Source organism: Passer montanus, unplaced genomic scaffold (assembly GCF_014805655.1).
Source record: "Passer montanus isolate IOZ18808 unplaced genomic scaffold, ASM1480565v1 scaffold5, whole genome shotgun sequence".
NCBI lineage: Eukaryota > Metazoa > Chordata > Aves > Passeriformes > Passeridae > Passer > Passer montanus.
The window spans coordinates 1,707,242-1,933,040 of record NW_024369929.1 but is presented as its reverse complement, the minus strand read 5'-3'; the positions used below and the strand labels follow the sequence as shown (position 1 = coordinate 1,933,040).

The 225,799-nt window shown below is 40.5% G+C and overlaps 2 protein-coding genes across 14 annotated transcripts; one reads left to right on the top strand and one right to left on the bottom strand.

The window, feature by feature from the left end:
* Window positions 1-25,359: 25,359 nt before the first annotated feature.
* LOC120508863 (C2 calcium-dependent domain-containing protein 4C-like) lies at window positions 25,360-51,217 on the bottom strand. 7 transcript variants are annotated; one of them, XM_039722851.1, is made up of 4 exons: window positions 49,469-51,217; window positions 46,752-46,881; window positions 41,140-41,313; window positions 25,360-26,783 (listed from the first exon to the last, which is right to left on the bottom strand). In XM_039722851.1, the coding sequence occupies exon 4, from the start codon at window positions 26,725-26,727 to the stop codon at window positions 25,429-25,431; it is 1,299 nt and encodes a 432-aa protein (XP_039578785.1). In that variant the 5' UTR covers window positions 26,728-26,783; window positions 41,140-41,313; window positions 46,752-46,881; window positions 49,469-51,217; the 3' UTR covers window positions 25,360-25,428. The 7 variants fall into 7 exon arrangements, 5 of the variants coding, with proteins under 5 accessions (XP_039578785.1, XP_039578788.1, XP_039578789.1 ...); XR_005629109.1 differs by lacking the exons at window positions 25,360-26,783; window positions 41,140-41,313 and adding exons at window positions 31,577-31,689; window positions 32,247-32,384; XR_005629110.1 differs by lacking the exons at window positions 25,360-26,783; window positions 41,140-41,313 and adding an exon at window positions 46,097-46,404.
* Window positions 51,218-51,661: 444 nt separating this feature from the next.
* On the top strand, window positions 51,662-193,679 carry TLN2 (talin 2). 7 transcript variants are annotated; one of them, XM_039722844.1, is made up of 59 exons: window positions 51,662-51,859; window positions 56,087-56,211; window positions 94,654-94,736; window positions 105,943-106,113; window positions 108,749-108,846; window positions 109,491-109,620; window positions 110,877-111,029; window positions 111,859-112,001; window positions 113,447-113,574; window positions 118,598-118,661; window positions 120,806-120,910; window positions 121,248-121,403; window positions 122,270-122,371; window positions 125,112-125,188; window positions 126,775-126,955; window positions 128,819-128,932; window positions 129,563-129,671; window positions 130,349-130,557; window positions 130,699-130,797; window positions 131,861-132,028; window positions 132,141-132,435; window positions 133,339-133,505; window positions 134,560-134,688; window positions 136,120-136,233; window positions 138,030-138,143; window positions 139,447-139,581; window positions 140,499-140,627; window positions 141,446-141,548; window positions 143,092-143,300; window positions 144,126-144,245; window positions 145,100-145,297; window positions 147,368-147,507; window positions 150,194-150,287; window positions 153,270-153,359; window positions 154,495-154,617; window positions 155,815-155,958; window positions 156,076-156,237; window positions 157,349-157,489; window positions 158,606-158,787; window positions 159,220-159,352; window positions 160,780-160,881; window positions 161,628-161,798; window positions 162,410-162,556; window positions 163,396-163,497; window positions 164,832-164,951; window positions 166,468-166,614; window positions 167,323-167,489; window positions 168,207-168,390; window positions 169,007-169,132; window positions 169,424-169,540; window positions 170,686-170,871; window positions 174,610-174,717; window positions 176,680-176,785; window positions 178,406-178,530; window positions 185,186-185,311; window positions 187,042-187,104; window positions 187,198-187,380; window positions 189,523-189,648; window positions 190,592-193,679. In XM_039722844.1, exons 4-59 carry the CDS (start codon window positions 105,978-105,980, stop codon window positions 190,718-190,720), a joined length of 7,629 nt encoding a protein of 2,542 aa, XP_039578778.1. In that variant the 5' UTR covers window positions 51,662-51,859; window positions 56,087-56,211; window positions 94,654-94,736; window positions 105,943-105,977; the 3' UTR covers window positions 190,721-193,679. The 7 variants fall into 7 exon arrangements, with proteins under 7 accessions (XP_039578778.1, XP_039578777.1, XP_039578779.1 ...); XM_039722843.1 differs by lacking the exon at window positions 51,662-51,859 and adding an exon at window positions 51,995-52,166; XM_039722845.1 differs by lacking the exons at window positions 51,662-51,859; window positions 56,087-56,211 and adding an exon at window positions 51,995-52,166.
* The last annotated feature ends 32,120 nt before the right edge of the window (window positions 193,680-225,799 follow it).

Genomic DNA, 225,799 nt, shown 5'->3' with positions numbered 1-225,799 from the left:
GAAAGATTTTAATTTCTGTGTGTACAAACCACAGCTGAATAACTAAAGCTTAAGCAAAAGTACTAATTGGGGGCAGTTGTAAATCAACTTAAGAACAATTGTGCAAATCAATGGTAGTAAATTTTCTCTGTAACAATTATAAATATAACCAGGATGATATATCCATTTTCTACTTCATTTTTCGTAGTGGTCATCATGTCTGCACAGAAAAAAAAATTAATCTGGAATCATAACTATAAAGGGTGTTGAAAACCACAAGAATTAGTTTTTATGTGGTTAAATAATTTCCTGATTGATAAAGTGTTTTTCTAAAGAACTTAAAGAACTCCATGAATTTATAAAACTATCTTGTTTGAGGAAATGGCCTCAAGTAGCTCCAGGAGAGGCTTAAGTTGGATACTAGAAAAAATTTCTTCAGGTTGCCAAGCATTGGAATAGGCTGCTGAGGGAAGGGGTGGAGTATCCATCCCTGGGGGTGTTCAAAGGACCCGTGGATGTGACTCTTAAGGATGTGGCCTGGGCAGTGCAGGGCAAGAGGTTTGACTCAATCTTACCTTTTCAACCTAAATTATTCTATGCTCACCTAGAAAACAGAGGCATAAGATGTAGTGGATCAAAAATTGCTCCTGAAAGAGTGTTATTTAACCTGGAAAAGATCACCAGCCAGTCACATTTGTGTCAGATATCCCATTTCAGTAAATCCTACATAGATTTTTAAAAATAAAAAGAAAATTAAATGAAAATAAGAATGGAAAACCTGTGAGCAGTTTTATTAGATATTTTATCAACCATATGTGTGGTTTAAATGCTGCAATATTACTTGAAATTAAAGACACATTATTGCACCTCTATTATCAACAGTCCTTTGTTCATCTGCCTGAGCCTCCTTGCAGATAGGACACCACTCAAAAATGGCATTAGTGCTGCTCTGTCTGGAGGTAGGTGCCATTCCCTGTGTGTTCTCAATGAGAAAGGTGAACAGTTCAAAAGGGGGGAGGGAAACAACCCCAAAAGCCCCTCACCCACAGTTACATGACGTAAGGATTCTGTATCTAGGAGAACAGATCCAGGACAAACAGAAGTATTGGTATTTGCCCACCATTCATTAAATACACAGATAATGTTAATTCTCCCTGGGGAAAACCCCAGGCACTCTACTTGCCTTTTCCTAATGATTGGTTTGATAAAGAGAATTGAGTAATTAGTTTTACTCAGGTAAAAGTCATCAAAAACATGTTTCAGTTGCTGTATAAAGGCTCCTTTTATATTATTGCAGCACTCTGTTAAATAAGAGGATCTGATTATTCCATCACTACACTAATTTACTAAAAAAATACATAAATACAAGATTGTGACACTTAACTTGGTATGTATGCTATTTTATGTGCATAGATTTGATCAAACTTCTTAGGGAAACCTTTACCAAAAATATGAAGCCTAAAAAAAGACAAGAAATCTGCATTGCAAGTATCATTTAGAGCTTCAGTTTTATGAATAACTGCAACACCAAATATTTGTTTAGAGTTGCCTGTTACACAATCTTGCATACATAAATAAATAATAGCCACAGCAGTTCTAATCTGAGGTGGGTACATGGCTTGAAAGCTCAATAGCCAAGCTTTCTTCTCCTGTTTTACTGCATTAATATTATAAAGTCTCAGCTCCTACCCTCTGACTGTTGGCAAGTAAACAGATGGCAAATTTTATCCACTAAACAGAATATATCCCTATTAGCAGTTGGGAAATCAGCCAGGTAATGTTGCATCAACTCTCATCACAAAGATACGAGGACTTTGTGGTGAGTTAGATCAGGTTGCCAAAAGCCAAAAGTGTTTGGACAACTTTAGAAAATCTCCAAAAACCAATTATGCCAGTGCCAGTCTGGGCAGCCAGTCCCTTGTGGACTCTGATTATGAGGAATGTTTCATTCCTTGCAGCTACTGAGGATTTCCCTTGTCACAATTTTGGATTATTACAGCCTCAGAAGTAACTATATACTTAAAGCACATAATTTTGGACCTAACAAAAGAAAGAGATCAATATTCATGTTCTTGCCAATTTCTAAAGAAAAGTTTAGTATGCTTTAAAATAGCAGTATTATATACTGGGGTTAGTCTTATTTATATTTTCATTTTAAATTTTTATAATAACTTCGTTTTGCACTGTTTTTAATCTTTTTTTTTCTAAGTAATACACAGGAGATTTCATTCGTGCTGAATGCACTTGCAGACAATAAATGAAAACAAAAGGTGCTTAAACAGTTATATCAAATACTAGAATAAACACCCAAATTACAAGGACTAGAGTAGCAAAATAGTTAAAACAACTGATACTATTTAGAACACTGCTAACAATTAAGACATTTCTTAGGAATTTCTGCAACACTCAATCTTATTAGCAGTAAGTAAACCCAACAGATTAAGATATATTAAGATGTCTGATTCATGAAGAAGATGCCAACACATAGCAATCTGCTTTCCCTTTTCCCTTGTAACAGCTGGGGAGTCTCAGTTCTCAGTGGAGAAGAACAGACATCTGCAAAAAGCTGTGTGTCCTTTCTCTCTGTGATCCAACAATAAAATGTAAAAGACTTGCTTTGCACAAATATGTAAGAACTATATGATATGCAAATAGGAGCCTGTCTTATTCATAAAAATAACTTCAATTCTCTGCAGAAACCCCAGTTCTGTTTCTCAGAATAATTTTAAACCAGACATCTCTAAATCCTAACACAATGATTATGTTTTTCCTCCTATAAAAATGCCACATCTGTTTCTAAATAAATACATAAATGTGTACCCATTATTCTCCAAGACAAACCCTGCATAAAATTATCCTCACTGGCTTCTATAAATACATTTTCAGAGAAATCTAGATTTTAAAAACTGGAATTCCCACTGACCTTAGTTAAAAGAATAGACCCAAAGATCTTTACAGCTTTCATGTGATTAGAAAAAACAAAGACAGCAAAGTGTAAACACCACATGGTATGAAATAATGCTGTATCCATAGATGATGACAGCTCCATGGCCAATCTGACTGGGACAGGTGGTTTTCAATAGAGTTTGAAGAATCATTTCCTTTATCTACTGCACCTTATCAGCATCTGAAAGGTTTATTATAGAATCTCCATTTCTGCATGAAATTTCCAGGCCAGAGGCTTGATTTATCTTATCGGTATTGATCACATGCATGTCATATCAGCTGAAGTTTGGAATCTAAATTACATTACTGTATTTTATCCTGAGCCAGGGAATCTTCAAAAAACAGCTAAGTTTTATCATAAGAAGAATCTAACTTAATTTTTCATGAGGGTTTGTCTGACAGAATTTTTGAGAGTCATAGCTTTTTGTTTCAGTGATATCCTGTGAAGATGAAAATGCCACTACTTAGGTAGAAAATTGGTTGAAATAAAAATGTGCTTATTTTAATGAATATGCTGCCTTTAAGTGGGGAACAAAACAATAGTAGTCTAGTCTGGATGAAACATCTTTATTTTAAATTATAAGTCTAAATTCATTCATGGAAAAGGACTTGAATTTATTCATTATGGAAGCACACATAAACATCTATTAATCCAAAGCCAAGCCATTGCCTTTCCTAGAAATTTCAGGTTTTTACACATTCACTTGGACATTGGAAGAGTCCTCCAGCAAAACCCACTAAGTCATAATGAGAGAATTATAGTCTTCTGAGCAGCTTTTTAATGCAAATATGTTCTTTTTCTTCTTTACCCTCTTGTACACTGGCTGGGTGCTTCAAGGGGTGCAAAATCTGCTATTCAAAGCTGAACTTGTGGAGGCTGCTCCCCAGTGGGACATGTATTCTCCAGACCCTGCAAGGCCACACTCAAGAGTGTAAGTTGCTGAGTTGGGGATCATCTTTCCACACACTTCAGCAGGACTGCAAAAACTGAGGGTTACTGTAATCTCTAATTACAGAAAAACATGGTCTTTATATTACCACTTAATTGTTGAAACTAACTTTCATGTGAGGAACTAACTTTAAAATGGCATTTTTAAAGCTTCTATGAATTCAGGGTTTATTGTATTTCAATTGAAGATAAGTACATTTACCATTCCAATTTCATTGTTTTATATGCATTTATTAGACCAGGATTCTCACATAAGAAGTAGGTATGTAGCCAAATGTAAGTAGCAAGTTATCAGTTATTCCAGAAGTGAGGCACTTGAAGGTCGCAACACGCAACATATTTGAATACTGTACTTGAACTCAAATACATAATATCTGCTCTTAAATTCTTTAGTTCTTCTCAACAGATAAGAGATACTAAGCAGCTCAAACCTGATTTTAAGACCAAAAGTCTGCCTCCAATGTCGCTCTTATATTTGGCCTTTCAATCTTCTCTGGAACTTCAGTAATTTTTGGCCTTTTCAAACTTTTAGATACTTAAAGCTGTAGCCAAGAGTTGCAACTTTTTTCCCCACAGGCAATGTGACAGTGCAACACTGCCACCACCCAAACAGGAGATACATGTAAGTATTCATCCTGCTCTAGTGAAATCCTAACTTCATTTCCATTAGAAACTTTAATAGTGATAGTTCATAAGATGGTTGTAGATGTCAAGTTTGACACTCAGATTGTGCTGAACCCATGTTCAGAATCGAGCTCTTTGGCAACATCCTACTCAGGTTGATTTTTTTTGAGAGTTCTAGTTGTATCCCAGTTTTTGTGACCTCTTAGGCACAAAGTGGATTGTCCCCACAGCCTCTTGTGTGCTGCTTAGGAAGCAATAAAGGCAAACCTGGCCTAGACTATATGTTAACATATGTAACATATGTTATATGTTTATATTTGTAGAAAGTACTGGAAAACACAAACCCTTCATTTTCAAAATATTACACAGCCCTAAATGCCAACATTCAATAATGAAGCTATTTACAAATGAACCTGATTTCTGAAGCTTGCCTTTGTCATGAAACATTAACCCTCTGCACCCTCAGCTTACGTGACTTGGAGAGGCTGAAGCCTATGGATACGAATGGTATTTGAAGTTATTGTACATATTGTAAGCTGTCACTTATCAGGAGGAAGCTATTTAATAACACCCAATAAAATAATAGTTTAACATCTACCTTTTACAGGTGATTGGGTTTTTTAGGTGAAAGGTTGTACTTGGCAGATGAGAAAGAAATTAGGAGCCTCTGCTTACTATGTTTCTGCATCTTTATTTTTGACAGCAGGAACCATATGTACTTTTTTTCTGGTTTACTATAACAAAGAAGTACTCTGTTAAATAAACATGTACCTGAATTAGGCACTCATGTTGTGCTGCAGTAGTCTGTGCAAATGAGATTATTATTATTATCTCTTGGTTTATGCATTAAAGAATGCAAAGTAGTTATCCTGAACTACAGACACACATTGAGTTGCCTGTTACCTTACACATTATACCAAATCCTAGTCACATAAAGGGGTTAACTGCATGGGCACATCTGAATTCTATTGGAATTCCACTGCTAGATCTGAAACCACTCATGTTCAAACCTTTCTTCATTGCAATCTCAGTTTAAAAATCCTTTAAATTATATGTGTAAATTCATTCATGGACAAGGACTTGAATTTATTAAATATTTTTGATCCAGCTGACACCTCTAAATAGTAGTTTCCAGCACACCTTGTAGCCTGCCTGTCCATGCTGCACTTTTCAATTTCTTCACCTATATAATACCAGATTCTGTCCTGCATAGATACCCAGGTATTTTGTCCCAAGTTAAGCATTTCTCCTGCAGACAGTCTATGTCATTTCAATTTTTATTTCTCTCCTCTAAAATACACAGGATAAGATCTACACAGAGTTAAAATTAGTAAGAATAGAGCAGTCAGTCCTCACTTAAAAACCAAGGACTGCCAAACATGGAAGATATCTCCTGATCCTCTGGAAGAAGTTGAACTCAGCATGGAGATGCACAAGCAAAATTCAGCTTGAAAGCTGGCAAGCTCCCTGGTGAGACAGTGTTCTCCTATGAGGATCAATGCAGCTGAGCACAGCTAAGGGTACAATTGCCACAAAACACACAATCCATGTAGTTTGTCTCTGTTCACTTCATGAGAACAGGGAGCACAACAAACACTTGCCATTACAGCAACCAGCAGACCAGATTGTGTATTCAGCATTTTAGTATAGCAGCACAAGTATAACATGGGAACTATGACTGTGTTGTTGAAATTGTCTGATCTGCAGTGACATTTATTCCCTGCAGAGGCTCTAGGACCTATGAAACTTGGAAAATTCCATGGAATAAAACTGGGAGCATGAGATTTTTGTGTACAAAGTACAGAGCCAGTCAGTGTAAGTGCCTTTGGTGAGCTGAATTTTGCTGGCATCCTACTTCTGAAACTTGTCACCAGCATGAAAGGGGCTCACCCCCAGTCTCTATCAGAGTTTGAAATGATCTTTCCACTGCTCTAAACTCCATAGGAACATCAGTGTGTACTTCTGCCATTAAAATGGTCAAATCTGAAGATGACACTTCTTCCCAAGGAAAATATTTGCAGTCAGTGGAATAATAATGATTTCCATGACACAACAGTTTGGCCAATAATCACATCAAATTTTATTGACTTTGAGAACACACAATTTTGAGAAAAGCAACTTTAAATTATAAGAGTCTCCAAGAAGTAAATAAAAATGTTCTTTGACACATAAGCAATTAAGGTAAAGTCACTGAAGTGTCCTGCCACTGATACCCTTGAACTCTAGCTGGCATTTGTCAACATAGGGATCATCTGAGAGAATCACCATTGCCTGATTTCCCATTTCATTTTAACAAGGTGATCTGCAGGAACAGATGTATTTCTTGCCTAATGCCCTCAGTCAGCTGCTTTTGCCACTGAGGTAAAAGTTATGCAGGAAGGAAAACACTGAGCAGATGGGTGTGTTTACAAGGGAGTTAAACTGTGTGCAGAAGCACCACTGTTTCTGGGAATCAGTGTAGACAGGAAAGGATAAAAGCATCTCATAATTAATTAAGGCATCAGTCAGTTCAATCATACAGTTTTTCAGGCTGTGATTGGAAAAAAAGGTTTTTTCCAATTTTTCCACACTTAATGCTAATGAGCTGTATAGAAATACATTTTTTTTCACTTTAAAAATATTTTGTATAACACTAGCTTTTACTGAATATGTAAGAAGCACTAAGAATGTGTAACCATAGAATTTAAACTGGGATTTGAATAGCTCAAGCTCCACAATACAGCCCATTTATGTACTGTAAAGACAAGACATGGTAACTTAGGTACATTTACAGCAGTTTAGATTTGTACTTTTTTTTTATTAAATAAAATGTGTTCAGATCACACAGAAAATCCAAAACTTCAGTAGACACAGAAGAATAATCTTGAAAAACACAATTGGCACATAAATTATTACATGTTCTCAGATGAAGTAAAAATAAAAAAAGAAGTTTTCCAGTTACCTAACCTAAAATAGATAGTTGGATTCTTTCTGAGATTTTAATTTGTAGCATAGAGCAATGAGCACCAGCTCTGAAGAGGACATAACTTTAAAGGTTTCCCACTTGGAGAGGTCTGGGTTCCATAAGTCCATAACTGTCCAAGTGCACAGTTAACTTGACTGTCAGCCAGTGCAGAAAATCAGACAGTACTGGTCTGTAAAGACAGTCCATAATTAGCTGAAAAGCAAACCTCAGCTCATAATCCTGTTGATTAAATTGAGATCAAAACACTGATCTGAAAGTTGGCTGTTTTGATCTACCATGGTGAGTCCTGAGGCTGGTCCAGAGATGAGTCTTTATGCAAAACCATTGGCAAGCTTTGTGCTCTTGTAGGTAAAGGCAACAATAATGAAAGGGTAAGCAATAGCTCTGCAATGGCAATGAGATTTTCAGGAGAAAATGTTGGAGCAGAAAATGGCAAAGGGCCTGCTGAGATCTCTGTAGTTCCTTAACCCTGGCTAAAGAGGCTTTACCCCTCCTTGCAGTCAGTACCCTTCATGCAGCAAACCCTGGCCCTGCAATCCCAGGCTGCCCAAGTCCTCTGTTACAGACAGGCCTTTACCAAAGGGAAACAACTCCTGTTTCAAACACCTGATGCAAAATTAACAAATAGCCATTCTGCTCTTTGGTAGGCACGTGTTTTGATTACATACTGTACTAGATTTATGACTTCATAAGATTGTGAGCACACGATCTAATCTGAACTGTCATTTTGGTTGGATTATAATATTACTCATTTCAGTTTATAGTAGTTGAGCCTATGTGGTGTTCTTCTGTGATATTAATATTTACCCTTATCATTTAAAATAATAAGATATGAAAAAGCACACAGAACTAGATTATGTCTTCATATTTAACAGCCTTTTGCAAATTTTTCATGAAACACAAGTTAGGACTTCTAAAAACAAAGGCCTTCATTAGAGTTGGCCGCCCCTTGTGAAGAAAGATGAATTCAAATGTATCCATTAGCATGGTCAGAGGACAGGAGAATAATAGAAGAGCTTGACTAGCAAAGTGAAGAATGATAGGGATACAGCTTAGTTGTTATGGCTTCCTTTTTTGGGGGAAGTTAATTCTATAACCAGAGCTTATGCTCTTCTCAATTTTTATGATTTGGATCTGTTTGGGTTTTTTTTTTTTTATGTATCTTTACTTTAACAAGGCTCTGGGGGGAAGTTAATTCTATAACCAGAGCTTATGCTCTTCTCATTTTTTGTGATTTGGATCTGTTTGGGTTTTTTTTTTCTGTATGTTTCTTTACTTTAACAAGGCTCCCATTCCTGTTTAGCCACACCACTTTCTTTGTGGTTTAGTCTTTTAAAAAACACATTAGATAGGGGTACATACATCCAAGTCTTTGATAACAGTTCTTTAAATCCTCTCTGCACAGCTTATGTTAAATCTCCTTTCAGAAGCCTCTTCATTTGTCTTCTTTTATGTATTGCTGTAGTAAATCATGATTTTCCTCCTCCTGGGTTGGTATTTGAGTACATTATGGTCTCTACTGCAAATCACAACTATTCATCCACTATTATGTATCTTGCATACTGGTTTAGGAGTATGTCAGGATTTATTTCTCATGCTGTGGGTCTCTGGCTACTTGATGAACCAAGCAATCACCCTTCCTGTGTCCCAGCACAGCATTTACACAATGTGTCCAGGCAGCTTGAGTTTCTCAGTCTCACATCTGTTATAATTTCATGGTCACCATTTGGGTTTTATGGCAGATAATTTTACTTCAACTGCTCTCACTTCAAGCACAGCATTTCAATTCATAGAATTTCAGTGCTGCCATATACTTAGCAAAGAAAATAAAATTTAAAAAATAAATTACACACAGGAAAAAAGAAAAGAAAAAAAGAAAAACTAAGCACAAGAGTTATCAATTTTTATAACATAAGAGTAGAATTTGAAATATTTGGCAGTAGACTTCTTGCATGCTCATCCATCCTTAACAGGCTTGTAACATCGTCTGGTTGCCTTTTCTTCACTGTGAGCTCAAATTTGTCCCTAAATTGCAGTGCTTAGCCATGAAAATTTTCCTGTTCTCTCCTCTGTCAGGAATGCTGGATGAGCACTTTCCTGGAAGATACTTATCAGTAACTTTTTCTAAAGCAAGCAGGAACTGTCTGGTGCCAGGCTGATTCTTTCAGATCCTGATAAACAGGGTTATGTCAGTATTAGATAATTAAGAGAACTAATTCTTTTCTTCACTAATGATGCTCCAAAATAGTTTCCATGCAGTTTTACCTTATCCAAGCTATGGGCTCTTAGCTCTGTGCCAGCACAGAGTGGGGGGGAGGCTGTGTGCCAGATTTCCCAGACCAACCAGCCTGCTCAGATAGCAGAGTTCATAGCAGCACCTCCTCTGTTACCCTCCTCCTTTTGTCTCAGCCCTCTGTAACCTGAGGCTCTGTTTTGAAGCACAGCAGCGTAATCCCCACTCAGAGTTCCGAGAAAACCACCAAATTATGAGCAAGAGCTCTGTGTGAGCTGGGGCTGGACAACATGAGCAAGAGAACTTTACAGACAGAAGCAAGATTGTTGAGATGGAGAATGGCACTTCCTGGAAAGGCATAAAGACCTAAATCAAAAACAGGAATTCGAGGATGGGAACTCAGCTACTCTGAGGGTGAGCTGGTATCAGGGAACAAGAGAACACTGTTTTCCCCTGTTGCTGTCAGGTCCCTGCCAGCTCTCCTTAGCCTGGGAACTTGTCAGTCTCAACTATGCCAATAAGGCAACAAATAATTGCTTTGTAGCTTAAAGTGTGTGTATCCTGCTCGCACCACCTCTTTCTACACACTCAGTTGCCAAAGGCAAATGACAGAGAAGAATGAGGACACCTCCACTATGCCACAGGTGCCAGCCTGGCCAGGATGACTCATAAGATGTCTCCCTGAATGATGGTTCATACTCTGCATACAAGCAAGGAAAAAACCTGTTGGTGCTTTGACTACCACTAGATGGAAAAGCAAAATCTGCTTTGACTACCACTAGATGGAAAAGCAAAACTTGCAGCAAATTCTGGAAGTGAGGGGGGAACCAAACCACAAAATTAATACAAACCACAAAATAAACATCTGATCATCATTCACACCTACTTCTATCTGAGAAGCAAGCTTTATGGCCTACCAATTTACCAGGGCCACTGCCAAAAGACCTCCATTCCTCACAGCTGGCAGCACAGAACAAGGAAGCCCAAACCAGGATCTCTTGTGATGCTCAGCAGACACAAGGTTACAATGAAAGCTGCTGTTTTCAAGTATGATACAACTTTTCAAAGAGGACCACACTAATTTTCCTGCTTTACCTGTAAAGATCCTTATTTACCCACGTGACTGTGGAAAGTTTGTTGCATTTATCCACAAGCTGAAGGGAAGTAGAGATTAGTCTGCAATGTCAGAAAGAATCTGAGTGTCTGCCTAAACCAACACCAAGTAACTGCTCTATAATCTCTCAGTAAATTAGTTTTTCTGGGACTGGAGGAAATGCCAACAAGCTTAAAAACAGGAAGCTGAAAATAATGCACCAGTAAAATGATATCATTTGTTTAACACAGTAGGGAGGAAAATTCAAGAAATATGGTGGCCATAAGGTGGCCATTTTCCCTTCCATTTGTTCCATAATTTGGATTTGAGAAATTCTTCATGAATGCATGTAACCTGCAGGCATTTATTGCTAACCAACAGCATTCATCAGATTTCCTCTGGCTCAAAGTGTCTACCCACGCTGCCTTCCCCCATCATCCCCTGCCCTTTGACCAACAGTTTCCCACTCCCAATATCCTTCAGAAATCACTTGGGAAGCTTCTACTCCAGCAAAGATCTGGCTGCTTCCTGTGATGGTAGCAATCATGTTAATATTATACTTTTGAAATAGGTTGTTTTAAAACACTTTTCAGAAAACACACATTAAAAAATAAACTCTATTAACCTGGGATATTTTATCCTCAACTCCAAAAAACTGGTGCTGCTGCTTGAGAAACTGCTGCTCTTGTTGATTTTCTTACCTTGACCAGTGCAGTCCCTCCAAAATCTCCATTGCTTTACTCTTCTGCTAGGTTGACCCTCTTCCCTCTTTTGTCTTCTCAGAGCCCCAGTTCTTTGAGCTGTTTTCCTGCTGAGTCCTTGGCCAGCTGGGCTGGTCCCCCCAGCCACCACTGTGTTCCCAGAGTCATTACCCACTCCTGCAGAGGGCTGCCATGTCCTGCCAGCTCCCTGAGGTGACCCCTCCCTCCTCTTAGTCTTCACTCCTCCTTCTTATCATACAACCATTAAGTTCTAACACAGGATCAATGTAAGCACAAAAGAATACAGGCTCTGTGCTGGGCCCAGAGCAGCTTTGATGGGCAAAGTCTGACTCTGTTTGCATGCATGGGCAAAACAGGCTTAATTACTCTTTAGGGTTCATGTACACACAGCTTGATCAGAAACAAGAAAAATTATTCATTTTCTCACTAAAATGCATTCTGAGGTTACCATCCAGGCTAGAAAACATGAGACCAAAAACTTGTGATTTGACAAAGTTAGCAATGACTGAAATCCAGCTCCAATGACAAGAAATATCAAGCAACCAAAATAACCAGCTTTTTGAGCTACAATTGTAATCAACTTCCTAATATTTCTAGTACCTGTTCATTACCTGTACTTCTGTGGACCCTTTTTTCAAGAAAAGTTATAAAAATAATCTGTTTTCATGGGTTATTTTTACACAGCTGCTTAGAGCATGATAGGTTCACCTGGCAAAAGGATGTTAAGTCAGCTTCACAAATATTTAATCAAGCTCCGCACAACTTTGCTCCTTTCTATAAAGGCAAATAGCTGTGCCTCATGGTTGCTGTAGTTACATCTTACTGGAGAACCATCCAGGCTGTTCTCCCTTTGGGGTCAAGACTTCCTTCCTAGAACAGTGGTCAGCTAAAATACTAACTATAACTTTCTAGAGAGAAAATTACTCTTGCCAGGATATTTCACTGGCTTTGTGAGAGACTGTATATAGGTTTTCAGGAGTTTAAGATGAAGTGTTTTTTGGTGAAGTTAGATTTTGTAATTATCTGAGAGTGCTGAAATAATAACTCTGTACAGTTCATTGCTATTATAACATATTTACTAAAATGAAAGGTCAGAAATTAGGTAATGATATATATAGCTGTTGCTCTTCTTCATGAGGTGTAGATTTTGTTAAAGGTAATAAAAAACAAATCAGAAGAGATTTAAGCACTGCATGTTGTTTTTCAGAGAGCTTTCATGTTGTTCCTCAGAAAGTCTTTCAGAAATACAGTGGGATTTTTAATTCCAGCAGAGAATTCCACTCAAAGAATGGTAATTATTTGTGGTTTAGGTTGCATGTATTAATGTTCAGACTTAATTAGATTGTTGACTATGGCTGCCTGGGTATTTGCATGAGTGTGACTGCAAATGAGCTCTTTGCTCCAACAGATGGTGGAGTTCCAGCATGGAGGCTGTTTCACGGCTGGACAGTGCCAGCCCTGCTACACTGAACGTGTGCCAGACTTGGAAATAGAAGGGACCTTGTTCTGCTTCAACCTCAGCCTTGTCCAGCATCATGCAGTGACACTTGGAGGTCTTTCAAGAATGTGTGTCACAGGCCCTGCTAGAGCAGATAGGAAAAATAGCATGACTACTGTACAGCTCTGTGCTGTATGAAAGCTGCTCCCATGCATGTTTACAAAGTTGCTACTGGATAATGAAAGGACATTTGAAAACATCTCTTTCTAAAGACATGTATGAAGTGTATGTTTTCCTACTACTAAATGAAAGTGAACAATATAGTAGAAGTAGTAAAGATGGAATTTGCTTTAGGAAAGTACCAAGGAAGGAGGAAAAGGTCAGCAGTATCTAATAGACATTCCTGTTACTCTAATTCACTAAATCTATTCTTCTGTGTCGCTTCAGAAGTCACAGTCAACAGCTCCTAAATGGATCACTAGGGGCTGGATATCCTCTTTGCTGAGCTGCAGCCATACAAAGCCAGCTTCAGGGCCAACACATTACCTGCTGCAGACAGGTGTTTGGAAATGACCGAGGTAGGTAAGTAAATTACTGATGAGTTAATACAGGAAAAAGGGATAAAAATAGCATAGAATCCCTCAGGCTGCAAAGCACACCAGATGATAGAAGAGACTTGTTAAATCATTAGTGACAAAAGACAGGGAGTAGGGAAAAATTGTTTGGTGTTTCTTCCAATGAAAGAACTGCAGATTGTCAAATGAAGATAATAGCTAACTCAAAAGAAGGGGAGACATTTTTTCACATAGTACGCAGCTAAAGTATGAAGCACATTGCTGCAGGCATGAATGTTTACATAAATTCAAAGACTCTGCAAAAAATGTTTAGAGGAGAAACCTGTCTGGCATTTTTAAACACATCAAAATGGGCTGCATATCAGAAAGCCCCAAAGCAATCTCAGCTTTGTAGTCTGGGCTGTGTCACCAGAGTTGCTCTCACACTCCTCTGCCAGTCACTATTGCAATATCCTGCCACAACACTGCACTTCAAGAGCTTTGAGTTTCACCAGGTATGTGACCATTCCTGTCTTCTGTCATTTGCCTGCAGGACCATAGTGCTGCTTGACAGCAGCATTTTTGGGCAGTACAGTGGGTAGAGCACAGCACCACCATGGACTTGGGTTCCTTGCATGGGGAGTTCACTTGCCTGTGGTTTGAGCTCACCACATCTGTAGAGAGAAAGATGAATTTCTTCCTACTGCTGTGTTTATTTCTAGCAATTTGCTCAAACATGGACTTTCACCATTGAAATGTAACAGCATGAATATGTAAATAATAAATCCCCGTCAAAAAGTAATCTAGGAAGACGCCAGGTACCTTATCTCTCCTCTTCAGTTGCATCGTGACTTATCACAGTTGACATTTCAGTAAGGCTGGAGTAGCAGATCCAAATTTGAACGTTCGTAGGGAGAAGATGCAGTACAGCAGCTTTGATGTCAATAGAATGTCAGTCCCTGTCGACTTCGTTCATGTTGAACCTAATTGCAGGAACTGCATTAATAGTCAACATAAGCCATCTGTTTAAACGTGTGTTTTGAAAAGAACTGCCATGTACAATAAACATGCTCAACTGTTATGACTCACATATCTGTTCATGTGAAATGAGGATTCGGCAGTTTCCCTGACAAAAACATTCAATTACAAGTTAAAAGTATTTTTATATCAAGTTAATTTGTTTTCATGGCAGGTCCAGTGATCTGACTGTTCTGAGGCAGTCTGGGAGGTATGTTCACTGCAGAGCTGATGAACCAAACTGTTTGGCCAACCTTGCCTCAAGAACCTGTTTGGTAAGTCAAAGCTGCACCAAGAAACATCAGCAGCTCATGGCACATATCAGCAGCACATGGCTGACAGGCACATAGTTACAGTTGCAAAGTGTTCTTCAAAACATTTGTCCAGGTGCACTTGGAGGCTGGGTACTGTGTCCCAGGTCTGAAGCAACTGTTAATTCCAAACCAAATCAAGTAAGCCTGGTGGCACTGGCAGACTGGCTGAGTGCTATCTGTACCCACCGTGGGCTCATGAAAGGGATAAGCATTCACCTTGATTATACATTATACTGAGCCCTGATCGTGCACGGGGGGAAACTGACTCTCTCCTTTGCAGGCCAAAGCTGCTTCAAGCAGCTGACACACCTGAGCAATTATGTGGGATCACCTGAGCAATCAGAAATATACAACCTCCCATTTTATCTGTCAGACTGACTAGGAAGAACAGACTTTCAGCCCTTTGTCCTTTCTTAAAAGTAACAGCTAATGTGCACTTACAAGAGTGAAACAACCTGCCATTAGGTATTACTTGTGGTGTCATTTCTAAGTAAGCTTTGTTAAATTAATCATTGCAATGCACTGGTACCTGGACTTATTCAGCAGCAGCATAAATTATGAATCTGCTTTCATACACAGTGAGCAGGAACACAGAGTCTGGCTGCGTGCTTCCCTTTCACGTGCACAGAGTAGAATCCTGTTACCTTATTGACACACATATTGGTGCCTGTGTACAGAAACTCAGAAGCTGAAGGGGAGAGGGAGTAGGAAGGAAAAACCCCATATGGTCAAGGCACATCATAAATTAGCAAATCAAAAATCTTTCCTCACCTGGACAGTTAGCTTAGCATCACCATGGCCTTGCTTTTTTGTTTTGTTTTCACCTCTAGAACCATTTTAAACTACTGGGAGATATAAATAGGTCTCTTATTTCCTAAACTATTCTATTGCACCAATTGCTTGTTCCAATGAGGTGCAATGCTTCATTAAATTAGGAGGTCAATAATTGTGTTTTATAATGTACTTTAATATCACCAGTTTCCTCATTAAATGTTTTCTGCTTCATATACCTGAGCAAGTCCTGCTCTGCCAATGGATTGTGCTAATGTTTATATTTCAGTGACATTTAAGTAGACATGGTGTAGAAGAAACCTGTAGAACTAGAGTTCTGTGTGGTGTACTGGATTGCTTCTTTCCCCTTACATCCAATTATGTCTCCTTTTGTAGTTTCCAGGAAATCTGGCAGCACAGCCTGTGTTAGTTTAACCACGTGTGTATGGCTAACAGGTCTCCTCTCACCTACCACTACTCAATGTGTAAGAACACCATGAGCAAGCCAAGCTTCAGTGTGCTGCCAGCTCTTTCCAAATCAGAGAACTGTTACCCACATTTTCAAAATCAGTCACCAGGGCAGTGTGAGACTTGTAGGTGACAATTCAGTAGCTTTGCAGTACCCAAAATGCTCATGTCATTGAATATGATGATGATCCCCAGTTTTTCTTATGATGTATCCACTAGAAAATGATCTTTTTCTGTTTAGCTGATTTATAAAATTGTCAGCACTGTTTTACATGGGAACATTTAATGTTTTGTTTCAGGGTCCAGGCCTCCCTCCAATGTTTCTGTTGTTGCTGTTATTATACCTATGAGGCCTATGTGCCACTTTCATTTTTTCTTGTTGCTCATAATCTGTACAACATAATAGGTGAAAACAGCTTAATTTTCATGTTACTTAGCTGGATTTATCCTCTGTTGTCTAGCTGCACAGATGTCAGTTTGAGACTACTCTGGTTTTCTCCAGATGGACACATCTGAGGTGTCCACCCACTCACATAATCATCACACAACAAAATAAGGATAAACAAGAGGGCACAGTGAGGTAGATGGAGAAGGCTGCACAATGTCAGAGGGACTAATGGAAAGCAGAAAGAGGTAAAGTTCCCTCCCATCATACACAGAAATATAGTTCTTACTGCCACTGCTGCTACCACTAACTCAGTCCTGCTTTCTTTTTTTCCTTATTTTTTAATGTTGCATAGGTGGTAGCTATAGGCCTAGTATATTCAAGACTATGGTAAAAAGAATTTAATCTTCTGATGTATTCTGACAAAAACTTCTCTTCAGACATTGCTGTGTCTCCTGTATGATAATACATGTTTATCCACTATATTATTTTGCAATGAGGGCTCAGGATCACTCCTCAGAAAAACATTCCCTGTCTTCACTTTTAAACTGCTGTTAGTCTGGTTGATGCATTTGGAATCACATACTTTGTATGTTTTCACCCTTTCACTTGACACACTTTGGTCCTGCAGCTTGTGCAGTCAAAAATCTTGTTAATTTAAGTGCAATGAGCAGAGAAATGGATCATGACTGAATCCCAGTGTTGTGCACTGGTAGTCTATTAAAGAAGCAAGATTTCAGCCTTGCCAAATATTCTTGTCAATATACTTTTCAGGTTTTAAGTCTTCTTAATTTTTTAACACTTGCATTTTATACTGATGACAGTGCCTCTCACATAGGTATTAAAAGTTTTTAGCTTGGCACTTATGACATTCTGAGATTCCCATTGCATGTAATGTAAGCAAGGTCAGACCACAGATATTTGTAGTATTTTAAAATAAAGCCAAGATGGGTGAGACATCTTATATTATTACACTTCTGGTATTAGCAAAACATATAAGCAATGCACAGAGAAGTCATCTCCTGTGTTTGGAAAGTGAAACTGAGTAAAAGGAACAATGGTAGTGTGATTTGAGGAAGCAAAGATGGAACCAGATTCTTCTCAGTGCAACCAGAATGAACAAAAGGAAATGGGTGAAGATGAAACAGGGGAAATTCCATTTACACAAAAGATGACACAGGAGAAGGAAGAGGAGAAAAATGCTGCTTTTTTACTCTGGGGGTGGGGGAGCACTAGGACAGGTTTCCCAGAGAGGTGGAGTGTCCATCCTTTGAAGATATTCAAAATCCAAGTGACCGTGGTCCTGGGCATTCTGCTGTAGCTGACCTCATGTCAGCAGGGGCTGGACCCAGGGATCTCTGGCTCCCTGCCAGCATCAGCTATGCCAGGATTCTGAAGCTGACAAAAAGCCATGGGCCAAAGCCATAACAAGGACTATTTTTCTTTAGGAAAAAAAAGTTCTTATCAAGCAAAAGTGAAATGTGAGTGGTACTCAGTCCTCAAATAATATTTCTTTACAACACAAGCACTGAGTGGAAATATAAATAAATGGAGCAGATTAGTTCCATACTGGCAGACCTGCCCTGCATTTTGGCTTTTGACTTTATCAGGTTTTTTTCCAGTAACTTCCCTGAGATCATGCTGCATTTTGACCTTTTAAACAGTCCCGTGGATTAAATCTTCCTTTGTTTTTGTTCATATTTGTGCAAGTGTTCTTCTCATGTCCTGTGCCCATGTAGTAACTTCCAAGGGTTGTCAGCTGCACGTGTCTGTTGTCCCATAACTTCCACTCAGTCCAATTCCTGAAGCAACCTTAACTCATTCTTTCCTAGCAAGATATCTTCAAAACAGATGGTGAAAAAGTCATATGCTTTTTTAGAACAATACAGAAATATTCCAGCTGGCTCTCATACTTCTTTGTCTACATTTACTAGATGTGTCTGTTCCTTTCCAATAGATCTAGTTAAGACAAGTCTTAGGAAGCACACTATTGAATTAGATTTGTGCTTAGGATTTATGCAGACTTAGAAAATGTTCAGTCTTCCCAGTGGGTTAAGAATAGTTCTCAGTTTCACCAGCGTTTTCATACTAATGGTCTTGTTTCAGATTCCTCTGGATTATACCAGAGGAAATAGCCCAGCAAAATATTCTGTTAAAAAAAACAGCTGGGTTAATAAGCAACAAAGCTGTGGGAGAGGTTTTGTAGCTTTTCCGAACTTTCCAGAAATCAGAAGCTTTATCTTAAAAATGCAAAATTATTTCTCTGCTGCATCTGAGGAGAAGGGTGAGTATTTTCCTTTACAGAATCCCACTTGACAATGCCTTCACTCCCAACCCAGCCATCCTCTATCACTGGTGGAGCACAGGTGGCAAACACTTAGGGCTCTACACAACTTGTCCTATCCATTAGAAATCATCTGTGGAGGTTTGACCCTCCTTCTTCCCCCACAGACCAGCCATTCAACACTGCACAGCTGAATTATTGTCTTGAATTAGCTTTGACAGCAGCTAATTAGGGGTGTGAAAGTCAGCATTTACCACTACAGTCACTTTTTCACCATTTGTGACATTGCTTTTGCCAACACTCAGCATGAGCTATTTGCCTTTAACAAGCTTTACTGGGTGATCCTTCTTCTCCTCCACTTCAGCTCCATCTTTATTGTCAGCTTCAGCACAGCAGTCCCTGCAGGCTGGGCAGCAGGTCATGCTGAGCCTGTCTAACACCAAAGCTTTGTCAGGCTGTTCAAGTGCATGCAGGAGCAGAGCTGGGGCCCCCAGCTCAGCTGAGGTTCTGGCATGCAGCACTGCAAAAGCCAGCTGTGCCCAATGCTCCATGCCTTCTGCAAAATGTAAGAGCTGGGATTTCAACAGAAAGCAATTCTCTCCTGTGGGCATTGGGCTGTCAGAAAGGATCAAGCAACACATGCTTACAACTAGGGTATCTTCTAGAATCAAAATTACATAAAATAATCTAGTGAAATCAGAGAAACCTCAGAGGCAAGCTGAAGTTGGCTCTGGGATTTCAAGACGATATCTGTTCCTGCTTTTATATTTACTGGTATGGTAAATTCAGGTTTATTAGGTTTATTGCTCATGGGAAACATGCAGTTGTTAGCACAGGAAGATTTGATAAAAAAAAAATCACCCCACCAAAGCCACAACAAATATTTGAGTTAAAGGGTTTCATCTTCTAGAACTGTGCACTATCATAAGGAGCTTATAGAAATGATCCTGAATATTCATACAATGCCATTCTAAGCTACTTCACCTCTGTGCATGAGCAAATGAGCACCTTTAGTATAAACCTCTTACCTGAGTGGCACTTCTCAATGTCTTTCTCACCTCTTAAGAGAGGGAAGAGGGAAGAGTTCTTCCTTACAGGCAGCTGAGGAACATGGCGAGACAGCCATAGGAAATCCACAGCACACGGGGATGCAAGCATTGGGAAACAACTTGTGTGACCTCCTCTAAGCAACAGTTTAAACAGAAACGCTGTGACTTGCTTCCCTGTAAGTGCTTCTCCATCATAGCAATTTAATGAAGACCCAAAGCTTTGTCTGGTCCTCCGACTAAAAAGAAGCAACTCTAAGGTTTTTCAGATTATCTTCTTTCACCTTGTGCTCCTTCAGCTGTTTCCTGACTGCACTGAAGAGGCTGAGAAAGGTAAGTAAAAAAATCATTTAGATTAAACAGAACAGAGGCAAAGTGGAAAATCTCATTCAGTTCTTTCCTGTCCAGAACATGCAATGCTTGACAAGGTCAGGTTCTCACTGTACCGTACAGGATAGCTAATTTTGTAGCATTAGAATATTTATAGTCAGAAAGAGAAAAGTAGCAGGAGTAGGAATAACAAAACCAGAAGACCAGATATATCTGGTCACCTGTGGTGGTTATCTAAGCAAAAAGGGCTGTGAATATTATTCACTCCTGTTTGTTGAACCCTTCCTCTCATCCAATTGACTGTGCTCAGTTCCCAGTAGCTCTCCTCAATTGCCACCTATTACCAGGAACCTAGACTGTAGCTATTTCTGTTCCTGACAGGAACAAAGAACAACTGGAAGCTCTTTTCTTGTTAAAAGGATACCCTAAATGCAAATAGGCAGCAGCACAAAACGTGACTTGCTTATCAATCCTAATGGAGGCACAAAATAGTCAAAGAGTGTAGAGCCTTTCCCCACTCTGCAGGCAGCACTGTGCACAGCCCAGGCTGAGATGGGCTTTGGGGCATCACTCCTATGTTTTACATCAATCACCTCAATGCAAAGTAGGTTAGTTCACAGACCCTCCACTACATTAAACTTCATTTTACCTCTGCTACAAGGACAGATTGTTCAGCATCTGCCTTTGCTTCTAAGGCACTATTAATAATATTAGAGTATGTCTCAGTGACAGTCACCAGCATTAAGTCTGTACTGAAATGCCATTCATTTAAAGATGCAGATAAATCTTACACACATTTTTTATTCAGGGCACACAGAACTCAAAAACAAACAGCCTCTAACTATGCTATTCATTCTGTGAGCACAAGGCTACTGTTTGTTTTAATCCTGCTGCAAAAAGCAATAGATATGACTCGATCCCTCTCCTACCCTGGCCAAATATCATGGCCCACAATTCAGGCACCCGTGCAAGCTGGAGCTCCAACCTAGACACAGGACAACAACCAGCAGCCAGCAGCTGGGAAAGCATGGATGAGCCCCGTGAGCACACAGCTTGGTGAGCATGGGATGGCCCCATGGGCACACAGCTTGTGGCACGACCTCCCTAGCAATCCTGCAAGAGAGGTCCTCACACTGGGCAATCCCATTGACACTGATTTCTCCAGGACAACTTCCCCAGCCTGGCAACTCACAGATAGGCTTTTCACAGATTTGTACATTTATCTAATTGTTCTTTCATTGGTTCTCAAAGAAAACTAAGAGTTTACCCTCAGCAATTACTACCTAGACTAAAAAAATAGAAGAATTTTTGCCCATTAGGCCCCATCATATGCCCAGTCTTTCACCACAGTCACTGTGGCTGACTGAAAAGCCAAGCCCCAGGAGCAGAAAATGAAGCACCTAGAAGCAGCATAGGTGCTGTGTTCAGCAGTGCCTCTCCAAAAGCAGCCTGAGAAATGGGAGCAGCTTAGAAAAAGTGATGCAATAAGCAGAATTTGATACTGCAAACACTATGTTGCCTAATCCCTGGCCTACAGATCTGTCCTGTTAGGCTATTTAGGTCACATGTATTTGCTTCCCTTGGTATTATTTCTGAATTTTACCTGAAATGGAGCTCAGTTACAGGAATTGTATTTTACCATACCATATGTCAGTATATTTCAACTCAAATTGTGTTTGAGATAACCTGAGTGGATTTCTGGAAAGAAAAACATAAGCCTTACTTTGCAGTAACACTTCTCCAGAACTCAAGAGGCATGCTTGAAATAACTGGATTTGAAAAGGCCAGCAGAAGTATTACTTCAGTGCAGCTGAAACAAATAATATTTGCTTAGTAGAACATGAATCCAGGATCTTGGCACAACAACCTTCTTTTCCTCAAACAATTGTCTGGGGTTTTTTTTAATTTAAATTGAGATGTGATCTTCCAACCAGTGAGCACCACTGAACACAGCTGATCAGACTACCCAAAACAGGATTTTTACTTGAAAGACACATTTATGCCCCCATATTTTTATGCTGTTTCAGAAGTTCCGAAAGCTCCTGAAGATAATATTTCTTAACTCTGAGTAGCTGTTTGCTAATGCCAGGAGATTGATTTTCTTCTTGCTGCTGACTCTAACAGAAGCATTGAGGCATCAGGAGTTTTTCCAGGCTGAAGTATCCAGTTGCCTTTTGTTTGCTTATGCAGGTGTTTTACGTAATTGCCCCAATAAGGCTGACGCTCACGGAAAGCAGCTGCAGCACAGGCAGCGTTCTAGGTGTTCACCACTTACAGCTTAGCTGGCCTCTAAGAGCACAGGAAAACAAGCCCTATGTTTTCTAGGCAGGCTAATTGAAGTGTTCAAATTATATTATAGCTTTGCATTGTTAATATCCCAAAACAAAAAACGAATCAAATACTCTAAAATAAAGAGATACACTAAAATGGGGGGAGCCCACCAAAACTGTTTTCCATCTAGTGTTACAGTCATGTCTAGTCTTGTCTAATATACCTGAATAGGTATGTAATTCAAAGTTCTTATATTAAAGAAGAAAACTACCAAGAAAAACCTGAATCTAAGTTATTTACCAGAGAAATGTAGGCAAAGTCCCTCTATCCTTCCCAGGCTTAAACTCTGCCTTTGAATTGGGTCTGCAAGTATTCTACTGCTTTTTTTTGTCCCCCTCTAACTTGCAGGCCTATCATCAAACTTCCATGAGGAGGCTTTCTCAGAAATATATCATTTTTAAAGAGTCTTAAATAACAGCTGAGTTTCCTTTCAACCAACCAAAGAGGTGGCCTTCACCTGTTTAAATACTTGAACAGATGAGCTCAGCTGGAAACCTATCTTCCTGTGACAGGAAGGGAGAACTTTTTTAAGGACTTAACTCCTTTCCTGCCTGAGAAAAGACGAGACTTCAGAAGCACATTTCTATTATGTCAGTAACTGCAGTATGCCCACTGGGCTGCAGAAGAGAAGGCTCAGGGAAGATCTCAATGATATATATCAATATCTGCTGGGAGGGAGTGGAGAGGATGAAGCCAGGCTTTATTCAGCAGTATCCAGTGACAGGACAAGAGGCCACAAGGACAGATTAAAATACAGGAAATTTTACTTATGCAGAAAAAAGACCCCCTTTTCTGCTGGTAAGGTGGTAAAACACTGGAGTATATTTCCCAAGCACATTTTGGAGTCTCCATCCTTGGAGACACTTTAAGCCCAATATAGGATGTGGTCCTGGGTGACCTGCTGGAGCTGACTGTGCTTCCAGCAAGAATCAGGTGATACAGTCCCCAAAAGCCCCTGCCCCACCTCAAACCTCCCCATCATTGTGTCCCTGCAGGGCAGCACTGGCATGGCACAGGGCAGAGATACCCAGCACAGTGTGACTGTACATGCTCCTCTGAGGCCTGAAACTGTTCTCTCCATGTGAATATACCTGTGAAGAGACCCTAAACCCCAGGAACTAAATGTGATGCTGGATGAGTGACAAGCCTGAGAGGGAGCCTCTGCCCTCCTTCAGAAGACCACATGCAATAACGAATTAAATTGGCGCTTTTTTTTTTTTAACATTATTCATTCTTCCTTGAAGTCACATTTTTAAATTTCACTTCTTGCCACTTCCTTTAAGTTTTCCTTTATGGTCAATTTGCTGAGATTCAAGGATAAAAGTGACAGTGCATCTCCTCCATCTGAGCAGTGTGTCAGTACATTTAATTCCTTCCCTTAGCACAAAGGGATTATTATTCCATTTTATTTCAGTTGGCTGCTGGGAATACACCCAGCCATTCACCTGTGTGAGTTGTCCTTTGTACAAGGATTCTGTTTTTAGAAGCATCTCACGTGAGTTGGATCAAGGATTAGCAGCAGGCATTTCTGAACACTTGTGGTCACAGTTAACATCCTTTGGGCTTTTTCCACTATCAGAAGGAATTTTCTGCTATCCTTCTGAAACAGAATCAAGTTATTCATTGTCCAAGGAATACCACAGTCTCCCTGTGAGCAGTCCCATGATTTGCAGACCAGACTTTTGCCAGAATAGGCCAGAGGGAGATCCTGCTAAAATCTCTGTGAAATAGCATTTAAGATGTGTATTTGGACACTAGGAAGGCCCCATTTCTACAGTCTCAAAGGGAACACAAAAGTAAACCTTTGTTTTCTCTGCCCCTTGCTTGCATGGATTGATGCTCCATTAAGGCTTATCTGCCTTCATGTAATGAAGCCTGCAATTTATTCAAGGGAGGCAGCAACACACCTGGACTTTCAAGACACTTTTGCCTCCTCCCACTAATTTATCCATTTTACCCTGCCCCAAGTAAGCCTCATTAAAAAAAAAAAATTAAAAAAAAGGGAAGATGGTCTCAAGCATGCTGGAGTTCTGCACTTTTGTGTTTCCCGTTTCCCCTGGCACTGAAGCAAGTGCTTCAGCCACTCACCACTTGGTGACAGGATAGATTGATTGCACTAATTGTATGACAATGACTTGAGCAAGGTATGCATGAAGTCATTAGCTGAAGCGGGAATTCAGTGCCGAGGTCCCAAACTGTCCTTTGTCCTTGCTGCACTGATATCTTATCTGCTTCACAAAGGATTCAATAGCTGAATTGCTGAGGGCTGTGGCTCTCAGGAACATTCCTGATCAAAACGCAATTACCTGGCAACTTGATTCTGTGGGCTGTGAAACCGACCATGGAAAGGGAAGGTAAAAGAGATGCTGACCGTGCTGCAACCTCACCCAGGCTTTTCAAGTGTGATACTGTAGGTGTGTGTAAAGAGAGCCCTGCCTCCAGTGGCTTTTAGCTGCTGCTCAGAAGCTGATCTTGTTATCCTCAACACAAACTTACACCGGCTTTGGGAATCCAACTCCACCTGTTGTAAAAGACCTCATTCTCCCTCCGAACACTGGGCTCATTAAAACATTCATTTGTGCAGATATGAGTGCTGTCAAAATGGTCCATTGAACTGATGTTGTACTAAGGAGCAGCAATAGTGTGTGCACAGACTGTTAGCCACTTAGGGACCAGGTAGAGGGAAAAACATTTCCACCTGAAGTTTATGGCCTGAAAGCCATAAACAGGGACAGCCTTGACTTGGTAACAGTCTAATCCTTTATCATAAAGGCAAACTAGCCCTTCTCCCCTCTCCTGTCAATATCTCAGTTTGAAGTGTTAAACAGCAAAACAAGGCACAAGAGCATGACAGTAAAACCAAGCAAGGTAGTGCTTTTAAGTATTCTTTAAAAAACCAGCCCAACGACATAAAAGTCAACCTAAAAGTTTATTTAGTAGAAAACTTTCAGAAGACAAATTGTTTGAATATTTGAAGCACTACACTGCCAACATACTCATTAAAGACAATTCCCGTTCTCCTAAGGTATAATCCCGTTTCATACTGCACCCTTTATTTGTTGCTTTCATCCTGACAGAGAGGCTGTACAGCTCTTCTTCTGCAATGCCATCAAAAAAGAAGTCCTCATTGAAGATGGGATTTCTACTTCTCTTTATAACTGTGCTTCTCTGCTTCTGTGTTTTCCCTGGCACCAGAGAGAAGGAGATACAGCAGTTTATGGTTTTGGGCTCTACAGAGTCATCATATAAACCCTCAGCACTGATCAGGCGGATCCGCAGCCTCTCGTTCTCTGAGCAGTACTCAGCTGACAGCCTCAACATGCCTCCCTTGTCCATTACCACAGTACTCTCTCCCACCAGCCTCTCCCGACTGCAGCTCAGGTCCACTGGAAACAGGGGAGAACAGGAGGTGCTAAAACCCCGTATGCCAAGCAGCCCCTCAGAGGACCTCCTGATGGCACTGGGGCTGTTATCAGTGGAGCTGCTGTCCTCTGTAGAGAGAGAATTGTTCCTGGGCATACTGTGTTTGCTTTTGTCTTTCAGTGCTCTGCAGAGCAATCCCTCCTGACTTTGTGCTTTGATCAGGGAGCAGGGTCTGGGAGGTGACCTGTTGAGAAGTGGAGAACTGAAAGGAGAGGAATCACTGGAAGAGGCAGTGTCGCTGTCACAGGCACCTTGCCTGTGCAGAGTGAGATGCTTGGGTGGCAGTCTCACAGAAGCAAAGTTGATAGCAATGGGATTAGACATGCTGCCTTTGCCACTGAAGGTGTTAGCCCTGGATCGAGACAGCTTCAGGCTGGGCAGAGCCGCACGTGGATCACCATGGAAGATGGACTCCTTCCTCCTGGTGTGGGGACTCTCCAGCAAAGTGCAGAAGCCATAGGAAGTGGAGGCTCTGGGAAAGTGGGGCAGGGACAGCGCTGCTTGGGACTGTGGGTCTGCATTGGTGCTTTCTTCCTCCAGGGCTGAGATCTCCTCTTCAACACTTTCCACCTGAATGAGATGTGGGCAAGAGCTGGGGCTATAATCAGAAGTAAGAGCTGCATCCACTGAGCTGTGATCCTGGTGGAAGCCACTGCCCTTAATGGAGCCAGAGCTGGTCAGCCTGGGGGGAATGCAGAATTCAGGGATTCTGTCAGGAGTGATCACATTTGGAAAAGCAGCAGCCCTCAGCTGGGCCTTTTCTGGCAGATTTTGGCTTTGTGGCAGTCCCAGGAAGGAAGAGCTGGGGAGGTTTCCATTTTCATGTGATGGTCTGATCTTTTCCAACAACCACATCACTGTAGCTGGGCAGGAGGTCCTCAAAAGGGGAAAAGTTTGAAGGAGAAATCCACCTGCAGACACACAGAGAGGAAAAGGTACATGAACATCCTTTTTGGACACACTACAGCCAAGCAAGGCACAAGGGTGTCATTCAAGGCAGGACTAGCACAAGCCCATGATCAAAAGAGCCCCTGCTCAGCACACTCACTACCTTTAGCAAAATCAAACGGTACAAGAACAGAACTAAGCCACTAAACAGAGAAAACAGCATCGAGTCACTACCAGAGGAAAACGTCCCTGCCGCATAATCCCTACCGTGCTTTTCCCTTCGCAGAGGACGCACCTTGAGAAGCGCAAGCCGTGTTGTTTGCAGCAGCCGGGCTCGGTGTCAGCAGCTCGAGCAGCCCCGCGCAGCCCGCCCCGGGCCCTTTAGTAGCCGCGCCGGGCGCCTCCCCGGCGCGCCGCGGCAAGGGGCGGGGGCTGCCGCCCGCACCTCCTCTTGCGGGGGGTAGAGGAGGGAGAGCAGCGCCGCAGCTACCCTGCAGGCACTCTGCTGGGCACCGGGACCATGTCCGGAGCAACGGGGAGGGACTTGCCAAAGGGGCCTCTCACGGGAAAGAGCTTTTTGACCGTCTTCTCTCGCCCCCGCAGAGCAGCGGATGTTCCCGGCGCTTGGCACTCGCCTGCGAGCGCGGGGGGACGGGGCTGCCCGCGCCCGGCCCCAGCCCCTTGCCCTTTCCCTGCGTCCAGGTTCTTTTTGATTAATATCTACTTACAGAGGCGTCCCGAGGTGTTTCGAGATAACTAACAAACCCAGGACAAAAGCAACATTGTCTTGGGGATTCTTTTCTTCTGGAGATCCTGGCAGCTTTCCAGCGGTAGAGCAGTAGGAAGTGGGGATTGCAGTTTTCAAGCTCATTTGAGAACTTTGCTGCCTTCTACATCTGAATGTGTGTCCACCCCCTCGTTACTCACAAAGAACACGGAACCCTGACACAGCGCTCTTATTACTGATGCTGAGCAGCAACAGAAAAGCGAATGCAGGTGCAGCGAGGAGAAAGACAAGGCACGAAATGCTTTGGCAAGTCACCTTGAAAAGCAGCATTTCAAACACCCAGGCCCACGGGACGCTTTACAGACCCTGCCCAAAGCCAGGTGGGATCCATGAACTTCCTCACCAAGGCAGCAGAGCATGAACGGACCTCTGCAACTCTGTAATTATTCTGCAAGCTACGAGTAACAATCTTTAAGGCAAAGCCAGGAAGGCCTGCCAAACTGGTTGGCTAAATACTCATCTGAAGCCTATAAGACAGGGATAGTAGACAAACAATATTCTTCTTCCCCTCTTCCGCTGAAGAGCTGAAGTGCGTGTTTACAGAGTGCTTGAAATAGACGAGATGTGCTCAGAGAAAATAAATCCCGTGGGCAACAGGGGCAGGGAACATTTTGAACCTGCTGAAAGATTTAGCTGGGTACACACATGTCCTGGGTGTGAGCCCTGCTTCTCTCCTTTTTTTATACCAGTTAGGCTTCATTAGCATAAAATCTCCTGGTGATTAAAATCTGAGAAAATTCTTTCTGCCATGCTTTTTACAAAGGTTCAGGACACCCCAAACATCCCAGTGACATTTCAGTTGTAGGAGCTTGTGCAGTTTACTTAGATGATGTAGGTGTGCTTCAAATAATCTCCAATCTAATTTAGAGGCTTCTGGAGAGGGTTAGTGCTTTCTCCAGCCTATGAGACTTTACAGCAGAGTACTAAGAGGAGATCCTGGAGATGCTGGGATGCTCTCTTTTAGGAAGCAGTATGTGCACCTTATAGCTGGTATCCATTCAGACCAGGCAATACCATACCATGTATCATGCATTACACACCATACAGTTTCCAAAGAGTAAGTGGGCTTGTTCTATGTGTTATGCATCTCTGCCTTTAATACCAAAGAAAAAAATAACTCTAAACGTGGAGAAAAATAAAGGAAATGGCACTTTTTAGTGGAAACCTTATTGCCTTCAGTAACAGATCACAGAAGTTGCTCATATACAGCAATCATGGCAACCAGCCTCAGGTGACTAAGTTCACAGCTGGCATCAGGCAGTGATGAAATCAAATAGCTACCCTGTTATAGGTATGTGATTTCTGCTGAGTCTCTTCACTCTTCTCTACCGTCAGGGAAAAGGGGTTGGACTTCCCCAGAGGTGATCAGAGTCTCATGATCACAGTTGCCTGTCTCCCTCCAGTGACTGCAGAGAGGAAGCAGGTGCCTGACCCGGGGTGGTGGATCCTCCCCTTCCTATGAACTTTATAGACATCTAACAGATTGCTCATGTGCTGGGAGTTCAGCAACACTTCAGCACTTGTATCTGCCCCGTGGAAATAGGCACTCAAATGTGTATATATAGCTTCCTGTGTTCAGAACAGATCCTTTCCTTGATTAGCTCCAGAGCATAATTAAAATATGCTGCCAACAGGACTTCCTGTTGTTATAAAAAATGTGCCTACAATAATCCACTTTTAAACGGGATATAATTCGTGGAAAGTCTTTATTACAACCCCTGTACCAACAACAGGTGAAACCCTGGGATCTGGGCTGGGGCTGTAAAGAAATGGAATTTCCTACCAACAGGGGAGAAAGTCAGGAGTTCTCCTTCGTGTGATACTGATATGATTTCTCTCCTGCCGTTCGGACTTCCCTGGGCACGGTGGCCCGGCTCGGGAAAGGTCTGTCCGTGCCTCGCCCACCTCGGGCTGCGGGAGCGGGCGGCCCCGACCGGCCCCACCCCTGCGGGGTAAGACATTAGAGTCCAAAACAGGGTTCAAGCTGGCTGGGTCAAGGGCCTGGAACTGCGAGGAGAACCCTCAGTGGTTTACAGGGGACAGAGAGGCAGGAGAACCGCAGGAGCTGACAGCCCTTGGAGAACGTGCACCAGCGGAGGGGAAAAATGACTGGAAAGAGAAAAGCCAAAACTTCTGTCTCTGCTGTGAAAGGGGAGATGTGAATGTCAGCCCTGGATGAGACAGCACAGAACAGCTCACCGCTGTTAAAGCAACAGCAATGGCTGTGCATTTTATTACCTAAAATATTCCAAATTTCCACAAACTTTTAAGAGAATAGAGAATCCAGTTCAGCTTTATTTTCCTAAAGAGTGCAGCAGCAACTCAGCTGTAGCTTCTTGAAAGAAGACTCCAATCAACTAAGCACTTAGAAACATTTTTGTTTTAAAGATTGGTATCATTAATATAGCACATTGTATAGTGCATTAATTCCTTCCTGTCACTTCAACTAATGTCAAAGATATCTATTAGCAGACTGTTCACAATTTCTGGCCTAAACCAATGGCCAAATCATTCTGCATTTCTTTCATAGTAATACAAAGTAGTAACAGAAGTTCAGCAAAACTAATCTGACAACTTGACCTTTCTTCTTTTTGTATCACAGAGTAGCTTATCTTTTGTCTCATCAGTGAAGACAAGTTTATGCATAGCTTTACAAGACATGTCCATGCTCCTTTAAATGAACAAATGCACAAGTGCTGGCAGCAAGAACTCAGGAGCTGCAGGGCCCTTCAGGCACTTGGGGATTTTATGCCAAGTATCTCAAGTACCTTGTGTCACAGCAGTGTGAACTGTAAAAATCTAAAAGTATGAACTGAAGAATTCATTCTTGATAGCATATTACATAGCCCTGTTGTGAGAAGCTGAGAATTGCCATGCAAAAATCCAGGAAAGGTATGCTGTTCCTAATCCCACTCAGCCAGTTTCCCAAAAAGGCAAATTTTTACAGATAGACAACCAGGATAAAAATTCAACAGCAAAGTGGAGCAGATTTCCCAGGAACAGAGGCTCACTAGACAGCCTGGGCAGTTTAGGTATGCTGATGGAAAGGATGCTAAAGAAGACTGGAACTAGTTTGAGGGAAGAAGATAAAAGAAAGTGGGATTATTTAATTAAAAAAAAAATAGGCAGAAAGACTACTTGCTTCTGGGGAAAAAAAAAAGAGCAGGGATTTCTGAGTTGTGTTACACAGCTCCAACTTTGAAGGCATGTGTGACTCTCAGCCAAGGCTTGGCAAACTGCTGCCTTTCAGTGCAGTGCCTTTCAGTGATTTGCAGTGATTAATCTTAAACTTCAAAATGGAAAAGGGCTCAGGTACTCAAAAGGAGGCTGCTGGTGCCCCTGGCCATCAATGTGAAGCATCAGGGTGTCTCATGTTCCTCCAGGGAATAAATATTGCCAATAGAGCTGAAGGATGTCCAGTCAGGAAGAAAACTTTGTTGCTGAATAAGCTGCAAATAAATTTTGTTTTCAAATAAAAATGAGCCTTTGTAAAAAGAAACAAAATAAAGTCTCCACAAATCTTAAAATCAGTATGGATCACGCATATCAAAGTAAAAGAGAAAATGAAGGAGAAAACAGTGCCAGGACTGTGTATTAGGAAACTAAATCTATATTTGTCCATGCAAAGAAGGCATTTTTTACCTCCATTTCAAAAAGTCAAATTAGAGAAAAGCTATGGATCTATGTGTCATTTTTTTTTATCATTTTAGACATCATTTCATGCCTCAAAGGAAGACTATATGAGTCAGCAAACTGATAATTATCTACTACTATCACCTAAACCAGGGTATTACAATGTCAGTAGTTATTCTTTGGAACAGTAACTCCTAGGATTTCCCTGATTGCCATCTTTCTTCAAGATAAAAGGCTAAAGCTGTCAAATTTGACACCACATGGTGTGCCCCATGACTTGCACAAATAATATTGAGAGTTTCCTCAACAACTGTGCCCCTAATACTCCTGTAATCATGCAGAAACTTGTAAAAGGTGATAATGATTTCCAAAAGTATGGCAGGGTTCATCTGTGCACTGCAAAACACTTACTGGCAGGTTTTATTAAACAAGAACTTCTTAATAAACTTCTTCTCTGTCCAGTCACACCCACAGAAGTCCTTTTCCAAAGAGCAGAGATCCAAAGCAACCTTAAAAACAGATGAAGGATCTCTCTGTAATGCTGCTGAAATCCATGCTCTCAGGATTCCTGGCTGGCTGCAGTGTGCCCTGCACCTACATTATGTAGGTGATAAAGGAGATAAAGGCACCAGATGATGTGCCTGTGCTGGAGCAGCAGCCTGCTGCTACACAAGGGCTCATGAGAAGGAACAAGGCAGCAAGCCAAGGACATTTCAAAAAGGATAATTCACCTCATCAGGACATGCTGGGTCTTGACTGGGAGTGTTCAACACTTCAAAAACAGGTGTGTTGGCAAACATCACTTCCCATCCTTTTCCATGCCATGGGCTACAAAGGCTGAGCTGTCACTGCAGGAGGAGATTTCTGAGCTCTGCCCTAACAACAAGTGCAGCTGCCTGCAGGCCATGCACTCATACTGGGATGGAGTTGTGTGTGGGGACTCTGTTGTTCCTCCCTTGGCCCCAGCCCATTTCCAGTGGGAGGCAGGTCAAGAACTAGGTTGGGCAAGTCTGCTGCTACTCCAGGCAGCCTGACCTAGTCATTAATAGTAACAAGGAAAACTCACCAACAACTGAAGAGTAATTTTTTCCTCTGAAGAGTCAAATTTAGTTGAACATTTCTTCTACCTGAAGGTGGCACAGCACACTGGTGAAATTGGCCACAATAGCTTGACGGGTAGGACATGTAGCCATGAGAGTCATACCTTGAAGTGGAATACATTTCAGAGTAATCTCACTAACCAGCAGCATCTCATTAAGAAACAGATATTGCTTTTAGTACACTGAAGTTCAACCTTCAAAGCAAAGCTCAAAGCTAGACTCTTCACCCTCAGGCTGTCCTCAGCATTTCTGTTTACCAAAAAAACCAGGTTTTTTTCTAAAATTTCCACATTTCTAGACTGTGGCTTTCTGTCCCCTCGGTTGTGTTTCTGTAGGAGTATTTTCAGAAATGAGACAGTGTTCCACTTGTACTTTCCATTACTGCTATGGCCCTGACCTGCAAAGTTTCACACACATGATTTATGATTACCCCTCTTATCTCAGAGCTCCTAATGCCCAAAAAAATATTTGGAGAACAACAATTCCTTATACTATTGGGGGTGGGGGGGAATCCATTAATTAACTTGATACTGGTAAGAGGAATCTGATTCCAGGAATCAATGTAAAGAGCACTTCAGGCAGCTTTGGGAAAAGGCTCAGGATTTTGTGGAGGTGCTGGTCTTGGCCTTTGGGAGCACAAAGGGTGAAAACAGACAGTGACAGTTTTGTTACCATGAGGAAATGGATTGTCTGAAATTTCAATTAAAGGAAAATTAGAAGAAAAGTTACAGGATACTATAATTATATCCTGGGATAAAGCAGCAGCTCTGGTGCATGTTGTGGATCACACCCCAGAATTCCCATGTTAAACATCTGCTATTAATGGTTTACAACCAGAGATGTGTAGGAAATTAGGTTAAAAGTGCTAGGAGAACAACATTGGCTCACAGCAGCAAGCAAGAAGAGTGGCAGAAATGCAAGGATTTTCCTTGACAAAATTACTTCCAAATCAGGCATCACTAGGCATGAGAAAAACTGTTTAACTACTGCTACTAAACACAGAGTTTAAACATATGGCCAGATATTACTGTACAAAGAAAAATAATTTGCATTTATTGCTGTCACACACATTCCCATTGGAAAAGCAGAAATAGGCTCATGTGGTTACAACAGATTCTCTGGCACTTGGTAAAAATTGTTTCATGGTGAGCAGCTTTGCTTAAGTGGGGAGGACAAAATTAAACCCTTTATTGTTTGGCTTCCCCATCCTTTCATTCCCTGAAGCAAGCCTGAAGTTTAAATCCTGTCTCAGCCTCCCTCTCTCATCCCCCAGGGCCAGCAGGCTCCTGCTGGAGCAGGCAATGTGGAACACATGGCACTTGTGTCATGGGAACCTCCTCCAGCCCAAATGCTTAAAACAGGCTGCAATTTACTTGTAGTGTTTCACTGGAGGCTTCACACACCCAAAACAGAACCCAATACTTCAGCTGTTAGGACACTTGTGGGGTTTTTTGCTGCCCAAGCGTGTAAAGTAGAAGATGCTTTCCTGTTTCCTGGCACTTACAAATATCTTTCACCATTATTTTGTCTCAATTAAAACAACAAATACAATGAAAGTTCTGGAAAATGCTTCTAGCATAGGCAGATCACTGAGAAGAAAGGAGGGGCATGAGGGGAGGACACCTTTTCCAGGCTGTACTTGGGGGAAGCACAGCTCTTCCTTTAGGATGGGCAGCACCATCCTCAGAGCTGAGTGTGAAACCAGCCAGGTGATCCAGCAGGTTCTGTATTTTCCTCCCACATTCATAAATTAGAAACTTCCTTGGCAGCAGTCTTTTTCTGTCCCTGGCATTAATTCATTATGCAGATGATCAGCTGAGGGCAGGGACCAGCCCCTCTCATGTGTCTCTAGGGCAAAACACACCTGAAAGCTGCTGTTTCACAGAGAAAATCTCATCTCTGCCCTCCAGGCTGAGATTGCTCTTCTAGCCTGTGCCACAGCAGTGTCTGCCCCAGCAGCACTCTCAGACTGTAGGGCGAAGATCACAAAGCCATCAACTTGTCCCTGCTGCTTTTAATTAAGCAGAACTCTTCAGCAAACTGCAGGCCAGCAAATGGCCCAGGCACTAATAAGCCCAGTACTCTGGTTTTGATTATTCCTAATATTGAGCTCCATGGCAGCAGCACCCTCACTCTGTGCTGATTGCTCTTAATTGCTATTTACTGTGATCAATGTGTGTTCAGTGGAAACTGGGAAGAACAACTGATCTTAACTAATTCAAATATTACACTTGGCAATTTACTGCTCAGCAACTTCCCTAAAGCAAAGAAGATTGTGATTCATTCAGCCCCCCAAATACTTAACCCACATTATCCATTCAAAGATCAGCTCTATCACGTAAACTAAAAGTCATCAACAGCAGCCTGACTTTACCTGTCAACAATTTGTCCTCCTCTAAGAACATAATTCAGATCTCTTCTGCTTGAGCTTAGATCTAAGCCAAAGCCCCTTAGAAGTTGTGAGGAACCTCAGTGACCCTGAGCTTGATGAAGTTTTCTGAAGGAAACTTGCAAATAAGCTATAGGTTTGTAGATTTCTCTTCTCATTTTTGAAGTATTGCCCTGGCAACAGGGAGCTGCTATGACACTTACCTTGATAGAAGCCCTTCAAGGATGGTTTCAGAGGGATATGATCTTATTGGTAGCATGCAGGAGTACATTTCACCCACTGAAAGGAGTACCAGACAAGGGGAGAAAAGCACTCTTGGGCTTGTGCTATTGTACTGAATGCTTTAATTTTAAATATTTTTTCAAAATGCCTTCAGTGTACTGCCCAGTGAAATTCTGGAAAAGCATTTCCTAAATCAGTTTAAGTTAGTAGCACATAACCTCCAGGCAAAGAAATGCTTTATGGTTTATCTGTACAAGAAGATAGCATTAAAAGAAAGAACTAACTGAGGATTACTATCAGTGAATAGCTGAAAATAAGAGGGAAGATTGATCTGATCACAGAAAATGCAAACAAATTATGCCTTGTGGGGGGAATCAGTGGAAAACAGCACTAAAATAAATCACCATCAGATCTCTGGAGGGAAAACAGCTGGGAATAGGCTTCCTCCTCTCAGTCATGCTTGCTTCACCTCTGTGTAATTCTGCTGACTCCAGACTTTCACTGCACAACTGAGAAGAGAATCACCTGTCAAATACACACCACACTTCCTCTGATCCAGCCCACAAATTGTAACTCCAGTTACCCACATTAGTCCTTCTATCCATCCTGGACATTCACTGGAGCACTTGAGTGCTTTAAACCCCAGTGCTTTAAGAAAGTTCTTTTATGAGGAAATGAGAAGGGCTGTTCCCAATCTGATCCCCACAACACAGGTGTGAGCACACACACACAGTGAGAGGAGGCCCAGGAGCAGACCCACAACTGCTCTGTGATCCTCAGAGCCATGAGCTGCATCTCACCTGACAGATCCATCAGGTTTGCTTGTACTGAGCCATGAACCAGACATGCCATCATTCCCCCACTATTTCTGGCATCTATAGCCAGTGTTTCTAGACAGTGATGAGTCAAGAGGACAACATTTCAAAAACAAAATGATATCAAAACTCACTGCTCTTAGTTACACTCATTCCTCTCCTCTATAAAGATACAAAGATACCAATTTCCTGAGCCAAAAAAACTATTTCTCTTGCTTTCCCATTGTCTTTGCTCCCCTTCTCTGCCCAAATTATGATCTCACTCCTCACTATTTGGTAGCTGGCTTGCAGATTGTTAGATTGCAATTAGATGTACATGCATGGTACCACCTGCTACATGCTTTTTATTTATTTTTGGCTCTGATATGTGTGAGCTTAATTACAACAGCTTTTGACAAGTCAGCTGTAGAAATGCAGATAAAAATTCCAGCTTTCTACTACTTCATGAGGTGAAAAACTCAGTTCTGAGTTACCACAGGGGAAGTAAACCTGCTACTGCAGGAGCACAGAACTAGCCATGCTCTCTGAAATAATGCTCTCTCTCCTTCCTCTTGGGGAAACACTCCCCAGTACACAGCTTTGCTTGAGGTGTGGAGCAGGGCTCTAGTAACACAACATACTTTGTGTCCCAGTATTAGAGTCTCCACAAAAACTTGAGAGCTGTTCACTGTTAACATGACTCCAAACAGTGAGTATAAACAAAATGCACCTTACCTCATGGATTTTGTTTGGGATTATTTTCCCTCAAACATTCTACATGGAAAACCCCAGAACTGGTGATTAGCATAGCTCCCCTCTTTGCAAGGGCTGTTGTCAATATTGGGCAGGAGGATACTATTCCCCCAGTGAATTGCTTAGCAGAAGCAGTGTCTAAGCACACAAGAAACATCTGCAAAATCTGTCCAAGAGCCAAAAAGGGATTTTGAGTTGTGAGATTGGTAGACCCTGTTACCCTGTGACCAAGTTTTCTGAAGCAGCACAAATTTCCCTGCAAAACTATAAAGTTGAAACTGACTCCTTACAAAGTCAAAAATGCATAGAAAATCTAATGTTATGCTCTCCCCTTTCTTCCCCCATTCCTTGTCTAATATATTTGCTGTTTCCAACTGTAACCAGTTTATAGCTGTTTTCCCAGCACTCAATGCTCTTGCACACCACCAGTCTCACACAACTGGGAAACATCTTGTGATGGGCTGGACTGTACCTGTACTAAAATACTGGAGAGCTCTCCCTTGCAGTAGGACAAGCTGGCTGGCACAGGGGGCAGGTTTGCACACCCCAGCACTCAATGCTCTTGCACACCACCAGTCTCACACAACTGGGAAACATCTTGTGATGGGCTGGACTGTACCTGTACTAAAATACTGGAGCTCTCTTGCAGTGGGACAAGCTGGCTGGCACAGGGGGGAGGTTTGCACATCTGGTGGGCTCTAAGCTGATTGGGATTTCTGCTGTCCTTCAATAAGACCTAAGCAAAGCAGCTCAATGAAAAGTGCTTACAGTTGTTTTCAGGAAGGGAAAGCACAGCAGACCTAAGCGTGCAGTGACAGAGTTGAAAATGTACTTACACATTCAGTGATGGGAATAAACACTCAGCAGGGTCTCTTGAAATGAGATTTTAAATAGCATCTGAATTATGGGACTTGCACTTACAGCTCAGGTGCTTTTACAGTTCTGCACTCAAGTCTGTGTGCACAGGCAATTCCACACCTTCCTGAATTCATCCCCTTGGCTGTTCAGTTCTCACTAAAATACACAGCAAAACATGCAGTGATTTCAGGCACACACCATTTCCCCAGCTACATCTGGTCAACCAGCCAGCTCTCTCCAACCCCTTCCCCAACTTTTAGTCAGGACACAGCTCACCCAAGCTCCTCCATCTGAGTATTGTAATGTAAATTGGTACTTAATGAAAAGACACCAAAATATCCCTCACAAGCTACTGTCAATTCCAGCCACTGATCAGGGTGTGTAGAAAGCCACCAAATCTTCAGTTCCTAGGCCTTGCCCTCCTTGATATCTGAGCAGCACAGCCTTTGAGACTTAAAGGAGCACCTGTATGTCTGCATGGATGGGGCTCTGGTAACTGGAGGGACAGAGGGACCAGCCCTGTCAAAGCCTTTTCTTTACCCCTAAATGACAAGTATTACAGGGTTAGTCTTTTCCCTAAATTCAAGTAAGAAAGCCAGTTACTTACATGGAACATTGCAGACCTGAGCTGAAATTAAACTTTGAGGTGAAAGTAAAAATTATTTTATTGATCTTGACTAAAAAAATTATGTTCACCACCTCAGTTTCCTTTATTCTGGTGCAATACAACTGGATGCTATCTTGAAATGAAATTTCCCCACTAACATTAGCCCTTCATGTACACAGAAGTACCTTCATTTTGTTCAAGCACTTAGTCACTATAGCATTTCCATTTCACCCTCATTTCTTTCCCCTTTTTCACTGGAAGAAGCATTTTTTCCCCATCTCAGTTCAGGTGGAAATCTGACTTATGGCTTTCTCAGATAAGTGAAAAGCGAGTCCCAGTGGAGGCCTGATAGATCCTGGGTGAGTAGGATGGGGAATGAAGCAATAAGCATTGAAGATGGCTGCATTGAGGTCACACTGCCTATCTTACAAGCAGGGAAGCAACAGTGAGCAGGCTGCATCCTGGATTGACCCCTTATTGCATGTCATTGTTAATTTTCTGACACCCCTTGAAACACTCACTTAAGACCTGTGCACATGCCCCCCTGTCTGAGGGTGGCATTACCTCAGTACCTGCTAATCATTGTCCCTGTACCCTGCAGTGCCTCAACACAAAAGCATTATGGTAATGCAAGACCTTGGCTGCTCTTATTAGCTCACAACAGATTGCAAGCCCAGCTTTGGAGACCTGTCAGCTGAGCAAACGAAATCTGCCTTACCAAAGTGCAAAGCATAAAAAGAGAGGAAAACAAGGGTGAACATCAAGTGTGAGATGATTCCATATTGTAAATCTTAACACAAAAAGGCTGCTCCTACTTATAGCTAACAGGCTTTATTACTTAAAGAGACTGAAAGCCCCATCAGTTTGCTTCTGCAGTTACCTACAACAGATTGCAAGCCCAGCTTTGGAGACCTGTCAGCTGAGCAAATGAAATCTGCCTTACCAAAGTGCAAAGCATAAAAAGAGAGGAAAACAAGGGTGAACATCAAGTATAAGATGATTCTATATTGTAAAGCTTAACACAAAAAGGCTGCTCCTACTTACAGCTAACAGGTTCTGTTACTTGAAGAGACCGAGTTCTCAAGGAAAGCCCCATCAGCTTGCTTCTGCAGTTACTCTCAAAGTGGTAAAGCAAGTACCAACCTCTGTCTTCTGGGGAGTTTCCTTGGCCAATTCTAAATGAGGCCACTATCTGCCTCACAGGAGGGAGATACAACCATTGCAAGCATATTCAAGAGATGCAGCCAAACATTCCCATCTCCCAGGGTGTGAGGGACATTCCTTTTACTCTCCTAGGCAAAGGAGGAGCTGTCCCTTCTGCTGTGTGTTTGGGGCACACACATCTCTTGCTATCACTGTGCCACAGATGACTCCACATTGTAGCTGCAGCACTGCACAGCCTTCCCCTCCTCCTCCCTGTGTTTGAGGAACAGAAGTGCACAAAACTGCATTAACTTAGCAAGACTGTGGAAGATAAGAGTATCATAACATTTACAAAATGGATTCCAGGTTGCTAAACCTGTACATGAAGTGCAGTTATAAACCCTTTTCTCATCTGTTACTCCTGGGCTGCAGTCAACAATGAGAAAAGTTCTGTTTAAGGAGGCAAGAAGCAGAAAAAATCTCTCATATTTTACCTAACTCATTACTTAAGTCTCTTGTCAAACAAGAGACTTAGAAAAAAAGTCTTTTTTCCCCTTTCTACTTCCTTCCTACCCCCAGATATGCATGATACACAACAAGTTCCAGTCCTGTTTGCTAAGGAAAGCTTGAGATGTCTGCAAAGCTTGCATGCCAGCTTCTGAGGGCAAAGGCTGGCACAGCTACAGAGCCTGCTCTGTTGCTGCAGGACAGATACTTCTTCCTCCCTAGGTGGTTAAGAAATATTCAAACCATTCCAATTCTATGAACATAAAGTAACACTACGTAAAATTCAACTAGAACTGCTACAGTAAATTTGTATTAGGATACAATTTAATTAAACACTTAAGGGATACAAAACATTTCTGTGCAAGATGTGTTTCTAATTTGTGCTATCTGTAACTGGCACTGTTACATTCTGTTGAAGGAATGCCAAAATCATTCCTAAGAGGCAGGATGCTTACACTTAGTAGTAGTGTCTAGTTCTGCTTGCTGCAGTACTGCAACTGCCTAACTATAAGGTTATCCTGGCAGCCTCAGGAGCAGTGAAAGGAAAAAGCCCAGCTCTGTGTCATGAAGGTTACAGCCCCCAGTTCTCTAAAAAACACCTGATAAACAGGACAATTCATCCTGGACGTAGCTGTTGCCTCAGCACCATGCCAGCCATTTTTAAGATTCCCTAAATGCTTGCCCAGAGAGAGAACTGATGTCTGGCAGGCAGGGTTCAGATACTACCTCATCTTATGGCCTTAACTCAGCAGCACCATAAGTGCCTATTGGCCACAAAACAGGGCTCTGCCTCATCACTTCACTGTGTCAGTACAGCAAGAGTGCCAGTGCTCACCAGCAAGCTGTGGGAATGCCTAATCCTGCCCCACAGATTCCAGCAGGATTTGTGCCATCAGCTTCAAGAGGTGCAGCATCAATCAGCTAAAAAATAGCTTTTTCACAGACAGGTAGGACTGGAGCTATTTCAAAATTGCAGCAGGTTTCTACTGGCCTTTTTAGGTGATGGGCTCCTTTAGAAAACTGATCCTTGCCCATTGGACTGTTTTTCCTCTGAGAAAATGGATGCCACTATAGACCTAACCAGTTTTTCATTTTCACTCTTGCCACAGTCACAACTCTGAATATGCTGCTATTGCTGAGCCATTCAATCCTGATGCTGGCTGCTGAATCAGGGCCTAGAAAAACAATCTGACACACAGAGCTTTGTCAGAGTGGTAGGAAGAGGCAAAGCAAAGAAATCCTGACAAATACTAAAGGGATCTAAAGGTGCCAATAGTTATTGAAGCTCTGTGAAAAATACTTTTAACAAAGTAGGGGGGTTTTGAGTCATGTAACACATAGATCAATTGACATTTAACTGCATGGATGAGTTATCCCCAGATATTGAATGCTGTACATTGTAGCACTTCAGTATCATTCCTCAAAGAGCAATAGTGAGGGGAAACTCATTTTTGCCCCTGGTGCAGCAGCATTCCTGCTAAATCCATCAGTATTTGTCTAAAAGAGGTGGCTTCACCTAATATGGTCTAAGTAAGTCTCTGTCATTTATTTAGATATCTGGGAGAATCTACAGTCTAGACTCCTACATGGAAATCCAGTTTAGTGGCTACAAAAAAGATGACACTTCTGGGCAAGGGAAGCATATTCCATCTCAGAAAGCTCAGAAGACAAGAATGGTTGGAAGCATGCCACTGGAGAAAGTTACTCATTGGACTCAGCAACAGTTGGAGACATTATTACAATTTCTTCTGGACAGAATTCTGGAAAAGTAAAAGTAACACTTATTAATGACTGATTATTCATACACTGATTCTCTATCCCACAGATTTACTCTCTATCCCTCACTTCCTCCACCAATTCAGAACTGGCTGCTTCTAGGTCCCTTCACAAAGGCCCACAAAAGCCCAGGAGCATTCTCCACAACCCTGACACCTGGACCACTCTCCTGTATTTCTCCATCTTGCCACTTCTGTCTGCACACCATGTAAGAGCCCACAACTTGCTGCTCTGCTGGAACAGATGAGTTTCTCCTCACTTGTTCTGCTCATTTTTCATATTTCATTTCATGTGGATCTAAGTTTTTGCCTGTCTGTAAATATCCATGGGTGTCTGCCACTACTCATCAATAGTTTCCTGATAGTTGTTTTTAAAGCAGAATCTGTTTGATTTGTGAAGTGGCTAATGAGTGATTGAATGCATTCTATTTGGAAGACACAGCGAGTACAAGCCAACCACCAGGGCTGGCTCAAGGCTTCTTATCAGCATGAGCAAACTACCCTGAGGATGAAGTGCACACATTACACACAGAGCTGGCCTTTTCTGCCACAAAAAAGTGAGCAGGATCCAGCAAAGGCTCACATGACCCATTTTTCCTGAAGTAGCTGCTGTTTCAAGACTTTATTGTTTCATACATTCTCATCCCCTTTGCTGGCAGCAGCAGCTGCCAGGCTGGTTTTCAGGGCTTTGCCAGAGCCCATTCTGCCATCCCTATTGCTGTCTCCTTTGCCTGTGCCTGGATCTGGCCTTGCCAAGCACTGAGAGATTAGCCTCATTCAAAAGTAAAGAAAAATCCCCAAATCAGCTCTGAGTTCTACCTCTGCCTACACTTTCACCTCACTAGAAATTATTTATCTATAAATAACCTTGCCTGCAAAGTTGAAACAAAATTATGAGCAGTATATGTCAGTTCCCACCTCGAGTTTAACTCTGACTGAAATCTGCTGCATTGTGTTAAAAGAAAAAAACCAAAACACCTCTGCCCAAGTCACCAAGGTCACTACTAATTGCTTCTCTTTGGTAAATGAGGTAGGCATGTACATGCACACACATGCCCACAGACACCTACTGCAGTCAAAAGGCAAAGAACTTGCTTTGTGCTTTATTTAAATTATCAAATTGTTGCAAGTGTACTTGAAACAAAATACAAACACTAAAGCCTGCTATGCACAATGCAGGTTGCAGAATGGCATGTAAAACCTAAGAATGACACCAAGTTCCAATCAGGATACACACCCCAGTGAAGTCTCAGTTCATGCTTCATAATTAAAAAAGATGTACTACACTTAAGAAATCCCTCAACACACTTCATGAGCACAAGGGTAGAGTGATATAAGAGAACTTGCACTGCTCCCATGCTTTGGGATACATTTTTTCTTAGCAATTGACCACAAAATGTGTAATAGTGCATGCTCATATGCAATACATTCCAGCAAGTAAAACATCAGGGATTTATCCACACAAAAGCTCCAGATCTCTCATTCCCCCTTTCTGCAAGATAAGGAGGAGGAGCATATAGCACAATGAAGACTAACCCATTCTGGAAGGAATGCAGGTCTGCACTAAACAGTGAATTTTGCTCTTGAGGTCATAAATACAATCCAAAACGAGCAAATAATTTTGTAGAATTCATTATATCTGTAGGAAGAAATCCATGGGTCCATTTTCCAGAGTTGGGACAAGCTGTCTCAGGCCCAGCCTTGCAAAGCATTCAGCTGTGGGAAGGAAGGGGTGGCTTGGCAGAAACAGTAAAGCTGGTCAGGGAGTAAGGGAAAACTGCCAAATACACAAGCCCTGATTACAATTAGTAGATTTAAAGACTCTTCTGTTATGAGATCTCTAGAATGAAAAAGAAAAGGTTGGGGAATGCTTAGCCCTGTTCTAGTGGTATAGCTGGGTACATGAACTGCTCCAGGGCACCCCAGCTCATTTGCATTACAAGCAGCACAAAAGCAATGGACACGGCCCCTTCCAGGGAATAATGTCCCAAGAAGGGGGTAGATGGCAGCTCAGGGCTGGCAGGGGGGCTTCCTAGAGAAATAGAGGGGACCTGTGCTTGAAGCAGAGCATGGAAGAAGGAGCAGTGCCAGCCATCCTTGACTTCCCACCACCCAGCAGGAGATGGGACAACTGAACATAAATGAGGCCAACCCCGAGTGCTAAAACATGCCCCAAAACCAGAAAGTCCAAAGGTGTCACACAGCAGGGCATAAAATCTAGAGTCATGGCTGATTTATGTTGCCCTCAGATCTCAGGCATGCTTCAAGTGGTACAGTTCTCATTAGTAACTGCTGTTGTAATTTTTAAAAGGCTGTTCAATCATTATTGACCTAATACATCAACAAAAGACCACAACAATTAAGAGATTTATCAATGAAGTCACAGAAAAGGCAGCTTACTTTCAAAACAGCCTAAGATAAGAATTCATAGGACACAAAAAAGATGTACTGATCTATTTTTATAGAAATATAAATGACATGGAATATTTTATTAATTATGTGCTGTCTGTGCTCTCTTACAAAGAGTACAAATTTTTCATTTTGCTGAGGGAAAATTAATTTGCTATTCCCATGGCTAAAAAGACAATTATATATGAACCTGACAATCATAATCAGAAATTATTAATTACTTGGTTGAGACTGTTATTCTTATAAACCTGGTTTCATATGCATGAACAAAATGACGTGCTCTGATTAGAGCATGAAGCAGAAACAACAGCACTAGCACAAATGTCTAGAAAATGCCTCTGCAAACAAGAATGCTGCAAGATCTAGACATCACTTCAGTTAAATAGAGGCCATCCTGATGTGCACAAAGAACATGCACACAGGTAGAGGTTGCTTGCTCAGCACTGCCAGACAAGGACTCCACATGCACACTTACCCTTAAGACACATTATGCAGAATTATCAATTATGTATAATTGTAGTCTCCTACTTAATGGCAGAAGTGGCTCCTCTCTTCCCACACAGACCTTGTAAAAGCCGATCTACTTCATCAGGTTTTTATAATGTTGCATTTTTCACCCATTTAGATAGCACTGATAAACTGACCTAAGACTTTATTGGAAAAGACAGATTCTCAAAAATCTACTGCCTTTATGGTAACTCTTTTTATCCTCCAAGTTACCCGCTGTCTAGTTCTATGCAACCACTTTGTTTATGGAGCAAAATTTTGCCCACATACTGCCATCTCCTTCAGAGCTCAAGGCTATTCAAAGCATTGCCACCAGCTACAAGGAAGAAGTTTCCTTATATTTTGCCCTCTCCCTTATTTTTCCCCTCAGATTTTACTATTTGTCATTAATACAGTAAAATACCATTGAGCAAGAGCCCTGGCATATTTCTACCACATGAAACTTACGCTTTTATGTACATACACTGCTCAACAAAAAGGAAAAAAGTATTTTTGCTACTACTGTTTGAGCAGGTTTGAGGATTTGGTTCACTAAAACAAAACAAAAAAAAAAACCCAGAAAGACACCCAACAGGAATACAGCTATCTGGAAAGACACCCAACCAGGATCTCAGGTGTGTGAAAAGTTAGTTTAAACTAAGGCCAGTAAGTGCTATAGCAGAGCCCTTGGCAGGGCTTCCCTCTGGCTGTGGAAAAGGCCAGGATCACAAGCCTGTGCAGTACACATGAGCCCACCTGCCCCTGCTCACAGCTCAGTGCTCACCTTACCCTGAGTGCAGCACCCACTCCAGCTGTTAAGCATCAAGGTACAAGGACAAGGGAAAGCACCAGAAACAGCCAGGAAGAAACAGACTGAGGAATCAATGTAAGCAGCTTCCTGACAGCACAGATGACAAATGCCTTCCTGTACTCTGACCTACCACATGCCTTATCTTAGAAGTAACCATCCCAAAACACAGCTCCATTTTCCTGTGATTTCATTCCTTGGCTCTCCAGAGGAGATCAAGAGACACAGCAGTGCTGGCGGCCTGCACAAGCCTGGGGCCATGCCATGGAAATCCCAGTGTGGCCATAAAGAGAACAGCAACTGAATGGGAAGCAGAGGAAGGAACAAAGCTTATCTAGTACTTCAGCTCCTCAAACCCCACGTGTTACTGACAAGTACAACTTCACAAAAGGAAGGCCTTGTAAAACCATGGCTCAGGCCTGTTACTCTGGCTAAGTAGAAAAGGACTTTGGGAAAGAGACTCAGCTGAATTAGAGGTATAAAACCAAGTTATATAACCACCATGTGTTCACATCGTGATGTACGGTGGTTGGTTGAATTATGTTTGTTAAGCTTCAAAGCTACATAACTGATAATGGGCTGACTGCCTGAAAAGGCCTGGTTTTTTGCAATAAAGCAGCTCCCCTTGGCATCTGCCTGGGGACTCTGCCTCAGCATGGACCCTCACCCAAGCAGTGCTAAAGTAGCACTAAAGTAGCACACAGCCCCAGAGCAGATACTTTAGGATGGTTTTGCTTGAGTGAAAAGTTTGCAAATAAAAATTGATTTGGAAGAGTTACACTGCTGGTACACAGGGAGTTTACCCTATGGGCCCAGATGTTTGTTTTATTAAACACACACATTAGAGGAGACTTGCAATAAAGAATAGTGAGAATGACACCAATTTTTCTTTGGCAGAACTCCAGCAGGAAATAATCCTGTGTCAGCTACAGCTCTGTCCTCTGGTACCACAGAGATTCAATGCACATGTTGGATTCATTTAAATACATCCAAGTCTACGTTTCATTTTTTAAAGACTTTTCAGCTAGAAATCATAAATAACCAATAATTCTGAAGAATATAACAAATTGATAAAAATGGGGCACAGTTCTTACCATGCATTGAAAGAGATCATACAAGGAAAAGGAAACAGAGTTACATGTCTTCAAACAAATAATTTAGATAAAATGTAGTATTAGGTAAGGTGCTAACAACATCTCTCATTTTAAAGGTAAAGATTGTTGTCCAACACTGAATCACCCTAGTTAAAGAAACCATAAAAATTACTCTTTATTCCGGAAACAGAGTTAATGTATTGTAACATCTGGTGATCCAGGGAAACAGCAATGCATTTCCTAAAATACCTGGCATTGTTCCAGTGCTTTATCAGCATCCTGAAAATACAGGCAATTGAAAAAATACTCATTATGGCTGCATGATATGAATTTCAGACAAAGCAAAAAGTTCAGCATAATTCTATACAAGTCACATCCAATTTGGATCACACCATGTAATAGCCAAGCAATTTAGAAGGCTGAATTGTGGTTTTAAAACTGCAATAGTTTTTTCATGTGAAATTTGTACAGCAAACTTTATGTTCTGGATATGGACAAGAAAACAAGAGAGTGTCAGACTTTAAAAAAATCAATACTAATTTAGTAGGTGTTTTTGAAAACAAACCTGGCAAAGCATGTACACTGCTACTCAGGAATCCCTGTATTAAAGACTCTGTATTACTTACTGTTCATATTGAGAATTATCACTTGGATGGATGTGGGTTTGTGAACAACAGTCCTCATGCTCATTTTCTGATCCTTCTTAGAGCATTCTTGAAAACCTGGACGTGTTCATCAGACCAGAATGTAGCTCAGCTGCAAACAGAAGTGTTAATGAGTTTATCAGAAGCCACAGAGATGCATAACTAAAAGGCCACTTGGGCTCCCTTCTGAGGGACAGCATTCCAGAAAACACTGCTGGTAGGGAATGAGAATTTTTCTGATGACACAAATAATCAGAAAATCTGGCTGCTCAATGCAGCCAGACACACTGACTACAGGATCAATTTATGACCCTGCCACTGCAGGTGCTGTGTCAGACACAACTGTGAGGGATGCTACTCTGGTTCTTGGCTCTCCTGACCTCCCACACCATCAAAACTGTGTCCCATTACCTTTGCTAGGACTGACATTTTCTGTGGTAACTCAAGCTGAATTAAAATCCTACCCTTCGTTCTCTTGTAGCTGTTCCCTTGAAGTTTAGGTACCAAAATACTCTTTCTTTTCTGCAGTCTTGGTCTTGAATGTTCCTTACCAATAGTGTCAACCCTGTACATTTATTCTCTCATTTAGGAATAGCTGAGGGTTTTAGTAAAGCTTTAGCTAGTAAAGAGGGGCTCAAAGAGAAAATTAAAATACCCATTAGAAATTAATCAGCTCAGTATCAGAATAGCAGAGATCAGCTAGAGAACTAACTGGATTCACAAATTAAAGCTAAAAAGACACTGGAGAGGGCTACAATGGATTTTGAAAAGCATAAAGTTATAATAATCCAGAGAAGAGTACAAAAACCCCAAATAAATTAGTAATCTTTCTATGAACACCTAAAGAGATGTCAAGCAGAGCAAAGAAAAAATTTCAAACGAAGAACTTACAACTTCAATAATATAAAGTCTAGATTACAACCCACTTGTTTATTGCAACTAAAGAGAGGGGAACAAAAAGAACCCATCTGAATTAGAACCACAAGCCTGGACTGGGTCCCTACAGAAACTGCCTCATAAGACTGGTAGGATACCAAAACCAGCTACACCAAGAAACTTGAATACTCCCTAGTCCAAGGATTTTAACAAAAAAAAGAACCCAAACCAACACCAAAAACCCCCAAAAAACCAAAAACCCCAAACCAACCACAAAACAAAACGCCAACCAAAACCACTCTCAGCAAAACAAGAAAAACCCCAGAAGCCACCCTACAGTACACAAACAAGAGTTACAAGACAGGCATCAGGAGAACAGACAAGTTCAACAAAAACCCCAAATTTCTAGAGAAACTTGCATCAATAAAGCAGAGCCAAAAAACCTCCCATCCAGGACTGACCTTATATTGAGCACCTGGGCCACGTGGGCAGGGGTGTGGGTGGAAGCCCCAGGTGAGGTTGGTCAGGGCCACTGAGGACTGTGAGAGCCCTCAGAATCACCACCTCCCATCCAGGACTGACCTTATATTGAGCACCTGGGCCACGTGGGCAGGAGGTGTGGGTGGAAGCCCCAGGTGAGGCTGGTCAGGGCCACTGAGGACTGTGAGAGCTCTCAGAATCACTCCCACCTGCAATGCTAAAGTAATACTGGCAGTGCTGAGCTTTGCTCAGTATTCCTTACCAAGGATAAATCTGACTTATTATAAAGGTCACTTTTATAAATGTCTTCAATATACCTTTCTGAACTGTCCAGTGTAATTGTTAAAATAGTCTTGTCACACACAGAGAATCTAGTTTACAGGCTTGGGTATGATTTAGGCTACATTTTAATGGACTTATTCTGAGACAGTGATTTAAAATGTATTTGACATGACAGATGAGAAAATTGTTTCTAACGTACTTCATTGCACACAGACTGCTTCACCCAAAACATCAGTAAATATGCCAGTGCTGCTCTCATCCACAGGATATTTTGAGGGCCAGAATGTTAAAGTAGTTGTTGTACCAGGATTAACAGAGGGCTGTGAACAAGTATGACAGCATTTAGGGATGGTTTGGGAGGGTGCTTCATGACTGTTTTGGGAGATCATTTAATGTCTGTCTCCTGACCTGTGGGACAGGAAAACCACTAGAGAACATCCCTGATGTTCACACACCGCACCCACTTTGAAGAAGGACATTAGATTGTTGTAATTCTTTCTCTGATAAAACACAGCCTAAAGTTCGTTTTGGGGTTTGGTAATAAGAAGATGGAAAGATAAAGTGTTAGAATCACTGGGATGGCAGGAAAAGACAACTTTAGAAGTGAAGTCAGGTGCCCAATAGAATGCCTTACTTTCAAAATATTCTCTGAATACAAATAAAACTTAGAATTATTACTGAAATTAAAAAAAAGCTGGATCCTCACATGACAGATTGACAGAATATTTAATTTATTATTGCCCAATAGAATGCCTTACTTTCAAAATATTCTCTGAATACAAATAAAACCTAGAATTATTACTGAAATTTAAAAAAGCTGAATCCTCACATGACAGATTGACAGAACATTTCATTTATTACTGCATTAGTTTTATCAAGGATTCTTACTGCAGAATACAGGCATGTGTTCAGACCACCTTGTATTTGGTTTGATGCAAACATAGGGGGGAAAAAAAAAGCTGGTTTGCCCCAAAGCAAGTCACCAGCTGGGCACAAAGGGAGACAGTAAATGTGTCCAGACACAGAGATGTATTGGGAGGAGCAAGACACAGAAAGGATACCTGGGTAGCCTGGTCTTGACACTGCACTCCACATTGTAGGGAAATTTTGTTCTTTGGGATTGGGGGTACTTTCACTGACATTTTGCTGAAATCTCTTTGCAGACATTTCAAAGGAGTTATTTGGAGTTCAATGCAGCACAGAGATTTAAACAGCTTTCCTGTGAGCTGAGAGGAAACAAGAACACAAATGACAAGGGCAACAGACTGGAATTGTGGCCTTGCATGTTACTATGTAAGAGAACACACAGGTTAGGAAAAGGTTTAAAACTGAAGGCAGAAAAAGGTAATGCGATCAAAAATAGCCATGGTGTACAAGAAGTTTCTCTTGATGCAGTACTGCAGCCAGGAAATAGGATAATACTGCATGAAGAGAAGAATGAAATGTATCGTTATGTATTTTTTTTAGAGGGAAGTTTAAGTTGTATGCCACACAGGAAAAACCACATTGTTGGAAGCTTATCATCATGGTAGTAAAAGGCCAGGAAAAAACCCAAACCAAACAAAAAAGCCAACAAATCAAAACACCCCAAACTGCTCTTTATGTAATTATTATGGCTGTTCATAGGTAACTCACATGTGCAAAAGTACCTCTAAACCACAAAAAAAAATACTTTAGTTATCACTTCTTTTAATAACTGGTTGGACAGTATCTCTTTAGTAACAGATGATAACAATAACTCATTGTAAAACTTATAATATTGTCAAGTTATAAGGTAAATCCTGTGTAGCCTCTATTTTAGTTAACAGAGCAGACACCTCTTATCTGATAAAGCTGGCACAGCTCAGGGTAACAAATTAGGGATGTTGAAATTGTGATGCTTTTAATTCTGTAGGGTGGGTGTATAAAGTAATCTGGTTGGGTTTTACAGACTGCCTTGAACATGCCCAGCAAGTGCACTGATACAAGCTGTGTAGCTGTGTTGGACTGTGTCACCATGCACTGAGTTTAGTGTCTCAAGGTTAATTTGCTGGAGCAAGATTACTCTGAAAGGCAAAACCAGCTGTATACTAATGCAGCTCTTTTAAGCTGGTTACAAGTTAAAATATTTACTAATGACTGTACTTCAGCTAAATCAGGTGAAATTATTTTAACTGCATGACTTCCAACTGTTGCAGTTTTACAGAGGCCCCAGTATGTATGGCACTAATTCATGTAAGGGACCTAAACTGGAGTAGGTATTTCTTTTCTCATATTTGTATCAATATATTACGGTGAAAGGCATTTACACAACTCTAGAACTGTTCAAATGATACAAGCTGTGTAAGGGACACCCTGAATCTCCTCTGCTGCTGCAGCAGTTCATGCTGCTGGTGTTGGACCCTGGCCTGTGGCCAGCAGGACAAGGGGTGTGATTCCTCCCCTGTGCTGTGCACTGGTGGGGCCACGCCTTGAGATGTGTCCTGTTCTGGGCCCCTCATTCAGAGGGGGTATCGAGGTGATGGGGTGGGTCCAGAGAAGGGCAATACTGCTGGGGAGAGTGGAGCACAGGTGCTGTGAGGACAGTGAGCGTGTTTAGCCTGGAGGAGGCTCAGGTGTGACCTTACCACTCTTCACAACTCCCCGAAAGAGGCTCTAGCCAGGTGGGGGTCGTGTTCTTTCCCCAGGCAACCAGTAATAGGAAAAGAGGACACAGTCTTAAACTATGCCAGGGGAGGTTTTGGTTGGACATTAGGAGAAATTTCTTCACATAGAGGGTGATTAGAGACGGGCTGCCCAGGGAGGTGGTGGAATCACCATCTCTAGAGACGTTCAAGAAACGCTTCACATAGAGGGTGATTAGAGACGGGCTACCCAGGGAGGTGGTGGAAGAAACTTCTGGCACCACTCAGCGCCGCGGTCTGTTTGACAAGCCGGTGTTCAGTGTTAAGCTGGAACTCGTTTACCTCAGTGGTCTTTTCCAGCGTAATGGATTCCGTGACCGGGAAGCGCCCGGCACGCCGCGCTCCGGGCCGCTCTCCTCACCTGCGGGCCGCGCCCTCGCCTTTCGGCCGCCCGCCCCCGGCCCTGCCGCGGCCCCGCTGCTGCTGTCCCTGCCCGCCCTGAGGGGCCTTTCCCCTCCCCGAGGGGCTGCTCCGGCTTCCTTCCTCCTCCTCCTTCCCCCGAGGAGCTGCCGTGCCCTGGCATCCGGGCCGCTCTCCTCACCTGCGGGCCGCGCCCTCGCCTTTCGGCCGCCCGCCCCCGGCCCTGCCGCGGCCCCGCTGCTGCTGTCCCTGCCCGCCCTGAGGGGCCTTTCCCCTCCCCGAGGGGCTGCTCCGGCTTCCTTCCTCCTTCTCCCGAGGAGCTGCCGTGCCCTGGCCGCCGCGGTGCCGGGCGGGCAGAGCGAGAACGACGCTACCTCACCGCCTGGGTGAGGGCTGCGGCCGGCGGAGGTGCTTCTCCCTCAGGCCCAGGTGAGGGGGAGCTCCGAGCCCGCAGGTGAGGCGGGCTCTGCTCCCGCCGGTCTCCGGGCGCGGGGCGGGAGCCGCGGGTCCCCCAGAGCGGGCCGGGCCGGGCGGAGGGCGGTGGAGCGGCCCGGAGTGATGACGCGCTTCCTGCCCTCCCCGCCGGGGGTCTGCGCCTGGAGTCCGCAGCGGCGGCGGCTGCGGGCGGCGGCGGTGGAGCCGGCGGGAGCGGGCAAGAGGCGAGCGGGGGGAAGGAAGGAAGCGAGAGAGCGGCGGGGCTTAGGCGCTCCGCAATGCCACAGTAACAGCGTTCCCGGTAGGAGCCCGCGAGGACCCTCGTCCTGCCCCGCCGTTGCACATTGCATAGAGCGTGTGGTCTGTGCGGAGCCGCCGAGAGGGGGAAGACTCGGCGCGGGGCTGAGCGGCGGGAGCGCGGAGCCGCTCGGCTGCCGCGGGCTTCTCGATGCGGGCTGCCTCGGAGCGGCAGCAGCCGCCGCTCGCCGCTCCCGCTTCGCCCCTGCAGGCTCGCCCGCGGGCAGCGCTGCCTGCCCAACAAGTTGCTGCTTACAGGGAGGACAGCAACAGCCCGGCCCACTGCCGTGCGGGCTGAGCCCGGGAAGGGGAGAGCCTCGGCTCACCTATCGTTCGTCAGGAGCCGGGCCGGGATGAGAGGGAAGCAGCGGTCTTTTAGGATTTTCCTGAGCCGTGTATGGCTGGAATAGGAGGCAGGTGCCGGGTCGGCCGGCCCCTCGCATCATGCCTGGGGGAGCGTGGCGTGGCCGGCTCGGAGCTGCGTTTGCCCGGGCAACGGAGCTGCTCGCTGTTGGGCGCTATTGGCGACCTGATGTAGAAAAAACCTTTTCGCAATACGTGCTGAAGTGACGACCTCCCAAGGACGATGCTGCATCGTCTGCATATGCGTGGATCTGTATCTGCGTGTGTCTCTGTCCGCATCTTCCCGCGGGAGCGGTGGAGCGGCTGGCGGGGGCAGCGGGGCGGTCCCGGAGGGCCATCCCGGAGGGGAGGGAAGGACGCGGGCGAGGGTGGGTGGGCGGCTGCTCCGCAGCCTCGCTGCCCTCCGGGCCGGCCCGGGGCGTGCGCGGCTCCAGCGCTCCGGGCTGCCTGCCCCGGTGAGGCTTCGTGCCCAGGACTAGGCAAAGCGCAAAACCTCCCTTGGTGCGAGGCGGCATTGCGTGCTTGCAGCGGGGCTGTCCGCGTCCTGGCTGAGGTTCTGTGTCCCGGTCCCTCTGTTTGTCCCATGCCCTCTTAGCACAGAGCTGTCCCCGCGTGCAGCCTTGCCTTGGGGTGTCTGGAGAGCCCCGGCGCAGTGTCACTGCGTGGGAACACCTTACTGAGAGCTGGCTTTATGCTCACCTTCTGTAGCGCTCTTGTTCTGCTGACCAGCCATTTCAGGTTTTTTAGGCTTTACTTTTTGTGTGTTGAAATGCTGCTATGATGTGTAGTTAGAAAGGTTGTGGGAATGCTCATTGACTGAAAAAACCTCTTGTCAGATTAAACAGTTGTCCGCTTCCCTCCAAATATTTTTAAAGTTTATTTTGTAGACGTATATTGTGGAGCAAAGTTTGAGCCATATTAAATTTCAAGGCAGTTCTGGGTTTGGTTGCTTAGAGGCGTTGAGGAGTTCTGCATTCTCAGAAGAGCCCAATGGCCATGGCACAATGTCCCTATGATTTAAAAACAAAGAAGCAACAAATTTCTGAGATTGCTCTTGCTTATGGAAAACATGACTTATTTGTATGCTTATGACAGTGTGTTTTAAGTAGGAATGCAAGCTGCCAGTGTTAATTAAAAATACCTTACAAATTGTAGTATATGAAAAGCTTTCATATCTCTATGGTGTAATGGTCAGCCATGCTTCCAACAGAACAGCTATTAGACAAGTTAAGTGAGAGTTAAGTTGGCTGAACTACCATTCCTGCTTTAATTTTCATAATGTGACATTTTCCAGGGAGATTCAAGGTTATCATGTAGCTGAGGAGGGAGGGGGAGTGTCTTTTGATTCTTGGAAGTGCATTTCATTTGAGTTTCCTAATGCCTCATTTAACTCACTGGTCACTGCAGAACTAAAGGGTTAAGTGGAATTCTAGCTTATCTATTAGTGACAAAATTATTGAGCTTATGTAAGATAAGAATACTTGTTTCTGGTTGCCAATCTAAGTGAGTTAACTATGGCAAACTTGAATAATTCAAGTTCTGAATCTCAGTATAAAGTTAGATAAAGTCTACAGCCATTTCATATGGGATACCCATTCATTTTACCATTCAGATTACAGGGGTTTATCCTGAAGAATTGTCCTGTGTTTTTGGAGTAACATCTGTTGCATGATATCATGTAATGGAATGTGGTACAGCCTAATTTAAGTTGATTTGAAACGTTGCCATTGCACTGTAGTAGTGCCTGAGAGGGTGAGAGGTTTTGTGGTGTGTGTGATGGATAGATTGGTTACAAGTAGACAATATTGAGGAAGATGAACTTGCATTTGAACTGCAAAGGATTAAGTAATTTACTCTCAGCTTGGTTTGTTTTACAGTCTTACTTAGACTTCTTTCATCAATTGCCAGCTAATGCAATGGCTGAATTCTACTTGTATTAGGAAATCCATCTGCAGTTATAAATATAACTAACAGTACAAAACACCATTACGGTAGCATCCCAGTCTTATTTTGAAGTGGGCTTGAAGGAACTGTCTAGCTGTGACATAGCTTGAACTGCATGAGTCTTAGAAGTTTTGCTGTGAAAACTTTCATTTGTTTGGTATTGTTTCTACAAAGATTTGACTGCACATTGCAAGTATGTTCTGATACATTAATATTTGGATTATCACTTTATATGCTTGCTTATATGATATGTATCTATTAAACTTGTGCAAATGCAATCCAGATGGTTTGCAAAAATGGCAGTACTTAATTAGTCACCACATCTAGACAGAAGTTCAAACAACTCACCTCCATTCTTTTTTGTGGCATTGTAGTGTTAGATAACTGTTGGGTTATCAGTATTGTATTTTCATGAGATAGGAGCAATACCGTTTGTTGTTGAAAGTATCCCTACAATCCATAATTTTAACATTATGGTACTAAAAACACCCTTTGAGTTGATTCACAGCTGCCAGTCCTATCTGACCTTTGGAGATTTTGGTAAGCTGCCAAATATGTAGACATCTTGATACTGGTTTTTTTAAATATGAAGAGTTTCTTGCTAAGCAGTGTTTTCCAGATGCTGCCTTTGCACCAGGCCCTAATTAGGTAGGAAGTGTGAATGTCTTTACAGATCACTGTACCAGCTTTCAGAAGTTCTTTTCTCCTCCCTGCTTTTGAATCTTTAAAATTTTTGGCAAGTCTGCTTATGCATGTTTCTACAGACAATAGAATGCTGAGGCAAATTGAGAACAGCAAGCAAAATGTTGGGTGTTGTTGCACATGGTGGGAGGCTGTCTTAATAATGCAGTGTTGCTTTCATTTGTTTACTTTTGGATTTTAGTGTTTCACATGGGACAAATGGAGATGGAAGTTGCAGTTTTAGGTAGTCCTGAACAAGGATGCAGGGTTTTGCTTCCAGGGTTCTGCTTTTGACCACATAGGGTTATTAAAATACACAATAAATTGAACTGCAAAAATTTTGGGGCAAAGGAGATGCAAATGATAAAGCAGAGAGTTTTTTCAGAGTAGTTTATCTTACAATTTCCAGAGGCTATGTTAAGTAAAATAATCTTGGGTTTTGCAACTCAGTGGATGAGATTATGATTATGGACATCATGCTGCGTCTTAAGCTCTTTTATACTTGATTTTTATTGTTGTGATTAAAGTCTATTCCTTTTATACAAAGATGCCTTGAAGGTAGCCTGAGCTTCTTAGATGTGTAAGTGCTGATTCACAGCATGTGGTGCAATCCTGGGTCTGATCAGTGTTCAGAGTATTGTGCCTTTTGTCTCTGAATGCAGGGAAGTTCCACCTTTGGAGTGAGGCTGGTATGCTTGAGTATGAGAAGGTGGTAAGGAGTCCTGTGCTTAGTTTTAAGACCAGACTTTTAACTGTGTACAATGAATTTTGTAGCCTTCTGTTCCTGCTAATGCTGCTGGAAACCCATTTCACAGTAGTCAGAGAACCATTTCTCTGGGTGTGCTATGTGCACACATGCTTATCTTGGAATTGAGTTTGAATTAGCCTGCATACTTGAAGCAATTGTGATAACATTTTGATATTTTCCACTTCCAGTTGCAAACTGGAATTTCATCCCCAGAGATCCACCCCCTCGATTCTCAAAGCTCCAGCACCTTTTTACTCAAGCATCTTCATAAAGCTAGAAAATGCACTGACTGACTTCACAAGGTGATACAACAGTAAGTCTTGTCTTAAAATATCTTTACAGTATTACTGTGCTGACTTACTTGTAGTCCCTTTACTTGGCAGCTACCAGTTGATTTCCTGCCAAGATGGGCCAGGCTGGCACTTGAAAATGCCTTCCTTTCATTCTCAGTAGGTAGCTCATCTTTCTGTGTTCGGGCAGCAGGAAGAAAGTATGGTCTGAAGTGAATTGTAAATGAACCTTGTGTCTTTCTCTATGGCAACTTTTGTTGGTTGAGATTTCTTATTTTCCTGAAAAGTGACATATAACCCAGGAACAAGCAGCAGACTCTCAGGCTTCTAAATCACAGCAAATAACAATTGAGTTGATAAAGAATCTACATGGACTGATTACTTTTTTTGAGTTGAATAACAATTTACATTTGCCAGCTGTGGTAGATTTGTTGCTCTAATATGTTGAAGAGTTTAGTTTTTTGTTGAAGTATTTGGAGTAGTGGTGTGAGAACCTCTTAAACAATGGCATTGTCTTCAGTTGTGTAATCTTTTTCTTATTACATATTGTTTATTTTCATATAATGATCTCTCTATCTTTCTTGAGAGTTGATAGCTGTAATGTGGTAAGCAACCCTTTGTCTCAGCAACCTCAAGTCCAGCCTATCCTGTGGTTTGGTTTCAGTTGTGTTCTGTACTAGCAGGAAAGTTCTGATTTTTCTGGAATGTGAGATTTAAACTTTGTGTATAGTTGATATAAGTATAAGCATAAAACAGTTCCAAAAATTGCTGGCTTGAATTTGTTCAGCTGGAAACATTAATTAGGCTTAAAGTAATTTACAGTGAGTACCTTTTACCTTAGTTCAATTTATATGTGCCAAGTGCTGTGTAGCAGGAAATGGCAAAGTGGCACTTGGCAGACAGAACAGCAGCAGGAAAGACAGATTATCAATGTCTGGCAGAAGTGATGGTGCATGTTTAAGAGAAGACTTGTGATAGGAGGAGGAATCGTCTCAGGAATGTGACAGTGGTGTGGGACTGATGGGCATAATCCTTAGACCCAATAAATATGTTTAGATACCATGATAATCAAAATTTAGCAACAGGTCTCTGAATGAATATATGAATAAGTGAAATCAGGAGGTTTAACTTGAATATTTCTGTTTACTGTAGCTTGCAATTTCTGTAATTCTTGTAATTCTTTGTCATTTGTGACTGCAAGGTTTTCTTAGATGATTTTTTTGTTGTGGTATAAGGACATATCTGTTGACAAGGACATGTCTAAACTCCCTGGGGAAAAGGTTGAGTGGGAGTTATTGCTGCACAGCCAGCATGCAGGGTCAAGCAAAAGGAACCAGTGGTGTCTCCTGGGTCAGAATATCACTAAAGACACTGGTACAGGGAGGAAGAGATCCATGTCCAGCTTCAGTTGAAAAAAGCAAAGGCTGTGGGAAATGAGATGACTCTGTTGTCATGTTTAAAGTACTCTTTGGAAACATTATGTGCAACAGCTGAGGATGTACAGACCCCAAGCAAGAACCCAAGATATTGTAGTATGTACCAACTTGAGGAATATTTTGGGTTTTTTAATTAAAAAAAAAAAGGAGACTATGTTTGCAGTTGTGAGTAGGGTCCAGATAAGCCTGGTTGTTTGCTGGGTTGTCTGTTCAGCTGCACTGTGATACCAACGAGACTTAGCAGCAGCTGATTAGTGTAGGTGTGTGTACAGAAGACCAGAAGCTGTGAAGAAAGGGTGGTTAACTTTGCCTTGTGAGCTTGGGCAGACCAGACTATGAATTAAGTACAGAACAAATGCAGACGTTGAGGAGGGGTTCAGGGCATGTAATGAGGTTTTGCTGAGGCCTTTGTATCTAGTGGATCTGGACGTGTAAGGGGTCAGTCCAAATGGATCACAGGTGAGTGAAAATTTAGTCTCTCTGCCTAGGCAGAGAATGTATTTTTAGAGTTTTCATGACAGAGCTTTAGCTGACTCTGTAATACCACTCCCAAGAGAATGGCAGGGCTTTGGGGATGAAGAGATGAGGCAGAAAAACACCTTGATTGTGGTACAAGTGTGTGGTTAAGGTGAGCTGCTTATGCAGCAGTTATGCACTTGGAGGTTGTTGAACACAGATGAAGGAAGCCTGCAAGCAGGAGGAAGGGTGGATGTGGCCTGAGGAATCAAGCACACCAATACAGGAGCAACTGTAAGGCCAGGCCATGAAAGTGGCTGGGTAATGAGTGTGAATATCTCTGTGGGAACAATGTGTTCATGCCTCAATGCTATTATCATTCCTTTTCAGGGATAAATTGCAGTTTGAAGCGTTACAAATGCCATCTGTGTATGAGCGTAAAAATCCTCTAGTACTTTAGGTTGAAAACAAAAAAACCCCACTGTTTTCCATGTGGATCTTAGTATAATCAGCCATTGCCTTAACTTCTCTGGGATAATATTGCCAGCCTACCATTTAAGGCAATGGTTTAGAAATACTTTTTTTTTATCTCACACCCTTATCACTAAAAGATTTGTGAGCACACAGACCAAAATATATATATATAATTCATAAATTTGCACACATACTACTCAACTATTATTATACACATAACAGCACATACACAAAAATTAGAAGTTAATAAAAGAGAAGAAAATAGTTAGAATAGGTTTTAATTTTTAACAAAACCCTTTTTTACTTTCATTAAGGGATAATTCAGTGAGAGCTATGTGATTGAACTTGCGTCTCAAAATTTTTTTTAATGTTGGTTCATCATTTGTATACAGCCATTTTAAGGGCCAATTCTGGGTTCAGTTTAGTTCAGTACTTGGTTTTAATGACTTTCTAAGTCATTAAAAAGATGCCTCACAAAGACAGATCCAAGTGGAAGAAGTGCATTGTTGGTGATTACTAAAAAATGATACTAATTTTCCACTCCCATACACTAACTATGCAGAAATTCTTCTTGGGATTTATCTAGTAAATTACTGCCTTCAGTGATGTCAATCAGTTCTTCTTGCAGACTAATGGGAAGATGTTTCATTCTTCTCTTTTCCTGAAGCACTTACTTTGGAAGATTTTTAAACAGTGTTGGGGTTTTTAAAAAGACTTTAAAGTTTAAGAAATTATGTACAGCTTTCAGAGTGTTTTATAGGAGGGTTTTTCAGTGGAAACATTTGCAAACATCTATTTTCAAAACAGTCACCGTGAAGTGGAAAGCAGTTACCTTCTTCCTCCCAGTTAAAACAGGCTGTCAGCTTCACCTTGAAGGGACACCTTAGGTGTGTATTTATCTGAAAATACCTGGTAGCTAGGATAATGCTGACAGCCCCTTGTCAGCACAAAAAGAACAGACAATTTTGAAGAGTTGCCTTTGTAGGAAAAAACACATGGTGTGTCATTAAGTGTGACAACTCTTTTAGGCCCTTTGCCACAAGATAACTAGCAAAACTTACTGTGGGAGTATGAATTTGGTGGTCACTGCCTATCTTGTTACAAGGTATTCCACTGCTTGAAGATCTTATTTTTATAAAATTATATAATCAATGACATCCTGAGCACTTGGTGCAATCCTGCCTCCAGCATTGCTGTGTTAGTTTATCTATGAATGATGCAGTGAAAGAATTTCATGTGTGGTTATGGAGTGCCTGCTTTAACTGGAATAAAAAATAAAAGGATTCCAGTATAAAATACATAAGTGTACACTTGGACAGTTTTCTCATAAAATATTGTTTCTATTAAAGAAATAATTTGCTGTTGAGTTTACTTTAAAATATCGTTCCTGGAGTGGTTCAGAACAGGGAAGTTCCCAGTATCCAGCATATACCCTGAGATGAGGCATGTAAGAAACATCTGTAAGGTCAGCCAACAGTGTAGCACACCTCCCACACTGCATAATTTGTTCTAATTCTTGTTTCCTCAAATCTTCAGCTGTTTTCTGTGAGTCTTCCAGCAGTATTTGCTGACAAAGGAATGCCATATTGTCTTCCATGAATTATTTCAGCCGTTTTTTACTGCAGTAGGAAGACCAAATGGTCTCCCATGCCATATGCCTTTGTCTCTTCTGCTGTAAAGTAAGAAACCTTAAAGAAGGCTTTTGAAGATTTGGCATTGAGTTCAGGTGGTTGGGGTTTTTTTAAGTGAAGTACTATATTAAGTATCACATGATTTGAAGAAATTGTAAAGGTTTGTTCTCACTTCACTGGCAACTTAATTTTTAAATGTCTTGCTGATCACAATGGCTTCATGTTATCATTATTTAATATCTCAAAGCAAAATGTTTAGAGTGACTTTCATAATTAATGATGAAAATCCATATTTCAGGTAGTTAACATCCTAATTCCAATTTTTTGGAGCCAACTTTTTGTCAGATCTGATTAGATTGTTGTTTTTACCTCGTAACTTGTGTGACAAGTAGCTTTTACTGGGAATGGGAAGTCAGCTGTTGCGTATGGATTTTGAAGCAAAAAGATGATCTGTCTTGGCATCTGTGTATCTGACATAGTAACACTTCAGAGTCTTCAGGATCAGAGGTGACTTTAGGAAGATTTGCAGCTGTAGAGGGCCCTAAAGGCACTAAACCATTTGTGTATTTCCCTGGTTAGAGTTCTTTACCTTCATTTGTCTCATGTTACCATAGTTGAAAACAGAGTATTTAGTTACGGGGTCCACATGTGTTGTGACAGCATGCAAATTTCTGTGAGCATGCCTTTGTTAATTGTGGTCTTAGGTTGTGCCAATTAAACTTTTAGAAATAAGCATTCCTAAATAATGGAAGGGGTTTTTTTTTTTTTTGGTGAGTTTTGTTGCTTTTGGTTTTCTTTCCTTCTGGGACTTGTAAGGAGCAATTCTTCTGGTTTGCTTATAGCAGCCAACATAGTGTAGTTCCCATCCTGCCTGAGGCTACAGCAGATAAATTCCAAGTACCTGCAAAACATCTGCTATCAAGCACCAGTGCTGTCTTGGTACCCACCCAAAAAGTGTATCTTTTCATGTACAGCTCATCTTTCTGTAGCTGCCAAGGAGTGAAATACAATTTTTGCCCTGAGGAAGATGCAAAAGCAAGGTGGGATTGCAGATAATTGTGTTTTGGGTAGAAAGAGAAGATAAAGCAGGGAGTTGCTTTTAGAAGTTGTTTACAAGACAGTGAAAAGCAAAGGAAGAAATGTAGAATGAAGACAGAAAATGATAGAATAGAAAGAAAAATGAGAAAAGCATTTTCTGCAAACTTTAGTTACAGCTTTGTAAAGACTGAAGATTTTTAGTAGTGTCTATTGACTAATTGTTTGGGGTTTTTTTTCCAGACTAATTTGACTTATGCCAAATTTCTTACTTCATGTCTACCTCTCATTGTTTTAACCAGAAGTGTATTACTGCTTGTCAAATTCTCTTTGTGTTATAATGACCAGATACAGAAAGCAACCCTGTCATCCCAGAAACAGACCTTACAGAACAGCTGTATTCTATATCAACACTTGTTCTGATGTCTTCAGTAGTTTTGCTATTTCTCTCTGAATTTGAGTTGTCTAAGAGCTGTCTAATTTAGCTTTCTTTTACTTGGCACATTTTTCTTTACATATATTCTGTGAGACCTCACTCTCCCATGACATGTGATGAGTGAATCAGGGTGCTGGAAACTTGTACAAGTGAAATTTGTCTTCCTTCTGGGTCTCTAGTATTTAGTAGTAGTTTTGTTTCTTCCTGGCCAGTCTGCAGATGCTTGAAATACTTGTACTTGTTAGGGTTTGCCATTTGAATCTAAGCAATTCATACTTTAGATATCTCCAAGTAGCTTAGAATTAGAAAAGCTTTCTACTGGCAACATTCGTGGGATATTCAACTAAGCAATAGGAAAATGCTTCTTTATAGGTAATAAGCTAATGAAAGCCTAGTATTTGTATAATCAGGCTTGCCTGAGGAGTATGGCTGTCTTGTCAGAAGCTTTTGGAATGCTGCCTTTTAAGTGGGTAGGAGACAGTCTTGTGTTTTGGTTGGTGTGAGTGACCATTGGTAGTGAAACAGCTGCACATGGGGTGGAGGAGTTTGGGGCAAGTAGGGCAGGCCAGTCTGGGCTTCTCTCTTGGAGTTGTTGTTTTTAGGGAATGCTGCCATGAAACCAGCTTTTTCTCCACAATGCATCTGATGCAAAAATGGGGTTAAATTGAGCTATTTGCATGGAAAAATCCCCCACATTATAATGCTTGGTGAAGAATGTAAACAGGTGGATCTGGGTCATTGTTAGGCACGCTCTGGTTCCATAGTGGATGTCTTGGGAACAATGAAATGAAACTCAAGTGGGATGCAGATTTTGGTGCAAGGGGTTGCTAACAAGGAACCTATGTTTGGCAAAAAAGCTCTAGTGATATGTGGAAGGCAGAAATCCTGACTAAGAGCTCACTAAGGAGGGGATTTAGAGAAGACCTTTTGCACTTCCAGCATCTTTTGTTACCTGCTTTGTCAAATAGTACTTTTCTGTCATGCAAAGCTTTAAATGACCTGTTCAGCACACACTGGCCAGTGTCTGATACCTCACTGAGGGGAAATAAAGACTGAGTGTGCTTAAGGTTCTTTAAATAGGTGTTATACTACAATAAGACAGTGCTCTATCTTCCTAGCAGAATGAATAAGGAACTAAAGCCTCAAAACAAGTATTTGTTGTAGAAGAGTTTGCTTCTTTGAGCTGGAAGATATAACTTGATGTGTTTAACTGTTCTGAGATTCTGTGGGAAGTCTGCAGGGTGCTGTAACTTAATTTGTTTGTTTATACTGCTGATTTCTAAATGTCTGTTCTTGGCTTGTTTGCAAAGTCTTGCAATAGTTGTTTCCTGCAACTGAACAAAGGAGCAGTGTTGAGTATTTGAGAGAGTGCTTAGCAGGTAGTCGAGAAAAGGTACTTCCCAGTAACTCAGCTTTGAAATCCTTGAGTTGAAAAAAAGTCTTGTTTTCTCACACATGCTCTGCTTTTCCCATGCATGCTCTGTGGTCTTGCTTTAACGTGTGCTGTTTAATGATTCCAAATACATAGGAACTTAGGTTTAGTCCTACAAAAAGCAGTGTGTGGGCAGGAGGAGGTTTGCCCACTTCCAGATCTCTGAGCTATGTGTTAATGTTGAATAACTTCTCACATGGAACCAGCTGGTTGCATTTTCTGAGCTGTTGTTTCAAATCCTTGTCCTGCTGAGATACCGATGGGACTGTTTTGTTTTTTAAGGTGCTCTTAACAGACATACAAGCTGGAAATGCAAAATTGAGCTAGTAATAGCTTAGGTCTCCATGGTGACCATGGGATCTTGAAAACGAAGGAAATTATATTTGGCTTCCTGGGGCTCTGAGTTACTCCTAGGCCCTATGGATTTAGGCTTACAGTGGTAAAGTGTTTCTTCAGGCAGTATAGAAAACTGTATACAATATAGAACATAAACCCAGTTTGTAATTACAAGAGAGACACTGTGGTAGTGTTCAAGTGAAAAAAAAAAACAATAGGAAGCCCTTGAGGAGGTCTACAGAGATGAATTACACTTGACAAATTACTTCAAAAGAATCTTATAAATAGTACTCTGGGCTGCCTCCATGAAGTGTCAAAAGAATGAGCTTGCTGTATGACAGTTACTACACTTGAAGGCAGTGAGATAGTGAAATTGTGCTTTCTGTTGCATATACTTGATATCTTCTAATCTACTGAGCTCAAATTTTCAGTTATTCATAGAGGCAAAGTCATTGAAGCACTCTTGAAATCTGAGGATGAGGAGGACCAGCTCTGATGGAATGTGTCTGTTAAAATAAGCACGGATATGATGTGTCACATCTGTCTAAATGAGTACCAATACAGCCTGTGGCTTTGGCAGTTGATTACTTGCTATAATTCAACCCTCCCATCAAAATAAATTCACTTATTTAGTGCTGATGGTCAGAAAGAATAAGTATACATTTGTTTTGAAAAGTGGAAATAATTTAAGTTCAAGATGGTTTGTTTGACTTTGCAAGGATAAATAGACCCAGGAGAATGTGGTGTTGACTTTGAGTATTTCAGCATAGTTATTGTGAGTCAGAGACAAGGACCAGTCTTTATGCTTCAGTGACAAAGTGTCTAGACATTGAATTGAAATCTGAACTATTTCTGTAGCTTTCTCTTAGGTAGAATGGAGTAACATACCCAGTATCAATAAATTACTGGCATCCATTTTTTTGTTTCTGCCTTTTCTTTTGGAGAAAAATGGGTTTGATTGTTTAAGGCAAAGTTCTCCTGTCATCTGATGCTTTCCCACAGCATGGAGCCCTCTGTGGGCTCTGTGGCTTTTGGCTGTCAGAGCTGGGTAGCCAGATGGGCTGTGGGTATGCATGATAGAGCAGAAGGGCTCAACTTCAGCCACAAACAGTGCAATTTACTGAGAGCCTGGGGGAGGAGCGTTTTTTTTACTTGCATTGTGTATGCAGGCATGGCTAAACAATCAGGATTTTACCCTTCTCAGAAGCACTGCAGGCTTGTAATTGCTCTGTCAAAGGTAAAGGCAGAAACCTTGATGGGCAAGGGGAAAGTAACTTTGTGTGTCACAGCAAATTGAGTTCCTGAAATGTCAAATTTGGATTTGAAAATATAATTTGAAATACTGACTTGGAAGGCATATTCTGACCTACAGCTTGAGTTTGAAGCTTTATTAAACTTGCATCCCTCTACCCTTTCTTTCTCATGCCATTCTCTAATGATGTTTCATATTCTCACTGAGCGTGATAGAAATAACATATCTGAATTGCTGTATTCTGATGATACTTGAGAAACTCAGGAAATGGATATTGCACACCAGTATTAGTAGTGTGAAAAGTCTTTTCCTGATTTTCAAAAGTATATCTTTTTCAGAGGAAAAAAAAGACTAATATATCCCAATTGTTGCATTATTAAAAATAAAAGCCAAAAAAATTGGCAGCAATCCAGGAAAAGTTGAAAATGCTCCAGTTCCCCAGGGATATATTTATCTTTTTTTGCGCGGTGTTGTAACTGACCCCAACTTGCAGTGACATTAATTTAAGTTTATTCCAACTTCCTAAGTATTAATGACACTTGGGCTTGAAGTAAATGGGTTGTAAATAGGTTTTTAGATTGTGGGTTACTCTTAACTTGCACCTTGTTTTGGATTTGATAAATTGTAAGTTTGGCTAAAATTAAAACTAAGATGAGCTGTTAAGTGCATGATTTTAAGCTACATCCAGGAAAAGTTGAAAATGCTCCAGTTCCCCAGGGATATATTTATCTTTTTTTGCGCGGTGTTGTAACTGACCCCAACTTGCAGTGACATTAATTTAAGTTTATTCCAACTTCCTAAGTATTAATGACACTTGGGCTTGAAGTAAATGGGTTGTAAATAGGTTTTTAGATTGTGGGTTACTCTTAACTTGCACCTTGTTTTGGATTTAATAAATTGTAAGTTTTGTTTGTTTCTAATGGCTAAATAGAGCAAGTGGAAAGATCTTGCTCACCAGCTTGCACCTGGAATGTGGGCAGCTCATTTTGGTGAGCTGCAAGTATTATGCATTCTTGAAGTTAAAATAGATCCAATCTCAGTTATGTTCTCTTACTCTCTATCCTAAAACTCAAAAATAAGATTTTTCCATCCTGGTTATTGGATTTGGTTGTTCAATTTGTGCTGCCTCACACTCCTCCATACCCCAGCTTTTTGGGCATTTTTTATCCCCAAACTACTGCTGTGGGAAGCATTGCTGAATTCCTTACCAGCTGCATATTGGTGTACAGCCTGGGACAGTAAAGGGGTCATTCCTTGGAAGGTGTCTGCCTGCACAGCAAACCCTCATTGTTCTACACAGTGCTAGAGTTTGAATCCCATCTTTCTATTCTGTAAAGGGATAATCCTATTTTATTGAAATTAAGACTTTGGAAAAAAAGGTGTCCTCTAGCAAGGTTTGGGTTTCAACACTTGGAATGAATACGATAAAAATAATTTCCTGTGTCCAGCTACCACTTGCCCTCTGTAAGAAGCAGTTCTTTGTTTGAAAGCTGTCAGGTTACAGGACAGACACTTGCTTTTCTTTGGTTCCTCCTCAGCTGCTTTTAATAGGGAACATCTTTTTCAGTTGCCTGCTGCTAACACTAAAGAGAACCCTTGTTTTTAAGTGTTGGGATATGTTTGGCAAGAAATATCTAATTCCAAATCTTGCAAGAAATGTTTGTTACCAAGTAATGAACTTTACTTCATTCCAGCATCACAAAGCACATCATCATATTGAGCAATTGCCATTAATGCTGTTTCCTTCTCAGATTGTCTGTTCTGTGTGAAAATAGGGGTCTTATTCATGTACTGATGTTTATTGAATCTTGCATAAATACTGCCATCACAGCACATGAAGGGCTGGGATTTAGACATGCAGCAGTTGTTTGCAGAGCAGTGAGGAATCTGCCCTTGCTGTGGGTGTGACACTCAGTGTGTGGTGCTGCACACAGAAAATGCTGGGAAGCTGGATGCTGATCTTAGTGTCTTGTCATCTTTTTCTTAAACAGTTTTCAAAAGAGTTGGGGCATGTTAACTCTACACAGGAGGATGCTAATTCAACTAGTGTCAAACTTCTGGCCCCTAATCTGGATTCTACTTTTGAGCTGTGTTTGAAAGAGAATCTGATCAACAGTTAGTATAATTTCATGTGTATTTTGTGCTGGAATCCCTTTTGGTTGATTTCAAGTAAAGTTACATTGATATTCTGTTAGTTTATGACAGCCTTTCGTCAGGAGTGAAACTTTTGATGCCAACTTCCAAGACCAGAATTCTCATCAGAATTCTGTATTAGGTACTCTCGTAAATATGATTCCAAAGATTTTCCTGCTTCAGGTGATCAAAGAGAATGCAGAGATCTCTCCTGATTGTTGTGGCTGTGATGAATTTCTGGTCCATCCAACAGTGCAAAAAACTGTTTTACAGTCTCTTGTGTGCAAAAACATCTATAAACAAGCTTCCTGATGGGATTAGCTCTTCTGCTGTTAATCACCCTTCAGTTTTTCCTGAAATCAGTAACTTAAGTGGACTCTAGTACAGTATCTATCTGCTTGATGGAGATGGGGCTGAAAACTTTGGGCAGTATTAACAGAAGACTTGGTTGACTTCCAGTGTCCTTCTCCTGAATTTTCAAAGTTTGAAAGCATTCTTATGTTCATTATTTTAAATTTCAATGAGTTAGAGAGTGTTAGGAGGGATTCTGCCTAATAGTGGGACAGAAGTTTTAATCAACTGTGTTTTGATACTTTAGTTGTGTGAAAGCAAGTAATGATGTATATCAGTTTGCACACTAGCTAGAAACTGGAAATTCCTTTTCAAAGAAATTCTTTCTGAGGAGTGAAGATTGTGCTTGATGGAGCAGACTTGCAGCCAAACCAAATTGTCAAATGAACACAACCAATGCAAAATTTAGTCTTTCTTTCAGCTGAAAGGCTGTGGGAAAGCTAGTATTACTTTTCCTTGTTTACTCCTTATTTCAGTGCCAGATACTTCCAAGTTCACTGCATTTGGCATTAAAATAAATGTTGTACACAGAACACTAAATGTTGACTGTTACTAATTTGTGTTGTAGAAATGGTCAGTGTGTCTTGCTGGCAGATGAAGCCTAAGAATGTTGTGTTTGGAATACTTGTATCTTTCATTTTTTCCCCTTCCCTGCAGAAAAAGTTGCTTTAAGAACTGCCTGTTAAATTGGAAATGACCTTACTTGCCTTCAGTTATAAATAGTAAAAAGGAAGGGGATTCCCCTGCTGTCAAGCCCCATTCATGGCTTTCTATTTTGGTTAAAGCCACATCTTACAATGAGTGCACTGTGACTTCCAGCCCTCAGCATGCCTCAACAAATGTAGTTGCATTCCAAAAACTATGTGCTTGAGGGCATAAGCAGGTAACATTGCTCTGGTACAAGTCCTTTTTGTTTCTTTTTTAGTTAGTGGAGTTAGAGATGCCACAATATGTATTGAAACAGTGTCTATGTGCTAATTTGTGTGCCTCATGTGTTCCTTTGGGCTCTGTTGAATCACGAGAAGCTATTAATGGTGAAACACTACAGTGCCTGAAATTTGAAGAAAAAAATCTTGTTTATATGAGAGTTTGAAAGGGCAACCCTTTTGCTTTGTTCATTCTGCTTTCTCTTAGAGAGCTGTGGTTCTTGTACTGTTGTGGAAATGGCAAATGTTTTTTTGTTTTGATGTATGTCCTTTAAGACCACATTAAACACAGTTTTAACAATAAGTTCTATAAAGTGTTAGTGAAGATATATCCTAATTTGATACTACAAGTGCTAACTGTTCTGAACCACTTAGTTATATATATTGTATATCTCACTAGCTGATCAGTTACCTTATTGAAATACATTTTTGGCCAAATGCAGGTTGGTATTGGTGTCCAGTTTACACCTCACCTTCAAGTCACACTGTTTATATCTTCAGCTCTGCAGTTATGTGAATGTGTTGGGAGGAAGCATTTGATAATTTGGAATATGATAATATGATTGATACTTGATCTTGCAAGTAGTGCCACTGGACAAGAGGATTCCTAATCAAAGGTTTCTGGTGATTTGTATGGAAAAACAGCTCCTGTAAAGCAGTGTAAAAAGCTCTGTATCTCTAAAGTGCATGGCAGGGCATAATTAGTGATGTTCCATTATTTTGTACATCACTCTAATCTGGTTTTGAAGGGAGAATGAAGGCAGGCTTGACCTCTGACTTCAAGTGCTAGTTAAATTGATTTGACTTAAGTAGTAGTTTCATGTCATTTCCCAAAACAAGACAACAAAACTGTGGGCAAAGGCAGAATTAGTTTGAAAAACATCATCTGTTATAGGCTCATGTCAATCCTTTTCCATCCTTTTGCTCATGTCAGACAAACTAAAACCAGATTTGTCTGGTTCAGCTTCTCTATGATTGACACAAGTAGGTTATGAGTGGTGATTGTACTTTCAGTTCTTGAGATTAAGAAACAGCTACAGTTGTGGGTTTTTCAGTGCTCTTCACTACATGAAGGAAGCTGCTCAACCTCATCTGCTTCTCTTTGCAAAGCTATTCTATTGCAGCCAAAGCCATTGTTTACATGTACCATGCATAAATTGAGGATTTTGTCCTGTATGAAAGTGAAGAAGATTGTGGGATGTGTGCTTGTTAATAAGGTATCATTTTCTTGACAGAACTTTAACTCTCCTGAGACAAGGATAGTTTAGATCATCAGATTTGGAAGTATTAACCACCATCAGCTATTTCTTACATTTTTGTTTTTGAAGGAAACACCAAAACAGCAGAATATTTGTATAAGTATCAGTCTGGGAGGCTGTATGAAATGTAATTACCAAGCTGAACTGCATGGAAATGGTATCAGTTTTATTTACTCCATCTGAGAGGGCTCTAATGGTTTTTGAGTGACCAGCTTATCTCTATTCAGTACCCTGGCAATGTATTCTTTCCCTGACTGTGTAACCATTTGAGTAGTAGTTTTTACTCAACACTGCAAGGACTTGGACATGCACAGACTGAAGCATCTTTTAATTCAACCCAGATGACATAGAAAAAGAGTCTGAATTCTGCTCGGTTTATAGTGTGCTGCTAGTATTTAAATGCAGATTCACTACAAGTTCTTACTGATTCCTGATCTGCAATGGGCACTACATACACAGGAGAAGGCATCTCTGAGTATTCATTGTGGAATTTTGTAGCATAACACTACATTCTGTATCTCAAAAATACAGAGATCATAGTTTCCCAGTTTGAGAACAGCTAGTGTTGTAAAAATTCCCCAAGAGTGAAGCAAGTTCACCCACTGCTACAACAGTGCTGGCTGTGTTGTGTTCTCCCAAGTTCCCATCCAGTGGTTTGCTGAAGTCTATCAGTTGCAGTGCTGAGATCTCAGAATTCAACCTGGCATTTGATGTTTGAGGTGCTTTTTCACTAATATCCCTGACAGGTCAGCAATTCTTAAATAAAGTGAGGTTGCTGGTGGCAACAGGCACAGGATCATTCCAGTAAGGACTTTGGGTAAGATAGATACCTAACAACAGATTACAGTGTAGGTTTGTTTTGAATCCCCAGTTATTTCTGGCAAGGCTTCAGTTTTCTTCAATAAGATTAGCATTGCCCTTATCTGTAAAGTCTTGAGATGAAATTATTTAAAATAACTTCTACATGTTTATGAAATACTTCTTTCTACTCAGCCTTAAAACTGAAGGAAAGCTATTGATTCACTTTATTTTCTTTTAATCAAAGGGCAAAAAGCTAGTATTTTCTATCCAGTTTTGTACATTGCCCTCAGTAGGTGTAGAATAGTGAATTGAAGGGCAGGAGGGCAGGTGCTCATGCTGGGAGTATCTGGTGTCTTTTGGAACGTCTGGCTTTACTGCCTGGAAGAGCAGCAGTGCTGCAGTGAATGGCAGTGACAGCTGCTGTAGTTTCAAGACCAACAAATGACTTCATTTCCTAGATGATTTATTTTTTTATTTTATGAAAAGTTAAGCATTTGTAAATTAATGCTAACAACATATTGTAGTGGCATGTTCATTACTGAGGTTGGGAGTAATGAAACCAGTCAGGACTGAAGGGTGGGCTGTGTATCTGCATGCATATGTAGGGTTGCTTTTGTGTTTGCATCACTGGATAACACTATCAGCAGCTTCTAAGACCTGTTTAAAACATTGTAATTCTTTTAACTTTGTGAGTTGTTGAAAGTTTCAAGGGCAAGTATTAAAGTAAGAAGCATTTGTTAGACTTGCATAATGTGAATTTTAGTGATTTGAAAGGGAGATGAGGTCCATGAAGAAGTACTTTAGTTGTAGAAGATACATTTCTTCCCAAGTTAACATTTTAGAATCAATGTTTTAACACTCATGAAGACTAAAAACCCCTTTTGGATTGAAATATTTACTCTACTGGCTCTAGTGTAATTTCTTTGCTTAGTTTGCTGTGTGAAGTTTAGCCTAAATATGTCAATGCTGAATTGATGAGTTGCATGAGAATGAAATACTGGATTTTTAGAAATATGTAAAACTTGGCATTTCTTAAAGGTACTCTGTTATGATTTGGCAAAAATATTGTAGTTTTTGACAGCCTCAGACTTTGGTCTTCAGGTTCATGGATGTCAGTGAGGACAAATGACATTTAAAGAGAAGCTGGATTCAGAAACAGTCACTGCTTGAAGCTTTGCTGATTTGCTGTAGTGTTTTATCACAGATATCTTGAAAATGAAGATACCTTGTCTACAAGTAAGTGTTGGGTGATAGAAATAGTGACACTGCAGATATTAAAATTATCAATCAGAAGTTTCTTTCTTCTCCACACATCTCTAATATGGACTTCCTTGGAAGCATTGATCAAACGCTGTAGGTTTGCTATAGCTCCTGTGTGTTTGGACAGCAGTTGCTGCTGTCAGGTCATTCCAGCCCAGTTCTGCAATTTGAGCTGCCCTAGTTTGTTATTAACTTTACTCTGAAGGACTGAAATGTGGTTGCTTTGCTGCTACGAGTCAAGTTATTCAAGTTTTTCTGTTAGTTGGCTTGATGTGTTTGTCATTTTGAAAAGCAGTGTCATAACATGCTGTTTCTTTCACAAACCTCTTAGCTTGGGTAAAGTATTGGAAGTGTTTTTCTCCCCACTACAGTGCTGTGATATGCGTTAACATCTAAGTCTTGCTTGCTGCTAGACTGTCCTGTGGACCTGTTCCATTATTCAGAGATCCCAGACTGGCAGGAAGGAGCCAGTAAATACAATGGTATGGGGGAATATTTTACTGGCATTTAATGCTCTACACACCTCAAAGCCAGATAGCACCAGTCAGAGTGATACTGGCTGTGCTTTAATGAACCTGGCAAAACAAGTGGCTAGTGCCAGCATTTATTTTATTCTTAGCCTTAGCTGATCAGTAATCAGAGTTTAGGCACTGCTGTCTTAGAACTGTATTTTACATCTGCATCCCTTAAAATATTAAATGAAAAAAAAAGAGCAGAAAATATTTTCTTTTAGAGTCTTACCGTCTTAGGGAAAGTATTTGACTGCATAACCTATAAAATTGTATCAACAGGAGGAGGAACACTATAAAGTATTCAAAATAACTGTGTGATCAGATTTAATTTGACAGTCTGGAGTTTGCCATGAGGAACTTTTGTCTTTGACAGGACATCATGTGTGTGTGTTGTTCCACCTCATCTCAGTGTTCTTGGTATGTGAGTTATTCACAGGAGTTATTTGTATACTGGTACATAATAAATACATAGGAAGATTTGTGTTGTAGTACATTTTGTTACAGTTGCTTAGTTTGGAAACAAGTCGTGTCATCTGAGCAGCATTCTTTCTAAATGCCCAGGGAGTGTCTTGTTAGGTGGCATTTCTGACAGTCTGGTATTTCTGCCCTGATGTCTGAGCTGGCTTCAGGAACTGAAGCACTGTGGCTGTAGCAGCTGACTTGATTTCCCCACTGATCTCATAGTTAATAGTTCTTTTGCCTTTTTCTTTTCTGGTTCCCCTCTTGGCCACCTCTGTAGCTGGAGCTTTAGCAGGTATGCTGAAGGGCCTCTCTGGTTTAGGCACATGCAAACTGTGTCATCACCAGTGTGTGTTTTCTGTGATGAACAGCTGAATGTATCACTCCATCTCTTATTTCAGACCACTGAGGCTGGGTCCCTACTCAGCTGCCTCAGGGGACTACCTGAGTGCCTTTGCTGCTTTGTTTTGTTGTTGTAAAGTTGTGGATGAAACTAGGAATATCGTGTTTGAACAACTTCTCTGGAAGAAATGGTATCATGGAATGAAAAATGAAGAGAATGGTTTCTGAAATAATTGTTCTACCAAAAACAATGAAAGAAAGTTTGGGGGTTTTTTGAGCAATTCATTAGGCTCTCCTTGCTGGGAGTGCCATAATAAACACTGCATAGGATTCCAAACATCTGTCATGGTGCAATAGTGGGTTCTAGAGAAATACCTGAACTGAAAAAAAACTGGTTTTTGTTGTCAGGATTTCATACTGTCATAGTTCAGAAATGGGAAATGCTAGAATATTTTTTTATCATTGCCTCAATTTACTATGAGAGGAGGCAGAAACATGAAAATCCTTCAGTCAAAACGTGATTCAAATGTGATGGGAAACTGCACGACTCCCTTTGAGAGAATCTGTTGATGTCTTCATCTGTTATCTTGCTCTGAAAACGTTTCCTCATCATGTGACAAGTGTTTTGACATTTTAATTTTTTCTTCTTTTTTCTCTTTTAATGAAGATTGGCTAGTTTAGCTTTCTCAGTATTTTGTTTGAGGCCATTTTTGGGCACAAGAACATTCAAGTGTAAATAAAACTAATTTTCTTCTCCCACTGCCATTCCTGTCTCTACTGGCATAGAGTCAATACAGTTGATTCTTAGTATTAGTTATATGTAATTGTCTGAATACTGACTTGATTTTGAAGTACAAACACTCAGACTTACTGGAATTTTCAGCCCTGAAGGTTGTTTCAGCTGCTCTGGTACTTGGGGCTGCTACAGTGTATACATCAATGGTCACAACTATTGCCAGGAAGCTTTGCCTCTTCTGTTCCAGATTTGAAAACAACTAAGAGAAAAAAAGTATCATTTGCTTTCTTTCCTCACTCTGTATATATGTAGAGTAACTCTTAAAAGCTTCAAGGTTAATTTATTTCAAAGCTTAATCACATGCTTGCTTTTAAGAAGGAGGGCAGAGTATAATAAATGGCCTTTCCTACAGAGGGGGAAACATTGAGCCTGAGAGACCCAAATGCAGCCAATCTCCACTGCATTGTCAGTCCAACAATGAAGTTACTGTTCAGGCAGAGCTTCCCAACTTGGCTTTTTGGCTTGTGAGGGCTGATCTTAGGGCAGCACTGAAGCTGCAGCCGAAGCATTCTTTGTTATGGTCAGGGCTCGTGCTGTGTCACCAACCCCACGGTGTTGCCCAAGTGTCCTTGACTTCTGTTCAGATTGAGTTCCAGGAAATTTGCCAAAATGTTGTTGTTCAGCTTCTTCAAAAACCTACTACAGCCTCAGGTTGTTTTTGTGTCCTGCTGCCAAGCGTGGTTTGCTGCAGATAGAGTTGGTGGCTGGATGTTAACAACTGCAAAATGTGCAACTTTTGGTTTAGTGTTTTTGTGCTGATGGGGTCCACAGTTCAGAGATTATTCTAAAGGGTCTTTTTGAAAGAAAGAACTGCTCACAAAATAATGTAATCTAAGATGCAGAGCCAGTGTAAGTGGCCTAATAAAGAAAACTCCAATACTGTGAGTTATAGAAAGTTGTGTCAGTTCATATTTGAAGAAATGTAAAGCTTGTAAGAAATTGGTGCTGGCTGTAAAGCTTAAGGGGTGTTCCAGGGCAGCATCTTTCCCTGCTGCCTTTTCTAGCAGTAAGGAAAGACCCCTTGAATTAGGCCTTGAAATAATTGTCCTGGATTTAAGACTAAGGTGTTATTATTGTTTTAGTAATTAAAAAGTCACAGTTAGGAGAGCCTTGTGTACCTGTCCACATTTTAGCAGAATTCTTCTTCATGTTACTCTGATATTCCAGAGTTGTCTACTTCTCTGCTTTTTCTCCTTTAGATTATTTGTGTTGTTCTCAAAGAAAAACAGTCCAATTTGTATGACTTTGAAGATGATACTGAACTTAAGTGATACTTGGTAATCAGGCATATCTTATCAGTCAACTCTATTATATCTGGAGAGTTTTCTGATGTTTTCTGAGATCTGGCTTCTAGAGAGAGCCTGTTTCCTGAGAGGTAGGAAAGAGTGAGAGAGAATTCCGGCTTAAATGTTCTGTTCTACCACATATTTTGTTCTTTGTATAGGCTTTCCATACTTCAAATTAATAGATGAGCAGTTCTAGCCAGTTAATTTCAGGATGTGTCAGAAGCTGTGATCTTCACGCATAAATGATGAGAAGTTAAATATCTTTTGAAAATGTATAAAGAAATATTGAATGAGCAGTTCTAGCCAGTTAATTTCAGGATGTGTCAGAAGCTGTTATCTTCATGCATAAATGATAAGTTAAATATATTTTGAAAATGTATAAAGAAATATTGAGCTTAAAATATCTGCTTTGACCAAGTTAACTAAATGAGTGAGATACATTTAATAATGAAGGGGAGACAGAAGGAAAGCTTAAACATTTTAGGAGCAGTAACATAACAGAACCCAGAAGTCTGAGGAGCTACCAAGTATGCTGGGACTGTACCAAATAATGATACATAGAGTAGAGTGAAAAATCTGGTTTTATATTGTCAGTACTTTTATTATCATTACAACATAGTTCTTTTCCTGGAATTTGAGGAATATAGGAATTAGAAATGCAGCTAACAGAAGGACACTTTGAACAGCTCCCACTGTTCAGGTGGTCATTGACTGATATTTGAAATAGTTGAAAAGAATTACTCACACATATCTATGATTTGTAGAGGCTTTTCATCAGGGTCCTTTAAAGGACTTATTTAGATACGAGATGGGAACAGAGTTAAAGTTGTACTTTCTTGAGTTGAAGTGCTCAACATTATAGAAAAAAAGCTTCTGCCAAAAATTATGTAATAGAAAGAACGTATTAGTGGAGTATAATACTTGAGACTTTAAAGAGTTTCAAGAAATGGCAGTGCCTTATGCATATTCCCTTTCAGCTTACAGAACAAACTTTGCCATGTGTGAAAGAGCTCTGGGGCAGGAGCTGTTTAGCCCCCTTTGTCAGCAGCTTTGATTGCTGCCCCAGAACTGGGTTCTCAGCCTTCTGCAAGGTCAGTGATGTGTTGTTTTGTGTGTGAGGCAGCAGCTCAAAAGAGCAAAAGCTGTGAAAACTTGCTATGCAGCTTAGGATTTTTTCCATATTTCTGCAACTCTTCTTTGATGGGTGGGAACTTTATAAACAGCTGCCATGATCAGCTCCTTAAAAAGTCTTGGGAAACTTTTAGAAAACTCAAAACTTAGAATAGACTCTGCATCATAACCATGGATATATTTGGTCATGAAAAAATACTTTCTCTGCCTGGGTGAACAAGTTAATATATACTTTTATAAGGTTCCTGTAAGAAAGTTCAGTGTAAATTGAAGAATAGGTTGCTTTTGTTTACTTGGAATCTTAATTTTGTTTTGCAGTTGGGATTTACAAATGCTACCAACTCAAAAATCCAGTATGCAGTTTATTAAGGTATTATGCAAAACAAAGCAAGCTTCCTGTTTAGCAATTCTGTGTGCTGATGCTGTGTGATGAGTTTTTTATTGGAGTTCTTTTGCTTTCACTAAATGATTAGATAGCTCTCATTTTGAAGTGGATTATAAAATACCAGACTGAATTTTAATTGCATATCTAGACCTCTAGAGGGGCTAGTTCCAGAAGGTGCTTTCATCACTGAGATGTTCATTGGCATCCTGTTTGTCTTTCTTCTGTAATACTCTTGTCAGAATGGCTGAAACTAAATTTCAGTGCTTTTGCTTGGGCTCTGAAGAGATCTATTCTAGGTGACAAGAACAGTAAAAGAGAAGTGTTTGTTTACTAGGGAAGATTAAGAAGGTGACACAGTGATAATGCTTGGAGTGTGGGACCAAAAAAATCTGTGGAGGACTGGGCCACAAAGCCTGTTGAATTACAGGTTGGAGAGAAACAAACTGAAGTAAACTGAGTTCCTCTGGAAAATATCCTTCAGTACAGAGCACAGTGAAGAGCTTGCTCTGACTTCCTTGTGGCCACATTTCCTTGCTCCATGTGCCCTGTGACCTATCTTCAGTGTTCCGTAGCATGGCTGTTAGCACACGTCTCCATCCATGGGCTGAGGTGAAGGCATCTCAGAACTTCAGCAAGAAACCAGTGAGAATGAAATTGTATATGGATTCCATGGGAAATGGCACTACAGGCTGGGGTACTCTTGGGCATTTAGGTGTTTTTTCTGTGAAGTAAAGTGCTTCAAATTATGCTGCTGTTTTCCTCAAGTGGGTCAAGTGATTTGAAGTTCACATGAGTGGTGTCAGGAGGGTAACACGTGCTCATTTAGAAGGTGGTCAGGAGAGCAAATAGAAAAATAAATCAAATATGCATTAGTGCTGTGGAAAATCAATACATACAATTTCTGACAAAGGAATTTTGCATTTTTCACTGACTGTAGCACTTTTCCCAGTGTTTCTATGACTTGAGCTTTGATGATACACTTTGGTTACTTTCAGGATATCTAATGTGGTGATATGCAATCTATGAAGTTAAAACTGTAAAGGTCTCTTGATCTAAAGGTCCAACATTGCTGCTTGGCTGTCAGTGGTTGAGCTGAACGAGGAAAAGTAGGAAGAATAATTGTCTGCAGCTTTTCTTCCTTATTAGAAGCACTGAGGGATCAAATTCAGTCTTCACCAGATAGAAAACTCAGCAAGATTTACATTTACTCAGTTTACATTCAGTGAGAGGCGGCCCCTTGGTTTTTAACTGTTCACTTTGACTCTTTCAAACCATCTGGGGATTTTACTCAGCCTCTCTCTTCCTCCAGGGAATGTGGTTAAAAGAAAGGTGTCTGCAAACTTGTCAGTACAGATTTGTCACTGTCAAGTTATATCTGAATCTTGATCTCATTATTGTGAGCTTCTGTTTAGTTTAACAGGAGTTCAGCCATCCTTCCATTTATGCAGGGGGAAAAAGAAAATGAAAATAAACCCTGCATTTTCATTGCAGTTGTTGCTCTACTGTAAACTTTTTAAACTGCTTAAGTCCATACTTGGATCATCTTTAAACAAGAATTTTGTTTGAGGTAAATTGAGTTAACTGGAAGGAGAGATGCTGGGGTGTCTCAGTCTTTATTTGATGCTTTAATTCTTCTAATGCTGCAGCTGCCTTTGCAACCTCTTTTTCTACAAACCCCTGTTGTGGTTCTGGCTTGTTGTTGTCTTCAGTGTGCACTATTGCTTCCATTTAGCACACTTAACTTCTTCATCACCTGCATGCTGTCAGCTTTCTCTTTTTTGCAGCCTGAATTTCCTGACTTGGCTTTTTGCCTGCTGCAGAAGGCTCCTTAGGGAACAACGTCAGAAAGGTCAAGCTTTTTTAATAAGACAATGCTGTCATTTTTTGTTACTTTAAGTAATTTTTTTTCTCTTTCCCATTTTCAGATATTGTACACGTCAGAAAGGTCAAGCTTTTTTAATAAGACAATGCTGTCATTTTTGTTACTTTAAATAATTTTTTTTCTCTTTCCCATTTTCAAATGTTGTAAATTATTTTCTAAAATTACCCAGTGTAATTTTTCTCTTGTTGCTTAGAGTTGGTAGTAATTAAAGGTGCCATGCATGTGGTTGAGGTCAGTTTTTTGGTTAGGAATTAAACAGTTAGGATCTGCTTAATACTCCTAACATTCATTTAGGTACAAGTGAGAGGCTGTATTTCTTCCCATTGCATCCAAGTGGAGTTGCTTCAACTGAAAATCTGAGCTCTGAGCATGGGTCAGCAAATGACTCTTCCCTAATTCTAAAGGACAGGGGCTCTGGTGATAGGGCAGCAAAAGCTGTAGTTCTGCAGTGGATTGACTTGCACAAGGCAGTTCTGGAGAGCCACAAAAGGTGGTTTCCCAGGTGTTCAGCCTCCTGCAGTTGTGTGTCTCAAGCTTCTTATCATCAAATGTGAATGCCACAGACAGTTTTTTCATAAGCACTGCATGGAAGGAGGAATTGCTGCCAAGCCCTTCTCTTTATCTTCCCCCTCAGCCTCTGTTTTCTACCCTCTGGTCTTCAGGTTGCACAGTTATTACTGGTCTTTTTAAAGGCTGTATATTTGCTTTGGAAAGGGCACTGTTACTCCTCTCCATATCCAGAGAACGGAGGCAGCTGGAGCAATCCCAAGCTATCAAGCACCTGTGCAAGGCTGTGGAAGATTTCATGTCTTTATGTACAAAAGAATATACAAAAGAAATGCTCAGTTCTGGTCCTCTTCCGTTTGTGGTTTGTGTGGTTGGTTGCCCTTTCAAGGGTAAAGAGCTTGGAAACCACAGGACTTAGCTTTTATCTGGGCCTTATTGAGGGTGTGGTGGCCCTATTTATATCTCAGCCTGGTGGAGAAAGGGTCTTCTCCACTAAAAGGGAGAGAATTAATCTTCCCATCTTGAACTGGGGAATTAGTGCAGGCACCTTTGGAGGCTAAAAAGTGAGGCAAACAAGGTGTCCAAGTTCTCCCTTGTAATGCCTGATTTTATATCTCTGTAAGGCTTAACCTAGTCCACAGAAACTTTCCATCAGGACTTTCATGTTTACTCTTAACAGTTCTCTTGAGCACGTGCATTGCCTTTTAGATTTAAATAGTGTAATCTGAGCCGAGAGCAGTATATCAGCACTAAATATATCCTTACAGCAGAGCCTAGAAGTCCAGCATTTGGAATCTAGTTTTTGAAAATAAGGACTTGGGTATTTTTTATAACAATACCATGTCAATAGTTATTTTTATGTGGTAGTGTAATTTAATTTTAATTTATTTGTACATTCTCCTGAGGTGCTATTAGGGATATAGGAGCTGCTATGATGAAATCAATGTGAAGCAAATCAATTTAGGCTAAATGGTAGTGTTTTGTTTGTGGGGACTATGGATTTGCTTAAGTAACAAAGTGTCAGAGTGTAAGTTGTAGTCTGTCATGATTGTCATGTAATGCCATAATCTATTCCATTTGAGGGCAGAAATGGTTGAAATTGTACTGAAGTGTCCATAGTGGAATATGGTAATTGAATGTTAATGGAGAAACACATGGTTGGTGAAAATTTGTGTAATTATTACATGCCGAGTTAAATTTTGTCTTGTCATAAGAAATGTGGCATAGAGTAGAAATAGTGACATAAGAAAGCCTGAGTGGCTGCATTTGAATCTTGTTGCATTTTATAGTATGTAAGTGCTGAAATGAAAGACACTGGTGTTTGGCCTCTATTTTTTGTTCCAGTCTTAATGATTAACTTTCTATAGCTGAACTGCTGTTGTATTCCAGAGATAAGAAAATGACCTAAAGTAGCTGGATTTTGCTTGGTTTTTAAACCATAGCAGTTTTCATGTAGGATTCTCCTGACTGAGCACGTTGCATAGTGAGGAGAGACACAGACAGAACAGAAAGAGGCATCTTTGCAAACTGCATTTTACAGCTGAAACCTGTGGGAGCACATCAGGAGCATAAATGACCTTCAGTGGTGGGACAGCAAGCTCTGCCCTTGGTTGGGTTTTTCTGCATTGCAGATGCTCTCAGATATGTTGGGTGCAAGCTAATGTTCCAAAAATGGACTTGGCTGTCAGGTCTTTTTCTACATAGTTCTAATCAAGTTATGGATGTTTATAAGAGATTGTGGGCAGACATGAGAAATGATGTCAGCTCTGGGAGGCAGCAAACAGAAAGGGAATAGGATGCCAGCTTCCTCTTATGACATATGTAAGTTGGTTTTGGTCTTCCACTCAATAAATAAATAATTTTGAATAAAGCTATTTGTAGTCAAGGTTGTTTATCAGATGGGCTAGAAATGATGAAGATAAACAATTAAATGTTGCTCAGAACATTTTAAAACTTGATTTCCCTGTCTGAGGACAATTACATGTAGTCTACAGATTTCAGATTTGGAAATCTCCCCATATGGAGAGCCTGATGTGAATTGGTTGCCTGTTTTGCTTAGTGGTTGTTCATATTGTTTGAAAGGACTGTGTTTTGTCTTTGAGAATGTTAGGAAAGAATCACTGAGCTTTGGTTCATTGACTGTAAGCTCCTCCACTTTTGTCTTTCTAAAAACTCTGCATGTAAATGAGGTGGTATTTCATGGCCTAGATTTTAGTGTTTGCCTGCCTTCTTGTCATACTCACAACTCTATGTGAAACTCCAGGATTAGAATCTGTTTTATTTTTTCCTCTGCTTTGTCTAGGCTGTCATTTAGCATTCCCAAAGTGCTCTCTTGGATAGTAGTGCTAAAAAATGTACATATTCACCTTTCTCTTGGTTTATTTTGTGAATTCCTTTTCTGTAGGCTCATCTTAGACTGGATCAAGCAAGTCAGTGAAAAACCTTGTATGAAACAAACCATGCCAGAGTTGGAAGTGATTAGACTGTGGTTTTAAACAGCATAGCTGTCAAATTACCTGAAAGTATCTAAAAATGCTCTAACAAAGCATGCGTAGCATATTAAAAGGTACAAAAGGTATTAATCTTGGCTAGAGCATGCCAGTGATTTTTTCCCCCATCTCTAGATGAAAATATTACCAGAAACATTTGCAGTTAAGTAGAAAATGCAGCAACAGTGCAGGGCTGTGTTGTGGAGTTGGGGTGGAGTTCTGATGCCCCTTTATTGCACAACTAAATCAGCTGATTTACCAGTTCACTCTGAGCATGCACATGGTCTGCCACACCTGCCACTGAGCATCCAGAATTAAGCTGCTAAGTGAAGAACAGTGTATATGGTCAAAAATACCCGATTTTTTCAGAATATTTTTGTAAGAAAGAATTAAGTTTCACCACAATTTAAGAAAAATAAATGCCCCCCCCAACCTCTACTAACAGCAAAACAACCCTTGCAAGCAGTTTTCCAACAGAGAACTCCTCTATTCAGTCTTTATTCTAACACTAGACATTCCTTAGAAATAAATTTAAGAGCCATACCAGGATGTCTGGTTGTCTAGAAAAAGAGCTCAAATTTCCAGTTATCTTTAGCAGGTATCAAATAGCACAGTAACTAATTGTCTTGGAATCACTATTTCTGATTTTAAAGCTTAGTTTTGTTTGGAAAGTTGGCTGCTTGTTGATGAACATTCTGACATTAGTCTCTACAAATCTTAGTTACAGAAAAGATAGGAAAACAACTATTCTGAATATCATTCAGATTTACAGCTTGTGTGGGAAGGCAAATTCCTTGGGAGACTGAATCAAATAGTCCCCTGAACTTTTCTGGAAACTGTCTCATTATTGGAAGTTTCTTTTTGTGTGAATATTTAATTTGGAGCAGGGATCTTTGAAAATTTAGATTTTATAGTTCATAACCACAGAAACATGGATTTTTTTTTTCCTCTGGGCTAAATTCAAGTATTGTTAGATCCTATCACCCCACTGCAGTGTATTGCAATAAGGTCACAACTGGAATTTGACCATGTGGCTGAAACGTGCTTTGCTTGTTGACAATGTCTTCTCATTCTCCAGCTCATATTGCTGTGCACAATGCCTTCTGTGAAATAAAGCCCTGGAATTACAGTGGAAGTTTGTTCTGGACAACTGGATTAAAGCAGGGCATTTGCAGCCACAAAGGAAGATATGAGGTACAATGTAACTTCAGTAAGTTTTTACTGGTGTCACTTTGAGCATTCAGCTGTACTGTGCAGCAGGGAGAATTGTGTGGTTGCACATATGGTGTCTTCTTCAAAAGGTAGTTTAGGGCCTTGGCATCTCTGCTGAAATTGTCAATTTAAAGGCTGACAGCTTACTCCAGTCCTCAGAGGGACGGCTGCATTCATGAAAACAGTGAAAATGGACCACGACAGAAACAACTGCTTGTTTTGTGGAGCAGTGGGAAAGCTGGGAGTGCTTCTAAATCCCCTGTGGAGAGAGAGAGATGACTTGGAACATGTCCTAAAACTTGGTTGTTTCAAAGGAGTGCCTGGTAGGGGGAACTGGAAAGCTATTGTGGAGCAGTTGCTGCCGGAAATGAAAATTAAAGGGAAAAAAACCTCCTTTGCAACTTGAAGATGAAAACTTCAGAGAAATGTGCCTTCAAGTAGAGAGCACACAAGTTTCTGGGAGAATTATAAACCACCCCATGACCTTGAAGAAAGCTCCTCTGTTTTTGTGAGGGTGTTTTTGGCTCCCTGTGGATGGGTAGAATGTAGGAAAATGGAGATAGTGATGAAGGTAGTCTCACCCTTAAGGAGTTACAGCTGTGCTAATTATCAACAATTAAGAACAAGCCTGCCCTTAATGGGGCACAGCTAGGTCCAATTAGGATGGGTATTGTAAAAGAGTAGGTTGGCTGGTTGAGAAGTTAGATGGAGTTGGTTGGCTGTGCTGAGGAGTCAGTGCTGTGAGGAGCTGCCCATGAGAAATCACCAAGAAAGTATGAAACATTTGCAATAAGATGGTAAGCTCCCTTGTGGTGAAAATCCCCCAAGTTGCCAAGGTCCTGGTTGTTTTTACGCTGGCCCTCTTTGCAGCTGCTTCCATCTCTGAAATTCTTAATATCTTTTATTGCCTTAATATTGCATCTATGGGGCAGGTGAGCATGGCTAGGTGTCCCTTTCTTCCCCAAAGCCTGATTTCTGTGAAGGTTTTGTGCAGCAATGACCTGTCAGTTCAACTGCAGCACAGATGTCAAGGCAGAAGGTTCTGCAGATACAGCTGTTAATTTATGTTTTTCTTTTTATTTTGTTGTAAATTTTGATTTTGTTGTTTTAAAAATCGTCTCTGTGATAGTTGTACAGCACCCTTATACACACTTCCTTTGTACAGAGGCATTTCCTCTCATCTCTTTTGTTTCATTTATCAGTATTACTTATCAGATTACTTTTTTTTGTCTTACCATTTTTTGAATGTTCTCTCTGCTGCCTGTGTTATAAACAGGTTAGGATTGTTAACATTGTACATATCCATCTGTCTAGGCAAAATCATGGAAGAAATAAATGAAAAAGCCTTTACTTCTGGTTTTTGTCCTTTTTTTTCACCTGGTTTTCCTGTGTCTAGAAGTTCAGTGTTATAATTTAATTAAGGTAATTTTATCACTTCAGGCATATATGTCCTTTGGACAGAAGGCATAAAAGCTCAGAGATGTAGACCATCCATCATAAGGCTTTTTTACTTACCCAACCATGTGGTTGTGTTGAATAAGTCTTTTCTGTCACCTGAATTTTTTCAAGCCTTCATTTCTGGGCCCATGCAATCTGAGGCTAATACTCTCCACCTTCCCAGATTTCTGTGCAGTTGCAAAGATACAAGGAGGCAGCAACAGTGCCAGAAGAGATGAGCTTTTCTCAAATGCACTGGCTGAGTTCTAGGCAATTGTGGGGATTTCTTCAGATTTAAGATACTGATCCTTGGTCTTTTCCCTGAGGGGGAGCCTCTCCCCTCCAGCAATTCAGAAATATTTCAGAAGAATTGGATATCGTGGAATTGAATATTTTACATTGCTAAAACTTTGCTCCTCTGCCTATTGTGTGTGTTTCTTGAAGCTACACTAATGTCATGCAACATTTAGTCTTTGCTTGATCCTACAGTGGTGCAAGAATTGATCTGTCATTTTCTGTGCTCTGACTGATGTGTCCCCTGTCACTTTCTAACGAAAAGTTTCCTCTGTAAATATTTGCCAGTTGCCAGTTCAGGGCAGCATTCCAAGTGGCAAACATGTCAACCAGAAGTGTGTTTCTTCCCACATGCTTCTCCCTTTGCCATTCCAAAAAGAGCATTTGGCTTGGACATTCTTGGCAGAATTGCTTCCAAAAGCTTGTTGTCCATCTGCTCGTACAGCTTAGTGCTGTCCAAGGAGCCAGTAACACATAGTTGTAGAAGACTTGAGTGTTAATCATTCATGAGAGCAGCTGGAGTGAAAGTAAATCCAGAACACAGCTCTGAATTGGGCTGCTCTGAATTTTCAGACAAGTCAGAAGCTTTACTTCCAGAGTGCACTGTGACAGAAGTGGAATCTATCACTTAAAGCATAATGATGAGTACTTGAAAGTTGTTATGATAAAGCCCATTTAATATCTAAACCACAGATTTAGAAACAGGGCAATAAAAATGCAAGTTGAATTCAGATATTGCCACTTGGCCTGTTGGCCTGTTAAATGTTACCTACTAAAGTACAGTTGCATTATTTCACCAGTTTTCATGAACATGCTCACTTGCTCTCTTCATCCAAAATGACTTATGTATAATGTTGTGCTAATAATTTCCTTAATGTTGGTTCATACATTTCTGTGATCTGTGACCAAGATGAGTGGTACTGAGCAGGTATTCTAGTTGTTGCATTCAACAATCATTTGCATTCTTGATAGACTCTCTTATTTTAATTTTAAGATCTGTGCCTTTTCACAGCAAAAGCTCTCTGGGCAGAAGTTTCAGACTTTTTTGCATCTCTGATTAGTGCTTGTTCTCTGAGTGCTGGGCTCAAGCTGTAGCTGAGCTGTTGCAATACTGGACCTCCAGATCTGAATGTTACACATCAGCTTCGTTTGTCATTAATTGGACTCTGCCTGGATTGGCCGTTGCTCTTCTCATGTGACATCACTCGCGTGTCTGCAGCACTGAGGTCAGTTGTCACCTATGTGCTAACTTGATCCAATAAAACCATTAAATGCAGACTTGGACACAGGTCATGATTATCAAATTCTGCTTTTAGTGCAAATTCTGAATGTAGTGTTTTGGCTTTTTGGCAGAGAATGGGGGAAAGGTTAGGGAGTGTTGTATGCAGTAACTCAAGTCCCAAAAGTTTGCTACGTGTTTCGAGTTGCCTGCGCTATAAGTTTTGGGTTGCATTCATCTTCCTTGTTAAATCTAATTTTGCCAAAACGTTGAATATGGGCTTTGTATGCTTGGAGAATTAATGCACAGGAAGCATGTCTTTTCTGAAGTGAGACTTTGGGATGAAAACCAGAGAGATTGTAGCAGAGCTGCTAAGATGACTCAGCTGAGTTATAACAGTAATTTCTCCTTTCAAAATCTGGAAGCAATAAACACTTCAGATGTGCTTTTTGAATCCAGTGGAATCAGTCCCTTGGGCAGTCGTTGCAGGAAAAAACTTTTGGAATTAACTTTGGATATCAAGTGTATGTTATTGTGAAAATACTGAAATGCAATATGCTGACTGGAGCTAAGAATGCAATGTTTTACCTTCTCCTTTCTAAAGCCTTCATTCTGTGCACGCTGATGTTAGTGTTTCAAAAAGACCAGATAGGAAAATTGCTTCATTTAGTTGGTTTTTTTGGCTTCAACTCCAGGACAATGAATGGAAAATCAGTGAAAATACATCTTTCTGGGATCTCTGTTATTCAAAGTATTAGAAGTCAGTTCATTTTTTCATACAAACAGTTTAGAGTATTGCTGACATGTTGAGAATACTGAGTAGTTCTGTTCTGATTTTTTTGCCTTTAGTGGTTTGGGGAGGGTTTTTTGTTTGGTTTGGGGGGGGGGGGGGGGGGGGGGGGGGAGAGTTTTGTTTGAGGGTTTTTTGGGTTTTTTTTTGCATGAAATCCTGCAGCTGAACAGGACAACCACTTGTCAGTGGCAGGTGAAGGGCATTGTATCCATCTGCAGCTGCAGTGTTGTAGGTCTGCAGTCACCTTAAAAAACTGAAACCAGCTCTGAGTGACTGAGATTGTTGAGTACTTGAAGTTTTTTTGCAGTATTTAAGTAGCTTAGTTGACCTGAAGGCAAACAATGCTTTCTCTTTAGCAAATTGCCTCGGGGTGACCTGATTTAAATTTTTTTCACAGCAAGATTATGGGAGTCTGGGCTGGTGTGTGAGCTTGCAGGAGGTGACTCCAAGGTGAACCACAGTGAGGCAGGAGGTTAGAAATGGAAGCAGCTCCCGTGTGGGGGTGATTGGAAAGGACATCACTTGGGATTTGACAATCTGTGTATGCATCTGAGGGTCTGACTTGGTTCAAGACCATATCAATGCACAAGTGATGGAGATGTGCTTGCTTTTTACCCTATTGAATAAATAGAAAATATTTATATAAAAACCCCTTGATCTAGGACCACCACATATTTAGAAGTAGGAGAAGCAACTTGAAAAGGATTATTTAATGTTCTCCAGTGTAACTCGGGTGCTGTCTCATTTCAGAAACATGTGCTTGGAAAGCTCAGTGTGTCAAGAGAAGGCATCTCTCCTCCATTTACTGGAAGGGGGCAGTGAGAAGGAGGTTGAGCTTCTCATATTTTCAGTTTCAATTGAGTATTAACTGTATGCATTTCTTAGGTATGTGTTTTCCAGCACTGCCTCTCCTCCTTCCCCACTGAAATAGTCCTTCCTGACAATGTTCTCCCCTAGGACTCAGTAAGTGCTGTTCATCCTGTCTGTGAACACTGCAAAGCATCATTTTTGTTCTTTAGGGGACTTGAAGGGAAGTAATTAAAATGACAGGAAGTGCTTGGGACTGAAAGATTTATGTCTGAGGAAAGATCTTATGAAATTCAAAGCATATTTGAATCAGAAAGAATTGATTTGGCAGCTGCATAGTTAAAGAACTGCTGTTTCTTTCTGAAATGTTAACTTAATGTCCTCCAAGGCAAATCAGGCAGAAAGGGAACTGCTTTGTGCATTTTTGGTATAGTGAGCAGCAGTAATGTGTGCAGTCTGTAAACATACTAAATTCTCCGTTGCTGAGGAACACTAATAAGTAGTAGTGATTAAAGCTGCCTTTTCAATTCCCATTCCCACAGTCACATCAAAAGACATGTACCTCTTTCAAGAAGTGAATGCAGGAGGTAGACACTCAGCTTCTTCATCTGTTTGATGTGTCTTCACTCACTTGTATAAATGGCTGTTATTTGGAGAGGGAAGTATATTGAAAGTAGTTTAGATCATGGCTAATGCTGAAATTTTGTATTGGAGGCTTGATACCAAATCACAGTACTGGGAGAACATGAGCTGCAAGCATACAAGAAAATCAAGAAGTTGTGCCTTGGCCTTTACTTCCTCCCAGAAGTGGTTTATTGGACGTTCTCCACGTTTCCTAGTGTTCTGAAGTTGTGTCTTTTCCCAAGTGCTGGTGGAGTTTTCACCTTGGAGTGTTATTTATGCAACAGATTTCCTCCTGTTGGAAACTTCTCACCTTGACTGTGTTGAAAATGCAGAGTGTGCTGATGTGAGGTGTTGGGGGACACCTAGCTAATGTCATGATGAGCTCTGTGAGAAGGCCATGTGTCCTTGCATGTCTAAAGTAACAGCATATATGTATCTGTGTCTATGTATTTAGAGTTGGGCCAGAAGCAGTTCCCCCCACACCTCAGTGAAGCTGCATTTTGTTTGGTATCCAGGTTTCATTCTCAGGAGGTCTAGGACTGGTACTGTCTGTTTATTTGTTTGGAAATTCTTTGTAATGCAGACTGGCCTGGCCCATTAAAGGTTTGTTGGTATGCTAACAGAAAGGAATTTAAATTTGTTTTCTATCATTCTGGTTTGAGTTCAAAATACTTTCTCACTCCATACATCATAAATTTATATGCTAACATGAACTTTGAGTATTTACTATAATTGTGATTCAGTGTGTTTCCTTATGGGATAGTTAATGTGTTGCCTAAATTAAGTGTTTAACAAGTTGGTGTGAAGATATGGAAATTTTACAAACCACTGCTCTTTAAAAGGAAGCTCTTCTGTCTACTGAAGTAATGAGGATAGTATAAAAATGGAAAATCCAAAGTTTCTATCTGTTGAAGCTGGGTTTCCAACACTTTGGATCAGGACTCTCTGAACTGTCACTATACTGACCCTTTGGATGCAAACATGGAGCAGCCCAGCTTTCGAGGAGTATGTTTGGAAAGTTGGCAAACTTGCTGTTAGTCATGCCAAAGAAGTAAACTGTATGTTTTGTCTGCTGCAGTGTGAGTGGGCCATAGTTCTGTTGTGAACAGATTTAGCTGCAAACTTTGTTAACTGCACACAGCTTGAGCATTACACCATCGGAATGGCAGGTGCCCCGTCTTGGTAACATGCTCTGAACAAATTGTACCAACAGCAAAAACCTGGTGCTGTTTTGTTGTGGGATTGGTTATTTTCTTCTCCCTCTCTCTCACCTGCCCACTGAAAGATTACTTTTGTTATTTTATTGCCTCTTCAGCTCATGCACCAACCCTGGACATGAAATCTCAATTTCTAATATCCGTATTGCCAATGACTATTTGCAGGTATTTAGGCAGAAGTGGATGATGAATTGTGTGTCATTGTTCAAAGCAGAAGTGTTCACATTACAGACAATCTCATTGGGGATTGGGAACGTGGCCTGTTGTATCCTGGATTGATAGGCCTTTTGGGATAAGTAGTTTGAAAGGAAATGTGAACCCACTGTAGAATATTGAGGAGAAAGGTTTGAGGCCTGAGTGATTAATGACTTTAAAAAAAAAGGAAAAGTGCAGGTTTGCATATTGGTTTTTTTTTATGGTAGTTGCTTATGACAGCGGAATTTACACTTTTATATAAAGGTCATGCAAAATGTACTATTTTTTATTTATATTCCCATAGGAGGTCAGAAACTCAGCAGGTGCCACTGAACCAGTGAATCTTTGCCTTAGACTGCTGAATAACTGATTCTGTAATGTTTAGCACCATAAATGAAATGGTAGCTGAGATACAGTAGTTGCAAGTACATATTTGAATATTCGGAGTGTACAGCACCACATCATGAGAAGAAAGTAGTCCCTTTGCTGAGGGATTTCTGCTGTGTGGGGTTGTGGTCACTGCTCAGCTCCTGGTATCCTGCAACTGTTCTAAGGCAAGCTGCACTGGCTGTTCTTATGAAAGCTAGGCTTAGCATCTTCTTTGCATTTGTTAAACTGTTTGCAGACTGTTTTGAAATAAAGGATGATATTAACATAGATTCCAAATTATGAAAGGTCAGAAACTATAGGTAGTGTGAATGGTGTCTTGGTGAGAAAAATGCCATGTACTCATTTTTGAGGACCTGTTGTTTTGCATCTTTACCTGTCATTTTAAATTACTATACATTGTATAATACAGTTGTGAATTATGCATTTAGCTCTGCTTTTAAAAGACTATATTCTAATCACAAATGTATAGCCAGAGATTTTAGAACAAATGAAGAGCCATGATGATGGCTGTAGGAGTTAACTCCTAGCAGATATTACATAATAGTGGTTGATGCTTGTCGTTGTGTGGCCACTCCTGTGGTGGTGCTGGGGTGTGAGGGTCACTCTGTCACCACAGGAGAGTGGCTGGGTTTGACCCGTGGCACCTCCCAGTGCCCTGAGGAGGGCAGGAGGGCCTGGCTGCTTTACACTTCACACCATCCTGTGCAGGCAAGGCAAACTTAGTGCCTCTCATCAGAGGAGAGACTTTGCCATTTGATGCCAACAATACAGCTGTTCTGGGCAAACATGTTTTGAAGAACTTACCAAGGGTGACTTGACTGCATGTGAAGATTTGCTGTAGTAGTTCAGTAATAAAAATCATAGTAATACAAAGATTGAAAGTTACCATTTAACTTTAACCATAGTTGGAGTACAACTTACTTTAAACAAGGTTGTCTTTCTCCTAGACAACAAAATTGGAAACTTTTTTTTTTAATTTACCTAGAGGGGAAGATGGAGTTCAGAATAAAGTTTGGATAATAATTGCTCCTTTATGAAAAACTATTGATTGCTCTTGAAGAGCCCTGAACAGAAGGCAAGTAATGTTTGCTTGACAAAAAGTTCATATTCATGAAAACAGATGAACATTAATCACAGAAAGTTGGGTCAGCAGCATAATGTAAGAGATGAAATTTACATAATTTTGAAAATTAATCAGCGTATAGTTGACTTTAATGATCACAGCAGATACTTTTTCTCTGCTGTATACAAACATGGAGCCTTGAGAAGAAATTAATGCCATACTTTGCTCTTGTGTTGCAGAATTCACTTGTTTTACCTTGTCAGACTTCCTCAAAACTATTATCCCAGTTGTGCAGGTTGTTGTAAGGATTGGTAGCTGAAATACAGTAGGTAAGATCTGATAAGAGTAAAACAATAACAGGTCCTGAGGGGCTGAAAGCTGAGTTTTGGCAGACCAGTGCAGGAATGAGCTACCATCATCTGTCAGGTTCCTACAAAGTCTGGCTTGAACCACCATTAAAAAACTTCACCGTTTTTAAGGAATAACATTTTGTTCCAAGTAGGGAAGAACTGCATTTGAGAGTATAGTTTCATGTGGGGCATAGTCAGATTTGCCTAAATGCTGAAAAACCTTCTACTAGATGAATTGTGATCATTTATGAAGTAGTCTTGAAGCAAGTGAAAGAGACAGGTAAGAAGGAACTAGAATTTAAAGAAGTCCTACTCTACAGGACATCTGAATTAGTACCAGCCTGAAACAGCCATTCAATATCTTTATTGTGTGCAAGGAACATAGTTTGGAACTTGATCATAGAACTCGGCTCCCCAGTGTTCCAGATGTCCTAAACTAAACTTTCCAATGTCCCAAAGTAACTATTCCCTTGTCTATAGCTTTAAAATATTAAGCTATTAGCAGATTCATTTAGCAGAGGTGAAGGGGTGGTGAATGCCAGCAGGATTAAAACATACCCTGTGTAATGGACCATAGATTTGGATTTGGTTGTGGTGAAAAAAGCCCCAAACCCACACAATCAAAGAAGCACAAACAAAAAGAACAACCCACAAAATACAGCATAGGAAAAACACACATCATAATCCCAAAGGAAGTATGTGGGCAGAAAGATCTTCCACATTCAGAAAATGTAGTACGAGATGATGCTGGAATTTATGTTTGATCTCAGTGAGCCTGAAATCCAAGTGCTACTGAATGAAACTGTTGCCACCAAGAATTTAGAAAATACCTAGGAAATTTCTATAAAAACAAAACTGTAATTTACTTCTAATTCATAGTGTAGGAATTTGCAGTAGAATTGAGAAAGTACATTTGTCTTCAGTGCTTTTCTTTATTCAGTTTTCTTGTTCTGTAAATAACAACACTAGCATTTGAACCAAAAGCAGTTCATAGAAATGTAGCTGCAGCTAAGGAAAGAGAAGGGGAGGGGGGAGCCAGGGGGCTACTGCTAAGAAATACTCCAAATACTCAGAAAGCCATGTGTAAACTTCTGCAATGAGGTGCTTCATGCACTCACTGCTCCCACCCTCCAATAACTGTAAACAAATGCTGGGTTCAGGGCAGCTGCTTTGCTGACTGGGCTTCTAGGCAGTCTAGTTCCATCTCTGACTACATTCCAGGAAGTGAGGACAATGGAATGAGAAAACAGTGATTAATAGGTTTTTTTAGGGACTCTTTATCTCCCTCTTGATAAGTAAAAAAATATATGGCTGCTTCAGCAGTAATTAACCCACTTGAAAAATGAATGTTGTTTCCACAGTCGTATTTATTCCAGCTAGTCCTAAAATATATCCTAGTACAAACAACTTTTGTTTTCCTTAGACTTCACAAGATATATTGAAATTTCTACTCTTAAGTATTTTGATGGCTTAAAATCTACCATGTAAAATTGCCATTTTGAAACATGGTATTCTATTAATTGAGTTCTTCTGGTAGTACATGCAAATGAATTGTGTTGTTTCATCCCTTGATGTAAAGTGTTAAGATGGCAGTTGCCTTACCCCCTTCCTTCCTAGTCTCACAAACACTTGAGTAAGTAGATAGACCCTCCTCATAAACTACCAAAAAATAACTTTTTAGTTACCCATGTTTGGTTACAGCTTGAAAAAAACAAACTATTGGAGGGGTTTTTGTGTTTGCTTGATTTTTTTTTTTCTTTTTATTTTACGCAATGATTCTGTTTTGGAACTGCATTTGAAAAGGGCAAATTTCAAAGCAGTTTCACAACTATTTAAATCATCATGAGGTAGCAACATATATTGAATTGGAAAATTTATCTGGGGACCTTTGTGGGGTGCAACTAGAAGGAAGCAATATTGGGATGGTCACTTCATTCTCTGCTATGTCTGGTTTTGCTCTTTGCTAGATGTGCTATGTTCTATGGGCATTCAGCTTTTGATATAAGTCCAGAAAGTGTCAGCCTTCATTGGTGGTGGTTCTGAGTAGAGGTGAAGATGCTTCAGCTGGTGCTTTGTGCTTGCAGAACATGGGGACTTGAAAGGGCTTCTGGTGTCCTTGTGAACAAAGACTGAGAACAAAGACAGGTGGCAGTTGCAAGTGACTGAACTACTTCACGTCTGCACTTGATAGAAATTTTAGAACTTTCAAATATACGCAGGTATGGAGAAGGACATAGTGATGTCCAGGAAGTGGGGTGGCTGTGAGTTTGTGGGCTGTACTGAACAGGAATTGGCATGTTACTGTAATGCAGATACTTATCTTGCAGATCAATCCCTTGGGCACTGGTACAGGCACCCCAGGGAATGCCTCAGGTGTTCTGGGAGCTGAATATGCTTTTATCCTCACCTTATATTTGAGTGGGAAGCCCAGGAGGTGCAGGCTGCTGGCATTCCTTTAATTAGATGTAATTGTACAGTACTTGCTCATTACTGGAAACTTGGCAGGCATTGAGAAGTTGGATGAGTGTGAGCAAGGATCTAAATTTCCAAGTAGAAAACTACTGCATTGCCTATTTTAATGCAGGTGCAGGTGCTCAATTTGGTGCTGAAATAATTGTGGTATGTATACTGCATTTACTCTGGCCTGCATTAAATCTGTTAACCTGTAGTTAATAGTTGTGTTGGCATAGAGCTAATGTTGCTTGAAAGTCCACTGAAAGCAAAAACTCACTTTTCTAACCAACCAAGACAAGAAAAACATTCAGTGATGAATTTGTTTTATCACAAATATTTTTGCCAGATTTGGTTGGTTAAAATCTACAATTCTTTTGTTGGTGTGGCCTCAGCTGAAAGGCATTCCCTGCCATGTAGCTCTATGAAAGCATAACTTTAATATTCTTTAACATCCGGGTCTTTCTAAAATGTTACATAAACTGGCTTCAAATTTGGATAGATTTTGAGTTTTTAGATTGTCCAGGAGAGATAAAAATGGGATGAGAGGCTTCCATAACTGCACACATGGAACACAAGCCTTTGCCAGCAGCCAGACCTAAGCCTGGATAATGCTGTGCCTGGAGGTGTTTGCAGATACTGGGAGAGATGCTGGTTTTTATTTCAGAGCACTCTGGAGATCCAGAATTGCTAAATGGCTTGTGTGCAAACTGATTTGCCCATCCTCATGATTATTAAACCACTATGATATATTAGCTTTTGTTCAGAGTAAAAACTAACAAATGAGCCTAAGAAACCTAGGGGGAAATAAAGAAAACAAAGTCTAATAAACAAAGCCTGAAAATACCCAAATAAGAGAATCTACCTCCTCAAAACAGCCAAAGCCTTGAGACAGAGTTTGTCATCTTTTAAAAACAAAACTCTGTTTTTTACCTTGTTTTTGCAATCATACTTTCAGAAGGGAGATTGCCCAGAGAGGCCTTAGTTGTGGTGCTTTAAACTGTTATTCCACACAGGGACAGTAAACCATGGAAAAACACAGCTAATGCAAAATAAACCATTTTGAGTGGTCAGTGGGATAATTTAATTTATGTTAACACCCAGACTTGTGCTGTGTTTTCTGACAACTGACACTTTTGGCAATTTCAAAGTGTTTACCTGTAAATACTCATGAATTCATTTATTATGGGCTCTTATGTGTGAGTAATTTAGAAGCCTGGACTGAAATTTATTTTCTTGAGCACAAAGACATTTTGGCAATGCAAATTCTGACTCCTGAAGGGAAAAGGAAACTTACAACTTCCTGAGTTGTTTTCTTTCCAGTGTGTTGACAGAGAAGGTACATGAAAAATAGAAATTATTGAACTGGGGATAAGAAAGTAACTTATTTGTATTTTGTGTTACAGACTTGGTTGCTGGAAGCCTTCCATGTGATCAAACAGTACTTTCAGACAAACTAATTTTCTATTAAATGAAGTTTAATTTTGAGGTAAGGTCTGTTTAATTTTCTTTGTTATGCATATAATGACATAAAACCTCCAGTAATTTAAAAGCTTGTACATATTAGTATAAAATTTTCTTTAGAGAGTATGTGAAATATATACTTCTGTGGCTGTGTTTATGAAGAGAGAATCTGAGCAAAAAAATAAATGTGATGCATGAATATTGAAGTGCCAAATAAATATTGTAATTAACAGCTTGGAGATTAACCTGACTATGACAGACATTGACTGTTTTGAAACAGTTGCCAGGGAGACTGGAGAGCGTGATCATGTAATAAGTGATTTCTCTAAGCCTTAGGAAAAAGGGCCATGCCTTTCATTGGTATGAAACAAATAGCTGAGAAGATTACTTAACTCTTTAATTTGAATACATGTAAGAGGTGGCAAAAAGAACAAGGAAAAATCATTACTAGGATAACTTCACAGATACATTACCACTTCTGTACTGTAATGCTCTCAGAAGAGAATGTCACTAAATGGTAAAATTGGCTTTGGGCAAGATGTTGATAAATCTCACCCCATGTTCTTAATCTGTTGGAGTTACTTTGACCTTGTCCACATTACTGTTCTAAATGTGTCTCTGGCTTTGACTGCTCATCTGGAAATGGAGCTTGAAATACTGAAAGGTCGCTAATGGAATTTTGTCCTGCAATTCTCCATGTTTGAAAAATGTCTTCAGTGAACTTTCAAAGCAGCCTATAATTAAAGCAATGTGTCTGTTTGTATCAAATATGTTTAAGGACAAGGTTAAATGAAGGTGTTTTAGGTACACATTGAAGTAGGCTTTGCTAAGAAAAATAACAAAATATGTGAATTGAGCTTCATCCATTTTAAGCCTGCCGAGCTGACTTTGAGCTTATTGGTGAGATGTGCTCTTGGTGAGCACATTTGGTGTAGGAGGAGGTTTGACTTCACATTTGCACACAGTTGGCAGTGTACTAGACTAAGTATAATCTAATTGACATGTAATGTTTGCACACACTGTTGCCCCTTGTTAAAAGTTCAGCTGTGTTTCATGATTTCTTTGTTCCTCTGTCTGCTGTAGAAGCAGTGGATGTTTTAGGGTTCAATGTTGTTCCCTTCTGAAATCTAGTTTTTTTCAGATCCTGCTCATAAATCTTTATAAGGATTACACAACTTCTGATTTCTGTCCTTCCTTATCCAGTGGTTGTGAGGGTTTTTTTTACCTTGGGGGTATGGAGTGCTCTTAAAGCTGGAGCTCAGTCTGTGTTGTCCTGTTTTGTGGCTGTGACAGATGTTAATTTGATGGGTGCAAACACACTGTTCTTGCTGAGCTTTTCTGTTTTCATTAGTGTTGCTGATTCTGGTAGTAACTGAGCTTTCTGCACTCTCTAGCAATAGGTCTTTTTCCTTTCCTCAGCTACTCTTTTTTTTTCCTTTTTATCCCTCTATTAGTTGTTCAGAGCTCTTTTGACTGGCCATTCCCTGTTTGTTTCTTCCTTTGGAAGTGTTTTTTTTTAATGAAAAATAATTCACTAATTAAAAAGCAGAGTCTGACATCTCTCCCTGAACCTGAGGTTCAAAAAAAAGTTTAGAACTGGCACTCAGCCTTTGAAATTATGAGAAATGGTTAAGTTTTGAGACATCTTGTTGTTCCTTCCCTTCCCTCTCTGTTCAGGGTGCTGGCATCAGAAAATGAAGGGAGCATGCACTAAGGTCATGCAACCTTGCTGCAGTAGCATCAACCAAAGCAGTACTATTCTAAAAATTGTGAACCTTGACTGGTAATGTGTGTGGGAAATCTCAAGGAGGTGATGGAGTTTGGAAGAGCAAGAGTGTTTTTTTAGTAGCTATTTAAACCCATTGGAAGGCAATTGCATGATCTGCTGTTTTTCTCTGGCATGGCACCATCTGAATTGTAGACTGGGTGTAAACTGTTGCCTGCAGTTTTCCAGCATTGCCAGGGTATGATGACAGTTCCATGTGACCACCTTTCTAATGAGGGATGTATGTTGGATTACAGTTGCTGCCTTCACTGACATGAAGCTTTCTTTGTTTTTACTATTTTTTGTAAATTATTTTCTATCTCCATGACATGAAAACTGATAAAGAATTGTAATTTATTGTAAAAAATGTGTTAATCTCATGTTGATACCAAATTGTGATAGCTTGTGAGGAAAAAATTGTCTGGGTAGTACTACAGTAGATGGAATAGAGACCTGAGGGTTTAAAGGGTAGAAACATAACTGAATTAAATATAATTTAGATTTAAGTAGTGCTTGGCTTTGTTTTGAATTCTCCAATAGGTGTTATCTGGTAAAAAGTGTGCTAAAGCAGTGAACTTAGATGATGCTGAACTATGTGATTTTAGAGTGCATTTCATTGTTCTGTGTATGGCTGTTTGAACATAGAAGGGATTTAATGCATTCTGTGCTCTTGAACAGATTAAAAATGGGTTATCTTGCTTAAAGAGTACCTGTAGCTTTGACTGGGACCCACTTTGCCATGCTTTCCCTAATATAAATGACAGTCAGTCTCTAAGCTGTCCACCTGAATTTTCACTAAATGAGTGAGCTCTTTACCAAGCCTCTGCTTTCAAATGGGCCTGCAAGAAATAACAGTTTTCCAAGTTAGAAATCTCTTTGCCTTCAGCTTGAATTTGTGAAGATTGTAGGTGAAGAATTGAGGCTTATTGTGGAGATCATAGTTTGGTTGTCAGCATTACTGCCAGTTGTGTGAATCCTCCACATTTTCTGGGCTTACCTAAATAAGTGGAATGCTGACTTGCTAAGCCTACTATTACGTTCATTCAAATAACATTTTATAAATGTTTAATTTTTTCTGCCTCACTTCCTGTTTAAGTGATCTCTTTTAAATAATTGAATTAATTGATTTTTGGGACAAATGGATCAAAACCTACTGAGAGCAGTTTCAGTGACTGGTAAGTCTACCATTTCAGATGGAATCAATGAGAGCAGAGAACCATTCCATTTAAACCCCATTACAGGACTGGCAAAAGATTACTGTATTTGAGCCTCACTAATTTTCTTCTGTGTAGCAAAGCTGTTTTTCAAGTCTTATCAACCCCATCTAATTCTGAATGGTGATGCTGATCAAAATTATCAACGTGGACTTACTTCAGTGTTTGCAGTAGCTAAGTGGATTTCATATTATTAAGTAGTTCAGATTCTGGAACAAAGAAGGAAGCTTGTTTACAGAGCTTGTAAGAAACTCAAGCAGCCTATTAGTTGGCTTCATGTTCCCTAAGGTAGATAATCAAGTAGATGTGTATGAGGTAACTGTTGACTGCTGTTCTTCTTAAAGAAAATGACAAAAAAGCTCCTGGGCAGCATCAGATGATGTTCAGGAGGGTGAAAGGAAAGCAAAAGAAGATGATTTACCATGATGATTTATTTGGGACTTTGCAATACTGTTTCTCTGCCAAAACATGTCACTTAAAAAAAAGAAGTAAAGTAGAAAATACAGAGTAATAGTTAGACCACAGCAGGTGAACCCAAGAAGTCATATCCTTGCTTGTCATTAAATGACTCAGGTAAGAGCTCCCAGTGTTTTATTACATCTGTCTTTGTGGTGCCTCCCAAGAATGGCAGGTGGAGCTCAGAAGTTTGAGTGATGGCTTCAGTTACTTCAATGAGGGGAAAAAAAAAAGCGTTGAATTGAGTGTACTCAGAGGTTGTAGACCTAGGCATAAAAGCTTTAAAATTGTCCTTCAAAACATTACAGTATTTAAGCAGTTGAAAATAGAAAATAGTGTGAATATATAGAACTGTTCTAGCCTGGATTTAACAGCCCATTTTCTAGTTCAACCTATTGCTATTCTTAGTGTGTTTTAGAATCTAGGTGAAATGTTTCAAATAGTCACATCTGCTGCTTTGGAAAATCAGTTTATCAGCTAAATCATTCCACAGAATATGAACTATTTTAAATTAAAATTTATTTTTCTTATCCTATAATTTATCTAGGAACTAGAGATCAGAAAATATATTTGAAGCTGTATAAACATATACAAATATATCCCACTGTAAGCAAGTTGAAGTGTTTGAGATGGACCTAGATTTACATTATAGGAGTTGAGTTTAAAAAAATAAAGCAGCCCTCCAAAACCCAACAACAAACCCTTTAAAAAGAGGGAAAAACAAACCCACAGCAAATAAAAATGTCTTCTATATATCAGATACCTTTTAGTAATAGTCTGTTCATATATTTGCTACTGTTCTCCCAAGGACTCTGGGGGAGGAACCTGGCCAAAGGATGTGATTCTCTTCTGGTTTCTAGAGAAACTCATGCTTCTGGTTTTTGTTTTCTCTTGCAGTCTTCTTGCAAAATAGGAAAAAAGTCTGGAAGGCCTCTTCAAAGACATGTCATTGACTGCCATAGTGAAGGCTCTTGCTGCTGAGGCTTGTGATTTCTCTGTTACAACTAGCTCCAGTCAAGCTCCTTGCTTATCTTATCTAAAAGCTGTTTCAGCTCTGTCTGGGACAGTGACATTCCTTCTGTAGTTCTTGTAATTCATACTTCCTTTTGAAGATTTATACAAGCAAGTTTTCAAATATGCCTTTTGACTTAAAAAGCAAGCTGAAGTTCAATTGCTAATAAGCTGACTGTCCTATAAACAACTCTTAATTAGACCCAAATATTTTGGTCTCTTACATAATTCTGCTTGAGGGAACTTCCTTGCTGGGCTCTTAGCAAAAGAGATGCTGTTGCTATATGACTATAAAGCATGAACTGAGAATGGTATCTATTAATGCTTGCTAGTAATTACAATGCTTGCTCTCATAGTAACCTTTCAAAGCTTGTCCTGGTTCATCTTTGTTTTGCTGTGGGAGGTGGTTTGTTTTTTTTTTTTTCCAAGTAGTTTATTTGTAAAATTTAGTACTGCATGCTGCAGCTAAATGCAGTGAATTTTTCCTGAGATTCTTGAAGTTTTTTTAAGGTAAACTTGCTTATCAGCATGTGTGGTATGTGTATACAGCCATAGTGGTTGAGCAGGGATTTTCTTAGGGCAGGGGGGCATGTGAGAGTTCTTGCATTTTAATTGTCTGTACATACTTGCAAACAGAATAAACCATGTTTAGTGCTGTACAGTGTTAAGTTCCTTGTATTCTAACCAGTGGAAGGAAGGGTTGTGCTTTTTTTTGGTTGCTTGTTTGAACTTCAAGAGTTCTGATCAGCCACCCCAGTCAGTGTGTGGTGTCTGAGGTTGTCAAGCTGCTTTTGGACCCTCCAAGTTGATACCTTTGACTTACTGCCCATTTAGAACATCAGCTTTTCCTCTGTTGGTTTACTGCTCTTGCCTTCTGCTTTAAGCTGATTAGAGGGGAAACTAAGAGATATTCTTTTGTTTCCCTTCTGACCAGAAGAGAGTCTAACCTTTCTGACAAGACAACTTCCAGCCCAGTTCTTACAAGTCTGATGTTTGTGCATGAGTGATAGTTCCCCCTGAAAGCTCCTCACCACAGAGTTCCCAGTGGAATGGCAACAACCAGTGATGACATCTTCACAGTGTCTTGTCCAGCAGGGAGCTGATGATGGCCTTGCTGTGGGCATACATTTCAGACATACAACCCTCAGATGATAGTTTGGTTCCTATACTGGAGAATCAGCTTAGTCTCAGAAAATCTGTTCGTGGCAGCCCTTAAGAGATTGTGGTATAAACAAGTTACAGATTGACAGCAGTGGAGCACTGGAGAGAGGCTCCTTGAAGGGTGCAGTGCCACCTCTTTTATGATAAAATGCCAACGTAGGTGCAACTATGAGTTTAGAGTAAAATGGGTGTTGCTACTCTCTGTGCCTGTCTGCCTGCCTTATGGTTCCATTATGCTCTGTTTTTGAAGGATGATGCTTTCATCTGCATTCATAATTTTGTAAATACACAAAGCTATCAGTTCAGCTGGGTTTGTACTTCAGAGTGCATTTTGCTCATGGAGGTCTTAGCTGGCACCAGTCCACTAAACAAGTATTTCATAAGTACAATAGAATTAGATGTTCAACCTCTGTGAGCAACAGAAAATGTCATCTGTCCTGTATTGCTGGTCTCCAGTGCCAGTTGGTGGGAATACTGAAAAGAATAGAGGACTTCTGATTAATTGGATATTGTTACAAAGTTGGTCTAGTATAAAAATACACAGCTTTGCCTCTACTAACATGTACACATACAGGCTTTTAGGCTGTGACAGTCTCATGACCTAGATTTGTGTTTGCTCAAGCTTGAATGAACCAGTTAAGAAATATCTCCAGGGAGACAGACCTTTACTAAATCATGGCAGAGCTTTGCTTTTAACCATAGCACTGGCAGTGACAACTTTCCTTTGACTGGATGGGCGTGGTCCGTGTTTGGCAGTGTCACTGGTGGCTGTTCCACGTCTGCTTGGTTGTGAAATGCAGGTGGTTTTGGGCTGTGTGTTACCTCAGCCCTCACTTGGCAAGGATGTGAAATGCACAGGCCCTCATAGCATTGAGCTGACATTTTGCACTCTGTTTGCTTAGCACTGCAGTTCAGAATATACTGATAAAATCATGGCCTCGTCAGCTCAGACACTGTGGGTATGAGGGTAGGAATGGTACAAATTAAGCCAGGTGAGTAGGCAAATGATGAGGGAGGTCAGTCTGCACTGTTTCCCCTCTAAGTCCCCCTTCTCCCTGCATCTTTATTTTGTATTTAATTTTATTATTTTGGCTTGATGGTAGTTGATTCCTGTTGAAATTGTGATACAAACTTCTCTCCTTGTCAGTATTGGGAGAAACAACTATTTACCTTGTGTTACATGTCTCTTGAGAGGCCTTGTAAAATGCTTGTTGGGATAACTTTGCTCCCGTGCCTTGGTCTGTCTGTCATCAGCAGCTGATGAGGTCAGTGCCACCTTCCCAGTCTAGCAGAGCTGGACTCTCAGGTACAATTTAGTTTCGTGGGAGATCTTTTCTGGAATTTCAGTAATTTTGGTTTTATGATGTTAATTACCTCAGCAAGGTATTGTGGAATGGAGACACATTTTGTGCATTACCTGAGGCTTACATTCAGAGTATTGATTTGACTTCTGTAATTTTCTCTAATTTCACTAGTGTAGAGTTGGATCCTACACTGATTTAGTATTCTCTTAATGAGCCTGACAAAAAAAATCATGAAAGCTCTCTAATTAGGGCAAGTCTGAACTTGATCGTATGTGTGTCATCCATCTCAAAGCTTTGAACATTTTAACATAGATGCATTCACAAACAGCAGACAAAACTCATTTTTGCATACTGTTACAGAAGGCTTTTTAAGGGGCTGGCTGGGAAAGACATTTGTTGGTGAAGCAGAAGTGGGACAAGGAAGTTTGAGAGTAAATCTATGCAAAAGCTGTTCATTTACTATGGTAGCACAGACAGTGTAAAAATTACTGTTTAGTTAGAAAATACCTTTCTAGAAATTACTCTTGGAGCTGATGGAGGAAGAGGTGCAGTAGGATATGAATAAATTAATTTCTAACTCAGCTTTGGCAGTCCTACTAGATGTTGGTTAGTTCTGTTTTGCTCCTCTTGAATGACACCAGGAGTAAAAACAATTTCAAATTAACTTCCAGCAGAAATTAAGCGTGGGGGTGTTTTGGCATCAACTTTCTTCCTGTTAATTTGTGAACGTTTCTCAAACAAATATGTTGGAGCTTTTGTTGAAATTATTAGTTTCTGACTTGCAATAGGCAATTTAAAGATTTATTTCATTTCAGGTAAAATAGACTTAATAGGTTTTAATATGTATAAGTGTTTCATCAAATAACTTTTTTTTAAAATGTTCAAATTGTTTTACTGAAAATACCTACTTTACAAGATATGAAGAGATGTTTAGTTTTGTAAATATTAGTCCTTAGATTTTCAGAATTCTCAGATTTTTCTCTTCATTTTTTAATAAAGAGAAATTATTAAAGAAAAATATTTCAACTGCTGATGGAGTGTGTATCTGCTTCTAAGCCCATACCTTTGTAATTTATGTAACAGCATCCCAGCTCTAGAGAGAATGTATCCAGGGAGAGAACTTTTGGGGAAGGTTGCAGCAACTCAGGTGAGACTTGCAGGAGGGCTGTGCCAATGGAAGGAAGTGTCTGCTCAGGCTTTGTCCTGCCAAGGGACAGGGACCAGAGCCCAGGGTGGCCCAGCTGGGGCAGCGTTTGCCTCCTGCTGCCCTGCTGGAGGGTGCTCCTGCCAGGGATGTTCTGGCTAGTGGTGTATAATCACTCCTTAACCCAGAGGCATGCATTCCTCCAGCTTGAAGTTACTTTTAAGAACCTTATTGCTGCCTCATTCTTGTTTTACTTTTCAGTCCTTGATAACATCTTGGGATAATATCTTATTACTTCACCTTATATCTTATTATCTTGGATAATATGTGTTTGACATATTTGTGCTTGTTTGCTTTGTTGGCAAGGTATCTCTGGGAGCACACTGAGGCCTGCTCATCTGAATTCAAGCACTGCTTAGAATTCTGTGTTGTTCAGATTTTCCAGAACGTGAGCCTTGTGATGGTTCAGCTCAAGGCTTTGACATACACACTCTGATATAAATCTGCAGGCATTGGATTCTCTGAGTTATGCTCTGTGGCTTTTTTAAGATCTCAAAGCTGCTGCTATTCTCCCAAAGCTGTCAGATTCATAATTTATTATTTCAGTCTCCCACCTTACAAGCACAGATTAGTCACAGTCTGATTTAGAAATTTCCTACTTTATTACTCACAGAGAATTAGACTACCAGGCAAACTGTTCCATGTAAAATTTTCTTAATTTCCAGGATACTTTTAAGTTTTGGTCAGCCATTCCACAGACTGAGTAATTTTGGGGGCACAGAGAGTCCATTACTTGCACAGAGAAATATTTAAATGTGATGTGAATCAATGTATAGAAGATAAAGGGAATATGGAAGATATTTTCCCCTTGTTTTCCTCTGTGATCCCAGCCCTTTTTCTTGACCAAGTTCTTAGATCTTTTGAGAAAAAACAGCTGTCCTGTTCTGGCTGTTACCCAGGAGATGGAAACTGCCTATCCCATTTATTACTGAAAGCCAAATGGAGAGATTTAGAGCCTGAGGATAATCTGGAGGAGGCAAATAAAAACCTTTCTCTTGAGTTTGAGAACACAGTCTTGGAGGAAGCTGATAAGTCATGAGCTCTTTTCATAAGCTCTTTTTCAGATGAAGCATCCTTTGGTGTCTCTGAAACCAAGAACACTGAACTGAAGGAAACCAGACCACTGATATAGTTAGGTCCTTCCTTCTTTGAGTTGAATTTGACCCTGGAAAAAAAAATAAGAGTGGTGGTGGGAGGACACAGTAACATGTTCCCAACTTGTAAAAGTGCATTAAAGATATTGGGGATAAATTTGCATAACTGTTTATGTAGGGAAGGGAAAAAACATTCTTTTGCAGAGTGGAGAACCTAAGTTGAAAACTTGTATGAGGGAGAACCATCTAAAATGTAGGAATAGTAAAAAGAAAAATAAAAATGGAGCAGCTTAACTGTGGGTATTGTGGACTCTGTTTTGATGGAGTTTGTCAGAATGGATTAAATGAGCATCTGGCAGGGACAGCATAGGGATGCCTCCTTTTACAATGCAAGGCACTATGCTAGGCTGCCTTTTGATGTTCTTTCTGACACACGTTTATGGTTTATGGGGTGCACCATCACAAAGTGAAAATATTAAAAAGTTGGAAACCTAAACAATGTACTTTGAAAAGAACATTCTCTAAGACACAGGACTCCTGCTTGTTTTTGATTAGCCAGAAGAACATTGTGTCAGACCAACAAGATTACACCTTGCTGCTAGAAAGCCATGGCCCTGTTGCCTTTACTGAAACCTGGTGAGATGAGTCCCATGGCTGGGGTGTCACTCTCAATGGCTTTTGGCAGTTCAGAGGGGACAGAAGTGAAGGGATGGGGGAAGTGTTACCCCCTACATAAGGAGAGGGAGCCAATTGCTGTATCTAAAGAATGGCTGTGAGCAGGTTGAAAACCTGTGGATAAGAATCAGAGTGTGAGGAAACAAAGAAAAACCTTGTGGTGGGTGTCTGCTGCAGGCCCCTGATCCAGGGGAACCTGCTGACAAAGTGCTGCTGCCACTGCTGCAGCTGCTGGAAGAGCAGCACTGTGAGCCTGGGCACTGCAGGAGCCTCGGGGAGGGCAGAGAGGGTGACTTCTCCAGCTGGTGATAGACATCCCTTCCAGGTGGATGCAGTGCTGGTGGCCAGCAGGGGCTCCTCAGCGATGCTGGGTTTGGAGGCAGTCTGGACTGCCAGGCACTCTGGAATTGCCAGTTCTGAGGGATCTGGGTCAGATGAAGAGTAAAGTCAGGCCCCTGAACTTGAGGAAAACAAGCTTCCAGCTCGTCAAGTTAGTCACCAAGACCCCCTGGGAAACTCCTGTTTAAAAACACACATATCAATTTATGCAGAAATTATTTGGGGATTCTAGTGCATTCTCTATTTATGGAGAATGGATTTAAGTTCTGATGAGTTCTTGGAGATCATTGTGGAAAGTCTAGTGATGGAAGAGTGGTTTGGACTGTTAAAACAGCAAGGGAAGACACTGGAGACAAAATCCAGACTATCTACAAAATGAAACAATACAAAAAGCATCTGTAGCTTCCTGTTTCTGTAAAAAAATGCTGTCAGATTTGGTGTAGTTTTTTAAATATAGCTGAAATGAAAAATAACTCATTCTTGAAGCTCTCTGTAGCTGTGCAGCAGGCTAAAAACATCTAGCAGTTCTATGTGGAGACTTGAGAAAAACCATAACACTATATTGCACACTTCAGAATCTTCAGGAGAGAGTAGTTATGTGCTAAGAAAATCCTACTTTTGATGAAGTAGTTATTTTAAGCTGTTGGTTTCAAGCTAGTCTAGATGATCTAATAAAAATGTGTGGTGGGAGAAAAAGAATTTTCTCTCAGCTGTAAATATCTTGCCAATATACCCAATAAGTGTCTTGGTTTTTTATGCATCATTTCAACCTACCTCAAAGAAAGTATGAACATTTAGTATGTGTACACAAGTTTTTGAAAAATTAATTTCCATTACACCAAGAAAAATACGTGTTTTGGCTAGTTTCTATCTTAATGAGACTTTATATAGAAGTGCATTGGAACAAATGTAATTTTACTGAACGAGTTTCATTTGTTTAATGAAAAGCTGATTATATTAAACCATTAAATGAAAAACTAAGCAACAATACCACTACTGCTTTTTCAGGTACTTTAGTAGGATCTTAAAAGTGACTGGGCACCATGGTGGCTCTTTCCTTGAAGATCTGTGTGCGGCAGTGCAATGTGGTGAAGACGATGCAGTTTGAGCCGTCCACGGCCGTGTACGACGCCTGCCGAGTCATCCGCGAGCGAGTGCCGGAGGCGCAGACTGGGCAAGGTGAGCTCCTCACTTTGTCCTTCCTCACTGCACTGCCTGAATTGAAAATAGTCATGAACACAGAGAGGTTTTTTACATTGTCCTGTTTCTTCAATTGTTTTTATGTTGGAGGATTTGTTTGTTTCTTTCTTAATTTAAGTTGTAGGGCTCTGGAGTGAAAGGAAACAAATGCAGATTTTTTTTAAGCAATAGAAAGTATCTGAGTTGTTTTTCTTCCTTTTGTCCTGACAAAAATTTTCCTACAGTGGATGTTTTTAGATTTTTTAAATAAATATCTTGTTTGCATTAAAGATGAGAAATTGCTCTCCTGCTTGAAGAGCTTTTTTTTTTTGGTATTGCCTACTTAAAGCAGTGTTTCTGGCAATGTGTTCTAAGAAAATCTGTGCAGAGTTTTGTGCCTCAGCAAAAGAAGCGTCAGCACAAATTACAAAAAAATGGTGAGGGTACTTCCAAAATGTGCAAAGAGAAATGTTTGAAACTGCTTAACAACTAAAATCACCACCGTGCTGTGCACACCATAGTTCCCATGGTGCTACACATGAATCAAATGTCTCTGTACCTATTGAGCAAATTAGGTGAATACAGACTGGGAAACACCATGCACAAAAGAACTGGTTTAACACAGCCAAAGATGTAAAAAAATTCAGATACTTCAAAGCCCTTTGGTGCTGCATTGTATGTAATGCTGCCAGAATGTAATTCTTAAAGCAGACTCTTTACTGAGGTTTAAGCTCTCAAACTTTACAGCCATTTCAAAAATCTTGTTACAAAAACTTACTAGTAATGGACTTCATTATTATTACTGAGAATTGCTTCTTCTTTGAAGGAGTCCTTTGGAAATCTAGTCACAGAGCTTCAGTTTTCAGATAAAAGTTGTGCATTTTTACCATGCTGGTCTCTCAAGGCAGTGATTGTAGACAGCTGTTGAATTTGGAGAAGCTGAATGATAAATATCCCTGAACATCATGAATCTCAAAGAAAAGCCAAGGAGTTATCAGATTTTATAGTAGGACTTTTCCTTTACTTATGATTGCAGTGCAGTTAAAGTCTTCAAAAAATGAGATTAAGTGATGAACAGAAATGTTTCCAACATATCCTTTCCCTTTCTTGGTGGCTGTTAAAATGTGTGTTTGTCTGTTAGTTCAGAAGACTCACAGTGGTGCAGTACAGTTGACAAACTGGTTCTGCACAACAGAAAATGTACTTATGGCTGCCAGCTGTGCACATTTAATTTCTCCCAGCACAAAGGTGGCCATGATTTCCATGTGCAAGTTGCACAGCTCCTGCTGTTTCGTTACCAGGTGCATGCACCACAAATGAGTATCAGAGCAGTCTGTGCTTCCTTGGTACTTCTGTGCTCTGGGGAATCACTTTGCTTCTAAAGGTCACAACCTACTTGTAGGCACAAATTGCAAAATCTTACAAAAGTGATTCTGTATTGAATCTGGATCATAAATATCCCTGTATGTACAGATCACTTCACCTTTCAGGTGAGTTTTTAATTAAGGTCAGCACAGAAAGTTTTTCATCTTTCTTGGTTGTTTTTGGAAGGGTTCTTCCTTTTAAATTGGGTATCTAAGTCAATTGTACTTCTGTCAATTAAGGGCAAGGTCTTTTATATAATTGCATAAATAAACATGTGATTAAGGTAAATGCTGTTAAATGTAAATTATTGCTATACATGGCATTTAAGGATGAAACATTATCTGAAAATTGTAGCTATTTTTACCTGGCTTTCTGGCCAAAGGGTCCTAACACATGGCTGACAGTAAACAAGGTATGGCCCAGAGCTGCTGTAGCAGATTTGACTGCTGGCGCTGAGAAGGGGCGTTACCTTCACCTGCAGAACTGCAAACAGAGCAGGCTCAGCTGCTGAATGGTTGTTTGTTGTTTGTGAAGTATAATCTGTATTGATTCTTCATGCATATGGATAGGCCTTAAATTAACAGTCATGATGCCTCATTTTGTGTGTCTGGAGTTTAGTCTTTGAAACCTAAACCTGGGTTTGGTTTTGCGTAGCAGTGAAAATTTTATCATTTACTCCTGAAAGAATCAATTGACGTTGTTTAGCCTTCAAAAGATAGAAGTTTTTGCTGTATTTGCTATGGATATACTTCTAGAAGCTTTGTATATTTTTAAATACCTAAACCTGAATCACCTACCCAAAAGATTCCCAAGTTTATAATAAACTCATTTTGTGGAGGGTTGAAAGCAAACTGTGTTTTGAAAATAGAACTGCTGCTTGAAATAGTACATTGTGGTTAAGGCCAAACTTGGTTGTATTTTTGGTTAGTCAATTCCAAAGCAGGACCTGTGAGCATTTAAAAAAGGTTGTCTCAAAAAAAGTAGTTACAAATATAGTACGCAGTAGATGTGACATGTGAAGATGTGATGGCATAGTGAAACTTTTTTCCAAGTCTTCTGTAAAGCATAATGTACCCTGCTATCTGCTGCTAAACTAAATTTTTCATGAAGCACAGAAAAATATTCTATCCAAATTTATTAAGAGTCGAAGGTAAGTGTAATGTATTTAATTCAGGCTTAACTCTGAATCTGAATAGCCCTGAATAAAACCATGTTGGCCTTTGTTAGGTCTGATGTTTTTCAATGTGTCTCTGTCTGTTCTGTCCCACAGCCTCTGACTATGGATTGTTCTTGTCAGATGATGATCCTCGGAAAGGTATATGGCTGGAGGCTGGAAGGACACTGGATTACTACATGCTGAGAAATGGGGTATGCTGCAAGTCTCTTGCTTCCTTCATCACCACGTCCTTAGAAAACTTGTTTCCTACATAGCAAGAAGAATGTTGAGCATTTGGAGGGGTAGAGGGTCTTGAGTCTGTTCCTGAGCTTGACCTAGTCCTCTTCCTTGCTGTGCCTCAGAGATCAGTTTTCTTTCCTGCTCTCAGGGTGTGACTGAGTTGCTGCTGTGGTCAGTAGTGTCTTCACAGAATGATTAACAGAAAGTTGAAAAATAACTTTGGTTATATACTTTATATTTGATGTGACCTTGTGTTAGAGTTGGTTCTTGTATACTGCAGGTGGTGAGGTCACACTGGCTCTTGTTCTGCCCAGCTTGCTGCAACCACAGCACTGCAGCCCTTTTGAAATGAGGACTGGATTTGACAGCACAAGGGTACTTAGGTCTATCCTGCCCTGACTAGTCTTGTCACTTAGAACAACCCTTGAGAAATGACATGGGCAGATCTAAAAGCAGTCACTGCTCAAGTTTATTAAATGAGTACATTTGCCTGTACTGTAACAAAGGAAAAATCCAGCTTGGAGGGTGGGAAGGAAATCCTGTTTTAGGCATCTAAGGTAGTGGTTTGGCTTGTGGCTTCCAGAAGCATTTAGAAACAGTTGTGTTTATTTCCTAGGATATATTGGAGTACAAAAAGAAACAGAGACCTCAGAAAATACGTATGTTGGATGGTTCAGTGAAAACAGTCATGGTGGATGATTCTAAAACAGTGGGTGAATTGCTGGTTACCATTTGCAGCAGGATAGGTAAGGTTTTGGGACCCACATGCTTAAGAATTTGTTCTGTCATATTTAAATTTTGAATGTGAGGCTGTTATGTGGATAGAAATTGGTATACATGTGAAAAATTTAAATTTGTTTTTTAAGTTACTACTTACCAAACACTTTCTTGAAACCTGTTGTCCAGGTTTTATCAAAGTCTGTAGAGAGTCAGCTGTATCCTTAGACTTCAGGATTTAGCAGTTGAAGGCACAAAGTTATCCAACAGTACAGGTACCAATTTTTTATTACACTTATGTAGTCTTTCCTGCTATGAGATAAAGGTTTAGAACTGAATTTATACTCGGTGTTAATGGGATAAAAGAGGAACATTGCTGACCTTGGAATGTACCCAAGCTTAGGACTTTGTGTTGTTATGATTGAGTTGATCACAAAATTATATCATTTGTAAAAATACATACAGAAGCCATCCAGAGCAGCTGGTCAAAAATGTGTCATATTGCTTATAGTCTGTCTCAATACTTAGCTAAATAACATTTTTAAAACAAATGTGTATTTAATACATACACTGCAAGTATGCATCCAAGTTGGATTGATTTAAGTCTTAAAACTGCTTAAATCTCATTTAGAGTGCAAACGGCCCTAATTTGATTTATATTACTTTACTTGGAAAGGGAATAATCTATTTCAGTTTTAAGGCTTTGTATGTTGGATTCTCATGTGCTGTAACTAATTTACCTCAAAAATTAGTTTGATTTATTTTCATGAATGTGGTCGTGTAGGCGAGCATTTAATTTGCTGTCTGGTACAACATAAACATGCTTTCCCAAACAGTACAGAAAAACCAAACAGAACAAAGAAATGGGAACAACTTAGCATATATGCTGAATATTTTGAACTGATTTTTGATTCAATTTCATGTAAAATTCACAGGAAGAGTTGAGTCATAACACTTTAAACAAAAAAATCATGAATTTCACATGGTTTCTGTTCCTCAGTTGGCTCTGCCACATTTCTTTTACATCACGGGCAAGCTGAAATTAGTCAGTGCTCAGGAAGCAATTGTAGGCATCCATTAATGGAAATTTACTATAGCCTGTCTCCATTTTGGAATTTACAGTTGTTTTACATTCCATCATGTTTTTAAACTGGCAGCTTCTTTTGGGTAGGCAGCAGAAAAAAAATACCTTAATACCATTCTCCAAGTGGCAAATGCAGCATATGACAAAGAAATCTTGTATTGGAAAGATGAGGTCAGATATTGGATTTATTTATAATTCCAGGAATAACAAATTATGAGGAATATTCATTAATCCAGGAGAGCATCGAAGAGAAGAAAGAGGAGAGTACAGGAACACTTAAGAAGGATAGGACCCTGTTACGTGATGAAAGAAAAATGGAAAAACTGAAGGCAAAGCTTCATACAGATGATGACTGTGAGTAATGTATCCCAGGGTAGTTCTTAGATTAATATCTTTGCACAGTATAATGCAAAGAAGCCATGCAGTGGCCATTTCACTTGGTTCCTGGCTGTATTTTGCATCACCTTGTATGCAGTGCTGTCTGCAATTGAGTATTTTTTAAAATTAAGTGAATGGGTAAGTTTGAGAGTTAGCAGGTGTTTTGAAATGCTTTTTGGTATCTGTTTGGTAGGGGTATTCCAGCTTCAGTGTGAAGGGTTGTTTCTGTCCCTTCATTAAAGTTGCATATTTAATGATTGATGTCTGCTGAAAGCCATCAAAAGCTAGTTTTGTGTTTGAAGGTGTAAGTTTTAACTGTAAGTGAAGTTTGCCAAAGAACCACTAAGGTGGTTTTGATTTGTTTTGTATGCTAAGTCATGATAACTGTTTTTATTGTTTTACTATAAGACACTAAGGTTAACTGTAAGTGGCAGGAAGATGTTTCAAAATTGTGTTCAGGGATAAGAAAGGTAAAGAGAATCATTTGTTTTAGAAGTAAAATGTGGTACATATATTTTGTTGTGAAGATTTAAAGGTATAAATTTACTAGTAAAACATTACTGTAGTTGTTTCTTCAATATTAACAATGTGCTGCAGTACATCCTTGTTACTCAGCAGTGCTGTTTTCCAGTTCTCATTTGTAGCAAACCTTCAGCACTGATAACCAACACCAGAAATAAAAGTAACATTTCCTGTGGAGTTTCCCCCCACAGTGGGAAAGGCAGTTATCCCCAGAGTTTCACAGGGGCTGTGAAGACTGCAGCAGTGAGGGTTTAACACGTGCATGGCTGTGGCTGTGTTGCAGTGAACTGGCTGGATCACAGCCGGACCTTCCGGGAGCAAGGAGTGGATGAGAACGAAACGCTGCTCTTGAGACGGAAGTTCTTTTATTCAGACCAGAACGTCGATTCAAGAGATCCTGTTCAGCTTAATTTGCTCTATGTTCAGGTACAGCACTTTCCACCTTGTCTGAGGAAACCCATGTAGGTTAATTAGAAAAAATACACTGCTCAGATACTCCAACTTCTAGAATTCCAGCTCTGGATGTGCTTTGGTTTTGCTCTTTTGTCTAGCCCTCCAAAAACACATGGTAGTACAGAGGCTTTGCTGTTCTTTTTAGTCAAATGCTTTGAACCCAGTAATGGACGCTGAGCCAAAAATCCACTGGCTTTGACATCCTGCTTCCTTAACATTGGTACATGTCCTTAGTCCCAAGTTGCTCTTTTTACTTCTTCTCCCTCTTCTCTTCTTTTCTCTGGATGGTGTTCTCTGTGTCATGTGGAACCTCAGGCCAGTCTTGTGAACAGTTTTCTGTTTCTCATGTCTTTTTCACTTCTGCCTGATCAGTGAGAGAACTTTTCCTGCACTTCTTTCCAATCTTCAATCCAGACAGCACCAAGGCAGGCAGGCTTTCCATCAAAGGGGACCATGCCATGTAACACAGTAGGAGTTTCCATCTAGACAGGTTTCCTAAACTGTCAGAGAGACTGTGCATACCTTAGCAAAGCCAGGAGCTTTATGCAGATGATAGTATTTAAGTAAAGCTGCCATTGCAGTTGCCTGCAATTCAGTTTGAAAAAAAAAGTAGGCTTTAAGTTCTTTTTTAATGTTTTGGGTTTTTTTTCAAAGAAAAAAAAATTGGAAGTTTGATGGAATGTGCTTTTGTCCTTGATAGTGCTATAAGTTACATTTTAAAAACCTGAGGCAAAAGATAAGGCTGTTCTATTGCTTGTAGACCAGCAGTACCTTTTTGAAGTATTTCTGAGGACTATCACACTGAGCTGTTCTCCTGCCACTAAAATACTTCATTCAGGCTGGTATGACAGTATGTGTTGATAATGCTTTATCATTGCTTTGTCTATGGGTAGGTGAGCCTTCTATTGCCAGAGCTATAAAATCTGTCATCTTCAATGATCACCAAATTTACACAAAAGGAAGAAAAGTGCTGTGTGCCTGTCCCTATTACTATATCTGTTACAGTAATTTTGTTTTTACCTTCTAATTATGGAGATTTTTTTCCCTCCTGTGTGAGGCAGTGGGATGAAAGCTTTTCAGTGTGTGTATTTGCACACACATGCATCTGTACCTCTGTGTGTACATACACAGAAGTATATGTGCAGGTTGTATTTTATTTACACATGCATCAGGAAATGGCTGTCGAATCCTCTTTTTGATCAAAGCTGATACAATCATAGCTTCAATAAGTCTCTGTAGATACTCACAATGAAATAATCTAACCCTTTGTTTTATTGGTCACATACACATCCAGAATGGAATGATAAAGACATTCAGAAGGAAAAGGGTGTGTTGCTGGCTGTGTTCAAGCTTTTAAGGAATTTGAGATGGGTTAGTTGTTTGGGTGTCTCTGACACATCTTTGTTTGTCTCCCCTAGGCTCGTGATGACATTCTGAATGGCTCCCATCCCGTCTCCTTTGAGAAGGCTTGTGAATTTGGAGGCTTTCAAGCACAGATCCAGTTTGGACCTCATGTAGAACACAAACATAAACCTGGATTTTTAGAGTAAACACTTCTAACTTCTAAATTTGGGTGACCTCAAGTGTAACTAATGTTGAGTTGTCACAGATTAAGCACATTTTATTACTTCAAGCAGAGGTAATCAGATTCAGTTATTTTCAATAGCAAATCTCCCAGTGAAAGGAGCTTTATTGCACAAATCAGCAACCTCACTGATGAGGGGACCAATGGCAGTGGCTTATTAGACAGTACTAATAAGGGCACTGGCTCTTCCCAGAGTGCCAGTTAAGTACACAGTTAGTACCAGGAAAGTACAAGAGTGTAAAGAAGTTTTGTCATTTGAATAAAGTGCATACTCCTGTGTGTAGAAATTAAGTTTTCCAAACTTTTTAGTGGCATTAATCACTTGGTCAGATTGAGCCTCTCTTGGTGTTGTATGAAAGGAGTTCTAGACCTGTGCTATTTATTTCAGGCATGGACAGAAGTCCTGCTCACAAGAGGCTCATCCTTTCATCTTCTTTGTGACACTTACTTTACTGCTATCAGGAGGGCAAGTTAAGTTTGACTGAAATGTAGATGTCCCATTTTTCTACTGAATGGATTTTCTGATTGAATTAACCAAGGGCTGAAGTCTGAGAAAAGCAATGTAGGAAGGTAAAAGAGAGCTATTTACTGCCCAGTCCATCAAGCCTTGCTACGTGAGGCTCACAAGTCCCTTAACTGGAGGCACACAGCAATGGGTGTGTATTTGGTTTGTGTCCTGTTCCACTGGCAGAGTGCTCAGTGCTGCTCAGGCTTCCTTTGTGAGCCACTTTGGGGTTTATGGTATCTCAGGGAAGCACTTTGAGGTGGTGTCTTGCTGTGGAACGTGCAGTGCTGCAGCTCTGGTTGTCTGAAACACTTTGCTTCTGAAGCCTATTCCTGAAGCAGCACTTGAGTTATACAAACAAACAGCTTTCAGTTCAAGTAATAATCTGCTTTTCTTTTTACTCTATCTGCTCCTGATTGGCCAGTGAATCTTTCCTATTAGAACTACTGGTGTCTAAGAATTACAGGGCCCCACTATAACAGCTTCAGTGTACTCCTGGTTTTTATTTCCTAGAACTGTGACCAGTTAGACAACAGCATTTCTCTGGGATTTGTCCATTGTCTGCTTATTCTTCCCTTCTCACTTCACTCACTGAGTATTCCTGCAGCAAACCATTGGGGTATTATGTCATGCTAAGCTAATGTTGTGTCGTGGTAATGATTTCAAGAGTTAGGTGTTCCCAGAAATAGTTGCTTTTAATTTTTAAAGCAGTAATTTCCCACAACCTTAACCAGTGGCTTTTGCAAACGGCTGAACAGCATTCAGTTGCTTAAATGTTTTAGGATTTTCTAATGCACTGCTTGATGTTTTCAGTGGAAAGTGTCTTTCTCTTTTCTCAAGCTCCCATATAGTGAGTGTGTTTTATGATGTACTGAAGCTGCTTTGTATATATGTACTACTTGTACTTTGTGTGCAGTGCTGGGTAGTTTGGAGCCCATCATGAAACAGTCATAGCTCATATAATGTGCATTATGGTTTTTAATCCTAATAGAGATGAAAGCTGAGTGATCTATTGGAAAAGGAATGTTACTCCAGTGGAAACCCATTTTGAACCAGTATTCCAAAATTCAGAACCACCTTATACTCTGTAGGCACTTTTCTCTGCTCTTGTTTCATTTTCATTTAGGGCTTTGATTATATTTGAACCAAACTTGGCAGGTAACCAAATGTAATTGCTCTCTGTCCTGGTGTTTCATCAGTTTCATAAAATTAGACATTTCTTATTTGGAGGTAATTGAGTTTTTTCCTCTGTAGATGAATCTGCTGCAGAACTGTAAGTCCCTGGTCATTGTCTCCTAATTTGAAGTGTACATGTTTATGATTTAGTGGTGATGTCTTTATTTTATGTAGCCATCATGGCAGCCTTGTTGTGAAACCTCATGCTTTTATTTTGTGAGTCTAAGTGAGCCAAATGATCCTGGCTCACTATGAGCAATGTAGAGAAAAGTGTAGTTAAATGCTCATTTTTTCTTTCTGAAGATGCATTTCTTATCCTTTCAGAAAAAAAGTCATAGTTTTTTTTATTCCCTTGAAAAAGAGTGAGTTTTTTTTAAAGTTTCATCCTACTATTTTCTACTGTTTGGTGCATAAACACTGATGCTTTTCAAGTAATAAAGTAGTTTTCTTTTATATAAACTGCATGCTGTAGCTCAATATGTGAAATACATTTGAGAGGCATCCAGTCCCTCACTACTGAAACCTTAAGATGCTACAGGTTTCCTTAAGGAGAATCTGTCAGCTCATACAGAAACCAGCACAGAACAGAGCAGCACTAGTATTTAATGATACTGTTTGGAAACAGCTTACTTTAGTTGCCTGTCTACAATATGTTTGTGTAGAGACACCTTTTGTATCTTTTTTTGTCATTGCTAAAATATTCTTGGCACAGATGAAGATTTTTGCCTGCATCTTGCTAAGACATTGGTATTGGTTGTTGGAATTCAACATGAAGCTCATGCCAAAGTAAATTGTGAAAGGAGTAAATTATCAATTTAAAAGTACTCCTGCATGGTACGGATCTAGTTTGGCATGGCACCTGCAGAGGCTGCCCTGGGGCTGAATTTGCTGACAGAATATCTAATAAAGAGCTCACACCGTTGCTCTGCAATAGGAAAGGAGCACCTCCAACTGCACACCTCCACTTCTGTGCACACTGGCAAACAGACAAGCTGCACATGATGAGTGAGCTTGGTGCTGAGCTCAGTTCTTGACTCTAACCTGGTTTGCTGAATTAAGCTGAGTTTTTCAAGAGCAGATTTATTTTAATGAGAAACAATCCAAGTGTTGGCACTCGTGTAACACTTTAAGGAACTCGAAGATGAAACTCAAGTGTAAACCAGGTTAGATCAACTCTGCTTGCTGTTAGCTGTTTTTTTGACTGAGTTCACTGTACACATTCTAATATGTGTAATTTAAAGGATTAAAGAAGGCTAAATGATATTTCCATTCTTTTTCCTAGCTGCATAAAAAAGCTGCAAAATTAAGTGAAACTGTCTGTAAGGAAAATATCTTTATAGGATTATAGGTAGAATTAATGTGATTTCAGTTCACAACTGGCATTTCACCCTTTGAGATGAGGTGATCACTTGCCTCTTGATTTAAAAATAGTGGAAGGTGATAGAAGGAAAAAACTTCCAATCCAATTGCCACCCACATGTGCAGAGATATTAGGGATATTACAATTGCTGCTTAGTGGACAAAGCACAAAGTTGTTTTCTTAGTCCTTGGTGCTTATGAGGCTCCAAGTAATGTTTGCTTGGAAATGTTTTTTAAAGTGTTCTATTAATTAAAAATTAAGTAGACAAGCTTAAGAAGGTAATGGTTTTGATAGTTTACCTGTATACAGGTAGCTGAGAATATTAGCTAATAAAAGATGATTATTTAAAGTGCATTGATAGCTATAATTTATTTGTTTATAAAAATAGATTTCTAGAATGGATCTTTGTTTAATTCAGGTTTGGGTTTATTGTTTTCTTAATTTACCTTGGAATTGAATTTAACTAAACTGGTTTGAACCTGTGAAATTCTGTATAAAACCACCAGTTGTTTCATAATAGATACACCAGCTTTTTAAGATAATAAGCTGCATTCAGTCCTTATCTGCAGTTTTAATTTGGCTCTTCAGCCTTCCCTGCCCGATGATGTGTCTTTGTAAATAACTCCCCCAGAAGAGAGTTCTTTATCATGGATAAGTGAGATGTAGCTATGAGAACATCAGAAGAAAGATTAGCAAGGACAGTTGTTCTTACTTTGTTTTATAATATGGAAAAGACAAAATGTGTGATCTCAGTACCGAGTAATATTTTTGAAGCACAAAATACTAATTTAGTATTTTGAGCTAATTTTTGATTGTCTTAAATGTCAGTCTTTTGTGTTTAAAAACACAAACAAAAAAAGTGCACACTAATATAAACAAAAAACCCAACAAAAACACCCTCAAGATATAAAAACAAAGCAACTCCCACAGAATAGTTGAGCAGTTTTTTTGCCAATCTTGTTTAAAACAATCCATCCTTCTCAAAACATCTAACTTTGTATCCTAGTAGGTAGTCTAGCCTTCAGTGTTAAGTGTTGCTTTTTTACTGAATAAATCAGAATAAGGAGGACATTCTCCAGTCATAATAATCCAAAGTAGGGGGAATCCTTAGAGACTAATTATTTTAACTGTGCAAGTTTTTTCAGGTGGAAAATGACCTGCTGAATATATGACATGGTTTCATCAGAGTAGAATATTCCAGATGGGAAGGTACAATCCAGAACAGTTGTTAAAGTCTGATGCTGCTATGCCCTCAAGTTAGGGTGAAATCTGGCTGAGATAAAGGTTTATTTCATTATACAGCAAGGAGGGGAAGATGAGGTGTTGAAGGATTCCTTCTGACTGAACTCTGTCATGGAGGCTGAACTTGTTTAATTTAATCCATGTTCTGAGAGCCTTAGAACCTGAGTGCTGCAGAAATTAAAACTGCTTCTTTTTTCACTTTGGGACAACACAGTGGTGTTAAGTGTCCACTTAAATTGCTTTCTAGTTTTTCAGTACAGTAGTTGTGTTCTAACATTTTTGGATGAAGAACTTGGTCCCACACATCAGTAAATCAGAGTGCTGCTGTCAGGTACCAGCAGTGTCTGAACTCAGAGCTGGCTCAAGCCTCCATGTCCCCTTGTCCCAGGTCACAGGAAGTGCAGTTGCATTTTGATGTGAGACCCTCTGAGCTGCTGAGAGACATCCTATAATTTGAAATTGGAAAGTGTGCCAGCTATTGTTTATTTTTGATGGATTTTGAGAACATGAAAAGGTACCACATGGGGCAGCAGCTCAAGTGTTAGGGTAACCACTTGCTCTACTTAGTTTTGTTTTGTTGTGGAGGTGTTTAACACCACATTAGGAAGCCTGGGGGACCTAGTGCCAGTAAAGATGTGTGGAAAGCATCCCTCCTCAAGGAGGAGCCATTAACTTTGGAATTTCTTTATTTTTTTCCCTAGCCTGAAAGAATTCCTGCCTAAAGAATATACCAAACAAAGAGGGGCTGAAAAGAGAATATTTCAGGTAATTGTGAGGCTAAAAAAACTACTATAGTTCCACTACATTTATCAGAAAAATCTGAAATTCCCAGATGTATACTTAGTTCAAAGTTCTTTGTATATATACAAACTGGCTATGAAAAAATGAAGTATCAAGTATTTGACAGCTTTTATTTTATTTCTTCAATGGATTTATTATCCTGGTCATTTTTCCTTTACTGATGATTATCCAATGTGCTTTGTTAAATGGAGAGAGTGAAAATAAAGTATTTTTAAGATCTTTTTGTCAGTTGCATTGAAATATAAAGATGTGTATTTGTATTAAAATAGTGTTAATTTCAATTAAGCCAGTTTTAATTTTGTGCCTCGTTCAAACACGAGCCTCAATTCTGCTTGTTAATGCCTGAATTCAGTGGTGTGTGTGGGAATCACTCCCCTGTAAAAGACAGGAGCAGTTGAGTATAAATGGTGAAATGGACTGGTATTGGTAGAAGTGCTCTCAGAGTCTGAGTACTGTAGATGCACCAGGTAACTGCCCACTGAAATACAAGTTTGGCAATACTATGGAAGTTGGAAAATTCTGAGGTCAACAGGTGAGATGAAGTCTGATGACTTCTGGAAGGACACACCAGAGATCTGTGATCCCAGCTAGGAAAACAAGTTCAAGAGCAGGAAGAGTTTACATCCTTTATTTTGTCTGCTACACTCCCAGCTGAAGAATCCTATAACTCAGTGAGTCTGTTCTACCTTGACTCTTCAGTACTTCCTTGTAGATGAGTGTGTCTGAAACTTTTCTGTGCACCTTTCAGTCAGTGTGCAGTGACATTGCAGTTTAAGCAAAAACCAATTCATTCACTTCTGAGTATTGCAGCCATGCTTTTCATAGCATGGGATTTTTTTTTGCCCATGTCAGATACGACCTATGAGTAGTTCCTATCATTATGTGCTTTAGTGCATGGACCAGAAGCTCATCAGTGAGGGCACTGATCTGGGCAAAGATTTAACAAGGTAGAATATGTGAGCTGTCTTTTTGAAAAAAACTCAGCTGTTTCCCAAGCCATGAAGTTCTGGAGCTTGGCAGGTGCTACATTTGTGCTCCTTGTTCTTTTGGGATCTTGGTTGTGTTCTCTGCTGAAGTTGACAGATGGGAGCAGCCTGTGTTCTTGGGATGCAAGAGGTTTTTAGTTGCAGTTGCTCCTCCCAGGGCTCTCTTGGAAGCTCCCACACTGTTGAGGTGGGAACAAGTGGAATAAGAAGGCATTTCCCATGTTCCTGGTGCTCCCCCTGCTGCCTTCAGGCAGCATGGAAGAGGTGGCAACCAGCACTTGAGAGGCACGTGAGGGGAAGATGGGGTGGGACAGGGAGTCCCACACACAGGATTTAAATAGTGAGACATTGGGACGTGGATTTCAGCACAGTGGTCTGGATAGGAGAGAAGATGCTATTTAAATTTAATAAATTTAAATACATAAGATGGGTACCTGTTGTTGCTTACACATAATCATCAATCTACTAATCGCCAAATTGTTTAAACAGTAAAAAGAAACTGAGTTACAGGACACACTTAGTTGAGTATTTCAGGCCACGCTATTCAGAAGAATCATTGTTAGTTCCTCAGCTGTAGAGATATTTTCCTGTGATAGAAAATAATTTTGGATAATGCTGCAACTGGCAAAAAGGCCTATTGGAAGTACCTACAAGACATGAGAAATGGTCTCAAATACAAGGTGTGAGGCTGTCATGAATCAGAGTTTTGGGCACAAAGCAGGAATAAATAATCTGTTTCTGGGAGGAAAAAAAAGGGTGCAGGTACACTTAAACAACGTTTAAAAGCTGAGTGAAGAGGCATTGATTGTATGAAACCTGATGGGGTCAAATAGCAAGAGTACCTAGAATTTTAAACTGTGTCAGAAGGGGTTTAATGTGCATGGTCTGAGGCATAGATTGAATGGTTGATGGTCAAAGAGGAGTGTTCTGTTTGCCCAAGTTAGTTATTTTCTCTTGTGTGAGGCGTTATGCACCCAGTATTTTTCTACCCAGTATTTTTTCAGATATTCTAATTGTAATGAGTATGAACTAAGCATCCTGAAATAGATAAAAGCTGTGCCCTTTTTTTGGTTGTTTCTAGAAGCTTTGGTTCTGCCTAATTGATACTGAACTCTGTTACAGGAGCACAAAAACTGTGGTGAGATGACAGAAATAGAAGCCAAAGTGAAGTACGTGAAGCTGGCGCGTTCCCTGCGCACCTACGGCGTCTCGTTTTTCCTTGTTAAGGTAACGTGGCTCTTGCTGTGGCCATCCTGTGTCCTTGGGTATGGATTATCTCAGGTGCCTCTCTAAGCTCTCAACCACTCAGATATTCCAGTTTCCTGGAGGAGTGAGAAGAGTGGTTGTCTTTTGAACTGAATAGTAAAGATGCAGTAAAGACCAGAGCTGCTTAATGCATTGCTTGAAATCCTTGTCTGTAAACAGACAAATTAAGCTTGGAGTTGTAAATTGTCACTGTCTGCACACCAGTTGCTTCCCTTTGCAGTGTATTCTATCTTGCTATTCCTTTGTCCTGTGGAAAGCTGCATTTGTAAGGAAAACAATCTTGCCCACCGTGTTATAGGAAAAAATGAAAGGCAAAAACAAGCTGGTTCCTCGTTTGCTGGGGGTCACCAAAGACTCCGTGATGCGTGTGGATGAGAAGACCAAGGAGGTGTTGCAGGAATGGCCACTGACAACTGTGAAACGCTGGGCTGCCTCACCTAAAAGCTTCACTCTGGTAATCTTTCTGTGTATATTCAGAGGACAAGGGATTTATGTGGCAGGGAGGCTTAGAACAGTTTCATCTCTAATTTTATAGCCTTAGAGTCACTGAGTCCTCAAGTAATAAACTGGCACATACAGTAATGCAGATTCAATCTGTACTGGTGCTTCTGGACTGGCCAATTCCTCAGAAGTACTGTTGAGATCTTTCAACAATTCACTGTTTAAATCTGGCTTGTGCCTAACTAATGAACCAGTTAAGAAAGTATGATTATTCCCACTGGTGTAAATAGTTATGATGCTTGTCATTCATAATGTACTTTGTGACTTGCCAGATATGAACATAAACAAAGTCAGCTGGCTCATTCATGTATTTGATAATTACAAATTCAGAGAAGCTTCATGAATGTGATGTTTTGCTAATTATTTGGTCAATGGGAGAGCACTGCAACATACATTTTGTATATGAAAAGGTTGTTTGAAGTGATGGAGTAAGAGGCAGAAGCTAGAAAATTGCATTCACTTGATTCATGTGCATGTAATTTCCAGTTGCATGGATGATTATGCTCTAGGATTAAATTCTAAAAAAACTTTTCTTCATCCTCAAGTGACTGAATCTGATAAAGTTAGATGAAATATCTCTTGGGCATTTGAATTTATGGAACATCTGTGAATAAAGTGCAATAAAAAGCATTCTTCTCTCTTCCCTCAGTCTTGCATATAGACTGGCTTAGAATCTTGGAAAAGTTTAACTTACTGTTGGATATAATAAAGTGTCTATACAATTTCAGCATTTGAATTTTCTCAGTCATATTTGGTACTGTTTCTTCATTTACTTCATACTTTCAAATAAGTTTTGGGTTTTTTCCCCTTTTTCTTCAGGATTTTGGTGAATATCAGGAAAGCTATTACTCAGTACAGACCACTGAAGGAGAACAGATCTCTCAATTAATTGCAGGTTACATTGATATCATCCTAAAGAAGGTATAGTATTAACATCTTGGCATGTAGCAAAAAAACCAATGCAAAAATTCAGACATGTGCAAAGTGCAGTTTTTCTCTCAGTGCTATATTTTGTGTTTTGATGTTATATATTTTTACCTGCAAGTAAGGCACTGCTTCTGGAAAAATCAAGGCTATTTATTACATCTCTAGCACGTGTCAGGCTCAGTACAGCACTCCTGGGCTTTGTTTTTTCCATCTAGAAGGTGACCTGGTGGCTGTGAGTGTATACCCAGGGGAGAGTCCAAAGCTTCAGCTATGGATTTTTAAGCTTTAGTGGTGAATCAGATGGGAAGAAATTACCCTAGAAGCAGCATTGAAAACTACAACCAGGACTACACAATACTTGTCCAGGTGCTCTTGTATATAATGTATCAAAGATGAAAGTTTTTGGTCAGAAAAAACAACCAAAAAGCCCCAACAGTACAGTGCTTTAAAACCACTGTGATTAGTAAAGCAAAGGATTTGACCTCAGTTGTGCAGAGGGGGATAAAATCAGTGTTTGTGAAGAGGTCAGACTGCCTTGAAACTTGTTTTTCTAGAATGTGCCTGGCAGGAGAGAGGAAGGGCTGATAAAATTTCCAGTATTCAAAATATTCCCAAGCAAGCAAGTGCAACAGCAAAAAATGGCAAGTTTGCCAACAAACATGGAGCTGAATGGTCCCATTCTAAGCATCTTATATAGAAAAGTGAGGTGTTCCAAACAGCACTGAGTCATTCTTGTCAAAATTTTACTTCACTGACGTTCAAACTGCATCATTCTTTACTGCAGTAGAGTTTAGTAGTAAGAAAACACAAAGTTAAGTAGCCCAGAAGAATTTATTGCCTTTGTTAGTGTGAGCAGTGTAGGATGTAGCACTAAGGGTTATGTAATGAGAGGTTGAGGAGGATTGCCAGAATTCATCACACAGAATTCATCACATGCCTTTTTCTCTGAGGCTGTCAGGCTCAGGTTTAATAAACATCAAATAAATTGCAGGTTTCTGTAGATGGTTTAAAACTTGATTCAAAAGTAGCATTGCTGTCTAATGCCAAATGAAAGCAGCCTTCTATCTTGATAGAATACAAATGTGCAAATTTACACTCCCAGTCCTTTGATTTTTTTTTTTCTCTACCATCTGCTGACACAGCCAGTTTGAAGTTAATGAATTAGGAACAGGTTAAATCATAAACACCCCTGATTCATATGAGAAGCTGCAGTTTGTAGTTCTGGAGCTCACATAATCTCTGTGATGGATGCACCAAAGTGGGGTTTGTTGCTTTCAGTTGCATGTTGTTAGTTCTTGGTGTGTTTTGGGCTGGTCCAACTCCTTTTCTCCAGGTACATTTTTTCTGCTCAAGTGTTATTAGTATAGTGTTCCCCCCCACTCCACCCAACTCCTCATGTCCTGAAATTTTAATAATTGGTCATTAATCAGCTGACAGAGAACACAGAACTTGAGTAGCATATATCTAAATTAAAAACAGTACATTTTTTTTACTTCACATTATTATGGAAGTAAAGCACAATCATGACTCGAAAGAGGGAGTTTCAGTTCATGCATAAAATCAAACTCTAGTAGTAAGAACTTCTTTCTCCAAAGTTGTGTGCTCATATGGGTGTGCATGAGGAGTTCCTCTTGAATGGAAGGTCACAGTGGATACTTCTCTATTTATATTCATCTCTATGGACTCAGACTACAAATCATGTAGCAAGAGGGAAAGCAGACAGTTTCTCTGCACTAGGCAACAAGTAGAAATAGACTCTTTTTATAAGGCACTATTTCTATGATTTGTAGTTTCCTGTTGTTTCTAGTGGTTTAGGCTTACTGCCCTTAGGTATATTTACAAATCTCTTAGCACTATAAAACCCCTGCCTCAGTCTTCAGCCTGAAGTCAGACTGTCCTGAACTTTAAAGTACCTATGATAAAATGACTTGGAGACACTATTCAATTTATTGTCTTTACTTGTGGGTATGTGTTTCCTACTGGTAGTGATGTCTTTTTTGAGCTTACCTAGAAACAGAGGCCAGACAAATATTTAATCAATATTTAATCAAAGACCTTTAGGTGTATTAAGAGCAGACTGAGCTTCCCCAAGGGGCTACACCCAAAATGGATGATGGTCATCATGAGTTTTTCAGACAGATATAAGTTTTGTCCATTTACATATCAGGAGTTAATCCTCCAATTACGGGTTCAGGGGATGAAGTCACATTCCCCCACTTTGCTCCGCCCCAATTCACTTTTGTTTATACTTTCTGGGGCCTGAGGCTGTAGGGTGTCCTTGGATCTCAGGCCTAGAGGGATTGTTTTGTCCAACCAAAATGTAAGACAGATAACTAACATTTTATATGGAGTTTAGAGTTATGCACTCTTGCAGTACAGGATTTGAAAAATATAAAGGCTAAGGTCTTAAGGCATCAGCAGGTAGCACCATACAGTAACACTTCAGCACTTTCCTTATACCTTTGTTCAAAAAGGCACCAGCAGGTTTTTTTTCCTTTGCATACTTTATCTGCCAGGGTTCAGAACCTGGGCTGTTGAATGCTGAAGGGTACATCTTCTCTGGGGAGGTTGTGTTCTCACTCAGTGCCCAGCAGCACTGCTGAGCTGGTGTTCAGCACCAGACCAGGCTCTGCAGGTCGTTTGTTTAGGTTTGTGATAAATGGCAAGGAAATGGTGGAGAGAAAGCAAGAAACAACACACATTGTTTAACTTCTCTTTTTTTCCTCTCCTCCAGAAACAAAGTAAAGATAGATTTGGGCTTGAAGGTGATGAGGAATCAACCATGTTGGAAGAATCTGTTTCACCTAAGAAGTGAGTGCATGCAACAGGAGGAAATGGTCTGTTTTAAGAGTGCCACATTTAGTTGTGGCAGCTTTTTCAAATGAAGTAGTACAGTTATTACTGTGAAATAATGGTTTTCTACAGAGTATTTCAATAGAAGGAAGTACTGTCCCCAGGCAATTCAGCAGGCTCCTAGCTTCATTCAAGGATTAAGGAGCAGATATTTGTCACAAAACTGTTGGTTAGGGCAACAAGCAATGGCACCATCAACTTGACTCTTGAACAAAGGCACTCAGGCTGTAATTCAGTAAAATGCTGGGGCAGAGAGGGGGATAATGAAGCAGAGCTGAAAAGTTGTAGTATTTTTTTTCATCTTCATGTGTGATTTACAAGGTTTTGGTTGCTTGTCTCTGCCAGTTCCGTGGTTTCCAGTAGATTTGACACCTGTCAGTTTAGTTGTACACAGTATTATGAGCAGAGCTGGCTTATTTCACCAGCCACAGCCATCAGATGTGTGGTGTGGTAGGGGAAAGGGTTTGGTACAAGTGGGTCAGGTTATGGTTTTGATGGGAGAGTAACTGAACATAGGGAAACACAGAGCTGTGGAGCTCACCACACTCTTGAAAAGGAATGTCAGATCTTTCTGTGCAGTGAGACCATAAAAACAGATTTGTGACATTATAAGCTGTAATGAGGCACTCAAGTCTTTTCTTGGAGCTCTTGAGGGTGGCAGTGTCAGCAGTGTGTATGTGAGAAGTCCATTTGATTTATTGTTAAGCCTACAGTTTATACGAGATAGATTTGTTAGGCATTTCATGTGGCCTTATGGGAAATTTCATCTTCTGATGGATCACACATGTTCAGATGTGCTTTATTTTGACATGGCCCTTTCCAAATCACTTCCAGAATATACTGTTAGTTAAGTGCTGTGCAGGGAAGCCCAAAACTTGTAGTAGATAAATACAAGATTTTTTCATAGTTGAAATCACTCTTTTTTCCCCCTCAGCAGAGTGTTGTTGTTACAGCCTGAATTTCTGTCAACACTTCTAGCTATTAAAGGTTGAATCATGTTTAAATATGAGCAGTATATCTGGCAAGGCAGTTCAGGACCGTGGATGGCAGCAACTTTATTTATTATTCTCCAGTCCAGTATCTGGAGAACTGCCAGATTATTTGCAAGTACTGTGTGTGCTTGTTTGTGCTTGTATAAAGGGGGAAGAAAGTAAGTTTTTATCCCAGTCCTAGGGAGTACTAGCAAAATAATTCTAGGGAGAACTAGCAATGTTCATGCTTCTATTTTATATTGATCAGCCTGTGACACAACTGAAACAAAACAGTCGTTATGCCATAGAACTTGTTCTGGTTCTGTCTACTCTGTGTCTAAAAGGGGTAAAGCTATTGTATCATGTTTAACAAAACTGCACATTGGTGCCTGCTCATTAGTGCTATTAACTGATCTGCCAGAAGCTGCAGATTCTCTTTTTTCCGATACGTTAGAAAGAAAAACCATACAGTTCTCCAGCTTCTCCAAACGTTGTGAAATGCAATTGAAATCCTAGAGGAAGCAGAGCTCAGTGTGCAGGAGCTGACTGACCGTGTGCTGGCTGTCTCCCCAGACCCACCATCCTGCAGCAGCAGTTCAACCGCACCGGCAAGGTGGAGCACGGCTCCGTGGCGCTGCCGGCTGTCATGCGCTCCGGCTCCAGCGGCCCCGAGACTTTCAACGTTGGCATCATGCCTTCCCCTCAGCAGCAAGTGACAACTGGCCAGATGCACAGAGGACACATGCCCCCTCTTGTGAGAAACCCCCTTGTTTTGTGTGTGGAACATGTGTGTGCAGCAAGTAGTCAGAAACAGAATGTTATACGCATTTCTGAGACCCGGGGTCCTGGCTGTAATGTCCTGACTGTTCTACCAAACAGAAGTTATCAGTATCCCTTAAGTACTTAGGGTGTCACTTTTTGATTTATTTCCTCATTTTCTTAAAACCAGGCTCTTCCAGCCTTTACTTCTAAGTAGTTAAAACTAAGTATTCAAAGGGCAAAAGAAAAAGGTTTAAAGACTGGCAAAAGTGAGCAATTTTAAGGATAAGGCTTACTTCTAACTTATCACTAGCCCACCAACTTTAAAATGTTTTAGCAGGCCCAAACCCAATAGTGCTTTTTTTCATTCAAATTGAAAGACTTTCATAAGCCCTAAATAGCATTTAGGGAATATAATCAGTGCTTAAAATCATTACATACTACTAGAAGTATAGTCTGTGTAGTGAATTGACCTTGGCTGTTTGCCAGATGCCTGCCCAGCAGGCACTCCTACTCCTCAGCTCAAGTCTGTGTGGAGGATAGATAAGATTAAAAAAAGCTTTATATCGGTATAGGTCAAGATAAAGACAGGGAGATCATCAGTTATGTTCATGGGCAAAACAGAATCAAAATCATGGGCGAAACAGGTTGGAGAAAATTAATTTAATTTACTGCCAATTAAAATGCAGTTGGATGGTGAGAAACAGATGAAAACTAAAAATTCTTCTCACCCACCCCCTTTTTTTACTCAGATTCAATTTCATTCCTTCAGTTGTAGCTGTTCTACTACTCCTTGCTCATAAGTGCTCAATTTGTAACAGCCCCTCTCTGCCCTCCTTGCTCCAGCATGTCCTTCCATGGGCTGCAGTCGTCCAGGACAAACTGGCTGCACTGGGGGTCCCCTATGAACTGCAGTTCCCTTCAGGAGAGCCTGCTCCAGCCCTGGGCTCTTCCTGGCAAGGCCCTGCTCCAGCACAGCCTCTCCGTGGGCTGTAGTTCCTGTCAGGGAGATATCCACCTGCTGCACGTGGGGTCTTCTGTGGTCTGCAGGGCAGATATGGGGTCTGATATCTGCTCCAACACAGCCCTCTCCCCAGACTGCAGAGAAATACCTGCACACTTGGCTCTCCCAGAGGCTAAGGAAACTCAGCTCTGCTGTCTTCAGCATGCCCTCCACATCCCTGTCAGGCACTGGCATTTGCAAGGCTGTTTCTTGAACTCCATTTTGCCCTCACTGCCCTTTGTCACCAATGTTTTCCCAGAGGTGCCATCAGTTTGGCTGCTGCACTCAGCTGTGTCCTGTGCTGGGTCTGTTGGAGCTGTCTAGAACCAGCTGTGCCCAGCATGGGGCAGCCTCTGGCTAATTCTCCTAAAGGCCACCCTTGCAGCTAAAATTTTTGCCACAGACACCCAATACAGACAGCATCCTGCTCTGCCTAAACCCCTTCAGTTTTCTGGTAGCTTATGCATGTTGATGACAATTTAGTTTTAGGATCAGCCTTGATTGCACTGGGGGGCTGTCCCAGGAAATCAGTAATGATCTCCTAAGCAAAGTGAGGTTTCATGCTGCTCAAATGCAGGTCAGTAAAACAGCTCAGTGGGCTTGTGTGTGTCTGTTGGCCATGGTTTGAGCTGAGAAAGCTGAGTACTTTATCTATGTGTGAAAGTGGCACAGAGTGTAAAATGGCATAAGCAGATTCAGGACTGTGAGTCCACTGTGCCAGGAAAAGGCAGCTCTCTGAAGTGGCCTGGTGTGGTTGCTGGACTGCTGTCACTCAGGCTCTCTTCATGCACGTGTGGTTTGTGCCTGAAGTGCCCTCAGGAGCACAGGCCAGCCATTGCCTTCTCTGCCTTGCAGACCTCAGCTCAGCAGGCCCTGATGGGGACCATCAACAGCAGCATGCACGCGGTGCAGCAGGCACAGGCCGACCTCAGCCAAGTGGACAACCTGCCACCTCTGGGGCAGGACATGGTGAGCTCTTCTCATCCACACACAAGTGAGCCTCGGGGCTTTGGGTTGTTTGCAGACCAGTTTAGTCATTGCCCCCAGATCTAAAGTGATACTTCTAAAGCTTTTAAGATGGGGTAAAAATTTTTTGCTCTCTTTAAGGAATTCATGTACAGTGGCCCATTTCACTCTAATCAGTCTCTGAGACCAGATGTAGCAGACTTTCTTGCATAAACCTGCCTGGAATGCTCTTGTTTTGTGGGCATATGTACAGTTAAGCACAAACTATGGACAGTATTAATGGTGGGACTTTCTACCTCCCAGAGACATGGAAAATAAGAACTAATATGATTTGTTCATGATCCAGGTTAGGGCAGGAGGACAGAGCCAGAGGGTTATTGCTTAGGGGGGACTGTCAGTCAAGGGTGTTGAGCCTTTCTTATGGCATTTACCTTAAAAGGGCAGCTGTTGAAATGTGAGAGCAAATCTGTAATGAATTAATCAGCAGAAGAAAATGCTTGTATTCATATTTCACTTTAAGGGCCTGCTGCTTCACTTTTAAAAGTTCACAAAGAAATAGGATATGTACCTAGTATCTTGCCTTACAGAACCTCACTGCAGTCCTTAATTCTTCTTTTCATAATTGCTCTTCAGGCATCAAGAGTATGGGTTCAAAACAAGGTTGATGAATCAAAACATGAAATACACTCTCAGGTTGATGCAATCACTGCAGGAACTGCATCTGTTGTTAACCTTACAGCAGGTAAATTTCAATGGGAAGGATTTCCTTTGTCTCCTAACTATTTGTCTAAATCTAAATCAAGAAACACATGAACTGAGTATGGGGCAGCTGCAGAAAATTTTCTTTAAAACACACCAATAGCTAAGTGCATTGGTATGTGAAACAAACTTGGTGTCCCTCTCAGCACAATTTTCGTCTATCTTTAGTTTCTCTAAAGGTGTAAGAGTAGTGAAGATAAAATGTAGCTGGCTTATCCAACAGAGTAGAGAGTGTTTGCAAGGTTACTACAAGAAAGCATGGTTGATCTGATCCTTAAGGAGAGATTGTTTTTATTGACAGTGGGCTTTTCTTCAACAACTTACAGGTTGAGGGAGCTGCGAGTGGCTTAAAGGAGACAAAATTGTATTGCCTTAGGTTCTTTCAGTATTGAAGGAGGCTGAAACTGTGGATTTTTCAGCAAATTGCATTGAATGAAGAAACATTCTATTAGAGGATAGATTATTGCAAAAAAAATGTAGAAATCAGAAAATTTATAGCAATTTAATGTTTTTTTAAGTGACACATTACTTAGTAGGCATTGCTTGGCTGTCTTGAAATGTCTCTTTTATCTCTCACCAGAGTGTAGCTGGTTGTAGCTGCTGCTGTTTCCCTTTTAGCCACTAAAGCATTCTGATCATTGAAAACCATTTGCTCTGCAGGGGACCCGGTTGACACTGATTACACTGCTGTGGGATGTGCAATTACAACCATCTCCTCCAACCTCACTGAGATGTCCAAAGGTGTGAAACTGCTTGCTGCTCTCATGGATGATGAAGTTGGAAGTGGAGAAGACCTCCTGAAAGCTGCTCGAACCTTGGCCAGTGCTGTCTCAGACTTGCTGAAGGCTGTGCAGCCTACTTCAGGAGAGGTGAGTAAAGAAAAACTTCTCAGTTTCCCTCTTTTTGGCCATATTGCTTGCACACTAATGCACAAGTTCCTTGAGGAAATAAAAATGCAAGTGAAGTTCATTTTCTGTGGATTAATGCATTTCACTGTTGCCTCTTCCCAGCCTCGCCAGACAGTTCTGACTGCAGCTGGCAGCATTGGACAGGCCAGCGGGGAGCTGCTGAGACAAATTGGGGAAAATGAAACAGATGAAAGGTTCCAGGTAATCAGGGGTTGCTGGTCACTGTCAGAACTGTGCAGTTTTGTAATGAGGAGGTCCCTGCATAAAACCAGGCTGCTCAAAGTGTGGTTAGAAAATGCTGAAGGTTCTCTATGCTAATTGAATCCATTTTGAAGTTGATTTTAATTACACAATCAGAGTGCTGGTTTCATAGGAACCCCTACTTCATTCTGTGCATCATACAGATGCTTCATGGAGACCTTTTTGCACTGTATTTCTTCTCATTAAATATAATGGGGTTTATGTAAGTGTTTGCTTTGTCTGTATGTATACATGTTAACATGGAGAAGTTAATAAAATATTTCGGTAAACTGAGTAGAAAAAGGTGTATTGCAAACAAAATTTATTGAAGATGAAAAGTAGCATCAGTTACAAAATCATAATGCCTTATGATTTAACAGTGTTTGCTCTTAGCAGTTTAAGACCAGTGCTCTTAAATCCTCTGTAAATAACGTGTAGATAATTTTTCACTGAATGCTAAAGACATGTTTACTCCAGAACCAGGGGAAAGTACTTTTCAGCAGCACATGGACCCCTGGAGTGCACTGTGTGCAAGGTGTCTGCTAATACAACTTACAGGCCATTTTTGCCAATAAAACCAGCAGTGAATCTGTGAACTTCATCAGAGTTCTCATTTGTATTCCTAGTTGAATGTATGTATTACAACTCTTGGCTAAGAGAGAGAATTTAAGCATTCTTATCTGTGTTATGGAGTGTTGGAGAAAGTGGGTAAGGAAGGGGATGGTTTATCATATCTAAAAGCAAAACAAAAAGTAGCAGGTTTGATTTTTGAAATGCAAGATTTTCTGCCTGCTGTGATGTTGAAATTATAAATAAGTGTATTGGAAAGATTTTCTTTACTGGAAAACCGGATCATTTTAACAGTAGAGGCATTAGAAGACTCCATCCTATTAAAAAACTGAAGTATACAGGTGGGATTTTAAGTGGGGAAATGGGAGGAAATTATTTGAACTTAGTGACTACAGGAATTTATACCTGGATGTGTTCTCATGTCGCAGACTGAGTTTTCCTTTTACTTTACCAGGATGTTCTGATGAGTTTGGCCAAAGCTGTTGCCAACGCTGCTGCCATGTTGGTGCTGAAGGCCAAGAACGTAGCACAGGTGGCTGAGGACACGGTCCTGCAGAACAGGGTCATTGCTGCTGCTACCCAGTGTGCACTCTCTACTTCCCAGCTTGTGGCTTGTGCTAAGGTAGGCAGAGGTGTTTGAAGGGGCAGAGCCTCGTGCCCAGTGGGTGCTGCTGTGCTCCCAACGCCCTTGAGAATGGACTGTTAAACCTGCTGTGGGTGCTGTCCCCGTGCAGGTGGTGAGCCCCACCATCAGCTCCCCGGTGTGCCAGGAGCAGCTGATCGAGGCCGGGAAGCTGGTGGACCGCTCGGTGGAGAACTGCGTGCGGGCCTGCCAGGCGGCCACGGATGACAGCGAGCTGCTGAAGCAGGTGAGCGCGGCCGCCGGCATCGTCAGCCAGGCGCTCCACGACCTGCTGCAGCACGTGCGCCAGTTCGCCAGCCGGGGCGAGCCCATCGGCCGCTACGACCAGGCCACGGACACCATCATGTGCGTCACCGAGAGCATCTTCAGCTCCATGGGGGATGCGGGTGAGTTCCTTCCAGGAGCAGTAGCTTGCTGTGGTTCACACGCGCACCTTTCAAGTCAGGAAAATAAAAACCGTTCTTCTCTGTTTTCTGCTTCTAAGCTGGTGCTGTTGTCATGGGTAGTGATCCAGCCCATGTATAAATCAGCAGTGTGCACGTAGCTGTGTGCTAGGTGGAGTAAATATTCAGTGAAAACTATCAATACCATGCTAAAGGAGCACTGTAATATTTTGTCTGTTTTCTGCCACTGCTTCACTTCATGGTATTGTGCTGCAATTTCTCACCTCCAAGTACCCGGTCAAGTACTTCACAGTGATTGATATTGCTATGCATAGATTTTATTGTAGGTTTTTAAACTTATATCTGCTTTTTCTTCTGAGATGTTTCTAAAAAGTGCAGCTTGTAAAACAAGAAACAAGATGTTTTTGGTTAGAACCATTTTAATGGTGCTAAGTGTTTTCTGAGAAAGTTCTCAGTTTATATTAGACAAAAGATAATTCCACAGAAACACATGAAGAAGAGGGATAATTTTTATTGAACAAGTTAAATATTGGCTGTGATTTGAAAGCAGACTTGTTAGTCTTTGCTGGGACAGGAGTTTCCTTGAACTGTATATTCAAAATTACCTAAAAATACTGATGGTGTGTTTTGGTCTTATTATCTAGATTGCAAATACTACTCTTTTTTCTTCATCTCCACTGCAGTGGTTTCTGTCATTTTTATTGGGATACAAGATTTGTTTGTGAAACTTTCAAGTTATATATATCTATAGATATATATATAATTTTGAAGTGAAAAAATACTTTAGCAAATGTAACTTCCTGGTTGCCTTGTGAAACGATGCTGAGTGTTGAAGGCAGGACTGCAGTGCAGAGAGCAGCAGTAAAGTGCAGCTGTGCTCCGCAGGTGAGATGGTGCGGCAGGCGAGGGTGCTGGCTCAGGCCACCTCGGACCTCGTCAACGCCATGAGGTCTGATGCAGAAGCAGAGATTGACATGGAGAACTCCAAGAAGCTTCTGGCTGCTGCAAAGCTCCTGGCAGATTCCACAGCCCGCATGGTGGAAGCTGCAAAGGTACCAGGGAGATGAACTGTCAGCTTAAAATTGGGAGGCTGAAGAGAGGGTCTGTGGGATTTATAAACAGCATCTAGTAAAGATGGTTTCTCTTGTCCTGTAAAAGTTCAGCATTTAATGACTTGCTACATTCCAAAAACCAATTTATTAGCTACCTGGATTTTTTTGCTTTTAAAAGGTCATCTTGCACTGCTTCTGCTTTCCTGTGTGCATAGTGGTTGTGACTCAAGCCATGCAGGGCAGTTACACCAGCCCTGAGGCCTGGTGCAGGGTCTTGTGCAAGTGGAACAACAGAACCACAGCAATCCCTTACTGAAGTCATTGCAAAGCAGCTCCCCACTGTCTAAGAAACAGTTTCCTTCACCTGAGGAATCTTGCCTGTGTTGTTCCCTTCCACATCCTTCCCTCCTTGTTTTCACAAGAGACACAAATATCACAACTTTTCTTCCCTTTCTGTGCTGGAAACCTGTTTCAGTCTGCTAGGGAGGAATATGCCTTGGAATTGTTTCCCAGATCCTGCACTGATATGATTTTTATGGCAGCAGGGTCAGCCATTCTTGCTGGGACTCCAGAATGCCTGTGTGCCTGGCTGCCTATCCTTGACTTTGCAGTATTTTCTGACTTGAGATGGAGAAGATCTACTGTGTTAAACTTCAATTTTTGGACTGCAGTTACTGAAAGACATATTGAGTTGGGAATTTTAAAAGCTGGGGTTTTTTTTCAAAAACCTATATCCATACAAGTATATTATTTCAGATCAAAGGAGAAGCAGTTAAAAAAGGCTTTTTTCCCAAGCACCTGAAGTGGTGGATGAAGCAAATGTTCAGCTTTCTTCCTCTAAGTTCCTGACATAGACAATAACAGCCTTCCACTAGAAACAGACTTTCTGAATTTTTGTAATACTTCAGTGTTCTTCTAACTTCCTAATGATAATTTAAGGAAAATGAATGCTGAGGTAGCAGATGCTATCTGAACTGAAGTCTTGATGCTCATCCACATTTTCGCCGGTCGTTTTTGCTCAGCCTTACAGTTTTTGCTTGGAAATTTTGTGCAGGGAGCTGCAGCCAATCCTGAAAATGAAGATCAACAGCAACGTCTGAGAGAGGCAGCAGAGGGACTGCGGGTTGCTACCAATGCTGCTGCACAGAATGCCATCAAGAAGAAAATTGTCAACAGATTAGAGGTTGGAAATCATGTAGTGAAAGTGCTAAGCAAAGAATGACAGTGCTGTAAGGTCAATTCCAGAGTACAAAGCTTAGAATTAGACATGCCAGTATATCATAACATAGTCCTGAGAAAACTGAGTAACTTGTATGGGGTAAAGTGGTGTAAGGATTTGACTCAGAAGGCATTTGATGGTGGCTTAGTCCTAAAATTAAACAGCTGAGCTGAAATGGCTTCATTGCTTTGTTAATTTATCTCTCTGGTGTGCCATTTACACAGTACCTCTTGTGCCTTTACTAGGATATAGAGTTCCAGATGAATTTCTGAGCAAAGTTAGTTGGGTCTCAGCATGTCCAATTAAACTGGGAAATTACTCAGAATCAGGAAGCAGAAATGGAAGTAAAAAGATAGATCCTATCTAGTGGCCCAGCCAAGAAGGAGAAATGCAATTTAGTAAGGATAAAATACCACGGAAGTTTGTTTTGTGGGCAAAGTTTGATCTTCACATTCTCAACTAAAATGAAAAAAAGACAGATTGAAATACAGAAACTTTTCATAGTTCCTAGTTTGCAACTGTGATTTTTGCATTAGTCTGATTCACATGCAATAAGGTGACCACGTTCCAGAAACATATTAAGTTCTTGTGTCTGTCTAGAACTAAAAATCAGGAGTACTTTAGGAAATAAAGGCTGATGTCTGTAATTTTCTAATTGCATTCAAGAAACTTTTATGAAAAGAGTATTTTATATGTTCTGCTGTTATAACATATACTGCCTTACAAAGGAGTAAAATGTGTAATGAACTTCATGCTTGCTTCTCTTTAGTGCACCAGTTAGTGTTGTACAACATGTTGGGAGTACCTTGGATAAATTGTTGAATTTTTATTTTTGTGATAGGGAGATGTTGATAATAACATTTGAAGAAGGTCTTCAGAATGCTTTTAGACTCAGAAATTGCAGTATTCTGTACCTCCGTGTCATTTTAGGATCTTTTCTTTTGCCATAGAGCAGCCTCAGCAGAAATTGGCTCCCTTGAGTCCTGGGTCAGAGGTATCAGTGCAGCAGTGTGCAGCACTGCTGTGCTTTGCCTGTTTCCTCTGGCCTTCAAAAGGAGCTCATTGTTTAGACATTTCTGCTGTTTGTAGTTCACTTATCTTCCTCCTGTTGAAACCTAAGCTGTGAAAGAGTAAGGGCATAGAATGCTTTTAAGTCTGCCTTTTTCTTTGGCATTTGATTGGCAAATCAGAGATGGGTAACAGTATTCCAATCATTTTCACCTTGAGAGAAGAGCAGTGGTGGTCAGTTGAGGTTTCCTTAAGGCAAATGAAATTAAGGGATAAAATGTATTATTTTGTCAATGTTGTTTCTGTCAAAGTTACCTATAGTGATGTGTGTTTCATCCTCTGAATTACTCACTTTTAGCACTGATTTAACTTTCTTCTTCTCCACAGATTGCAGCTAAACAAGCTGCAGCTGCTGCTACTCAGACTATTGCAGCTTCTCAGAATGCAGCTGTCTCCAATAAGAACACAGCAGCCCACCAGCAACTTGTGCAGAGCTGCAAGGTAAACACAGCACAGCCCATGACAAATAACTCTTGAACAATGCTTTTTGGGGAACTGATGAGGATCACCTTCTATAATAGAAGCTCAAAAGAAGCTTTAAAAAAAGAAAAACAGAGCAACACTGCATGTGTTCATGTGTGTGGATTCTGGAGAACTCTCATTTACTGTGGTATCTGTGCATTGCTGAGCTACTTTAGTGCCATGTAACACTTGGCTGTTACACACACCTTAGAGAAGGATGCACAGGTGTGTAACTGCTCAGGAACAACCAATTCTCCTGAAATGCTTTTACTACAAGTTTTGGTACAGATCAGCCAGTGATGGAACATGTGCAGAGCTGTACTGGAAGCACTGCACAGAGGGATCCAGTTGCTCAGGAATTTGTGATTCCCTGACTGTGATTCTAAGCCTTGGCCCTGCTTTCAGAGTGTGAGTTTGATCTTCAGCAGGGGAGTAGCTTCCTGATCATCAAAACAGGCTGTTGAATCATACATGCAGTGAAATGGGACTGAGGTCTGGTGTGGGATAGAGGTAACCTTTGGATTTTCTGTAATGAAGGGTGGAGTAGCAATAGTGATTTATACTATAATGGAGTGAAATGCTTATTTAACATATCAGTTATATAACTGATCATATAACTGACAACTGCTCCTGCTATTCTGATGTTCCACCTCCAAGCAACTGGGACCTTAAATGTCACCATAAAAACATAAATGACAGGCCTTACAGTGGGGTTACCATGATTCCTAGCTTGAAGCTAAAGCTGCAGGATCACAGATTTCAAGGTATGACTGAAGTCAAGCAAATTCTTATACTTCCAAGCTAGAATTCAGAGTCTGATGAAAAGCTGTTTTCCTTTTGTGTTTAAGCCATATTTGCAAAAGACAGTATACGGAATGCAGAAGGATTTTCTTCTGCATCCAAGAGCATTTATGAGGGGAACAAGAACAAAGCCATTAAAGATGGTGTTGTTGAAAACCACATCAACATTCTGCAATTACTTCTTGTCATGGAGCAATCCTAAGAAATGTTGGAATTAAATAAGATAGCTCAAGTATACTTCAGAATTGTCTTGTAGAGAGCTGCTATTTCAGAATGAATTTTTCAAAAGTGCAACTTGATAACTATTGTTTATTGTTCATTCCAATTTTTTCTTGATGCTCATTTCTCAAATGACAGAGAAGCTTCAGTGTCTACTTTTTTACATTTTGTTAGTGCTGGTAATTTAGTATTGCACTGCTCAAGTGTTATTGTGAAATGGATGGACAAAGCCCATAAATGTGCACAGTCCAGGAATAAAGTTTTAGCAATATATGCTTGCAAATGCTCCAGCCATGTATGAAGTTGTGTGTTGCTGAAAGCCAAGGAAAAGTAGGCTGAGCTTGTGTGTAAAAGAGAATGTTTTTCTGAAAGCAGGATATTCTCTTGAAGAAATCTATCACCTTCACTATTGGCATTTGAACATGCAAAGGAAATAATTAATACTTGATGTACACAAGTATTGTGTACATCACATGTATTTGCACAAAAATCTTGGATTGTCTTGTGGGAGCCTTTAACTAATAAGTAGATTGAATAATGATTTCTTATGTAGAACACCTCTAAAAAACTCCTATTGCATATTAATTTGGTTCCATGCATTCTAAATTAGTTCTATGATAGCACAGAAATAATTTACTCAGGAATACTGCAGTTGTCTTTAAGAGAAGTGGGAAACCTGCTTGGTTTATTTTCAGAGGATTTTTTTTTTAGTTTTTATTTTCTTACTAAAAATCTTTTCCCTTTGTCCATTTTAGAATGTTGCAGACCACATTCCTCAGCTGGTGCAGGGTGTAAGAGGAAGTCAAGCTCAGGCAGAAGACCTCAGTGCCCAGCTTGCTTTAATCAATTCCAGCCAGAATTTCCTTCAGGTGAAGTGAACCAATCATTGCAGTAGATGTAAAAAGCTTTTTTTTTTAGTGCTGCATGTTTTCATTTGTGATAAATAACCAGTAATCTATTAAGAACCATGTAAAGAAGTTCACTGCTGTGAGCCACAGGCAGAATTTGGTTCCTCAGGTTAGGTGGCTAAAATACATTGTACCTATGGAGAGTGAGAGCTGCTGACATTGAGGTTAAAAGTAACATGACAAAAGTATGCTTATGGAAAATAAACATTCATTGTTATACACTTGTCTTCTGGGTTAGGGTTTAAAGAACAAAATGGGGAGAATTTAGCATCTCTCTAAGTAGAGGTCTGAGTCTGAATATGTGACAAGCTGCTGTAACCTTTTTAGGCAAGGTAAACTTAGTCTTGCAGCAACAAGTTTCAGAATTCCTCAGAAATAAATGGGAATACTAGTGTAGTTTTTTAGATATTAGCCTGCATAATAGATCTAGATTGATGGTTTGGGAAAAACACAAAATTTGACTGTGTGCTTTTTCTAAAACATCTTAAAATAGAAAGGTAGAATATTGAGTATTGATAACAAGACTATTGGCTTATTGGTAACATTGCAGGAAACAACACCAGAAACCAATTCTTTGTGTAGTGGCATGATCATTACTTGGCATCAGTTAGTCTTACCTGAAATGGGGTGGCTGTTAGCAGGGTTTTATGGTCCTGTGTAGGCAGATGGATCACAAACCATCTTCTCACTCTGTTTAAGTATTTGCTTTATGATTCCCTCTGGAGTCATTCACATGATTGATCCATCTCCCCTGGGGCTGTATGTGTGTACAGTGGTGATATGAGTATCACCAAAGGTTTTTAGTTGTATCAGCAGTAATCCCTGTGTAGAGGCACTGCTTGAATTACAATTTTAATTTCATAGAATTTTGGCAGAGGTTAGTATTTAAAAATGTAGAGAGAAATTTGCCATCTCTGCCACCTTTAGCTGATTGTACATGAATGCTGAGTGACAAAATTTCACATTTCAGTATTTTTAAGTAGTCTACATGAGTATTCAAAGGCCTCAGGCAGACATTGGAACCAATGGAATGGTCATTGTCCCAGTAAAGCACAAATGAGTCCTGCTGCAGAGCACTTGGAAATGTGGCGGAATTCTGACGGGATGTTCCATCTTAAGCAGCAATAATGTGCTAGTCATTAAAGAAAAATCTAGAAAGCTCATGAATGTGTGAATGGAGGAAGCAGTTTTATTGAATCCTGAGCTTTCTTTAAAGAAAATGAGTTGGTAAAACTAATTGTGTTCACTGTTGTTCTTTGAACAGCCTGGAAGTAAAATGGTGGCATCTGCTAAAGCTGCTGTGCCCACAGTGACTGATCAGGCAGCAGCAATGCAGCTCAGTCAGTGTGCAAAGAATCTTGCTACCAGCTTAGCAGAGCTGAGAACTGCCTCCCAGAAGGTAGGTAAATACTGCTTTTAATGAGCAAACAAGAGGACTTCTTGTCTCCCCTGAGGGAGTGGCTCATGCTCAGGCAGGGCTCACCTCTCACTGCTGCATTTTGTGCACAATTTACTCAGACTCCCAGGTGGCCTCTGTATCGTGAGAGAAAGGGGAGGGAGAAGTGACAAGAAAAGTGGAAAAGCTTGTGCTGCCCTTTCCATAGCAGACAAATGGGAGCAGAGTAACAGAGCAGCACATCAAGACTGAGCTGCTGCTCCATTCAAGGGAGAGCAGGGAAAAGGGAACACATTTTGTGGCCCACCAAGCCAGTGAGAATCCAGCTACAGCTCTGCTGTGCTGTAATTGTGAATTGGAATCATCTTCTCTAAAATTCAGGGAAGCAGATGCTCTGCGTTTCACACAGAGATTTCTAAACTATGTGGGGTTTAAAAAGAATGCAAGTGGAAAGTCTGATCTTTTTTGTGTGTGTACACTGGGGCCTGAAACCAGGATTGTGGCATTGAAGTGGCTACACCTGAGCTAATGCTAGAATTTCCATCTCATACTGATGAGTGTGGGCTGCCACATCAGGGAGTCAGTGGGATTTTGGATTTTGGTCATGATGCACAAGGGGAAGTCCAGAGTGCAGCAATTACTTTCTCAGTCCCTGGGCTGCCTGCTCTAAAGGGACATGCACACAAGGCAAGTGCCTCTCATTCCCCTGGTGCCTCTTAGCAGGGTGTTATTGTCTTCACAGACTGAAAATATTCTTCAGGAACCATGGAATCCATGATGTATAACCCTTAGAGGGCTCACAATGGCCTCTAAAGTGGGAAGAGAAATAATATGGGAGGGAAGATTAGATCTGAAGCATTTACTGTTTCTGAAAGTTGCTTACAGCTGCTAACAGTGGTACTGATCTGATTTCTGAATAGGCTCATGAAGCTTGTGGCCCAATGGAAATTGATTCTGCTTTGAACACAGTCCAGACACTCAAAAATGAACTGCAAGATGCGAAGATGGCAGCTGTGGATGGACAGTTAAAACCTCTCCCAGGAGAAACTGTAATTGAGGAAGGATGTTCTTCATTTAAAAACAAACCAAGTTAGCTGTTAAAAACTTAAATATTAGAGGCAAAACAAGTAATGCAGCTTTGGATAATGATCACGCTGACAGGATTTTGCACTGATTCTGCTAAAGACAGTATAAGTTACTACTACAGCAACAGTATGTTCTGTAGTAAAGTTACTCATAGGACCCAGGAGAAACTGTAATTGAGGAAGGATGTTCTTCATTTAAAAACAAACCAAGTTAGCTGTTAAAAACTTAAATATTAGAGGCAAAACAAGTAATGCAGCTTTGGATAATGATCACGCTGACAGGATTTTGCACTGATTCTCTTAAAGACAGTATAAGTTACTACTACAGCAACAGTATGTTCTGTAGTAAAGTTACTCATAGGACTGTAGGGCTTCCTTCTCTATTGTACAAATGACAATTTGGTAACAGTAATGTTTTGGTCATGTCAAAAAGATTTTCTTTTCAGTAGTGACGGTGATGAGAACTCAGGACAGCCAGTTCTAGTAGGCCTAGAAACTGAAATGGTTTATTTGGGGGAAAAAAAAAGCCTTTCCTTGGATGAAGGTATTTACTTCTATTGCTAATTGTAAAATAAGTTTTATTGGTCACAATGCCTAATATGTTAATTTCATTCTGAACAGGGAAAACCTGTTAGCCAGATTTCAGAGAAATTGTGTTTGTGTTCAGTAGCTGAGGTGAAAGTTTAGGTTTTTGTGGAATGAGGAAATTTGCATACTATTTAAAACAAAATGTATTTTTGTTGAGCTTAAACTAATTGATTTGTCCTTTGCATTTTTTACAGCTTGAGAAATGCACTCAGGACCTGGGAAGCACATCTAAAGCAGTTGGTTCTTCAATGGCCCAGCTGTTAACTTGTGCTGCTCAGGGCAACGAGCACTACACAGGTACTGCTTTATTCATAATGGCTCTGTGAAATGAAACCTCTGCTTTCCATCCCCTTGATGAAAGGTTTTCTTGTCACAGACTACTTAAATCAAGGAATGGCTTCATTTTTTTAGTGCTGATAGTGAATTGTGGTAAGTTATGAAGACTTGAGTGTGACTCACACTTCATAAAAGAACAGTGATGCAATCTGCTCTGTCTTTAATCAGACTAGATTGGGACATCTGCTGTTTTTGTAAATATGTGCTGCTGAAATAAAATGCATTGCATTTTAAAGGTCAGTGCCACTGGAAATGTTGCTATGTCCTTACAGAAGGTTTAAAGGGTGCCTCAGATATGTTTTGAAGCTACAGGATATGAACATGGTGGGGACAGCTTGGTGACATTCAGAACTGCATCTCTTCCTTGGTGTTACCAGTTCATGTGCTCAATGCAGCTGCTCTGGCTGATTCATTGAGCACATTTGCATGGTTTGAGTTAAAGCCAACAGGAAACCTGGGCACACAGATTCTACAGTTTATTTTTGTACCTGTACTTTTAGTTTAGAAATAAAAACACCTTAATAAGAAAAATGCACTACAGGAGGGACAAAAGTTTAGTCATAGATGTTAAAATGTTCTATGTCCTTATTTCTGTTAGAAATGAAAGCTGTTGTTGCAAATGCTCCCATAAGATTTTTTTATCTAATATTACTGATAAAATGTGTTATGGCAATTAGCACTTCATTGGTTATAATTGCGTGTTGCTTTCATTTGAAGCAGATGGAATTTCATCAAGATGGCTCACGTTTCTATCACATAGTTGTGCAGAAGTAGGCACTGGGTACCACACAAGGGAGTACAGATACTTGCAGCTGATAAAGAATAGCTAAATCTAGTAGCTCTCTTATCATCAGATTGTAGGACACCCTACAAAGCAATGAGTTCCTTTTCAATAATTTTATAAATAGAAGGAGACCATTATTCACATAGTCCTGCACCTTAGCACTAGAGTTGGTAGATGTCCTTTAACACTGGCCAGACAGATCATAGAAGGTAATTTTATTACAGTCTTTCTATGACTTCATTCAGTTATCTTATGTTTTTACTCACAGTGATGTTAGATTATATCAAGTTGTATCATTCCTAATAATCTCTTTTTGGATTGCTTGAAGTTAAACTATTGTTGGGCTGTGGCTCTGAACTCCTGTGCACCATTCTTGCAAACAATCACTTCCCCCATAGCTTGGAGTATGAGTTTTTACTCATCTACAGGTTTTAGCTTTTCTTCTTTTTCAGTGCTTCATTAGGATGTAGTCACTGGTGTAGAAGCTGTGCCCAGAATGTGGTCTATGGGCTATAACATTTACTTTATGGCTTCATTACAGGCATTTCAATATAAGCAAATGATACTGTGTATTTAAATTTGTTGCTGTGTGAAGATTTTCTTTTAAATTGCATTTGCAGTGTTATTTTGCAATAGGATCATTACCTGCAAGATCATGGCATGAAATACAGAGGTTATCTTTAAAGGTACTAATAAAATCCTTGTGAAATGTGACCACAGGAGTTGCTGCCAGAGAAACTGCTCAGGCCTTGAAGACTTTGGCTCAGGCAGCTCGAGGGGTTGCAGCATCTACCAGTGACCCTGTGGCAGCCCATGCCATGCTGGATTCAGCCAGGGATGTCATGGAAGGCTCTGCCATGCTGATCCAGGAGGCCAAGCAGGCCCTGGCTGCCCCAGGGGATGCAGACAGTCAGCAGAGACTGGCCCAGGTAAGCTGGGACTTGAGCAGCTGCTTGAATTGTCAAACATGCAGTGAATTTACTCCAAATCAGCATTGAATAAGGAGAGAGAATGACATAAAATAAGGCTGCTAGGTATGTCAGCTTTCTGTTCCTTTTAACAGCTCTCACAGAATAACATTATGTCTAGGTTAAACAATGCAGATGGTATAAAGTATGGTATTTTTGTCAATTCTTAGAAAAATATAGAAAGTTGCAGCTCTGTGCTTTTACCCACAACATATGTGAGGAGACTGCTTGACTGCAAAAGTGAGATAGCCATTAAACTGATAATTTTCAAAGAAAAGATCTGTATCCATGTTACATTCAAAAAGGGAGTGCATGTTTTCTTTATGAGTGGCACCACTATGCTTGAATTCTTTAGGAGTGACAGATTCTGTTTTTACTGATTTGAAAAGTTCTAGAATTTGCCTGCATTGTAAATAATTTCTTATGAAGATACCTTTGCTTTAAAAGGTACTTTGTAATAAGTAGCAGAACTTTGTAAAAAGTAGCATGCAAAGAATTTCTGTGATTAGTACATAGATAACTTCAGGGGATTCCCTTGTCTGCAGTGCTGCAGGATTTATCCCAGGTGCCAGGAGCAGTCGTGGGGCTGCCCTGCCAACACCATCCTATCCCATGGATGAGCCTAAATCAAGACTGCAGGCCAGCAAACTGAGAAAGCTGAAAGCCTCAAAAATGTTCCTGTAAGGGTCAGAATGTAGGAATTGCTGGCTATGAAGTAGAGGATGTGCCTCCTATTAATGAGGACTTATACCTCTCTCAGTGTGAATGTGTTCACTTGTGTTGTAGGTGGCAAAAGCAGTGTCTCACTCCTTGAATAACTGTGTGAATTGTCTGCCTGGACAAAAGGATGTGGATGTGGCCTTAAAGAGTATTGGGGAATCCAGCAAGAAGCTCCTTGTTGATTCGGTAAGATGGCTTTTCACATGGAAATATATTTTAGAAAACTGAACAGCAGATCTGAGTTCCCCATGTGTCAAATAATTATTTAGTAAATGAGCCCTAAGTATACTTCATGTAAGCTGTTTTAAGTTTATGCACCTTTAAGCAGCTGCTATTTAGACTGAAATACCATTTTTGTAGTTTTATGGGCAAGGTGAAATGTGTCTGTGATTTGTGAAGGCAACATTAAAATTGTCATAGGTTGGTATTAACTTTTCAGTTTTGAAAATGGCAACTATGACTTGACATTCTGAAGAATATGAAAATTAGAAAAAATATAGTTCATCTCCCACCTAGAAGTGATCAGTTTACTTGAAGGAGCATTGTGATCTGTCAAAAAATGCCTGGCCATATTGTGTAAAGAGTAGAATTGTTATTTTGTTTAACTGCTTTCACGTCAAAAAGTCCTTTTTGCATTGGTAATTTGCCAGAAAGTTATACTATTTGAACAGCTTTTTTTGCTGCATTTGTCACTGACCTTGTTATCCTGTGAATGAAGAAGGAATTGTATTTTGATATGTTTGTGCAATGCCTTTTGATGAAACCAGGGACTTTTTAACAAACTGATTTACTAGAGAGAGTTTAGAGTAATTTTGAAGAGCTGCCAATACTCGTGTTCTTTGAAAAGCTTACAGACTTGTCTGTCCCTTGAAAGAAACAGCAGGACACAAGTTGCTGGACAGATTTCTGGTTGACAGCTGTGCCATAGTTCCAGCTCACTGCTCTGTTGTATTTGGTATTCTCAGCACGTGTTGAACTCTCCAGTCATGAAAGGCTGGTGTGATGTGTGACAGTAAAATACTGAACTTTGTCTCTTCCAGCTACCTCCAAGTTCTAAGTCATTTCAAGAAGCTCAGAGTGAACTGAACCAGGCAGCAGCAGATCTGAATCAGTCAGCTGGAGAAGTTGTCCATGCTACACGGGGCCAAAGTGGGGAGCTGGCTGCAGCCTCTGGGAAATTCAGTGATGACTTTGATGAATTTCTTGATGCTGGTATTGAAATGGCTGGCCAAGCACAAGTAAGTTCTTGGTCATGCTAATTGAAGGATAATCTTGGCCTAACCTCTGGCAGTGCAGTACATTGTTTATGTAGCAGCATAAACATGCTGCTGTGTGAGGAGATGTTTGCTGTGAGGGAATCACCTGGAGCTGGTTATCTGGAAAGAAGAGAACCCAGTGTTTGCATCTCTCACAGGATCTTGGTATTTGTTTCTGTGTCCAGTCAGAAATACAAGTTCCTACTCCTCTGTGTAGTTTGAGCTGCAAAGGTACAAAGGTGTGCTGAACCTCTGAGCTGGTGGAAAGGGTTGCTTCTTTTTGGTGGAACTAGTATGGAGCATAATTTAGGTGAACACTGTTCAAAAGGTAGCACCTTTCTTTGCTACTTTTGAAGTGCTTTAAGTGGATGGAGGAAATGATGCTTTGATATTGCTCCATGGTGCTGTGGACCTGCTGCAGAGTGGAGCAAGCCTAAAATTATGGCTGCCTAAAATGCCATCCTTGGATCTGACAGCAAGCACTTGGACTTGTGTTCAGTGATTTAAAATCTGGCAGAGTTCTACTCTGATGAGCTCTAACAATCAGGAATGTTGTCAGATGTTGCTGAGGTCATTCCTGGTAGTTGGAGATACCACCTTCAGTTTATTTTACTGGGTAGAGTTGTGCTGAGCTCAGTAATTGGTCATTTGGCAATGATTTAGCATAACACATGTCAGCATATAAAAAGGAATTGTGTATCAGAGGAGATGGGAGGACTTGCAGAAAAAGAATCTGCAGGTGGTTTTACCCTGGTTAGTAGGAGGGTCCTGCACACCTCATAAATGATTGCCACTGGAAAATGGCCCAGAAGGTCCTGAGTGTGTCAGTCCTTTGAATTCATTTATGAAATGTCTCTCTAAAGCAGATGCTTTGTAGATAGAACTGAGTAGAGACATCCGACAGTGGTTGGTGGTTATTCTCCATCAGAACTTCATCATTCAGGTTCCAGATGTGTGAAGTGAGTTAAGCTCCATATACAGCTGACTCTCTCACAGTGAGCAGTAGTGAGGTACCTGACTGTCTCTTTAGCTCTGGACCACATTGACTTTTAGAATGTTCTGTTTGAGGAAATTCAATGAAGGCAAAGGTAGAAACGATGCTGCAAATGGCTGCTTGAAATGAGAATGCAGCTGCTGATGACCTGGCTGCCCTTGTGAATTTGCTGATCCTGCTGACACAGGGGATGGTTATTATTCTTAACTATTAATGGCTGATCTTCCAAATGAGAAGGCCTTCTGTGTGTAGTTATTTGGCCTGAACAAAAGCAATACCAGGTGTTTTGGGTGACTAGCAAAACGTAGGGGTAGGGAGGAAGTAGAATATAGTAAATACAGAGTAAAAGCTACTCTATCAGCTGACTATTATGCAACACCTTTTACCTAAAACTATGAAGTGACTGTTAGAAAAAATGGGTTCACTTCTACTGATCATTGGCAGAAGAATCTAGTCACGGCTGTTCACTGTGAAGATGCAATACTTTTCTGTAACTGGATTTAAATACAGGTTTCCCTTTTCAAGCAATGGCTTAAAATAAGTAATAGAACATCCAAGTCAGAATATTGACTGAAGTAGGCTTATAGAAACTTATTTTATTGGGGAAGGTGACTTCCTGGAGGATCTTGTTGTGTGAGCAATCCCAGTTAGATGCTAGAGAAGCCTGTGGGCTGCACAAAGGATGCCAGAATACAGAGAGTGTACACTGGTTGAATAATGTAAAGCAGTTGTGCCAGGCAGAGACACATAAGAGTCTTGACAACAAGAGCATTGTTCAACAAGTAGGGAAGTTTCTCCATAGCTCATTTGTGAATGCTACCACTGTTAGAAGCCAAGCTATTTGTTGTAAGGGTCTTTTTCTGTTATTTAAGCGAAGCTAGAGGCACCTGTATGAGTGAAGGATGGCTTGAGCCATCCATCTCTGAGCCATCCATCTCTGAGCTCACACAGGTCAGCAATTTCAGGTGGATAAACAGACAGGGTTTTTATGTGTGGTTTCAGCACACTCTCTTGGTTGCTAATTTTGTACTTAATGTTACGTTGCGCTGGCTTTCCAGACTAAAGAGGACCAGATTCAAGTCATAGGTAACCTCAAGAGCATCTCTATGGCTTCCAGCAAGCTGTTACTGGCTGCCAAGTCTCTGTCTGTTGATCCCGGAGCTCCTAATGCCAAGAACCTCTTAGCAGCAGCAGCAAGGTAAGGATGTGTTGTTTGCTTTGTTTTCCTGAGATATTTGCCTTTCTCTGTGGTATTTGTATTGTGCTTATATATTCTTCTGCTATTGACAATTAAGTGAGTGGCTGGAACCTGTAGCTCTGTTTAAATGGAAGTAGGCCAGAGGAGAGTTGCTTATGTTGGAGTAGTTCCTCAACTGGTATAACTTGTTACCCTTGGAAATAGGAACCAGCATTTGAAGACTTGGCCTGGTTTTTGAAAGGAACCAGTGTGTTTTACTTACTCTTTTCTCACCATCTGTGTTCTGACAAGGCAATAGCTAACGTTAAGCTTATCAATCCCTGAAAAAAAAAAATTGAATAATGCTCTTAGATAAAATGTGCTTAAAACCGTAGGTACCTATTGCTAACAGTGTGCATGTGTGTGCGATCAGGAATGCCTGGAAAGGTTAGATGCTACATTTCTGCAGTGGAGCATACCCTTAATGTAAGGATTATAAATCCACTCCTTGAGTAAAGGCTTCCTTAAGAACTTATGCTCCTTTGCTTTTGTCGTATTTTGTTTAAAAAGAAAATTGCATATGTCATGTCTCCCTGGAAATGAATAACATCTATGAAAATTATAGATAACCAAAGACAGGCTGCTTAAAAGTGAAGGAGTCACATGAGATTTTGTTGCTGCTGCAGCATCAAACTGCTCCAGATTTCTGCTTTAGGCTTGGAGCATTCCTGATAGGAGTGTAGAGGAATTTCACCCCAGTGAAACCAGTTCCTGCCAGGTATTCCCTCTAAGGAAGCATCTAATAGAAAAAGGGAGGTGAGCCAGGTCAAGCCTTTAGCTGTTCTGTGTGTGTGCATGTGTGGGACCTTACACAGACACCACAGACCTGTGTGAAGTAAATACTGCACCAGTTCTCAGTTTGTGTTTAAGGTGCTAAGGAGACACTGTACTCCCTTCTCAGATCCTCTGTTCTGCCTTGTGACAAGCCTGCCAGGGCTCTCTTCTCTTTCCCTGCTATGATACAGTCAGGGTCAAATATTTTTACTTTCTCTCTGATGAAAATGAAAGAAGAGGCACAGCTTCCTTATTATAAGATAGCTTTTCTTCTCATTTTTCTCTCATCATCAATGGTACTATGATTAGTCTGGAGGTTTTGCTGGGTTTGTTTTGCTTTCTTCCCCATTTGCACCAGCTGTAAGAGACACCAGCTTTTTCAGTAGTCTTGTCTTCCTTGTGGAGGTGTTTTTCTGGACCACCTCTGGCAGGACTGCAGCACTGGCTGAGTTCCCTGCAGGGTCCAAGTATTTGTGTGTTGTATTTGATGAAAACAGATGTGGTCTTTAGAGTCCTTGCAGTCCCCTTCCACTCTGGAATTGGTGTTTGATGGGCCACCTTCCTGGTTCTGCTGTGTCCAGATGGTTTTCAGAGAAATGTTTGTACACTGGATGGATTCCTGGGGGAGGTATCTTGTGTGTAATAATATTTGTGAGACACGTGGCCTCCTCTAGAAAGCTGATAATTCTCTCTCTTGAATTGCTGATATTCTCTGAGTCAATATGAATTGTCTTGGATTAAAATCAACAGCAGACAAGATCTTTTTGTGTGAATTTTCTCTGGGACAGAACAGAACTTTCAATTTTTGTCATATATTCCTATGTCTGTATGCAATGATTATTTTGTGATGCATAGAAATCAGTGATGTTCAGCAGGTGAACACCAGGTCCTCCACAAGGACACCAAAGCTGCTGAAAAGGGTAGGAGTCTCAGTTGAACAAGTATGTCTGTTAGTTTCCATTCTTTTTGCCCTGGAATTTAACATAAACATGTTAAATATAATAAGCACATTGTTTCCATTTGTAACAGTAGGATACAATCCAGCCAGGTAATCATGTTATTGATAAGTTAAAGTGCCTGTTTTCTGAAGGGGAAAGTAATGCAAATGCCATTCATTTTCCAAGGCCAGAGGAAAGCATATTCTCCATGCACTCCAATTTCACTGATTTTCTCTTCTAGATGCCACTTTCCTGGGTTTTTAGTCATGAAATGAATGTAGTTATAATGAGTTTTGCCTATTATCAGAGCATTCGTCAGAAAGACAGATGGTGACTGTTGTATGTCAGGTTCAGCCCATGTCCAGGAGCTGTGAACTCCCATAAGAACATAATGCCGTTGTATAACTTGCTCCCTGTGGATATAAACCTATGGGAGAGTATCAATTATTAGTTAAAGAGAAAAAAGACTGATTCACTGAAAGACTATAGACATATACAGCAGGATTGTGTGTATTACAGTATGTCAGACAAGACACAAGACTTGGCTGGAGAATGGTAAATAACATTTACTTTACATTCCACCATTGTTTTCCATACCAGACAATTGTTTCTGGATCCTTTAGGGCTTCTGGGGTGGAAGTTGAGAAATTTTTTGGTTAATGTCAGACCTGGAGAAGTGCTGAAATCCCTTTTAGCAGATACACTGTGTCACTGTGCCAATGTAATATGTTGGCCTTGGCCTGCTGCCTGATGGTGTTCTGTACTTTGTCATCAGCATTTTCCAAGAGGTGCCACCAGCTTGGCTGCTGGGCTCAGCAGTTTAGTAGATGATCCAAGTGTTGTATCTTTATGCAGCATACATTTAATGACAAAGGTTTTACTAAGAGGAGTAGTTCAACTTTAAAATCCACCTTTTTTCCTCCTACTCTCCCCAGAGCTGTGACTGAGAGTATAAACCAGCTCATCACACTGTGCACCCAACAAGCTCCCGGGCAGAAGGAATGTGATAACGCACTCAGAGAACTGGAGGTACTACTCTATTTCAAAAGTTCCTATAAATAAAAATGGACCCTTATAAATGTCTGTTTCCCTTGTATTCTGTGTGTGAATAGCTCCTGTTACTGTCTCCTCACTTTATCTGTGGCAGGGGTTTTAACTGTGCACAAGGTGAGCATGGAACCCATGTAAACATCTTGTATGTTTGGCCAGAATGAAATTTGCTACCCTGTCCCCATCCCCTCTGTCCTGCCCTCCAAAGATACACTTTAGTCCTTATTATTCATATTTACTGTTACTTAATCATGACAAGATGGACATTTCTACTACCACCAGTGCACTGGAGGGAGCTGCAATATCTTGGTTTTTCCACTTGCAAGATGTCGTTGCTGGCATCCCACTTTAGGATGATATTTGCAGTCTTCTACCTTGACCTTTCTTAGTGCAGACTTTTAATGCCTTGTTTCTGCCTTCCCTGTCAAACTGATACAATGTGTGTGTCAGTACAGGCTATTGCAAGATAAGTTCTTGATCCTGAGTGGAAGGTTTGACCCACCTAAATAATGGGTCAATTGAAAGACCTCCACTGATCACAGACAGGGCCACTTTCAGTAGCAGGAAATAATCTTTTAATTTAAACTAGGTATTTGTTGTTTACTGTCAAGGTCAAAACATCAAGGGGTGACTGGCCTGTGTCAAGAGCATAAAATACCATTAAACTTTTTATTTCTAGCCCTTAGTTAGCATCACAAGGATACAAAAGTTATTCCAGGATATTGTGAGTTTTCTTGATATACAAGTCCATGGTTATCATCCCAAAATGTTATAGGAGATCCCCTAGGAGCCACTTTGTCCTCCTGAATTTTTAGCTTCCTAAACATTCTCTCCTTGGTCACAGGGAGTGGCAGCAAATCCAAAGAATAGAAACCAGGAAATCAGGCTGTCACGTAAAGGAGCAAGCAGGGGGAATGAAGTGCTGTTCCTCAGGACTTCCTGAAACACTAGTGGGGAGAGATTGGTGAAATGGCAGGGATGTGAAAGGTGAGAATTTCCAGCTGATAAACCATGGAAAACTGAGAACTTAGAGAAGAAATGTAGGGCAGAATAGCCTTAAAAGCCCTTGCAGAGGGTTCTGTGCCAATTGCACAGACTGGACATGCTGCCATGGATTGTGAGCAGGGCCAGCCAAGGGCAGAAGGAAGATCTGTGGCATCTTGAACTTCCCAGAGAGTGAGTTAGTGAGAAAAGCCTGGATATATGGAATTAGATTAATTTCTGGAAAAAGGGAAACCAAGGCAAAAGCAAACAGTCCTGAAATCAGACTGGAGGCTCACATCAAAGTAACTGGAGAAACCAATGAAATTTTAGAAGTCTTAACTTTTAATTTCTCATTACAGTGATTAAGCTTTTGCTTCTTCCCTTCATTTCCTGAAGTCATCGCCTACTATTCCTAGTCGTTCTTGGACTTCTTAACTACTAAAAATCATTGTTTCTCTAGAAAGAGTGTGTCTCAGCATGGATTTGATACTGTCAGTAGTCTCTGTGGTGTTCTTTGGAGATGCTGGAAAACTGTTTTTATAGAGGAGCTTACTGTCTAACCTTCCATGAGGTAGCTAAACGTGCCCAGAATTGCAGCTGAAAAGTTGTTGCATTAATTGTAAATAAATGTACAACAGTGAGAAGTTTGTGCTGGCTTGTGTTTTGCCATTCTGTTCCTTATATTCTGAAGGCCTCTGTCCCCAAAGCAGTGTAAGTGCTGTAGGAACCTTTTTTGCTTTTCAAGTTGTTATTTAATAGAACATAACATGAAGAGATGCTGCAATTATAGTGAGAACTAACAGAGAGAGACAACTGGAAATTGTTTTCTAGACACCACATCTTCACCTTCTCTTTTTAATTGCTGTAAGGCTTTAAGACAAACTTTTACAAAGCAATAGCTGAGCTGTTAAAAATACTGTTGGTGTCTCCATAACATCCTAAAGTTAGAAGCTGTATGAGACAAGTCCAAGTGTTTAAAATCATGCCTTGATTTCCTTTAGGTGGAAAGGAAATGTCAGATACAGCTGCTAGTATCTTTCTCTACTTAATTGATTTCACTTTCATCAGAAGGATTAAAAGTCTTTTCAGCATGATATTTGGCAGTAAAATAGTGTTCCTTAAGACTTGAAAAAAGGTGTGCTACAGATATTTCTTTGTATAAAAGAATTAACCTCCTGCATTTTGCAGCTTTTTACAAGTTTTATTGTCCAAGTGCATTCATTTTTCTCAATGAGTATGTGACTGGTTGTCACATTGTTACATTCAGGACTCAGAATCACCTCAAAAAAAGAAATTAAACCCAACTATATGTAGATTCCTTCCAGAAAATCTTTCTGTGTTGGGGGAATCTGTTGACACTGTAAAAGGCAGGCAGGTGGTGGATGTGTACTCAGTTCAGTAACCCCTTGTGTTTCCAGACAGTGCTCAACAAATGGCAGATGTTTTTCTTACCACTTATTTAGGTCTGTTTATGAAATTTAAAATATTACTGAAAACATGTGTTACACTGTTGACACCTGACAGAAAACCAGACTGCCTCATGTCAAGCTGAGCACCTCTGACCATATATCACTCATCACAAACACGAGGTAAACCTGAACTTCCAGGAGATTGGTGGTGCACACACATGGAGTTCCCACAGCTCAGTTCCCCTGGGTGTGGTTTCCTGCATGGCACAGCCTCAGGCAGTGTGTAGCTTTGGCTGCTTGCTGGACACAAACATGTAAAATGACAGTGGGATAAGCAGAATAGGCATGATGGTCTGTGTTCTTCTCAGCTCAGTATTTCAGCCTGTCAATAATCAGTTTGTTTCATTATTTCAGACAGTTAAATGATGGTCTGTGTTCTTCTCAGCTCAGTATTTCAGCCTGTCAATAATCAGTTTGTTTCATTATTTCAGACAGTTAAATGATGGTCTGTGTTCTTCTCAGCTCAGTATTTCAGCCTGTCAATAATCAGTTTGTTTCATTATTTCAGACAGTTAAGGGAATGCTGGATAACCCAAATGAACCTGTGAGCGATCTCTCATATTTTGATTGTATTGAGGGCGTAATGGAAAACTCCAAGGTAATTTCTTTTCCCCACCTTTGTGTCAGTTATAAAATGTGCTTGGATTTTCCAAAGTTTCCACATGCATATTGAATGTTAGAAGTGCAGTCAGTGTTTCTTGCTAAAATATCTGCCACACTCCTTGGTAAACTCTGCCCGAGATAGGTCTCTTTACAGGTAATTGCAGGTTTTGGTCACTTAGAAGGTGTATTGCCTCAGTAAGAAGTTTTTAATTAAGTAACTGGTACACAGTGCTCTGAAAGCTTCTCCTCTCTCCTTTCCTCTTTTTGACATGCTCTAGACAGCATGTCATACTTTGGGGTGCTGTATTTTGACTGCAGCTATGTTAGAACAGCCCAAAGCATGAATGGGAGTGCTGGGCAGTGAAATCCCATTGTATTGTTCTGTGCAGAGCAGCTTTGCCAAATGTCTGAGCAGTCCAGACACCCCACCACATCAGAAAACCTGTGGGAAACCTCTTCAGTTACTTTTAATCAAACAGTGCTGTACATCTTCTTTGAAGCTGGCTTTTGTGTCCTTATTATTTGATTTGTTGGAATTGTCTCATATTCCTTCCTCTCTAAAAGAAAATGAAAGTATCTAATGGATGTGTGTATCATCTTGCATCTAATGGCCTACTGCAGTCAGAGCTCATTTTGAATTTTAAAGCCATGTGAACTGAATTCAGTGGGGCATAATGTGGGAATTCATGTGCATTCTGACACTAAGATCGTTCCACAAGTCTAGGTTCAGTTTCATTCCCACTGAGCTTCAGTGAGTTTGGTTACAAAGATGATCCTGTAGGTATCAACAGCATCTTCAGGGCTGTCATGCAGTCTGCATGAAATGCACCTAGTGCCAGCTTAGCTGTGATGACTAATGGGTGACAGCAAAATTAATGAGGGGTAATTCTGTACCCTCTTAGTCATTTGAGCTGCAGTAGTGCTTCTGTTCCCTGTCAATCCAGTGTCAGTGCATGCCTGATCCCTCACACACAGAGAATAATGTGCCCACTTTAGTGAAGTCTAAAAATTCTGAAGCTAAGTCCAGGGGGTTTGTGGGCCAAAATTGGTTTCAGGCCAGCAATTGCTTGCCTCCAAGTGGTAGGGAAGCATATTTTGAAGATAACTTTGTTTTTTTTTTAATTTCTGAGGTTCTTGGAGAATCAATGGCAGGCATTTCCCAGAATGCAAAAACTGGGGATCTTCTAGTCTTTGGAGAATGTGTTGGAGTTGCATCCAAGGCTCTTTGTGGCCTCACAGAAGCAGCAGCTCAGGTAAGAGACTGAAGGCTGTAAAGCAATTAAGTTTTTATTTTTTAGCAAGCTCATGTTCTGGGTTTGTAAATCTGAAATTCACTTCCCTGTGGGCAAGCAAGTGATGACTTTGTTTTACAGTGTGTTCTGTGTATATCACAGAAATTGCACAAGCTGCAGGAGGAGCAGAGTGCAATAACATGAGTTTTCTAAGGAAGGGAAATGCCATCTAGAAGGAAGCTTTGCTGAGGATTAAGGTTTAAATGGAATTCAGGTTTGCAGCTCAAGCTCAGAACTATTATATCATAGAGAAATGCACAAAAAAGCCACAGTTAAAAGTAATGAATCAAGTTGTAGGTTGTAGAAGTCGTTAAGGAGCACTACAAATTTCAACCATTGTAACTTAGAAGAAACCTGTTTCAGCTGTTCAGATACTTCTGGAATAATCAAAATTCTAAATTAGGGTCTGGTCTCTGTGGTTTCACTGATCTGATAACTGAGTGAACTATAAAGAGCTGGTACAGTCACCTTGGTGAAGGATTTGGCTGTAGGGGATTGTGCTCTGCATCTGAATGCCTCTTCTTGATTCCCCCAAATGTGTAATGCCTTGGCATGGACTAAATCTCCTGTTAAGGTGACAGAAAATTGTATCTGTAAGAGTTATGAGAAATCTTCAGATATGATTGTGACAGTTAAGTTGTGGTTGTTGAGAGGCATGAAACTTATAACTGAGAGAGGAGGTGAGGTTGGCCATCAGACACTTTGGGCTGCAGTGAGACCAACAGCTGCAGGCCTGATGGGACCTGCACTCAGCAGAAGTGCCTTTGCTGGATTGCTTTTACAGTCTTGACAAAAACCTCCACTGCCTCCAACCGTGGCTAATACAGTAAAAACTTTACCAGTACCTGTAATCTTTAAAGTTCTCTCCACTGGCTGTGCAAGTGACAAGCCATGTTTTCGGGGATAGCAGTTGTCTAAACAGTGGACTATTAGTTTTGTTTCAGCTAGTTAAATTTCTAAAGTGTAAGGGTATATTTTCTTGGTTTCAGTGGATTCTGGAGATGTATTGCTAAAAACAAATGGCAATAGTATTTCACAGTATGATTTCTGAATAGTCTCTGACCACCATGTGCTATGACATACGGCCAGTTTACCAGAGATCCTAGCCAGAATTAGCATGATTTATTGGGATTGTTTTCTTCTTTTCCCCATTTGCAGGCTGCTTACCTGGTCGGTATCTCGGATCCAAACAGCCAGGCTGGCCAGCAGGGCCTCGTTGACCCAATTCAGTTTGCCCGTGCCAACCAAGCGATCCAGATGGCTTGTCAGAACCTGGTGGATCCAGCGAGCAGCCCCTCCCAGGTGACTGCAGGGAGACATCCCTCTGGGACACGGGACTTTGTTCCTGTCCAGCCCAAGGAGTTTTGGTTACTGTCCCACTCCTCTGACGTTGTGCCTGTTCTGTGCTGGTTTTTCCAGGTCTTATCAGCTGCCACCATCGTGGCCAAGCACACGTCTGCTCTGTGCAACGCTTGTCGCATTGCTTCATCAAAAACTGCAAATCCTGTTGCCAAGAGACACTTTGTGCAATCTGCCAAGGAAGTTGCAAACAGCACTGCTAACCTGGTTAAAACTATCAAGGTACAAATGCTGCTTAGTTGTGCTTTCTTCTTCCTTTGTGATTTAGAGGGTTTTCTCATTTGGTTTTTTCCCCTCTGTTGAGACAAAATCAGACCAGTTAGAAGTATATTTTTATATTCTTGGGTATGCATGGTTTAAAAAATCACTAATTAAATTTTTGAAGATCTGAACTGGAAAAACATGTCCAGTGGTGCATCTGCTGAATTCAAATTGAAAAAAATGGGGTAGTTTTAATATTAGGAGAGGCAGCTTGCCCATCCAATATGAGACCCCTCAGGACTGATGTATTTAATGAGCTTGCACCATAGGAATAATCTGCCAGCAACTGGAATGTGAAGGTTTTTAACGGTGTTAAGTTCCCCAATATATGGAGATTTTTGGAGCTATTTCTGACAGCTTTACTTTATCAATAGAGGGAAAAAAAGGAAATAAATAATAGTGGGAACCAGAGAGAAGTCATTTTTGTTGCTAGTAGTCTTCTGTTAATAGTTACCTCTTATTTTACAGATTACTTCCAGCAGTTTGGTAGGGGGTAGGTTTTTTTCATGCAAGCAGAAATAATACTTATGAAGCTGTGGAGAATTCACAATTCTGAACCCTTCTGGAAGCCATTAACTGATCTAATCTGATTTCATTAGCTGAAATGTTTATTCTGTGATTGTGAGAGAGATCAGATGACTTGGCTGAAAATGAGAGCAATACATTACTCATTTGCTTAAAACAGAAATAACTAAAAATTTTCAAAATCAGTCCATAGGAAACAGTCACCTTCACAAACCACAAAAAGGTGGGAGTTGGCCCCTTCTACCCTTTGGAGTGTGAGGTTCTGGGACATTTGAGAGACTTGAGCCCCATCAGAGGGAGATTTGAGAGACTCATCAGAGTGCAATGACAGAAAACCTGCAGCAGATTAAAGTTTAGGGTCAGTAACCAGCTGAGGAAGGAAACACACTCCTGCAAGATCACATTCTTTGCATCAATCTTTTTTGTGAAGGAGCTTTCAAATATGCTCAACATGTAGTGGTTTAAAACTGGGAAGACTTGAGCCATCTTCCTTCCATTTTGCTAAAGAAAGCCATTCAGACAGAGCTCGATCCTGATTCATTTCCAGGCACTGGATGGAGATTTCTCGGAGGAGAACCGCAACAAGTGCAGAATTGCCACTGCACCGTTAATAGAGGCTGTGGAAAATTTGACAGCATTTGCTTCAAACCCAGAATTTGTCAGCATCCCGGCACAAATTAGCACTGAGGTAAGCAGGATACTGCATTTCCATCCTCCAAAAGCTGAAAAAGTTGAATGAATCACATGTTGGGAGAGTGAGTGTGAAGAGCCCAAAGTATTTCCTTGGATTTCTGGGTGTTCACAGGGCATTCTGCTGTGTTGTGTTTACCCTCTGATCTTGACTTTTGTACCAGTTTGCACAGTTTCGGTACAGTAAGTGCTGCAGGTCTGCTGTTAGCAAAGCCATGCAGCACAGGTGATTTGCATATTTTAGTAGCTGGATCCTTAGATGCACTACAATAGTAAATATCCCCTTTGTTTTCCGTCAAGAGCAGTTTTAACAAATGAAACCTAGTTCTGACAAGAATCAAAGGGATGTTGCTGGATTTTTTCCTTTTTACCCACAAGTTCTGCATCCTCAAACTGTGTAACTACAGCAGAGTAGAATGTGAAGAGAGTTATAAAGGATTCGTTGGGTTGGGTTTTTTCCCTCAGGGAAAAGAGATAAAAAAGCAAACCCCTCAGGCTCTGTAAAAGCTTTGGAGTAGAGGTCAAGTGTTGTTACTGGCCCTCCAAGGGCTGCTTCCTGCTTTTCTCAGGCTCTGATCCAGATGGCAGTATCAGATGATGCAGTAGCTGTTGCAGTCTTACAGCTGTGGGGCTGTAACTGAAATCTGAATGTGTCCTCCAGGTCTGTGGTACCTGGGTTTGTCAGATTATAAAATAAAATAGATTCACAGATGATAACCCAGTCAAGAGTCATCAGTCATCACTTGGACTTAGTAGTCTGACTGGGGAAAGTGCACATCTGTTGATGACAACAATTTTTGTGACAAAATGTATTTTCAATTATATTTCTGTAGTCTGCAACTAGACTGGTCATTGTTTCTCATTTCTCAGCTGGAAAATGCACTTCTTAACTTGAGACGTGTTTCTTAGGTATGTTTTGCTGAAAGCTGTTGAACTGATTATTTTTGTTCTATTTCGGTGTTGACTATCTTTGAATATAACAATAGTACAATGGAGGAGACTATAATTCCATTTTAATGTTGTTAATTAAATAGACTTCTAGGAGCAGAAAGTGTGGATGAACTCAAATAACAATTCAAATGTTCTTTCTGTTCTTTTACCTTCCTGACCACAGGGATCACAAGCACAGGAGCCAATTCTGGTTTCTGCTAGGACAATGTTGGAGAGCTCATCTTTACTGATCAAAACTGCCCGTTCTCTGGCTATCAATCCCAAAGACCCTCCTACATGGTCTGTACTAGCAGGGCATTCCCATACAGTCTCAGATTCTATCAAGAGTCTTATTACCTCTATCAGGTATGTCTTTTGTAGTAATTGAGCAACTGTTCATAAAGAAAAATGCCATATGGCCATTAGCACTGTGTTATTTTTCACTGATGGAAATTACTCTGTGATGCACAATATCTCCCCAGTTACACTGGGTGTTTAATCATAATTGATGACTGCAGCACCCTGCAGCACAGGGCTGTTCTGTGTTTGTGTTCTGTTCTCCTTCTCTGGTTCAACCCCCAATTCACTCTAAGGTAAATGTAATAATGGATGCTGTGGAAAATGAGCACTAGCTAATATTACCTCCTTGCAGATCGTGTACCAACATGAATTCTGTGGGAAATAGCTGGGGTTTGGGGGTTTTTGTTTGTTTGTTTGTTTGTTTTTAAGTGGTCCTGTGTGCATTCAGTAAAGACCCTGCTCCTTGCCACCATGCTCAGCTGAGTGTCTGTCTTGCAGGGACAAGGCCCCAGGGCAGCGAGAATGTGACTTCTCCATCGATGGCATCAACAGGTGCATCAGGGACATTGAGCAGGCCTCGCTCGCTGCCGTGAGCCAGAGCCTGGCCACCAGGGATGACATCTCCGTGGAGGTGAGGCAGAGAGCACAGGACAAACAGAGGAGTGCTGGACACCCTGCTGCTCAGTCACAGCACAACCCACTGCCAGTGAGGGGAGAAGGGTCCTTACAGGGGTCTTTCTAGGCAAAGTCATACACAGACAAAAGTATAGCACTTCTTCAAAGATCTCAAAATCACCAGGGAGTAGTAGGGGTGAAAGTAGTTATTTTTTACTGCCACCCATATATTACTGACTTCCTATGGTGCTATGACAGACTGAAAGAGTTTTTGTGGTGCCTTGCCATGTGGAAGCCAGGATGAGTTTCTGACGATTCTTAACAAATTTGTTTTGGAAGCTGGTCTATTAGTAGAAGTTCAGTTACATAAATGTCAATGTTCTTTTTTCCTAATGCTTAGTTTGTCCTTTAGTAAGTGAAATTTGAAGTTGATGTTGATATGTTCACTTTAAGAAAGCTTCCTTCTCTGCCCTCCTCAGTGTCTCAACTCACGTTGGGATTGTCACCTTGGTATTTGTCTTTTCATAGTATTGCTTCTTGAAATGACATGTTTATTGAAGTGCTTTCCTCGGGCTGTAACACTGCATACTAGAAACATGTCAGACCAAATGAAGCTGTGCAGAAGAAGTCATTGCAGGAAATGTTATCATTCATTTTAATTGAAAAGAAGCTATTGTGTTCACCATGTTGAACTGAAGAAAATGTTACCAAAAATGACAGTTATAAAGCAGTAAAAGAAGGTAACAAAGGGCAATTTTTTTTTCTCTTGCCTATTATGAGAGTGACCTTAATCCTGATGGCTGCCAAGACGTCAAGTGCCAGTTGAATTAAAAGCCAGTATTTATGTCTTGACCAGGCCACTAATATGCTTGTAATATGTTTACTTCTGTCCTGCAGACTGTATTCAGGACTCCTTATCTCTGTCCTTCAGAGATGTGACATTTTTCGTTTGCCAGTGTACTTGTTCCACTTGCTTCAAAATCTGCAGCCAAATTTTTGTTCTTGCATTGTATTTTCTGCTTTGAAAAATGTTTCTTCATACTTAAATCAGTGCTCCTGACAGTTTTCTGATTGGTGCAAGTGATACTAAATCTTTGTCAGGGCAAAAATACCTTGGGAGTTGTCAGGGGGACCGTTAATCACATTGCAGTGAGAAAGAACACCTAGCCCTGAGTTTGCTAGTGTCAGCACTCTCTCCCCACATCTGTCATATAAACCTAAGAGGAGCAGGCCCATCTCAGGGTTGCTGTTGCTGAAAGAGGATAAGGGAGAAGAAATGAGCCAGTACGTGAGAAAAACTAGCAGTGTGGATTTCTGCATTCTGCCATAGCAGGTCCCTTGAACAGCTTTGAGGATGTTGGCTGGTCCAAGGGTGATTGTCAAGTGTGGTACAACTGGATGAGAACAGCTGTGATAGCAACTGACAATTTCTCTTTCTTTTAGGCTCTACAGGAGCAGCTGACATCAGTTGTACAGGAAATTGGCCACCTCATTGATCCCATAGCCACTGCAGCTCGGGGAGAGGCAGCTCAGCTGGGGCACAAGGTACTGTGCTGCCATGACAAAGGCGTTAGAAATCTTGGACAGCTGAATGTTAGGGAAGACCCCAATTTCACAGCAGTTTCTCTTCCTATGGGAGAGCAGAAGAATACATTTGTAATGAGAAAAAAAATGGAATTTTCAAATACTCAGAGCCAAGACCCTTTTATATTTTGGGCCAGAGGGGAGAGATTCTTATTGAGGTTTTTGGTTAGGGGCTTTGTGTAAATGTCTCTCTCTCCTCTGTTATGTGGAGTGTAAGTAGAGTCAAACTCATGCTTGTAGGATGTCTGTCCCAAAAAACAAATATTAGAATGTACATACCAAAAGCATATTTACCATGGTTATTGCAAGATTTAGAAGTTTCTCAAATAGCAAGTTCTTATCCTGCATATTCTTGAGAGTAAAAACTGCAGTGGCAATGATTGAGAGGCTCCTCCCTTGGCCAGAGGAGATGCTTTTCAGGGATGCTCTTGAATAGCACGTGGCTCCTGTGACAGTCTTGAACAGTTTCATGTGACCTCAAGGGACCATGTGCTTCTGGAGGAGGAGACGTGTGGCTTTGCAAAGGAGTTGGGCAGTGAGGGGAGACACAAGCCCTGGGCACATGATCCAAACCTAGTGCTGTACAGTGCAGGAGCCCTGTGCTCCTTGAGCTAACCCACATCCCAATGGTAAGCAGGGAATGTGTTTTCTCTGTGTCACCTGAGAATGTGGTTAATGGCTTTCTGGGGTTGTTCTGGCTTTCTTAGGTAACACAGCTGGCAAGTTACTTCGAACCCCTTGTTTTAGCTGCAGTTGGTGTGGCATCCAAGACACTGAATCATCAGCAACAGATGACCATTTTGGACCAGAGCAAGACTCTAGCAGAATCTGCCTTACAGATACTGTATGCTGCCAAAGAAGGGGGAGGAAACCCCAAGGTAAGGTGGCGTGGCATGGCATTAAGGGTGAGAGAGGAAGGCAAGTCTGGCAGAAAACCCAGCACATATCTGCTATACAGTCAAGGGATATGTTTGCAGTCAAAGTGCCAGTGGCAGCTCTCCTGGTGTCTCCTGAGAGTGGAAACATTTCAAATCCAAGACAGGATTCAGTCTTCTCACAGCGTTGTCTCAGGGGACACAAAGTCAGGGTATGACAGCAGCTATCTAGGCTCTCATAGAGAAAGGAAATTATTAAAAAGCAGGGTTTGTCTGGTGCATGGTGCAATGGGATGGGCCCCTGGGCAGGAAGGAGCAGCATTGCACAGCCCTTTGTAACTCAGGTGTGATTTGTGCCTCACAGAGAGCTGCTGTCTTTAGAGCACATTTAAAAAGACACTGGCACCCGAGGCTGAAAGTGTGGTGTGCCACAGCTCCTTGTAGGAGTTAACAAGTTTTGTTCTGTCTGCTTTGCTGCAGTGTTTTACTTGTCATCTTTGCCCAGAAGTGTTAATTTCAGTGCCTTTACTGTTTTAATTTCTTCTGATTCACACATTGTTTTGCAGAGAGAACATCCTCTGACTATCTCAGTTCTCTCCTTCTGTGTCCTCCAGGCATCTCACACTCATGATGCCATCACTGAGGCTGCACAGCTGATGAAGGAGGCTGTGGATGACATCATGGTCACTTTAAATGAAGCTGCAAGTGAAGTTGGCATGGTTGGAGGTATGGTAGACTCAATTGCAGAGGCAATGACCAAGGTGAGCATAGAAATAAATCCCTTTCTCACTTTGTGTTTGAAAGCTGATCCACATTGCAGAGCTTTGGGCAAATTGGTGCTGATGTAGTGGTCAGTTATGAAATGTTGTCACTGGAAACATGAAGATTATTTGATTTTGCATATTGTAAAATAAAATTGATGTGGGCCGTGGTGCTCACATTTACAACCTACATGTCAATAGAATTCCTACAAAATAATTTGTTCAGTAATATTCTGGCATTTAACTATCATCTTAGGTCAAGTGACCTCTTATTTTTGCTTCCTTTTTTACCCCTTCTCTTTCATGTTAGTCTCTTAAATGAAAAGCAGGCCAACTCTAGAAGCAAGGTACTTTCAGAGAAGATGATGTCAAAGCCCGAAATGCTCTGCTGTGCTTTGTAATGCATTCTACTGAAGATGTATAGTTGCAAAGTGTACATAAGTTCAATCCAAATATTTGGCTCTTCCTATCCTGACTTAAAGATTGAAGACTTTAGCACATAAAGAAATCTTACATTATCTTCTGTCATGAACATTTTGGACTGTAACTATTGCACCTTCCTTTCTCTATCAGCTGAGAAGAGCAGATTGTTTGATCTTGCATGAGAAGCAAACCTCATGCTCAAAAACCTTTGCCCTGTACATTCTCTGCATCTTCCATGCTCATAACCTGGGCCCAAGTATTTGCTGAGTTTCTTTGTACATCCTGGTGCACTATTTTCACTTGTGTATCTTGAGAGAGATCACAGAATTGAATATATAATACAATTTTACTGTTGCCTGTAAAGTATGCTGTTTATTGTGACTTTTTAATGCTGTGGTTTTCCCTCTGTCTTGCAGCTGGATGAAGGTACACCTCCAGATCCAAAAGGAACTTTTGTAGATTATCAGACCACTGTGGTGAAATATTCCAAAGCCATTGCTGTTACAGCACAGGAAATGGTAAGAACTTACCTTAACAGGGTCCAAACTCTGTGTATACAAGGAACATGGAATTATTTGCACAGTGTTGAGACTCTTGATCATCAAAATTTCAATCATCTTACCTCTTTTGGGGTAATGGAGCAAAAGGAGTGGTGATCTGGTCAATTTGACTCTTGGATCTTAGTGGTGTGATCATGCAGGGGTCCTCTACAGGAGGAGCACTGGATTGTATTGTGGCTCTTCTGCACAAAAGCTCTTTATTTGGCTCATTTTGAGAAGAAATAAAAGGAAAACCACATATTTTTTCATCAGCCCGCCTAACTGAGCTGAAATGGCACCTTTTGTTCATCAATGACTTTGGGATACTTTTTCACACTTACCGTTTCATGTAGCCAGTGAAATATCATCAGTGTTTTCACATCTCTATAATGCTTAATGAATGAATGCAGATTGACATCCCACACTGTCCTTTTCTTTCATTCCTATGGCTCACCTGGGTTTAAAAAAAGAAAAAAGTGACACCTGTTGAATTGAGGTTATTCTTGACTTGTGTTTCACAGTAATACATGATGTGTCTTCCCTTGGAACAGTACAGTGGTTACTAATTTGTTGTTGAGAGAGTTGAGCTGACTGTTCATGAGTGCCACAGACAGGATTTTTCACCAAGTCGATTGCTCTTGCAGTCAAGACAGGTCCATAATTCTGCTATTTATGACAGTAGAAATTTGTCTAAAACTAGTTTTGTCCCAGGAGTGAACCTCCTTTGCTTTTACTTACATTAATTTGAGACAGAAGAACAATCTCTGTTAAAAGGTAGGAATTTTCTAAAGAGAGATTCAGTTATTTGTACTGACATTCTACTGAGACATTCTGGGTCATCCTGCCTATTTCTTCTCCATCCTGTTCCCTCATCAGAGATGTGTTTTGCATTGGTCCTCAGATTTTTTCCATTTCTGTGCTTCCACGTCTCAGCTGAGGCTGGTGGGATTAGCTCACCTTTGACAAAATAAGGTGGCTGTGACACACAAACCCCATTTTCCTTCCCAGTCTGAATAGCTGTACATGGCCAATGGCCCCTCTGTGTCAAAGAGTGAAGTATTGGCTCTAACTGCTGCTCTTGGATTCCTCTGTACCTGCAGCAACTGCCCAGTTGCCATGACTCTAATAAAGCATGTTTGCTTGAGTTTCCTCTGGAATTCTTGCTGGAGGACACATCCCTTCCATGGCAAGAGGATTACCCCATTTTATCAGCGTGGCCAAACAGATGAGTGTGCTTCTAATCTGGGGTGTATTAACAAGTTATTGTCATGCCTGTGAATTTTCTGTTTCTCTTGCCTTTGTTCTTTTTTCAGATGACTAAGTCGGTTACTAACCCGGAGGAGCTGGGAGGACTTGCATCGCAAATGACCAATGACTATGGGCATTTGGCTCTCCAGGGCCGAATGGCCGCAGCTACGGCAGAACCAGAGGAGGTCTGCAGATTTTAGACCTCTTTATTCTCTGTACATGGTGGTGTTAACAAGGGTGTTCTTTTACTGTGAAGAACACAGTAAAGGTGACAAGCCTTGTTATAAGAATTGCCCAGTCAAAGAACAGAAACCCTTTGTCAAAACCTCTGTCTGGCTTTAGAAAGGAACAGCTCAGGATAAAAGTGGATAATTCCATAGAACACAACAGAACCTCCTAAATTACTTGGGGCTTTCACTTACAGGCAACTTGCAAATACAATGAAAACTCTTAAAACTTGTTATTGTGTGGCTTTCCTTAAATCTTGCATGTTTTGACAAGTTACAAATATTTATATGCTTTTTTTTATCTTGCCTGTAAGTGATTTTAAGTATAACTTGCTATCCTGAAAGTGAGATTCATGCAAGCAGTTGGGGCACAAGTGTCTTTTGCTGAAGGACATCCTCCACAGCTCAGAGTTGGAATGTGGTGTGGGAGAAGTATCTTACCTGCCTCGTGCTAAGTGAGGAGGACGGGCTGTTCACCTCCGTTGCATTAACCTGTTGTGGGAGTTGCTGCATCTTCTCTGAGCACAACTGCACAGCCCTTTCACCCCTCTCTTCTTACTGGAGCATAGACAAACTTTGTCAGGATGGGGTACAGGGTATCTCACCTTCTCCAGATGTATCAGATTATCTACCTAAAAGTCCTTTCAAGAGTTTTTGACTTTGTGCTTACACATCCTCCTGATAGACTTAATTAAATGTTTTGTGCTCAGTAGCTACAGGAAAAGCAATGCCTTGCACTTGGCTCAATATTGCTAAATTGAGTTACAATTTCTGCATGTTACTTTGTGCCTGAGGTTAAAATAATTCCATTTGTGATACTAATGGCTGTGATTCCTGCTCATGTATTAATCCCAAATCACACTGGAATGACAGCATACATGCAGGGACTACAGCTATCATGTTTCAAACAGGGACCCTACATCTTAGAATGTGAGAGTATTAATAAATTGGAAACAGTAATATCAGGATTTTCCCCATTTCAGTGCTCCACATGGATGTGATTGATTCTGGAGAGTGAAGACTGTGAAAGCTTCAAAACCAATCAAAGAGAATCACATATTTATGTACTTTTGTACCCTATTTCAGCAATGCACCGTATCATGGGCTTTTACCTGTTGCACATACCTCAAGTGCAGCCCATGCTGACAGGGCATGAAGTAGCATTGTTTAAACATGAAGTTGCACATGCTTGAATTATGTCCCTTTAACTTGATTACCTGCCCTACCCTTTCTCTTTCCCAAGTCACTCCAGCCCTGTTTCATCAGGGAGCCTTTTATAGGGTTGTGCTTCATGTGTAGATGGAATTACATCTGTGCTTTTTTTTTTTAATCTTTGCAGAGGACATAGTGGTGGGCAGAACATTGGTATTCACCAGAGAGATGGTGTTTCCATTTCTGTTGACACAGTGTACCAGCATGGCATTTATTTGCTTTCTTCTTTCTTCCTTTACCCTCTGTCTTCTTTACCATCTAGATCGGGTTCCAGATCAGGACTCGGGTGCAGGAACTTGGCCATGGGTGCATCTTTCTTGTACAAAAAGCTGGAGCTCTCCAGATTTGCCCTACAGACAGCTACACCAAAAGGGAGTTGATAGAATGTGCTCGTGCAGTCACAGAAAAGGTAAGATGGCTTCCACTGGGAGTAAACCAGTCAAACTGGATTCAGAAAACTGTTTATTTTAACTTTGCACTGTAGTACAATAGTGTCTGAATTACCCAAAGGTCTTGCTTCTCTTTCAAGCATTCAGTGTTCCTGTGCTGGATTAGCCCATGATTAGTCCTTCCTCAGGCCTTGCAATAAAACTTCAACCTCCTGTCAGAGGGACATTGGTCCAAAACAATATCCTAAGATGTGAGATGGCTCTTGTGCCTTGTGAGGCACTCCCTGGCCACAGTCACTGTGAGGTTGCTCAGTGACATGTGGTTTCATGCAGCAATGTCCTCCCCTTTTAGGACAGAAGTAACTGCCTAGAACAGCACCTTCAACTCTGGGGCTTCTTGTTCCTTGGAAACATCCCCTTCAAATAAATGGCCTGGGTAGTTTTGTTGAGCCTTTTTGATGGCATCTCTCTCCTTTTATTGGACATGAACATGGAGAGTTGGTGCCAGCAGTTGTCAGATCTCACCAAGCACCATTGTTTCAGCCTGTGTTAATGTGCTCTCAGCTGTACCAGCTTCATTGTGTATCCCAGGACTGGTGACAATTCCAAATTTAGACAGGGGTAGATATTACCTTGTAATTAAAGTTAAAGCTGATGAAGAGAGCGGTAATGATTCACAGCACCCACATTCTCTCATTGACTGCCTTGTTGCTTTTTGCTGTTTCTAGGTCTCCTTGGTGTTATCTGCCCTCCAGGCAGGGAACAAAGGCACACAAGCCTGTATTACTGCAGCTAGTGCTGTGTCTGGGATAATTGCAGATCTGGACACCACTATCATGTTTGCCACTGCTGGAACCCTTAATGCTGAGAACAATGAATCATTTGCAGATCACAGGTCAGTGTTGCTGAAAAAGATGGAAGAGTGCATCTGGCAGAAGCCAGTGGAACTGGCAGAAGAGACTGGGACATGGAGATACATTTTTACCTTTTTGGATTCCTGTGACTGAAATTGAATGAGGCAGGGGAGTGAGAGGAGTAATAGGAAACCTGGGATTTGGCTTGTTTGTGAAACTGCATGCTCAAAATTATTTCTTCTTTCACCCAAATGTTGCTTTGTATTTGTTGTCCTGACATGTCGAAACACAGATATGGGTGGGGAACCCTGACCAGGACACGCTCTCTGTTCCTGTTGCCATTTTCCCTTCTACCTTCCTTGGCTGTGATTACTTTAGTTTTTCTTACAATATGCTGATTATTATGGGTGTTCAACAGCTGGTACTTCTCTCACAGCATGGCCAGATTTTCTTTTAGCATTCAAATACAATGCTCTCTGATGCTACTGCCCAATCTCTTTCTTTTCAAGATGGGCTCATTTTATTACACTGCCCTGCATTTGCCCCAGATGCTCTGCTGCTGTTTTAATAGTTGGTTTTTGGTTTGTTTTTTTCTTTTAACTTACACCCTTGACCTGTGTTATGTTATGAATGGACACTGATATGATGATTTAGATCAGCTCTTTCATGTAGCTTTTAGTCACCATAACACTGGAAAACACATTTTTCCCCTCTTCTCATTTTCCACTCCTTCCCTGCTTCCTCTTCTTTTGCTACAGGGAAAATATCCTGAAAACAGCAAAAGCTTTAGTTGAAGACACCAAATTGTTGGTTTCTGGTGCTGCCTCAAGTCAGGACAAATTGGCCCAAGCAGCTCAGTCATCAGCTAACACCATCACTCAGCTTGCTGAGGTAGTAAAATTGGGAGCAGCTAGCTTGGGATCTGATGATCCTGAAACACAGGTAAGCTGTTTTAAGATTTTCTGATGCTCTTACAGAGGACAGTTTTCATTTGGCAGAACTTTGTGTGACTTAATGCTTTTAAGAAACACAATATGGTTCTTCTCCTCTGGGACTTTTCTGGGTTTACTCAGATATCACTTGTTTAGAATACAGTCAAAAGGCTCAAGCATTGATTGGAACTAGTCAGGCCTTTGTGTAATCCTTCTGCTTTTACTTCACTGCTGTCTTCCAGCTGGGATGCTTCTGGCAAAGTATTTGGCTTCTTTGTATTAACTTGTGAATGGAACTCTGGCTCATCCCATTTTTGTTCTGAAGAGCTTGCAGGTCTTTAAAGCTGCTTTATCCAGCTTATGTCTGGACTATGCTGTGTATTATTTGTGTAGGCTGACAAACTCTTGCCATTTTCCAGCCATATGTGTCTTGTTTTTCAATTAACACTACAACCTTTTCATGTGGATTATCCATAATATTTCTTCAGTTTCTTGTTTGGATCTCAGTAAAATGGAGGCAAGCAAGCAGATGTTTGAAAAAGACATAGATTCTTTTTAGCTGTGCTCTGAAAATCACACCCTCATGCTTTATTGACTGAGCCTTATGGCTGTTTCTCATTCCATAGGTTGTTCTAATCAATGCCATCAAGGATGTTGCAAAGGCCCTTTCTGATCTCATTGGTGCTACCAAAGGTGCTGCCAGCAAACCAGCAGATGATCCATCCATGTACCAGCTGAAAGGTGCTGCCAAGGTAAAACCATAGTCTGAAATTTTATTTGCAAGTGTCTGTGCAATCACATGTGATAAACATGTGGAATTTTGACTTCAGCAATTTCTAATTGCCTGAAAACTCCTTTATTTGTTTAATTATCATGGTATCATGGCCAATACAAGAGTTGATATTTAGTCCTATAACAAGTAGAATTCATGAAGTCTCTTAGGTCCTATTAGAAGTAACAATGCTTCCCAGCTTGCCCTGCTTCATACCCTGAAACAGGAGGAAGGATTCACACGGTATTGTCTTCGCTTCTCTCTTCTTCAGGTGATGGTAACAAATGTCACGTCCCTCTTGAAGACTGTTAAAGCAGTAGAAGATGAAGCTACTCGAGGGACAAGAGCCCTTGAGGCCACCATTGAGTACATCAAACAGGAGCTCACGGTACAGAACTAAATTGTCCTTGTGGGTTTTGCAAGTGTGTCCTCGTAGAAGCTGGGAGCAACTGCTTCCTTTTTCTTTAGACCTTAAGCTTTCAGTACAGATACTGTTTTGTGATCTGATGCTGTTCACTTTTTTTTGATCCTGGCTTTGGTAGATTCTCCTCAACATCACTCTCATACTGTGTCTGCAGTTTAAACTCTTCTATTTTTCCTTTATTATGGAATGATCCTACCTGTGGTAGGTGGCCTGCTATTGATATCCTGTGTAAGCAGGAATTAATGACAGTGTGGAATTGTCTCTCAAATTAGGTATTATACCATGACAATTATTTCCCTTCCTCTTAAGACATATACTAGTAAAGAAAAACCCTTAACTATTCTTCTTACTAGTATAATTGTGAATGACGAAGGGCAAGCAAATAGAGGTTGTACATTAAAAGAAAGGAAGCAAAAACAGACTAAAGCTCGGGAAAGGAAAATATGTGATCAAAGTAAGGTTGTGCAGCTCTTGTTACCCATGTCTTCCCACAGTTCCTGTATTCCAGAATTTGTGTATTGTCAGGTAATTTGAACTACTTTCACGTTATTCACCCTGCAAAATTCTGTCTTCAGGTTTCTAAGGGAGACTAAATATAGCCTCAGAGACAACGCTCCACCTCTGCTTTTTTAAGACACATTTGAATATTTTAGTGGTGATGTTCTCAGTCTCTATTGCTCTGTGCCATCAACAAGCACTTGGTAGGGTCCAGCCTCTGCAGGGGAAGGATCTCCTCATGTGAGCAGACCAGTCTAAACAGCAGTCAGCGTGAGAAAAGAATATAATGAAAGGAACAGTAATTCTTTTCATGTGGTAAGGCTCTGAAAAGCTGCCTGTAACTGTCTTGTGGATAGTTAAATGCAGATGAGATGAATGGGTTAACCTTTTTTATTGTCTCCTTCCCTCAGCTTATTGTTCCTCTCTGGTGTCTGTAGGTGAGCAGCCTTATCAGATCCAGGCCCATGACAAGCAGGAATGATAGCCAAGTACTCCAAATATGTTTCTAATTTCCTGCTGCTCAAAGGCTGCTTCCATTCGCTGTCTCTTTCTCATGGTTGTTCTGCTTTGACTTGACTGGTATCAGAGTTTCCTTCTGCTTTCACTTTTAGGTGTTTCAGTCCAGCGAGGTTCCAGAGAAGACATCATCACCTGAAGAATCAATCCGGATGACGAAAGGAATCACCATGGCAACTGCCAAAGCTGTTGCAGCTGGGAACTCGTGCAGGCAGGAGGATGTGATTGCTACAGCAAATCTGAGCCGCAAAGCAGTAGCTGACATGCTAACAGCTTGTAAGGTAAAGATTCCCTTCCTTGCCTAGGATTATTTTGTGTTTGCCTGCTTCCAAATCCATAGAACATTATATATTTTCAGTTTTCTGCTTTTCATATGAGAAAGTTAAGAAAATTGTAAGGGAACCTCTCTCAGGATTTTTTTGTACCATGCAAAAAAAAAAACCAAACCTAAAACCCAGCACTAATATTCAGTTTTCTTTTTGTGAAAATGAGGAATTTTATTTGAGCTGAAATTCCCTGGTTTCCAGTCAGAAGACAAACGATTTGTGCAAGTAGTAGAATATACCAATATTCCTGTGGTTACAAATATAATTTCTATATTCCTAGAACAGTGAAAGGATTGGTGAAAGAAATCACTCTGATCTATCTTTAGCAGTTTTCTTCCCCCTGACTAAATCTGTTGGTTTGCTCAATTTCTTTTGTGCTTTTCAAAAATGTGTGCAATTTTTATTGCAATTTTTTTTTTTAGAAAAATAGCTGTAGCCTTAAAAAAATAGTGTAGCTCTATTTTCTACATTGTATGCTGCATAAATGACTGTTAAGCCATTTGGCCTTTTTCTGATGATTAAAAAATCTAGGCATAAATGGTTAAGAAATGGGATTATGAAGGTCTCATTCCATTTGATTTTCAGTAGTGACTGTAGTAGTAAGCTGCCTTTGCCTGTAAATCAGTAACTTTTGCCTTTCCATGTATGGAAGGTGACAGTAAAATAATGATGCTCTCTGTGTGGTGTCTGATTTTCAGTATCTGGTCAAATCCTAACTGCCTACATCAGTCCCAGACTGATTTTTAGCCTAATACTGCCCAAACAGAAGGGTTATGTTTGTTTTTAAAATGATCCTCTTTCAAAAGTGCAAGTTCTATTTAGAACTGCCTTTATTCAAAACCATGAATTAAACTTTTTATATTGACTTAATTTTGTAGCAGGTTTTTCAGTGTCTATCAATTCTTGACCACTTTGCATGCTTCAGATTTTGATTTGTCTTTCCAAACAGACAGCAAAGTCTCAAGAACAGAATCCTCTGGTTTTAGTAATGTTATAAAACTCTTCCATGCATGCACAGCCCAGTACATACCTTCAAACATCTATTTATGAACATTGCTTTTTCATGTTTTTATGTTTACATTTGCTCCCAGTTAATTTAATGATTTTGAGTGGTTTGTGCAGTGTAAGTGGCTGACAGGATGAAACTTCCTCTAAATAGAACAGTGAAGGTCTGGGATGCTGCAAAAGCCTTTGTGACCTCCCAGGGAATTCTTTCACAAAGAAAGGAGTCAACAGAAGGAACAGGGCTGGGTATCATTTTATTTGCTGTAATGATACAGTGCCAAGGCCTTTCTTAAGACCAAGAGCATTTATTGGACAAACAAGGATAAAAGTCTTCAAGAACACTAATTTTATGCATTATCTAAAATGTATGAGAAAATAGCTGTATCATTTAACAAAGATTTTAAATTCAGAGTTTTAACCAGACTTGATTTAGAAAATCTTGTTTCTACAAATTTTGCTCTGAGTCTTAAAATCTTATGCCATTAATTCTACAAATTAATTACTGGATGTGGCATTTCCATGATAAGACACATTCCTTGAATTTTGGGGATAGGAACCAGCAGTCTTCGCCCTACTATGCTGAAAAAGATGTGTGATGCAATGGGACTTAGGTTTTGTGATATCTGACAAACACTGGAGGGGTTTCATAGTGATATTAAGCTACTCTGTAGAAATAGCACCGATAGATTATCAGATTTTTATGTTCTTTGGGCCAAAACAAAAGTGCATGTCTATGATCTGTGGTAGAATTGAACAGAACATAGAACAAAGCTCTGACATCCCCAGTGTCAGGAATTTGAATGCAAGTTCTATTTAATTGCCTCTTGCCTAAGGCAGGCAGTATAAGGAGTTTGAATTAACAGTTGTGTAGATGCCTGTGCTTGGTCTGCTGTAGATGAATTTACAGTGCTCATTACTAATTCAGTTGTTATGAGCAGATGCCATTTCAAAAGACAATAAGCATGCTTATTGTGGGATGTACTGAGACAACTCTCATTAAAGTCAGTGGAAATGCTGTAATTACATTTATTGAACATTAGATCAGGCCCTAAGCTAACAATTTTTTTTATTACGTGTTTGTATAAAATAATGCCATAATTAACCTGTGCACAGTACCACTGTTTGTAGTGAGTGCTGTTGGAAAGGAAGCAGATATGAAATGCCTCTCAAACCCTTAGGAAGCAATGGAAGTGAGCAGTCACTTAGCTCATTCCATAGGCAGTAGATTGAGGGAAACAACTTCTCACCTTTTCTCAGCACTGGTGGTATGGGAGCAGACACAGCCCAGCTGTGGTTCAGCCAGGGAAGAGGTGGCCCTGGGGGAGCTGCCAGCAGCCCCTCACACACACCTCCCTCCCCAAGGGGCACCAGGGCTGCTGATGGGGTTGGAATTGTACCAGAGGCAGGTACTGCTGGCTGCCCAACTGCTGGCAAAGCATGTGCAGAGAAAAGGAGGGCTCATAGTGGTGGAAGCCTCAGCATGAGGAAACAAATGTGTGTTCTGGTTCTTCAGACATGTTTCAGTTTGAGATGTTTGGGCAGACCTGCCCAGGGCTGGAGGAGAAGACATTTCTGTTATGACTCGCCATGGTGTAGTGAGATGTGTGTTCAGATGGTTCTGGGTGACAGAAACTATTTACTAAAACAACTTCTGTCACTTCTTTAGGCTGCTGTGAAGTACACAGAATTTATACTGAACCTTAAAAATAATCCCAAAATACTCTGATACCAGGCTTGGCTACATATGCAAAACACAGAAGGAACTTTCTATTTCCCTCCTACAGATGCTTGCTCTAATTCCCTGTGTTACAGTAATATTTAAGTGCAGAAGAGAGGTTTTGGGATGCTTTACAATATATACATAAGAAACACTCAGGGACCCTTTGCCCTGTTTGAAAATTAAAAAAACCAAACATAACTGTTCTGAACTTTTTGGGCTTTAGCACAGTTTGAAGTATGCTGAAGATGAGGAAAATGAGTCCTGTTCCCCATCTCCATGCCCCTCAGGCAGGGTGTTGGCGGATGAGGGGAGGTGGCTCCTGCTCTGCTCATCCCGAGCTCCCCTGCAGAGGGAGCCCGGAGACCAGCGCCCGCCCTGGCTCGGGATTTTCGGGTTGCAGGAAGGGCCGAAAATAAGTGAGCCGTGAGATAATCCCCATCTCAACGGGAGATAAGAGGCGCAGGGATGGAAGGAACTGTTCTGTGAGAGGAAATGCTATGCTTTTGGCAACTTCCACTTGGCAGCAAGTGGTACTTCTGCTCAATAAAAAAGTTCCCTAGAAGTTTATTGTAGAAAGTACAAGGCTTCAAGAGGCTGCAGGTTTCATTTTTATTAAAAATAAAATGGTTTAATTAGTTGGGCTTATATCAGATTCCAGACATTACACTTGGTGGAAATCCTTGCAATGACCTGACTGTGCTGCAGCTTCTCTCTGTATTTAAACAGCTCCAGCACTGCTATTGCTGTGTTAAATCTCTGTCAGGCTAACACCATTAATGAGCCTTTACAGAACTGCAGCTCTGCTGCTCTTCCAGCACCATTTGCTTACAATAGAAACAGCCGGCCCTTAAGCCCAAATGTCATTTGCACACTATAAAAAATTCTCCTCCCTTCTCTTTCCTCCATCTCTGTGCTGCTCTTCTCTTGTGGGAGCCATTTTGGATGCTAATGTTGTTTTGCCTCCTCAGCAAGCATCCTATCACCCAGATGTGAGTGAGGAAGTTCGGGAGAGAGCCCTGCGCTTCGGGACAGAATGTACCCTGGGGTACCTGGAGCTCCTGGAGCACGTTCTCCTGGTAAGGAGTCATCTGCATGCATATTCTGGGTTGCTTCAAGGAGAGTCATCTCTCTGCCCTCTTTCTCTAGTGACACATTTTTATCAGTTTGTCACAAGGTTATGAAGTTTTTTGTCAGAGAAAGCTAAAGGAAACTCAGTACTTCAGCTCCAGCTGTGAGACAGAAGGAATACTGGAGTACTTAAATGGAGCTGCATTCTGGATCAGAGTGGAGGCAATATGGATCTGAACCTAAAAAAGGTCCCTGACAAAGGAATTAAAATAAGACATTTCAGCATTCTTTTAAGCCCACAAGAAACACTAGACATATTAGGCACAGGCCTGTCCCCCAGACTGAAGAGGTTACACAATCTTTATGGAGGCACTTTCACAGCCACACCTACTCCAAGCCATCCCAAAATCCCCAGCCTGCACTGCCTCACAAAGAACTCTCCAACACATCAGACATGGCACCCCCAAAGCTCTGCATAAAACTTGTACACTCAAATCCAAACTCATGAATCCTGCTGTCAGTGGGCTTTGCTTGACCATACATAATTATCCCATAATATATTGGTTATCCCATAATATTTGTTCTTCTGTTGCCATTACTTTTGTAGGAAGAAATAATATGTGTTTGAACTAACATTTATGAGATACTGAAGTTTCTGGAGAAGACTTAAATAAGCAATCAGCTTCATGGATCAGCAATTTCCCTTAGGTGGCTCTCAGCTGACATATTAAAGTCTCTGAAACTGAAATTTGCAGCCATAACTGCAGATTAGCAAACCCAAATCAGTTTTTCTGCTGAGAACAGAGCATGTGTAATTATTTGCATCAACTTGCTGAAATTTATAGATAAAGTAGAAGTCCAGACACAGTTGTTCTTGCCACTATCAGGTAAAATAGTTCAAAAAAATTGGAACTTGCTAGTGGAATTCTTAGAGCTGTATTGCAGTAAGTGATTTAGCATTCGATGTCTGATCCATTTTTAGGTTAGAGGACTGTGGGGAATTTTTCAGATTTGACCCCTAGAATGCTAGCACGATGTGTTTCAAACTAAGCTCCAGAACAGACCAAACACTTGAATCAATTTTTGCTCATTTTATTTCTGTCTCTGCCAAGTCAAGAGGCTTAAGGTAAGAAAGGCATGTTCCATTTTATTGAAGTAACAGGCCTTTTCTATTTTAAGCCTTTTAACATTCAGTGCCCTGAAGCCACGAGCAAGTTCTGCCCTCTCGTACCACCCTCTGCCCCTTCCCCAGTGTTGGCTGCCTCTGGTGGTTTAGAACCCCTAGGTCTGCAATCTCATTAATTTATAACCTCCAGAAATGCAGATCATGTAGGATTAGGAATCTAATTGGTCCATCTGGCACCCTGTGATACAGCTGTAAGTTCAGTTATACCCTCAGTGGTCAGGCTGGGCATGCTTGCATGGGTGCCTCAGCACATTCAGCTGCCAGATTTCTTTGAAAATTATACATGTTAGGTGCAAGAGGTGTCAGATGCAGCATGTAAAATTTCTCAAGCCAGTGTATTAACTTGTGTAGAGGTTGCATTGGGCAAGTGGCACAAAGTGACTGGTTTGCTCAAGGGACTATTCCACTAATCAGCTAGCTAGGGTAGGGCCAGGAACATGCTAATTCCAGTTGAATGGCCTGCACATCTTGGTAAACTCCTTGTAAGCTGTACTAGTGAGATTCAAGACTGACCTGACTTCCTGCACCCCCATATGCTCCATCCTGGTCAGTGTTGGTCCATGCTGAGCTGAGGGGAAGTCTGGAGCTGTGCAAGGCAGTGCCACTTTCCTGATGTGCACCCACCACTGTAGTGTCAGCCTTTGCTCCTAGTGCCTCACTGACAGTTACAGGTCTCTCACTGGGCTCTCACACAATTGCTGTACAAAATAAATTTTTCACTAGAGTGCCTTGGGAATCTTCCAGCATCCTGAAATCCTTAATAATGTGCGTTCTCTTTCTCTAGATTCTTCAAAAAGCAACTCCAGAGCTAAAGCATCAGCTGGCCTCTTTCTCCAAGCGGGTTGCAAGTGCTGTCACAGAGCTTATCCAATCAGCAGAAGCAATGAAGGGTGAGTTGGGAAGCCAGACTACCAGTGTGGTGTGCTCATTGCTCCAGAAATAATGACCTGATATTCTGTGTCATATATACTGCAGGGTCTCCTCAGTTGTTTCCTGCTGTTATCACTACATGATCCTAGGAAATGAATCTGAACTATAAGCAATTTTCAAATATGGGAATACATTTTTTCTTTCCTCCTCCTCTCCTTATCTCTTAATAGAGCTACTCTTTTTCATAGAGCAGTGATCTACATTATGCATTTCCCTGTTCAAGTAGCTTTATTGAATTCTTCAGCTTTTCCTGCAGTCTCTTGTATTTCAAAATTTCTGGTTCCATTTGCTAACAAGGCAAGCCAATATTAGACTTCTTCTATTCCCTAAGTGCTTTTAAAAAATCTCTATATCATTCTCATCTTTGGACACATTTATTAATTTCTGGTGATTTCTGCATTTTAAGTTATACTCACTAAAATCAAAACCCACTTATTATTTATTTTTTTTCACTTGCTGCCTGTAGAGGATGTCTTTATTCACTTTTGAGGCTTTCTTTTGTGGGAAGTAAAATGTGTTTTAGCCAGTCACAATTTTCTTTCCTCATTTTCATTTATAGGTAAACAATAAAGTTGTCTCCTAACAAATTCAACATGTAAATGTTTTAAACTTTGTGAAATGCCTTTTTTTGAGGAGGAACTACTACATTTTACAAATTTGGGGTTGACTGCATTTATACTTGCTGCCTTCTTTTTTTTTTTAATCCTGTTTATCAGCCAGTGTTAGGATTTAATATAGAGCATCTTCATCCTGTACAGCATTTGAGCTGAGAAATTATATTTAGACCATGCCCTTGAAGGTTATGAATTTCTTCTGGCTGTTTCATTGTTTCCCTTAATTCAGAATATGGCTGCTTTCTGAATCTTGTAATTCAGAGAATGGTGTTAGGAGATCAAAAATAATAATGCACTGACAACTTCGAAAAATCTCAAGTGTTCATTTTGTGGATCTACAAAATTTCTTTGAGAAACACCAATAAGTCAGCAGCAAAAAAAAGTTACCCCTCAGATCTGATAGAGAAACTGTTTTGGCCTTTTGTACATCACTGTTAGACACACACTTTTAGCCCAAAGTGTGCTTCCTTCAGTCAGTGCTGCCTTCATCCCCAGGCACTGGCAGTGACCAGACTGCCAGGTCAGTGCAGGGGTGACTGCAGAGTGTGCTGGGGGTGACTCTGTTGCCTGTAGCCTGTTCTCTCTACCACTGTGTCAGACTTCTCAATGTTCCCCATGGCTTGGTCAAGTTAGAAACCATCTGAGTAGGACCTCTGATAAACACAAGTTGAGTGACAGCTGGTTTGGTTCCCAGTATGGACAGTATCCCTTTTTGAAGCTTCTTTGCTTACACAATTATTAAGTTACTTTCATGAAAGAATAATCCTACTAAATAATTCTTTCCTCTCCACTTTACAGTTTTCTCTGTGACATAAACCACTGGTTTCATGCCATTATGGCACTAAAATCAGCTTTCTCTGGTGTACATTCTGTATTGGACACTTGAGGGGTGATGGCAATTCCCCCTGTTTGAGTGGCAGCTCACAGTGACACTGAAGTTATTGTCTCCATCTCCATTAATTTCAGGGACAGAGTGGGTGGATCCAGAAGACCCAACAGTCATTGCAGAGACAGAGCTATTAGGGGCTGCAGCATCAATTGAGGCTGCAGCAAAGAAGTTAGAGCAGCTGAAACCAAGAGCCAAGCCCAAGGTGAGTGTCCATCCCCATTGTTTGTTTGAGGTTAACAAGGCACGGGATGCACTTTGCTACTGGCCACATTAATGGTGTAAGCAATCAAACCTTGCATGAGTCTCAGTGCCACAAAATGCTAAACTGGATGGCACTTACCCCTGAGGGTAGAGGGTAAAAAGGTGCTTTTCAGAGAGTGAGTCAAGCACCAGCCATAAGCAAGCAAAGGAAGAGGAGCCAAATGTAAGAAATGCTTGTAAAAGTTATGGCATCATTACTGTTGATTATTTACCTTTCTGTTTCCAAACATATTTTACTGCTGTGTAGTCCTTCTTGCTTTCTTTTGAAGACCCTTTGTTCACATCTGAATTTCTGTAGTATAGTGGAAGAAAGCTTCAGTAACACAGTTGGGATCAAGATAATGCAAATGACCTGCAGGATTTTCTAAGACTAAGACCAGCATTTTATGCCATGCTTAGAGAGGAGCTGTTTCAGTATAGACAGATACATTGTATGATCATTTCTCTGTCATTTTCCTAAAGGAAATTAAATTACAGTTCATTTTGATATCAAGTAGTGTTGCATGTTGCCAGGCATTTCAGATGTGTCTCTGCAGATATTATAAAATTAAGCCAACTATTTTCACATGCAGTGCAGAGGGAATATATGAAATTGGTGGATCCCAGAGAATTGCTACCTTTGGCCTGGTGTTAACAGGCAGGTTTTAGTAGAAATTATTATGTTACATCTCTTTAAAATGAAAAACATGTTTGGGCTGTGTAATTGATGTCAGGAAAGGACTATGTATCTATTTTCCTCTTTATGCTGCTTTGTAGGTGCAAATCTGTTTTCCAAGTAAAGCTAATGAGAAGTCTTTCTAAAAAGCAGAGCCTCAAGACCATTCATTCAGTGTTGGATGATTGTATTGGTGCAGGGTAGTATTTTGTTATTTAGGAGCATCAGATGAAATAGTTCTTGGAAGCTTCAGCCTTTGAGGACCTCCCACCCCCCACTCCCTGTTTAGGGATAGGAATAAATTAGCTCATGAAAAAAAAATTCTCTTTGTCTGCATTTTTTAACAAGTACATCCATTTTGTTTATAAAGAAAAATGGTCCTTTTTAATGAGATTCCACAGGCTGAGTCTGAGGAGTGGAAAAGTCCTCCATCACCTTTTCTATACAGTCACTGCACAATAGCACATGTGTGTTGCCTGGTAACCATGGAGCAGTTTCCTTCCAGCATCCAAGCCCCTCCAGGGTCATTGTAATTCCCCAGTGAATACAGTTCTCACACCTGCTCATCATTTAACATGTTAATTTGGGTATCCAGTCTGCTTGTGACTTATTAGTTGGTTTGTCATTTTCTGAAATTGAAATTCATATCCAGCTGTTTGTTTGATTTGGGATTTCAGCAGCCTTTGCATCCTTGTCAGATATTTAATCTCTTTCATAATAGGGATTATAATCCACATCAAAAGCTCCTAGGAAGATCACAGAGTAGCTCAAATAGCACTTTTTCTGCTGCAGACTTGTCGCTTGTATCCTGCCAGAGTAGGATTTCCTGTGGTGAACAGGCTCTGGCTTTCTAATGCCCATCTTTGACAACACAGAGTGCTGTAGTTGGAATATTAGACTAGGTAAGGGTTGCTTTGTCTTGTGCTCAGTCTATGAAATGCAGGAATAGGAGTTATTTTCTACAATGGAACAGACTATCTAGACAATATCCTGCTTTGGTTAGCAGTAATCATCATCAAGGGAACTTGTAGAGCAGTCCTCATTTGGTAATTTTACAATGTCTACCTGCAGGAAATCCATCATCTTCATCATTACTAGTTGGTGGCTGATACTCTGTTTTTTGATAATGTTTTTTTATTGGTGCAAGAAATGGGAGTGATTTGATTTAAGCTTGAAATTTTGATATTTGTGTTCCAGTTTGTCTTTTACCTCTAAAAAAACCCCAAAAGCTGAAAACAGGGTTTTTTTCTCATTTGTTCCACCATCTTAATTTTTTTTAACTTCTGGGGTTTTTTTATTTCTTCTTTTCCTTGTTTCCTCTTCATTATTTTTGTACCTATCATACTCCCCTTGATGTCTTAAACTGACACAAATAGCATGAGCCATCTTCATTTTCTGCAACTGGGAACCATCTTATCCCAGAGAACAATTTCTATTGAGACACAGTCCTGCTAACTGCTGCCTGTGCTTTATTGTACAATGCTTATTTTGTTTGCTTTAAATCCTGGTTGTTTGGCGGCAGGTGAATGTGCTCCCAAAATGCTTAGTCCACTAGTCCACAGCCCCACAGATACCCTGTAAATATCTGTATGTCTTCTGAGCTCGTATCTTGGAAGAACTTTGAGCATTCTCATGAGCAGCTGGTGTTACTACTGTCTGTAACACAAAACCTGTTCAGTATTCTCCTTGTAGTGTTCGAGGTGGGAAATGATCTGAGAAGCAATGAGATCTTTATGGTTTATTATGCAGGAGTTGGCTGTCATGTTTCCTTTAAGTACAATCATTTTTCCTGAATGTGGACTCTTATTTTTTCTGTTTTCCATTTGGACAGTCAATTGTATTGCAATGCAGACACACATTCCTTCTGTATGCAAATATGCTACTTCCTGTAAAATAACAACCCCCAAAACTAGTAATTTTCTGAAAACTATTTCATCTAGTAAAATCTTCATGGTATTACTGAGCAAAAAACACTGAGGTATAACAGGAGAGAGCATTGCTGTCCCTACCCTGTTCTCTCTTCATGCTTCTGTGCAGGCCTCTGCCTCCAGACACGGGTGTCTTGTAGTCACTAAGAGTTCCCTGCTGGTAGCTTTCAGCAGTTGGTCCTTTGTTTTTGTAACCCAAGATGAATCAAATCTGGATGCCTTTTTCTGCAGGACTCTGTGTGATATGTTTGATATATTAGGTTGTTATTTAATCCAACTATATATCAAACATATTCCTACAGTGTCCTGCCCTGTCTCCGGGGGTTTAACATAGTGGAAGGCAATGTGAAGGAGTACAGTCACTCACAAGCAGGTTTAGAAGATTTCCTGTAGACTCCTAATCTAATCTGGATAAAATACATACATGGAGTGCTCCTGTATCAGTGGAGTTGCTCTTGGAGAGACTTCTAAGTTGTGTAGGGCTCTTTGTGACAGTGAGCAGCAGCTGTGCCAAGAACTGACTTTCACTGAAATGGTTATTGTGCTTTCCATGGCTCAGTGCAGTAACTTACTCATATTAGTTTGCTCATTAGAAAGTAGATTAGAGGTGCTTGAAAATAAAATGGTTTGTCTTTTGTAATTGTTGCTACTGTTTTGCAATGAGACTGGTGGCTCATTTGTTTTCGTATTAACCCTGACTTTATTTATGATACCTCTAATAATGGAATGCTGTAGAAACATGGTTAAAATACCCTACAAAACCATATCTTTTTGCTTTCGATGGCATAATCAACATTTTAAGGCTATTCCATTCCAAAGACTTTGTAGTGAGCCTAATGTTTGTCTGTTCTGGTGACTTGATTTCCTAATCCATTTATAGCTGTACATGGTTAATAACAGCATATTAGTTCAGGCTTGAGGAAAATGAGATGCTGATCTTCATGGGGGCTGCTTGAGGAAGGAGAAGCTAATCACTTTTGTCATAGATCTGGTTTTCTAAAGAAACTTGATCTAAAATCTCACAATGTGATATTTTCTACCATCATTGCTCTCAGCTTTATTCATGAAGACTGTGAACTGACACATTGTGAGGGTGATGTTTACAAGTGTGAACTTAGTACAGTCCAGGAGACACAGTCTTTTAACAATGGGAATGGTGGAATATTTACTTTTCTTGTAGGGCATTTTGCTGTGCTCAGCCTTGTGCTGCTTCCTGTCCTTATTGCTAAGGAATGCTCTTGGTAGAGCTTTGGCAGTAACACAGCCAGAGTGCTGACTGAGCATTGTGCCTCCCCCACTGAGTATCCAGCCCTTAGATGTGTGTCACACCTGAGAATGGTGAAGAGAAAACCACAGAGGACTGGAAAAGAAGGATTTGTTAGAAAAGATGAAAAGCCTACAGGCATTCAACAGTTTCAGTGCTATGTAAGGCTGCAACAAAAATAAATTCTTCGCAGCAGGGATCAACTGTCAAGAGGTTTTTTCCCAGAAGTAAAAGAAGTTGTGAGATGTCAGAAAATGCAAGACTTGGAAGTTTGAGAAACTTGACCTATGGCTTGATCTCCCAAGCCCTGGATTTCAGTATAATTGGAAAGAAAGTGACTTGGTAAACAGGGGAGAAAAAAATCTGTTACTAGATGAGATACTAAGGTTTAGCTGTGTTGCTGTTGAGCTTCACCTGCTGCTTCAGAGTGGAAGTTAACCCAGCCATTGTACAATGGCACTCTGATAATGCAAGCTTTCATTTCTTGGCATTCTCTTTAAAAAGCAGTAATTTTTGCTAGGGAATTGTGTGCAATGTTTAGTCTACTCACTACCCTGAACTGACTTACAACTGTTTTTGTTCAGCATCTTTTTGGTGGCTGTTTTTTCACAAATTGAATTCTATTTGGGCACATACACAGCTGTCCAGTAGATCACACTATGGCCATGAGCATTTTATTAAACATCAACAAAGACTGACACCTCCTTTGTAATAAATAAGCAGATATTGAAGTTCTTACTCATTTAAGTTTGAATTCCTGACAGTGCTGACATATAAAGAGTAATGCACATAATATATTTTATGTTGGAAATGAGAATTTAAGTACTTGATAGCAAGAAGTCTTGGACAAAAGTAAAAGTGCAATAACAGTCTGCTAAACTGACTGTAAGTCAGTGGTATTTTTGTTGATATTTCTCTTTGTCTTTAGTCAAATCAAGGTCAATAATGTATCTGTTTTAATAAGGACAATAATTCTGATAGAGACTCTACTGGATTACATTTGATCACTCTGGCAATGTCATGACTGAAATAAGAGTTTCATAAATAAGACTTGAGGCCTGCAGAGGGCCATGTGATTGTACTTTGGTATAATAATGGTCCTGATGTGGCATTGCAAGCACTGCCAAAATTTTATGTGGAACATGACTTGCTCACTTTCCAAAGCAATTTCTTTTATTACAAAGATATATACTTTAGTTGATGGGAACAGCCCAATAGCAAGGCAAGACAAATATTTTTCTATGGATTAGGTGGCTTTTCCAAAAAAAAAAACCAAAACATTAAAGTGCCAAACATCTTTACACATCGGTTTTGATTTTCAGATGATTCAGTTTTTCTGGTGTCTGTGGATGCTATTGTATCATCTCCTGGACTTTTAGTTATGTGAAGTTCTGTAGGACTAAGTGCTGCTTGATGGGTCAGTTTGTAATTACTTATCATTATCCTTTATTATTTTATAATTGACTACTTCATCAAACTGCAGTAACAGGAGAACTAAACCAGACTTGAATTTAGATGGGTGTGCTTAGACTTGCAAATGATTGCCCAATTTTTTAACTCATAGCCCACCTGGATGATGTTTCTAAAGTTAGTTTTGTGACACGAGAATGTTGTGCTGTAGTTAGAAGAAACCTGTATTTCAAAAGCCTTTTCTTTCACAAAATAGGATGTTCTGACATAGCCCACCTGGATGATGTTTCTAAAGTTAGTTGTGTGACACAAGAATATTGTGCTTGTGGTTAGAATAAACCTGTATTTCAAAAGCCTTTTCTCTCACAAAATATGATGTCCTGGTACTGTAGTCACTAGCCCTACTTGTCATATAGCGTTGGATTCCAGTAGGCTTGTGACTGGATCACAAACAAAATACATTCTGTTGGATTATTTTATATAAAAAACTATTGGAATACAAGGCCCAGGCCTGGTTCTGTTTAAAATAACAATAACTGTTCATCTCTATCTATTTTGTTAACTGTTCAAAGGCAAGTATGCATGCTTAGATGGGCAAATGTTTTCAATATTTGTTTAAATTATTTGAAGGTCAGGAAAGTTTTTATAGAACAATAAATTTGCATTTTAAGTAATAAGAAACCTCATTAGGAAGTTTTACACATGCATGTTGAAAGACATACTTGGATGACTGAAGTGTTCCAGACAGACCTTTGGAACTTCCCATCTCCAAGTTCACTGAACTGCACTGCTGCACAAAGCTGCTTTCTGTGCAATGACAGCTCTTACTGAAAGCTGTTAAATCTGTGCTCTTACTTGGTATCTACTTTACATTCCTTACTGCAGGTGAATGAGACAACACATATTTATCATTGTTCTTTTTCAATGCCTTAAGTCTTTAAATATTTAGAAAATGCTTTCCCTAGTTTAGCATTTTTGGAAGCCACTATTATGGCACTACAGAGATACCTTGCTAGGAAAAACAATTTCTTTTCAGACCTGCACTTTTCTGAATGTAGTTTAGAGTAGCTCTAGTGGAGGTAATGCATTAGAAAGCTGATGGCTTTGTTTAAGTATCTTGTGTGATGCTCTGTTTCAGTGTGAGCAGGCATAAGGGCAAGCTAATGACTTGACTCCCAGCTTTAGTCCACACAAAGCTCCTTGCAGAAAATGATGTTATAGGTTTTACTGACTTTACTGATGTGTTCCAGAATCTTCTTGTCTTTATATATGTGTCCTCAGTCTTGAAAGTGTGATTGCTTTCAGGTGAATGTGTAACACTGTTTTTTCTTGGTTATAGCAAGCAGATGAGACTCTGGATTTTGAAGAACAGATCCTGGAAGCAGCTAAATCCATTGCAGCTGCTACCAGTGCCCTTGTGAAGTCAGCTTCAGCAGCCCAGAGGGAACTGGTGGCTCAGGGAAAGGTGGGTTAACATGTAACATGTAACAACTGTAGTGGGGGAAAGCATCAAAACTGAATCTAGTGTTCTAAAGGTTCTGTTAAAAACAGTAGGAAAGGAGCTTGGGAATGACTAATGAAAATTTAAATTGTTAACTGCTTATCACAATACGTGGCCCAGACCTGTTTAAAAAGTCCCACAGTTACATTTATTTAAACCTCACAAGTGTAATCAAGTGCTTGGCTCTTCAAATTATTCAGCTGTGAGGGTTTTTCACTTCATGAAGAGCTGTGATTCAAGCTGGTAATGTATAGTCCCACACAACAGTTTGAGGATCCAAACCCAAATGTCACCATGTACAACACTGCTCTGGACCAGAACAGCAAAAGGCCTCAGTAATTGTGCCCTCATGTCTTGTGATTCAATGTAAGTTCAGGACATGTCAGTGGCCATGCCTGTAGTTATTGTTAGAATCAATGCAAGGAGTGTTTACAACACATGGCATCCTCTTGGTGTAATCAGAACTGAGATTCTGTAAATGATTTCACATCCATCACTATTCTTCACAGTCAGTATACTCTGAAAGATAAAATCTAAACATCAACCAGGTATGTTGTCTTTGAGAACAATTTTTTATAGGACCATTGTTGTATAACTATGATTTCCATCTTCACCTGATTCTTAACTCAGAGCAGGCTCTATCATGGATCCCACAATCAGGCTGCTTCAGCCTGGGTCCTGGAAAGCTTCTGCTTTTGTTTCTATTTGTTTCTAACAGGACCAACAAGCACTTCGTCTGTGGTCTGCTCAAAAATATCTGTGCAGGGGATGATGAGGCAAGAAAAACTCTAAACCTAAATACTTTAGGGACCTAGTGGGGTTTTTTTGTGTAACTGATTTTTTTTTTTCTTTAGTTACATAAGTGTCATGATAGTTATGAGAGAACCTATCTTCTGTTTATGTTGATGCTGCACTTAGTGATTTGATTTAATTCCCTGGAATTCTCATTATGCTTAAATGCCTGTTTCCATTTCTTTTAAACCACAAGTTTTTGGACCATGTTTACATTTCACATCTTTCAGCTTCTCTTCAAAAACCACCCAGACCCATGCAGCTGGGGTGTGGGTCTGGCAACCAACTCTAGAGTTTAATTGCTTTCTTCTAATATGGGAAGAAAACTGTCTCCAAATTGCTGCTGGTACTGCTCATGCCATGAACACTTCAGTAGAAAAGCCATGCAGAAAAGTGGGGGCTCTCCTAAAGTGCCATTATTAGGCATGAAGGCACTTAGGGGGCTTTCCTGTGACACTTTCTGATCTGTACCTTCCCACAGTGCTCAGATCAGAAGAGATGAAAAAATAATGTTAATTCAAACGTATTATGGAGAGAGAAGTAAGTAATTTTAAAACCTGGTGCTTAAGGAACTGCTGCTTCAGAGGTTGCTTCAGCTGTGGCTTCAACCACCAGTAGTCTGCTAATTACTGGTTATTCTGGTAATTACTTCTGTGTGTTCCAAGAATGGGTCAGCTGAAGCAGTGTAGTAAGTTGGACACTTCCTGAGCAGGCAGATGTGTGCTGGAAGCACAGTTACTGTGACAACTGACTTCCAGTTGGATTTTCTGCTCTTGAATGTGCTGGGCACAGTCACAAGTACAGGTGTTTCCCTTTTTCATGGATTACTGGTTGTCTAATTCTGAGACAAAGCAATTGTATTTTCTGTTTTCTTGTAAGCCATCTCTGAACTGTTTTTTCAGGTTGGAGCAATCCCTGCAAATGCAGCTGATGATGGACAGTGGTCTCAGGGACTTATTTCTGCTGTGAGTAACTACTTCTCTTGAGAAAACTGGCACGTTCTCTGAAGAAATAATGTCCTGTGTGAGCACACAGTGACTTTTTTTTCTGCCTTCTAGGCCCGAATGGTGGCAGCTGCAACCAGCAATCTCTGTGAAGCAGCAAATGCCTCGGTTCAAGGCCATGCCAGTGAGGAGAAACTCATCTCATCTGCCAAACAAGTAGCAGCTTCTACAGCACAGTTGCTTGTGGCTTGCAAAGTGAAGGCTGATCATGACTCTGAAGCCATGAGGAGGCTACAGGTACCTGTGTTTTAATTACTGAGAACCCATGGTAGTGCTATGGAAACAGTTTCAGCACTCCAAGATTATGTATGTGTTCAACAAAGTATTTCTCTAAGCGCTAGCCTGGATTGTGGTCAGACTTCCTTTGTTTCTAGGAGTCAAGAGACAGCAGCTGTAGATAGAGCATTTCTAAAATGGAGAATCATTGTTACACAAAAATAAGAGGACAATCTAATGCAACATCTCAACTGAAGTCTGAATGAGCTTCTTTACATAAAATTGGTTTCCTTTTATGTTACACATCCATTTCATGTTGAGCTTCTCTCAACTGCTGCTGAATTAACAGTGTATTTTGATGGGTAAAATCTAAAGTCTCTAGAAGTTTTGTTTGAGGATGGTAATTTTTAAAATGACTACAGCCTTCTCTGACATCATGCCCTGCAGGCTCAGCCTGGAACATACATACAACTATTTCAGCTGCCTTTTTTTATACCACCTTTGGTGAACGGTGAAAATTCCCCTTTTTCTTGTACTTGCACAGCTGCTACTAATGGACACTCAGTGCAACAGTTCAGGTATGGCTAGGCAGAATCAAATTCAACAGAAATACATCTGACTAAGTATCTCTCTGAGCATGAGGAACTGATGTCATATTTTTTTTCAAAGTAGAAAAATAGTTTAAATGTTTAAGAGGAAAAAAATATATGAAAATGTGAAAAATGTATTTGTTTCCACAGAAAACAGTGGTATGTCATAGGGCAGTTACAGGGCTGAGATGGTTTTGGTGCTTTGTAGTGAATCCTTGCAGATTGACGTTGCCAAAGGTGTGGGGAAGGTGGCAGTAACTGGAACAGTGCAATTTGTTCTGTAATATCTGTGTGCCAAGATGGGTCCAAAGGAATTTTAAATGCAGAACAAATAACAGAAACAGGAAAAATTCAAGTATTAGAGACTATTCTCAGCTCTGACAGGAAATTTGGGGTTCTCTGTTATTGTGGGCAAATATTATTAAATAGACGTCAAATGTGAGAAATTAGAAGGGAATGTGAAAAGGAAACAAGCCCAAGCATGGACTGAAATTGAACTTTGCCATTTTACCAAGCTTCATTTCAGTCCCAGAATGAATAATGAAAGGAAGAGCAGTTTGGACTTGGAAATCATGTCCTTTATCATAGCAAAAACAGTCAGTTGATGTCTACTAAATATTTTTACTGGTGGACATGCCAAAACTACTGAGACTTTTCAGCTGGCTTTGCCCCCAGCAGAAAATGTTTTACATAGCTTTAATCAATAGACTGGATTCAGGACTTGGAGTGTCTTGGTTTTTTCCTTCATACCCCAATGTGAACTGCATTTCCCATGAATGTAAATTTGGAAAGCACTGTTACAGAATCTTCCAAAACTTAATGAAGCAATTGGAAATGTTTCCATTCTTTCTGGATGAGCTCCAGACTGAGCAGAGCAAATTTCAAATAATTTATCCTTGGGTCATTTCAGTGAGGAAGATTTGAAAGTGAGATGTAGCTGGAAATATGGGATAGGGCCAGGGAAAGGCAGGGGGACAGGCTCAGAGCTGCTCCTTCCTAGGAGGGATGGAAGGCTGGAAGCTGTGGCTTCCCTTCCCAGTGCCAGTGTGTCCCCAGCATGTGGGAGCAGGCTGTTCTGGGCTGCTGGCAGTATCCAGTTCAGACAACAAAAGATGTATTACACATGTTCCTCTTTAGAAATCTGAGAATTTTTAGGAAATAAGTTTAAATGTGAGATAACCATGGCTATGGAAGTTGCTAACTTGCCCTGATTGAAGTCTATTAATTTAAATACTTGTTTTATAAGATCTTTATACAGTAGTTTTTAGTTTCTGTTCTTCTTTCTCAAAAAAAAAGTCTCATCAGCATAATATAACTTGTAACTTCATCCACTGCTTTATTTCAAACTATAGGGAAAAAAACTCATTTGTGACTTCTCCAACTTTCAACTTCTTAAACAAAGGAATTTTGTTCTCTCTGTACCAGTGATTCTCAAAGATTAATTTGCTTTTGACTGGGGAAAAAACCCCATACCTTTCCTGTACAGCCAAGCAAAGATGTTTGTTTTGATGTTCAGACAAATCCATACTAGTAATGCATTTTCCTTATTACTAAATTTCTTCTTTTTCTCAAGGCTGCAGGAAATGCTGTCAAGCGTGCATCAGACAATCTCGTCAGGGCAGCCCAAAAAGCAGCATTTGGAAAAGCAGAGGATGATGATGTTGTGGTCAAAACCAAGTTTGTGGGTGGCATCGCTCAGGTTGGTACAATCACTCCAGAAACAAAACAGGGAAAAGCCATCACAGAAATGAGGAGTGTTACAATGTCCAGCATTGCAGGCTGGACAAATCTATTGAGAAATCTGTGATCAATTACTTGATGCCTCATTATCATGGAACCCCTGACATAAGGGCACAGTGATGTCCTGTGTGGCAGCTGCACTTCTCCACTGAGCATTTGCTGCAATAGCAGTTACCATTGTCCAATTGCTTTTAGTTTTGTTCTGATTAAATGAATGGATCTTTTCAGAATTCTCTTATGTACTTCAAATGTTCCCAAATCTTAATGAAACAATAATTTTGCTTATTTAAGCAAAGAAATAGAGAATGAGAGATAAAAACCAATGATGTTTTATTACTGTGACCATAGTAATTAGTGAAAAAAAATTTAAAAGTAGATTTCAAGGCTCTGAGGTACCAACTTCTAGGTTCCTTATAATGAGTGAGGTACATCATATACTGTACTTGCTAAAGATACTGGACTTGATTATTTCTGCATGTCTGTACTGCTGTTCATTTTTTCTTTGGCACTCTGAGATGCAGGAAAATACTGTGCATACCTGCAGTAAGGAATGTTCAATTTTACTGTCACTCAGACATTCTGTTAAGATATGGTGCTTATTCTACATGTCCTAAACCCCACCCTGCTGAATGCTGGGAGAATGCAGAGCTGTAAAATTCATCATGGATGCATGGTAAAACTGTAGTGGTAGATTCTTTTTTTTTCTTTTTTTTCAAGTGGAAGTGAAATACTTTTCTTGATGGCTAGTCCTGGCATCTGGAAATATTTGAGCAATTCCTGATGAAGTCATTGAAATTAGGTGCTTCTCTGGAGAATGCTCAATGGGCCAGCTGTGACTGTGGTGTCATAGAGAAAGAAATACTATTTTTCAGACAGTATTCCTTGCTGCTTCTGTTTTCTAGATTATTGCAGCCCAAGAAGAAATGCTGAAGAAGGAGAGAGAGCTGGAAGAGGCAAGGAAAAAACTGGCTCAGATCCGCCAACAGCAATACAAATTTCTACCCACAGAGCTGAGAGAAGATGAGGGTTAACTGTTAACCTGCTGAGATTTTTCTTCCTTTTTATTCTTTTTTTTTCTTTTGTTTTTCTTTTTTTTTCTTTTAAAGAAATAAGCTAAAGGGGGACAGCACATTGAGAACTGCTCTGACAGCATACTGATATGCCAAGCACTTAGCTAAATAAACTGCCTGTCATAGCTTTGGATGAGCAGAGGGCAATAAACACTTGTTCTTTCCCACCTGCTCAGCTGAGGTGCATGATGATCAAATAATGGTACAGTGTTAGGTTCATCATTCCTGTTCCTCCCTTGATTTATATCTCAGGAGAGAATGTTTCACTTTTTACTGAAGATACTAAGTCAGTATTATTGTCACTTTCCTGATGCTTGAGGTATTTATCATTCTTTGACTTGTTCTAAAATATTGATAATATTAGAAAAAAGAGTCAAGAAATCTTTCATATGATAAATATCACATGAGCTGGTGGTTGTCCCCCAAGTACCCTTGTAAAAAGAAGACCAAGATGGAGAAGGATGTATAGCAGAGTGGAGAAACACGCACGAGTGTGGGTTTGAAGAAGAAGCCTATCCTCTTTCAGTGTTATATAGCTGGTTCACCCCAAAACTGGAGGAATTCTCTGCAGCTGTTTGCACTACTAGTATTATTCCTTACCTGATACCAACAAGCTTCTGCTTGTACAGTATTTAGGTTTACATAATGTGGCAATAGCCATTCTTTAAAGAGCTCAAAAAACAAAGAAATGGAAACCTTGTCACTGCCTCAATAATAGCAGGTTCATGAAAGAAAATGCTGTTTCAATTATATACCTCTAATGTGTGACTACTTTTACAGTATTATACACACATACACATGCTCTAACATTGGACTGAATAGTTTGCATTTTGTTTTTTAATTGAAATTATCTGGTTCGTACTGTGGTATTTCTGTTAGAATGTATCTCAGTTAAAAAGGGAAATGCCCAGTACAACAAAAGACTATCACAACTCTTGTTATTATTTTAATAATTGCATTTATAATTATTATGTTTTGAAACCTGTGGGAATTGTAGGAGAAAAGAATAAGTGATTTACAAGTAGATTTACAGTTTTTCCTGTAATATATTTTTTAAAAATTTGGACTCTAGAGAGTTTGTTTTCATAGTTGCTATTGATGAAAAAGTATTCACCAAGGAATTGCAGAGAAGGAATAGCAGCAGTCTCTCAGCAATCTTTGTGCAGAAAGGTACAGTATGCTCTCAGTATCTCTATTGTGACCTAAACAATAGCAATTTGGGCAGAGTAACATATTTTACTGTGTCAAAAAAAGAACACAAATCACAGCAACTTTAAGTAGCAAAAGCTAAACTATTTGAATAACTACAGGAACACCGTCTCTCCTAACAGTAGTTGCCAACATGTCTCCAACTCAAGCCCTCCTAACAATAATGACAAGTCTGTTTAGGTCAGAGGATGTTGCCCCTGCAGTCCTTCTGAAGGCTGTGCTGTCCTTACATCCAGCCAGGTACGTTCAGCTGAGCCTGACTTGTGTTCTGTGCATACCCACCTAGTTGTCCTTGCTGCAGAAAATACCTGTCTTGTAGACTCCCCAGTAACCCCCTAATGGTAGGTTCATCAGTTTAGATAGTGCTAACTCCTCTTTTAAGTTACCTGCATGAGACAGAATTATCAGGAATTTTGTTACACTAGTACTAAATATATAGCAAAAATCTGCTGAAGAATTAATAAATATTGAAGTGTAAAAAGGTTTTTATTGTCTCTTCTCTGATACTGACATATTTCAGATTCAGTAGAGTTGCTGGAAAATCCACAATCATGAGAAAAAATATGGTGTATCTCAAATGGAATCACTGGCATTGACAGATGTGCTGTGATATGTAGGCTTGTGTGCAAATGCAAACCCTGTACTATCAGAGATGTGCAATTCTGAGTTCTTTCATTTGCTACTTCAACATAGTTTGGGTTTTTGTTCAACTCGGTGTGAACAGTGTCACAGTCTGGAATCCTCCACCAAGAAAAAGGCTTCCTGTAAGTCTTTGGGCAGAAGGCTAAACTGGTATTTATTGCTGTGAGACCTAAATAAAGACTGCTCAAGTGACGGGGATTTTCTGCTCCTGTTGGTAGGTTCAACTCCTTTACAGCTTATGCCTTTCCTTTTCTTACCTGGATAGCTTCACTTTCTGATCTCTTTCAGAAAGATCTGCAAGGCAGATTTGCTACTACTTCCCTTTCAACCTACCTTTAACTGTTATTTGATCTCATTAAAGCATGAAGAAAGATGATTTAACACCATGCCACTATTTTATTGTAGGGATAATACTGATGTAATATACTAGGGTCAGGAGGTATTTGCCAGTTTGATAAAAGCCAAAAAGACCTTGTCAAATGCAGCTATGTATGGAAATTATATAGCTAGAAAACTTTATCAGTATGTAGAAGGTAAGAGCATGTTCAAATTGTGCTCCAGAGAGAAGTGTTTGGGAAGTCCATTTTAGCACAGCTGTTTTGAGACTTCTCTGTTTCTGATTTAGTGCCCCCTCTTACATGACAGAAAGTATTTTTTCCATAGCTGGATGCTCCATAGAGGAACCACAGTCAGGTGAATAGCTGAGCTGGACAACTGAAGTATTTTTTTACTCAGAATTTTGGGTCTTCATTTGTGAACCATTAAGAGCATATAAGGTCATCCAAAGTCTTTCAACTTATTCCTTGCTGTTATAATTTGCAGTTTTGCTGGAGTTCACATGTGAACATCTGTGGGTTTGGAACTTGTCCATCCATTTCTTTGGCATGGGAACTTGCAGCAGGAAGTGACAAGTTGGAATAAGGGGTAGATGCTAATTAATAAGAAGGACAGATGTTTACTTTGTTCTGTTAACTTGTGAAATGATGAATGAGCTCTGTTGTATCTCACCCTTCTTCATGTGGAATTCACTCTGAGAATTGTATGCAAATTAAAAACAAAATGCCTCAAAGTTCTTTGTGTACAAATAGTGTAATGTCATTTCCCCAATTGTTCAAAATTGAATATTTCATCATTTGTCTAAATTTTTATACTTCAGAAGCCTCAAAAGTTAGAAAAGTTCTGAAACAAAAATTGAATTCAGACTTTTTTCATATGTCCCTTTCCCTTTGATTTTCTGCATGTTCATTACTTAATTGCTAATGAAGGGAGGAGTACAATCTAGAAACCTCCTCAACCTATATATGTTGAGATCATGAGTGCATTTCTGTTTTTCATCAGTCTTATCAAACTGATAAGATATTCAGCCCAGGAGTATGGCATTTATCATCCCTACATATTTTGTAACCTCTTGGGTTTGGGGTTTTTTCCTCTTTAGGAGTGGGCTTGGTTTAGGGGCAGGTAGCTTACACTGTAAGTTTTCTCCTTATGTAATTGCATCATGGTTAACAAAGAGCATTATCACCCATAATTGTCATGATTTCTGAAAGCTGCTTTTCCATATTCATGTTAATTACATTAAATACATTGTGGTTGGTCATGTTAATGGAAGAACACATTTCTGTGGCACAGTTTATGATGCCAAATGCAAAAACTGTTTAGTCACACGAGTCACAACTCTGTTACAAACTGCACTCATTTACTGAGCTATAAATAAGTGCCATTTTGTCACTTTTTAAAAAAACATGTTAAAAAATAAAAAAGCAGTACAAATCCCTGGGGTTTTTTTTCTCAAATTAGCACTTTGTTGCAGTGGAAGAACCTTCTGTTCAAGATAGTTTTGAAATTTTATGCTGAAGTTTCTAGGGGTTTGAGCTCTCACTTTAATGTCTTCCTTTCCTTTTAAAGTTTTAACCCCAAGAGTGGCACAATGAAGTTTGTGGTCATGCTACCACACCATTTTGTATAGTATTTATCTGGCCATAAAAATAAATAGGTAATATATTTTTGTTTGGTCTTCACCAAAAATAAGCCCCTTGATTTTTTTTTTCTTTTTCTTTTTTTTTTTTTTTTCTTTTTGCTTCCCCTTTCAGCTATTTGTGACTTGTGTTGCACTGGTGGTCATGCAAAGGAATATTTTGCTCCTTAAGCAAAATAAGGCTGAAGTTGCCTGCAAGAGGTTAAAATTCCCAGGTGACAGAGAAGAATGTTCCATTTCAAGTTCTGCTGCACAGAGAAAATTAGGAGTGCTTACTTTATGATCTGTCAGTATCTTTGTATCAGGTATTCTTTGTGGTCGTTCAATATCCTTGAAGTACATGTTAACCATGCAAATATATGGAAAAATCAAAATCACCAGTTATTCAAGGATGTTCAATACTTAGTGTGGTTCAGGTTTTTTTGGGGGAACGCATGTTTTGCTTTCATATTTTAATGATTAACATTTCTAAATGTAAAAAATTTGTAAAATTTGACATTTTTCCATGTCAAATACAACTCTGTGTGTGTAGGTACTCCAGTTTTCCATAGGAAAACTGTGCCAGAACTCTTGCCACTGCTCAGCTGCATTACAAGTACTTTGATGTTGTTACCAGACGGGGCTGTTCTGGCATAATTGCACTCATGTCAAAGTGGGATCTTTTGGGCATGCTGTGTGCTCATCAAGTGGCTCACCAGATGTGTATGTTCCATCTCTGTGGTTAGATAGAAGGTAGGAGAATAGAGACAGTGGTGAAGGTAATCTGGCCCCTAAGGAGTTACAGCTGTGCTAATTATCAAGCATTAAGAACAAGCCTGCTCTTAACAGGCCACAGCTGGATCCAATTAAGAGGAGTATTATAAAAGAGCAGGTTGGGTGCTCGAGAGGGGAGAGATGGAGTTTGTTGGCTGTGCTGAGAAGGAGGAGTCAGTGCTGTGAGGAGCTGCTCGTGAGATATCATCGAGAAGGTACGAAACCTTTGCTATAGGACAGCAACAAATCTCTGATGATGTGATAGCTTCTTCCACTCATTCTTCATGACAGAAACAAGACTGGAGAGGCTCCTTTTTTAGTGATGGTTAGCTGAATAGTGAATTGGGGGCTATAGAGGCCATAGGCCTGTTCTAGGCTAAAAAATTTTCAAATATCTGTGAAAAAAGGTGCTTTAAACTACGAAAAAAAAAGAAATGTAGCAAGTTTGCTGCCTGTTTGTACTTTTGGTATAGCACAATTTTGTGTTCAGAACATTCTAGCCACTACTTTAGAGGCTCTAGGAAAATTAATCCTTTTTGCTTGCACAGTATTACCTAACCACAATGTTTGACATGCTTGGATCCCTTTTGACCTTACTTTTCTTTACAAGTTTGTTTGTTTGCCTTTGCCTTTCTCTTATGAAAGTTGGATTCTTTCCTCCTGGAACATCTTTTATCAATATATACACTCCAGTTTTTCACCTGTGCAAGTCAGTTGTGTTTCGTGTGGCAGGGAAAATACTATGTGGGGTTTACTCACATACTGCCTAATTTGGATGGTGTAAAGCTTATCTGACAAACATGATTTTATTTCCATCCTGGTTATTTTCTTGAAGTATATTTATTTCTTTTTAAGATGGATAACAAGGGCTGCTGACTTTGTACCATTCTAAAATGTCCACTCTGAGGGTTTATCCAGGTGAAGGAGGTTTCTTTTGGCACGGTTATATGTAACAAGTTTTGCTATGAAGTTAAACATCTCTTTATTAAAAATTACATGGAGCATTAAGTTTAGAAGGCCAGAACTTATGATGATGAAAACCTGCTTATGGTACTGAATCAAATGTTAATTTAACAGTCAGAGGCATTTTCCAGTTGTGGAAAAGAGGCTGCAGTAGGACAGTGAGAAAATGTCACTGGCTATTTTCTAAATACGTTTGTTGCTCTTCAAGTGCTGAATTTAATAAAACTACTTGGAATCTTCAATGCCACACAGATCAATATTCAGCACTGCCTAGGCTGTTAGTATAACCCTTTTGCTATAAAATAATTGCCTGTACCATGCTCCATCTTCTGTGAACATGGTTCAAAATCAGGTCTTTGTGGCTGTTTTGTGTTTTGTGAGTGGCAACTGACCAAGTACAAAGGTTAACAGGGAGGCTTCTTCCAGCATTATAGTTGATGATATTTGCATTCAAATTGCATTGCATATTCTAAGTTGTTGATTAAAATATTAATGTGACTATAAGTCACCAAACTGTTGACCTGATGAAGTGTTGGAAAGAATGGTCAGATTCTGGGGCAGTGGGTATGTTACAAATGTGCTTGCACTGTATTGTACACTTTCCAGTTCACCCATAAGTACATTTTGTGTATTAAGGATGTACTGCCAGACAGTAGTTCATCAGCCTTGGTTACAAACCAGAAAAAGTATTCAAGTCCCAGTTCACCAAATGCTGTAGCATATATTTACATTATTAAAAAAAAAAATCCTTCATATTCTGTCTGCAATACAGTTGCCTCAGTTTGGGATTAAGCCCATGCTTAAGAGATTTCTAAATGACAGTGTTTCAGACCTCAGAAAGACAGTGCTTGGCCTGTGGGCTTTACTGCTATGCTGCTAGAACCACCTTCTCCATCATACCCATTCCAAGATAACCACAGCAGTTTTCAAGCATTAATAAAAATAATCTACTCTTAGAAACCCATTTCTTATTTGTCCTTTGTAGAGCACAACAAATAAGTCACTCCTATTTAAAGATGGCAAAATTATGTTGCAGGAAGGGAGATAATTTGTTCAAATCCATAGAGCAGGTTGCCCTGAATGCAATAACCAGTCCAGTTTGTGTGATCTACACAGAACTAGATAGACCAGTGGGAGCCATGTTCAGCAAAGAGTTAATACTTGTATTCCCATCTAGCTCAAACATACATTATTGTGTGCATTAATGTTTCTGCACTCTGTCAGTTCCAGAGAAATCAAATGCATTCTTTGTTGGTAACTGTATAGCAGAGGGACTTAAAACAGTGATTGTGATTACAGCCAAGAATAACCATCTCTCACTGCCAAGGTTTTAGACAAACATCCTGTCTTCCAGAGCTGAATTTAATCTGCAAGAATCTTTGCTCAGTTCCTTGGTTTGCCTTATGTTGTAACCACTTTTGTTAAGGCACCAGCCTCAGTTCCCTTCCATTTAGGACTTACTGCACTCTGTTTCTCTGAATTTTTCTACAAGAGAAGTGACAGCTTTAATAATTTGGACAAAAGCTTTGCAGCTTATTTAAATCAGCCTCCTGCTTTCCCAAAGCTTCCTGGAAAATACGATGACAATCCTGAGGCACCAAAGCCTTTAGTGTGACACTTTTAGTCACAGAACCTGTTTTGAAATTTACTCAGAGATGCCTTTAATCAGCTGCAGTGATTCTGGTCTGTTTGAATTACTTACTCGTTGCCTTCAGCTATATAAGTATGAGTATCTTTTCTCTTCTAAATATTCATCTTTTGTTTGCATTCTTTAATGGTAAATTGGTTGAAATGACACTATATTTCTAAAAGGTTAGCACAGTTTCTCAAGATCCAGTCTGATGATTATGTTTTAAGACATAATATTTTTTAAGACTGAACTTTTGCTTTATGAAGTCAGTAGTGATTTTAGCTAAATGTTTGTGTGTGAGTGTAACTTTAAGAATGTTTCTTTTTGCCTTAGAAAAATGAAAGTGAGTGAGAACTTTAATGACATGTTGCTGATCTCATATATATTGCTGATCTTTTCTGATCTGGGACTTGTGTTACTGAGATTTCACATGTGAAAACTGTGGGGAAAAAAATAAGAGTTCAACAAGATGACCTCTGAAAAAGAGCTTCATTGGTCATTCCACTGTGTTTGGCTTGCATTCCAGTTGCCATAGTCTATCATTTAGTGGTGATAATAAGGCTATTTAGGGTAATTCTCAAACTAAACCACTGCTGTGACAAGCCTATGATGCTTCCAGATGCTGTAGCTCAGCAATTCAGGCCACAGAGGAAATTTTCGGATTAGTTTCTTGACTGTTCAGGAGTCATCTCAGATCTCCTCCAAATCACAGGAGTGGCTCTTCACTACATGACCAGATCCCTCCTATTTTGGTTCGTTCATGATCTTTTTATTTGAAAATAGGCTAGATGCAAACATTTATCTTCATAGGATGTCCCACTTCTCCCCTGGAACTGGAAAAACTGAATATGCTGAGTATTTTGTAGACTAAATATTCTGTAAAATAAAACAGGCTGCCAATGAACCCATCTCAGGAGGTCAGAGCCTATTCAGATCTTCTTCCCTATCTTAAGTATAACACCCATTAAAAGAGAACCTTCCATTTGGTAATTTTTCAAAAGTATTTGCTTGCAACAGAGTTCAAACTGCCTGATCCCTGTGTAGATTCATAGTGAGTAGATTCATGATGTCAGTTGATGAAGACAGCAGGTACTCCCCTTTATTTTGTTGTTTCACACCCTTCCTCCTCCCTGCCAAACGTGCTGTGTGGTTCCTGCTGTCCTGGCTGCCTGAGTGGAGGGAGAGCTGCTGGATACAGAACAGAAAGTTGCCTGTAGTTTCCTTCTGGGACTGTAAGGGCAGGCACAGGTTAGGGAGTGGCTTTGTGATCTGCAGAGGTCTCTCTCTGGTGGTTCCACATTATTGCAGTGGAACTGAGAAGCCAGCACAGCTTTGGATATGTGGGAATGCCAAACACTGCAACACAGGCAAGTCTAAATCCTTTGCTGGAGACAAAAAATAATCCCTGTGACCAAAGACAGGGGCTCAGAACATGAGGTAACAGCTTGCCATCCTTTAACAGACATAATGAAAGACGTTGCAGCATCTTTACTGGATTGCAAAAGGGAAACAGGATAAGGACTGGGGGAATGTCACTTGGGTTTTCCTAGCAGGTAAATGCTGTGTTACTTTCAAGTTCATAGGATGGTTTAGCAAAACTGCAAAAATACATTAATTGAGACAGCAAGCAGACCATTTGAGGCTTGTTTCAGATATTTGCTTCCAGACAAGGATTATACCACCTCTACTTGCCCCTGCCAGTAAAAATGGCAGTGTCGAAAGGGTAAGTTAAACTTGCAGTGAAACTACTTATGGGGAATTACAGAATTATATTTAAAATCAGGTGAACTCAAATGTTGTTTTAGTCCCTTCTGATCTTGCAGAAAAGTAAATAGTGGCTTTTGAGACATCTGTGCATTTCTGAGAGTCCAAGCCACCTTAGAGTTCAAACAAAAATATATGCAATAACTGGGGCATGTTAAAAGCCATGACTTCATTTCTTAGAACTTTAACAGCTGTATAGCTCAAAGACAAATAATTCATCCCTGGCTGTTCCCTGTAATAACACAGACATCCAGAAAATGCCTGGCATTTTTTTGTTCACTACTTGGGATCAAATTCATCTGATTTTTTTCCTTCTGGACTAAGAACAGACTATTCTTTATGTTGCAGCCCTAAGGAGAAATTTTGCATCTCGCTGCAGCTTTGTTTCTACACATTAGGAAATTGTCCCTGGAAAATTGTCTTGTGTTAGCACTACTTGTCCAGTCTCATGTCCAGCCCCTTCCATCAGCAGTGAGTTCCTGTTGCTTTGTTTAGATTTTCAAAGAAAAATGCATCTCTTTGCTCAAAAACCACTTGGCAGCTCTTCAGCCTAACTGCTTCCCCAGAGCCCCACGAGCTCTGTACAGAGCTGCTCCTGTGGGACTCATTCTAGGGACTAGTTTTGAATGCTCTGACAACTTTTTTTTCCCCCCTGCAGAAACTTCCATGGTCAGAAATCTTGAACTGCTAAGCACAGCATTTCAAAGGGCAGAAATTCTGAAATCAAAAGGAAATGAGAGTCTGTTCTGAGAGCCAAAGGAAGAAGTGTTTTATTTAAGCATAAGAGACTGAGCCAGATATGGCTCCTCTGCACACAAACAGCAAGAAGGTGAGTGCAGATTTGGGAGACAGGGTGCTATTTAAATTCACAGTAGTGTTGGCATAAGAGGAATTGATATGTATTGGTCCTAAATTAGATTAAGCAGGAAGAAAATTCTGGACTAGTCTTTAAGAGGTCAAATTGCTTTGACACAAAGAATGAGAAACAGGCTTTAACAGTCACAGTAAGGGTTTGGCCTCAGGGCCTTTGTGTCTCTGCCCTTTACAGAGTGTTTACTTTGTGATGGGAACCCAGTGTTAGGGTTCCAGGGTAATCATCCAGAATGACTGAATCTAAACAGCTGCCCAGATTATTTGCTGTCCCTGCAGTCAAGCCAATGCATGTACAAGTGTTAGAGCATCCACAAGTGTGTTAGTGCATCCAGTCTATTTCTGTCTATTGCAAGTACTACTGTAGAGAATGTTTTCTGGTGATTCCACCCAATCTACCAGTTTTAATATACTTTTTAATGCTTTTCTGGAGGTCCCTGTAGACTGCTCTTAAAGTTTTCTCTTGTCAAGAATCCTGGGTGTTTATAACCTGCCCTTCAGTAGTCAGGTTTATGCTGAAATCCTTACACTTCTCTCACAGCCTGGCCACCTCTTCAGAGCTTTGTTCTTCATTCATGGTTTTCACTGCCCCAAGTCAAATATAATCTTAAAGCTGAGACTGAATAAAAAAGAGAAATTTGAGTGACAGAGCCTGCTGCTGCTAAATTGCTTTGATGCTTCTGCAGCCCACTGCTTCTTGCAGAGGCCACTTTCCAGCAGAGCCTGAACATCTGTTGAAAACTGTTTCCTGCTACACAGAGCTCTCAACCAAAGCAGAAATCAAAATAAGAGCAAACCCAGCACAGACTCTGGCAAAGATCACCCTCTCTTCATATATAAAAGGGAAGCATTTAGCCTGACCTCATAAAAGACAGAACTTAAAGGACCATTCTACACTTTGAAATTCTATCCTCAATGGCATGGGAACAAAATGCTGACTTGGGAATTTCAGCAGCTCATTTCGTTCTGCTCAGCCCGCTCTACTTCCTGAGCATGAAGCAGCTATTGCATCATCCCAGGAAAATGAAGGTTATTGGGTCACTGCCTGTCCTTATAATCTGCTCAGCAAGGAATTTCACAAGGGTATAGACTAGTGCCCAGAAAAACATTTAATAAGATCTGGAAAATTATGGCTGCTACAAGCAGAGACCTCTTAAAAGTTTGCAGGAGGCCTACCGTTTGGATGAGCTAGCATCACACCCTGCTCAATAAATATCACTTAAAACCAGCTGCTTCCAGGAGCCAAGGAGAGAAATAGCTAAGGGAGAGAGTCCACATGAATTAGCTAGAAGCTTAGTACCTTTCTTAACATACAGGCCTGTGTTAAATGGGGGAAAGTCACTACCAAGATCCTACCTGCCTCCAGAATGTGTCAGGTAAGCTCCACCCTGGAGTGCAGGTATGGCTGAAACTTCATGTAAAACAGTACCATGTCTTCCCTTGCAAGTGTTGTACATTCTCTGTATGTGAATTTTCAATTCCTTTCATTTGAGGGACAGAACAGTATCTGGATTTGTGTACCAAACCAAAAAGGACAATTTCATGGCTTTGTTCTTCAATTGGACTGCACCTTTTCGCTAGGGAATAAATCCTAGGACTTAAGGAAACCTCCCACCTACTGGACAAATGCCACAACAAACAAGATCAAACCTATTAATAGCAGAAAGGTGCTGTCACTGTAGAAATTCAATGTGTCTTGCAATCTCAGACTCTCTCTCCACTTCCTCTGGTGATGATTTGACTGTGAGCTTGGAGCTTTCCCCCAGCTTTTCTTCAGTCAGCCTGCTGGTGCTGACAGTTCCTTATGCCTGTGTGAATGATCCATTTCTGCTGTCTTTGCACTTGATCACTGGGAGGGTTTGCTGCAAAGCATTTCCTACACACATTTGTCTGCTCACTCTCTTTTTGCCCACCAAAGAGAGGCGAGTTGATGAGAAAGTGATTGTTTCAGGAAGTGATTTTTGGTGAAGTTTCACTTTTTCATCTTCCATTTGTTCCTTGCTTGTGAACTGAATGTAAGGAAAAAGCTTTGTGAAATTTAACTGGTGTTTCTGGCATACAGCTGCTTGGAACCTCTTATTTTGGCTTTGCTTGAGAGGAGCAGAGGGACTGAAGGGAAGAAGGAAGGAAGTAGGAAAACTTCATCATCCTGCAGTGGACTCTCTGGAGGATCTTTCTTTCAGCAGCAACTCACAGCTGACCTCATCCCACCAAACAAAATTAGCTTTGTTGATGTTGCTCCAGACGTGTCTCCTCTCAAAGCTGCTTTGAGCTGCAAGCACCTCTGGCATGAAGGTGGTCTGGAAGCTGCAGAGCCTTCAGGGCAGGGTTTGAGCTGCAGCAGAGCATGAGATCAAGCCACAGGCCAGCAGGGGTGGCAGAGATGAGCAATGCTCCTGCTCTGCTCGCTCCCAGCCTCTGATGCTGTTTGCACTGCCCAGCTGCAGGGATGTGCAGTGGGAAGCAGGAAGAGTGTTATTCCTAGGAAGAGTTGCTGATTTCTCCCATTTGTGTCAGCTGGTTCTGTGCCTAGAAAAGCTGCTGCTTGTGCTCCACCATCTCATCCCAAACCACGACTACAGTTCAACCTCTTCAGCAAGCAATGCTCAACTGCATCAGAGTTTTTCTTCAGGTAAAGTGTGAAACTGCAAATGTACTAGTGAGCACAATTCCACACAGCATTCTTGTACTACAGAGATAGATTAAATTTTTACCAACAGACAGAATAGTCAAAGCTTGAAAATATTAGAGAAATAATTTCTAGTTAGTAAGTCCATTTTTATAATGGGTAACGTGAGAACAAAAGGCACAGGGGAACAGAGGTTTTGGAAAATGGGGCTTAATACTAAATTATGTATTTCATATTGTTTTAAAAAAACCCAATATAAGCAGTGCCTTTGATTAGATGAAATCTAAAACATCTGCAAGAACTCCTAAATAAACCATGGAAAGTGGGAAGAATTCAACAAATGTTGGGAAACAAAGGAACAAGGAGCTGGGTGGAATTTGTGTGCCTGCTTTAACATGTTAAGCTCTCCCCCATACTGTTGTCACTATTGCTACACAGAAATTGTACTTTCACTCTTTGACTGTGTAAAACTTCCATTAACATTGAGGATTTACTGCCCTCAAGCCTGAGAGCTGAATTTCTTCTACCACTCAGCTATATGGCTCTTGGTAATTTTCCTCTCTTCTCTCAGTGATTATAGATAATGGAATAATTTTTTCTCTTTAGAGAGAGGTAATTAAGGTTTAACTTGGGCAAAGAGTTAATTTGGCATAACCTCTAAACTATTTTAAGTCAAAAGGATAACATAACAGTTTCAAAAATGAGATAACCTTCAGTGTTAATTCTGCCTCTTGTTAGGTTATCTTTTAACCTATTTTGCTTCCTCTTTATTTGTATCTCCAAAGACATTTGGGTGAGGTAGACCAAGCAGTGAAAATTACCTTCTTTAACCATACCTTGGAATAGTTCAGATCCAGCACAACACTTACCCCAAGTTAGCAGCAGCACAGCCAGGTCCTGTTCCTGCCCCCTTCTCATGGAAAGAGTTCTGCCCACACCTCTAAAATCCACAGAAGCACAAGAAGTGGCATGGGGGACATAGGAAAACAAGTTATTTCACATACCTGTGGAGAACTCTTCCTGTAACCTGGGAAAAGGTTTGTATGGTTAGGGGTCTTTAAAAATTAGAGATTAGTGAAGCATCCTTCTTCAGGAATCTTAACAGATACAGGATTTGGAGGGGAAACCACTTGGTATAACAACTTTTGGTATAAAACACTGAACTGCATTGCAGGAATGGTCAACAAGCTATTTTCTCTTCATTAGTTCTCAAATTGTTGCAGACAGCTCTGTTTGAACTGTTTTAAAAATAAAATTCAATCAGAACAGTATTGCACACAGGCATGAGACCTAGTAAGTACAGTGATAGAAAGCTTCTTCCCTTTTTTCCTCCTTAAACTAAACTGTTACAGATTTTCTCATTCTTAATATGTTTGGCTCAGAATCAACTTTGGACAGGAAAAGGAAACAAAATGGGGGAAATAATCTCAGTATTAGCTTTAAGGAGAAGGGAGTGACTTCCTCAGAAGTTTTTTTTTTTTTCATATTACTACTTCTGGTGTCTAATCTCTTGTTTAGGAGTAGTTGAAGTACCTCTCTGCTATATTTCTTTTGGAAATCAAATGCTGTAAATGGAAGAAGCTAACACCAAGTCTGTGTATGCCTTCTTGTCAAGATAATTCTTCTTTGAGGTACAACTCATTGTTGTGATAAGGCAGACAAAGATCCATTTTATGTACAAAAGTGCAATTATTAACCACTTCCTCTATTGTCAGCATGATCAGGACTGCAGTTCCACACAACACACCTCCTCTGTCCTTATTTAACTTAGCTGCTGTGCCCACAGTGAAGCAGTAACCACACCAAAATGCCTTCAGTGTTAACTTGGATGCCAGCAATTGTCCCCAGGGAGCTCTGAAACTCTTCCCAAAGCAGGGCTGTGTAGTTCGGCTCCTTAATATTTGCTAACAGACAAAGCCTCTGGCAAGGGCTCTGTTGCACTGGTGTGGAAGGACCCTCCTCACCCTGGCACTCTCCAAGGCACTACCTTATGTTTAAAAGGGAAAAAAGGGGAGGGGGGGGGTTGTGTGTGACTACTTGTAGGGGTTTTTCAGTAAAACTGCAACAATGCAGATATACTTTGTTGTAGTCCACTTCTTGTGTGTGGTGATGAAAACTTGCTGCTGCTCAGACTCGTGCATCTGCAAAGGCATTTTGGAATGCTGAAGCAGGACCATATTTGGCCACTTCTCTTCATAGTCCCTGTCTGGTTGCAGAGAATGCTTTTGTATCCTGTTCACATTCCCTGACTGCTGTTAAACATGCATTAGAAAGCTCTACTATCCATTTTCAGACTTGTCAAACAGCCTTAAAGAGATGCTGACCATTTTGAAAAAGAAACAGAAAATCAGACTTTGCAAACAACTGAAGTAAGTCTCCATGCACTGGGGAATTTCACCACATCCCATAGGAAATTAGGGTGTATGCTAGAAAACAGACCATCATATTATAGTGCTTGATAAAACAAGGGGACAATTTAGATTTTAACCACAGCAGTCTTGAAGCTTTTCATGCTGAAAAGGCTGTGATGGAGACAGGACAGAGAAGAGTAAGCAGCAAGTGTACATAAAGCTTTTCATCTGTCTGCCCCTAAAATCTAGGGGAAAACTAAGGTGGAGACCAATAAATCTCCACAGACTCTTTGTGCTTAATAGACCAAGTAATTTCCCTCAGTAATTTCATGAGATATCATGTTCAGTTTCAGAAATAAATGTCTATTTGCTGGTACTCATGTCAGCCATACCAGCTGTTTGTTACATACTGTTGCTGTAGTTCTCCAGGGTCCCAGCTGGCTTTTTCTAACTGTTTTCCTGAAAGAATGGGAGAGGCTTTGACTGTGAACTTATGTCTCAATTCACTTGCTTCAGGGTGCAGCAGTGGGAAAGAAGTCCCAGCCTGTGACTGCTCTCCTGTTAGGATGCAAACCCTTCTCAGTCCTGTGGAACTGCACACCTCAGTCCAGCCTGGTATCTCCTCAGTGTCACACCCCAGCTAGCAGCCAATCCCATGTGTTTAAGAGGAAGGACGAAGAAATCTTTTGGTGATTTTAACATGATGAAACATGTTTAGCATGCTCAAAACAGGGTCTAGCACACTTTACTCCTTTCTTTTGGGTGGGTTCTGTGCTGTCATCTGATTCACAAGGAAGGAGTGTTGTCATCTGCACTGCTAATCTTATGCAAAATTAGTTCCTTTGGCTCAGTTAAAGCTACAGGGTGGCTTCAGTGTTACACCTGGATAGTTTTGGTCCTCATTAGAACCAAAAAGTTGAAAAGGCTAATGAGTGTCTGCCTTTCTACCCTAGAGCAGGTCTGAAAGCCACCTGTTTCTAGGAATAAATGGTGCAGTCTGGTGCTAGGGTGCTAGATTCTGCATACTTAAAGATCACACTGGGCCTGTAAAGCAGTGCTTGAAATTCTGGGATTTATAATTTGGTTGGTTTGGTTTCCTTTAAATTAAACAAAAACTACACAGAGTGATCTCCTCAGGCACAGGGAAAGGCTGACTGTAGAAGCAGGAACTGTTATTTAACAAGAGGAAAGAAGGTGCATGTTCTCCTGTCAGCTCAAAGCAACATTCGGTTCTGTGGCCATCTGCGAGTTTTAACCTGACACACCAATGAAACAGACATTGCTAAGATTGCCTCATTATTCAGATGGATCCATGGGTAGCAAGCAGGTTATGCTTCCTTACACAGACATGCCCACAGAATTGGGAATTTCCAGTAACATGGTGCAGGAGTGCAGTTTGATTTGCATCACTCAGTTCCCAGGCTGAAGACAGAGCTGAGAGCTGTCTGGTCTGGCCCTGCACTACCCAGTGTGATACAGACACTCCAGGATGTGGTCTGCAGCTCCAAGCAGCTCTGCCAAGACACGGACATGCCTACAGGCCTTGAAGGAAAATAGAAGCAGAGTCTGTCACATGTAAGAACTGGCTGTTCATTTGCCTTTGCAAGAAACAAAGGGGTGCTGCCACTGAGGGAGATGCTGCATCTTGGCCTGGAGATGTCATAGGGTAGCAGCTCTGAAAGTACAATGATAAACTTGAATGAGTCTTGACAATATAATTCTGAGAAAATTCCCAGTCCTTGACTCGAAGAATGGGAAAAGCTTATGGTCCTGGGATTTTTTAATCTTTCCATATTTTGTTACTTGAACATCTAATTATATATTTTTTAAAGAAGCTGGGTGTTTCTGGCTCAATTCCAAGCTAAATCATTGCATTCTTAATTCTTGCCACATTTCCTTCAGCATCAGTGGTGTGGGACCAAAACAATATTTGGCTCTTCATGGAGTTCTTCAAGTGTCAGTGTGTCAGAGATACCACATCCAGCACAGCAAGTCTACTGTGCAGAGTGTGTTACAATCAAAGGCATTGAAAAATCATCAGCTATTATTTTACATTAATAAATATCCTGCAGCTTTAACCAAAATTCTCACCCTAAGTGGTTTCAGAGCCTACCATGACAGGGAGAGGAGCTACATTCTTTCCAGGTTTCCCAAGGAGACTTGCTTTTCTCTGCTAACATCACAGTACCGTAAACAAATGGATCAAAGCTGTAAACCCTCACAGAGAATTCCCTTCATTCCTTCCCTTTATGCGGTTCACATGGATGCATTCATTGTCAGCAGGGACTCCCTTGTTTTCTTTCAGACTCTGCTGCAGTGACAAAGGCAAACCTCCAGTGGCCCACTGGAGGTGGTGTCTCACCCAAGAGATGACAGCAGTCAGTGCAATACCTCACCCTCCCACAGACTTCCTGTATGACCTCACTCACGTCTTTAGCCTCTACCTCATCTGGAAAGTCGGATAATTGCACGTAACCTCATAGAGATATTTGGCAAGATTAAATGCTGAGAGGTGAGAGGTGCTTTGATCTTATGCTGCTGCAGTTCCTAGAGAGCTTTGCAGGGATGTGAAATGCATCTGACTTGGAGGGACATGAACCAATTTTCCTGGAGAAAAGGAACTTCCATGGACCATGCTGGACAGTTGACCTGCCTTCTTGTTTAATATTTGTCTGTATTTTCTGAAGGAGTTCAAAGCAATCTCTAATTTGTACTCATGTTTTTATCACCATAGGTAATTGCAGGTAAACAGGATTAAAGAGGACATCCCAACCCAGTTCCATCCTACTTAGGCAACTCTCCTGGAAGCATTTTTGTAGCACACCAGATGTCTACCAGGTCAGTGTGAGGGAACAGACTGCTGTGCAGTATTATTCAGGAGTGTTCCTAATTCTGTTTGCCAAGATTTAAAAACTTAACCTGAAGGACAGTAACAAGCTGAGGCCTGCTGCTTACCAGACAATGCCATTAAGCATATCGTTGTAGAGAGAAGATACAATGCTGGTAGGATGGTGATAATGCTAAGTTATCTGAACTAATCCCTTGTCAAATTCTCTAGATCCTCCAGGCAGTGTGTGTGCAGTTAAAATGTCAATTGGTATGGGAATGAGTTGGATAAGTTACAGTAGTTGTTGCTGTTGGAGATAGGCTTATCATACACAGCTCAGTAACACACTTTGTCTGGCACTCACTGGTGTCAAGCACTTCAGTCTGCTGCTGGAAATGTTACAGCCAGGGTTCCTCTGGTGAGGCAGAATCTGCCAGCACCAGGGAATGTACAGAGCCTGGGACCAACATGCAAGAAACTGTGACATCCCTGCTTTTTAATTTTTGGTTGATATATTCAAAGGTAAGAATTCAAAGCAAGGAAAATTCCCTGCCTTTGCAAGTTCCCTTGGGTTTAGGAACACAAATAAGTTAGTAATCTAGTTTTGAATGCAAATATCCACATGGTTTTCTTTTTCCTATTTTCTCGCACCAATACCAGTCGTTTGATGAAACAGAGAAGTGTAAATGTGCCAAAATTAAATAACGGCCATCTTGGGTAAGATTTTTCATGAGACTTTCAAGCAGTGTAAACTGAAATGGCTTCATTAGAATTACCTTAACACAGGCCATGAGTTTATGCAACCCCGGAGAGCTGACCCACTGAATCAATCTTTTAGTATTGATTCCTGTTCTTGAAAGACCACAGGAAAATGTAAATCAGATTTTAGAAAACATAAAGATCAAACATGCTCAAGCTCCCATTTCATTCATTGCTGTGGTTCAGAGAACTGCAGGGCCACTGGCTAAATTTGGTAACTCCTGCTTCTGTGACAGTCAGAAGAAGCAATTTCAAAATCAGAGAAAATAAGTCCATGCAGACTTGTGCTACAGCATGACATTCAAGGTTTGGGCCCTCCTGCACTATCCAAATACTTAAGTTGCCCTCACTTAGCACAGCTAATGCCTTCAGAAATTCATTGAAAGCTACAGAGTTTCCTTCCAAGCACCTGTTTTGCTCTGATGCTTTAATAACAGTTATGCTTATCACCATCTTCTTCCAGTTTCCCTGCTCCTTCTCAGATGCCAGGTTGGGATTCTTTCTTTGTTGTTAGCAACAACTTTGACATTGCAAGGTGACAATTTAATGGTGCAGTCAACAGCGGTGCATTTGGTTCAGATGTGGGAGACATTTCAAATTCCTGACTACTTCCAATAGTGCAAGGACTTAATTCTGAATTTCCAATGTCAGAGGCCAGTGGGCAGTCCTGGGTGAGTAGGAATGTCTCATGTCAGGAAAAGGCATGTAAATATAAACTATGAGCTCAACAACACAATGATATCTTGCAAGAAATGTCAAAAAAACTGCAAAACCATCTTCTTCCTTCCTCTGTCTGTAAGCCAGACAGGGCGTGGGGCTACTTAAATATCCAATATGCACCACCAACCATCTCTTGCTGTACAAGTTCCTATAACATTTGGATTCTACCCTGCATGGCAATCCAATATACTTAAATTCTACTGTTGACAGGTGAGCTGCAAAGGCAGCTTTAAACTAGCTCCAGTCGAGTGGATTTTGATTAAAGCTCCATTCTCTAACTCATTCCAGTGGCCAGAAAGAAGCACTCCAAAATTTACATCATCTTGCTGTCTGCCAGATTGTGCTTACTGTTGCCACTTGCCTCCTGAACAGCCAAACCTCACTCTTAAGTAACTGATGGTAGCCACCAAATGAAAAAATGGGGAGCTGGGAAGGAGGCATCTGAAAAAACATCTACTTGGATTGCACAAAAATTCTCTGCCTGACCTTGGAAATCTGTCAGTAAAGGTTTTCTCAATGCCTGTGCTGTGTTTGAGAAGCTTGCAAAGTTCAGTTTAAAACAGCCTCTGTTTATCTGCATCTGAAGCAGAGTGGTGATAGAAGGAAGGAAAAGTGTTTGGCAAATGGAACAAAACCCCCTTAACTCTGAGTGGCTACGTACAGCAGGACTAATCTATTCTTGAATGCATATCTTTAACCAAAAGGTAATTTAATCAGTTATTTTTTTCTCTTTTTTTAAAGTATTCTGAGGAACTATTGCAATGACAAGCAGGGCTTTGTGGCATTCAGGCACATCCCAAATATCCTGTGTGTGCAGTTTCCCTGAGTGCCTGTCATTTGGGTGCTCAGTAGTAATGCTGACATGATTAAGCCACTGCATTTGCAGTGTCCTGAGCTTACAGGGAGGGTAAGGAGCTTTTATGATCCTTCTTAACCCACTTCTGTGGGATTCTTTTGCAGCATCCAGGCAGTTTTGAGATCTGGAATTTCACTGATTTTTTCTAAATAATCAGACAAGACCTGGGTGTCAGAATTTATCCCCCTGTCCTTGGCATTGATGGAGCAAAGCACATGCTATGATGGATCAGAAATGTCTACATGCAAGTGCTGTCTCTCTGAAGGATGCAGAGAATCTCTAGTCACAGGTAATAGGTCATTTTTCACTTGATTCCTTCATGAGAGCCTGCCTGTGATGAGAAAAAATCTTATGGGGAGATATTTAAACACAGATTTTTTTTTCATGAAAATTAACTGAGGTTATGATACCAAAAGTCCACAAAAACTGTGTGTAATTAAACTTTGGCAAAGGCACATTATACAACTTTGGCAAAGAGAAGCTTGCATCTATAAAAGGAAAGATCTACCCTTTGTTTATTCCCTGCTAAATCAGTGAGGTATGTCATGGTATTTTAGCATCAACTTAGCATATTTTGCTTTCCCTTCCAGTTTATAGGCCAGTGGAAAATAGAGATTGACCAAGCTGACTAATGACTTAGAGACTGCTCATAAAAAACACTGGGAAGCAGCTCTACAGACAATGGGCAGCATAGTGTGCATTTATGGTGGGGCATTACAAGCTTCAGGTTCCACAAGAAAGCTAAACATAATTTAAAACTCTGCTAGCCAGCAATGAATTTGAAATGGCATTTAAACACAGAGAGAGGTCAGGCTGCATCTATGTAACAAAAATTTTAAGTACAGTCACGCTGTTATTAACATCTAAAGGTACTGAGGGTATCTCTGCAAATGGTTATCAGAAGAATGGTACAGCACTGACCACATCACCCCTTTGCACTGCCAGTGGGACATAACATCCATCTTCATTAGCATTGTAATTTAGATTCAGGACTGTAGTTTTGACGTGAATCTCTTTGTTAATCTTACTTTGTGTGCCTTTGTTTGCATTGCTGGGTGGCTTTGAGGCACACACACTAGGTACCTTTCAGGTGAGACCAGAAGATGTGGTCAGACCCCAAAGCAGCATTTAGTCCAGACAAGATTGGAGTGAGTCTGAAAAAAAAATCAAGTGTGTAGGGCCAACTCAGGTCCTTAGAACCAAATTATTTGCTCCAAAACTGTTACTTTTCCACCACTGTACTCACTAATGCAGATTCTATTGTACTGGACTGTCATTATACACACATCCATGTATCTTTGAGTATAAAAATAGCTTCCTTTGATCATGCTTTTAGATGTACTGGGTTGGATATTTAGCTAGCACAAATCACTGCCATTTAATTGAAACCTGTCAATATCAGCTAGTAACATTTCCTAAATATTACAATATCTTTATAGTCAGCTAAGTTAGCCAGCTCCTCCCCATGTTCTTTACAAAATGGGTTGCAGCAAGCCCAAGGATAGATAGCTGGAGCTGTTCTAAGTAGTGGGATTCACAAAACCAAGGCTGAGGAAACCTAAATTCAAATAATGTACTTGGTAGAGAAATATGTGTTCTGATTGCTTCCTTGAACTCCAGTTTGACATGACCAGCAGACTGTGTAGATGTCCACCTCTCTGTGTGGACTGAAGTGGGTAGCTCACTATAATGTTTCTTCAGTCTCTTTTAAAAACACCCATTAAGTGGATTAATTGCATACAAAAATGAATGCCAGTTCAAACTGTGTCACAAGAATACCAGATAAACATTCAGAAGGAATAAAAGTATTTCCATATTAAGGGATATCTTAAAAATCAAGTTCATGAAATGGGATGTTAGAAATAGATGAGTTAATATTTGTCATTAGTAGCAATGAACAAGAGAACTTTCACTGTCCTTTAAAAGGCAAGTTAACATTGGATAAGGAAATGTGGGAGGGCATGAGACTCAATTTATAAATGGGGTTAATGATGAAAGATCAGTCTTGCTTTCCCTGAAGTTTTCCATAGCAGCAGGTTCTGACGGTAGTTCATTTCAAACATAATCTAAATTTCTCTGTGATTTACAGTTTTTCCATTCTGACTGGTATAGAGAAATACCTTTTTAAATATATTTTTTGAAAGTTACAGAGTATTTTTGGTATCAAAAATTTCAGACAGGAAGAAAAAGAAAGTGCCATAATGAAAACTGCTGTCAGTATTTTGCTAGCTTTGACTTGTTCTGTCATTGTCTAAGATGAGATTTCAAATAATCCCAATACGAGAAGGCCAACGTGAGGTGGTGTTCACTCACACTTCCTTATTCAGCATAGAAGGCAGCCAGAAGTTCAACCTAGTGAGAAATCCCAAGTATGGCTAGGAAATTGTATCTGCCAGGGCTGACTGCAGCTGTGAGCTCCCTCTGATGCTTTTGCCTCTCTTCAGAAGCTGTCTGCCAAGACCTCACACTCTCACTGGTATCCTAAAGGAGAAGGAGGGCTGTGCAACTCTTGGCTCTCTCCTAAAGACTGAATTCCATCAGAGGACTCTCTCCCGTATGCGCGCGTTTGCCATTCCTTCACTTTGATGATCGTGTGCACTGCCATTTGTGGTAGCTCTTTCACTTGTGTTAAAATAAACACTGAATTTGTGTGCAGCCAGCAGCAGCTTTAATATAGGCAGGCAGCCTTTTAGTATTCACAGAGGGGAGAACACACAGGTGCAATGAACCACGGCTGTTTGTAAACTCTTTTTTACCACAGCGATGGTTTTGAAGCATGAGTGATCTCCAGAAATTCTGCACAGACCTGTGTCCATTATAAAAATGTGCATCTTCAGGATCCTGGAGAAGTGTGAGGTCGTGGACATCCTGTGCCTAATTCTCAAGTCCCAAGCGTACTGGCATGAAATGGCCTGTGAGATGAAAATCAGGACTTTCACATTGTTATTAAGGCATTTTAACTGCAGCTACTTCTCATCAGAAGTGGAATAAAATAAAAAACAAGGGCAAATGCTGCCTCAAGCAAACATGCTGGAAGACTTGGGTTTCTTCTTCTACCTTAGGAAAGTATGAGCTTAATTCAAATGCAGACTACAGAGTCAGCTTCTGATTCAAGAGTTGGACCCTCCACGACAAGTTCCAGGCAAACTACCACTTGCCTTAAGGCATTTTGGCTAAATGTCTGAAGATCAGTCCATAGACCAGTGATTTTTGAAGTGCAAGGAATTTGCTATGGGAAAACATGTATCCTATTCTCTTGCAGGTTTCCTTTCCTGCCTATGCAGAACTTGCATCCCATTTCTATGTATCATTCCTTTTCTACAAAATCCAGTATCATTTATAAAACCCTTCACAATTTTTTTTTTTCAGCAAGTTTTTGCTGAACTTCTATATCCTTTCTCAGAATGGCACTTTAATTCCTTTGGTAGCAACAACCAGGGCTGTTACACTTTCTGAGAGATGCTCAGAATGCCTCTCAGGTGCAGCATCCTGCTGCACCTCTGCTTGCTTTCTATTGCTGCAGTTTTATTCTCCATGCCTCTTAATTGGTCTCTCTAGTTGTGCTGGCTGTATCTCACACCATCCCCTCTTTTGTCTGGTCCTTTAGCAGACTCCATGACAGACCCGAAGTGTTTATCCTCAGCCCTAACCTGAAATGCTTCTGATTGCTCAGAACAGATCAGCCAGAAGGGGTGTTAGCATTGCAGTGGTCCTGGAGGCTCCACAGAGATCAGCTTTTCCCACAGAGGTCAGCTCCTCAGGACAGAGGATGTTTCAGTCTGACTGTAAGGCCCTTGCAGCCATACATCATGGGCATAATGCACAATGCAAACATGTATCTGCACAAACCAATGCAAGAGCTTAAAAGCTGTTTGAGTACCCCTAGTAAATCTGTTTGATTTAACCAGAATTATCACCTAAAACTGAAGATGGGGAAAAGAATACTCAGAACACCAGGACTTGTTAAAAGTCAGAAGGTAAGCAGAAAGTTGTATTTAGAGTTGAATCTCAGTGCACATGTTTCCAGGCCACTATCTTATCTATTAGCTTAAGTATAATCAAAGGTGTGTCATTCTCAACCATGTGTTTTTATTTTCTGTTAACTAGTTAAGTCCCTTTTATTGACCAACTGTTCCCTCAGTCAGGACAGCTGCACAGTTTGGATGAAAGCCAGCCACAAGGGTATCCCAACTACATCTGTGGTAATTAAATCCAAATAATTAAGACATTCACGAGTGGCATGTGAAATCTCTGGAAACTGGCAATAAATTTTTTTGTGCAGGCTCATGTCACAGTGGACTGTGAGAGCTGCTGTGTGTTTCCATGTGTGTGGAGAGCTCACTTCTGTGGCCTTCTTATGGAAGAACGGATCAGTAGATCAGTCAGCTTCCTAATTAAGCCCTGTTTTAATGAATTATTAAACAAGTAACCCACTCCCCCCAAAATAAACCTCTAAAATATTTTAAAATGGTTTTACCAATTTCAACCATTTTGTGAGACAAAAAAAAATACTCTCATGTTAACTTGTATACAAATCTTTCAGCAGACACAATTTAAATGCCAAGTTATTACACCATACTAAAGTATTTATACTGGAAATTGTATATGAGCCTTTTAAAGAGCTTCAGATGCATGCCACAGTCCACGGTGCATGAATACACTTGAAACTGCAGAAATGTTTAATTCTTCAATTTAGCTTATGAAACTTCTGTAGATTCAGTGTGCTGAACTTTAGCCCAGTCTTTAATACTCAGTCTGAAGCCTTACAGGGAGCATTCTGGAAAATGCTTTTGGCATTGACAGACTTTTTCTTACCTGCCCATATTAGACCAGAGAAACACTGGTAAAAAGTATGACCCAGTCACTCTGAGTATCAGGATGTTGGACACAAACAACCCAGTTGTGCTGTAAAAAGGAAGGGGAAAATGCAAACCCTCAATTCTCTGCTGTCCAGGTATAAATCATAGAAGTTCTTGTCAGTAAACTGAGAGGCTGACTTCATGAATTATAGAGTAACAAGACTCACTTAAAAGTCTCTGTTCTAAGGCATAACAACATCCTCCACAGCAGTGAGGGTTAGGTGGTAGATGAGGATTAATCTCAGCCACGTAAATAGGCAGAGCCTGGTTTTTCCTTCCAAGCACTTCCAAGATTCCAATACTAATATTCTAGTGGACAGAGCCTACCTGGCGTTGTTAATTAAAACCAAGCTATAGAAGATGACTGATTTGTTTCCTAAAACTAGCAGGATTAACCTACTGCAGTGATCTTCGTAAGGAGTAGTGAGCTAGAGACCAAATTCTTTCATTTATAAAGAGGTATTAGCCCATAAACATTCCAGTTCCTTTTCCTTAACCCAACTGCCAGGGCCCAAGAAGAGGCAAATAAAAAAGAGGAAGACAAGACATTGTTCTGCTTATCAGTAATGCAGCAAAAAACATCAGCCCTAATCTAGATCCAGAAAAGAGGCTATTTTATGTAGTGCTTTGATCACATGCAGCACATACAAAGATGTTCAAAACTGAAGACAGGAATTGGATTTCTGATGAAAGATGTAAAATACTGAAAGCATTTATTTTTCACTTCGTTTGAGTTCAGTCAGGAAACACAGAGGTCTTGGAGCCCGTGGGCGAGTGCCCGGCGGTGCCGCGGCCCCGCTGAGCCCGGGATGCTGCTCTCGTTCCGCCGCCTCCCGAGCTGTCACCGCCGCCCGGGACATCCCTGCGAGCCTCCCGAGGCCGGTCCGCGGCTCTGTGAATCTGCCCCTGTGCTTCTCTGAGACAGAAGGTGTCCAAGGCTTTTAAAAAATGGAGCCTACCTTTCTCCCCAGGCAAACTCTGGAGCAGAGGCTCTGAGAAGGATGCTGTGGTCTGTGGGAATGTCGTACCCATAGCACTCGAGTCAGGTTTACAGAGCAAGACAGAACACATTCTGTGCTATTTACACATAATACTCTAACAACCTCAACCTTTGTTTTTTTTAAGACCCTGTAAGTCACAACTGCCTCCTACACCAGTCAGTAAATTCTATGTGGGCATGTAAAAGTGTACTTAATAATGTAATAGTGATAATGTAAAATAATAGTGATAGTGTACTTAATAATGTAATAGTGTACTTAATAATGAAATAGTGCCAAAACTCGAGCCTACCCTGCATTTGCAGGAGGATTTGTCTTCTGTAATTCTGCAGATACCATAAATTGATTATCTTCTGCACAAACCCAGGTTTTTATTAACCCTAATATACTATAGAAGAGCTTTGTTTTTTGTTGGTGCTGACGTTAGACAAGTCTTTCCTCAGACTTGCAGAATGGGCAGCAGATAAATTGTTGATATTGTTTCAGTGACTATTTTACCAATTCTGAGGAGCTGTTGCTGTACTTCCCACAGCAGTCAATTAGGTGATTATAAACTTGTGGGTTATCATATTGCTCTGATATAAGCAGGTGATTTAAGAACAATGTTTAGAGCTGCCATGCCTCATGAAAAGTCTCTGAAAGTTCAGGACCCTTAAAGTGAGGTTTATCCTACCTCACAGGAAACAGACAAAATCAAGTGAGTTATTCCAAAGCAGAGAAACATAAGAAATATAGGCTGATAGGCACCATACAACAAATAATTTCTATGGCTGGTATTCATTCCCCTGCAGGTAAGTGTCTCAGAGATGACTTCAGGTGAGTGGTATTCTGAGCTCTGCTCTTTGCAAGGCCTGGCATGTTTTACTTGACTGGAGGCTTGGACAGGCAAGCGTTGATTCATCTCACTAAGTCAAGGTTATGACACACCTCACTAAAGCCACGTAAGCCATGACTGTCCACTGACCATCTCTGACCATCTGCCAAAGCTTGCTGCCCTCATGGCAGACACAGAAAGGAAGAGGCTGCCCTTGAGCCCATTAATTGCACAGGCTCATATCTCTGCTCCAACTACTTTTTTTTTTTTTTTTTTTTTTTTTGGTAAATTATACTGGATTACATACTGGAGCTGCTCAAGGGCAAGCATGTCTTTACTGCTCTTTGTGCTGTGGGGAATGCCATCATGGAGGCAGAGCCCTTGGATGAGGCTGAAAATATTGCAACTGCTGTGGTGAGGTTTTCTGGAGTGGAGTCAAATGTTTGGGGGCCATTTCACAACCTCCCTTTGCCACTGAGATGATCCTTACATCAGCACAATATGTATATCTTCTCTGTCTATACACATCAGAAAGGTTGTGTGGGTGATACAGTATAGTTCAACTCACATGTCCCTGATCAAAATGGCGCTTTCACTGTCCATTCCTCTGTGGGTTTTGGCACGTTGGTCTTTTTGTGTAGATGTCCTGTCATCCCCCACTGTCAGACAGGCATATGGAGGCCTTGGTGGTTACCCACGGAGCCCGGGAGTGCCCAGGGTTGCCTCTGGCAGGTTTAGCACTGTAGCCTGGCTACCCCCAGCCCCCCGGGCACCTCAGGCAAAGGGCGGCTATTTCTGCCAGAGTGAGGGCGGGATTTGGCAGCAGCCTTTCTTTCCCATGACGTCTTTTCAAGCTGTAGCCAAAACAAGTCTGACTCCTTTTCTCCTCACGGACCTTTTCACCCTCCTTTGAGGTACAAAACAGTAATTTCAGGGCCATCATTTCCGCCCCCCTTTTGCAGCTCCGCCTGAGGGGGCTCGGGGCGTTTCCCTCGCTTTTGGGACAAAATGGCGGGAGCGCCGTGAGGGGAGCGGAGGGCACCTGAGGGCCAAAATGGCTGCCGGGAATGGGCAGTGAGGGTGCTTTGCTGCTCCTGAGGGAGTCCTTCGAGCTAGCACACCTGTCTCCTCCCTCTCCATCCCAAGTATCTGTGGTATCCCTGTGAAGAAATGGGAGAACGTCCTAGCAGCGTGCTTCAAGGAGGTTGTGCACCTACCACGGCTGCCATTGAGCAGGGCCGGGTTTGGCCCAGCAGCTCACATACATCAGCCTGACACGGTCAGGGGAAGCTTCTGGTTTATAAAGTGCTGTACAGGGATTTTTGTACTTGGTGGCAGGTGTTGCTAACACTGTCCTGAGCTACAGAGCTTTAAATTGGTTACCCCACATCTTGCTTCTCATCAAGATGGAGGGGAATAAGTTGTTTTATGTGAGCGTAGGATTACTTAGCTATTGATGAATCCAGCTCCCAAAGATCATTTTGTTGCAAAATCTCTCACTGATATAGGGGAATGAAAAAATACAAGAAAAAGAAAGTTGTTTGCTTAAGCTTTTGTAGTCAAAACTCTTCTTTTAATGTCTGGGTAGATGTTGCCTGTCCCTGAGTATTTTTCAAAGTGCTCATACAGCTGAACTGTCAGGGGTCTTGTTGCAAAGACCTGTGAAATTGGATCCTCTTTCCTGGCAACAGACAGTACCTGCCTCTGCCAAGTCCTTCTGCAGGGTTCAACCAGGCTGCAGCCAGCTCTTGCACGTTGCTTGTTTTCTGGACAGCCCTCACCATTGCCAAAGGTAAACTCGAAAATCTAGTCTGCTGATGACACTATTTGTTAGCAGCAATTTATCCCACGGTCAGGGATTTCCTGGGGAAGTCTCTGGAGTGAGCAGTCCCATGATCTTGCTGCTGTGAGCCTGCAATCTATTTCCCAGAAGCAGATTAAGCCAGTGATGTTCAAGATCATCTTTGTAAACTTAGGTTGTGAAATCTCATTTTACTGGACTCTTGATTAAAATTGTCATGTCCATTTATTATTTCAAAGGAAGTTTTATTTCCCATTGTAAAAACTACATTTTTGGAAAAATTCCTAGACAGTAGAACTGAATTTTCCATTCTCAGTTACACATGTGGGCGTAGCTTAAGCCTGAAATTCCTGTGTTTCTTAAAAGATCTCTAGCATCATTCTGCTAAGCAATTAAAGAACTATTCCCTCAGACAGAGAAGGGGCAAGAGATTTACTGCATTCTTTGTGAGCTGTTTAAATTCCTTGCAATGCTGAAGTTAGCTTGTTAAAGGCAAGTGAAAGACTTTATTGCTGATTGAAGGTGTGTGGAGACAAAGTAGAAAATAGCTTTTTTAACAAATAGTTAATTAAAAAACAGATGTCTGATGACCTGAAGAGACAACTTTCTATATCATTCTCACAGATATTTGCTCTGTATTCAGAGAGACTGTGCCTACGAGTTGTTAAAAAACAAACCTAAACAAACCAAAATCCCCCAGAGCTGTGACGTCTCAGAATTGAATCCTCACTGCTGTTGTGTACTTTATACTACTCTCCCTAGTGAGTGGCACTTTGACAAGGCACTTTGCTCTTTTCCTGGGAGATGAGGGTCTGGTTGATCTGCTGAAGTGTGTGTTCCTGATAACAGCAGCCTGTTCCCTGTGTTGGTTCAGCTCCATAATATCTTCCAAGCTAGACAGGAATGAGTTTCCAGAGTGCAGCAGTATCCAGTGTGTTGTGAATTTGGGAATGTATTTGTTGGGGACGTGTCGGGGTGGGCTGTTGCTTGTCTCTGTCCCAGCACGGGAAAAGGTGGTTCTGGGCAGGCTGTGCTTTGAAGAAGGAGTCTGGACTCTTGCTTTTTCGGTCTTCAGTTGAGTTTATTGTTCCTTAGCTACAATGTTTTTCTGTCTGTCCAGCCGAGGTCTGATCAGCAAGACAGCCAAGGGCACTCTCTCCCCTGCCCACGGGGTGGTTGTCTCTTTTATAGTGAAAACTATGTATAAGATATTTACCTTCTCTTTCCACTGCTTTTCACTCTTGTTGGCAAGTCCACCTTCACCATGAACCAATCCACACATGCCAGCATCATCCTGAACATGGATGCCAAGGAGAAGAAAGAAGAAGGACAGGGCACACCCAAATCCCTCCATCTTGGGACTCCTGACCCCCATGTACAGGATTCCAAACCCCCCTGTACAGTGCTCCAAAATTTTTCCCTTCACCCTGTGATTGCTACTACTGTGCCACTTAAACTTTTGTGGCCTGTAATTCTTCATATAAGGTTGGCAATTTGCTCCATGAATTAAGATCGAATTTCCAGGTGTCTTTGGCTTCCTGCCAGGGTCTCCGAGCCCCTGCCAGGGCTTTGAGACATCCAGGGCATCCAGAGAGATGTCCTGGGTTCCGACAGGGAAGGGCAGCATGGAGTGGAGATCTGCTGTCAGGTAAGCCTTTTTTTTTTTTTTCTTCAAAAAGGAAGCCCCTTTTTGAGTTCTGACATCAAATTCAAAGAAAATGATAACAAGATATCCTTTGTTCTCCATTGTCAGTGGTTGAGATTTGGTGCTGTGCACAGCACACTGGTACATATTGTTCCATGGTAGGCAACATCAAAAATTACCAGCAGAGAGTAGTGATTCAGAATCTGCTTTCCTCAGCCTGTGGCGAGTGTTGTTTGTTTCTCCAAGCAATGACAGATGATAAACATCACAAGGAAAGGGGAGTGGATAGTACTGGCATAAGGTTACCAGCTGGAGGCACAAAAATTACCAAGCTAAACAGCACTGTTGCCTGATGAGGAATTGAACCACCTTATAGAAGCAAGGAGGCCTGTTAAAAAGGCACAGCTCTGCACTGAGGTGTGAGTGGTGGTGGTGTCCCTTCTCTGTATGGTGACCTGGCTGCTGCACATGCACATCACCAGCCTCAGAGGTCTCTCACCAAGGAAAGAAGGGAACCTGGAAGGTCATACCTAACATCTGTGAGACATCTCAAAAGTAAGACACGCACAGAGATTGACCTGCAATGGATCCATAATATTTCTTTTCAGAGCCTTGATATAGGCCTATAGGTAGAATGCTAATTGTTAAGAATTTATTAAAATGCTAAACAGGTGAAGAAAAACTAGGCAAATTTGCTGAACACAGTGGTGTTTTTAAATCAGGACAGTCATATGCTTTTGTTTACTCTGTTCTCTTGTTCAATTATTCCTTGCATAGATCAAAATCCAAGAAAGAACTGGAGGAATAAAAAAATGCAATAATTTGGCTTAGGGAAATTAGAAGATGTCTTTCAGATATAATCAGCCAAATATTCTCTGCATCAAAGAGAATTTTAAATGTTATCAGGAAAATCTACTTCATACCTCATAAATTCTGTATTGTGGAGTTTGAGAATGATAAACAGGCAAGCTTTTGGAAATCATGTAAGCAACTTGAATTGCTGGTACTTACAGAGGAGGTGTGGTATTCAGATTTCCTGGGAAAAAGAGTCTAAAGTGAAAAACTGTTGGGTGAAACTGCACAACAAAAAATTATTAGCCCCCTTGCTTCCAATTGTTCATGCTTGATTAGCTTCCTCTGGGTCTTCCTTGGACTGATATTTTTCCTGTCCTTCAGATCCTAGGATATTTGAGTTATTTAAATGTCTGTGCAGGGTACTACTCTTTTCATGTATCTATTCCAATTGATTTCCTCGAGCAAGCAAGACAAAATTCTTGTAAATCCTAGAAAGCCTGTCATAGACAGGCATCGTTTGTAAGAGCCTGTTCTTTGGCCCTCAGGCTGTTCCAAGACTGCCATTATAAACCGTGGTGAATCAAAAGAACAACAGTGAAACAATAGAAAATATTTTCTTTTTGTGTAGTGTATATGAGACTCTCATTGTCAATTGGGAGCAGAGCATGGGAGGTTGCATCACAGCTCATCTGTGAATCACAGAGCAGATTTTTGTGAAGGTGTGTCAGTGTTGGGTGAGCTGCTTCTGTTTGTGCATAGTTCATGACAGGTCTCTATTTGAATGATTGCTAATCTGCTGCCCTAAATCCTCTCACTTGGGGTGTAACAGGTCTCTCCTCTTTTCAGGAGGCATATGCAACAATTCTGAGCATGGCAATAGACTCATAAATTAAACCTCAAATTCCTGAGACACCTCTGTACTTTTGCTGTAAGAAGTTCAGTTGTTTTCCAGGTCTTTTGCTTGTAATACATTTTGTTTGTGTATTTGTGGTTTGGATCCTATATTGAGATTATCTGCAAATTAAGCTAACAATAATACTTTGCAGCCATGTAAAAAAATATACTCTTTTACACTTTCTTTTCACTAAGGAGTTCTCTCAATTCTTCCTTTTTTTTTTTTTTTTTATCAGGCACTGTTTAATTTTCTTTTCCAATGCATTATTGTATATGAAATGTCAAAAAAGCAGGAGGTGTGCCAACAGAGCAGGTCTCCCAAGTTCTCTTCCAGGGATATCTTATTTAGTTTGTACATAATGAATCAAATTGAGCTGTTTCAGTTGAGCTGCTTCTTCTTTTGATCTAGCCTTTGCTTTGAAAGGCATTCTTAGATTATATTTCACATTTTTCCTAGCTTTATATGGATCAGTTTTCCTTTCAAAGCTATAGCTTGACCACACAAATTCATTCAAAAAATAAGAACTACTATATTAAATTCTAGTTTGAGACAAGAACTTGGATTTTTCTAGAGGAAACCTCTCTAATTGTATTTTTAGAAAAAAGTATTAAGGATTCTCTTTCCTGCCTGTCCCGAGTGGTTTGCTTGTAAGGATCCTGTGTCTGCATAGCTGAATGATTAAGCAAAACCTCCTAGGTGGTGTTCATGTGTTCATTATCATGTTCAGGACGTGAGCCAGGGTCTGTACAGTGAATAGTTGGTGTGCTCTGGGTCACATTACAACCACGTTAAAGGTTTTGGGCAAACAGCAGCCTCTGGGGCTGAGGTTATCAGAAGAAGGGTGTTCCCCTTTCCTTCCTGCTCCTTAGGCAGGAAGGGCAGACAAGGGAATTTGGTGCTTTGCTCTGAATTGGCATATCTTATATTTGAATATGGGGTTTGGAAGTAGACCCTGAGGAAAAGGTTGGGAAATGGTTTGTTAGGAGTTTTCTTTTTCCTGCCATGGGTGGGGAATGTTTTGATTGGCCTCCTCAGTATATCTTTCAAGGTTGTGGCTGAATGTGCATGTCAGAGAGGGTTTCCTGAGCTCAGCTGTGAGGGAACAGAGCTGAGCTTTGCTACACCTCTACCACAGAATGTGGTAGAGGATAAAATATTATGTGCTGAGTACTAGAATTGACTAGAATAATGCTTCTAATTTCTGTGACTAAACTGTAAATTCAGCTAGATTATGATAAGTGCTATTCTGCTTTTTCTTTGCTTCTGTGATAAGAACCCTTGGTACAGCAAAACAGGAGCTGGTGATGTCAGAGAGCTGGGATTCCAGAAAGAATTGTTGACCTTACCTCACTTGAGAAATTGCATGGGTTAGCTTTTCCTTTCAAGACATTGTCCAGTCTTTCCTACATGAAGAATTTCTCATGTTTCATTTAAGCTGATTGTGCTGCCTCCCTCCTGCTCTCATTAATTAATACCACTGTGCCTGACTCTATCCACTCTGAAAATAGCTATTGATACAGATCACAGCTATTTCTATCTGCTGGTGTCAACATGACGCAGGCACATGTTCCCAGAAGAAATCTGCCTTTTTACAGCTTCTCCATCAATGCAGTTAAAAAGGCTTCAAACACAGAGAGAAATTGAACAAAACTTGGAGTGTTCTCCATTCTTGCCTTTCACCTGAAGAAGATGCAGAAGGTTGCATGTTATGATAGATTTAAAAGTTTTACTTTAAACCTACCAGAATTTGCCCCTGCATTTTTTCAGCTTTAAAACTAGACTTTTTCAAGTCATGTTGTGTTTAATGTATTCCCAGTGCTCAGCAGCAGATTAGCTTCATGTCCAGGAATGCAACCAGAAATATTTACTATTCTGATCTAGTGACTTCCTTCCACAGAAGGAAGTCTTCCATATATGCTTTGACATTTTGGTTCCTGAACTGCTGTTGTAATTGTGCTATGAAAACCTGATCAGGATTGAGTAAGTCAGAGGCATTTTGTGCTCAGAGAAATTCAAGATTTAGATGTCAGAGCAATCTAATGAAGCAAAGAAACATACTCACGAACCAGTTGAAAAACAAGTGTGGTGTTTCAAGGAGGGTGTCTGAAACATTGTATGCCTGCATCTGCTGATAGGTAGTAGAAGTGGCAGTACATTTTTTTTCATATATTTGTGATCCTCTATTTATAATTTGGAGTATGAAGATACATTAAATCTACGTATCTGGGACAGAGGCAGATAAGGATGAAGAATATTTGTAAATATATTTATTCACTTTGTTCTCAAATTTTTTAGATTGTGTGTTTCAAAAAACCCTGGTGCAAAATGTTAGTTCTGAAATAAGAAATATCAAAACAATTAATTTCAGTTGTTCAATATTACTAATACTTCATCCAGAATATTTCAGTGCTCTTTATTTTGCCACGCGCATTGAATTTTGGCAGAATTTTTCACTGTTATGAAATATGAACCACATGACTGCATTGGAGTGTCATGCAAAAGCAGCTGATCAGTTTGTATATATCTGCAAAAGAGTCATTTCCAGGGCTGATGGAACAAAGTAAAGAGTGAGAGAATCAATTTTTCTAACTGCCAGCTCCAGAAAAACATTAAATTCAGTGGGAGCAGAATCCTCCACAGGATCCTCCAGCATTCAAATGTAAGAGACCGTGTGGAGTAGGGGCATCAGAGCAGTGCCATGTGAGCAAGCTCTCTGAGATGGGTAACATGAGAAGGGATAAATTAGACTCTCCCTGGGCTTAAGTGAATTTATGGGAAAGTCCCTCTCCAAAAGTTTCAGGAGCAAATTTCAGTGCCTAGGGGCAAGCTAGAAGCAAGAGGAATTTGATTTGGCATTTATGAATTGCAGAGAGTGACAATCCTTAAACAAACAATGACAAAGGGAATAAATGTTTCTAAATCTCACAGTGGGATGAACTAAAAACAGCACAGTTGCAGATTAAGAGTGATGACCAGCATTTTAAAGACTAAATGGCTGTAGCATCACTTGTATTTATTTATTTTTAATTTTGTGAACTTTCAGGCAGCTCTCTAACTAATCAAAAAGAAGAGAGAGTTGCATTCTGTGTTTTTCTGAACAGGAAACCAAGTTGTATACGTGCAGGGAAACAAGACAGAAAGTGGCCAGACAGGAATTTCTGAGTATCTGAGATCAAGGGTGGGAGACAGTAATGGTAAATTTGATGATCCTACAATATCAGAGATAGTTTTGAGATTCCCTTTTCTAACAGAAGATGAGCTGTGGCTGTGAAATTTCTCTCACTT

Excerpts from the sequence above, each read along its gene's own strand:
- TLN2 (XM_039722844.1), top strand. The coding sequence starts at position 105,978 with ATGGTGGCTCTTTCCTTGAAGATCTGTGTGCGGCAGTGCAATGTGGTG. Across the intron at positions 121,404-122,269 it reads CACCTAAAAGCTTCACTCTG|GATTTTGGTGAATATCAGGA; the intron begins GTAATCTTTCTG and ends CTTTTTCTTCAG. Across the intron at positions 138,144-139,446 it reads CCAGCCAGAATTTCCTTCAG|CCTGGAAGTAAAATGGTGGC; the intron begins GTGAAGTGAACC and ends TTCTTTGAACAG.
- LOC120508863 (XM_039722851.1), bottom strand. The coding sequence starts at position 26,727 with ATGTGGTTGTTGGAAAAGATCAGACCATCACATGAAAATGGAAACCTC.